Raw genomic sequence first — 243,793 nt, forward strand, 5'->3', positions numbered from 1 at the left:
TCCCGTGGGGAAAGGCTTGCGGGCTGAGGGACCTGGAGCTTCAGCAGCTCAGTCCCTCTATGGGCCCGCTGAGGCGCCGGAGGGAACCCAGGTCTCCAGGGAGGAGAGGGGCCTGCTCTGGGCAGCCCCAAGGCCCTCAGCAGAGGCCCCTGTGTGACCTGGGGCGAAGCCCTGACCTCTCTGAGCCTCAGTGTCCCCATCTGTCAAATGGGCAGACTCAGAGGAGAGACTGTGTGTGTGCACCACAGGGTGTCCTGGAGGGTTGACTGGCAGCCTGTTAAAGTGAGACATCAGTGTTCTGTGTTCTGCCCCTCTCCCCCAAACACACACACACACACACACACACACACACACACACACACACACGAGCAGCTGGAAGCGGAGCCAGAGCCGAACCGCCAGCTCAGGGGCCTGGCCAGGTGTGAGGCAGAAGAGACCCGGGAGGGGAGGCCGGCGGAGGCCGGCTTTCTCCCACCAGCAAGAGAGAAAAGGTAAGAGCGCTGGGAAGGGGATGGCGAGGGAGAGTGCGAGATGCTGGGCGTGAGTGGAGGGTGTCCTCCCCAGGGCCAGTCCAGGGGCTGAGGATGGGTGGTGGGAGGGTAGAGGGGAGGGAAGGAAATGCAGAAAAAAAAGTCCCCAAGGGGTGTGGGGGCTCTGAGGGAAAGGGGGTCCCCCAGTTGCATTTGCTCAGCCAGGTCCTTACAGACAAACGCAGCCCCAGGAATTATGCAGCCGTATTCAGCAGAAAAAACTTCAGGAGGCAATGAGGCCATACCTGGGACATGCTTACACCAAAACATTGCTTGTTGGTTACCTGAAAGTCAAATTTAACTGCGTGTCCTGCTTTCTATTGGACAAGCTTACCCAGAGGCATGAGGGGGCAGGGCAGGGAGGGGATGGGAGGACGTTGCTGGGGGAAGCTGGAGGGGGTATCCCACAGCCTTTGCATAGTGAAGAGGCCTTCCAGAAGTTTCTGCAGGCTCCGATGGACACAGAGGGTAGCTGGGAGGAATGGCTAGTGTGCTTGCCCACAGGGAGGCTCGCTCTTCTCAGGGCGATTCCACCTCGTAGATGGAGGCTGATGCCCAGCCAGGCGGGAGCAGGAGACCTGAGACGGCTCAGCAGCAGCAAACACGGGAAGAAGGCTTGAAGCTGCAGGGAAACCACAGCTCCTGCTCACACCTCGCCATGGGCAGTGAGGGGGCGGGACCAAGGCATCAGCCAGCTGATCCCGGTCAAACCTGCTCTCCCTGCCCCGTCACCCACCCCTCAGCTCCCGCCCACCCCTCACTGCCCGCCAGGCCTGCACAGAGGCCAGCGATGGGGGAGGAACACCATGACCACCGGGGTAACTGGCTGGGACTCAGCCGGCCACGTGAGTGAAAAATCCCCAGTTGGGGCTGAATTTCCCTGAACATGTCTCTAATGTGCTGTCAGAGGCAGTGGGGTGGGGGACAGTGGGGGAAAGTAGGTTGGGCTGAGAAATAAAGTTATACTGTTTCCTTCCACTCCTGGATTCTGTGGACCGACTGTCCCACGCGGTCCAGGCACGGAGCACAGGGCCCCCCAGACCTCGGGATCTCAAGGACAGTTGTGGCCAGGATTCCTGGACCCTGGCGAGAGCTGGCCAGGTCTTGACAGAAAGGCTGGCACTTGAAGGGGCCACGGCTGCTTGTTTTTGTCAACCACACCCATGCAGCACTGGCTGCGGGCCAGCCCAGGCTCGGTGCTTTGTGGATAGCAATTCTGTTCATCCTCATCTCAGCCCATGGAGGGGGAGCTATTGATGTCCCGACTCCCAAGAATGCACTGCATTGCAGAGTTCAAGTGATGTGCCCAAGGTCACACATCCAGGAAGCGAGAGCCCACCTAGGCTGAGCCCAGAGCGGGGGAGGGGAACTTTCCTCTGCAAGGCTCTTTCTGCTGGTCTCACCATCAGACAGACAGACGAACAGGAGAAAATGACCAAATTCAATGCATGCACACATATGGGAACGCTACATACACCAGAGAGTCAGAGACCCGCATGCATGAGAGGTTCAGACAGAAAGGAACATGGGCGCATGTGACATTCTGAGTGAGGGATGAGGTGAGATGCCTTGGGGGCCTCAAAGGGTCCTTGCGGGATAAGAAGAGCAGGTGTTCAGTAGTTGGTGGTTTTCTCTGCCCTTAGATAAGTCAAGAGGTTATCTCTGATAGTCTCTCATTACGGGCAAGGCCCCGGTTCAGGTTCAAGTTCTTCTAGGTAGTTGGGGAGGGGCAGAAGCTAAATTGCCTTTAGCTCAAAACAACTCAGCCCTAGACGGTTTGGCTCAGTGGATAGAGTGTTGGCCTACCGACCAAAGGGTTCCAGGTTCAATTCCTGACAAGGGCATGTACTTTGGTTGCAGGCTCCAGCCCAGGCCCATCAATGTTTCTCTCTGTCTTTCCCTCTCTTCCACTCTCTCGAAAAGATCAATGGAAAAATATCCTTGGGTGAGGATTAACAAAACAAACAAAAACAATCAGAATGCCACAGAGGTATGTCTTTAAAAAAAAAAATTTATTACTAGAGGCCCAGTGCACAAAATTCGCACGGGTAGGGTCTCTAGGCCTGGCTGGCAATCAGGGCCGCCCTCTGGTGGTCAGCGCACGTCATAGCAAGCCATCGGTCTCCCGGTGGAACTCCCGTGGGGACAATTTGCATATTAGGCTTTTATATATATAGACAAGAGGCCCGGTGCACAAAATTTGTACACTGGGCAGGGTGAGGGTCCCTCAGCCCAGCCTGTGCCCTCTCGCAGTTTGGGACCCCTCGGGGGATGTCTGCCTGCCAGCTTAGGCCCGATCCCCCAGGAATTGGGCCTAAGCTGGCAGGCAGACATCCCTCTCACAGTCTGGGGCTCTCCCAGTCTGGGACCCCTCGCTCCTTACTGCATGCCTGCAGTGGAGGCGGGAGAGGCTCCTGCTACCGCAGCTGCGCTCACCAGCTGTGAGCCTGGCTTCTGGCTGAGTGGCGCTCCCCCTGTGGGAGTGCACTGACCACCAGGGGGCAGCTCCTGTGTTGAGCCTCCCCCCTGGTGGTCAGTGTGCGTCATAGTGACCAGTTGTTCTGGTCGTTCTGCCATAATGGTCGCTTAGGCTTTTATTATATAGATTATTATTTTTTTAATCCTCACCTGAGAATATTTTTCCATTGATTTTCAGAGAAAGTGGAAGAGAGGGAAAGGCAGAGAGAAATATCAGTGTTAGAGAAACACATCGATTGGTTGCCTCCTGCAGGAGTCCAGACCAGGGCCATTGGCCGGGGAGGAGACTGAAACTGAGGTACATGCCCTTGACTGGAATTGAACCCGGGACCCTTTGTTCTGCAGGCCGATGCTCTATCCACTGAACCAAACCGGCTAGGGCCACAGAGGCACATCTTGGGGTGACTTGCTCTGGACCCCCACACCTGCCTGACCATTCAGTGAGCCCTGGGCCCCAGCCCTCAGCTTCCCTTCACCTGCAGGGTGCTGGGTTCTGGGACCAGCATGGAAGCAGACACCATTTATGCTCTTGTTCCGTGGGAGAGACATTCACAAACAATCCCAAATCCTAGCACCCATCTGTGAGCAGTTACTGTGAGCCAGGCCTGTTATAAGCACGTTGCCCAGTTTATCTCTTCAGACGCATAACAACCCCTTGAGGGGGTGATGAACACACAATACAATATACAGATGGTGTATTACAGAGCTGCACACCTGACACCTATATAAACCCCTATAAAATCAATAAAAATAAATAAAGAACACTTTTTAAAAAAACCTTGCGCTATCACTGGCCCTATTTTGTAGATTAGTAAAGTGAAGCTTAGAGAGATTCAGTAATTTGCCTAAGGTCACAGCAAGCAACTATCAAGTTTGGGATTCACAGGGGAGTGTAGGGTTCTATAGGGCACATCCCAGAGGCCTTCCCAGAGGAGGTGCTGCTGCCCAGGAATGGAGACTGTCCATTGGAGAGAAGGAGGAGGGTGTTCTGAGCAAAGAAAACCCCTGAGCAGAGCTGGTGCCTTCTCCAGAGCGAGGCCCCTGCTTGTCATTCTCGGGGCCTCGGGCTGGGCTGGGCTCAGGGGCTGAGGAGGCCCAGGCAGGGACCCTGCCCTCCCCGAGTGCCGATCATGAAGGGAGGGCCGGGGAAGTCAGCAGGACAAAGAGGCAGGATCTCGTAGTGAGTCTGTGTGAGACAGGCTAGTGAACCAGGACAAGTGGAGCAGGGAAACTGAGACAGATAGTTAAATGCCCAGACACTTCACAGCCATCTAGCAAATCACAAAATCCTGTCTTCCCTAACCAGGGACACTTAAGAGTAAGTGGTTTACACTTCTCCTCTTCAGCCAGAGGTAAATAGCTTAAAGCACCCTACTCAGGGGGAGAGCAGGAATCCAATCAGGGCCATTTGCCACCACACCCAAGGAGGATGGGAAAGTTAAGGGAATATATGTCATCTGGGCACACCAGCATAAAGCTGGTGGATATTCTGTTGAGATCCTCCCATGAGACACCCCCCCTCCGCCCCCCGCAAGCACCCAGGCTTTAAACCCTCAAGACACCTGAGCCTTTCCCTTCGAAGGGTCCCCACCAGACTTGCAACCAGGGGAGCAGAGGGCAGCAGCAGGCTAACCCCTGACCCTGTCCCCAAGGCCCCCTTTTCTCTGACTCTCACTGAGCTGGCACCCGACTTGGCTCACTTCTTTCCTATAACATTTCTAGGGAGCCAAGCAGCCTGCCTGTCTCTCTCCTATTGCTTCTCCTACCCTAAGCCCTTCCTTGTTGCACTGTCCCTGGCTTTAAAAACCTACTCTCAAAATCACCCGAACTCGAGGTATAAAATCCTTCCAGCATGTCAAGAACCCACACACTAACAGGCCACCCGAGGCAGACCCGTTCCTGGCCCGGTCCCTTTCCGGTAACATTGTTAGGGTCGGGAGGGAGAAGTGGAATAGTGGGGACTAGCTATAATTATCCTATATAATAAAAGGGTAATATGCAAATCGACCAAACCCTGGAATGACTGGTCGCTATGACGCGCACTGACCACCAGGGGGCAGACACTCAACACAGGAGCTGCCCTCTGGTGGTCAGTGTGCTCCCACAGAGGGAGTGCTGCTCAGCCAGAAGCCAGGCTGACGGCTGGCGAGCGGGAGCCTCTCCAGCCTCCACGGCAGCACGAAGGATGTCCGTCAGTCGGACATCCCCTGAGGGCTCCCGGACTGCGCAGGCTGGGCTGAGGGACACCCCTCCCCGACCCAGTGCACAAATGTCATGCACTGGGCCTCTAGTAAGAAATATTAATCACATGCCTGTGGATGAAAGGGGCCACATGCTGACCTGACAAGCTCAGGAAAGGCCTGCATGGCAGTCTGACAAACTCAAAGACCTAAAGCAGTGGTCGGCAAACCGCGGCTCTCGAGCCACATGCGGCTCTTTGGCCCCTTGAGTGTGGCTCTTCCACAAAATACCACGGCCTGGGTGAGTCTATTTTGAAGAAGTGGCGTTAGAAGAAGTTTAAGTTTAAAAAATTTGGCTCTCAAAAGAAATTTCAATCGTTGTACTGTTGATATTTGGCTCTGTTGACTAATGAGTTTGCCAACCACTGACCTAAAGTAACCACAAAGGATGGTCTGAAATTAAATTTTAACTAAAAGCCTTTATGGTGGGTAGTCACCTCCTAGGCTGGTATCTTCTCTGACAAGGTCAACCTTTACCTTAATTGAGCGTATTGTCTTTTTGCATCTATGATAACATATCATTGAAATGTCAGGAAGGGTAACTTGTAACTTCCCTTTTTTTCTGGGCCCCTCAGGGCACAAGCAAATGCCCTGGATGCCAGGACGGATACCACAGATTCCTTCATTGCTATTATGTTAATTGTTGACTGGTACCTAGCCAGCACCCACCTAAGGAATGTGCCTATCATTTTACTTTTTATCCAACCCCCAGAGGTCCCCCGCTTTGCTTTCTCCTGCCTCTCTAATCGATCACCAATGAATTTGTAACCCACCTACGTCTCCTCCTTTGAATCCAATGTATAAAAATAGGTAAAAAACCGCCATTCTCCGGAGCATTATCCCAATCCGTCGAGATTATGCTTCCGATGATTGTCGACAGTTTGGCTCAAATAAACTCACAAAAATTCTTCGCAGGTTTGGATGTTTTTACGTTAACACTCTGTTATCCATGATTATTTTGTTCCGATGAAAGAAAGCACAGTCTAAGCTGACTGGGAGTTGTAGGCCCTGGGACCTGGGAGTTAACCTAGAAATGCGGTCCCTCCTCCTTTTTTTTTTTTTTTTTTTAATATATTTTATTGATTTTTTACAGAGAGGGATAGAGAGTTAGAAACATCGATGAGAGAGAAACATCGATCAGCTGCCTCCTGCACACTCCGCACTGGGTATGTGCCCACAACCAAGGTACATGCCCTTGACCGGAATCGAACCTGGGACCCTTGAGTCTGCAGGCCAATGCTCTATCCACTGAGCCAAACCGGTTAGGGCAGGTCCCTCCTCCTTATCTGAGAACTGCCTATCACCACGGAGGAAAGATTAACAACATTGTGGTGCGTTCCCAAGACCCCAAGGCCCCGGGGCAGCCATCCTTTGCAAACCCCGCCCCCCCGCCCCCCATGCTTGTAATCTGTAACCATTATACCCATTTTTAAAAATATATATTTTTATTGATTTCAGAGAGGAAGGGAGAGGGAGATAGAAACATCAATGATGGCCTGGCTGGCGGGGCTCAGTGGTTGAGCGTGGAACTAAGACCAGGGGGTTACGGTTTGAGTCCCAGTACAGGGTATGCAGGAGGCAGCCAATCCATGATTCTCTCTCATCATTGATGTTTCTCTTTCTCTCTCTCCCTCTCCCTTCCTCTCTTAAAATCAATAAAAAATATATATTAAACAAAACATTGATGATGAGAGAGAATCATGGATCAGCTTCCCCCTGCACGCCCCACAGTGGGGAATGAGCTGCAGCCCGAACATGCGCCCTGACCAGGAATCGAATGGGAGACCTAGTTCATAGATCGACGTGCAACCCCTGAGCCACGCTGGCCGGCCGGGATACCCATTCTTATTCCTTTTGCCTACTTCCCATATACTCTTTGTCCTGCTACCCCCTATAAGCAGCTGGTTATGGTGGGGGACAGGGCAGATGTTCGTGGGTGACCTGCTGCTCTCCCATACTGCCCACATTATTGGAATAAACGCTCGTACATGACTCAACGCGGCTTCATTGGTTCAAGTAGTGACAGGCAGCCTGTCATTGGTTATCCGGTTTCAACACGTACGTGACGGGGCCCGCAGACCGAGTTGGACTCTCTGCTCTGCCCTTTGCTGGTTCTGGAACTTGGACAGGTCACGTCCGTCCCCTTTTTGCGCCTCAGTGGCCTCATCTGAAAAATAGGGACAAATGCAACCTGCTTTGGGCGCCCTCCCGACCTGCTGCAGGGAGTCCGTCTATCTCTCAATAAACTGCTTCCACTTACAAAAAAGGGGGTGGGGGGAACAGTAGTACTTAAAGGGATTTGATGAGGATTAAATGTCTTCTGAGAGCTGGGCCTGGCTGAGGGCGGCAGGTAGAAGTGTCAGGGTCTGCGTTTGCCCCGCAAGTTCCCTGCTTTCACTCAGGTGGAGGGAAGACAGTGGTGGTTACGGGGCCTGGTGCCCCCGCCCCCGTGCCCCGCCCCACGCCCCACTGCACTGGGTGCCGGAGCCCACTGGGGGCGGGCGAGTTGTTTGGGGGGAAGGGAGTTGGCAGCTCTGGCCAGAGATCTGGAGGCTCCTGGTGGTTGGGGGAAGGGTGGGAACCAAGAGAAGTGGTGACTAAGACAGGAACCCAAAGTGCACGCACAGGGAGAACTCCCCCGGGGGTTCTTTCGCTTTGGCTCGGGCGAGTGACTCATGCGGGGGCAGGTATGAAAGGTGCGGTGCACAGGGTGCTGCATGGCCCTCCCGAGAAGCTGGGGGCACAGCGGGTTATGGAGGCGGTGGGTGTCTCAGACTCTCGGTGTGTGGGGGGAGACACCGGGACTGGGAGGCCTGGAGTCAGAAAGACCTGGGCTTGGGTTCCAGCACTTACTCTGGAGCTGTGCGACCTTGGGCAAGGACCTTCCCCTCTCTGTGCCCCAGTGTCCTCACCTATACCATCAGGCTATTAAGTCCACCTCCCAGCACTGAACCTTCCTGCCCTGCTTATCCCAAGGATTGGGTCTTGGGGACTCCCCGCTTCAAAGACCGGCAGTGGCTCCCTCTTGCCCTCACAGCAAAGTGCAACCTTCTTTTCTTTTTAAAGAGTTTTTAATAGATTTTTGGAGAGAGGTTGCCAGTTCAATTCCCAGTCAGGGCACATGCCCAGTTTTCAGACTCGATCCCCAATAGGGGGCATGCAGGAGGCAGCGACTGATGATTCTGTGATCATTGATGTTTCTATCTCTTCCTCTCCCTTCCTCTCTGAAATTAATTAAAAAAATATTTAAAAAATAAAAGAAAAATGAGAGATAAGATAACCTTGATATTGCAAGAAATTGTTGGGTAGAAATTAGAAAAAGAAAATGTCTCACATTTATATTATTATGAGATAAATTTATCAGGGAATGTGCAGGACTTCTATGAAGGGAAAAAAACATGTTGAAGGAGAAAGAGAAAGAGCTAACATCAGAAAAATGCGATGGTTTGCCCTCGTCGGTTTGGCTCAGTGGATAGAACATTGGCCCTTGGACCGAAGGGTCCCGGGTTCAATTGCGGTCGAGGGCACATATCTCAGTGGCAGGCTCAAACCCCGCCCTGGTCAGGGCGCATGCAGGAGGCAACCAATCTATTTGTCTCCCTCACATCAATGTTTGTTTCTCCCCCACCCCTCCACTCTCTCTAAAAATCAGGGGGGAAATATCCTCAGGTGAGGATTAACTAAACAAAACAAAAAAGGGATTACTTAAAAACAACAAAAAACATGAATGTTCCCACATGTAATTTCAATTAAAATACCAATAAGGCTCCCAGGAGATAAAGACTTCAAAGACCACAGCTTACACCCAGGAGATTTTTGTCCATTGGGAAAGACATCAATTCAACACTCTCTCCAACAGCGTTACAAGGGACCTTACCTTACCGGTCCCTAACCTCAGATGGACATCTGCCCTTGCCTCCGACCCTTGCCTTCATCCCAAGGATCAGAAACTGTGGACCATGGAGGCAGACAGCCATCCTCAGACGTCAACAAGGCCTGTATGCTCACAAATTGATGTTGTTCTTATATCACCTAAGTGTTATTTATTTTATTTTATTTTTTATATAAATCTTTATTGTTCAGATTATTACAATTGTTCCTCTTTTTTCCCCCCATAGCTCCCCTCCACCCGGTTCCCACCCCATCCTCTGCCCTTACCCCCCCCACACACACTGTCCCATCCATAGGTGTACGATTTTTGTCCAGTCTCTTCCCGCACCCCCACACCCCTTCCCCCCCGAGAATTGTCAGTCCACTCCCTTTCTATGCCCCTGATTCTATTATATTCACCAGTTTATTCTGTTCATCGGATTTTTTATTCACTTGATTTTTAGATTCACTTGTTGATAGATATGTATTTGTTGTTCATAATTTTTATCTTTACCTTTTTCTTCTTCCTGCTAGCGGTTCTCAACCTGTGGGTCATAACCCACAGGTTAAGAACCGCTGCTGTAGAGCCTAAGACCATCGGAAAACATAGATATTTACATTATGATTCATAACAGTAGCAAAATTACAGTTATGAAGTAGCAACGAAAATAATTTTATGGTTGGGGGTCACCACAACATGAGGAACTGTATTAAAGGGTCGCGGCATTAGGAAGGTTGAGAACCACTGCTTTAGATGGATCTGTGTTAAAGTCGGAGGGACGATTACAGGAAGTTACCCTAAGCGAAGTGCGGGCTGCTCGGTATTTGCAAACCTGGCAGGTGAACGGCGGGCCATGGCTGGGCTGCGCGAACACTCCTTACAGATCCACAGCCACGAGACACACGGCGACAAGGAAATTGGCCAAGGGTACGAAGGGAGTTCACAGAGAAGCAACACATGGCACCTACAGCAACTTCACTAGTAAGCAGGGATGGCAAATCAAAGTCCCAATGAGCTGGCACTATACCCACTAAAGTAAGAGAGAAAACCAAGTAGAAGGAACAGAATTTGATACCGGAATAGGAACTCCGACATTAAAAAGAGGGGAAGAGCCCTGACCCATGTGGCTCAGTTGGTTGGAGTGTCATCCCACATACCAAGAGGTGGGGGGTTCAATTCCTGGCCAGGGCACATACCCAGATTGTGGGGTTTGATCCCCAGGGTGTGTATGGGGGACAACCGATCAATGTTCCTCTCTCACATTGATGTTTCTTTCTCTCTCTCCCAAATCAGTGAAAACATGGGCGAGGATTTAAAAAAAGTGGGGGCAGGTAGGGACTCCTGGGGGAAATGATGAGATGAGAAAGGCCCTGGGATAACAGGCAGAGAGCAGTCAGGCCAAACTGGAGCAGGGCAGGAGGGCTAGCAGAGGTTTTCTAAAGATTAAATTTGTAAACCACTTAATACAACAGAACATTTTGAGAAACAAGTTAAACAGCTGTTGAGTTTGGTGTTGAATCTCTATATATAAAAGCCTAAGCGACTGAACAACTGGAACGGACGGAACGACCGACCGGAATGACTGGTCGCTATGACGTGCACTGACCAGCAGGGTGCAGACGCTCAATGCAGGAGCTGCCCCCTGGTGGTCAGTGAGCTCTCACAGCGGGAGCACCGCTCAGCTGAGACCCATCCTGGCGGCCCGCCAGCCCGCCAGCAGCCACTCCCTCCCTCAGCAGTCCTGCAGGTCCAATCTCCAGAGAATGGGCCAGGTACTGACGGACCCGCGCACCGGCCTTAGACTTCCCCTCCCTAGACTCTCCGCAAGGAAGAAACAATATAAAAGCAGCAGCCAGGTGGCTCCGGACAACCGGGGCGAAGGTCAGCGGGACGGATCTGGATCCCGGGCCGGCAAGGGTGTCCCACCACCTGCCCGGAGGGCCGATCATGTCCCGCTCTCCTCCAACCCCTTTCAGGACCCCACCCATGCACGAATTCATGCACCGGGCCTCTAGTTAATAATAAGTACATAGATTTTTCTAATCAATGAAAAAAATAATAATAACAGGAAAAAAAAGGCTGTGCAGAAAGGAAAGAAAACAATACTTTACCATATGGCTCAACTCTGAGTAGAGTTTGCATGTCAATAATGTTCACTGAGATTCTTGGATGGTCAGGTTAATGTTTTCCATCAAACTTAGGAAGTTTCAGCCGTTATTTTTCTTTTTTTTTTTCAAATATATTTTTATTGATTTTTTACAGAGGAAGAGAGAGGGACAGAGAGCCAGAAACATCGATGAGAGAGAAACATCGATCAGCTGCCTCCTGCACACCCCCCACTGGGGATGTGCCCGCAACCAAGGTACATGCCCTTGACCGGAATCGAACCTGGGACCCTTGAGTCCGCAGGCCGACGCTCTATCCACTGAGCCAAACTGGTTTCGGCTCAGCCGTTATTTTTCAAATTTTATTCTGTCCCAATGCGTTTTTATTTTATTTATTTATTTAAATATATTTTTTATTGATTCCAGAGAGGAAGGGAAAGGGAAAGAGAGAGATAGAAACATCAATGATGAGAGAGAATCATTGATCGGCTGCCTCCTGCACGCCCCCCACTGGAGATCGACCCTGCAACCCAGGCATGTGCCCCAACCGAGAATCGAACCATGATCTCCTGGTCCATAGGTCGACGCTCAACCACTGAGCCACTCCGGCCGGGCCCAGTGTATTTTTAAAGCAGGATTATTGTAGCAGGGTTTACAGCAGCAAAAGCTGAAAACAGCCCTCGCCTGTGTGGCTCGGTTGGTTGGGTAGAGCGTTGGTTGTCCCATGAACCGGATGATGGTGGGTTTGATTCCCGGTCAGGGCACATGCCCAGGTTGTGGGTTCAACCCCCAGTCTGGGGTGCAGGTGGAGGGTGGCCGATTGGTGTTTCTCACATTGATGTTTCTCTCTCTCTCAGAAATCAATTAAAAGAAAAGAAAAGAAAAAAACCCACAAAACTGCAAACAACGTGTGTGTCCGCCTGAGGAAATGGTTGGATGAACTGTGATACAACCACACCATAGAATAATGCAGCCACGAGACAGAATAAATCAGACTCATCTGTCCCAGTGGCTTTGGCATATGCCACCAAGTGGTCTTAAGTGAAGAAAGCAAAGCGGAGAGAAGCGTGAACGGTAGGACCCAGCTTTGTAAAACAAATCAATCCCCTTCCTAGGCATACGTGTGCGTGGGTGGGCCCCGTGAGCTAGAGAAGGTAGGGGAGGCAGTGCAGGCATCGTGGGCTTTGGTCACCAGGGGAGGGATGCAGGGAGGAGGGACGAGGGTGGGAGGTGAGCCCCAAGAAGAGCGAAGCCTGACCTCGCAAGCAGTGCCTGAGGGCGACCCAGCGGCGGGCGGTCTGCTCGTCCCACCCCACAGGGGACTGCGGGAGAGCCGTCACCCAGCACGACGGCAGCGGGACCCCGGGTGGTTTTACTTTAGAATTTTATAAATGATCGTACGTCTTTGTAACGCATAGGGGTCATTGATATCAGCAGAGAAGTCGGTTACGTGAAAAGGAAAACAAGAAATCCCGGGAGGGCAGGTTTCCCGGCTTGGTCCTCCAGAGCCAGGGACTGTCTGTCTGTCCGTCCTGGGGAAAGGTCCCCCGTGTGACAGCGTGTCCTTGCGGTTTAATGCCTTCCCATTCCCCGAGGGCCAGCCTCGGTCTCAGGAACTGTGGGAGCACTGTCACCCCACAACCCCGCGGGCTCAGGGGCTGCAGGGAGCACAGAGCCTGCTTCCAGGAACCGGATTCGCTTGGTCTCGGCCCTGTGTGCTCAGCATCTGTAAGGGTTACGAGTGTCTGGTTTCAGATGGTGCTGAATAAACCCAAGCACCCGGGCGTAGTCACAGCCATGAGCACCCGAGGAGGCCTCTGGCCTATAGCCCGTAGGCTCTGCTTTCCTGACGCAGACACGAGCAGCTTCCTGGTGCTGGGCCACCCACCACTTCTGCCGTCCCTTTTGCCAGGCGTCAAAAGGAAAGCATCTTTTATATGTTTTTCCTAAGAGAAATTTATTAGAAGGTTATAGAGGTAGAAGCGAGCCAGCTGGCTGCGTGGGCTCCGGGAACAAGTTACAGAAGCAAAAGAAGGGCCCTGGGCGCTTTGGGGAGGGAGGGGCCAAGCGACCGCCTGGGGGCGGAGAGGGGGAGAGAGAGGGGCCGCGGGCTCAGTGGAGAGGGGAGGGCTGGAAAACAGCTATACATTTAAAAAGCAGATCACGGCACACCCTGCTCGAAGCCTTCAAGGGCTTTGTTGTGCACGCAGGACAGAATCCGAGGACCTTAAAGGACCAGAGGGGCTGCCAAGAGCGGCCAGCCTCATCCCACCCATCATTCTCAGCATCAGCCTGCTATCTGCCCACCCTCAGCTTTTCTTTTTTAATATTTTTTATTAAAAAATATATTTTTATTGATTTCAGAAAGGAAGGGAGAGGGAGAGAGAGATAGAAACATCAATGATGAGAGAGAATCGTTAATCAGTTGCCTCCTGCATGCTCCCCACTGGGGATGGAGCCCACAACCCGGGCATGTGCCCTTGATGGGAATCAAACCTGGGACCCTTCAGTCTGCAGGCTGACACTCTATCCACTGAGCCAAACCGGCTAGGGCAGCTTTTCATTTTTTAAATGTCCAAACATGGAAGAGTTGAAAGAGTGGTACACTGATCATTCAGATAGCCATCACCTGATTGGATCTTTACCCTTTTGCCATGGCGCTTTGTCTATATGCATGTATTTTGCTGAAACATTTTATTTTATATCATTTTATTTTATTTATTGTGTTTTATTTTTATTTTTTTATTTTATTGATTTTTTACAGAGAGGAAGGGAGAGAGATAGAGAGTTAGAAACATCGATGAGAGAGAAACATTGATCAGCTGCCTCCTGCACACCTCCCACTGGGGATGTGCCTGCAACCAAGGTATGTGCCCTTGACCGGAATCGAACCCGGGACCTTTCAGTCCGCAGGCCGACGCTCTATCCACTGAGCCAAACCAGTTTCGGCTATTTTATTTATTGTTAATCCTTACCAGAGGATATTCTTTCCATTGATTTTTAGAGCAAGTGGAAGGGAGGAGGAGAGACAGCGAGAGAAACATCGATGTGAGTCTCTCACATTGATTGGTTGCCTCCCATACTTGCTCTGACCAGGGCTGGGAGTTGAGCCTGCAAACAAGGTACATGCTGCCCTTGACCAGAATTGAACCTGGGACCCTTCCGTCTAGGGCCGACGCTCTAACCACTGAGCAACTGGGTAGGGACTTGCTGAAACATTTAAAAGTTAGTGACAGGTATCATGACACGTAAATCCTAAATACGTCAGCATGAATCTGTAAAAACTAGAGGCCCAATGCACGAAGATTCGAGCAAAAATGGGCCTTCCTTCCCCTGGCTGCTGGCACTGCCTTCGCTCCGGCCTGGAGTCGCCTTTCCACTTTCCCACACTGCCCAGAGGCCGGGAGCAGCTGGGGCAGTGCGGAATGCCCCGCCCCCGGCCGCTTGGCGCCTGCAAATTAACCAGCCATCTTTGTTGGGTTAATTTGCATACTCACTCCTGATTGACTGGTGGGTGTTGTGAAGGTACAGTCAATTTGCATATTACTCTTTTATTAATGTAGATAAGGACTTCTCCCATAGCCATTATCATATCCAAGGAAAGTAACACTGGTTCTCTCATATTTCCTAAAATGCACTGAGTCCACACTCAGATGAACCCAGTCATTTCCCAAGTGCATTCTATAGATGTTTACTTCCCAAATCAGGACCCAGGAAGGTGTGCGCACGGCAGCTGGCTGTGACGTCTTCGCAGACTCTAGTAGTGTAGAACGTGACTCACGGTGAGGGTCAGGGCCAGCTGCGCCCGGAGCCTCCTAAAATGCAGCATTAGCCTGGCCGGTGTGGCTCAGTGGTTGAGCATTGACCCACGAACCAAGAGGTCCCTGGTTCGATTCCTGGTCAGGGCACATGCCTGGGTTGCGGGCTCCATCCCCAGTACGGGAGGCAGCTGATCTCCTTGATGTTTTTATCTCTCCACCCCTCTCCCTTTCTCTCCCAGAAAAAGCAATAAAAACATTTTTAAAAAACAACATGCAGCTTTGGCCCAACTCTGGACCTCCTGCCTCGGAACTCGGGGCTGGGACCAGGACTCTGTAGCCAGCCAGGGGATTCTCATTCGTGCTCAAGTTTGAGAAGCACCGAACCGGCCCCCCCTTATGTTCCCCCATCAGTTTACTTTACAAAAAGCACAGCTGTCTTGTAGAATACCCCATGTTCTGCATTTGCCAGATTCTCTCCTCATGGTGTCACTTACCTTGTTTGTCCTCCTTAAATGTTTAAAAAGCCCTCCACGCGGGTGATGTTAATGAGCAGCCGGGTTAGGAGCTGCAGTGACCAACTTCTGGCCTCAGCCCGCAGAGCTGAGACCTGGCGTTCCAGGATCCTCACGGAGCTGGGTTAGGAGAGAAACTCCTCTTCCCCATTGCTGCCCAGGAAGGGAGCCAGCACGGCACCTCAGGTCACCGAAGGGAAGTCACTTCAGACTGTTGGTCCCAGGGGTGGATGGGGAAGCAGAGACGGCAGAGAAACGTGGGGCATCTTTTGAGACTGGAAGGAGATGGAGCTTGGGGACCCCGGACGGAGAATGGCTGCAGGACGTCAGGCCTGAACCCTTCCGGACAGCAGGACCGCGGTACAGAGTCTGACCCTCATGCTCCAGGGACCCAGCCTCCCAGTTCTTCGCTATCCTAAGAGCCAGGGTTGTTGCAAGAGTTACGCGTTTTAAAGCACCAGAGCCAGACTGGCCTCCCAAGAGGTAGGTACAACTCTGTGAAGAACAATTTGGCAACAGTTTTCAAGAACTATAAAAATGTTCCTATCAATTGACCTACCTAGAAATTGTACTTCTGGGAATTTGTCCTAAGGAGCTACTCCAGCCCCGGCCGGTGTGGCTCAGTTGGTTGGAGCATCGTCCCATATACCAAAAGGTCTTGGGTTCGATTCCCCTTCAGGGCACAAACCCAGGTTGAAGGTTTGATCCCCAGCCCTGGTTGGGGCGTGTGTGGGAGGCAACCGATTGATGCTTCTCGCTCACATTGATGTTCCTCTCTCTCTCTCTCTTCCTTCCCTTCTCTAAAAACCAATGAAAATGTCCTCAGGTGAGGATTAAAAAATAAATAAATAAAAAAAAGAGCTACTCCAAAGAAAGGCAAGATTATGAAGAATTTCACTGCAGGGTCTTTTGTAATAGTGAAAAATTAGAAGTAACTCTGGTAACTAACAGTAAGATGGTGAAGTAAATTAGGGGGACATGCGCCCTGCCGGCCTGGCTCAGTGGTTGAGCATCGACCCATGAACCAGGACATCACGGTTCAATTACTGCTCAGGGCACATGCCTGGGTTGCAGGCTCGATCCCCAATACGGGGCGTGCAAGAGGCAGGTGATCAATGATTCTCTCTTATCATTGATGTTTCTATCTCTCTCCTCTCCTTTCCTCTCTCTGAAATTAATAAAGACACACACACACACACACACACACACAGACACACACACACATATATACTAGAGGCCCAGTGCATGAAATTCGTGCATCGGGGATCAGGCCTAAACCGGCAGTTGGACATCCCTCTCACAATCTTGGACTGCTGGCTCCTAATCGCTCACCTGCCTGCCTGCCTGGTCGCCCCCAACTGCCCCCGCCCCCTGCTGGTCTAGTCGCCCCTCACTGCCCCCCCTGCCAGCCTAATAGCCCCCAACTGCACCCCCCCCTTGCCGGCCTGGTAGCCCCTAGCTGCCCCCCCCACCCACTGGCCTGGTCGCCTCTTACTGTCCCCCTTGCCAGCCTGGTCACCCCATGCAGCCTTCTTGTTCAGTCGTTTGGTCATCCCTCACTAACCCCCCTGCCGGATTGGTCACCCCATGCAGCCTGCTTGTTCAGTCATTTGGTTGTCCCTCACTAACCCCCCTGCTGGCCTGGTCATAGGCAGCCATCTTGTGAGGGTGTGAGGGTCAACTTGCATATTACCTCTTTATTATATAGGATATATATATACATGTATATATGTATATGTATATATGTATATATATATTTAAATTAGGGGACATGTACTCAGAAAAACACTGTCAGGCCATTGAAATGATGATTGATTATGAGGCAGCCTCTACAGCCACTTAGAAAATGTTTACGAGACAACGTTAAGTCGGGGGGAAAAAGCAAGATACAGAATGGTAAACATGTGTCTTAGGTGGCAGAAAATTACTCCAAATTACTTTAAGGCCAAAGGTAGATATATTATGAGGGCCCAGAATATATAATGAAATACAAATATAGGAAGCCAAGCCTCATGTGGGTAGGAATTTAGATCCAGAAAACTGTTGAGTACCCCAGCCAGTTATGTTCATGATTATCTCTTGCCTTTCCTCTCTGCTTTTCTCTGGAAGTCCTATTGTAGCAAAGAAATATGGTTCCTTTTTTTCTCGGGCACAAAGCCTTGCTGTTGGGTGTGGTCATATGACTCGTTCTTGCCAATGGAATGTGAATGGAGGGTGTGTTCCACTCCGGGGACTAAGAAGTTTGAGAAAGTGGATGTATGTTCTTCTCTCTGTATTTTCTGCCGTGCATCAGCTGAGGCAGGGTGAACAGGCCACAGGATAAGGGCCCTTGAATAACTAGGCCAGCTCTAATGTGAGATAGTAATAAACTTGTGATGTGAAGCCATAGAGATTTGGGAGTTTATCTGTTTATAGCAGCCAACACCAGTTTAACTAACACACTGATTTTTTCTGCTTCTCTAGGCTCATCACTGAACATGGCTGTCCCACAGCTTCTAAGTTCACATACATACTAGAGGCCCAACCACGAAATTCATGCAAGGGGCTCAGCCCTCGCAGCCCCGGCTTCGTCCGGAAGGTCTTTCAGCTGTCCGGTCTAATTAGCATATTATGCTTTTATTATTATAGATTGTACATATATAACATATATATTAATTTGACATTTAAAAAATCCTCACCCAAGGAGATGCTTTTATTGATTTGAGAGGGAGGAAGGGAGGGGGAGAGACAGAGAGAAACATTGATGTGAGAGAGACACATCGATTGGTTGCCTCCTGCACACACTGGATCCAGCCTGCAACTGAGGATGTGCCCTTGACCTGAACCAAACCCTTGACTGACCCTTTAGTCCACGGATCGACGCTCTAACCACTGAGAAACCGGCCAGGGCAGTTCTCACATTTTTAATTTAAGCAGATATTGACTGGCTTCTCAGTCTCAACTCTAAATCTCTAAAAGAGAGGCTCTAACTAGCCCGACTTGGAACAGCCTGGGAGCACACCTAAAGTGGTCAGGTCTGGCATGAACAGGGCAGTGGGTCCCTCTCCCTGGCATCAATGTCTCTCTCTCTCCCCTCCCCTTCTCTAAAGTTAATGAAATAAATATTTTTTTAAAAAAATAAAAATAAAAATAATAAAAAGAAAAAAGAATGCACTTGGCATAAAGCACAAGTGGGCAACTCAGCTAGTCTGAGTGCCCCGCCTACTGGAGGGGGGCGTTCAAGGTGGTTGTTTTTAATTTTAAAGATATTTTTATTGATTTTAGAGAGGAAGGGAAAAGGAGCGATAAAAACATCAATGATGAGAGAATCATCGATTTGCTGCCTCCTGCATGCCCCCTACTGGGGATTGAGCCCGCAACCCGGGCATGTGCCCTTGACCGGAATCAAACCCAGGACCTTTCAGTTTGCAGGCCGACGCTCTATCCATTGAGCCAAACCAGCTAGGGCTCAAATGTTTTTTTTGTGTTTTTTTTTTTAACATGTTTTTATTGGTTTTAGAGAGAGAGGAAGGGAGAGGGATAGAGAGCTAGAAACATTGATGAGAGATGTCAATCGGCTACCTCCCACACGCTCCTGCTGGGCATAAAGCTTGCAACCCGGGCATGTGCCCCGACCAGGAACTGAACCGGGGACCTCTTGGTTCATTGGTCGATGCTCAACCACTGAACCACACTGGCTGGGAAAATGCATTTGTGAGAATACATCAACTCATGTAACTGCAAAACCTGCTTAGATCTAATTTCAGTCATGGATACTTGTGCTCAAATAATGTGATCAGAATCCATCCTTCCTCAGCTCTTGGTCCTGGTTCATTCACTCTGCAGGTTTCATGCTTGGCTGGAATCTCCCCCAGTGGTGGCACAGATGGCTACCAGCAGGTCCTGGCTTACGTCCCACAAGCTTAGCAACTCTCATGAAAAGAGAACACTTTCTTCCCGAACAGGTGTGGGAGCTGCCTAACCCTGGTTGTATGTCCATGTATGAGCCAATTTCCATGGCTCAGAGGATGCAGTAGGCTGGTTGACCAGACCTGGGTCACATGGTCACTCCTTGGAGCCAAGAGGTAGAGCCAGCCCCACTTGAACCACATGGATCAGAAACATGGAAGGGCCCAACTGGCGTGGCTCAGTGGTTGAGCGACGACCTATGAACCAGGAGGTCACGGTTTGATTCCCGGTCAGGGCACATGCCCGGGTTGTGGGCTCCATCCCCAGAGTGGGACGTGAATGAGGCAGCCAATCAATGATTCTCTCTCATCATTGATGTTTCTCTCTCTCTCCTTCTCCCTCCCTGAAATCAATAAAACAATATATTTTTAAAAAATCATGGAAGGGAAACGTGGGGTCCTGTCACCCAGAGAGAGGGGAGTTGGGGCTGAGCAGGCAAAGACAGATGTCCTTCTCTACATCTTATATCATCCTTGGCATCCTATGGTCCTTATCATAACTGTAATTAAATAGCCCCAGTCCTCCACCTTAGCAGTCACCCTCCGCTTTCCTTTAACATTGAAATGGGATGACTGGAGGGAGCCCCTGCCACTTCCTGAGGACACCAGGCCCCTCCCTGAACTCCGAGGGTTCCCACGCTGGGCACACTATCTTGAGTCAGGCCGTGCCCAGCCTACTACTTCTTTTTCTTCTTCTTCGTGTTACTGAGGTAAAATGGACAAATAAAGATTGTACCAATGTAAGGTATACAGATTGATATTTTGATATTTGTGTATATTGTGAAATGATCAGCACAATCAAGCTAATAAATATATCCATCTTTTTGGGGGGTGAGAATACTTTAAGATATACTCTGAGCAAATTTCAAGTACACAGTACAGTATGTGAATGATACAGCCTCACTCGCCCTGAAGGCTACCCTTCTTTGTCCCCAATGGAGCCCCCTGAACTCCCCCACTGCCCCAAAGCTCAGGAACCCAAGCCTGGGTGACAAACATTCTCATCCCCTCCGCTGCCAGTAAATACCTCTAAATTACTCGCCTTACGCCCACATTTCCACCCGGAACCAGGCACTAGCTGGGCGGGTGGGGCTTTGCACGTTTGAGAGAGAGAGAGATGCCCTTTGCGGACACTCTCCCTCAGCGATGTGAGTGAGTAGCATGCATTGCCCTGTGTGACGGGTACACTGGGACCTTTGAGGCTTAGCTGCCACTGGTGAGGAGTTGGGAAATTTGCATCGGGCTCATGATGTTTCTTGGGGGGAAAAGTAATCAAGAATACAAGCCCTTTCCTTCTGAAGTTCAATGTTATAGGAACCTTTCTGATGGACTGAGAGTCCAGACTGAACACTATGGGCAGGAAGGGACACTAATTGCTCTCAGGGGGAAGCGTTCCTGGTCAAGGGGAGGTGACCCAGGCAAAATGGAAGGACCTAGGGGCTATGGGGTTGGTCTGGTTCTGACACAGTGTGAGGTGAGGCTGGGAACCTTCAGATCAAGCCCCTTCGGCCTGGCAGGAGGATGGCTGTAACACCCCGGAGTAGCGGTTTTTCAGCCGGTGGCCGCAAGAACTTTTAAGACATGCAATACCTGACCACTTAGTCAGGGGCACTCCCCTCTTTCCCCTTAGAGTGTCAAAATAGACCAATGACGACAGCCAACACAGTCGCCATCTGGTGTGAACGAATCAAAATTATACCTATTTTTTTGTCAGATCAGCAAAATTCTAGTAATTAGTTTCTGTGCGCCACGAGATGAAAAAGGTTGAAAACCGCGGCCCTAGGGGATGCCTGAGGTCAGCAGTGATGCTGAGTGGCGAGCAGAAGCAACAGCAGCAGAAGACTGAGGCCCCCTAGTGGTAAGGGCTGGCCTTCTCCGACTCATTGGGAGTTAAGAAAGAGGTGATATTTGTACATCAAGCAAGGGAAGCAGTGATATTGTTAGCATTTGTAGGTTTCCCCTCCACCTCTTAACAGTCCAGGTATTCTGTTTTAAAGAATACATTTTTTAAAAATAAAAAACATTTTTGATTGATTTTAGAGAGACAAACATTGATTTGTTGTTCCACTTATGCATTCATTGGTTGATTCTCTCTTTTTTTAATCCTCACCCAAGGATATTTTTCCTATTGATTTTTTGAGAGTGTGGAAGGAGTGGGGGGAGAGAAACATTGATGTGAGAGACACATCAATGGTTGCCGCCCGCAGGTGTCTCACCTGGGGCTGGGATCGACCTGCAGCCCAGTGTGTGCCCTTGACCTGACCCACAATCAAACTCTTGACCCTTCCGTGCATGGGCTGATGCTCTATCCACGGGCCAGGGTGACTGGTTGATGTATGTGCCCTGACCAGGGGATGGAACCCATCACCTTGGTGCATCAGGATGATGCTCTAACTAACGGAGCTACTGGGCCAGGGCCCAAGTATTTTTGTTAAGTAAAGTGATTATTGCCTCCAGGCATCCACCCTTATCGCAGACAATTGGCAGATGTTTTGAAAGAACAGGATTTAGATCAAATTCTTGGGTAGGAGTACTTCACCTTCTGATCTGGTCTGAGTGGATTTTTTTTCTTCGTCTCCCTCGCCCCCACTTTCTTATCCCCACTCCTATTTCATAGATAATTATGTAACCTATTTTTTTCCCAAGTGAAACAAGTTTTATTTGAGGCATAAAAAGCATGCGTTTCTATCACAGAGGAGGGGGTTGGCATTAGGGTTCTGGTTTCTAAGATTCTGTCTTAGACGCAGCTTCTACCAGTTTCTTGGGTAATGAATTAGAAAGGGAGCAAAATACGGCCTGGGAAGCACGTCATTGCTGTTGCTGGGAAGCTGTGAGGAATGGGGAGAGCTTATCCAAGTGAGGGCACTTTAATGGGGCCCCAAGAGGAAGAGCACTGTGTGGGGGAAACAGTCTAAGTTCCTGGTGTTGGCAGTGACGCTGGCATCTCTTCCCACAGCAAGGACTCACCCCTGAATGGAGGCAGCAAGGTAGACATGGCCATTTTGATTGCAGCAGCATTTGGGGGGGGGGGGGAGGGGGGCTCCCCTGTTCTCTCTCTGGATTTCCAGTTCAGTGACCTCTTTCCCTGAAGAATTCAAGGGTCTAGGCCATGGACACTGCTACTTGTGGGATGAAGCTGGCAGGTTTATGTCCCGCCCGACAGGCCTGCACACGCAGGGCGCTCAGGGTGAGGTGGACCCTGTACAGGTTACACCATTCAGGATGCTGGCCCAGCTTCTCAGCCTGCAGGGCCGTTCTTGTCGTGAAGCCCAAAGCCCGGGGGAAATCTTTGAAATGGACCAGCTTGAGGATGCGTCTGGGCCTTCCAGCTCGTTCCACCCCACGGCTCTCAGGGCTGGCAGCAGCTGGTCCCTCTCCTCAACGCTTAGCCCGTGGGCTTTGCCAGCCACGTCGGGGCGTGGCGGGGGCACGAGAGAGCAGCAGGTGGCTGTGGAGAGGGCAAGTGCAGTCCAGGGTGCACAGGGCGGCCGCCTTTGTAACCCATTTAATGTCTATTTTCCTCTTTAGAAAATAAGTTGCAGGGGACAGATCATTTGTCTTGTTTACTGATGTACCCTGGGCCCCTAATAGCATTGGGCATTCACTCATTCATTTGACAAATGGTTAGGGGGGGCCTGTCACGTGCTAGGGAGAGGAGAAGCAATTTGCCAAATACTGACTGTCTTTTTTTTTTTTAATGTTTTTATTTATTTTTAGAGAGAGAGGGAGGGGGAGAAAGAGAAATATCAATGCCAGAGAGTGAGACATGGACCAGCTGCCCCTACACCCCCTGCCCCTGCCTGCCCCACTGGGGATGGAGCCTGCAACCCGGGCATGTGCCCTGACCGGGAATCGAACCTGCAACCTCTCAGTGCCCGGGATGACGCCCAAACAACTGAGCCACACAGCCAGGGCAGCACTGACTGTTCCGATGGAACTTCCATTCTGGCGGGGAGGGGCGGGGACAGACACACGGTATTGAGTGCTCAGCGCATAACGCAGCGCCTGTACCCTGCAGGGTACTCAGGAAGTTTGCATGTGAGCAGGACCTGGAGGGAGGGGTTCCGGAGATCTGGGCAAGACAAGGGTCCAGGCCCCGAGTGAGAGCAATGTGGCGGGAGGCAGCACAGAGGAGAGGCGTAGGGGGGAGGCTGGGACCTTGGAGTATTGGAGGGTTTCCAACAGAGTGACCAGGCTAATCTGTGAAAAGACCCACGCTGACTGCTGAGCCCGGAGAGCTCCCTTCGGACCACTCCCCACCCCTCCCCCAGGCCCAGGGGCCTTGCTTACCTCATGCTCAGGCCCAGCCTGGGCCTCCTCTAGGTCTGAGGTCGCAGGAGGCCTGGAGAAGCTGCCCGCCTGCAGACACTTGTCAAGTTTAATGTTTCCAGAGTAATTCTGTGTACCCCACTGCCCTGTATCTGAGACAAGACAGCCACCCAGTGGTAATTTTTCTACATTTTTTATTTTATAGCAATTGTCATGATTAGAGAATAACACATTTAAAAACCTCCTCAGGGCCAAAGGATGCCAGAGTATTTACAAACACATGGGGGGGGGGGAGGGGGTCGATATATGTGGGGCTGGGGGATCCCACCCAGGCCCTGAGCCTGGCTACGATGCCACAACTGTCCCGTCGGCCTCAGCGTGGGGCTCAGGGGGCATCGGTGGCCTTGAGGCTCTGCTCAGGGGCCTGGCAGGAGACCCTCTAGCTAACTTGTGGCCCTGCTCCTGCCCAGGGGGCTCCCCACACCCTACAGGCCAGCTCAGAGGGGCCTCTGGGAAGCACCAAAGGACAGGGGGCCTGCCCAGGGTGGGACAGAGACGTGGCGCGCACACACACACACCTCACAGGGGAATAGTAAGGGGAGGATTTTTTAAAGTTTTTTTTTTTTTCCAAGTCTTCATGTCTACGGTGTTACTTTTTGCTATTTATTTTTTGTTTCTTCGACAGTGACATAAACTGAGGTAAACATCTGTGACCAACACCTCTCCTAAGGGGCAAAGGGTCCCAACCAACCCACAGCGCGGCCGGGGCAGCAGCGGCCACAGCAGCCCTGCTGAGTCCGCGTCCCGGCCCCGGCTGTGCCCTGAAGATGCTGCTACACAACTACAGTCCCTTCACCTCTAACATCCTAGCTACTCAGACAGGATCTCAACAGAGAGGGAGAGGACGCAGGGACAGCTACTTGGAATCTCCCTTCCTTGTTATTGCAGGAGACAGGATGTCGAAAGGCCTAAGGCAAAAGGAGAGGTGCGGTGGGCTCCGGGCCGGGCAGTGACGGGCCTGGCCCTTGGTGAAAAGGGGTTTGCTACGTGCCCGGCGTGTGGAGGCCCCATGCCTGCTCGAGAGGTGGGTCTTGAGGGGGCGCACACCGAGGGGTGGGGGCCAGGCCCTGGGGAACCTGTTTGTAAACTGGACCCAGGCAGGGCAGGGGGACCTATAGCCCTTTTGTGCGGTGGGAATAAGGGGAGGATGGAGAGGGGGGGCTCCAGGCCAGAGGGTGGTTGGGGCTCCTCTGGTCAGCCTGGCCCATTACAGAGCCCCCTCAAGTGGCCAGAAGGGACCCTGGCAGGTGGGGCGCAAGACGGTGAATGGCGCCCTGCCAGGCAGAGGAGCAGCCTCACCGTGCTGAGGTTATTGCGGGGTCCTGGGCCTCCACAGAGGGCCGGGCGCAGGAGGGAGCCTGGGGTGAGGCTGGGCTCCTCTCCTTTGTTTTGCTGCCTGGGGGCCTGAGCCAACCTGCAGGTGCCTCCTGGCGGATTCCCTGAGGGGTGTGGTGAAAAGCAGGCCTGGATGCCCTCCGGCAGCCGCCCGGCAGGGGCCCTGGGGCAGGGGGGAGTTGCTGAGGCATCTGGACGCAGTCACTCACACACAAGGCTACACGCACACTGCGCACTCTGCGCGCACACTGCACACACCCATCACACACACTCACGCCCTCCCGTTTCCTCGGCACCCCGCTCTCACCCATAGCGTCACACTCCAGGACCAGAAATGTGCGACGTGGGGACAGGGTCAGGCGAGGCTGCCATATTTAACCCCAGCAGAGACCCAGGGGAAATTTCTGGCACCAATCACCTCACCGCCAGCCAGGGCACTCTCTGGGCGGGGCAGCCAGGACTGACGGATCTGAGAGGCTCCCTGGGCCTGGGGAAGGTGTGGCGGGCAGGGGAGCGGGGTCGTGACTTGGGCTCTACACTCATTCCCCTGCCCTCGGGGTGCCGGGTCCCCTGCCCTGGGAGCCCTTCTGTCCTCTGGGGAGGAGGGGGAGGGCTCCCGGGCCGCCACCTCTCAGTGGCTGTGGCCCAAGGCAAGCTGCCCTCGTCCTGCCATCAGTGTCATCAGGAGAAGGGCGGGGAGGAGTCACTAGATTCCCAGCACCTGTGCCTGCACACAGACTTTGCACCATCCAGACATCTGCTACATTTTGCAAGCGGCTGGCCCTTCCCCTCCAGCCTCCCAGGAACCCGGCAGGATGCAGCTGAGCAACACCCTGCTCTCAGCTCATTGTCCTCCTTCCAGCTGGCGCCCAGGGTCCTCAGCCTCCTCTCTGCCCCCACACTCCCGTCCCTTTCTGTGCCAGGGTGTGGAGGGGGCAGGAGGGCAGGACTGGGGCGGGGCTGAGGGATGATCTGCCAGGGGGTGCAAAGGGCCAGGGGCAACTAGTCGAGGTTCTGGGGTTCAGGGAGGTGTTGGGGGTCCACCCACAAGCTCCCTTGCTCCAGGTGTCCGGGCCTCTGAACCCTCGGGTCTGTGGGGCTTGGCTCCTATGGGCCCCACAGGCCAGGCCAGAGGCCTTCGGGGTCTGTCTATCGCCCAGCCCCTCACACGGATGGACGGGCGCCCGGGCCGCCGTCCTGCCTAGACTACTACTACTCGCTCCGCCGCCGGGGCTGGGCGGTGTTGCCGCGGCCACCACCGCCGCCGCCCGCCGCCGGCCCGGCGGGGCCCGGGGCGGCTCCAGCGCCCAGCCGGCTGCGTGCACAGGACCCAGCGCCCGGCCCGAGGGCGGCAGGGCGGCTCAGACGCAGATCTCGATGGCCGTGGCCAGCACCACCTGCCCTTTGCTCTTGTCCGGGCGGCCGTCGGTCCTGCCGGGCGGGCCCGGTGGCGCCAGCCCAGCCTCGGGCACGGGCGCGGGCCCGACAGCCGGGGGCGAGGGCCGGGGGCCGCTGCCGCTCTCGGTCAGCACCGTGCGCTTGAGCGGCCCGGGCGCTTCGAGGCGCAGCGGCCCGGCGGGCGCGCGGTCCCCCGGGGCCTTGCGGGCCCGGTGCGAGGGCCGGCGCCGCAGCTCGGACGTGAGCTCGTGCTTGAGGAAGCGGAAGACCTCCTTGGCCGGGCCGCGCCGCTCGGGCTCGAGCGCCAGCAGCCGCTGGAACATGCGCAGCGCCGGCTCGGTGAAGCGGCGCCACTGCGACGGCAGCCCCGGCAGCCGGCCGCGCTGCCAGCGCACGAACTCCTCGAAGAAGGCGTCGGCGGCCGAGGCCGCCTCCCACGGGAAGTTGCCGGTGAGCACGCAGAAGATGAGCACGCCGAAGGCCCACACGTCCACGCCCGTGTCCACGGCCAGCCCGTCGGCGCGGCCCGCCTGGCACACCTCGGGCGCCGTGTACGGGATGGTGCCGCTGACCCGCTTCACGCGGCAGCCCACGCGGCGCGTCATGCCGAAGTCGGCCAGCTTCACGCGGCGGCACTCGCGGTCGAACAGCAGCACGTTCTCGGGCTTGATGTCGCGGTGCACCAGCTGCCGCCCGTGCATGAAGTCCAGCGCCAGGCCCAGCTGCTGCACGCAGCGCTTCACCGTGTCCTCCGGGAGCCCCACCTGGTGGGGGAGGGGCGCGTTCAGGGCCCCCCGTCCCTCCCCCAACTCGGTCCTTCTTTCATCTCCCGCCCACACCTCTCCCCTCCGCCAGCCGCTGGGCTGCCACTCTTGTCCCACCCCCAGCCCGGGCCTGGCCGCTCCTGTGACCCCGCCCCCTCCACCCCCCGCCCCCCAGCACCAGCTGCCCTCCCGCACCGACCAGGGCATCTCTGGTCCCAGTCTGGCCCTTACTCCACAGGGGCTCCCATTACGCCCATTTCTCTTGTAGGGACCTGGGAGAGACCTAGTCACTTATCAGTAGGGGGCAGAGCAGATTCGAACCTGGCACCGGCCAGCAGCAAAGCCAGGCGCCTGGAACCCTCCGGCTTCCCCATTGGGGCAGCTTCTCTGGGAAGCCTCTGGGGCCCTGCTGCCTCCCTTTTGGTGCCTCCACCCGGTCCTTCGCAGCGGCAGAGGATGCTGCTGTTGGCCATCCATCACTCTGGCTGCTTCCTTCCAGGGCTCATCTCAGTCTGTCATCTGGCTGATTGCCAAGTGTCCCCACTCGGCCCAGGACGGGCCCTTGGCCTTGTTCACTGTGAATCCCCTGCCCTCCAAGCAGTGACTCAGTACATACTCATGGAGTAAATGAGTGGCCCGACTCCTCCCCAACTCACACTCCGGGGCCCTGAAGACCGCTCCCCTCCCTCAGCCACCACCCCAAGTACCTGAGGAGGAATGATGTCGAACAGGTCCCCAGCAGGCGCATACTCCTGGGCAAAGACGTAGCAGTCCTCGGTCTCAAACACAACGTCAAAGACCTTGATAATGAAGGGGCTGGAGGAGAGGCTGTTGGTGATGCTTACCTCCCGCAGGAAGTTCTTCAGCTTGGTTTTGCTCTTGTTCACAAATTTCAGCGCCATTTTCGTGCCTGGCAGGGCAACAGTGGTGAGGCCGCCGCTCCTGCCCTCCCGCACTTGACACAACCCAGGCCTGTCCGCACAGCCCGTCCCAGGCACAGGTGCGATGGGGTCCCAGGGGGCAGACCAAGCGAGGGCAAGCACTTGCCAAAGGCCGTGCCGCAAGTCAGGGCTCGAGCTGGGTCCTCTGCACCCAGCCTGCAGCGGCCCCACCCTTTTCATTTTCCTCCTGACACACTAGACTTATTTAGCACGTGTGTCTCCCCCAACAAGAACACAACTTCCGGAGAGCAGGGACCTGTGTTGTTTATTGCTGTATCTCCAGTGCCTACAGGAGTCTGATGCACAGTAGGTGCTCAACAAATGTCTGTTTAATGGATGAGTGAATGGGAAGGAATTAAACACCGGGAGGTGAGGGCCTGCACGGCACATACTAGTATCTCTGACTCTGTGCTTGGGCAGGCACCTGTGTATCCACAGAACACTTGCCTTGCCTTCAGCAATTCACATTCACAACTGACTCCTCACAGTGATCCTATGAGCTGGGCACTAATGCTACCCCATTTTACAGAGGATGACACCTAGGCACAGAGAGGTTAAGTCACTTGCCTAAGGTCACACAGCAAGCAAGTGGCAAAGCTCAGGTGACCTCACGTCCGGTGATCTTCCTGTTGCCTTCAGTCGGCATAGAGCCCCCTGCCCCAGGTGTGTGCAAATGTGGGAGCTCATGCAGACCCCATCTGCAACTGAGTGGGCACTGCTGAGCCTACAGTGTGGGGAAGGCGGCAAGCTCAGTGGTTAAGTGAGAAGGCTCTGGACCTGAGGACTGGGGCCGCATCCTCGCTCAAACCCTCTGCATGACCTTGACTGAAACTCTCTGGGTCTGTGTCCGCACCTGAGGAATGGAGCTTGCCACGCTGTTCTCACAGGGTCGTCGCCCACCCTCCTTAAAGCAGGGTGCCCTGTTCAGTCTGTCCATCTCCCTGGGGTCAGCGATCACTGATATGCTGGTGGTTCTCCCAACACCACCACCAGCCCTGACCCTGACCTCCTCCTGAGCTCCCGATGTCCTGGGGCATCCCCTTGGCTGACCCAAAGGCACCTGGGAGGCTCCCAAAGCATCCAGGTCTGGACATTCTGTCTCCAGATTCCTCCTCTGTCCCATCTGCCTGGTCCCCTTGTCCTGGGCCACTCAGGCTGCATCCTCTTCACCTGGACCACGGCCTCTCCTCCCCGATGGCCTCCTGGCCCCCGCAGCGAGCACTTGAGAGCCCCGGCTAAGTCCCCACCCAAGCCATGAAACCAGCCACCTTCCAGATACTCACCTGTGCCCTTGTAGGCCACCAGGTCGACCTTCCCATAGGTGCCTTTGCCCAGCTCCCGCACCAGTTCGTAGTGCTTGGTGACGTCACTAGCAGCCAGTGTGCGGAGGGTCAGGGCCTGCATGTCTTCAGTGAGGAGGGGCACGCCTGCCCCCAGCCCAAGGGCCGTCCCTGGCCCGCAGCAGGGCAGGGAGCGGGGCGGCTCGGGCTCTGGGCAGCCCACGCTCATCTTCTCCCTGTTGTGGGGGGGCGGCATGGAGTGTGACAGCAGGCCAGGGTCCCATCCTCCACCTCCCCTTCCCCTCCCCAGCACCCAGAACCCCTGAGGCCAGATGCCAGGCCCAGGATGACCACAGTGGGCAACAAGCGTCTTTGCTGCATTACCTTCCCAAAGCTCCCGGACCAGCTGAGCTGGCACCCCCCAGAGGCAGTCACTGCCACCGGCCCCCCTTGGGTACTGCCAGCCTATCTGTCTCATGCTGTCATCCAGACACAGTGTCAGGGATGATACTGACACACAGACATGCCATAGCTCTTCCTGAGAGCAGCTAGAGGTGACCTCCAAAAATGGGTTGCTATTCAGCTGACCCAGAAAACCCCACAAAATCATGCAAATCGAGAGGTTCAAATCTTCATGTTCACTTTACAGAAGCAATGTGTGCCACTCGTCATTACAATGATGGAGCTGGGGGGGTGCCCAGGCCACACAGTGGGGCGGGACGTGGGGCCGGTGGCCAGAACCGAGTGCTGAAGTTTTGCTGCCTGTGCTTAACAATGCAGCGAGCGATGCAGAGCGCAGGGTTTAGATGTAGATTATCTGGTCATCGAGCACGTCCAGGTGAACAACGCCCCCAAGATGCGGGCAGAACGTCCAGAGCTCACGGCGGGTTAACCCGCACGAGCTTTCCCTGCCGCACGGAGAGGACCCTGCTGAGGAAGGGCAGGCTCCCACCCACACCCGTGGAGGAGTGCGCAGGAGAAAAGGATGTCCCAGAAGAAACGGAAGGAACAAAAGCTTACGGCCCAGCAATAAATTCAGCATCAAATAAATGGTGAAGAGAGAGAGAGAGAGAGAGAGAGAGAGAGAGAGAGAGAGAAAGGCATGCAGGGACGGCATTCACAGAAGTGGTCCCATTCACAGTGCTGATCAGCACCTGCCCTCGCCAGGTGTCACAGAGCCCAGGGACACTGCACTGGACAGACGGGTAAGAATCCTGCCTCGGGGGCCTTACCTTCCGGGAGATGGGTAATACACGTGGTGAACACATGAAGTATATATTATGGGAAAAGGGGATATGGGCTGTAGACAAAAATAAGGCAGGAGTGGGGAAGCCAAGGTCTGAGGGCAGAGGTCATGTTATCAAATACTTCAGCCACAGTCTCAGAACACTGGCAGATGGTGCAGATATGGCCCCACCCCCACCACAGCTTACAGTCTCTCCACCACCACAGATGACAGCACAGCCAGCTGAGGTACACAGAGCCACCGCTGGAGTCCCAGGACCCTGCCTGGGCCCAGACAAGAGGACAGAGCGCCCGTCCCACAGACCCCGCCCCCCCCCACAATCGAGGCCTGACTGACCCCTTCAGTGTCCAGAGCTGGACACGCCCACCCCAGAGGTACAGGTTGTCTCCAGATGGTGTTGGGGGCCGAGAACTGCCGTGGGGAGTCCAGGCCTGGGTGACAGTGAACGCCCTCTGGGCCTGCATGTCTTGTCTGATGGGGGAGGACTAGGCTGGGGAGCTGTACGTGCAGCAGCAGGAGCGGCCGGCTGACAGGAGCCCGCCTCTTCGGAGCCTCCTCTGCTCCCCGCACTCCCCTCGACCTCCACCCCAGGTGTGCCACCCAACACCCTCACAGCCACCCTTTGCAAGACCACCCGTGGCTGAGAGAAAGCACAAACTTGGAGCCAGATGGCTGGCTTTGAACCCCAGCTCTGTCACTTGCTAGCTGGTTGGCCTTGGGCTAAAGTTACTGCATCTCTCTGTGCCTCAGTTTCCCATCTACAAGAGGAAGAGTCCTTTCTCCTCTGGGCTGTGAGGGGATCAATGCGTTAGCAGACGTGAAGTGCTCGGTGTCCGTCTAGCCCGAAGTGAGTGCTCTGTGTCAGGGGTGCGGGTTCTCAGTATAATCTACATTCTCTCTGGCTGCGCTCGACCAGAGGCTGGGAGCCGGGTGAGTTCTCCGTGAGCCCGGCATCCTCACCCTGGCTCAGCCGCTCTCCTAGACCCAAACCCTCCTCTGCTTTCCCCTCCCCTCTGCACGACCCAGCCTCCCACTTCGCAGGGAGGAGGAACATCAGGAGGGAACTTCCTGGCCTCCCACCCAGCCCCATCTGCAGTGCTCCATCTGCAGTGCTCCCAGCTGGCGGGGAGCTGGGGCCCTCCTCCCTCCTCAGCTTGGCTCCCACCCCTTCCTCCTCAGGATCCTGCCCCCCTATTCAGCCTCCTCTCCTCCATTCATGAATAAGCCTGTTCCAATAGAAGCTTCCCTGCCTACTGCTTTTCCTCTCCTACTTCTTTCAGCCTGAACATATGCCAGGAGCCCATCTGAAATGCCACATGAATGCCCTCCGTGTCTCTAGCCCATGTCAGACGCCCAGAGGGAGGGATGGTAGCAGGCCCCCAGAGACCCAATCCTGTCCCCTCCCTCCACCCCCCTCAGTGTGCTGAACCCGACCCTGCCATGGACCGTCACAAGTCTCTGCAGTCCCAGCTCCTGGCTGGATGGATAGCACTGGGCCCTCTGGCTGCAGTCACAGATGGTGCTGGGCAGAGAGCGGCAGGGGGGAGCTGGGCTAAAGTGGGCGCTGTCTCCCACCACAGTCTTCCCTGGTTTCAGGGCTGGAAGGGTCAGCTCTCCCACCGTCAAACATCCACCCCGCCTGGGGGAGGATCCCGCGGACAGCGAGTCGCTGGCTGATGCAGGGGGAACAGCAAGGCTGCCTGCCAGCGCCTGAGCCTTCTGTGGAGTGTGGGGCTCTCCCCAGGGGTGCTGATGAGCACACGCCCTCTGCTGTCCACCAGGGACACACACTGGGCTGCTCCGCTGACCCACTTCTCCTGAAGTGTGTGGACCCCCCGGGGCTGCTGAGGTGGGTGGGCCTGTGTGCAGGCACGTGTACACACGTGTGGGCTGTGTCCACATCACTGGGGAGCTTGACGAGCAGCTCATGGTGCTAGGAGCCCTTCTTTGCTCCCTCCTGCAGGGCCTGCTGGTGCCTGGCTCCTCCCTGCTGCTCTGGGCACCAGGCTGGGTCAGGGGCACAGCCAGAGTGGATTTTAGCCCCACCAATTGCCCCCTCACCCCAGGTTCAGTTCATGCTCTGACCACTGCCCTACACCGCCTCTCTCCAGCTTGAATGTCCCTCTGCAGCCTCTTCCACATTCCTGCTACCTGCCTTCACCTCCTTCCCCCCCTACACCCCCCGCCCCAGCTCCTTCGTCTCAGTATGCTCAGGTCCCACTCTTCCAAGAAGCCTTCCCTCCTGCCCCATTCCTGTCTCTTGTGGTCCCAGGATTCAGGCAGGGTATGTCTCTCTCAGGACCCTGAGTATCTTGGGGTGTCTCAGCTATTCCTTGTCTGTCCCCATCAATAGGCCACGAGCGCCCGAGGGGCTGGGGCTACATCAGATTAAACTCTTTCTATCTATTGCCTTGGTTCCTAGGGTCCAGTTTTGGGGGTTGCCTTCCTTGCCCACCTCCCTTCCCTTCAGGCCTGTTCCCTGCCAGGTGTCAGCAGGAGACAAGGAATTAATCCACACACGGTCCCTGCTGCCGCGTCATCCCCCCAGGTACACACTGCCTCTGACCCACTTACTGCCCACGTGACTGAAGAGGCGCGGTGGGGAGTGATGGAAACTGCACGGGCCTTGGGGCTCAGCAGCCTTGGCCTTGATCCTAACGTGCGCCACTTTTTAGCTGGGTGACCTTGAGCAAGTCACATTGCTTCTCTGTGCCTGGGCTTCCACACCCAAATGATGAAGAAAATAATAATGACAACAGCAGCAGCAGCAGCAGCTAACATTTAAATTGTACTTACTACGCGTCAGGCCCCGTTCTAAGGATGCCCTCACTTCCTCCCTATTCCACGAGGTGGGTATTATTATTACCCCCTCTCAGGGGTGCGGGGGGTGAGGCACAGAGACTAGCCTGACCAAGGTCAGACAGCTAGTGCTGGGTGGCTCCCAAGTCAGGAAGCTGGAACACCTCTGGTCCCGCAGTATCCAGGTGAGGAGAGTGAGGGCGGGGAGAGGGCAGAGCCTCGGCCAAGGGTGCGCCCACTCACTCAGCTCCTGTGTGTGCAGGCACTGGTCCAGGTGCTCACAGGTGTCACCCCCTTAGTCCTCACAGCGGTCTAGCAGGAGGGACCAGCTCCTTTCTTCGGGGGCACTGAGGCTGGAGGCATTTGTCTGGCATCAGTGGGACCTTCACCCAAGTTTTACCTCCACCATCGCCACTGCCTCTGCTCTGAGGAGCAGCTGCGAGCTGCCTGGCCCAGGCAGTGGGCTCCTGGCGCACCTGTGTAGTTGGCACCGCATCTGTCCACTCGCAAGCTGACTGTGCTGCCCGGGGCCCACGTGACTCGCACCTCAATGCATGTCCCCACCGGCCCCGAGGGAAGCCCTCGGTTCCCATCTGTGCTGCTGCAGGCAGGAGGGTGTCAGCCGCTCTTCCTGGCAGCAGTCTGGGCTCTGACCACAAGAGCTCCGGCCCCATGGGCGGGGCCTTCCTCCACCTGCGGGGAGGGCTGCAGAGTGGGGCCAGGGTGTCCCAAGCCAGAGGCAAGATGGAGCCACTACCACTTCCTGTTGGCAGGTGGCTCGAGCTGGGCGCCCCATGAAAACTACACCCAGTGCATAACCCCCCTCAGGCCTACTTTCCATCCCCTGCCCCCTGTACACACACCGTGCAGCTTGGCAGAACGTCACTGAGTCCTCACAAGTACCCTGAAAGGAGGGCGACATACTTCCCATTGCCGGAAAACAGCTTGAGGAGCCCTGGCCAGTTTGGCTCAGTGGATAGAGCGTCAGCTTGCAGACCGAAGGGTCCCGGGTTCGATTCTGGTCAAGGGCATGTACTTTGGTTGCAGGCTCCTCCCTGGCCCGGGGCCCTGGTCAGGGCGCGTGCAGGAGGCAACCAATCGGTGTGTTTCTCTCACATCACGTTTCTCTCTGACTTTCCCTCTCTCTAAATCAATAGAAAAATATCCTTGGGTGATTAAAAACACACACACAAAAAACCCACCCAGCTTGAGTATAACTTACATATCACAAAATTCCTCTGAAGTGTACAATTTAACGACTTTAGTAAATGTATAGAGCTATACAGCCAGGCCACACTGAGCAATGCTTTCTGTTTTATGGAGGAAGAACAGGGCCCGAGAGGTTGACTTCTTATGGTTCCAGCAATGATAGCCAACTGCCCACCAAAACTCTGTTTCGTCTCCTATAATACAGAGCTGTGCTGGCGGGCAGCTGTGGGCATTACACCTCTCACCTCCCTGGTGTCCAGGTGTGGTCCCTGGACTTGATTTCCTCGATGAGAATAGAGACGATGTGTGTGTCACAGCTAGGCTAGGACTTTTCAGAATGGTTCATTTCTCTATTCTCTCTTCCTTTTAAAAAGTATTTTTATTTTTATTTTTTTTAGGGAGAGAAACATCAAAATAGCTGCCTCCAGCATGCCCCTTACCAAGGATCAAGCCCACAACCCGTGCATAGGCCCTGACCAGGAATCAAACCAGTAACCTTTCAGTGCACAGGTCAATGCCCAACCAACTGAGCCACACAGGCCAGGGCTCTCCATTCTCTCTTCTGCATGCTGACTCCAAGACCCTGAAAGACGGTGGATCTACAAGATAGGAAGAGCCTGGGTCCCTGGGTGTGGGAGGATTACCCGCTCGGCACCTTATATGAGCCAGAAGTAAACTTCTATTGTGTTAGGCTGCTGAGATAGGGGGGCTATTTGTTATAGAAGCTAGCATTATCCTAATTCAAGGCTTACGGAGCAAGTGAGCACAAGAGTAGGACTTGGCCCTAACCGGTTTGGCTCAGTGGATAGAGTGTTGGCCTGTGGACTGAAGGGTCCCAGGTTTGATTCCGGTCAAGGGCATGTGCCTTGGTTGCGGGCACATCCCCAGTAGGGGGTGTGCAGGAGGCAGCTGATCGATGTTTCTCTCTCATTGATGTTTCTAACTCTATCCCTCTCCCTTCCTTTCTGTAAAAAATCAATAAAATATATTTTAAAAAAAAGAGTAGGACTTGAACCTCAGTGTGCCTGACTGCCTGGAGTGTGGCCAGAGAAGGTCATCTGGATGGTGACAACACTGGCAACCAGATGGTAAGAATCCAGCACAGGAGTAGGTAGAAGGCGAGCAGCCTGTAAAGAGAAGGGGGCCTGTCCTCATCCTGAGAGAAAAACAATACTGGCTAATATTTATTTTTTTATATCTTTATTGATTTCAGAGAGGAAAGGAGAGGGAGAGAGAAACACTGAGAGAATCATTGATTGGCTGCCTCCTGCACGCCCCCTCCTGGGGATCGAGCCAGCAACCTGGGCATGTGCCCTGACCAGGAATCGAACCATGACCTCCTGTCAACATTCAACCACTGAGCCAAACCAGCCAGGCCTGGCTAATATTTATTGAGCATTTGCCATTTGCCAGGTGCTGTGCTAACACTATGGATTAAACCATTAACAATCACAAGTCTAGGACCATGGTCGGCAAACTGCGGCTCACGAGCCACATGCGGCTCTTTGGCCCCTTGAGTGTGGCTCTTCCACAAAATACCACGGCCTGGGCGAGTCTGTTAAAGAAGTGGCATTAAAAAAAGTTTAAGTTTAAAAAATTTGGCTCTCAAAAGAAATTTCAATCATTGTACTGTTGATATTTGGCTCTGTTGACTAATGAGTTTGCCGACCACTGGGCTAGGAGGTAGGAACTAGCTACTGCTATCCCCATTTTACAGGAAAGAATACTGAGGCACAGGTGGGCTAAATAACTTGCCAACAGCTAACAATTAGCACAGCTGGGATTTGAACTCAGGCCATCAGGCTTCAGATCCCATGCACTCTGTCCTTCGAGGCCCCTGAAGGCAGACCCAGGCAGACAGCAATTCAAAATGAGACAGGGATGAAGTTGCAACAGGGAGGAAGTGGGGTAGCGGGAGGCAGACCCTGGGTGCGCTTCTGTCTGGGAATCAGTGGAAGGCAACGTCGGGACTAAGTGATATCAGTCAGGCCTTTCTTACTCTCACTCTGGGATTCTAAGATTTTCAGTCTCCGGGCTATCCCTCAGCACAGGCAACCCCTAGTGGTATCCTTAACAAAGCCCTCACCTGGAAAGATGCCATTGAGTGGATGGCTGTGTTTGGGTAGGTCACCTCTCTGGGTCGATATTATTATTAAAATAAGTCCCTGTGAAAAAGCAGCTACCAGGTGGAATTTCAGGTGCGGAGTGGGACAGGGAGCCCCTCCGCCCGCCTTCACCTGCTTCACTTGTGCTCCCCTGTAAAGCCAGGGGCTGCAGCTTCATTCCTTAGCCTGCATGTCTGAATCAGCTCCCCACACCCCCACAACCTCCCCTCGCCTGCCTCCAGGCCTCCCCTCCAATCCCCACTCCTATACATGCGATCAGATGAATTTTCTGAAGAGCAGATTGGACCTGATTCTTGCCTAGCTCATGCACTTCAGTGGTTTCTTTTTTAAATTTATTTTTTATTGTTGACAGTATTACAGATGCCCCTGATTCCCCCCACCCCCCAGCCCCTTCAGTGGTTTTTGAATGGGCCTGTGATGTTTTTCCCTGCTCTTCAGGGAAAGGTTTCTCTCGGCCCCTGGTTCAGTAGGGTTGTCTCCACCCAGACCTGGCCGACCAGCGGATCCATCCCATCCACCAGGTCACTGCGGCTCTAAGCACCTGGGTCAGGCATGCCTACATCCAGTTACACTCCTGAATGTTTGCTTCATGAATCAAAACATTTCCCTTCCCCATAAGCAGGTCTGAGGTGAGTTTATGTAACTTGCAACTTGGAGATTGCAGAGGAGCATATCTCCTGGAGCCCAGGCACTACTTAGGTGCTAACACGAGGCCAGCGGGTCAGAGCGATGTATCAGATCCTGGGGGTAAGCGTACCAATCAGGAAGGCAGATAAAATAAGGCCTTCGATAACCTGCGGCGGGAAGGCCACGGCCAGTGCTCCAGCATTTCCAGAGGGCACGGGCAGGAGGGATTCGGGTGGCTCCCTGGAGGAGGTGCCACCGGAATGAGCCTTGAAGGGGGTTAACAATTTAGTAAGAAACCTGAGAGCTCCCTGAAAGCAAGCCCATGCCTTAATCATCTTGCTATTTCTAACACTTAGTCAGGGCGTGACAAACGCTGGATGAACAATTCTTTAAGTGTTTGGGAAGTTGTAACTTTTTATATCTTGGCTTTCCTGCATGCGATCCTACAGGAACAAAGCCATTTTCCTAGGGGCCTGCAGGAGGTATCATTAGCCCCATTTAACAGATGCGGAGGTTGATGGCCAGAAGAGAACAGTGGTTTGCTGGAAATCACATAGAAAGCCAGTGGCAGGGCTGAGCTAGAGGCCAGGGTGTCTGCAGGACAAGGTGCTGCCTCCTCTAACCCCAGCCCTGAGCACAGCAGACATGGAGGAAAGTGATAACAACAGCTGGCACTTAGGGAACGCCTGTCATGTGACAACTGCTTCACACATATGATCTCACCTAATCCTTGCAACATTCTGACATGGGGACTATTAATCATCCAGATTTATATATGAGGAAACTGAGGCACAAGATCAAGATTATCCAGTAACAGAGCCAGGATTCAAATCCAGGCATCACCACTCCAGTGTCCAAAAGCTTTATCACTGTGCTTTACTGTCTCCAAAATATTAGAGTAAAATTATCATCTATTTTCTCAGCATGCCAATGCTTTACATTGCTGCTGTCATTCAATCTTCATAGTAACCCCATTTTACAGATAAGGATGCTGAAGCCCAGAGGGGTTAAGCAACTTGCTCAAGGTCACACTCAGCCAGTGAGGGTCAGAGCCAGGGATTGAACGTTGAACTCCCTCTGCTTTATCTCCTTCTCGGCTCTGGGTCTCTGGTTTGCAGCCCAGGCCTCCCGCTAGTCCCATTGTCTTCAGCACCACAGGCGTGGACAGCACCCAGGCAGGCCCAGCACCAAGTACAAGGCCAGGGGAGGCCTGAGGAGGCTAGGCAGCCAGGATGGAGAACTGCTGCAGAACGGTAACCCAGGCCCCCAGGCTGGAAAGGCTGGACACAATCCAAGTGTCAATCAGCAGATTTGGTTACATAAATGGCAACAGATCCATACATACCTTTCCAGTGGCCCTTGAACATGCTTGAGCTAGAAGGGACTTTGGAAATCATGTGACCCAGCTCACAAACTCCCCAGGTGAGGAGACCAAGATGAAGAACTGGGACTGTCCCAAGACTGAATAGAAACTGGGAACAACTTCTTCCCACTGCCCTCCCTACCAGGCTTGGCTTCTGGCTCTGGTCTCAGCCTTCCCTCCCCGCCAGCGCAGTCTGCCCCTCCCCTGGGGCACGTCCTTGGTGGTGATTAATAGCCTGTGACGCTGTCCACTGCAGCTGGCGCCCAATGGGGCGGTGGAAGCCCCAGCTCACCACTCCCAGCCTCTGTGGCAGCCTGTGGGTGTGGGAGGAGGCATGGGTGGGCCTTGCTGCCTGTGTGAGGAGGGCAGCCCAACACTCAGGGGGAGCAACAGGAGTGGAGGGCGGAGGGCAGGGTGGTCACCTGCCACTGGCTGCTGGGCCAGGGCCCTGGGCGGGGTGTCCACCAGTGGACAGGTGGTGGCCACGGGAGAGACGGCTGGGAGAGCAGAGGCTCCCTGAAGAGAAGAGCCCTTCCCTAGCCACAGCCCTCACCGCTCCCCCCTTCCCTGAGCCCCTATTGAGGGATGGAACGGGGACGTAGCCTAGCTCGGGAGCCCGGAGCCCAGATTCAGGCATTCCTGGGTAGACCCAGGTCACCACTGTTTCTTGCCATGAAGCTTGAGGTAAGTCACTTACTCTCTCTGTGCCTCCATTTTCTCATCAGTAGAATAGGGATAATAACGGTACAGATCTAAGTATTAGTAACAGCCAACACTTATGAAACACTCAGAGTCTAAGCACTTTATATATATTGACTCACTTAAACTTCACAACTGCCTTATTCCCACCTTACAGCTCAGGAAACAGAGACTCAGAGAAGGGAAGATTAAGTGACGTGTTCAGTGTCACACGGCTAGATGTGGCTTAGAGATGATGCCTGGCTCCAGAACGCTCGTGAGGATTTGTTGAGCACCTACGGCGTGCCTGGCACTGCTCTTGGATCTGCAATACATTCACGAGCCAAGCACACAGCCCTGCTCTCCAGGAGCTTATATTCTAGCCCGGAGGCAGACAGTAACAAAGGAAGTGGGATGTCTGTCAGACAGTGGGACCTCAAAGGAGAAAAAAGGGAGAAGCGAGGAAACGCCCAGCGTAGGGGATGAAATTGTACGCGGGGTCAGGAAAGGCCCTCCTGCGAGGGCTGCGCTGTGGCTATTGTGGTGGGAGAGCCTTCCTGGCCGAGGCGTGGGGACCAAGACTGGTGTGCTCGGGAGCAGTGAGGAGGCCGGCATGGGGGCAGGGGGTGGGTAAGGGGTGGGGCAGGAGAGGGTAGAGGTGAAAAGGGAATGGCAATGTACCGGGCCTCGGAGGTCAGAGCCAGGGCCTGCCTTTCACTCTGAGCGAGATGCACGCCAAACTCTGGACCTGAGCAAGCCCTTCCTGAAGCCATCTGTGTGCCAGGCCCTGAGAGATGGGGACAACATGCCCCCTCCAGCACTCCACCGCTGTCGCTGGAGTGAGGCTGAGGGAGGAGGTGAGGGAAGCCTGGGCCTCTGAGTCCCGGGTGCGGATTCCTCCATCTGCAGCTCCCACCTGCGGCGGCCCCACATGAGGAGTCCCACAGAGGAGTGGGGGCAGGAAAGCTGATCAACAGATATGTTGGGGGCGCAGCTGGAGCCCAGGGTAGGTCCTGTTGGGTCTTTCTGACAGGTCTTGCCCTGTAGACTGTGAGTGAATGAGGGAAAAGTGGGCAGAATCTTCCCTAAGTTCTAGATATGAAACCCCGAGTAAAGACTTTCACCCCTGAGCCTCTATTTTTTTTTTTTTTTTTACTATAAAAGTGGGGCTGCCCTGGCCAGTGTGGCTGTTGGTTGGAGTGTCATCCCATACACTAAAAGGTGGCAGGTTCAATTCCTAGCCAGGTTGTGGGTTTGATCCCCAGCTGGGCAGGTACGGGAAGCAACTGATAGATGTTTTTCTCTCTCTCTCAAATCAATAAAATAAAAAAGTGGCATTAACATTCCCTTTCTGCTCAGGGCTTTTGAGAACTAATATTAAGAGCAAACCCTTAGTGGATACTCAGTGCCATGCATAGCATTTTACACACATTCATTCAGTTAATCCTCACTGTGACCCTACGAGGCAGGTACAGTACCATCCACCTTTTTTGTAGATGAGGGATCTGAGGCTCAGAGAGGTTAAGCACCTTGCACAAGGTCACACAGCAGGATCTAGAGATGGTACTTTTTACCACTACACCATGTTAAATGTGGGTCCCCTGCTTCTCCAGGAGACACAGGTTGGAGCTGGCAGGCATGGAGAATCTCCCTGCTATGGCAGGACTGTCCTGGGGTGGGGATTTCCGCAGCCTTGCTGGGTCCTGACCAGGAGGAGGAGGTGACCCTGTTCTGTGCAGCCCACACCCCAGCCCCCCCCCCCCCCCCAGGGCCATCCCCATACCCAGAGGCATTCAGGACATTCTCTGCCTCTCCCAGGACTGGTGAAAGCCCAGGGAGGGGAGCTGGTGTGGTGGCCAGCCCAGCCATTTGCATATCCCGGCAGGGTGTGGCAGAAGTAATGAGAACAATTAAACAGCCCCCACTGCCACCTGTGCTTTACCGGTAAGGGGTTCTTTAATCCTCCCCACAACCCTAGGAAATAGCAGTTATCATTCCCATTCCACATCAGGAGAAACTGAGGCACAGAAGACAACTGCCTTGTCCAAGGCCATGTAGCCAATGAAAGAGGTAGGATCCAAACCCAGGCAGTGTGCAGCCAGTTTCACACAAACCTCGGGGGCTCACAGAGCTGGGCTCCAATCCCCACTCCGGGTTAATGCTGTTTGCAGCACGAAATGAGAAAGCGATGGCCAGTGCTGGGCATGGAGTACCTGACATTGAAACAATGCCCCCTGCTTCCTTCCAACCCTAATATTACTAGGCGCCCAGAGTGGGGGCTGACCTGAGAGCCTGGGCCTGTTCCATCTCCAGACTGTGGCCAGGCTATGGTGGGGACTGGGAAAGGTGGGTGGATAGGAGAGGGGAGTGGGCTTTAACTGCCACAGCTTCCGGAGACCAGGGGAGGGCGGGGGAGGGGTAGTTTGGGGAAAACCCTGAGTCTATTGGGGATGCTGATCCAGGCTCTGGCCTGAGGCCCAGCTGCCTAGGGCAGAAAGCCTGGGGACAAGCCAGGCAGGCAGAGCGCCTGGACAGCAGAGCTGGGAAGAAGAGGGCCAGGGCCACCCTCCGGCAGAGCTCTGGGCCAAGGCACTGGGAGGGCCCTCACAGACCCTCAGGCTTGAACCCCAGCCACTGCACCTGGACTGCTCCCTGCTCTTAAGCACCACACAGCACCGCCTCTCAAACACCCGCTTCCCCCCTCAGGGGGATAGCACCAAAGCCCTACGGCCTCCCAGACAGGCTGTAGGGAAACCAGCTGGTTACCAAGGCTTGTCTCCCACGTGCCAGTGCAACTTTAAGTAAGAGCCCATAGTTACTGAGCACTTTGCATGTGCTGGCCCAGGTCCTAGGCCCTGTGCAGGCTTTAACTCACTCCCCCTGATGACCCTGCGGTAGGCGTTATCCTTGTTTTCCACAGGATTACACCAAGCTCAGAGGTTAAAAGACTTGCCTAAGGTCACACAGCAGCTAAGTGGGATTCAAACCCAGGCGAGGTCCAGAGCCTGTGCTCAACCACGGCGCTCTGCTGTCCCCCCACGAGGGCTGCTGCACGCGCCCTTCCAGGGCCATGCCGAGTGCCTGGTGCCCGGCGCTGGCCTCTGGCCCCTGGCCCAGCTACTTGGCCTCGCCCACTGGTTCCATTCATGTTTAGGGAATGTTGATATTTTTGAGTGACTTCTGAATCTGGGCCCCCCATCTCTCCTGCCTGACTCACACGAGAGCAGCTTGGTCTCAAGCCCTAGAAAGTCAGAACAAACCAAGAGGAAGCTTGTGGCTTCCAATTCCTCTCTGACGCATGGGTAAACTGAGCCCAGAGTGTAGTCCTCCCCCAGGAATCTTCAGCAAGACCTGGGCCTAGGACCTTGAACTTTGGCTCCTGGGAAAGTGAGTTAAACCAAGTTGTTGGTGGCTGAACCTTTCTAGCCTAGGGGAGGGGCACAGGATGGGCAAAGAGGAGAAAGTGGGGCCCGGCTATGGATACTCTGGCGGGAGGAATTCGGGCTCACTTCATCACAGCCTTAGGACCCCAGAGGGGTGCTGCTCTGTGCGTGTTCTAACGTGGCCATGGGGGAGGTAGAGAATACCCGCGTGTGCAAGACACATACAAGCGAAGGTCACCCACAGAACAAACACTTTCTGGCCTCCACCCCAAGCCTGCAGAGCCAGCTGCCAGCTCTGTTACTGAATGAACAGGCCAGGTGGGGTCGGGGGCAGGCTGGAGTGTGGTGCTCTGTTTAAAGGTCAGCACTGTCACTCATTGGCTCTTGCCTCAGCTTGCCACATCATCTGCTTTTCCAATAGGGTCCAAAATCAGTATTTGAATGTGAAATTGTGGGTTTTTTTTTTTTAGCATTGGCAACAAATGCAAATATGAGGAAAAACACTGTTTGGATCATCAAAATGTGTCCAGAAGCTGTATTTTACAACATGTGTTGTATATTATGCTGGGTCTGGGGTTAGACAAAACCGATGCAATGGGGACGAGACAGATCTGGTCCCATGTCCTGGAGACAAACTCTCACAGCACATGGGGACACATTCTACTGTCTCCAAGCCACCATGCAGCTCTCCACTCTGTGAGCCCAGGCCCGATAAAAAGGGGAGGTAGAGGCAGAGAGCTGCTCCTGAGCCATCCAATAGTGGAGCTTTTCAGGTTGGGGGATAGCACCTGGTGACGGAGGGAGTGAGGGAGGAGACAGGGAGACGAGCCAGAGGTGAAGTAGAGGATGATGAGCAATGGGAGATGACACTTGGGAGGCGGTTTAGGGCCACAATGCACAGAGCTTTGACTGCGGTTCAGTCCAGACTCAACAGGGAGCCACTGCAAGTTAGTGAGAAGGGGAGGTCTTACTCCCTGTGCCCCTCTGAACTCTTGACGGTTTCCCCTAGTCACAGTGACTCCAGTCTCTGCTTTTTAGTCTCTCCCTCCACTCCCCCGCCTGCGGGTCAGATGGCAAGGCTCTAGGCTCCCGGGAACCCACTGTGGGAATCATTTCAGAGACGGAGAGGACACACCTGGATGCTTCTTGAGGCCCAAATGCGCTCTACATCCGCCCCTCCAGCTGCAGAGTGAGTGGCTCACTCTGCCATCTCTGGGAGATGTCACACGCTTGCCCAAGATCACCCCGTCTTCGGGGCAGTTGGCTCCCCCACAGCCGGTACTGAGGGGCGTTGCCTCAACTGTCCTTGAATTTGCAGGAGGGGCTGCCAGAGACCCGGCCAGAAGCACCTCCCACCCTCCCCTGCTGACCACATCCTCCCCTTGGGTCAATGCCAGCAGCAGATGGGGTGGGGGTACTTGGTATTGGAAAGGGGGAAGGAGGAATTGGCCACGCAGCCTCAGGGACCCCAAGTCTGCAGCGGGATGGGGATCGAGTGCTTCAGGTGTGACCTGGGCAAACTGAGAACATCCCAGGGGTCTGACGATCAGGAAGGAAGATCGGGATGAAGTGAGAAAGAGAACCTTGACTCCAGTGCCTGGTACGTCACAGACACCAGATACAGTTGGTTCCATGAACAAACGAACAAAGAAACTCCTGGAGGGGCTACCTGTGCCCAGAGTCCTGCCTTCAGCACGCGGCTTGCCTGTAGAGGGCAAGGGAGGAGACTGGTGGGAACCCCAGCTGCCCAAAGTGTTTCCTCGGCACCATTCAGCCCCTTGTGATTCAGAATGTCAGCATTTCAGGGTACCGCACCCCCGGGCCTCTCGCCGTCCCGTGAGCTGCAGGGCAGGTGGCGGTACTGCCTTGTATACATCCTGGAAAGCTAACGTGATAACCCAGAACGCCCTTTGGTGTCCGGGACATGCTGACCCCATCGGTGTGGCCCTGGGTGTTTGGAGGTCAGGAGAAGGGAAGGCTGCCCCTGGGGCACTAGGGGACAGAAAAGAGCCTGACCTGCAAGGGCTTCTTCATCCAACTCCCTCCCCCCTCCCCCCACCCCAGAAACCAGTGCCTCACTTTGGGAAGGGCTTGCCTCCTCCCTGTCCTGCAGGAGCACAAGGTGGCCTGGGTGAAGACCCCCCCCCCCCCCGCACTGTGGCCTGGTGGGGGGCAGTGGTCAGAGAGAAAATACGGCATTCCCACCCATTCTCTCAAACACACCCATTCACTGCCCTCTCAGACAAAGACACACACCCAAAGCCCCAGCCATCACCCTAGAGCCACACACTACGGGTCCCCTGACCCGTGAACACCCCCAAATCTTCTCCCAGGAGTGACTTCACTTGAGAACTCAGCCTGGCCATGGGGGTCAGGGGGCGGGGGAGGAATACAAATACTCCAAAGACTGAGGATCCAACAGCTCCGGGCTCTCAGGTGTATTTTTTGGGGGTGGGGGGTGGGGGGTGGGGGAGGGAACTCTACCCTCTTTTCCCCTCTCCGTGGCGCAAGGTGCTCTGCCACCATCCCTCCCGTGGGGCCGGGGAGCTGGTCCCCGAACCCCAAGGCTAGGGTGAGGAGTGGGGGAAGGGAGGAGGGGGCGCGGCTCCTCCAAGCGAGACACAAAGAGACGTCCTTCAGCCTCGGCTCCATGGCGACGCTGGGGAGGGGGCAGTGCGCGCCCGACAGCACCATCCCCACCTGCAGGTCTGGGGGCCTCGGGGGCCACTCACCTGCTGCTCCTCACCTGGGCCTGGCTTACCTGGGCGGGGGCCGCGGGGACGCCGCGGCGGGGGGCCTGGGCGCCGTCTCGGTTTCCGTCCGCCCGGCCCGGGGGCTCAGGGCGCACCACCACCGGCTGGGATGCGAGGGGCGCCGCGAGGGGCTCAGTCGCTCGGGTCCTGGAGCTGTGAGTGTGAGTGTGAGTGTGAGTGTGAGTGTGAGTGTGTGTGTGTGAGTGTGAGTGTGTGAGTGTGTGTGTGTGTAGGGGTGTCCCCGAGGCCTCTTGCTGGTGAGGAATAGCTCTTCTGTCCTCAGGTCCCTAGATTTGGGGTTCGTGTACCGGAATTGGGGGATCTAGGACTCCCTGACGTAGGGGCGTCCTGAGCTGGGTCTTCGTGCCTTGAGGTGTGGAGTTGTATTGACCAGGATCTTGAGAGGGGGTGCCTCGCTCCCGGACAGGGGGGTCACTGCGTTCTAGGTCTTGGGGGGCGCCCGGATGGAAGAGGGGGAGTCTTCGCGGCACCGTAGGGACGTCGCTGTCTTCTGAATACGGAGGAAGTCTTCGCCGTCCCCGGCGGGGGAGTCGTTCTGTGTGGGATCTGGAGGCCTCCCCCCGCTTTCCTGGGGTTCTCTGGGTCTGGATGTAGTGGGGGATCCCCACGCTCCCGGCTGCGGGGGCTCGCTGCGTCCCGGCCGCCCGCAAGGGCTGGGAGGAGGCCCCTCAGCCGCTCGGGGGCTCCGTCGCCGCCGCTACGAGCAGCCCGGCCCCGCGGTCCCGGACGCCGGCCTGGTCCGGGCTCTGCCTGCGGCTCGGGCTCGCGCTCCGCCCGGCGCTCCGGCCCCGGTCCCGGCGCCCGCCCGGGCTGCGCTCCATCGCGGCATCGCGGCTCCGCCCTCCGCCCCGCGCGCACCTGCCGGCCCGGCTCGCGGCTCCACCCTCCGCGCCGCGCGCCGCCGCCCCTTTGTCCGTCCCGCTCGGTGCGCGCCCTTGCGCACGCGCACTCGCCCGGCGCGCGCTCTCCCTCCCGCCGCGCCGACCCGCCGCGCGCCACGGGGCGCAGATTCTCCCCGCGCGGAGGGAGCAGCGCGCGGCGCCCCCACCCCGCTTTCCGGCCCCGCTGGGTCCTAGCGCCGAGGCTTCCTCTCTATCCTCCCACCCCGTCCTTTCTAGGTCAGAGCCCACGAGGGGGCTAGAACGAGGTTAGACAGGACTCGGGGGAGTCTGAGAGGGTCACCTGGTCTATCCTCCTGGCCCTGCGGGACCAGATTGTCCCAGACTGTCCCAGTCTGTCCTTGTGGGGTGGAGCCTGTGTCTATTTCAAGGAGGGAGACATCAAAGCTCTGCAATAGGATATGCATTCATTTATATCCGTTCTTCTGTCTTCCATGCAACCACGCAGCCACCTATGCATCCATTCATGCATGCAGCTATCCATCTACTAGTATGCTTCCATCCATCCTATTTGAGCAAGACCTCGAGAACTAACAACCTACCCAGAGAAGGGGTCATAAACTGGGGCTTTGGGGGTCATGGCCAGCCCAGGCCGCCTTCTCCACCGATTGTAAAAGGCAGTGACCTTTTGGAATGCGCAGTGCTCACCAGGCAGAAGGGAGGGAAGGGGGTTCCAGGCAGAGGGAGCTCCATGTGCAAAGGCGTCCCCCAGGTGTGAAGGAACATTGTTCGGCCTGTAAGGTGGATGAGGACAGAGACGAGATAGGGACCGCTATTCTGTCTCTTTTTAGCCTCCTCCACGCAGCCCCAGCAACACTGCCTCCCTAAGGAGAAGTTCCCCCAAACCCCATACCTTCTCTATTTCTTCCAACTCTTTGCTCAGGGCTGAGTTATTTTATTTTATTTTTTGTTTGTTTTCACCCAGCATACTCTTCCCAACCACCCTGACTTTTTCTAGAAGTTTCAGAGCCAGGGGTTGCAAACTCAGGTACTTATAGGTCACATACCTTAGTGACGGGGGCCAGGGGTCAGGTGGTAGGGAGTGGTGGAGATGAGGCAAACTGGAGCATTGTGGGCCCTTCATGGATAGATAGCTTTTTCAACAGAAGCAGGGAATCCATATTCTAACAAAACATCTTCTAAATCTCCCAAAACTCAGAAATACTGAATGGACCAAATGAAACCTTCTTTTGGGCCAAATCTGGCTCATGGGCCATCAGTATGAAACCCCTGCTAGCGAGAACATTGTCTTAGTTCCTCACTCGCCTCCCTCCTGCCTCTACCTAGACTTTCCTTCTTTTTCTAGAATCCAACTCCTATGTGCCATCAGCTCTGTAACATACAAAGTGGATTGGGTTGCTCCTCTACTTAAAATTGCCAATGACTCCCAGTTACCTCTAGGGCAGTGGTCGGCAAACTCATTAGTCAACAGAGCCAAATATGAACAGTACAACAATTGAAATTTCTTTTGAGAGCCCAATTTTTTAAACTTAAACTTCTTCTAACACCACTTCTTCAGAATAGACTCGCCCAGGCCGTGGTATTTTGTGGAAGAGCCACACTCAAGGGGCCAAAGAGCCGCATGTGGCTTGTGAGCCGCAGTTTGCCGACCATGGCTCTAGGGCAAATGTCCTGGCGTTCAACCCCTTAGCCTATGACCCCTACTGAAGCTGCCTCTTCTCTGTTCAGCCTTGACCTCAGCCAGTGTGCCTAAAACCTCTCTTTCTCACACCTCTGCGCCTTATACACTTTGCTTCCTGTCTAGAATATTTTATTCCCCAAAACAGGGATCCTCCAAGACACCTCCTCTATATCTCCCTTTCCTCTCTCACCCCTCCCTGTCCCACCAGTGTTCCCAAGTTTCAAATTTCACCCTAATTTTGTTCTAATCCTCTTCATGTAAGGCCTTTTTTTTTTGCCTCAAACTAATGGAGAACTATGAGTCATTGGGCCAGCAGTAGAGGGAGGCTAGAGAAAGAGGAAGAGGGAAGGCATTTTTTTTTTCCCTTTCTTTCTTTTCTTTTTAAAAAAAATGTTTTCAGCCTGGCTCAGTGGTTGATCATTGACCTATGAACCAGGAGGTCATGGTTCGAATCCTGATCAGGGCATAAGTCGGGGTTGTGGGCTCAGCCCCCTGTGTGGGGTGTGCAGGAGGCAGCCGATCAGTGGTTCTCTCTTATCATTGATGTTTCTATCTCTCTCATTCTCCCTTCCTCTCTGAAATCAATCACAAAATATTTTTATTGATTTTTTTTTTTTTTAAAGAGAGAGGAAGGGAGAGATGGAAACATTGGTGAGAGAGAAACATCAATTGGCTGCCTCCTGCATGCCCCCTACTGGGGATCGAGCCCACATCCCGGGCTTGTGCCTTGACTGGGAATTGAATGGTGACCTCCTGGTTCGTAGATCAACGCTCAACCACTGAGTCACGCTGGCCCGGCTCCATTGATTTTTAGAGAGGGTGGAAGGGAGGAGAGAGAGAGAGAGAGAGAGAGAGAGAGAGAATGACAGAGAGAGGTGTTTCTGGCTTGTTGGCCTGCGTTATGAAGGTCTTGTTGTATAGGAAGGACCCTCCCCCACGGCCACCATCATGCCCAGGATGTTGCTGCTGGTGACCAGCCCCTAAGCGTCATCAGGGACCCTGGTGGCAAGGTGACTGAGCCGCTCAGAGCTGTTTGGGTGTGGAGAGCTGAAGATGATGATATTTTGGGCAAAGGTTACAGAAGAAGCTGCTAACAGGAGCTCCCCGGGCCCCAGGGAGCCCAGGTCTAGTCGTTGCTGAGAAGGAACCCAGGAGTCCCTCCAGAACCCGCGAGGGTCAGACCAGACAGCGAGACAGCGGGCAGCGCCGCCGGGCGCACAGCCGCTGGGGCGAGGGAGCTCTGCGTCTCCCCGTGCCTTTTTGGAGAGCTTATTCTGAAGTGAGAAACACAGTGTTCCAGCAAGAGTTCTGATGAGTTCCCACCTCTTATGTGGAAACACAAGCGTGACCCGGCCAGCAGGATGCCACTGATGCTGGCAAGTGCCCGCGCCCGCCCGCTGCGCAGGGAGGGGAGGCCTGCCCTGTGTGACAGCGCAGAGCTCTGAGTCGGACTTGCTGCTTTGAAGGGAATTCTGTTTCTTGCAGCTAAAAGCCTGCCAACTGACACAAGGAGAACGTCTCCTCAATAATGGGGTGCTGCCCTTGGGAACAAAATGCAGGAAATGGGCCTGGGGTGGGGCAGATAATGGGAATTCATCCTCCTCTGTCATTTCTTTTTTTTTTAATTAAAAACATCGGACACAATTATGATAAAATGTTTACATTGATTCTAGCTGTGGATCTGCACAGGTTTTCACTTTTCTGCATTTTCTTTCCAATAATTGAAGTGTTTTTATTTATTTTTTATTTTTAAAAAAAATATTTTTAGCCCTGACTGGTTTGGCTCAGTGGACGGAGCGTCGGCCTGCGGACTGAAGGGTCCCAGGTTCAATTCCAGTCAAGGGCATGTACCTTGGTTGCGGGCACAGCCCCAGTGGGGGGTGTGCAGGAGGCAGCTGACTAATGTCTCTCTCTCATCGATGTTTCTGACTCTCTATCCCTCTCCCTTCCTCTCTGTGAAAAATTAATAAAATATATTTTAAAAAATATTTTTATTGAGAGGAAGGGAGAGGGAGAGATAGAAACATCAGTGATGAGAGAGAATCATTGCTCAGCTGCCTCCTGCACACCCTACACTGGGGATCGAGCCCACAACAAGGCACGCACCCTACCTGGGAATTGAGTCGTCGTGACCTCCTGGTTCATAGGTTGATGCTCAACCACTGAGCCACGCCGGCTGGGCTGGAAGTGTTTTTAAATGGGATCTTGAAGAAAACCCCAAATAACGTTTCCATTGTGTGATTCTGTGTTCTAAAACCAGGTCCAAGAACCATCTAAAATGACCTCATTTCTGACTCGGAGAAGCGTGGGAGCGGGGAGTACATTTGAGCGCCTGGTCCCTTGGCACCCGTGCCCGTTGCTCTGGTGGCTCTGAATGCTGGTGCCCGTGGGACTGGATGTGGCTGTTTCTCTTGGAAGGTGTGGAGTGAGGACTGGATGGGTCTCCTCTCCTCTCCACTGTCTTTGGTTCCAGGAGCGGGAGCACCGTCTGGGACCCTCAGAACCCAGGCAGGGCTACTCGAGAGGGTCCAGTCCCAGCGCCCTCCTTGGGGAAGGGTCACCAAGCACCCCGGGGCCGTAGGCCTTTGGGAGGAAACGAGGCGGTCTGGTCCACCCCCTGGGGACTGGCTTTGAACATGTCCTAGTTTGGATTTCCCAGAAACAGACCCTGCACAAGCCGATTCAAGAGCAGACAGTTGACTTGGCAGGCGATCCCGGGGAGGCCAGTGGAGAAGAAAATGGGAAGGCAGTGACCAGGGGCGCATTATCAGGCAGGGTACCACTGCCAGCAACTGGCGGCGAACCCCTGGGGGCTCTCAGAGACCGTGTAGAACAGTGATGGGCAACCTTTTGAGCTTGGTGTGTCAAACTTCGCCAAAAAACTGAGCATAACTCCGATAGTGTATCACTTTGAGGAAAAACATTATTTCGCAAATGTTTCATCCTCAGGAGCAGCAAATGTTTCATCCTCGGCATGCGGCCGCCTCAGCGGCCGCGTCATCAGAAATGGCTACGCGTGTCAGTGCTGACACGCGTGTCATAGGTTCGCCATCACTGGTGTAGAACATGCATGGACACGCACAGCACATGTGTTACATCCCAGCTCCTGTCGGTCCTCGGTGGCAGCTGCTGGGGGAAGGCAGTGCTGTGGCTGTGGGCAGAGCAGACTGGAGCAGAGAAGGCCCTGGGGCCGGGGAGGTGGGGGTGGGGGGTGGAGAGAAGAGGATGCTGCCAAGTTGGAGTGGGGAGGGGGCAGGGAGCTGTGGGCGGGGAACAGACCACCAGTCTGCTACAGACGACCAGCCCTTAGACCAGGGCCCTGGGTCTGGCTTGATGCCCACCCGTTCCAAGTGGAGTAGAACTCTGCTATTCAGTATCAGATGCCCCCCATCTTTGAGCAACAGAACCCAGCGTTCCTTTGGGAACCCACATTCCTTGACATGCCCTTCTGTGCTCATTAGGGGTTCTGATGGAGGGGCTTACCTGGTGGGCTCGAGGGGCGGCTTGCAACTCAGCCCGCTGGCCATCCTGATGGTCTCTGAGGTGGAACTGTGCCCCACGCCAAGCCCATTGGGTGGGACTCCCTTCCCATCGCCCTGGCAGAGGGTGGGTGTCGGCCTGGAGCCGCTCCCCGGGGAGGCCCCCTGGCGGAGGAAGCCAGCACAGCAGACAGCGGAGCCAAGAGACGGAGGAGTCAGAACCTCCTGCCATCACCTGAGCCCCTGGGCCCAGCCAGGCCTGAAGGCGGGCTTTCAGGCGTGCAATCCCAGAGCCCGTTTCATGCTTTTGTCAGCTGGACTCGGGGCCCTGTCAATTGCAGCCCCGATGCTCTTTGCACCGAGTATAAATGTGGATTTCTAAAGGGCTCAAACATGCAGGGGTAAATGAAAGAGTCTCCTCTCTGTCCCCATCATCACTGTTGCCTCAGCATCCCAGTTTGTGCAAGGGGGTTCTCAGAGGGGGCTCAGCCTGCCCAGGAGTCCTTGAGTCCTTGGAGACCAGCTCCTTCCCCCTAAGGGTGGCTGTTCTTGGGGCCACGTGAGGAGCTGGGGGGCTCATAGCTGAGCGTGCGGAGTGGGTGCCTGGGCGGCCACATGGGGCCCCTTTCCTGCTGAGCTTTGGGAACCTCTGGGCTCCGGCCGAGGCATCCATGCAGTCCTTCATTCACACGTGTTAGTGGGCACCTACCAGGTGAGGACTGTGAGATGGAAGGGTGGGCTAAGTGGACCATCCTCGCCTTCCGGAGTTTCCACTCTTGTGGGGGAGACACTACACTGATCACCCCAAAACATGTGCAATGGTGAGATAAAGAGGCAAAGGGCCGTCCCAGTGTTCAGGGCCCCATTTGCCTCTTCCCACTCCCTTGCTGATTGGCCATCTCCCCCCGGAGCCTGCCCAGCCGCTCAGATGCTCTTCCTCCTTCAGGATCGTGTCCTCCTCAACTCCAGCTCCAGGAAGCCTCGCCTGGTGTCCGACCTGCGTCCCGCCTGCTGCCAGCACAGCCCACTTGCTTTGCTTTGTTTGGGTTCTAGGGCAGGTCAAGGGCAGCTGAGCTCCTCCCACAAAAGCTTTTTTTAATTTTAAATTTGTATTGATTTTGGAGAGGAGAGGAGAGGAGAGGAGAGGAGAGGAGAGGAGAGGAGAGGAGAGGAGAGGAGAGGAGAGGGAGAGAGCTGGAAACATCAATGATGACAGAGAATCATTGATCGGCTGCCTCCTGCACACTCCCCACTGAGGATCGAGCCCACAACCTGGCCATGTGCCCTGACTGGGAATTGAACCATGACCTCCCGGTTCATAGGTCGATGCTCAACCATTAAGCCACCCTGGCCGGGCCCAAATGCTCTTCATGCCATCTCCCTGCTCAGGATTGAGTCTCTAGACATTTATTAGGCATCTAGAGTAAGCCAGGCACTCCCACAAGGCGAGGCCTTCCCCCAGGTGGAGAAACTGAGGCACAGAGTATAGAGGTTCTGGAGAGGGAACGGGACACACTGGTATGCGCCCTTCTTGCTATTCATCCCTCTACCCTCGCTCAGGCCGGGGGTCCCTCCCAGTCAGCATCCCAAGTGCAGGTCCCAGGCCTTGTCCACTCCTGGCATCCCAGATCCTGCCTGGGGGTCCCCCTGACGCCTAGGAACAGCCCCCTCTGGCTTTCCCCTCCATCCTCCAGCCCCTCACCCTCAGGACCTCTGTTCACCCCAACCCACTTCTGTAACAGCACAGATCTGTGCCAGGCCGGGCTCCGAGCATTTTACGCATGTCAACTCATTTTTTAAAATTTTTAAATCTTTATTGTTGAAAGTATTACATATATCCCCTTCTCCCCCTCCTCTCCATTGACCCCTTCTAGTCTGCCCCCTATCAACTCATTTAAACCTCACAATAACACTGAAGTGGTATGTATGGTCAGTATGTATCTAAGACAGAATGAAGCGTTCGCTGAGGTTCACACACTAGCTGGGACTCGAACCCAGGCAGGCTCCAGGCCCCTAACCCCCTGCTGCTCAGCCCATCCATCCACGCCAGCCTCACCTCCGCCTCACATCCGATTTCATTTTATACATTCCATCCCTCTCCCCACCCACCTCCCTGTTCACACTCCAGCCTCTGGGCTGCCCGGGCGGGGCACTGTCTGGTGCGCTGGGCCTAAGGGAGGGACACAGGTGGAGGCCTCATCCGCGCCCCGTGCCCTGCCTGCCGGAGGCGGAGGCGAGACGTGGCTGAGCCAGGGGCCTGGAGGAGGTGGGCAGGGTAGGAGCAGGAGGGGGCTGGGTGGAGCCGGCCTGTAAGCCCTAATTAAGTCAGTTAATTAGGTGGGGAGGAGAAGCCTGTGGGAGTAAACGAGCTTGGCTAATTAAGTGGATCCTGGAGAATTGTTCAAATTCTAGGCTGGGAGAGATGGGGGCTTAGGTGGGATGGACGGGGGGGGGGGGGGGGGGGGCAGGGGGGACGAGATGCCCGGTGCCTCCCGGTGTCATCGAGGTCTGCAGACACCACTGGGGTCGCAGGCCACTGAGGAGGCCACTCCCAGGACCTGTGGGAACCACCAGGGACTGCAGCCACCGAGGTCTGGTCTGAAGTTACCTCCTCAGGGCCATGTACGCTGCTGACACCTGGGCCTGAAGTCACCATCAGGCCTGGTCTCCTGTCGCCCATCCCTCAAGGCTTAAAGCTAGTCCCTCTTTGGACATTTCAGGGGGCAGGCATCGGGCCCTGACCCAGGACCCTTCAGAGGACCCATGACCACCACCTACACGTCGACCCATGATTTCGTTGGCAAAGCACGTGCTCACCCGCTGTCTCTGCCAGAGGGAGACGTGTGGGGCACGGACCCCGCTGACGGATGAGACCCCTGAGGCCAGGGAGGAAGGGGCGTGCCTTCCTCATCCTCAGCCCCTGCTCATAAGCAGGCCCCGGAAACGCCCGGGGACGGGGAACGTTCTCTTCCCGGCCTGGGCCGGTCACCGGGGAGAGGGAGACGGCAGCCGTCTCAGGAGCGAGGGCGTTCTCTCCGTGGGCCCGTTTCTCTCTAATTGCAGGGCCCTGGGTTACAGCAGCAGCTCCCAGGCATGAAGCACTTAGCATGTGAGGTGTGCGCACCTGACACCAGGGCCGGTACACACAGAAAGGGAAGGGGGAGGGTCCCTTTCAGAAAGCAGGAAAACGCTTTTTCTCTCTGCCCAGGTCTCTCTCTCAGGCTGTCATGGTGTTTCTTTACATTTTTTTAAAAAAATATATTTTTATTGATTTCAGAGAGGAAGGGAGAGGGAAAGATAGAAACATCAATGATGAGAATCATTGATCGGCTGCCTCCTGCGCCCCCCACTGGGGATCGAGCCCGCAACCCAGGCATGTGCCCTTGACCGGAATTGAACCCGGGATCCTTCAGTCTGCAGGCTGACGCTCTCTCCACTGAGCCAAACCAGCGAGGGCTCTTTAAATTCTTTAAAATTGATTTTAGAGAGAGGAAGGGAGAGAGAAAGAGAAACATTGATTGGCTGCCTCCTGCATGCACCCCAGCCAGGGATTGAACCCACAACCTGGGTATGTGCCAGACAGGAAATCAAACCCGTCACCCTTTGGTGTACCAACCGACGCTCCGAGCAACTGAGCCACACCGGCCAGGGCTGTCATGGGGTTTCTTATTTGCTTTTTAATGTCCTGCTCCCGTGGGCACAGGGATAAATGTGGGACCAGAGCAGGTCCTCGCAGGAGCCCCAGGCCACCTATTACACACCTGACACTGATCTTCACCCCCAGGTCCCTGCCAGACAAAGGACAGTGCAGTGACTGGGTGGGGGCAAGGAGGGGGTGCCGAGAGCCCCCCAGGACATGGGAGGGCGGCATGCTCCTGGGCACGCTACACTGTCCCATCAGACCTCACTTACAAACCCAAAAATGAAAGGATCGGCACAGCAAGATGCCAACCACAGAGCACCAAGCCCCAAGTCTTGTGCCACTGCACCGCCACCCCGTGTGACACGCAGGCTCTGACTCAGGGCCCAGCCCTGCAGCTCGGCATCCTCGGCACTGTTATTGCCGCCATTTTACATGTTCATGCATGCATGCATTCATTCATTCATTCAATTACCAGATATTTATCGCGTGTCTCCTGTGTGCTGGGCACTGTTTCCGATAAACAAAATAGAAGACTCCTACCCTCATCCATTCTAGTGAGGGAAGAAAACAGCAAACAGGGAATGGACTTAAACGATTATGCTTCAAGGGATGTGTGAGGGAGATGAAGCCAGGAGGGACAGAGCGCCCAGGGAGGTCCTCGCAGAGGCTACCTTTGAGCAGAAGCTCGCGGAGGTGAGAGCGGGGCGGGCCGTGTGCTGTGGGGTGGGGCCAGGTGCAGTAAACCAGCCAGAGGGAGCGGCAGTGCAAAGGCCCCCCCCCCCCCCCCCCCGCCGCGGCCAGAGTGCCCTTGGAATTCGCTTCACCATCCCCAGGTGGCTGAGTCCTATGGGGTCGCCGAGGGCAACTGCAGCCTGGCAACTGCCAAGGCCAGGGACCACCCGGGCTGGGGCCGTGGGTGACCTGGAAGGCACTAGCTGCAGAGGGGCGGGCAGAGTTCAGCGAGGAGAGTGGGGCTGGAGCGTCTCCCCACGCACACATTGTCCCGTTTTGGGCTCATGGGGAGAGCCCAGGCCCAAGTCTTGGCCTTTGCAGGCGGGAGCATGGGAGGAGATGGAGGCGAGGGGGATAGTCTATTCAGGGCCAGCCTGAGCCTGGGCTGTGACCTGAGTGAGGTGGGAGGCGTGTGTTAGGTCTCAGTAGGCTTCCTCTGGCTGCTGTGGGAAGACAGACTGTGGGGGGAAGAGTGGAAGTGAGAGGGTTCTGCACCCAGCCAGGTGGGAGAAGACAGCTACTCGCAGGAGGTGCAGGGGAGGCAAGGAGTGGCAGGATCTGCTGACGGACTGGACAGTGGGGAGGTGTGTTGTGTGTACGCATGTGCAATTTGCCCTGGGCAGCTGGACCATGAAGTTTTATGAACAGCTGAGGACCCTGAGCAGCTCTCTGGTCTCCAGGATTCTTTGTCCCTGAGGGTCTGCTGTCATTTCTGGGGTACCCCACCCCTCCATCTCTGCACTTCTGCCTGCCGGCGGCCAGTGCTGCAAGGCTGCCGTGTGGACATGTTTGCACGAACCCTCTCAGGCACAGTTCCTACAGTTCTCCCTGCACAGGTTGCCACTGAGATCCTCGCAGGGACCGTGCTGACTGGAGAGCCCCGCCCACCTGAATGGCGGCTTTCCCTCCCCTGTGGCCCACTGCTGTCATGTGGGAACGTGGCCTCGGATGCTCAGAGCTTCCAATTTTTCAAGAGAAGTTAGAAATCCGGATCTTAGGATGTCACATCCTGATTTTTTAAATACTGGCAAATCATTTTTAAAAAGTCTGAGCTGGCTAGACCCTCGCGAGAGCAAGGGCAGAACAGAGGCTGCTGGGGTGGGCAGAGGCCCACAACCTCGGGGGGGGGGGTGGGGGGGGGAGGCCTCTGCACACCTGAGGACGAAGACACCACTGGTCTGCCAGGAGGGGGCAAGGGGCAGCTGGGAGAATGGCTGGGAAGATGCACCCCTTCTAAGCCCCGTGGGCCCAGGCAGTGCCCATGGGTCACACGGTTACCAGGCGAGGGCAGGTGCTGGTCCGGGAGCCGGAAGGGTGAGACCAAGGCCAGGATGAGCCACCGGTGAGGTTTACAAGACAAGAGCAACAGCAAGACTGAGCAGGAAGCCGAGGCACGGAGGACCACCCCCTTACCTCTCACCCCCCGCTCCCCAGCCTTTGCTGTCCCCTAACCAAGAAAGTTGGCCTCCATTTCTGGCTCTGATCTGGCCTGGGCAGGGCTGGGCTGAGGGGCTGCAGGAGAAGCAGAGAGAGATGGAGGCGGTGGCAAAGCCTCCTCCAGCACCAGGACGCTCAGCCATCCCCAGTGTGGCCTGTGCCTCACCCATCCTCCCACCAGCCTCAGCAAGTTCGGAGCTACCCTGGGCCCCTTTGACCGCTGGTGAAGCTGGGTCACAGAACGGTCGGGTAACCTGGCCAAGGTCACAGGGCTCTGGAAATAGTGGGACCTGGAGTTAAACCCAGGGTGTGTGGCTGCAAAATCTGAACTTGGAACAGAAGCTGTCAGAAAAAGAGGCCTGAACCATACCACCGGCTGCCTGCTGGGGCCAGTCCCGCATGTGTGCGCGCAGCACTCCCTCTAGTGGCCGCTCCGCCGCAGTGCAGGACGGACGATGGGCCCGCTAGGCTCTGGGTTCTTTCTTTTTTATTTTTTAGCCCTGGGTTCTGTCTTCTGTCTCTGTCTCTTTGTTTCTGACTCTGTCTTTCTGTCTCTTTCACCCTGTTCACTCCTTGATTCAATAGGGGAAGACCACAACCTCCCCATCAGCTCATCTCCAACCTGGACATACGCCCCTTACCAGCTGCTCCGCAAGACCACTCTCTCTGGTCAGCCACCCTCTCCCATGCCAGCCCCTGTACCTTCTTGTTGCTCCCCTGTCCGTCTCTTTCTCTCGGTCAGAGCACAGTTCTCTGTCTTCAACCGTGTTTCTCAAACTCTGCTTCGTGTTATAAATGTAGCTTAAAAAATCCTGATGCCCAGGCCACACCCAGAGCAAATAGATTTGTCTCATCTCACTGTCCTTAGCTATTTAGGGGACAGACCTCGGCGGGGAGGACGAAGCTGGTCTCAGGCAGCCTACAGCAGGCCTCTCGGCTCCCTGACCGCTGCTCCCAGCTCACACCCTGACAGAATTACCTCACCCTCACCCCCGGGGTCTCTATTTTTGTCCCCCTCTATATCCCTGTTCATCCTCTTCTTTTTCCTTTTTTAAATATATCTTTATTGATTTCAGAGAGGAAGAGAAAGGGAGAGAGAGAGAAACATCAATGATGAGAGAGAATCATTGATCGGCTGCCTCCTGCACGTCCCCTACTGGGGATCGAGCCAGCAACCCGGGCATGTGCCCTTGACTGGAATGGAATCTGGGACCCTTCAGTCCCCAGGCCGACGCTCTATCCACTGAGCCAAACCGGCCAGGGTCCTGTTCCTCCTCTGCATCACTTGCTCTGGTACCCACATGCAATAGCTCTTTGACCTCATGGATGGTCAAAGCCCAATCCACTGCCCCCATCACTTTCTTACTGCTCACCAGCGCCTTCTGCCACTACCGTCCACCTCAAGCCGCTCGGGCTCTGCCCACCATCACCCCAGCTGCTCCCTGGAAACCCCTCCTGCCTGGCAAACCACCCACCACCCTGCTCGCTGCTTACACCGAGCAAGCCAACACCGCTCGGAGCGCCCCCACCAGGCTGTCCCCTCCGATTCACGGTCTGAGGGGCACTCACTGCGCCCACAGCCCTGGATGCCAGCAGCTGCTTTCCCACTCTCTGGCCGTGCTCCTCACTTTAATTTGCCTGTGAATCTCCTAGGGATCCTGGGGAGGCCGAGCTTCTGCTCACCTACCCGGCCCGCAGCTGGTGCCTGTGCTGCGGTTCCTGCACCCCACTCTGCGTGGCGAGGTGTTGGGGCTCCCTTTCCCACCTTCCCTCTCCCCGCACACCGTGGCTCCCCCTGGCTGAGGAAGCCTGGATCAGCTGCAGTCCCATGGCCTCCGGCATCAAAGCACAGACCCACCGAGCTCCTCCTGAGGCCAGCCCCCCCAGCAAATGCAGGGACATCGTTTCTTCAGGACTCCCCTCGCTCCCCACGCACCGCCCTCCTTCTCTCCCAGGACCACACCCACCGCACCGGGGCGCTGGCTGCAGGCTGGGCACCTCCACCGCCGCCTTAGGGGCCCCCCGCCCCCCGCAGAGCAAAGCTTCCAGAGGGAGTTGCCTTCCGCCTCTGCCCTGCCACCTCCCAGATTGTCATCTCCTTTTGTAAATGTGGTTTTAATATTTATTTGAGTGAAACGTGCCCATAGCTTAGGATCGAGAAACACGGGCAGCCCCCACTCCCATTTCCCACTGCTTCAAGACAGTCATTTTAACTCTGAGTAATGTTTGCCTCTGTGTTTCCTACACGGCGTGTTTACATTGCTTCGTTCCAGTTTAGGCTTCACCTATCAATGTCCCCCCCCTTCTTCTTCTTCTTCTTTTTTTTTTAAAAGATATTTTTATTGATTTCAGAGAAGAAGGGAGAGGGAGAGAGAGAGAAACATCAATGACGAGAGAGAATCACTGATTGGCTGCTTCCTGCATGCCAGTTACTGTGGATCAAGCCCACATCCCAGGCATGTGCCCTTGACCAGAACCAAACCCGGGACTCTTCAGTCCGCAGGCTGACCTCTATCCACTGAGCCAAACCGGCTAGCCTCCCCCCCGCCCCTCTCCCCTCACACACACACTTCTTATTTCCCACCCTCCCATTACAGCTGCCTCAGAATATTGGTAAGGCTGGTAGTGCTTACACCTTGTGGAGACATTATTCACAGCCTTACGTGAAATACTATGATTTCTTTTCTTGTCTCCCTTTCCATAATGGACTCTATTTTTAGAGCGTTTTTAGGTTTACAGAACAACTGAGCAGAAAGTGCATCTACAGCCAGTCTCCCGGTTTCCTATGAAGAACATGTTGCCTCAGCGTGACAGATACACTTGTTACAACTGGCAAACCAATACGGAGGCACTGGAATGAACTGAAGCCCATAGGTACACAGGGCTCGCTCTGAGTGTAAAAGTTATGGGTTTTGACAGATGCAAAGTGTCATGGACCTGCCATTACAGGATCATAAAGAATAGTTTCACAGCTCCCAAAATCCCCGGTGCTCCCCCTCTCCCTCCCTTTCTCCCTCCCTTCCTATAAGCCGTTGGCCACCACGGATCTGACTGTCTCTACAGCTTTGGCTTTTTCAGAATTTACGTGTTGGAATCTAGAGCCTTTTCAGATTGGCTTCTTTCACTCAGCAATACCCATGTAAGGTTCTGTCATGTCTTTTTGTGGCTTAACAGCTCATTTCTTTTTTTTGTTTTTGTTCGTTTGTTATAAATACATGTGTTTGGTGAGTGAGGGTGACAGAGGGTGGAGACGCAGGGTACAAGCTGGGATAGGCTCGGGGGCTGAACAACACAGGGTTCAGACAGTCTGGCCAGCAGGGCAGCCGGGCAGCACTCTGGGGCCTGTCACGCTTGGCTGCTGGGGTGCCGGCAGGGGTCCTGTCCAGGGCAACCCGGCCCGAGGCCCTGGGCGGGGTGGTCAGCGGCATCTGGGCTCAGCTCACATCACTGAGGGCCTCGCAGGACGAAGGCCGCCGGGTGCACGTCAGAGTGGCAGTATGTGAGCTGCCTCTGTCCCACCTGCTTCTGCCTGGGCTCCTGCACCCGCACCTGCGCTTGGTGCGTGGGTTTCTGCTGCTCAGCGTGAGGCCGACCTGGCCACGGGGAAGAGCGGCCTGCAGAGGGGCTGCATGTCCGTGATGGGGCCCAGGTGCAGCCACTGCACCCCACCCCCACCCCACCCCCGCCACAGAGGACCCCGTCCTCCTGAGCTGGTGATAGGGCTCCTTGAAGAGGCTCTCGGCTGGGCCCATGGGGTCCGAGGAGTCGGTGATGAGGGGGGAGTCGGTGATGATAACATTGAAGGCGCCTGGTTCTGTTTATGAACTCAAAACCTTCGCCCACGTGGAGGGTCAGCTTTGAGCCGGAGTAGCCAATGGCGTGCCGGGCAGGAACTCCTTAGGGACTTGAGTGACAGCCTCGTCAATCTCGCTCTGGATGCCGGACTCCACAGAGGAATGCTTCACCCCCTCCCGCAGGGCACCCCGGCCGCACCCGCATGCCCAGCACCTTGCGCACTGGGGTGGCTGCAGGGCGGCAGGCTGGCTGTCATCTCCGGGTGGGGGGACTCGCCCCTTTCCGTGCACTGGGTGACCCGGTCCAACACGTGCACGCGGCCTTAGCTCCTACTGCAAAGGCAAGGACATCCTGGTACCGCAAGCGCAGGGACAGGGCCCGGCCACAGGCCGCACATCGGGGAACCAGCCCTCGCAGGTGGCGGCGGGGCCGGAAGAGGTGGGGCCGTGGGGACCCGGCTCCTTGAGGAGCTGGCGGGGGCGTGGCGTGGACTGTAGGCCGCCTGGAGCCACAGCACAACGCGACCAGCTCCGCCTGCCGCCCACGCCGCAACCGCGCTCATTTCTTTTTATTCTATTATATGGATGTACCATAGGTTTTTAAAAAATATATTTTATTGATTTTTTACAGAGAGGAAGGGAGAGGGATAGAGTTAGAAACATCAATCAGCTGCCTCCTGCACACCTCCTACTGGGGATGTACCCGCAACCAAGGTACATGCCCTTGACCGGAATCGAACCTGGGACCCTTCAGTCCGCAGGCTGATGCTCTATCCACTGAGCCAGACCGGTCAGGGCTTTTTTTTTTTTTTTTTTTTTTTTTTTTTTTTTTTTTTTTTTTTTTTTTTTTATCCATTCACCTATTAAAGGACATATTGATTGCCCCCAAGTTTTTGGCAGTTATGAATAAAACTGCTATAAATATCCATGGGCAGGTTTTTGTGTGGACATGTTTTCAGCTCCTTTGGGGTAATACCGAGGAGTGCTGTTTCTGGATCGTATGGACAGACAGGCTCGGCTCTGTGAGACGCTGTCTTCCGCAGCTGACTGTACTGTGTGTCACCCACCAGCTGTGACGGACAGTTCCTGCTGCTCCACAGCCTCGCCAGCATCCTCGCCAGCGTCTGGTGTGCCAGGGGTTTTAGCCACCCTAATGGGTGTGTAGTGGTATCTCATTGTTGTGTTAATTTGCTTTTCTCTAATGACATACGATGTTGAGCATTTTAAAATGCTTGTTCGACATTTGTATATCATCTTTGGTGAAGTGTCTGTTCAGATCTTTTGTCCATTTTTTAACTGGGTTGTTCATTTGCTTATTGTTGAGTTTTAAGAGGTGTTTGTTTGTTTTTTGTATACTTTGGATAACAGTCAATTATCAGGTAAACAGTTTTTTTTTTTTATCAGATCAGATGTTTTTTGTAAATATTTTTCTCCCATTCTATTATGGCCTGTCTTCTCATTCTCTCTCTCTCTCTCTCTCTCTCTCTCTCTCTCTCTCTCTCTGTGTGTGTGTGTGTGTTTTTCCCCCATTGGTTTTTAAAGAGAGTGGAAGGGAGAGGGAGAGACAGAGAGAGACACCAATGTGAGAGAGACACATCAGTTGGTTGCCTCCCTCATGCCCCCCACCAAGGCTGGGCGCCTGCAACCGAGGTACGTGCCCTTGATCAGAATCGAACCCGGGACCCTTCAGTCCCCAGGAAGAGGCTCTATCCACTGAGCCAAACCGGCTGGGGTGTCTTCTCATTCTCTTAAGCATGTCCTTTGCAGAGCAGCAGTTTTAAATTTAAATTTGTTTCCTTTTTCTAAACAAATGTTTTGTTTTCTTGGGTTTAATAACCTTGTAAAGGGGAGGGCTTGTTTTTCCATGTGTTTATGGCTCATTCAACCCACATTCTCTCCAAGTTGTATATAAATCTCTCGAAAGGTCAAATACATTAGGTATTCTATCAATTTCATCTCCTTGAGGAAGTCTTTTCTAGAACCTTCTGACTTATCCCAGTGTGAACTGCCGGCCTCCAGGTCTGGTGCCCAGAACAGGTGCTGCTCTGGGATCCCTTCACCATCACCGTCACTTCTCTCTTGTGTTGGCTCCCCCGCTTCTTGTTTGTTTGTTTTTTCCTTTGTTTTCAGTGGAGCCATTCTCCAGTAGCTTTCTTAAGGAAGAGGTAAAATTTTTGAGCCCACGTAAACCTGAGAAGACCTTTTTCCTACCCTTGATTGATTCATGGGTTAGCCCAGTGTATAATTCTAGGCTGAAATGAATTGTCTTTTATACTTTGTAATACAGCTCCTGGATGTTCTGGTTTCTAAGACTGTGGTTGAGAAGTCTGATGAAATTTTGATTCTTGATCCTTTGTAGAATCTCATGGATGTTCTTCTTGTTCTGACATTCACTGGCGACTGGCCTTGGGGTGGGTCTACTGACAGGTAGCGGGCCCTTTCAGTCTGAAAATTTAGGTTCGTTCTGATAAATGCCTGAAATGCTTTGTTGTCTATTTGCTCTCCGCGGTTTTCTCTGTTCTCCTTCTGGAACTCCTTTGCTGCGGTGTTAGATTCCTGTACTGGTCTCCTAACTTTCTTACTCTTTCTTTCCTACTCCCACAGCGTGGCAGCCATGAAGCCCCACTCGGTTCTCCTTTCAAGATAGAACTTTGTCCCTCAGCTGTGAGGAGTGTGGTTGACCGACAGCTTTTGAGATCCACTACAGCCTGGCAACCAAGACCAAGGTCTTCCCAGGCAGTGCCAGCCAATGACTGAGCACAGTGGGGGCACTAGGGCCTGGCCATTTCTGCCCAATGTGGGGCTCCTCCAATGGACAGTCTTTGCTCTGGAGACCCCACTGGGTTGGCCAAGACTTTGTTGTGTTTTTTTTTAAGACTTTGTTGATCTTCATCAAAGTCAGGCTCTCCCTACCCAAGTCTGTTTCCCTCCTTTGTTTGTTCCACAGGTGTCAGATGGTCTGAAGATTCTCCCTGCCAATCCTGTTTCCTCCTCTTTTATTTTCACAGGCATCGCCCTCCCACCTCAGGACTCCTAGTGTCATCTCAGCATCTGTTTTCTAGAGGATCCAAACTGACACATCTTTAATTTTTTGCTCTACTTTATGGAAAATTTCCTCAACTTTATCCTCTAACTCAGGGTCAGCAAATTTTTTCCTTAAAGGGCTGAATGGTAAATATTTTAGTCCTTGCAGGTCATGTGGTCTCTGTCACAACTATTCAACTCTACCAGTGTGAAAGCAGCCATAGACAGGACATAAACAAATGGGTGTAGAGAACCAAGATGGTGGCATAGGTAAATGCTGGAACTTTCTGCCTCCCACAACCACATCAAAATTACAACTAAAATACAGAACAATCATTATTATCATTATTCAGAACTGCCTAATATCTGGCTGAATGGAAGTCCTACAACTAGAGAAGTAAAGAAAGTACATCGAGACTGGTAGGAAAGGTGGAGCGTGGAAGGGGCTGGGCCTATACCAACATATGGCATGTTTTTCAATCGGGAAGAATATCCCCACTGCAGAGGCCTCCCGTGAGAACCAAGGGGTCCCAGCCCCACTCCATACTCCCCGCCAAGTGTTCCAGATCTGGGAAGGGACGTCCCATAACCTCAGGCTGTAAAAACCAGCAGGGATTGTGGCTGAGCGACACAGAGGCTGCTGGAGAGCCAGGCAGTTCCTTTGAAAAGGGCTGGTACCCAGATTTACTTGGACTCAGTCCCTCTGGGCTCCAATGCTGGGACAGTGGCTCGGGGGTGGGGTGGGACATACGGGGAGGAACTAGATTGTCTGGCATCAGAGCAAGAACTCAGGGGCAGCTTTCTTCCAGACAGGGGTGCTCATGGTTACTATGCTGACACCTTTCACGTTGCAGAGCTGACTGGCAGCCATATCTGAGTCTTCATCAGCATGGTTCACTCTGTTCATTCCACCTTGGTGATTCCCTGAGACCCCAGCCCACCCAATTTGCAGCCCCCCCAAAGTTGTTTGCAGTGGCTTTTCCATATGAATGGCCTGTCCTGGCTCAGGCTTCAGACATTTTTAAAACCTCTCAAACAAGCAGCAGTTGGGATCAGTGTGCTCTATATATATCAGTAAAAATAAGGGGCCCAAGACCCAGCACTAGCACCAACCTGCCTTGCTTCACAGCTTGGCCTGGCCTGGCTACTTCCAAGCCTAATACAAGAGCAGCTATCTACAGATTGCTCTGTAGCTGCTGCCGGGTGATCCCAGGCAATGGCTAACTTTGCACCACCCAGGAGGCTCCAGAGCCAGTGCACCGGTGAACAGCTTCAGACCATACCAGATTACAACTCTACACATCCACAAGCGACACACTAAAGGACAGACTAAGTGAGCACCAAAACCCCACCGAAGCAAGTCCTGTTCCATAGGGGCGTCTCCTGCACAGCAACTCCCCCACTGTAGTCACAGCTGGTCCTCACAGCCAATTGGCCTGGAGGTCAATTCCTCTCAGTTACACCAACAGCAATCAAGACTCAAATACAACAAAACTGTGCACACAGCCCACACGGGGGTGCACCTAGAAGGATATCTCCACTGCAGAGGTCTCCTCAGGTGCCCACCTCAGGAGACAGGAGGGGGATGAGCCACTGGGCCTTATAGGGCACCTATTACACAAGACCACTCTACCAATTCCAGGAGACATACAGCTCTACCTAATGTATAGAAAGAAATACAGGGAAGCAGCCAAAATGTGGAGACAAAGAAACATGTCACAAATGAAAGGAAAGGAAGAAAGAAAACTATTGGATACAGAGCTCAAAACAATGGTTATAGGGCTGCTTAAGGATCTTAATGAGAGCTTCAAGGGACTTAGTGAAACTTTCAAGATCTTAGTAAGAATTTAAAAGACATGAAAAAGGTCCAGTCAGAAATGAAGGATACACTAATTGAAATGAAGAATAATTTACAGGGAATAAACAGTAGAGTAGAGAATGCTGAGAATCAAATTAACGACTTGGAACACAAGGAAGCAAAAAAATACCCAATTAAAAAAACACAAACACAAAAAACACCTAATCAGAAGAGCAAAAAGAATAAAAAAAATATGAAGATAGTGTAAGGAGCCTCTGGGACAACTTCAAGCATACCAACATTCACATTATGGGGGTGCCAGAAGGAGAAGAGAGAGAGCAAGCTTCAAAACTATTTGAAGAAATAATGTCAGAAAACTTCTCCTACCTGGTGAAAGAAAGAGACAAGTCCAGGAAGCACAGGGAGTCCCAAACAAAAGGAACCCAAAGAGGCCCACACCAAGACACATCATAATTAAAATTCCAAAGGTTAAAGTTAAAATTAAAAGCAGCCAGAGAAAAGCAGTTATTACCTATAAGGGAGTGCCCATAGGACTGTCAGCTGATTTCTCAACAGAAGCTTTGCAGGTCAGAGGGAGTGGCAAGAAATATTCAAAGTGATGAATAGTAAGGACATACAATCAAGATTACTCTATCCAGCAAAGCTATCATTTAGAATAGAAGGTCAGATAAACAGCTTCACAGACAAGAAAAAGCTAAAGGAGTTAATCACCACCAAACCAGTATTACATGAAATGTTGAAGGGTATTCTTTAAGAAGAGGGATGAAGAAGAAGAAGAAGAAGAAGAAGAAGAAGAAGAAGAAGAAGAAGAAGAAGAAGAAGAAGAAGAAGAAGAAGAAGAAATATATGAACAATGAAATGGCAATAAATACATATCTATCAACAATTGAATCTAAAAATCAAAACAATTGAGCAAGGAATCTAATAACAAAATAAACTGATGAATAAAATAGAACCAGAGGCATGGAAACATGGAACAGACTGACGAATCTCAGAGATGGGGTGGGACAGGAAGAGATTAACCAAAGATCTTATATGCATACTAGAGGCCCGGTGCACGAAATTCGTGCACGGGGGTGGGGTAAAGGTTGTGGGTGTCCCTCAGCCCAGCCTGCACCCTCTCCAATATGGGACACCTCGAGGGATGTCCGACTGCCCTACCAGGATCGGGCCTAAACGGGCAGTCGGACATCCCTCTCACAATCCAGGACTGCTGGCTCCCAACTGCTCGCCTGCCTGCTTTCCTGATTGCCCCTAACCACTCCCTTGATAGTCTGATTGATGCCTAACTGCTCCCCTGCCAGCCTGATTGCCCCAAACTGCCCTCCCGTACAGGCCTGGTCACCCCTAACTGCCCTCCTCTGCAGGCCTGGCCCTGCCCCAACTGCCCTCCCCTGAAAGCCTGGTCCCCCCCAACTTCCCTTCCCTGTAGGCCTAGTCGCCCCCAACTTCCCTCCTCTGCCAGCCTGGTCACCCCTAACTGTCTTCCCTTGCAGGCCTGGTCCCTCCCAACTGCCCTCCCCTGCTGGCCTGATCGCCCACAACTGCCCTCCCTTGCAGACCTGGTCCCTCCCAACTGCCCTTGCCTGCTGGCCATCTTGTGGTGGCCATCTTGTGTCCACATGGGGGCAGGATCTTTGACCACATGGGGGTAGCCTTCTTGTGAGTTGGAGTGATGGTCAATTTACGTATTACTCTTTTATTAGATAGGATAGAGGCCTGGTGCACGGGTGGGGGCCAGCTGGTTTGCCCTGAAGGGTGTCCTGGATCAGGGTGGGGGTTCCCTTGGGGCATGGGGCGGCCTGGGCGAGGGGCCTGTGCTGGTTTGCAGGCCGGCCACACCCTCGGCAACCCAAGCTGAGGCCCTGGGATCTGGGATTTATTTATCTTCTATAATTGAAACTTTGTAGCCTTGAGTGGAGGCCTAGGCCGGCCAGGGTGTGGGGAAAGCTTGGCTTCCTCCACCGCCGGGGGCAACTCAAGCCTCCTGCTCTCTCCAGCTCCGTGGCTGCCGCCATTTTTGTTGGGATTTATTTATCTTCTATAATTGAAACTTTGTAGCCTTGAGTGGATGCCTGCGCCCGCCAGGGTGTGTGGAAAGCTTGGCTTCCTCCATTGCTGGGGAAACCCAAGCCTCCTGCTCGCTCCGTGGTGGCAGCCATCTTGGTTGGGTTAATTTGCATACTCACTCCTGATTGGCTGGTGGGTGTAGCAGAGTGATGGTTAATTTGCATATTACTCTTTTATTAGATAGGCTATGCATTACCTACGGACACAGACAATCGGGTGGTGAAGGCCTGGGGAAGGGTAGGAACCAGGTAGAGGGGGCAATGGAGGGATAAAAAGGAGACATTGTAATATTCTCAACAATAAAGATTAAAAAAACCCACACCAAATGGGTGTAGCTGTGTTCCAATAAAACTATTTAAAAAGCCGGTGGAGCTGGATTTGGCCTGCAGGCTGTAGTTTGCTGACTTATTTTATTTTATTATTTTAAAGAATAGTTTATTGATTTTTAGAGAGAGGAAGGGAATGGGAGAGAGAGGGAGAGAGAGAAACATCAATGGGCCCACAACCGGGGCATTCTGCCTGCCACAGTATGAATCAGAAACATGTTATAATTTGCTATATACAGGGAATCCGGCAACCTCCTGGTGCAGGGGACGATGCCTAACCAGTCAGGGCTGCTGGCCCCTTTTAAGTAAGTTTGCATTTCTGCTAGGACAGTGATGGCGAACCTATGACACGCGTGTCAGCACTGACACGCGTAGCCATTTCTGATGACATGTGGCTGCTGAGGCAGCCGCATGCCGAGGATGAAACATTTGCTGCTCCTGAGGATGAAACATTTGCGAAATAATGTTTTTTCCTCAAAGTGACACACTACCCGAGTTATGCTCAGTTTTTTGGTGAAGTTTGATACACCAAGCTCAAAAGGTTGCCCATCACTGTGCTAGGATATTATCTAAGTCTAAGAACTTTTTTGTTTTATTTTGTTCATTCTCAGAGTGTTGTTTTCCCCCAAACAGCATCTAATTTTTATTTCACATGTGCCGTATATTTTCCTAAGTCTGAATATAGTAATAATAGTTTTGTTTTTAAGTTCCCCCCCTGCATATTGTTTCCTCAAAATTCAGTTTGTTTTTGTTATATTAGAGGTTTTTCTCAAATATGGATGACCCCTGGTTATCTGCTCATGTCTAAGAGATTGAATAGCATAGCGGTTGCCTCTGTGGTGGGGGAGGTGTTGACTGGGGCATGCCGAAACTCTCTGGGGAGATGGAAATGTGCCATGTCTTGAGTGAGGTATGGGTTGCGCAGGTGTATACAATTGTCAGGAGCCATTATACTGACCACTTAAGACCTTTGCATTTTCCTATAATTGATTAAAGAATATAAAAAACGGTTTATGAAAGCAAGCTGCTGAGTAGCCCTATGCGGGGGGTGGGAGGGCTGGTTGACTCAGGGCCTCCATACAGAGTTGGGGTTGGGCTGTCTCGTTGGGAAATCTCTGATGCCAACCTATTTAGGCATTCTTTTCTTGGTGAGTTGGACTCTGAAAGAGAACTAATACAAACAGGAAAAAAAACCAAACAATTTGGAGAAAACAGTAAGCAGGGAAAAGAAAACGAAAACAAACAGGAACTGAAAGAACAGTAACAAAATGCTTGTTGTTACTATAGTCAGAGAGTGAAGGGGATAAATTCTGGAGTGTCCTGTCTGGAGAGTTTGGCCCTGACGTCACTGTCCGGGAGCCCGAGGGAGGGGCCCCAGGTGATGGGAGGGAGGCGGGGCTTCCCGCATTCAGGAAGGAGCAGTCAAAGGAGCCGCTGGCGGGTCACAGGGCTGCCCCTCCCAGTTGTCCTGCTGTGTCCGGGGTTCAGGGACCCCGTTTTATCCTCTCGGGACCATGAACCTGCTGTCTTTGTTGGGGCGGGGGCGGGCAGCTGCCCAGCTGTGCGGGGTGGAGAAGGAAATCGGGGGATTAGAGCCCTTTGTAGACCAATCCTCTTGTTTTTATCCCAGCTTTGCTCCCACTTCCAGGGCTACTTAGTTCATGAACACGGGCACCTGTGGGGGTTTTGTGGGGAAACCCTGGATGCCCCTTCGCTTTCCTCACTCCTGGCTTAGGGTCCACCTCAGGGGCAATGTCCTCAGGCTGCTAAGGCGCGGGCCACCTTCATCCGCCTTCCAGATTCAAACGTTTGTTGCCGTTGTCCCTTTTCACTTTATTCTTTCTGATTCATACTGTGGTAGGCGGAATGGTGGCCCCCAAAGGTCCGTGTTCTAATGCCCAGAACCTGTATGTTATATTATATGCCGGGAAGGGCTTTGCAGATGTGATTAAGGTCCAGGATTGGTCAGGTGAGCCCCGTCTCATCAAAGGGACCCGGCAGGGGCGTGCCTTTCCCAGCTGTGGTCAGAGAGAAAGATGTGAGGGGAGGCGGAGGGCCGGAGAGACGCCCTCTGCTGGACGGAGGGCGCCATGAGCCGGGAGTGCAGGCAGAAATTCCTCCAGAAAGAGCTTCCTACCGTAGCCCCGCCAACATCCTGGTTTTAGCCCAATGAGACCTGTGTTGAACTTCTGACATGTGGTCTTTAAGGTGATACATTTGTTTGATTTTAAGTAACTAAATTTGTGACAATTCGCTATGGCAGCAACAAAAGACTAATATAGCCAAAACCGGTTTGGCTCAGTGGATAGAGCGTCGGCCTGTGGACTGAGGGGTCCCAGGTTCGATTCCGGTCAGGGGCACATACCTTGGTTGCGGGCACATCCCCAGTGGGGGGTGTGCAGGAGGCAGCTTATCAGTGATTCTCTCTCATGATGTTTCTAGCTCTCTATCCCTCTCTCTTCCTTTCTGTAGAAAATCAATAAAATATATTAAAAAAAAAACCACAAAAAACACAAAAGACTAATATATAGTTGCTCCCCCTTTTCCATGGGGGGTACGGTCCAAGACTCCCAGGGGCTGAAACCACAGACCATACTGAACCCTATGTATGCTGTGTTTTTACCTATACGTACAGGGTGGGGCAAAAGTGGGTTTACAGTTGTTCGTATGGAAAATAACACAATAATTAACAAATCACAATACAAGAATAAACTCTGGCCCTGGCCACTGTGGTTTGTGCACTCACAACTGTAAACCCACTTTTGCCCCACCTATAAAGTTTAATTTATGTTAGGCATATTAAGAGATTAACAACAATCCTATATAATAAAAGGCTAATATGCTAAGTGACCAAACACCAGAACAACCGGTCACTATGATGCGCACTGACCACCAGGGGGCAGATGCTCAATGCTGGAGCTGCCCCCTGGTGGTCAGTGCACTCCCACAGGGGGAGTGCCGCTCAGCCAGAAGCCGGGCTCATGGCTGGTGAGTGCAGTGGCGAGTGCAGTGGTGGTGGCGGGAGCCTCTCCTGCCTCCTCAGCAGCGCTAAGAATGTCCGACTGACGGCTTAGGCCCTCTCCACAGGGAGCGGGCCTAAGCCGTCAGTCGGACATCCTCTGAGGGCTCCTGGACTGCGAGAGGGCACAGGCTGAGGGACCCCCCGAGTGCACGAATTTCGTGCACCGGGCCTCTAGTAACTAATAATAAAATAGAACAACTGTAACAATGAAAGTTATGTGAATGTCGTCTTTCTTTCTCTCCAGTAATTTTTATATTTTTCCGTCCACACCGATTCCTGACTGTGTGACCGTCCCTTACTTGCAGGAAATGGTCGCGTGTCCCTCGTGTCAGGGGAGTCCTTGCTGGAACCTTCGCAAAGGCGCATTGCCTTCTGGGGCAACAGGCTGCCATCAGTCAGAGCACCTTTTCCGTGCGTGTCTTCCCCCCACAGGGGTGATGCCTTTTCCTTCCCACCTAGGCATTTACCTCGCACTGCGGCTGCAACTTTTGCAGTTTGAGGTGCGACAGCAAAACTAGCATGAATGTCGCCGTTTCACAAATAGAAAACTTGTTGTTACTGTGGGTCTTAGGGCCTCAGCATACGATTTTTTTCTTTCCTTATTAAGTCGAGAACTTTCACCTTTTCACTTAAAGGAAGTACTTGATGGTTTCTCTGTGGCAGATCTGAATGGCCAGCATCACTACTCCTGCGCTTTGGGCCGCGATGAAGTAAAATAAGGGCGACTTGAACACAAGCACGGCGATGGGCGATGGAGCCTGATGGCGTTAGATTTCGTCACGCTACTCAGAATGGAGCGTAATTTAAAACTTACGAATTGTTTTTTCCTGGAATTTTCTTTTATTTATTTACTTTAAATTTTTATTTATTTGTTATTTTTTAAAATTGATTTGAGAGAGAGAGAGAAACATTGTTGTAAAGAAACATTGATCGGTTGCCTCTCCCATGGGCCCCTAATCAGGATTGAACTCAAAACCTGGGTATGTGCTCTGACCGGGAATCGAACCCACCACCTTTGGTTCAAGGGATGACACTCAACCAGCTGAGCCTCACTGGGCAGGGCTGCAATTTTTCTTTTCATACTTTCCGACCGCAGTTGACCTCAGGTAACTCCATGGTCAGAAAGTGGAACCGTGGACAGGGGGCTCCTGCACGGACCTGAAATTACGCACTCGCTTCCTTTTGATGGGGATCCAGGACACAGAGAACTGAAATGTGCATTTCAATCCGCCATCTTCAACCAGAGTCTCCGCTCAGCCCTGCCTTTGTCTACACCCCCCAGGAAACGGTCTTATCCAAGGCAACTTTGACTTCTCCTCAGCCGCTAAACCCAGCCTGCTTTCCTGTCTGCTCAGCACCTTTGAAGTCAGTTGTCCATCCCTCTCTCCTCCTAGGACACCTTCTCCTGGCTTCCATGACCGCCCACACCCCTGGCTTTCCTCCCACGTTGCCAGCTGCTCCTTCTCTTCCACCCTCGTTGGCTTCTCCTTCCTGTGACCTCTAAATCGCGGAGCTCCTCAGGGCTGGACCCTGGGCCTCTCCCTCCCCTCTCTCTTAGTGTAACATCATGGCTTCCAACGCCACCTTTGTGTTGTCGCAGGTAGTCTATCACCAGCCAAGACACCCCCCTTGAAGTTCCAGACTCTCGCTGTCAAGTCCTCACTTGCCATCTCCTCTCGGACCTCTCACGTGCTTCTCAAGTTGGAAGCTTCTGAAGCAGGATTCCTGAGTTTCTCACCAAGCCCCTTCCCTCCCCTGAGCCTCTCATCATCCAACCCAGAAGCCCCAGGCTTGTTCTCCATCCCCTTCTTCCGTAAACCATCAGCAAGTTCTGCCTCCTAAATATATCTAGAAGGCACCTACTTCCTCCAAGGGCCGCCACTGGCCACCGCCACGCCCCCTCCACCATCACCATGACCTCCGCGCTGATTTCTTGTGCTCACTCTGGCCCAGCTGCCATGGAGTCTCCCCAGAGCCGCTGAGTGACTGTTTAAAATGTCCATCAGGTTGTATATCGCTTCCTGTGCTTAATTAAAACAACTCGTGGGTGACGCTTTTGCTGACAGATGGGACTCGAAAGGCTTCCCAGTCCCATCTAGAGAAAAATCTATTTCATCGTGGTCCACAAAGCCTATGGGATCTCCCCCTTCCTGACTCTCCCCATCATCTGTGTCCTTCTCCCCATCATTCACTCTACCCTGGCCACGCTGCCTTGATATTCCCTCACACTCACCAAACTCTAGCCTGCCTCTGGGCCTTTGCACTCTCTGTGCCTGCTGGATGCTCCTACCTCCATTCTGCCCAGCTGCTTCTCATTCTTTTTTAAAATATATTTTTATTGATTTCAGAGAGGAAGGGAGAGGGAGAGTTAGAAACATCAATGATGAGAGAGAATCATTGATTGGCTGCCTCCTGCAGGCCCCCTATTGGGGATCCAGCCTGAAACCTGGGCATGTGCCCTTGACTGGAATCGAACCCGGGACCCTTCAGTCCGCAGGCCAAGGCTCTATCCATTGAGCCAAACCGGCCAGGGCCCTTCTCATTCTTTAGGTAGGAATAGCAATGTCCCCACCATCCTTCTGGTTATGTTTCTAACAGTGGGTTTTGAATACTGGTGATCATATCCATTTATTTGCTTGCTTGTGTTTTGTTTGACTCCCCCTCTAATATAAGCCCCATGAGAGCAGGGACGGCATTTTCACTGCCCAGTTTCTAGTAGCTCACAGAGAGTGCTCAGTGAGATTTGTGGAATGCGTGAATGAATGAACACACTGGACACCTGTTACATACCGGGTGCTTTCACGCATACCAAATGTTTTTTGTGGTGTTTCACACAAGAGCCCTGTGGAATTGTCACCACTGGACTCTATTTCCCAGTTTTGCTTGCAATTAGCTGTTCTGGCTGATGAGTGTGGGCGGAAGTGAAGGTGGCCACTTCCAACGTTGGCTCATAAGGATTTCACACGTGATCCCTGTTCTCTTTCTCGTTCGTCTTCCAGTGGCTGCAGAGGGTGGTGACAGAGTCACCAGGTGGGCGGGGCCTGAGTCCCCAAAAGACTGAGGGGGTAGAGTCTCCCCTCACCCCCCCTAGACTTTGCATAAGCAGGATATAGGCTCTGCTGAGTCAAGCCATTGTGATGTCCAGGCTTATTTGTTACAACCTTAATGACTACATCCAAGCACCTATGTAGGTGGCGGGTGAGCAACACTGTGGGTGACGCTTTTGCTGACAGGTTTTCATCAAAGGCAGGTGCGTTCTCTGTGGGCGGCTCCTCACAGCACCCAGGAGCCCAGGGCGCGGTGCTCACTCTCCATCACAGCGCACGCATGGCATGCCATGTCCCAGCGTGCCTTGTCCTCACCAGGCCCTCCAGGGAAGTGCCTGCCATGTTCATCCCTGTGGCCTCAGCAGCCAGTCCCAGGAGGTCTCAGGGGAAGTTTGTTGAATCCACAAATGACTGAACTGGTCACCTACACCCCTCATTGCCTCTCTGTCCCTACAAGTGCCTGAGAAAGCTCAACTGTCTAACTTTACAGAGGCCCCACGAGAAGACATGATTTCCCCAGCGTCACAGGGAAGAGGATGCAGTGGAATCAGCATGCCCCACGGCTGCTAACATGGCCGCCCTACTGGGAGGGAATCCTGGCGCTGGAAGAAGCGGGGTCGGGGGGCAGGCTTAAGCCCCCAAGGTGACCCACCGACCCCTCTGCCCACTGGCCCTCCTCCGGGCGGACAGAGCACTCCGGGGCCCCCTCCCCCCACCCCAGCAGCACGCCAGGCTCCTGCAGCCTCCGTGTTCACATCACTCAGTATTTTTAGCTTCACCACCTGGCACCTGTGGTCACTGCCTCTGCCCAGCCTGGCGGTGTCCTCTCCCCAGGACTTAAAGGGCTAGCATCTACCAGCAGGATGGTAGACTGCAAACATAGGCCACCATACTGCCAGCGCAGGAGGCAGAGGGGCCGCCCCCTAGAAGGGGATCCCCAGAGTTGGAGGTGGGAGATTGGGGGGAGGGGAGGAGGGAAGAGGGCAGGAACTCATGGCTGCCTGACCCTAAGGCCTGTGTCTCTCATTCCCGGGTTTCCCAAATGCTGCTTTGCTCAAGCTGCTCACCTGGGGGACTGATTAAAATTACACACCCGTCTCCTCTAAGACCTGAGGCTGCAAAGTCGCCAGGAGAGTGTGTATTTTTTAACAATCAACTCAAATGATTCTGATGTCCTGTCTCCCCATGTCATATTCATTCATTCAATCTTTCATTCATTCATTCATTCATTCATTCATTCATTCAACAAGCATTTTGAACTCCTACAATAAATATAGCGATTCTTTAGGGGTTCGTTGCTTTGGAGTTCAGGACGCACCTCCACATCTACGATCTGGCGTTCTGAGTCTCCTGACTTGGTCTGGACTATAAGACAGGCCAGCAGGGCTCCTGGGGTGGCCAGCCTTCCCTGGCCCTGAGCACAGGGCACCCACGCCTACCCAGGCGCCCGGCGCTCTGTCACACCCATCTGCTTGCTTGTCCGTCTCTCCCAGCAGGCTGAGGCCCTGAGGGCTGGGCTCCAACCCCCGGCCTCTGTGGGCGCTCAGTCACTGATGCCCATGGCACAGGCATCCCCTCACTTCACAGATGGGGAGACCAAGGCCCACAGAGGGAAACTCACAGACCGGGGTCTAACTGAGAGGTTCCGGGAGGAAGCGGCCCAGGCAGCAGGCGCCACCCCCCCCCCCGCCCTCCTGCAAAGGGCTGGAGGGCCACCTGGGTTGGCCCCGAACCTGCCCTTCTCCCCACCCAGGGCAGTGCTGACTTAGGCGGTGACGGAGGTGTGGGCGGGCTGGGTCACAGCAGAGGTGACCTTTGTCATCCCTTTAGATTTGCTGTCCATCCTGGGAGCCTGAGGTCACAGGTTGGGTAATGCATTTGGCCGGAGCCTGGGTTTCCCTGCAGATGGGGGTGGGGGGAGCTGGCAATAGGGACCATGGCCCCTAGGGCATGAACCCCGACCTCGGCACAGTGCACAAACACTCTTCCTCATGGCTACATAGAAGTCACACGTGCTCCCAAAAACATGTACGTACACTCACAAGCACACACTCACCCCCAAATACCCAGTCACACAAACCTTCACTCCCCCCCTCCCACACACACACATGCATATACCCACACAGATATTTCCACTCATTAATTAATTTAACAAAGGCTCAACCCACCCTGGCCGGTTTGGCTCAGTGGATAGAGCATCAGCCTGTGGGTTGAAGGGTCCCAGGTTCGATTCCAGTCAAGGGCACATGCTGGGGTTGTGGGCTCCATCCCCAGTGGGGGGCGTGCAGGAGGCAGCCAATCAATGAGTCTCTCTCATCATTGATGTTTCAATCTCTCTCTCCTTCTCCCTTCCTCTCTGAAATCAATAAAAACATATTAAAAAAAAGATTCAGCCCCATTAGGTGTCAGTTCAGTGCAGGGAGTAAAGGTGACTCTGAGCTCCGGGTGGAGCTGGGGTTCCTGCAGGACCTCCCAGCGGAGGAGGCATTGCAGTGGGCCGGGCTGGGCCGGGAAGGGAAGTCTGGGCAGAGTTTCACTGCGGTGAACGCAGGGAGCAGAGCGAGATGAGGTGGGTGGGTCAGCTAGATCCCACAGGCTCTGAGTGCCCGACTGAGTGTCCATTTCACCCTGTGGGAGCCGGGAGCCAGGGAGGGCTCTGAGCAGGAGGGCCGTGACCACATGGGAGAGGACAGAAGGGTCCCCGTGGATCCAGGACAGGGGAGACAGAGGAGAGACAGGTGGGAGATCTGAGAGTCTGGTGCAGGGAGGTGGCGACGGATGGTGAGCAGTGAACCAAGAAACTCAGGAGCAGGCCTGCCAGGCCCCAGGGGCCCCCAAGTCGGGGCCCTGTGCACTAGCCCTGCCCACCCACTGCCCACGGGGGCACTGACCTCTGCAGTGGGACCTCTTCCAGCAGCTCCTCCTCCTCCTCCCTGTGGAAGCAGATGAAGCAGAAGGCGGGCACATCCTCCGGCCCGCAGCCCAGAGGCCAGGGGGCAGGCAGCTCCAGGACAGGGCAGGGGTGGCTGGTGGCCGGCTCGGCAGCATCCTCCGCGGTCTGGGCAGGGGTCCCTGAGCCAGAGTGCTCCAGGGTCAGCAGCCTGCTGGCCTCGGGGCCCCGCGCCCGCCCTCCTGCCACCTGTGCCTTTGCACTCAGGTTGCCCGTCGCCTTGGTGGGTGGAGGAGCCCGTGGCTCTGTCCGACCGGGACTCTGTCCTGACCCACGGGCCTTCCAGGCGCGGTGCTGGGCCTTGGCGGCGGCGTCTGGGCGCCCGCACTCCGGGTGGCTCACTGCGGGACGAAGGTCCAGCAGGGCCCCGCGCTGCCCCTCAGCCGCCCACTCTGCTGCTGCCTGTCAGAGGCGAGACTGGGGGGAGAGGCTCAGGTGTCCTGACCGTCTGTTCGTCTGTCTGTCCAGGCGTCTGCTCCTCCCTGTCCAGCCAGCGCGGCAGGAGAGTGGTTTCCCTAGGAAAGTTTGTTCTCCTGAAGTGGGTGGCGCGGGTGGCCTCCAGGAGGGAGGGTCAGGGCCTGAAGCGGAAGGTGGGTGAGGGCCGGGTGAGGCTGGCTCAGTGCCCACACTGTCCCCAAGCAGAGTTCTGGGCCCTGGGGTCCCAGCCGGGCTCTGCCTCTGCCTAGACTGGAGCTCTCTCCCTCCGTCCCTGCTCCCTGCTCCCTCGGACTGGGAGCCGCTCTGGCAGACCGCTAGGCTGTGGGTATTAATAGCTCCACATTCTTGCTGAGAAGCGGGGAGGTTAACTCCTTCCCTGCCAGAGCTGTTGGGGGGTGGCGAGCTGGGAGAGCAGGTGGCCACACCACGGGAGCAGAGAGAAGGGCGTGGCCTCCGTTCCCCCCCCCCCCCCCCGACTGAACCTGGCCTGCCTCTCCAAGGACCCCCCAAAGCCACCTCCAGCATCTGTGCCTCGGCCAGAGTGCCCTGGCCACTTGAACCCTCCACCCATACTTTGGGGAGCCGGGTGAGGCTGGTGGCTCAGGGCAGCACCTCTGGGATGGGCAGGGCTCTGAGCTCCTGAGAGCATCCCGGACTCCTCCACCCACACATCTTCCCCTCAGCTCCCTGGGTTCCCCCTCCCCGCCCCTCCCTTCCCTTAAGAGTCAGCATCACTGGCTCTGGGTCCAGTTACGTGGCTGGCTTCCCACGAGACCTGCCCTGATGTACTGCACACAGCTCCCGTGGGACCCGAGATGCACTACACACAGCCATCTGTTCTCCTGAGGAGCGTGAGGAGGGTGGGTGTGGGGGAATCCCAGTAGAATTTGTTTGCTTGAAAATGTTTATTGAGCACCTGCTATGTGCCAGGCACCCAGCAGTGAAGAGGGCAGACACCATTCCTGCCTTAGTGGGCTGGGTTCGTGGGGGGAGGCCAACGGGGCTGCAGGCATCTACATGGGGCCCTGTGTGAATTAGGAAGCAGTGCTCCCTCCGGGCAGGTGCAGCCTCCCACTCCCCACCCCCAGCCCCAACCAGCTTGTAGTGTGGATTGCAGGCTGGGTTTCAGTCCCACTCACCTCCTCTGCAATGTACAACACGCACAGCCAGGGGGGTGGGAGGTATTCACGCCCCAGTTGGCCCTCCCGGGCTCTGAGGAGGAAGGATGGGTGGGAGGAGGATGGAAGTGGGAGCGTGGGCCCGCAGAGGGGTGAGGAGGTGGGTGGGGTCAGCTGAGTTGTGTAGGATGAGCACAGGGACCCAGGCAGATGGTGCGTGGGGGCTGGTCCCCAAGCCCTGCACCTTTAGAATTGTGACAGTGTGAGGAGGAGGGTGCCTTTCTAATTGGCCCACCCAGCGGGGTTCCTTATTTGAATTAGTCTCTCCAAAGGGGGTGACTTTTTCTGACTTGCACTGAGGAGTCCCCTAGGCTGGGCTGGAGTGATGACACGGGGCACTGGGGTCCAGGGGGGGCTCTGCTACAGACCTGCGTGCTTTGGGCCAGATCTAGAGACGCGGAGGCCAGCGAATCCAACCCCTATGAGCCCAGGAAGGGCAGACCCTCCGAGGCCACGCGGGGACACGCAGCCGAGCTGAGCAGAGCAGAGCTGAGCGGTGCTCCCCACTCCTGTCCGTGCTCTGTCTCCATGCTCCGGGCAGCCAGGGTCACGTGCCTCAGACCTGGTGCTTCTCTGGGGAAGAGAACAGGGGGTGAGAAGAGGAGTGGACATTAGGGGACCAGGGGGAGGGAGGGCAGGCCAGGTTGGGGCTCCCTGAGGTGGGAGGAGAGGGGTCAGGCTGCCCCAGGCCTCCAGTCACCCCTTGCCTTTCCCCTGGGCCCCCGGGGTTGTCATTTGCGAATGTTAATTATTCACGAAGCTGATGTTGTGCCTGGTTTAATGCACTCTGATGGCCTTCTCTAGCTAATGGGGAAAATCAATGAGTTTTAATTCTCAGTGGCTGTGAAGCTCTGTCTGTCTCCTGTTTGAGTGGCTGGGCCTGGTTTGGACTGAGAGTGGGGCTGGAGGCTCAGACCCAGTTCCCAGGAGCCTGAGACTCAACCTTTCCCTCTCCCACCCCTGGCTCCCTGGCTCCAGCCTGAGGAGGGATGATAAGAGTCAGCAGGCAGCTCCAAACTCTGCTTCAAGCATCTTGGAGGGTCTAAGTCCTTAAATCTCAGCCATTCACCTCCTGTTCCCTCCCCCAAAAGAGACAGTGGCCCCCGCTGGCCCCCGCTGGCCCCCGCTGGCCCCTGCATCAGACCTACAGCCGGAGGTGAGCCAGCAAAAGCAGCCCCACCAGATGGGAGGGCTGAGTCAGGCCTGCAGCTCTTGGCTCTGCTGGTTTGGGGCCTGGAGGAGGCTGCCCTGCTCACCACTTGGCCGGCTCAGCCCGGCCGTCCTTCGGGCTCAGGCCTGGCGCACAGACCTGGCTTGGGCATGGGGAGAAGCAGCCAGGCCTCACTTTCCTGAAGAGCCTTTCACATAAACTGGTATTATTTCTACGAGAAGTTATACATTCAGTTACAGAGTCAGACAGTTTCTCTGACAGGATTGAGAACAGAACATTCCTGGGGCATTAAGAGCGCGTCCCAGCCCAGAATCCCCCCTCCCGAGTTAACGTCCTTACGAATCCTGTAATTATCTTGTGAACACAACAACTGTATCGCGCTGTGTGTGTGTGTGTGTGTGTGTGTGTGTGTGTGTGTGAGAGAGAGAAAAGCATTAATCAGACAGGCATAAGCACGTAAGATACACCGCGGTCCTCATAATGCTGTTCTCGGGATTCGTAATGCTTCCAGAACACAATGAGCCTCCAAGAAAGGAAGAGGCCTGAGATGTCGTGACCTTGAGAGACCCTGCTTGCTTCCCAAAGAGCCCAGGCCTCGCCCATGGACCCAGGGCCCACGCCTGGCTGGCTGCTGGGTTCCCAGCTAGTGCTGTGGCCTCCAGAACCCAGGAACCAGGGCACGGAGAATGGTGACTGCCAGGCCTCACATCCTGTCTACCCAGGCCCAGTCCTGGCCTCCAGACCTCCCCCACTCGGGCCCCACGGACACCGGCCATCCCAGGCGGGACAAGGAGCTTCCGAGGCATGGCTTCCCAGTGGGGCAGACTGGCTTGAGTCCGCTCCTCTCCTTTCTTTTCTTTTTTAAATCCTCACCCAAGAATATTTTTTCCATGGATTTTTTAGAGAGAGTGAGTGGAAGGGATGGAGAGGAGGGGAAGACAGAGAGAAATATCCAAGTGAGAGGGACACATCGATTGGTTGCCTACTGCACGTGCCCCGACACGGGCCGAGGACGGACCTGCAATGAAGGTGCATGCCCTTGGCCGGGAATCAAACCCACGACCCTTCAGTCTGTGGGCAGACACTCTAACCACTGAGCAAACTGGCCAGGGCTTGAATCCCTTTCTGACATTTAATTTCCATTCTCCCCCACACTCCCTTATTTTCTTCTTTTGGATTTAGGTGGGCAGAGGGCTCTGGGAATCCTTTTCAATTCACAGCACACTGCTATTCTTGGTCCAGGCAGGGCCCCGCCCTTGTTTTCATTGATTTCTCCATTCCCTTTTACCCCCATGAATGGTGGGGGTGCGTGGGAGATGGCCCTTCTCGCCTTGTTAATTAGGGTGCAGCCAAGCTGCTGTAACAAAGAGGCCCCATATTACAGTGGCTCAAACAAGCCTTCTGACAGATTAATCAGGACCATATGCCAAAAGTTTTCTCTCAGGTTTGCCGTGAGGAAGGCGGCTGGGACCCTGTTGGTTCAGAGATCTTTCCCTCTTATAGGAAAGAGAATGGTTAGCTATTCTTGGTTCTGCCAGACACTAGAAAAAAGACTGTCTGATTCCACCCAGCCAGCGTGGCTCAGTGGCTGAGTGTCAACCTATGAACCAGGAGGTCACGGTTTGCTTCTCAGTCAGGGCACATGCCCGGTTGTGGACTCAATCCTAAGTGTGGGGTGTACAAGAGGCAGCCGATCAATGATTCTCTCTCACCATTGACGATTGTATCTCTTTCTCCCTTTCCCTTCCTCTCTGAAATCAATACAGTTATATTTTTAAAAAATGTTTGATTCTGGTCATTAGCTGCCTGAATGAGTGACAGCTGAGGGGTGGAGGCTGCTTCCTAGAGGAGGCGGTACGTTTGCTAGAATGTTGCCTCAAGGATGCTGGTGCCTTACCCGGAGGAGCCTGGGAATTACAACACGTTTTGTAGCAAACCAGGTTTGGTCCAAGTTTTCTTTATCACGAGGTGGGACTTTATTCCTCTTCAGGCAACAGTCTGGAGGGAGGTGGTCCTCTCGGCTGAAGTGGCTTATGAGCACCAGTTCACTTTGGTTGTTGTTTTAAATATATTTTCATTGATTTCAGAGATGAAGGAAGAGGGAGAGAGAGAGAGAGAAACGTCAATGATGAGAGAGAATCATTGATCGGCTGTCTCCTGCACACCCCACACGGGGGATTGAGTTCGCAACCCAGGCATGTGCCCTGACCGGGAATCGAACCGTGACCTCCTGATTCATAGGTCGATGCTCAACCACTGAGCCACTATCAGTTCATGATTTAGTCCTCAAGGAGGAAAGATGGAGTGAGGCCGAGTGGCATTCCTCACTTCCACTCATTCTGTCACCACCCGGCTGGTCTTCTAGCAGCTAGGGAGATGGAGAACTCAGTCTCTATCTGCACAGCCGGATGCATGAAACGGGGACGGCAGTGGGGCACCTCGAAAGGAAGAAGGGGGAATAAACACAGTTAGCAGTGACGGAGGCCTAATTCATAGGTGAGGCTCCGAACCCTCCTCTCTCTTCCTGCCACAGACTGTTTCCCAGCCCACGTCTGGGTCTTTTTAATTGAGGAAATATATGGAACAACCCATCTGATTTGGACCAAAAGGACAGAGGCTCCAAGATGTAGATTATGTGATTTGTTTAAATCTGCCAAGGAGAGCTTTTCAGTTTTGTCCGGAGGGTTTGAGAATGCATTACTGAAGGTGAAATGAAAAAAGAGAGAGAGAGAGAGAGAGAGAGAGAGAGAGAGAGAGAGAGAGAGAGAGAAGCAATTATTAACTCCAGGGAAAACAAAAAGTTGTACAAGAAAGGAAATGTAGTCATAGTATACTATGTGGCTGAGCTGTGAATATTATATATAAAAGTCCTAACAATATAAATGCCAACAATTATTTTAACCACAGAGGGTATATAACTACTTTGGGAGGATGAAGACAGGATGCCTGTGTGTGGGAGAGGGGGGCAAGGGTATAAGAGAACGAAATTTTCTGTCCTTTTTTTTCTGATATGAGAGAGAAACATGAGCAGCTGCCTCCCATATGAGCCTGACCAGGGATCAAACCTACAACCTAAATATGTGTCCTGATCGGGAATCAAACCTTTTGGTGTATGGGATGATGCTCCAACCAACTGGGCCACCCAGCTTTCTTTTTTTTTTTTTTTAAATCCTCATTCGAGGATATTTTTCCATTGATTTTTAGAGAGAGTGGAAGAGAGAGGGAAAGAGAGAAACATTGATGTGAGAGAAACACATCGATTGGTGGCCTCCTGCACGTGCTCTGACTAGGGCCCGGGCGCGGGAGGAGCCTGCAACCGTGGTACATGCCCTTGACTGGAATCGAACCCGGGACTCTTCACTCTGCAGGCTGAAGCCCTATCTGCTGAGCCAAACCGGCCAAGGCAGCCACCCAGCTTAAAATTTTTTTTAATTTAATTTTTTTCTCATCATCATTTATCTAAATTTTATTTTTTATATTATAAGGTAAGATAAAACCTGTATTAGCAGATTATTTAGAATCTTGCCGTTTAACGAATGACCCATGGATCAGCAGCATCAGCATCACCTGGGAGATTATTAGAAACTAGAGGCCCGGTGCATGAAATTCATGCATGGGGGGGTGTCCCACAGCCCAGCCTGCACCCTCTCCAATTTGGGACCCCTTGGGGGATGTCTGACTGCCGGTTTGGGCCCAATCCAGGACTGCTGACTCCTAACCACTTGCCTGCCTGCCTGCCTGATTGTCCCTAACCGCTTCTGCCTGCCAGCCTGATCACCTCCTAACTGCTCCCCTGCCAGTCTGATTGATGCCTAACTGCTCCCCTGCTGGCCTGATCGCCCCCAACTGCCCTCCCCTGTTGGCCTGATCACCTCCAACTGCCTTCCTCTGCCCGCCTGATTGCCCCCAACTGCCTTCCCCTGTGGGGCTGAGGGGACTAGGGAACTCCAGCTGGATGAGGCAGGGCTGAGGGGACTGGGGGATTCCTGCTGGATGAGACAGGGCTGAGGGGACTGGGGGGACTGAGGCTGGATGAGGCGGGGCTGAGGGGACTGGGGGACTCCGGCTGGATGAGGCGGGGCTGAGGGGACTGGGCGCTGCCATCTTGTGAGGGTGTGACAGTTAATTAGCATATTCCCTCTTTATTGGCTGTGGGTGCTGCCATCTTGTGAGGGCATGATGGTCAATTAGCATATTCCCTCTTAGTTAGATAGGATGAAGAATCCTGGGCCCCACCCCAGACCTGCTGAGTCAGAACCTGTATGTTAACAAGATCCCAGGTTATTCACGGCTCCTTAAAATTTCATCACTGACAGAGAATGGCAAACAGAAGGAAAGCTAAAGGCTCAATTCACTGCCTTCTGGAAGAGTCCTGGGGTACCGAGGGGGTGGGCTAGGGGACTGCCAGTTTTTTATATAAGCCCTGTACCTTTTTTTTTCTTTTATATTTTTATTGATTTCAGAGAGGAAGGGAGAGGGAGAGGGAGAGAGAAATAGAAACATCAGTGATGAAAGAGAATCATTGATCAGCTGCCTCCTGCACATCCCCCACTGGGGATCCAGCCCTCAACCCAGGCATATGCCCTTGACTGGAATAAAATCTGGGACTGTTCAGTCTGCAGGCTGACACTCTATCCACTGAGCCAAACCAGCTAGGGCAGCCCTGTACCTTTTTAAAAATATTTTTAAACTATGTGGAAGATTTATATTGCTTAAAAAAAAAAAGTAAATAATGTGCATGATTTAAAATCCCAACAATACAAAACGGAACGCAAAGGCTTCCTCCCACTGGAGACCCCCAGGCTCTCCTTTACCTTGTCAATAGTTCCTAGAGGATCCCTTCAGAATATGTCTATGCACGCTCAACAGTTTGTTTATTTCTTACAGATACAAGCACAAGCAATGCATTGTTCTGCATCTTTCTATTTTTACTCAACAATATCTTGGAGATTGTTCCAAATAAGCACATATAGATCTGCCTAATTTGTTTATAGGTTGCTTTTATATGCTGCTACAGGATGCCTAACATTGTAACTTATTTAACCACTCCCCTACTGATGGGAAATTCGGTGTGTCTGGGCTTCTTCTGTTACAATGCTGCAATAGCGTTTTATAAGTGCAATACAGTATTGTGTAGAGTTAAGGACGCAGGCCCTGGACATAGAATGCCTGGGGTTAGAACCCCAGGGCTGCTGCTAAGGACAGTTATTCAATCTTTGTGTGCCTCAGTTTCTGTAGCTGTGAAATGGAGATAAAAATAGTAGTTACCTCGAAGGTGGTTGGGAGGAATGTGTTCAACAGACATTGATTCAGCAACAGATATTTACTGAGCACCTACGATGTACCAGGGACTATTTAGACACAGGGATTCAGTAATGAACAAAAGAGATAAAAGTCCCTGCCCTGGTGGGGCTTATAGTCTGTTGGTGGGAGACAGATAATAAACATGATAAATTAATAAAGAACATGATGATAAGTGCTAAGGAAGTGGAGCAAGGGAGAGGGGTGGAGTGGGAGGCTTGCAATCTTAGATAAGGTGGTCGTGGATGGCCTCCCTGATGAAGTGACACAGGCCTGGAGGAGATGAGTGACGAGATACAGTCACACTTGAGGGGGAAGCATTCCAGGCAGAGGATCAGGGATGGGAATGTACTGCCTCCCCAGAAGCCGCTGGCGATGGGAAGAGCCCTGTGCCTGCACCCACGAGCCCTGAGTGTGTCCTTGGGGACCCATACGAAAGAAGTGGAATCTTTCCCTGTGAGCAGCAGCCTTCTGTCGGATGAGAGCGCTGCAGCGCCGCACGACCTGTGTTGTGATGGAGCCACCCAAAGAACTATGGGCAGTTGCCACCACTGAAGAAACCAACCTGGCGGCCTCAGAGAGGGTGCTGGGTGCCCAGCCCTGCCCAGCGGAATCCCTGGCGCCAGGGACTCTGTCTCCAGGCTTAGGTCCTTCATCCTAGTGATACAAGGTGGGGAGGAGGAACCAGAGCGTGAGGGGTGGGGAATGCTGTCTTGGGGCCCGCACACCTGGGCGGGCACAGCTTGCAAAGAGAAGTTTCGTGGGTGGGTGGGTGGGTGCACGGTATACAGATGTCAGCCAGGCGGGTGTTGGACGTGGGAGAGCAGCCCCTTAAGCCTCATGATCTCTCCTTCTGAATCCAAGTAAGATCAGTTCCAGAATTTCTCTGTAGGTATATTTGGGACAGCGATCGATCTGATTGCAAGTGGAAGGGGAGTTTGCTTTGAGACAGTGATGGAGATCAAGGGTGTGCTTACCTTGGATACCTCACTATTTGGGATGGCTTTCGGGGGAACTGATGGACTGGCGGGAGGGTTTAAGCCCCTCAAGCCACCGCTTAGCATCACCATTGCCCCAGGGCAGCAGGAACTGGGGTATGTGAGTCTTTCTCACCCCTCCAGCCTCCAAGGTTACTTCTGGCACCTCCTATGGGCCGACTCTACCACCAGCACTGACCCAGCAGAAAGGTGGTTTACAGAGCCCCACTCCGCATTGCAAAGTGAGTGTAGAAGGGGTAGGTTTGAGCTTAATACCTGGCACCTGGGCATGTCAAATTTTAGAGGAAGAGATGGGTAACTCGATAGTCTTGGAAAAATACAAATCTGGATCATCACTTATTGGATACCTCACTCATTAAGGTATAGGAAACCACAGAAGGATCCAAGATTTCAAAGTTTTATAAAAAACTATAAAAGAATCAGAAGAGTGTCGACCTATGAACCAGGAGGTCACGGTTCCATTCCTGGTCAGGGCACATGCCTGGTTGTGGCCTCAATCCCCAGTGTGGGGTGTGCAGGAGACAGCCAATCAATGGTTCTCTCTCATCATTGATGTTTCTATCTTTCTCTCCCTTTCCCTTCCTCTCTGAAATCAATAAAAATATATTTTTTTAAAAAGATTTGCCCTAACCGGTTTGGCTCAGTGGATAGAGCATCGGCCTGCGGACTCAAGGGACCCAGGTTCGATTCCAGTCAAGGGCATGTACCTTGGTTGCGGGCACATCCCCAGTAGGAGGTGTGCAGGAGGCAGCTGATCAATGTTTCTCTCTCATTGATGTTTCTAGCTCTCTATCCCTCTCCCTTCCTCTCTGTAAAAAATCAATAAAATATATATTTTTTAAAATAATTAAAAAAAGGTTTGTTGTGGCCCTAACTGGTTTGGCTCAGTGGAGAGAAAGTAGGACTTCGGACTGAAGGGTCCCAGGTTCGATTCTGGTCAAGGGCATGTACCTTAGTTGCAGGCTCCTCCCCGCCCGGGCCCTGGCCAGGGCTCAAGCAGGGTACCTGGGGCTCATGCAGGAGGCAACCAATAGATGTGCTTCTTTCACATCAATATTTCTCCCTGTCTTTCCCTCTCTCTTCCACTCTCTCTAAAAATCAATGGAAAAATATCCTCAGGTGAGAATTAAAAAAATAAAAAGGTTTGTTGTGAAATTTAATTATAAAAAAAAACATCTCAAAGAGAAAAGTGTTTTCCAGGTGAGAAATAAGGTTCAGAAATCATAACTTTAAAAAAATTAAATTAAAAATATTCTACACAGAGAGGGTCGGACCTGCATTACCACCATTTGTCCACCATCCAGAACTGAAATATCATTGCTGTTATGTACACATAAGGAATGTTCCAACAGGACATAGAAATTGGGACTCAAAAGAACTGTTGGCCCAGAAAGAAACTCACTATAGACTGATTCATTTGCCTCTCAGCATAACCATTATTGCTTGTCTCATTTTCGGTTTTTATAAGTGAATTTCTAGTATCACATGAGCTCACTCATCTAGGGGCAATGATGAACAACATAGACTGATGAACAAGAACAGCATCGATCAGACTGTCAGACCTCAGAGGGAAAGTAGGGGAGGTGGGGATAAGGGAGATAGATCAACCAAAGGACTTGTGTGCTTGCATATGAGCCTAACCAGTGATCACGGACAACAGGGGGGTGGGGGCATGCATGGGGAGGATTTTGGGATGGGAATGGGGGGGATGAGGACAAATATGTGATACCTTAATCAATAAAGTAATAAAAAAAAATTCTACACAGCAAAAACTAACACAAACGAAAGTTATGGTCAACTATTTTTAAAAAAAATCCTTACCCAAGGATATGTTTTTGCATTTATTTTTAGAGAGAGGGAGGGAGAGAAATAGAAGCATCGATGTGAGAGAAAAACAATGATCAGTTGCCTCCCATACACACCCTGATCAGAAATCAAACTCGCAACCTTTTGATGTACTGGACTGCGCTCCAACCAACTGAACCACCCAGTCAACTATTTATTATTATTAATTTTTTTTTTATTGTTGACAGTATTACTGTCAACAGTATGTTGATGTTCCCCATCCCCCTCCCCGCTTGGTTCCCCTCCACTCAGCCCCTGTCCCACCCCAGGCCTTCACCACACTACTGTTTGTGCCCATGGGCGATGCATACATGTATGTAAATTCTTTAGTTAATCTCTTCCTATCCCCCACACCTCTTGTCCCCTCTGAGCTCTGTCAGTCTGTTCTATGCAACCATGCCTCTGGACCTATTTTGTTAGTTTATTTTGTTCATTAGATCCCACATTTGAGTGAGATCATGTGATATTTGTCTTTCTCGGACTAGTTTATTTCACTTAGCGTAATAATTTCCAGGCTCACTATTTTTAAAGTGTGCAATACAAGCGACAGATAAAGGATAATATCCTTAATACAAAACCAGCTCTTACATATAAAGAAAGTCCCACAAATCCAATAGGATAAAGAGCAGAGGCTGAGAACTTACAGTTCCAAAATAAGGAAATAGAAACAGCCAATAAGTATGTGGGAAAAGATTTGCAACTTGTCTGTCAGGAAGGGTCTTAGCACTTCCTGTTCTTTTATCTGGAACCTCAGGGCTGCCTTCCTCAAGTACATAGTCCTAGGGCTACAAATGACCAGGGGCTTGAGCTTCAGAATCTCACAGGTGCGAAGACTCCGACAAGGTCCTCTGGGGAGGGGTCCTCTGCCACAGTGTGATGAAACTGGCAGGGCCCCGGCCATGCAGGACAGGGACCTGGTCAGATTTTGGTCAGATTCGTGATTTGAAAAGCTCCCTCTGGCTGCCGGGGGCAGGGCAGGGAGGTGGTGCAGTGGCCCAAGCTAACGGTGCTGGTGGCCTGAGCAGACGGCTGGCCGTGGGAAAGAGAGAAGTTGATGAAGTAGAGAGATGTTTTGAGGGTAACTCTCAGGTGCTGGTGAGGTTTGAGGAAGAGGGAGGTGTTGAGGATGACTTCTAGGCTCTGGCTCACATATCTGGAACGATGGTTAGCCAGTCACTGGGATAGGGAATGCTGAAGGGGCTGAGGGCAAGTTCGGCCTGATGGGCCCTGGGGGCCTTGGAAACTTGTGAGTGGAATTGTGGAGCAGGAAGCTGGATGTACAGAACCAAAACCCCAAGGTGAGGTTTGGGCAGACAATGATTAAAGTCAAGGGTGTGGGTGACATCAACTAGGGTTAGTGGGGGTGAGAGGAAAAGAGGACCTGGGATCCCACCTTGAGGAACCTACAGATTTAATTGCCACCTGGAGGGGGACAAGCCAGTACAGGGAATGGGGAAAGGGAAGCCAATGTCGCGGAAGTCAGCTTTTCAGGGAGAGGAAGCAGGTTGACAGTGCTGGACGCCGATGAGGGGCCGAGATGGATGAAGACTCAGGAAAAGTCCGCTGGGTTTAGCTTTGGTCTCAGAGGCGACCTGAGTGCCCTGTGGTCACTGGGCTGCATAGTGCCGTGTTCTGGGCTGTCCTGGGCCTTGAAGGCTGTTTAGCAGCGTCCCGGGCCTTTACCCACTAGGTGCTGGGAGCACCCACCCCCAGTGTGACAATCAAAATGGTTTCCAGACGATGCCTAATGCCCGGTTGGGAACCCCTGTATTTTGAGCAGGTGTGCAAGTGGACTCAGTGGCTTTAGATAGTTGTTTCTAGAAGTTTGCTTATGGAAAGGGGAAGAGAAATAAGGTAGTATTGGGGTGGCAAGTGAGAGTTACTTTATTATTTTTTTTAAGAGGGAAGAACTTGCCCTGGCTGGTTGGCTCAGTCGGTTAGAGCATCATCCCGATACACCAAGGTTGTGGGTTCTATCCCCAGTCATGGCACATATAAGAATCAACCAATGAATGCATTAACAAATTGATGTTTCTCTCTCTCTTCCTACGTCTAGAATCAATCAATAAATAAAAATTTAAAGGGGGAGAACTTTAAGGTGGTAGAAATCATGACAAATTGTCAGACATTTGAATCCCCCCACACACCTTTCAGTATGGTTTTGATATGCATTTCTCTTAATATGAGTGAACTTGACATTTCTCATAGGTCTAGGGGACTATTTTTAGAAACTATCTTTTTAATGGTTTTTAAACCAATTTTTCTATTGGTTCATTGGTCTTTTTCTTATTGATTTGAAGAATTCTATACATCAGGCAGAGGAGCCCTTCTTTTATGATGTGAGCTATAAATATTTTCACTTTTCTTTTGGATCTTGTGAGGTAAAAGAACAAAGTCCCTGTGTACATTGCAGATGGGTTGTGCAAATTGGTACAATTCTTGTGAGTGGCAATTTGTCATTATCTATCAGAAGCACAAATGCATTTATTTTTTGACTCAGCAGTCTCACTTCTGGGAATTTATGCTACAGAGCTACTTGATATAGATAAAAATGTGTGTGTGTGTGCAAGCACACACACGGGTGTATGTTGGTGGTTGTTGCTGTTGACTTTTTCTCACAAGACTGAGCCCTAGAGGCTATCATTAGGAGACTGATTAAATAAACTATGGTACATGCATACAATGGAACATTATGTGCTACAAAAAAATGAAGAAAGTTTTTATGTACTGTATTGGAAAATTGCTAGGATATACTGTTAATTTTTAAAAAAGCAAGAGGAAGAATTGTATATTTAGTGTGCCTTCTTTCATGTAAGACATGGGAGACATGGGAAATATGAAAATGTATTTGTAATTGCATTAAAAAACCCTGGGGGAAAAGTGAAAAGTGGCCCTGGCTGGTATTCTCAGTGGTTAGAGCATCAACGTCACTGAAGGGTCACAGGTTCAATTCCTGGTCAAGGGTATGTACCTGGGTTGCAGGTTCGATCCCCAGCCCTGACGTGTGGGGAAGCAACAGATCGATGTGTCTCTCTCACATCGATGTCTCTCTCTCTCTCTCTCTCTCTCTCTGTCTCTCTTCCTTCCCCTCATTCCTTCCTCCTTTCCACCCTTCCACTCTCTCTAAAAATCAATGGAAAAAATAGTCTCAGGTGAGGATTAACAACAACAAAAAAGTGAACAGTGGTTACCACAAAGGGGTTGGAGCATGGGGAAATGGAGAGGAAGGATGACAAAGGTAAATTTATTCTTGTTTTAAGTTTTTTAAAAAATATATATTTATTGATTTAAGAGAGGAAGGGAGAGGGGGGAGAGAGATAGGAACATCAATGATGAGAGAGAATCATTGATCGGCTGCCTCCCGCACACCCCACACAGGGGACTGAGCCCTCAACCTGGGCCTGTGCTCTGACTGGGAATCGAACCACGACCTCCTGGTTCATAGGTCGACACTCAACCACTGAGCCACGCCGTCCGGACCTTGTTTTAAGTTTTTTTTTTTTTTAATTCATTTTTTAGAGAGAGGAAAGGAGAGAGAGAGAGAAATGGATGTGAGAGAGAAACATCCATCAGTTGCCTCCCAAATGTGCCCCAACTGGGGATTGAACCCGGAACCTGTGTATGTGACCTGACAGGGAATTGAACGCACCACCTTTCGGTGTATGGGATGATGCGCCAACCAACAGAGCCACTCTGGCCAGGGCTTTAGTTCTTTTTTAAAAAGACTGGTGAACTATTTACTTTTTAAAAAGTGAATGGGGCCCAGCCAGTGTGGCTCAATGGTTGAGCATTGACCTTTACGTTTTTTCATAACTCAGCATCATTTCCATTGCAAGCCAGGATGGCACTACCCCCTTACTGTGTGCGTGTGTCCGATTCTTGGGTGACTTGTGAAGTGCCTACTGTGGGAGCAGCATCTGTTCTGAAGTCCTCTGTCCATGCAGGTGTGCCCAAGCCGTCAGCACTTAGCCATCTGCCCGACCGCCAGCCTTCACAGGCTGCCTCGTTGCTGTCTGTGCGGCTCGTCGGCCTCTCTGGACCACCCTCACGGCTCAGGGATCAGTCTGTGGCTCCTGCGCCTGCTGGGGGCCAGGCTAGTCTGGGAAGCCGTCTTCCGTCTGCTCTTGGGCTTCTCACTCTCTCTCTGGAGTGTTGCCGTCCCGCGCCCCAGAAGAAGTGGGGTTCCGGGCCTTGCCTTCAGAGAATTCCTGAACGCTTTTATTCCTCATCTCCCCTCTGCCTTCACTCCCCACGCCCCACCCCTGCCACACCTCAGGAGAATATTCCTGATCTGCAGGTGACAAGCCCTATTTCTGGTCTTTATGTTCCCCCAATAAGAACATAAGCTACTGGGACACAAAAAAGTCAGACTCAGGGCTCTTTTCTGCTTTCCACCCTCTCACATTCTTCTCTTGAGGGGACAAGCATGGGCTTTGGCTTGACAAGGAATATATATATATATATATATATATATATATATATATATATCAGAAAATTGAAATAACATAGGTTAACGTCCCCAAAATATTGTCCTGCTATATTTACAACTAGAGGCCCAGTGCATGATTGAATCATGCACGGGTAGGGTCCCCTACACGCTTTCGCTTTCGATCACGGGGGAGCTGGGTGCCTGTCCGCTGGTGCACCAGGCCTTTCAGAAGCCTCCGGCTCGGCGGAGGCTTCCGAAAGGCCTGGTGCCAGAGCAGACAGGCACCCAGCTCCCCCGCTTTTGATGGTCCGCGGCGGGACGTGAGCTCGCTGCCCCAGAGGCCCCTTCTGTGCCGCAGCACAGCCATGGCACAGACGCTGAGCTCGTGCCGCCACTGGCAACGCGAGCTCAGCGTCCCACTGGCCCAATCGGCTACCCCGGCCACCCCAAGTCCCACCCCTTGCGCCCCCCGCTGGCCCAATCGTGGGTGTAGCGGAGTGATGGTAATTTACATATTACCATTTTATTAGGTAGGATAAACGGCTGTGTTTGACATTATTTGGCATTCCTTACCTACTTCCCTCTTGCGTCTGCCACTATAGAGTCTAGCAAAGCTAATGTTTCCTCTCACACCCTCTCCTGCAGCGGAGGAAAGCTGTAGTTCTCAGTTCTGATCGATAAAATAGGAGCAGAAAACAGCTCCAGGTTCACAGGAAGGCTTCACTTGATCCAAAACAGGAGCAAGGTGTGGCTGGCACCTCTGCTTCCTACATAAAATGTGAACACAATGCCTGGGGCTGCAGCAGCCGTTTTGTCACCTTGAGGGCAATGCTAAGAGAATCATAGAGGTGCCATGGCGCCATCGAGCTGCTGAGTCTATACAGCATCACTTACTTACGATTGAGAAAAATTAATCCTCGTTTTTAAAAACTGAATTCAGAGAGAGGGAAGAAGAGGGAGAGAGAGAAAGAAACATCAATGACGAGAGAGAATCATCGATCGGCTACCTCAGGCACACCCCCTAATGTACCCTGACCGGGAATTGAACTGTGACCTCTTGGTTCATGGGTCGACACTCAACCACTGAGCCACGCCAGCCAGGCTGAATCCTCATTTTTAAGTCTTAGTTACTTGCAACTGAACGCATTCCTAATGTATATACTATCGCTTTATTAAAACTAGCAGGAGCGGGCTTCTCATTATTGTCAGAAACTGTACCCAAAGGCTGTCCTGAATTCTGGACCACGTGGATGCAAGACAGTTCCCCGCCACCCTCCATCCTGCTCAGCCCAGACCCCGCCACCAGTCATGTCCTGGTGGTCCCCACACCAGGCGCTGTTTTTCAAAGTGAGTCACGTGGATAAGGTCATGCTGCTCAGGGGGACTCAGCAGAAACTCTCAGTCCTTCGAGCAAGCTGGGGGATGGAGACGGTCCACCAACTACTGTCAACCTTGGGACCCCACAGTTTCCAGCCCCCGTTCTGGGCAGCAGAGGCCTCCATCCGCTGAGTGTTTGAGGGCAGTCCAGACCCGTCTCGGAGAGGGCTTCTGTGTCATGACATGTAGGGCAGGTTCCTGACTGCTCCAAGGGGCGTGGCAGCCTGAGGGCTCCCATTCTGTGAAATCACGACATGGCAATGGAGGGGCGACCAAGTACAGGTATGGTCGGTGCGTGGAGCATCCACACCATCCGGGACTTCAGATCAGATTCCATCCAGCTCAGAACTGATGGACCAAGACATTCCAGTTGTAGAATAAACCCTAGAATTCTTCCCAGAATAATTCAGGAAGAAAATCTTTCTTTCCTTCTGTTATTCCGGAGAGAATGATAGTCTGGAGCATCCAGGGCCCACCACTAGGGGAGAGCTTGGCTAAGAGCAAAGCAAAAACTAAGAGACAAAGAGACCAAGTCCCAAGGATACGGTAGGAGCCCCTGGATCAGGCTATGCCTGAAGGCCTCCTACACCTAGACTTTTAATATGTGCGAATCCGGATATGTCCTTGTTTGTTAAAGCCAATTTGAATTGCTTTTCTTTTCCTTTTAATATATTTTATTGATTTTTTACAGAGAGGAAGGGAGAGGGATAGAGAGTTAGAGACATCGATGAGAGAGAAACATCAATCAGCTGCCTCCTGCACACCCCGCACTGGGGATGTGCCCGCAACCAAGGCACATGCCCTTGACCGGAATCGAACCTGGGACCCCTCAGTCTGCAGGCCAATGTTCTATCCACTGAGCCAAACCAGATAGGGCTGAATTGCTTTTCTGTCACACAAACTAAAACAGTGGCTAGAGGTCTAGCCCATGACAAATCATGTGGCATGTAGGCACCTAGAGGCCTAAAGCCCAAACTGCCTGCTGTCAGATGCAGTGAGTGCGCCGATTAAGCGGAGCCTGAGTCCAAAGCGTCCCTGTGAGAATGGGTGTGCGCACAGCTCCCCTCGAGGCCTGACTCTGCCGTGTCTCTGAGGATTTCCCCGGTCATTGGGTTCAGCCCAAAGTGCGTCTCTCTGCTCTCCACACTTGCCTGTGCAGTGCAGTTGGCACCGAAGTATGTGCCATCTCATCGGTTGTCCTGAGTTGGTCTTTAAGTCTTGGCAAACTTGGGCTTACTGAAGGGAGGAAAACCTCAAGAGGGAGTTGAGGGGGAGATGGACGTCGGGCAGGCTGGAAACATGTGCTCCCCCAAAGCAACACAGCCCCTTTCCCTCGAATCCCACCCTCCCACAATGCAGTACGATGGACCTGCTGACCTCTGGGATGGGGAAGTACAGGCAAACAGACTTGGGCCGAGAAGCCAAGGAGAGCTTCCCAGAGGAAGTGACATTTGTTCTCAGGCTTGAGGAGTGACGGGGATGTACACTAGTCCCCCCTTATCCATGGTTTCGCTTCCCACGTTTTCAGTTACCTGCTGTCAACCATGGTCTGAAAATATTAAATAAAATATATTAGAGATAAACAAGTTTATTTTAAATAAGTTTTAAATTGCTCACTGTTCTGAGTCCCATGATGAAGCCTCCCGCTGTCCTACTCTACCCTGCCGGGGATGTGAATTATCATCCCTTTGACCAGTGTGTCCACATATGGATGCTTGGCGCCCGGCAGGCACTTAGTAGCCCACTGTCACGGTATCGCAGCACTTGTGTCCAAGTCGCCCTTTTTTTACTTATTCATGGCCCCAAGCATAAGAGTAGTGATGCTGGAATTCAGATCCGCCGGAGAGAAACCATCAAGTGCTTCCTTTCAGTGAAAAGGGGAATGTTCTCGACTTAATTAGGAAAGAAAAAATATTGTATGCTGAGGTCACTAAGATCTACAATAAGAACAAATCTGCCATCTGTGAAACTGCCTACTCTACAAGTGAAACTTTATCATAGGTGTGTATGTCTAAAAAATATGTAGTGTAGATAGGGTTCATAGTATATACACTGAGTGGCCAGATTATTATGACCTTTGAACGCATAATAATCTGGCCACTCAGTGTGTGTGTGTGTGTGTGTGTGTATGTGTGTGTATATATATGTGTATATATGTGTGTGTGTGTGTGTGTGTATATATATATATATATATATATATATATATATATATATATATATATATTTATATATAAAATAGAGGCCCGGTGCATGAATTCGTGCATGGGTGGGGTCCGGCCAGCCTGGCCAGGGGGAGGGGACATGGGCAGTTGGCCAGCCTGCCTGCTGGTCGAACTCTTGGTCAAGGAGTCAATTTGCATATTAGCCTTTTATTCTATAGGATATACACTGAGTGGCCAGATTATTATGTGTTCAGAGATCATAATAATCTGGCCACTCAGTGTATAAGGAAGCTGTCTGTAGTTTCAAGCATTCACAGGGGGTCGTGGAACATATTCCCCCACGGATAAGGGGGGACTAATGTACTATGAAGAGGAAAAGGGGGTAGCAAAGGAAAGAACATATGTCAAGGCCTTGAGGTACTACAGTAGCTGCAGATTTCTCTCCTCTCCCTCCTCACCGAACACACAAGGCTTGAAATCAGGGGGAATGTCCTCCTCGATTTTCAGTCATCCTTAGGAAATGGAAAAAGGGAGGTAAAATTAACCTGATTTGCAGATGATACAGTTTTATATCTGGAAAATCCAAGTGAATCTGTTGAAAAAACAACAACAATATAAACATTCAATCAGCTCTCTGGGTCCAAAATTAAACTAAGGAGATCAATGGCTTCCCTATTTATACCAACAACAACCACTTAGAAGGTATAATGGAGAAGTGATCCCATTTGCAATAGCAACACAAAGGTAAAGGACCTAAGAATAGACTTAATAAGAAATGCATTAAAAAATATAAATGCATTAAAACTATATGAAGGAGAATTTAAAACACTGCTGAATGATGAAAAAGAAGACTGAACTCATGGAATGGCAGACTTGTTCTTGAAAGAAAAGTCAATGGCATAACAATGAGCTACATAATTAATGCTATTTCGATAAAAAAAAAATCTCCATCTGTTAAGAGCTCACCAATTATTTTTTTCTTGTTTTTGTTAATCCTCACCTGAGGATATTTTTTTCCATTGATTTTTTTAGCAAGAGTGGAAGGGAGAGGGAGAGAGAGAGAAACATCGATGTGAGAGAGACGCAGTGATTGGTTGCCTCCCACAGGCACCCCAGCTGGGGCTGAGGATCAAACCCACAACCAAGGTATGTGCCCTTGACCAGAATCAAACCGGAGACACTGAGCCAAACCGGCCAGGGCAAGAGCTCATCAATTCTCTAAGGCTCAGCTCAAAAGCTATCACCTCCTACAGGAAGCCCTCCCGGTCAGAATTTAGTGCTCGGTGTTCCTTGACCTTTATTCTGCCTTTGGTCTCTTACGAGGGTTGTGGTGGGTCCTGTGACTCTCCCTTACAATGAGAACTTGTTGAGGACAAGGACTCTCTCCCCGCTGCCTCCCTGCATCAGATTAGTAGGGTTCAATGACGACCACGAGGCTTCAGAGGCCGGAGCCAAAGGACTTCCCAGAGGCCAGGCCTTTTCCGTCTGGAGTTTGGGAGCAGCTTCGAGGCCCTTCTCCTGTCCCCGTGCCCCTCTGCTGGCCGGAGCCTTGGGCTTGCTGTCTAACCTGCTTCTTGCTGTGACGTGGTGTGGCTTCCAGCTGTCCTGGAGCCTAAACGTGGCCAGTTCTGGGCACTGCTTTTGTTCCATTGCAACTGGCCTGGCCTCCTTCTGGGAACTAAGTTGTCTTAGTTTGTGCCTGATTTGGGATTGGCTCCTCCTATCTCAAACAGTGGCTTGGATTTATACCTCACACTGTACACCAAAATAAACTCCAAATAGATAAAAGATTTACCTGTTTAAAAAGGAAGTTATCGCTCCGTCAGTGTGGCTCAGTGGCTGACTATAACCCATGAACCCGGAGGTCACAGTTTGATTCCCAATAAGGGCACATGCCCCAGTTATGGGCTCTATCCCCAGTAAGGGGTGTGCAGGAGGCAGCGGTCATGATTCTCTCTCATCATTGATGCTTCTATCTCTCTATCCCTCTCCCTTCCTCTCTGAAATCAATAAAAAACATTTCTTAAAAGAAAAAAAAAAAAGAAAGCTATAAAAGTACTTGAAGAGAACATAGGAAAATTCCTTCAAACATTTGCATAGGAACATCCTTACTAAGTCTGACTCAAAAATCCAGAAACCACAAAAGATCGATCCATTCAGCTCTAAAAAATACATTAAAAACTTATTCATGGAAAAGTAAAACCATAGCAAAGTTGAAAGACAAACAAAGATCTAAGGAAAATGTTTGTAAGTCAATATCACATAAGTTATCTTCGGATTGCATAAAGAACTCCTAGAAATGTAGACAAAAGAGCCCAACCCCTCAGTATCAAAGAGGGCAAAGGACATGAACAGTCAGTTCACAAAATGATATGATGAGATACTAATTTTCACCTCTCAGACTGGCAAAAATGCAGAAGTTTGACAATATATCCTATTGGCCAGTCTGCGTGGAAATAGATACTCTCTGTGTAGCTGGTAGGAATGCACATCTCCTTTGGAGGGTGATTAGGTACAGTCCATCCCAAACGCAAAGACATCTACCCTTTGACCCAGCAATTCTACTTTTGTGAATTTATTCTCTAGATACACATGCATATTTATGAATGGATGTGCATAAGATTATTTTTTTTCTGCATTTGTTTTGTTAGTAGAAGAGTAAAAACCAGCCCTGGCCGGTGTGGCTCGGTTGGGTAGGGTCCCATGCACTGAAAGATCTCACAACAATGCTTCTCTCTCTTTCTCTCTCTAAAAATCAATTAAAAATATTTTTAAAAAGAAAAGAATAGAAACCATATTGTCTTGGGTCTCATGCTTACCACTGATACCAAGAATGGTGTGTGGGGTTATCAGAAAAAGGGACAAAAAATAAAAAAATAGATGTTCCTTGCAATATCAATACTACTCCTGTGTAACAAGATGGAGACAATTTCATTCATCAGAATGCTCCAGACCAAACACAGGTGCTATAGCACTTGGGGTGAGATTTCAAGGTGAGTTCAGGTAACCAGATATGGTGGCTAACCCACCTCTAGAGAAGGTAGGTTTTGAGAATACGAAGGCCCTTTGGTTTGCTGAGCACACATGATGAATGTGGCTATGCAAATTTGGGGTAACATCTAGGGCAGTGGTTCTCAACCTTTCTAATGCCGCGACCCTTTAATACAGTTCCTCATGTTGTGGTGACCCCCAACCATAAAATTATTTTTGTTGCTACTTCATAACTGTCATTTTGCTACTGTTATGAATCGTAATGTAAATATCTGTGTTTTCTGATGGTTTCTTTGGCAACCCTGCTAGTGGTTCTCAACCTATGGGTCGTGACCCACAGGCTGAGAACCGCTGCTGTAGAGCCTAAGACCCTCGGAAAACACAGATATTTACATTACGATTCATAACAGTAGCAAAATGACAGTTATGAAGTAGCAACGAAAATAATTTTATGGTTGGGGGTCACCACAACATGAGGAACTGTATTAAAGGGTCGCGGCATTAGAAAGGTTGAGAACCACTGATCTAGGGTCACCTCTCTGCATAACGCTAGAGAGAGAAACTTGAGATTTGGAATGCCATTTTGGAGGAAGGTGAGATGAACTAGACAGTCAGGCATTATGAGAGATGAGGGGCTAAGGAAAAAATGACGTAGTCGCAGTCCTGCTGATGAAGGATTCTGGAAAAAAGCAGAAAGTGCAAATAAAGGTTTTAGGTTGTTTGCTATGGAATGTGAGAGGCATCCTTATGAAATCTTCAGTAAAGACGGGTCCCTATTGCTCTGAGGCAGAGTTTCTCTCTTGAGGGTGGTACTGCCCCCAGCAGCACTGGGAACATGTGAGCTGGTTTTACATGCCACAGTGACTGCTGGGGGTGAGGCAGCACGAAAGGGCATTGCTGACCTGGTGGCTAGAATTGTGACAACAGTGAGATGTCTCTCGCACAAGGCCAGTGGCACTCCCATTGGAAACACTGCTTTGGTGTGAGTGGATTGTTTTGGGAAACTTAAAAGATGCATTGAGTTTTGTATCCAGGTTGATATTGGACAAAAAAACAACAACAACAAAAAAAAAAACGGGGGTGGGGGGGGGCAATGGTAAGATATGTACACATATAATACCTTAATAAAAAAAAAAATTGAAAAAAAAAAACCACACAAATAAACCCCACAGCATATAGGAGCTAGAGGACAAAGAAACAGCTGACACCTGGCTTGCACCTGTATGTAAGACTTGGATTATATTGTAGCTACATCACTTAATGAGTCTTTATAGCTTCTTTTGTTACAGCTCTAGGCTTATTTCTTCTTTGTCATCTGTTTCATAATACAACATCATTTAAATTTCCTGTACTTTAGATTTCTATTTTATTACTTCTAATCTGCATATAAAATAGAAGTATTTTGCACTCCATTTGTGCTCATTTGTGCACTATGAGGGGTCATTTTCTTTTTTGTTAGCACCATATTTTGGGATCCATTTGTTATCATTTATTATCTTCTCCATTTTTGTTTATTATTAAAAGCATAACTATTGTTTAATAACATACCGGGTTTCCTAAACTTAGACGTTGTTTGGTAATTAATTTAAGTAAACATAACTATTGCACACAGTGTTCAGAATTTAGGCACTGTGGTTTCCACAATTTTTTCTATTAATAATACACATGATCATTTCATAATTTCTTCCAAAGTTTGCCATTCCAATAGAAGGCCATCTCAGCAACTAGCTAACAGGCTGCAGGGTTTCTAATGTGAATGGGGCTCACTGAAGCTGGGAGATCTGGGTATTGGATGCAGGTGGGTGGTCTCACATAATGTGAGCCACAGGCACTTCCTGTCTTTTAAGGACGCAGTCAACATATATGGGTTAGGTCTCATGTCATGTGTTGTGCGGGGGTTGACTGGGGTTATGGACAACTGTTTTATCATTTCATACAAGAAAGGAGCAGTGACGGTTCCTTATTAGTTTCCTTAAGGACAGACCTTTACTATAGTGTTGTTATCATGGACTGTTGAATGACAGATTGTTTTATATATGTATATACTGAGTGGCCAGATTATTATGATCTCTGAACACATAATAATCTGGCCACTCAGTGTATATCCTATATAATAAAAGGCTAATATGCAAATTGTCCCCTCAACCAGGAGTTCGACCAGCAGGCAGGTCGGCCAACCGCCCATGTCCCCTATCCCTTGCCAGGGTGGCCAGACCCCACCCATGCACAAATTCATGCACCAGGGCTCTAATATATATATATACTGAGTGGCCAGATTATTATGTGTTCAGAGATCATAATAATCTGGACACTCAGTGTATAATAGAGGCCTGGTGCATGAAACTTGTGCACGGGAGGGGGGTCCCTCAGCCCAGCCTGCACCCTCTCCAATTTAGGACCCCTTGGGTAAGGTGACCAGACGTCCTGCTTTTGGCGGGACAGTCCCGATTTTTAACAATTTGTCCTGCGTCCCACGGCGTTTTAAAAAAGTCCCGATTTTTGGAAAGAATGCACGACAAGCTAGGGAACAGCGGGAGAACGGGAAGGGAATATACGGTTTTCGGCGGCCATGTGGCTATTTAGCCAGGATATGAGTTTTATATTATTTTTGTTAATTTTATAATGTTAAACTTTAATAATAACAAATAATTGTTGAGAACTGATTATCGAGAACTGCTTATCAAAGTTCGCATTGTTGATCAGTTGTTAGAATTCGACCACCATTGTTAGGACTTAATGAACAATGGCATTTTTTGGGATTGGCAACGACGAAAACATTTTGTAACTGTCTCTCAGACGATACACATCGTACTGCATGCTAGTAAGCTAGTTAAACAAGTGATGTCATTACAAATCAGCTATTCAGATAATTTAGGTAAGTAATTTATTTATTTATTTCATAAATACATAAATCTTCTTGAATTTAGCAGACAGTACTCGTATTATTTATATTTTATAGTGGTGGCAAAAAGTCTAGTGCCGGCCTTGAAAGTGACACTTACGACTTACGTTACGGCCAATTCAGAGGAAAAATAATACAAGTTAGTATTGTTATTATTTAGAAAGAAATATAGGATTAAAATAATTTTTAAAATATAGTTACTTTATAACAATCACATTAATTTAATTTATAAACTAACAATAAAATATGTTCATGTAATTATGTAACTACTTACTGTGTTTTTAAGCAATATGTATATAATAATTTATAATATAATTTTAAATTATATTTTTAGATTTTTAACATAATGAGTAAGAAAAGAGGATGCAAATTCAACGATGATCTAAGAAGTGAATTTCCTTTTATTAAAAAAACGAAAAGCGATTACAATATAGACCAAATTTTTAATCAAGAACCCGCCCCCCCCCCCCCGGGCCAAAACCAGTTTGGCTCTGTGGATAGAGCGTCGGCCTGCGGACTCAAGGGTCCCAGGTTCGATTCTGGTCAAGGGCATGTACCTTGGTTGCGGGCACATCCCCAGTAGGGGGTGTGCAAGAGGCAGCTGATGGATGTTTCTCTCTCATCGATGTTTCTAACTCTCTCTTCCTCTCTCTTCCTCTCTGTAAAAAAAAATCAATAAAATATATTAACCCCCCCCCTCCCCCGGTCAATGGTGTCCCGCTTTATCAATGTTAAAATCTGGTCACCTTACCCTTGGGGGATGTCTGACTGCTATACTGGCAGTCGGACATCCCTCTCACAATCTGGGACCGCTGGCTCCTAACCGCTTGCCTGCCTGATCGCCCCTAACCACCTCTGCCTGCCAATCTGATCACCCCTAACCGCCTCTGCCTGCTGGCCTGATTGCCCCCTAACTGCTCCCCCCTGCTGGCCTGATCACCCCTAAATACCTCTGCCTAGGCCCCTGCCACCATGGCTTTGTCCAGAAGGATGTCCGGTCTAATTAGCATATTACCCTTTTATTAATATATATCACATATTTCTGTGCCTCTGCATTTTGGCTGCTTCCCTGTGTTGATGGAGCGGCTTTGTGTGGTAGGTGACCTATAGGGCCAGTAGCTCAGCCTCCCCAATCACCTGAGGTGGACGGTCTTGGTGCACCCCTTTATGAGCTGAGTGCAAAGTCTTGGTGTAGTTAAGCCTTGATTGCTGTTGGTACACTGGGAGGAATTGTCCTCCAGGCCAATTGGCTATGGGGACCCACTGTGTTTATAACTGCTGTGCTGGAGACACGCTTATGATGCAGGACTTGTTTCAGTGGGGCTTTGGTGCTCTCTGAGTCTGCCTCCTGAATGTGTCACTTATGGATGTGAGGAGTTGAAATCTGTGTCTCACACTGACCACTAGGTACACTGGCTTCTGGATCTCCAATGGGGTGCAGGTCAGTTACTGTCTGAGGACACCCTGCCGGGGCTACAGGAGAATTCCAGTCCTCTCCTCCCTGTTTGGGATTTGGAGATTTTGGAGCTGTCTGAACTGGTTGCTAGTTTAAGCGGCGATCCATTCATATACAAAAGCTGCTGCTTGGAGCTTGGGTGGGTTTGTAGGTTGTGCGGGGTGGGGTCTCAGTGCGTCACTAGACTACGGCGTGGCAAACAGCAATGGCTGGCAGCCAGCCTTCCCGTGTCTCAGACCACGTCCCCGCGTCTCGTGCCCCAGCGCAGCAAACAATTATTCCTCCGCACAGCTCTGCAAGCAAGCCACCCTCACTTTCCGACCCGATGGCAAACAGTCCAGAGACAGAGAAGCATCAAGGATGCTTTTCCCCGTAGGAGTTTGGGTCCCGCGCGTCTCCCCTTCGGGTTGAAGAAAGCAACACCCGCCGCCAGCTGGGATCCGCCGCCAGCCCGTATCGCGCGTGCCCCCGTACCTTAGCTTTTCAGCGTTTGAGCCCTGAACACTCCTCTCTCTTTCTGTCTAGTTGTACATCTTCCACTCAGCCAGCACTCCCGTGGCTCTGGGTGACAGAGGTTTTGTCTTTTAGTTGTAGTTTTGAAATTGTTGTGCACGGCCGCAGTTTAGATGTTTACCTACGCCACCATCTTGGGTTCTCTGAATGACAAATTGTTAATGGAGGAGAGACGGCCTCATCTCCCCCAGTTACTCGTGGGAGTGGGGTTCTTGGGGTACCGCTGGAATAAGAATTTCCGGAGGCCCCCACGGGAGGATGAGGTATTGTAGAAAGCTTTACTTCCATGGAATCACACCCCTGGGTTTCCAAAGCCCCATCTCCTTTAGTCCAGTCATAGGAGAAGTGTAGCTGCGCTTCAGTGGAGCTAGAATCAGAGCCGGTGTCCAGAGTTGCCTTTCCATGTTGGAGCCGGGTCCAGCCCAGCATCAGGCAGGCTCAGCTTGTGTTTACTACGCCGTCCATTAGTCCATTGCATGCGGGGTCCACATGGCCGAGGGCCATGGCAGCCAATACAAGGAAGCAGGGGCAGAGAGCCCCACAAGCACAACAAGAGCGAGAATGCCTTTGTGTAGGAGATCATGTGTTCCCCAATTTCTGCTCTCTTGTAGTGGCCATGCCCATTCTGGCCAATGACCTCTGTTCCCAGGTGTGATTGACAGGAAAGTACCTATCCTAGGTCACTCCAGCTTTACTGGGCATGCGTCTATCTTCCCTTTGTTCAGGCCCCTCCCCCAGAGTTTTGCAGGGGATGGACCGGTGGTTCCCTGGGGCGTGCAGAGTTGCTGCTTCCTGGTGAAGCTGCCCAAAGGACATGCCTGTAATGTCTGAGGCTTCCCCTTTGTTCATTTCCCACTATTAACTAGCTCATTACAACAGTACTAACATCACCCCAAAACGTGATGACTTAAAACAACAACGTATATTATCGCCTACATTTCTGCAGCTGGACGGGGTATGGCTGGGTGGTTCTCACTTGGGGTCTCTCCTGTGGTTGCAGTCACACAGTCACAGAGGTCCTGGGGCTGGAGTCTTCCAAACTCACGACTGGCTCAACTCCAAGACAGCCTCTTCACTCACATGGCTGGCGCCTCAGGGGGCTCACTGGCAGACAGAAGCTGGTGAGGCAACACTCTTTTTCTTTAAAAAAAAAAAATTATATATATATATATATATATATATATATATATATATATATATATATATATTGATTTCAGAGAGGAAAGGAGGAGGGAGAGATAGAAACATCAATAATGAGAGAGAACCATTGATCGGCTGCCTTCTGCATACCCCCTACTGGGGATCGAGCCCGCAACCCAGGCATGTGCCCTGACCAGGAATCACTGAGCCACCAGGACTGGGCGACACTCTTTTTCTTCACAGAGTCTTTCCATGTGGCTAGGTAGGACTTCCTCACAGCATGGCATCCTCAGGTAATCAGCTGCCTTACACGGGGGCTGGCTTGCCTCAGAGAGAATATTTCCAAGAAACCCAGGCAAAAACGGTAAAGTGTGAATTCCCATGTTCTGCGTGGTTCAGGGTTTGGGCTCTGGAAGCGGGGCCACACGCAAATGAAAGAGACGAGACAAGAAATAATTTGGAAATATTTGGGGACCAGGCGGGAGCCCAACTCAAGAGGAAGGACTCTGGTTGGGCTCAGGCCTTGCCATCCTTTTATTCAGTTTGTGATACACCTATAGCCCTTAGGCAGGCAATTTCCAGTAACAGGCAGACTATCTTATCAGTAAGGATTTACATGACTGTCTGGTGGGGAAGTTGCTTCAGCTACCATTGTCTCGACTAAACAGTGGGTGCATAGCTCTGACCTTTGCCAGGGCTCAAGGGTCACCAGCATTCCGGGATCCTTGTCCGCACGTCTCTGCTAGTGAAGGCAATGGGCGGTTTCCCACAGTAAAGCTTTCTAAGATCTAACTTTGGAAGTCGTGTTCCATTCCGCTCTATCTCATTGGCCAGAGGTGAATTCACGGGGCCAGCCCAGATTCGAGGGCAGGGGCTACACAAGGCTGTGAATACAGACAGACCTGATTCAGTGGGGGCCCATCCCGTAGGCCAGCTAGCACACGTGATCATGTGTACCAATCAGAAAAGGCTGAGTTATGCTGTGGGAACACACCATCCCAAATCTCAGTGCCTCAAAACACAGAAGTTTACTCATTGCTTGTCTGGCCTGGCGGCGGCGGTCAGGGAGGGGTTCTGCCCCATGTAGTCAATCCATCTCATGATGCTACAATCTTAACATGACCGCTCAGGGGTCACTGTGGCAGGGGAGAGCAGAACCGGGGGGCACTGCACAGGCAAGGAAATGCTCTGGCCCAGAAATGACATGAGTCACTTCTACCCGGTCAGCATCGTCCTGCCCAGCTGCAAGCAGGGGGACGTACATCCTCCTTTGTCCTTGGACGACAGCAGAGCAGACGTGGCTGAACAGTGGAGGCCCCTCCCCCACTACGCTGTACCCATGGTGATTCCTGTTGGATGCCACCATTAAGTTTTCAGGCAAAATTTCTCCATTACTCTGATTAATGGATGTTTCTAAACAGCCATTTGTTCCACACAATGGGGTCACTCCATCGGGTACATTTGAGTTAGGCCTTTGGAAAGAGTAGGAATTTGAAAGGAAGGGAACGCGACGAAGAAAAGAACATTCGCATGGACCAGCACAAGCAGAGGCTCAGAGACACGTGGCTGCTTTCCAGGAGCCACGAGGAGTCTGGCTTGGCGGGCTTGCAGAGGAAGAGGAGACCAAAGGGCGGCTGGAACTAGGATGGAAATGACAATGAATAATTAATAGCTAAAATGTGTTTAAAATCTCCTAATGTGCCAGGCAGAGTTTCACACACTTCCCGTGCTTTCCCACGGTAATGGTGCTCCCGGGTCTCTTCCCTCTGCACCCAGGAGTCCCGGTCCCCCTTCTCTTCCCAGCCCTGTGCCCAGGAGGTTGGCCTCCATGGATGCCATCACCCGGCACCTTTGCTCTCGGACTCCCAGTTGGATTGGTCCAATGGGAATCTCTGTAGGGAAGACAGTGAGGTCAGAGGATTTATCCCATGTAGCTACTCCCTGCAGGGTCGCCGTGGCTGGCTGCTTCCCGCGGCTGCCCCCACACGACTCTCCCTTGCCAGAGTCTAGCAACTGTTCCTCCCCTTGCCCTTGCAGGCCTACGGATACCAAGTGTCCTCTAACTAGACCCGGGGTACACTATGATCCTCTGTAGGTTTCCTTACACACTGCCCTTTTAGAATAGCCCCCTTGCCAATTCTTTACATTCTAATTAGTGTGTCCTGATAGAACCCGACTGGTCAGGTATCTACTTGACCAGGTAGGTATTAATATTCCTTCCATTTTATGGATGAGAAAATGGGTACAGAGAATTTAAGTGAGGTGCTCAAGATCACACAGCTACATAAGAAGCAAAGACCCAACCCAGAGAATCTGGTAACAGAACTTCAAAGACCTTAAAAGACCTCAAATGCCCGGTTAAACAGAAAGCTCCCATCACCTGCGGAGGGGTGCCAGACACTCACTTTTTCTTCCTAACCAGCCAGGGCAAGATTAAATTGAATGTATCACCTAACAGCTCTTTAGGCATATTATCTCCTACATTTCTGCAGCTTGACGGGGTATAGCTGGGTGGTTCTCCCAACAGGCATAGCATTAACAGTATCACTCAAAATGGATTTAATGAAAGATAAATCCATTTTGAGTGATACTGTTATTCCTATGCCTGTTGGAAATCAACAAAATTCCTCATCTGCAAAATGAGAGAATTTTCCAAGCTCTGATAACTTTGCAGAACTGTGGTGGGATGTAGTGAGATCTTAGCCATTGAAAGAGCTATTTTGGAGCTGGGAGTGGAGCATGTGACTAGGGCGCAGCCAATCAGAGCATCATCCTCCCCATGGCCACAGTGATTGGTTCAGGGGTGATCCAATCAAAGCCAATGGGATTATTTTCCTGGAATATTTGTAGGAGAGGCATGCCTTCTCTAGAAGTCTTTAAACTGGGCAAAGATAAAGCCTGGATATGCTAGGTCCCAGCATATGGCTAAAAGACCCCCAATCAAGGAAGCAGAACCAAGAAATGGAGTGAAACTGAGTTCAGTGACATAATTTCAGATCCTGAATCCAGCCATGTCTGAAATCCACACAACCCTTGGGATGGTTTTCTTACATGAGACAATATAGTCCCTTTTTTCCCTTATGGTAGTGTACTAACTCTAGAGTCAAAACTTGGTCACTTGCAGTGGAAATAGTCTTTTAAAAAATATATATATTTATATTTTTATTGATTTCAGAGAGGAAGGGAGAGGGGAGAGAGAGATAGAAACATCAATGATGAAAGAGAATCATTGATTCACTGCCTTCTGCACGCCCCCTACTGGGGATTGAGCTGGGAACCCCTGGCATGTGTCCTGGACTGGAATCGAACCTGGGACCCTTCAGTCCATAGGCTGACGCTCTATCCACTGAGCCAAACCAGCTAGGGCTGGAAATAGTCTTGACATAGTGGAAGGCAGCTTGGAATGGGAAGAGGAGTAGGGACTCTGCAGCAGTCAGGTGAACTTTCATTTTTCTAGCAGGATCCAATTGAAATGTTTCCATTTTGCTCGGCCAGCATGGCTCAGTGGTTGAGCATTGACATAAACCAGGAGGTCACGGTTTGATTCCCGGTCAGGGCTCGGGCCCGGGTTGCGGGTTCCCCCGCAGCATGGTGCATGCAGGAGGTAGCCGATCAATAACTCTCTCTCATCATTGATGTTTCTATCTCTCTCCCTTTCTCTTCCTCTCTGAAATCAATAAATATATGTATTTTTTGAAAAAAGAAATGCTTCCATCTTTGTTCAGCCTTCCAACTACTCTCCCTGCCATAGCTAGTTGCATCTTCCCCACTTCTGTGCTTAGAAGGTTTGTACACACCTCTACTAGAGCACCTCTTACACTGTGCAGTAATGTATTCTCCGGAGAGGATACATTTGTATCCTTGAGTGAGGCAGTGCACACTTTGCCTAAATCTTATTCATTTGGAACTTTTAGTTTTTGAAAAGCGTGGCGCAAAATTGATACCAACTCATTAAATGTTTGTTGTATAAATAACTGAATGAGTGAGACTGTGCAATAGCAGTAAGAATGGGCAGGAGACGAAGGGGGGCCATTTCTGCAGTGCCAACAAAAAGTAACAGCAGTCTTAAATATTTTTTTGGAATAGATAGCCTTGATATTAATATTAATAACAATGTTATTCAGTTGACTTGGACAAAATCCCTGGAGTAAAATTAATAATAGTGGTGGTTTATTGTGTGACTTATGTGCCAGGTGTTTTGTATACATTCAATTTAATCTTGCCCTGGCTGGTTAGGGCATCGGCCCTTGGACTGAAGGGTTGCGGGTTCGATTACAGTCAAAGGCATGTACCTCGGTTGCAGGTTCGATCCCCGCCCCAGTTGGGGCATGTTTGGGAGGCAACCAATCAATGTGTCTCTCTCACATAGATGTTTCTCTCTCTCTCTGTCTCTCCCCCTCCCTTCGACTGTCTCTAAAAAAATCAATGGAAAAAGTATCCTCGGGTGAGGATTAACACCAAAAAAATTAATCTTTGCTCCAGCCTGGCAATGGAAGTATGGTGGACATGTGATAACTCCACCCAATCCACCTTACTCTGGGGAATTGAAATAAACTCCAGGGAATGATTCTTTTGTTGTTGTTGTTAATCCTCACCCAAAGATATTTTTCCATTGATTTTTATTTTTGTTAATTCTCACCCAAGGATATTTTTTCATTGATTTTTAGAGATAGTGGATGGAAGGAGGAGAGATAGAGAGAAATATCAATGTGAGATTGGTTGCTTCCTGCACATGCCTCTACCAGGGCTGGGGACCCTTCAGTCCGTGGGCCGATGCTCTATCCACCGAGCCAAACTGGCTAGGACCAGGGGATGATTCTTTAAGCCAACAACAGCAATTCCATCCTCCTCCACAGTGGCTAGTTCTGGGATGAGCAGGTCTGGGCCAATTAGGACCAGCAGGATAAAGCTTGCTGCCATGATAAAGGATATGAGGAAATGTGCTCTTTCTTGCTGGACGTGAATGGGAAGGTTTGTGACCCTGGCTGTTCCTGGCAGCTGTCTTGAGGACATGAAGGAGAGCAGAGCCAAGAAAATCCTAGAGGACTGGACCCAGGGCTCTCATCCTCTCTAGCTTGAAGCTGACCTACCTCCGCATGTTCAGCTATGGGAGTTATAGGAGCAAAACGCTTATCTCTGATTCAGTCTGAGTTGAGTTTCTGTTATTTCATCCAATGACACAGTGAGGAAATCAAAACTTCTGATAGTAATGTGCTCAACAAACCTCAGCTGGTGCTAAGAGCTGGGATTCCATTCCCAATGGTCTCATCCAAAAGCCTGTGCTCATCCCACTAACTTGAGCTAAGGAAGGACCAGTCACTTGGCCTCAGTCCTGAGTTATCTGCTTACCTTCTGAGATGGCGTCTCTTGTACTTGGAGTTTCTATGGCCTAGAATATTCTATGCCTCCTCTCTTTGCTTAGCAAACTATAACATTTCTTTCAGGCCACAGCTTAAATAAATGTCACTTTTTTTTTTAAAGCAGTGTTCATCTTTAAAAATATATATCTATTTTAAATTGATTTCAGAGAAAGGAAGGAGAGGGAGAAAGTGATCAAAACATCAGTGATGAGAGTCATCAACTGGCTGCCTCCTGCAGGACCCCACTGGGGACTTGAGCCTGAAACCTCGACCTTCTGGTTCATGGGTCAATGCTCAACCACTGAGCACACTGGCCAAGCTAAATGCCACTGTTTTTTAAAATATATTTTTATTGATTTCAGAGAGGAAGGGAGAGGGAGAGAGAGATAGAAACATCAACGATGAAGAGAATCATTGATTTGCTGCCTCCTGCACACCCCACACTGGGGATCCAGCCCGCAACCCAGGCATATGTCCCAACTGGGAATTGAACCAGGACCTCCTGGTTCATAGGTCCACGCTCAACCACTGAGCCATGCCAGCCAGGCTAAATGCCACTTTTTGATCACCTCCCCATCCCAACCCTCAAGATTAGCTTAGACCCCTTGACTATTAACTCTCATGGTGGATTGTATTTTTCTTCCATGCTCCTATTACAACTGTAACTGATTACGTATTGTATAACGCTATTAAAATGATGTCTCTTTATTCCATAAGGGCCCAAGTGTATCTGTTTTGCTCAGCACTCACTCCTCAGAACAGCTGTTGTCACTCAGCGGGCAACAATAAATATTTGATGACAGAATAAGTGAAAGCTTTCTGTGGTCATGAGCTATTATCAGCAGTGACCTGCAGTTCTCCGAAATGGTCCTTGGACCCGCAGCATTAGCATCACCTGGGAACTTGTTAGGAATGTAAATTATTAGGCCCCTCGCAGGCCTACTGAATTAGAAACTCTGGGAGTGGGACTCCGAGGGCAACCTGTTTTAGCGGGCCCCCCAGGCGGTTCTGACCCACGCTGGAGTTTGAAAGCCCTGGGTCATGCAGATTTGCTCCAGGCCACGCAGTAGGCACAGCCAGCAGCACCTCTGCTGCCAGGGGCTGTTTCCTGCTTCCGTTTCTTAAAATCAACACTTTCACCAGTAAGGTGGGTTGGAGGGTAGGAACAGGAACCCATCACATTCTTTGCGGACCCAGAGCCCAGGACCTCTGCATTCCTTCTTCTTTGATCACGCTTCCCACTGCCGACTTTGCTCTTTAGGTTTCAGTTTGCGTTTCCCACCCCTCTCTTCCATTTCCTCTCAGCCCACGGGTTCGCATTACTCAAAGCCTTCCTCGTTTCTGACAATTGTTCCCTTGCTTTTTGCTTATCCGCCTCCCGAGGGCAGGGGCTACAGCAGCCCCGTTTATTGCACTCGTCCTGGCACCCACAGCAGAGTCCGGGCCACAGCAGGGCTCACAAGCGTGTGGACCGGATGGGCGCTCCCTAAAGCCCTGCGGAATGAAAGAAGCCAGAAGCGAAAGAGAAAGCGCCGCTTTACCAAGAAGGCCGGCGCGACGCCCTTTACCAACATGGCGCCGGACGCGGGGCGGGGCGGGGGCGGGGCCAGCGGGAGCCGTCAGGTGCGGCCCCGCCCCGCGTGCCCCGCCCCCCGCCCGATTCCGGATTGGTCCGGTTCCAGCGCCGCAGCCCGGCGGCCGCGCCGTGGGGCCACGCCGGGCGCTCGCCACTTCCGGCGCGTTGGGGCTGTTGGTCGGGGCGGCCGCGCGCGCGCGAGCGGACGGCTCGGGGTGGACGCGTGCGGGATGCTCTGCAGGGCGGCGGTGGCCACCGTGTGGGCTGAGGCGGCGAGGACAGCGCGGGCCCCCGGGCCTCTCCCCTGAGCCGGCGCCGCGGGCTGCGCCGCCGAGGCCCCCTCCGCCTCCGCTCCTTCAGCCGCGGGGCCGGGCCCGCCGCCGCTCCTGAACGCGGAGCCGGGGAGCCCCTGCCTGGGCCCGGAACCTCCCCTCGGGGGTCGGGCCCGGGCGGGGGGCCCCGCGCTGCCGCCCTCCGTGCCGGCCTCCGAGCCCTGTTTCCTGCTTCTTCAGTTAACTTGGGGAGGGGCGGGTGGGTGTTGATGAATTGTTCGGGGTGTCCCCGATGAGGCGGGCCGGGGGGCCGCGCTCCTTGTAGAGGGTCCCCGCGGGGCCCGGGTGGGGAAGCGGTTCTCTTTGCACGGGTGGGGGACTTCCCGAGTCTGCCGGGATCATGACCTGAACTGTGCGGACGGGACGTGTCCGGAGCCCGAGAGCCAGCTCACCTGAGCCGCCCCTTCCCCCGGCCAGCATGGTAAGTGGGGTCCGAGCCCCTTCCCTCCCTGGGTGCTGGGGGCTCAGGGGTGGGAGCGGACCCGGGACTGCTGAGCCATCGCTTCTCCCCGGGTGCGGATCTGGGCAGGGACATGCGTGCAGGGTGTGCAGCCCCGCTCGGTGCTCCCATCCCCCCAGGCTGCCTCTCGGACTGAGGGGGACCTGAAAGCTCAGCAGGCACAGCCCTGATGTCTGCCTCTCGTAGAGTGTAGCTCATCATGACAGTAGCCATCATTTTTTTGAGGGCTTAGTATGTTATGTGCCAGGCCCCGTGCTAAGTGACATGTGTTATTTAATTAGCACCCCAGCTCTCTTCTGAAGTGGGGATACTGAGGCACAGAACCAGCTCAAGGTCACTCTTAAGTGACAGTGACACGGGTTGAACCCTGGTAGTCTGACTTCATAGCCTCTGTTAGATGCAGCGCGGCACTGTGTCGGGGTCCTGCAGGTTGTAGGTGCGGAAACGGTGTGTGATGTGCAGAGGTAAGTCAGGACTGGTGCTGTCTTTGGAAACCCGGGCTGCTGCCGTTTCTGCGACGCGCTCTGGCCTTTTCGCGGGTGGTGCCGGGAAAACCATCCATCCGTCCGGATCCAGCTCAGCCTGTGCTGAAGATGTTTTCCATATCCATTCTCAGTGCTCCCTTAGATTCGTTAAGCATTTATCATTCGCCGTCGTAATTGTTTCTGAGCCTTACCTGCCTCCTGCAGAAGACTTGGCTCCCTCAAAGGTGGAATTGTCCGAACCTGTATGTGCTCCAGCTCTTGGGCGCGTAATAGGCCTTGGGGAGTGGGTGATGGCCCAGCCTGTGCGTGATCACCTCCAGTGACAGAAGTCTTCTTAAGGCTGCCTCCCTGTCAAGTTAGTGATTTAGCTGAGAAAGAGATACGGTGACATCTATGATACAGATGTTCAGACCAGTGGGATTTTAGAAAATTCAAGGAGCCTGCGGGTGGTGTGTGCAGGTTCTGGGCATAGAAAGAAGACCTAAGGCATAGCTCTTGTCTTCATGGGGCCTACAGCCAGTCAGGTACAAAAATACCCCATTAATGCTGAGCAGCACTGTATAGTAGATGACATCCGTAGTACAGAGCAGATCAGTTATGCTCTCTGAGCCCCACTTTCCTCATCTATGAAATGTAAGATTGGAATTCTCTAATGAACAATCCAGAGGTATGAGATAGAACATTTAGTGAGTGATGAAAATAGTGCTGAGTAGTCCATCCTTCATTTATTCTTTCAATGAATTTTTTTGTTATTTTTAAACTTTAAAATATACATAACATGAAATTTACCATTTTAACCAGTTTAAGTGTACAGTTTTGTAGTTTTAAGTACATTCACATTGCTGTGCATCCATCCCCAGAACTTCTTTCATCTTGCAAATCTGAAACTGACTAACTCCCTTTCTGCTTCCCCAGCCCCTGGCAACCACTAGTTTGCTTTCTGTCTCCTTTGACTACTCTAGGTACCTCATATAAGTGAAGTCATACAGTATTTGTCTTTCGGTGACTGCCTTATTTCACTTAGCACAATGTCCTTGAAGTTCATCCTTGTTGTAGCATGTGTCAGAATTTCCTTCCTTTTTAAGCCTGAATAATATTCCATTGTGTGTATATACTACATTTTGTTTATCCACTCATCTGTTGATGGACACCTGGATTATTTCCACCTTTTGGCTACTGTGAACATGGGCATACAGATTTTTACACTCTACATGGGCATACAGATTTTTCAGTGAATTTTAAGTAACCACTATATGCCAGGCTCTAAGGAATGTCAGATGAATCAAGACAGACACATTCCTCCCCAGGGAACTTTGGGACCCCCTGGGCAGAATTCCATTGGTTATTGACTAAACTAGCCAAGCAACCTTGTATTCAGGTTTTATTTTAATTGGTAACTAAGAGAGCATTGTGAAATGACCATCTGTGAGCAATTAATTAGTAAAGTAGTAGTTGACTTTATAGTCCAGTCTATACTCATAATTCATGATTACCATGTACATTTTTTTCTTGAAGTAAGTTTTGAGTCACATATTTAAAAACATGGGGGTGGCCACAGTGTATGTGAGGTTGACCATCTAATTACTTCCTTTCTGCATCACACCAGCAGTTCGTCTGAGGTGTCCCAGGGGTCAAGGATTTAGGCAAAGCAGATCTTGTTCCCAAAATGCAAGGCAGCTGCTGCCTGGTTTGTGTGTTACAGGAGGAGGGTCTTTTCCCTGGGATCACAGCTCTTTATTTATTCCAGGAACTTTTTCCTGTTCATTTTCTACTGACTAAACATTTTAACTTTTAAGAGTATTAGTTGTCATATGCTTGAGCCTTAGTAATATTTCTTTTTAAAACTTCAACTCTAATTAAGATGAAAATAGTATATGGCAAAACTACCATTTATTTAGTATCTGCTATAAGCTAGCTATTTTTCATGTATTCATTTTTCTTCAAGTCATTCAGTATCAGTTAACCGCACCCACCCTGGTAGGTTACGTTATTGCCGTTACTACCAGAGCGGGAGATGAACAGACCCGCTCTGCTGTCTGTAGGGTACCTGTTTGGACCCAGGGTGACCTACTCCAAAGTTTGTGCTCTTTGCTGTACATGTGCTGCCTCATGTGGAAAGGTGATCGGGAATGTCATCCAGCTGTATTTTCTTTGGTTTTGAGGTTGTGATTGGGGCTGGGGAGTATGGGAATCACTTTATTTTATTACTATTACTAGAGGCCCGGTGCACGAAATTCGTGCATGGGTGCAGTCCCTAGGCCTGGCTGGCAATCCAAGTGTGAGTGTCTTGCGTGGAAGGGCAGGTCCCAGCTGACCTCTGGGCCCTGGGCAGCACCTGGGCCCCTGTGCGCCCCCCTCCGCCTGAGTCACGGCGCCCGAGTCCCCATGCGGAGATGCGGTGAGCGCCGCTGGATGCAGTGGGCCAGTGGGCCGGGGCGGAGTGTGGGCCTCTGGGCTGCCCAGCAGTGCTGCACAAAAGCTGGGCGGGCAGCACGCTCTCTCCCGACTGGCCCCTGTGGTCCTGGTGGTGGCAGCCCCACTTACCTGGAAGAGGCTGCGCTGATGCTGGGCGGGCTCCTTGCGAGCTCCTGGCACCTGAGCGGGAGTTGGGGGGAGGGGGGGCTTCCCTGGCACACAAGCCCTGGGAAGGGTAGCAGGGGGAGTGAGAGCGAGCTCGGCAGACACCCCGCATTCCCACTGCACCTCCCTCCCTGTCACCCCTGCCCCCAGGTAGCTGGGGGGAGGTCGTACCCCCTGTCCCGGCACCATGGGAGGTTGCCGCCACCCACCCCCAGTTCCCAGTCCCAGACCGGGGCCCTGCCCCGAAAGGGCAATCAGAGCCTGCTGGTCGTCATCTGAGGGGCGATTGGCCCCCTGTCGGGCTCCCTCAACACCTGGGAGCCGGGCGGCAATTGGGCAGGGCGATCAGGCTCCCGCTTGCACCCACCTTGACCTGGTGCCGCCCGCTCACCTGCTCCCCTCATCCTGCCATGGTCCCACTCTCATCAGGGGCCCATTGGGGCCAGCAGCGCTTCCATTGCTGCCTGCTGCCAGTGCCGCGTCGCCGACGCCCGCCATGTTCCACGCTGCCCCCTCATAGCAAGCCGTTGAACTCCCAGTCGAATGACCGCCTGAGGGGACAATTTGCATATTAGGCTTTTATTATATAGGATTTTAAAAAAATATGTTTTTATTGATTTTTTTTTAGAGAGAGGAAGGGAGAGAGATAGAAACATTGAGATTGGCTGCCTCCCACACACTCGCTACTGGGGATCAAGCCTGCAACCTGGATATGTGTCCTTACTGGGAACCAACCTCTTGGTGCATGGGACGTTTCTCAACCAAGTGAGCCACACTGGCTGGGCTGGGAATCCCTTTAAACTTTTCCTCTAGGATGGGGGAACAGATCTTGGTGTTTCTATCTTACTCTCTTCCTCTCTCTCAGAGGTTCTGTAGTTAGTCACATAATTAGAGGTAGTCTGGGAAATAGGTTAAATATCCAGAAATGACTTGTTCTAGCCGGTTTGGCTCAGTGGATAGAGCATCAGCCTATGGACTGAAGGGTCCTGGGTTCAATTCCAATCAAGGGCACATGCCCGGGTTGCGGGCTTGATTCCCAGTAGGGGGCAGGCAGGAGGCAGCCGATCAATGAATATCTCTCATCATTGATGTTTCTATATTTCTCTCCCTCTCCCATCCTCTCTGAAATCAATAAAAAGATATTTAAAAAAATGACTTTAACAACTTTTGAAAAAATTACTACATGACATGGTTCAAGCGATGAAATTTGGTAAAGACAAAAAGCTCAGAGTGGTATAGAGAAGTCATTTTCCACAGTAGGCCAGAGCATTTTAGTGCCTTAGTTTAGTCATTCATGAAATAATTTAAAAATGTACATTTTAAAATTGATTTCAGAGAGGAAGGGAGAGGGAGAGGGAGAGAGATAGAAATATCGATGAGTGAGAATCATTGATCGCTGCCTCCTGTAGGCCCCCCCACAGGGGACCGAGCCTGCAACCTAGACATGTGCCCTGACGGGAATCGAACCATGACCTCCTCGTTTATAGGTTGACGCTCAACCTCTGAGCCGCACCAGGTGGGCTCATGAAATAATTTGCTGACTTCCTGCATCAAGCTTAAAATCCTAGGTATTGTGGTTACTGTATAATATAATAGTTGATGTTTATAGGGCTTAGTATATGCCAGGCATTTTACATATATTAACTCTTTTACTCTTCCAAACAATGCCAGGAGGTAGAGGCTATTCCCCCCCCCCCCCCCCCCCCCATTTTATAGATGAGAACATTCAAGGCCCAGAGAGGTTAGGCAACTTCTCAAGGTCACACTGCAACCATATGGTGGAACTGGGATTCAAGCCCAGGCAATGTGGCTCAGGAGCCTGTGCTCTTATTTTTTTAATAAATATATTTTTATTGATTTCAGAGAGGAAGGGAGAGGGAGAGATAGAAACATAAATGATGAGCAAGAATCATGGATCAGCTGCCTCCTGCATGCCCTCTACTGGGGATTGAGCCTGCAGCGTGGGCGTGTGCCCTTGATCATAACTGAACCCAGGACCCTTCAGTCCCGCAGGCCAACGCTCTATCCACTGAGCCACACCAGCCAGGGCAGGAGCCTGTGCTCTTAAATGTTAAACATTTACCCCAGAGGTAAAATTTTATAATATAGAGGGGCACTTGACATTGCCCCTGCCCTCTAGGAGTCAGTTTAGTGAGGACAGTGAGTGATATATTCTGATAATTATGAGACTGTGACAAGGGTGATTGCAGAAGAATGCATTGGTACAAAGGTAGCAGATCTGAGGGAGAGTAACTGAGGAGAGGGGTCTGGGGAGGCTTCTCAGGAGGAATATTTGAGTCTTGAAGGATTAGGAAGAATGTGATAGTTGAACAAGATAAAAAAGGGTCTTCCAAGTAAAAGTTGTTTGCAGATAGTTTTAGAGATAGATACATATCAGTAGAGATAATAGAAAGTGATAGGTATGAAGGGAGAGTGAAGGAAGGAAAACATTTATGGAGTGCTTTGGGCTTTTAAGGGCTCTATATGAGTACATACATGTGGCACTTAAACGCATAATTTTTTGATCATCGTAAATACTTACCCCTACTTTCTTTCTTTGCCAGCAGCTGCCCTATTTCTTTATTCCCCTTTGCAACAACTCCAGGAAAGAGTGGTCTCTAAGTGCTCATTTTCTATTCTCTGTTAAGTTCACCTGTCAAGGTCCCTCCCGACACCTTTCCTAAGTGCAATGGTTAGTTCTCAGTTCTCATCTTACTTATCTGTCAGTAGCATTGGACAAGTTGAAACTCCCTCTTCTTGAAGTCTTCACTTGGCCTCCAGGACACTAGATGTGCGTTGCTTTTCCTCCATCTCACTGGTTGTTTCTTCCTCATCTCATTGATCTTTGAACAGCTGGGGTGCCCTAGGCCTCCGACCTAGTGAGTTCCTAGTTCAGACCTCTCTCCTCAGCAGCAGTTCTCATGTATGCAGCTGCCACTTGACATTCATACTTGTTTGTCAGGCACTTCAAATGTAACATGTCTCAAACTCAACTCCTCATCTTCCCCTGTAAGTCTTTTCCACTCACAGCCTTCTCCGAGGGCAGCTTCGTCTTACCAGCTGCTTGTGCCAAAAAGTTGGAAGTTACCCTTGACCTTTCACACCCTGCCTCTGATTGTATCAATTAGTTTCTGCCTTTGAAATGTAGCCAGGATTTTATCGTTTCTTATTCCCTCCACTGGATTATGGATGTTGCCTCCTAACAGTTCTACCTTCTGACTTTGCCTATTTATTTATTTATTTATTTATTTATTTATTACTGTGGATACTAGGTAATACAATAGTTAATGTTCATGTGTTTTCAGCATAGTTGCCTCAGTGCTTCTTTGAAAAATTGAAAGCAGTTCATGTCTTTGCTCTGTTCCCATGGCTCCTCATCTCAGTAGAGCAAAGCTAACAGCAGCCCTCATGTTCCTGCATGACCTACTGCGCCCTCTATATTCTGGCCTGTGGTTACATGCTGAGCCCATCTACTGCTCTCCCCGTGGCTCACTCTGTTCAACTACCTTGGCCTCCTTGCTGTTCTTCACATTCCAGGTGTGTTCCTGCCTCAGGGCTTTGGCCTGGCTGTTGCCTCTGCTTGGACTGCACTGTCGCTTGCACGACAAGTTTGACCTTCCACAAGCCTTCTCAGGAGACATCTTCCCAATAAGGCTTATCCTTACCACCCTATTTAAAATTATAATCCCACCCTAGAACTCCCAGTCCTTCATACCCTGCTTGACTTCTTTCTGTAGCATTTACAATTTGTAAACATTTTATATATTTATTGTTATTTCTGAAGCCTGTTTTTTTACATCTCCTGCTAAAATATTAACTCCATAAAGCTAAGGATCTTTGCTTTGTTTACCTATGTATCTTAAGAGTCTAGAACAATTCTTGGCATGGTAGACAGTTAAATTGTGGCAGGAATGCTATGGAGGTCTTGGGTGTTCAAAGGGGGCTTTAGAGAGAGGGAGTAAGTTAGGTTCCCTATGATGAATAGAACTTGTAGTGAGAGGATATTTCAGAAGAGAAGATGTAACTAAATGTGTAATGTGAAGGAAGACTGGTTTGGCCATAGTGGAGGCTTTTGTGGAGAAGTAGTTGGAGAAAAGGCTATAAAGGTAGTTTATGGCTAGATTATGGAGGGCCTCCACGACTGTTTTAGGGAGTTGGACTTTGCTTTTTGTCTGGTTTTTCCTTAAAGGAAAATTAATTTACCTGCCATGTATAGGTTAGGTTGGTTTGGGAAACTGGTTATGACACCGTGCCTGAATGGATGTGCCAAAGGCCTGTCTTTGGATGTGGAATTAGGAGTGGAGAGGAAGAGTAGGAGAGTTGTCACTTAAAACTCTAATTCCAGATTCAGGGGATGAAGAAAGGGGAAAGTTCAAGCTGATTTAGGAAGCCTCTAACCTAAGGTGACCAAACGAACCGCTTTTGGCGAAACAGTCCTGATTTTTAACAATTTGTCCCGCGTCCCGCGGCGTTTTAAAAAAAGTCCCAATTTTTGGAAAGAATGCACGACAAGCTAGGGAACGGCGGGAGAACGGGAAGGGAATATACGGTTTTTGGCGGCCATGTGGCTATTTAGCCAGGATATGAGTTTTATATTATTTTTGTTAATTTTATAATGTTAAACTTTAATAATAACAAATAATTGTTGAGAACTGATTATCGAGAACTGCTTATCAAAGTTCGCATTGTTGATCAGTTGTTAGAATTCAACCACCATTGTTTGGACTTAATGAACAATGGCATTTTTTGGGATTGGCAACGACGAAAACATTTTGTAACTGTCTCTCAGACGATACACATCGTACTGCGTGCTAGTAAGCTAGTTAAACAAGTGATGTCATTACAAATCAGCTATTCAGATAATTTAGGTAAGTAATTTATTTATTTATTTCATAAATACATAAATTTTCTTGAATTTAGCAGACAGTACTCGTATTATTTATATTTTATAGTGGCGGCAAAAAGTCTAGCGCCGGCCTTGAAAGTGACACTTACGACTTACGTTACGGCAAATTCATGACCTTTTAAACAATGACAGCAATCTACTAAAAAAAATTCACTCAAATGAGAAATATGCCAAAGAATAAAATAATACTATACATAATTTTTTATTTATTATATTCGTAAATTGTACTTATGTTGAAATTTAAAAAAATATATTACAATACTTTTTTGCGTTCTATGAAAATTTTTGTTGCTCCATATAGACCAAACTTTTAATCAAGAACACCCCCCCCCCCCCCCCCCCCCCGGTCAATGGTGTCCCGCTTTACCAATGTTAAAATCTGGTCACCTTACTCTAACCTGGCGATTGGGATTAGTGGGAAATTTTAATTAATTGGTGATTTGGATTTGGTGGGGATAGAAGACATGACAGATAAACGGACAGGAAGATGACAGGAGATGGGACATGTGCTGATAAAATAAGGGATTTGGCGCTGTCTGTAGGTAGGTGGGCAGTTGCTGCTGTTGAGATGAAGCTCACTAACATTGGTCACGACAAGGATCTTTACGATTTTAGGTAGTTGGATTGTGGACATATTTTGTTTAAGTCAAGGAAGATGTGACAGCACAGCCTGGGGTGAAGAGGGAGGGAATTCCTGAACACATAGCCTCTGCTTTTTCAAATCTGTTCCCTTTCTCTGCCAGGATTTATTCTACAACCACTGCAGACTGATTTTCTATTTTCACTATGTTTGAAGATCACCTATAACCTCTTTGTGCTGAATCCAACATGAATTAGTCTCTTTTCAGTCCTTATGCCATCTGACTTTTCTTCTTGGCCTTTTAAAAAAATACATATATTTTTAAATTTATTTCAGAGAGGAAGGGAGAGGAAGAGAGAGATAAAAACATCAATGATGAGAGAGAATCATTGATTGGCTGCCTCCTGCACGCCTCACACTGGGGATTGAGCCTGCAACCTGGGCATGTGCCCTGACCGGGAATCAAACCATGACCTTCTGGTTCATTGGTCAATGCTCAACCACTGAGCCACGCCGGCTGGGCTCTTGGCCTTTACCAACCGCTGGTCTCCTTTTCTTTTCCTGAAACACTTCTTTTCCTTGGCTCCCTTGGCCTCCATTATAGTACTCTCATGGTTCAGTCTCCGTTGATTTTCTTTCTCATGGCTTTGGCTATGACCTGTGTACTAATGAGAACTCAGCCTTTCTCTCTAGCCTTGGATATCCACCTGAGTGTCGTGTAGACATCTAATCAAACATGTCTAACGAAATCCATCTCTTCCCCTCAGGTTAGAGCCGGCTCCCCCACATCCTAGTTCTGTTAATGACCTTATTCACAAAACACTCAAATGTAAACCTGAGTCATTTTAACTTCCCCTTCACCTTTAGTCCCCACCTTGTAGACCTGTTGATGCAGCTGCTAACTTATTTGTGCTCTGACCCTGGCCTTTCCCTCCGATCCATCCACTTTGCTCAGGCCGTCCTTGTCTCTTGCTTTCACTGTGTTGTCCTGATAGCCTCCAGGTCTTCCTCCACTAGTCCATCTTCTGTATCCCTGCTCGAGCTACCTCATGGACTCAGATGTGATCATGCCACGTGACCCCCACTGTTGTCAGAGACCACGTTTTTATCGTAGCACAGTAGTAGAAAGCACACGGGCCCTGGATTTTCACAATTTCACTTTCAGTCTTCTCAGTAAGGGTAAAATGATTTATTAAATGCTTAAAGTGATTTTTTTGGAATATCTTTTAGACTTCCCAAATTATACCTTGTTCTCTAGCCACAACAAACCACTTTTCATTCCCAGGACACTGAGTACACTTTCATACTTCTCTGCCTTTGCTCTGTTCTGTTCCCTCTGCTTGAATGTCCTTTCTTCATTTTTGCAGTTGATATCTCACCAAAGCATTTCCAGGTCACCATAAACATAGCCTCTTTGAGGCTTTTCAGCCACTAGTTTCATCTTTGATTATAGTTAGGTCTGTTTTTTCCCCTTTCGCTATTTTGATTTATTTGTTTTCATTGTATAAGAATTACAAGACTACATTTTTGTAGTAAATGTTAAACAGTTCAGAAGTTTGAAGAGCAAAATGTGAAATTCTTTCCATCACTCTTTTCCCCTCACTCCCACTCCAAGCCTGGGAGTGGAATTGGTTCTCTCTCTTTAAAAGTCCTGGCCAGTGTGCTAAGTGGTTAGAGCGTTGGCTCACACAGGGAAGAGTTGTGGCTCGATTTCTGTCAAGGTCATGAACCTGAGTTGTAGGGATCCCCAGCCCCAAGGCGAGGAGCTTGCAGGAGGCAACCAGTTGATGTGTCTCTCTCACATTGATGTTTCTCTCTTTTTTCTCTCCCTCCCCCCCTTCCCCCCCCCCTCCCTCCCTCCCCTCTCCCTCCTTTTTACTCTTTTAAAAAATCAATAGAAAAAATATCCTTGGGTGAGGATTAAAAAAAAAAAAAAAAAAAGTCCACATCAGCCCTGGCCGGGTAGCTCAGTTGGTTGGAGCATCATCCTGATACACCAAGGTTTCTCCAGTCAGGGCACATACAACAAGCAACCAGTGAATGCATAAATAGCCGGGTGGGTGTGGCTCAGTGGTTGAACATTAACCTATGAACCAGGAGGTCATGGTTTGATTCCAGGTCAAGGCATATGCCTAGTAGAAGGTGTGCAGGAGGCAGCCAATCTATAATTCTCTCTCATCATTGATGTTTCTATCTCTCCCTCTCCCTACTTCTCTGAAATCAATAAAAATATTTAAAAATAAAAATAAGTGGAACAACAAATCGATGTTCCATTTCCCTCCCTGTCTCCCTCCCTCCCATCCTCTCTCTAAAATGAATAATTAAAAATAAAAAGACAAAGGATTCCATAGCAGGATGTCTCATTTCCCTTTGCATTTCCAGTAAGCATTCGACAGATATTTAGGTAGTTGAGAGCCAGGTGTGAAAATAAATCCAAGAGGGTCAAGGTGGGCCTTTGAGGTTAGTAAATGATAGTAGCAGTATTTGAAGAGTGTGGGAAGACTGAACTAGAGTATGAATGTAGTTAAACACCCTGTTTTTCCAAAACCCATAGCAGCCAGCAAGCTCAGGTATTTTTCCCCTGGGCAGGTGGAGGTGGGGGCAGGTGAGCAAGGGGAGTTGTTAGAGCAAATGCTGTGTATGTCCATGGTATACTTACTGGGAGGCTTCAAAAACTAATTGTCCCTGGGAGACATGCTGGGGAACAATTAGGAATGGGGGTTGGGGAGGTGAGGGAGTTGTGGGTACTGACTGAGAAAACACACAAAGCAGAGAGAAGTGAGGGAGGGAAAGGCTATTGGAAAGGGAAGGAACCTGGGGGTTAGAGGGAGAAAAAAGGTCTGTGCGTATTTCATAATTTCACTCGGTGCTGCCATTGTTTGGAGGCCCTCGTGTACTCCATACAGTACCTTATTTAATCCTCACCTGAGGATATGTTCTTAGTGATTTGAGAGAGAGAGAAAGAGAAAGAGAGAAATAAACATCGATGTGAGAGAGAAACATCGACCGGGTATGCACCCCAACTGGGATCGAACCTGCAACCTAGGGATATGCCCTGACTGGGAATGGAACCCACAACCTTTTGGTGTATGGGACGACACTCTAACCAACTGAGCCACCCAGCCAGGGCCAGTCCTCATTTAATAACTTACGATTATCCTACTGGAAGGTAGGTGTTATCTGTTCCCATTTTACAGTTGAGAAAGATGAGAACACTGAAATTCAGGGAGGGTGATGTTAGTTAGTAGCTTGTCCAGAATTATATAACAAGTTGATGGAGATGGGATTCAGGCACAGAGTTTTAACTCAACAGCCCATGTTTTCTTCTGTTAATTACCAGGTTTCTTCTTAAGCTTGTGTACATTTACAGAGGCATATTCACTTGAAATGTAGCTTAGTTGAAATGCTGTCAGGAAAAACAGTACATCTAGTCATCTAACCTTAAAACTTGCAAAATTTGCTTCATAATTGAAAGGGCAAGATGGTCAAAGTTTGCTCATCAAAGAGAAAATAGGTATTTCTGCATATTCTCTATTGTGATAGAATAGAAAAAGTATGTCTATTGTGGGCACAGTTGTAGCTGGACCACATGACAGGTTATCAACAGAAAGGACATTTTTTTCATTTATTTTTTTTTCATTGTAAAGAACTAGTTGTCTTTTATTGATTTAAAAATTTTCAATTCACCATGGGCAAATAGTTTTGTGAAAGACAATAACAATGAATTTTTAGCAAAATAAAATGAAAAACATTCTTCAAAGTACAATCCCAAAGCTGTTATAGGATCTTTTTTTAAATATAATTCTTCACATCCTTGGATTGGGGCAATAGATTATTAAATTTATTGATTTTTTTTTTTTTTTAAGAGAGAGGAAGAGCGAGCGAGAGAGGGACACACACACACACTTCGACGTGTTGCTCCACTTATTTATGCATTCATAGATTGATTCTTTATGTGCCCTGACTGGGGATTAAACCCATAAAACCTGGCCCATCAGGATGATGCTCCAACCATCTGAGCCACCCAGCTAGGGCTGTTTATTGGATTGGACAGACATAATGTTGGATGTTGTGGAAATGCCAAATTGATACAGAAGTTTCTAAATGCTATCAATTTCTATACTCCCTTTGCCATGGACCAGGAATAGTGTGCATTCCTTGAGCAGCATTAGCTGACACTATCTTTTAAAATTTTTTAAAAATTTTATTAAAAGTTTTTTTATTACTACTTTTTAATCTTCACCCGAGGATATTTTTCCATTGATTCTTAGAGTGGAAGAGAGAGGGAAAGACAGAAATATCCATGTGAGAGAAACACATCGATTGGTTGCCTTCTGCATGAGCCCTGACCAGGGTCCTGGCGGGGGAGGAGCCTGCAACCAAGGTACCTGTCCTTGACTGGAATCGAACCTGGAACCCTTTCGTCCGCAGGCCGACACTATCCACTGAGCAAACTGGGTAGGACTAGTTGACACCATCGTAGTTCTGATGTCTTCTGAGGTGGTGGCTCCTCCTTCCTCCTCCCCTTAATTATGGGCAATCCTGGGCTGCTGCTTCATCTCCACTAAGAATTCATCCCTCCCATAAACTGTTGAAGCAACTACCTTTTGTAAGTCACAGTACTAGGGATACAAGGCTAATTATGACATAGTACTTGCCTTAAAGGAAGTTACAGTCTAGCGGAGGAGCTCAAGGGAGATACACAAATAACTGCATGAGATGATTTCACCTTTTTTCCTCATTCCTGGCCTTTTATCAGGTACTAGTCCACTATCCCTAACTGCTTGTTAGTTATTTTCTCTGAGAGACCCCACTCTCACCTCACCTTCAGATTCTAAAACCGAAAACCAGACGTTTGATTTCTTTATGCGTTTCAGTTCAGCCCATTAGACTTAGCGTATGCAGTAGTTCATTTACATTAGAGCAGCCTGCCATTGTTTTATATGAAGGTTGTAATGAACAAAATCTCTGGTCTCAGACTCCCTGGAATGGTATAAAGGTATTTTATGAGTTAATGCAGCTGGGGGCGGGGGGAGGGGGAGGAACATCATTGGTTTCTAAATTGACTAATCATCAGAACTGGGAAGATTTTTTTTTTGGAGTAACAACTGGATACTTTTAATAAAAATGAAGTGTTCATAAAAAATCAAGCTGTATCCAAAGGTACAAAGAACGTGGGAAAAAAGAAATCACCCCCAAACCTACTACCTTAAACTATGATATATCTTTGTATCTATCTATCCATCCATCCATCTATCCATTCATCCATGGATAAGGGGAGTGGATACTTAATCTAAGTACTTTTATTAAAAAAGTGTGCTGATTTTTTGGGTCATGCTAGTTTAAAAGAAAAATCAATTTACTATCACTTGCATTTTAAACTATACTTTTTGAAATATATAGACACAGGAAGTTGCAAAACAACTGAGTTTAAAAGAGTCCTATGTACCCTTCACCCAGATTCCCCTAATCATGACATCCTTTACAGCTCTGTGCAATATCAAAACCAGGAAGTTGACATTGGAATATATCAATTATTAACTAGACATTATTCAGTTTTCATCATTTTTATTTTTTTAAAATATATTTTTATTGATTTCAGAGAGGAAGGGAGAGAGAATTAGAAACATCAATGATGAGAGAATCATTGATTGGCTGCCTTCTGCACTCCCCACACTGGGAATCGAGCCCATAACCTGGGCATGTGTCCTTGACTGGAATCAAACCTGGGATCCTTCAGTCCATAGGCTGACGCTCTATCCTCTGAGCCAAACCAGCTAGGGCTCGTCATTTAAAAAAATGTTTTTTAATTTTTATTGATTTTAGAAAGGAAGAAGAGGGAGAGAGAGAAACATCGATGAGAGAGAGACATCAATCGGCTGCCTCCTGTACGGCTCCCACTGGGGATCGAGTCTGCAATCTGGGCATGTGCCCTAACCGGTAATCAAACTGGTTATCTTTTGGTGCATGGGTCGATGCTCAACCACTGAACCACACCGGCCGTACAGTTTTCATAATCTATATTCATGTGTATAGTTCTATGCAATTTATTCCATGTATCGATTCAAATAACTACCCCCACAATTAAGGTACAAAATTGTCCCATCACCACAAAAGAACTCCCTCTAGCTTAATTCTCTTTGTGTTTGTAATCTCCCTCCCTCCCAGCAGTCACTTGGAGAATGGTATGTGTATATTATCTGCCATATTTAACCTTCTGAGATAGAATTTTTTTTTAAATTGATTTCAGAGAGGAAGGGAGAGGGAGAGAGAGATAGAAACATCAATGATGAGAGAGAATCATTGATTGGCTGCCTCCTACACACCCCACACTGGGGATCGAGCCTGCAACCCAGGCATGTGCCCTTGGCCGGAATTGAACCTGGGACCCTTCAGTCTGCAGGCCGGCGCTCCATCCACTGATCCAAACCGGCTAGGGTGAGATCGACTTTTTTTAACTAAGTACAATGCCCTTGAGGTCTGTCCATCTCATTTGAATTTAATAGGAGAAAAATAAGTGAAACTGAAAGAGGAATTGTCAAATTTCAAATAAATCTTTGCTTTAATAATTATTAGCTCTTGATAAATCCCTGTAGGTTAAGGAAAAAGATTATAAAAATAAAATTAAGAATATGGCATTTAAAAAAACAATGTATATTCTATGTTTCAGTTCTAGGCAGTATTATTAGTATGGTTTATAATTGGAAAAATAAGAAAATTTGTACTCCTTCCACTTTCTCCTCTTCACTCATGATTATTTTACTTTGTCAGTATCTTTAGAGCATTTATAGCCTGGTCTGTATCCCCAGTTTTCTCAGTATTTAGTCTTAGTTTTATATTTTAAAGGATTCAATATTCTCCACTGGTTCTTTTTCTTAATCCTCACCCCAGACATGCTTTTACTGATTTTAGAGAGGGAGGAAGGGAGAGGGAGAAAGAAACATTTATGTGAGAGTGAAACACCCATCAGTTGTCCTTGGCAAGTGCCCTGCCTGGGGCTCGAATCCACAACCTTGGTATGTGCCCTTACTGGGAATAGAACCGTGACCTCTTGGATCATGGGTCGATGTTCAACCATTGAGCACAGCGGCCAGGCTGGAATATCTTTTGATATTTTATTGTCATGTGTAGTTTTTCCTACATTAGCTGACCATTCCTGATCTCCTGATCTTTATACATTTTTCTGTTGGGTCAGCCAACATTAAAAAAAAAAGTAATTTGGCTGAATAATGTTAGAATGCCGAAACAGTTTGGAATAGCTTGCACATTTGTTTAAATCTTCTGCTGATTTTAGTCAGAATAAGAATACTAACATTTCATGTGTACTAATATTGTGGACTTGAATAAAATGATTGTCTTGGTGATAGAACTAAATAATCTTGGTGATAGAACTAAATAATTTTTTTTCTTTTTTTGTTAATCCTCACCTGAGGATTTTTCCATTGATTTTTAGAGAGAGTGGAAGGGTGGAGGAGAGACGAGAAACATCAATGGGAGCATCATTTGGTTGCTTCCTGCACATGCCCCGAGATACTGCAATTGAAGTACCTGCCATTGACCAGAATCGAACATGTGACCCTTCAGTCCTCAGGCCGACACTCTATCCATTGAGCCAAACCAGCTAGGGCTCTGATAGTTTTCTAAATCATCATACATTTATTTACCTTTTGTTTGCTGTTCCTTGTAGTTACAATGTATATTTCTCCCCATTTGGCTTTATGTTTATTTGTCATAACATAGTGTACTAGTAAGAATAGATTTAACAGTAGGGAAACAATTACATTGCAAAAGTTGCAGAGCTCACCTTGGTAAAATGATTTTTCTGGTAATCATTGTTACTGGTTCTGCTAATTGGGTTTATGAGCCAGAGTATGAATTTAAAATGTTAAAGGATATATGAAGTAGCTTCATAGGAGAGTTTGGCAATCATGTGTAGGGTTTCTCTAATTTTCCGGTGAAATTACCCTACTGACAAAGAGAGCCTACACCTGGTTAAAGGAAGGCACCTCTCCTGGGTCTATAAGTCAGAGTAGCTCTCTGTAAACCTGGAATTTCTTGAAAATATTGGGTTGTACCTTAAATACTTACTGTTAAAAATCTACATCTATATTCTTTTTTTTCCCTCCTTCCCTTCCCTCTTCCATTCCTTCCATCTCCAGTCTTTACAGACCAGTTAAAGATCCAGGCACATATGTCACTTTGAGGAACACCATGTGGCCTCATTTTACTGTGGAGGTGGCTGGTCCATGTCCTCAGAGCTCTGTGGACAGGCATATTTTACTGAGAAGTACTGAAAATCACATCCTGGTGTATTTGTAAAGGAGACTTCTAAGAATGAGAAAAAATTTGAAAGCTTTTGAAAAGTATCTCAAAGAACTGTAAGAAAACTCTTGAGAAAAAGAATCCCTCTTTACACCTCAATAGTGAACAGATGGAAAATGAAAGAAAGCTTTGTTGCCATATTCTGTAGACCCTTGATATTGAACACTTGTGTTTTTGATTTTTTTGTCAGTTACCTTCAAAGCCTTTAATATTCATTTGCTATTTTAAAAAGGTATGCCTTGCAATCCCTTCAGTTGTCTGGAGGAAGTCACTTAGCTGGTTAGTGAGTGGGCCCAGCTGACCTCCTAGGCCTGGAGGTTCTTTAGTCTTCAAGCCTACAGCTTGGGAGTTATAAAAAACTTAATTACTCTATGGAAGATAATTCCCCCCAATAATTCAACTAAGAACTGGTGATGAGCCTGGCCAGTGTGGCTCAGTGGTTGAGTGTTGACCTATGATCCAAGAGGTTACTGGTTCGATTTCCTGTCAGGGCACATGCCAGGTTGCAGGCTCAATCTCTTTGCAGGAAGCAGCTGATCAATGATTCTCATCATTGATGTTTCTGTTTCTCTCTTCCTCTCCTTTCCTCTCTGAAATAAATAAAAATATATTTTAAAAAAAGATATGAGGAAGTTAAAGCTCTTAGTTAGCAAATAGAAGTTATGGATAAATTAGAGAGTAGAATGTTAAAATTTGGTGTCTTGGATCCACCTATTCTAGGTGTAGGGAAAGCAGTTCCTAATATTAAATGAGTGCTGGGCCATTGCAAACATTGCTCATTATTTAGAGCCAGTTGGAGATAGACTAACTCCTGGTGAGTCTATGCATCAGGATGTGTGTAATTTGTAATTCTTATTGGAAGGAAAGTCAGGCCTGGAAGGAAGCATTATTGGTGAATTTTGGGGGCTTACTTGCAACAGAGTTGCAAAATAATTGGGAATTCATCTGGTTTATAGCTCTTTGAATGCAAGTGTGAAGCTATAGAAGTTTATAACTTCTGGAAGTTTATAACCCTGCATGAGGAGATACGCATGTTGGCAAATGATTACAGTGCTGGGAGTGAAGTACAGAAATAAAACCTTGTAGAGGTACAACTGTACTTAAAAAAAAAAAAAAAAGCCCAGCCAAGTTGGGGATAGGAGGGCTGTATCAGGGAAGGTTTTCTGAAGGAGGTGACAACTGAGTTGGGTTTCAAAACAGAAATGGGAAGTCACTAAAAAAGAGTTTGGGGCCTGAGGTGAGGAAACAGAAGGGCCCTTTGGGGCAGATGGAGCCATAGGCATACATGGCAAAGTGAAAAAGCTCAATGTGTTTAGGTCAGTTCATGAAGGTGAAAGCTTTGAAATGTTGAAGAGCAAGGCTTCTACTAGACAGCAGAGTTGATTTCTGTGAAGGCAACCACTCCAGGAAAGGTGTTTATTTAACTCATGGAGAAAGGAGCCCTGTGCTTTATTATGGCCCAGAAAATTGTTTATCTATATTCTGCATTCTGTTTTTAGTGAAAGACAAGTTAAGTGACCTAGCAAGGATTTCTTTAATTTAAATGTCTTATTTTGAGATAATTTTATAATTGCAGAAGTACCACAAAAATGGTACAGGGAGTTCCTGTATACTCTTCTCCCATAGGGATTTATTTAAAAAAGAAACAACTCTCCCAAAACAATGACAACAACAATAACAAAATCACTGCAGTAGTCAAGCCTTCCAAGATTGTGGCCAGTAATTTAGTTCAGTTTCCACACCTTCTTTATTCTAGTACTATTTGGCAATTAAAGTATGTACTGATGCCATCAGACAGTCTGCTCTGCCATCTCTTGCTCTTGCTTAGTTATTATTTTCCTAATGTAAAACATATTTTGGGCCCTGGCTGGTGTGGCTCAGTTGGTTGGGTGTTATTCCGTGCACTGAAAGCTTGCCAGTTTGCTTCTCTGTCAGGGCACATGTCCTGGTTGCAGGCTTGATCCCTGGTAGGGGGTGTGCAGGAGGTGGCCTATGTTTTACTCTCACATGGATGTTTCTCTCTCTCCCTCTCCCTTCCTCTCTTCCTAAAAGTCAATTAAAAAATCTTTTAAAAAAAGTATTTTGGATTCTGTAGTAACTGTTAAGTATAAAAAGACAAGAATGAACCACCATCTGATTAAACCTTTAATAACATTTGGTTTATTTCCTTCTAGTCTTTAAAAATAACATTTTTTAAATATGTTTTTATTGATTTCAGAGAGGAAGGGAAGGGAGAGAGAAACATCAATGATGAGAGAGAATCATTGATTGGCTGCCTTCTGCACACCCCCTACCAGGGATTGAGCCTGAAACCTAGGCATATGCCTTGTCCAGGAATTGAACCGTGACCTCCTGGTTCATGGGTTGACACTCAACCACTGAGCCACACCAGCTGGGCCCTTCTAGTCTTTATTTACTTTTTAAGTATGGTTGAGATCACGCTGTAAATACATTTTTTTCTTTTTTCTTTCCCACTTAACATTAGAGTATAAGTGATTTTTCCAAATAATTAATCACTTCATAAATATTTATAATGAATCTATAATATAGCATTATGTGGATTCTTGGGCATAGATTATTCTTTTTTTTTTTTTTTTGCCACTGTAAATAATATATGATTGATGTTTTTGCAAAAAGCATTTTCTGTAGAGTTCAGAAAATTGCCTTAGGCTAGATTCCCAGAAGGACCCAAGGGTATGAAGATTTTTTTTTTTTAAAAAAAACCTTTTATATTAAAATAGTTTTAGATTTAGTATGAACACTTTTAAGATACATCATCAGAACTTCCCAGAAAGGTTATGCCAGTTTATTCTTCCCACCAACTGAAGATAAATACACTCCATCAGCATTGGGTGGTCTTAAGAAAAACATTGCAACTTAATAGGTTAAAAATGGCTTTTCATTGGTCCTCATCTTTTTAAAAATTTTTTTGTAGGAAAAGTTACCAAGGTAGATTTTATTTTTATCTGTTAATAGTAGACAGACGTTGTATGCTTTATTACTATTTAAGTATTGTTTATACTTACTTTATTTTTTTAAATAAATCTTTATTGTTCAGATTATTACAGTTGTTACTCTTTTTTCCCCCCATAGCTCCCCTCCACCCGGTTCCCACCCCACCCCCTGCCATCACTCCCCCCCCCACACACACACTGTCCTTGTCCATAGGTGTACGATTTTTGCCCAGTATCTTCCTGCACCCCCCGACACCTCCTTCCCCCTGAGAATTGTCAGTCCACTCCCTTTCTATGCCCCTGATTCTATTTTATTCACCAATTTATTCTAATCGTCAGATTTTTTATTCACTTGATTTTTAGATTCACTTGTTGATAGATATGTATTTGTTGTCACTTTGTTGTTCATAATTTTTATCTTTACCTTTTTCTTCTTCCTGTTCTTAAAGAATACCCTTCAGCATTTCATATAATACTGGTTTGGAGGTGATGAACTCCTTTAGCTTTTTCTTATCTGTGAAGCTCTTTATCTGACCTTCAATTCTAAATGATAGCTTTGCTGGGTAGAGTAATCTTGGTTGTAGGTTCTTGCTATTCATCGCTTTGAATATTTCTTGCCACTCCCTTCTGGCCTGCATAGTTTCTGTTGAGAAATCACCCTTGTAGGTAACTAACTGTTTTTCTCTTGCTGCTTTTAATATTCTCTCTTTGTCTTTTGCCCTTGGCATTTTAATTATGATGTGTCTTGGTGTGGTCCTCTTTGGATTCCTTTTGTTTGGGGTTCTCTGCGCTTCCTGGACTTGTAAGTCTATTTCTTTCACCAGGTGGGGGAAGTTTTCTGTCATTATTTCTTCAAATAGGTTTTCAGTATCTTGCTCTCTCTCTTCTTCTGGCACCCCCATAATTCGGATGTTGGTAGGCTTGAAGTTGTCCCAGAGGCTCCTTACACTATCTTCATATTTTTGGATTCTTTTTTCTTTTCTGGTTGGGTGTTTTTGCTTCTTCGTATTTCAAATCTTTGACTTGATTCTTGGGATCCTCTAGTCTGCTGTTGGATCTCTGTATATTATTCTTTATTTCAGTCAGTGTATGCTTGATTTCTAATTGGTTCTTTTTCATGTCCTCGAGGGTCTCACTATATTTCTTAGAGGTTTCTAGAAGATTCTTGAGTAACCTTATAACCGTGGTTTTGAACTCTGTATCCAGTAGTTTGCTTTCCTCCATTTCTTTCATTTGTGACCTGTTTCTTTGTCTCTGCATTTTGGCTGCTTCCCTGTGTTGATAGAGTGGCTTTGTGTGCTAGATGTCCTTATAGGGCCCAGTGGCTCAGCCTCCCCAATTACCTGAGGTGGACACTCTTGGTACACCCCTTTGTGGGCTGTGTGCACAGTCTTGTTGTAGTTAAGCCTTGATTGCTGTTGGTATCACTGGGAGGAATTGACCTCCAGGCCAGTTGGCTGTGAGGACCAGTTGTGTCTACAGTGGGAGAACTTCTGTGCTGGAGACACCCTTATGGGGCAGGACTTGCTTCAGTGGGGCTTTGGTGCTCACTGAGTCTGCCCCCTGAGGGTGTCCCTTATGGATGTGAAGAGTTGTAATCTGGATGGTCTCACTCTGACCACTGGGTACACTGGTTCTTGGATCTCCAAGGAGGTGCAAAGTTAGCCACTGCCTGAGGCCACCCAGCAGGAGCTACAGAGAGATCTTCAGATTCCTTCTCTTTGTTTGGGGTTTGGAGGTGCACAGATGAGGCCCAGCTGTGAATGAAGCAATGCAAGCTGCTGTGGAGCCTTGGGCCTTCTTTTGGAAGCTTTGGGGCTCTCTGACCCAGCTGCAGTTTGTTAGGTTTTAGATTGCAAAAGGCCAGGCCATTCATATGCAAAAGCCTCTGCGCATAGCTTGGGTGGGGTTGTAAATTAGGTGGGACGGGGTCTCAGGGAATCACCAGGGCGGAGCAGATAGCAATGGCTGACCGACAGCCCTGTCCCGAAGAGGCCCCCAGGTCTCTGTGTCATGTGGCAACGTGCAGGAACAATGAATGCTGCAAGCACCTCTGAGAGAAAGCTGCCCTCGTGTTCTGGCCCAATGCCAGACAGTCCAGTTTCTCTTTGTATGAGTCTGGGTCCTCAGAGTCTTGCCCAGAAGTGGAGTTCAGAGCAGTTGGGAACTTGTATCTCCCTCCCGATTGAAAAAGACAACAGTGTACCCAGTTTCCAGCCCCTTTCGTGCGCCTCCGTACCTCCACATCTCCGTACCTCCTACCAGACTCAGTGCGCTTTTCTCTTTCCTTCTAGTTGTAGAATTTCCACTCAGCCAGCCTTCCCGTGGTTCTGGATGATATTCGTTTTGTCTTTTAGTTGTAGTTTTGTTGTGGTTGTGTGCGGCAGCAAGTTCAGATGTTTACCTATGCCGCCATTTTGGTTGTGTCTCTTCCAGTACTTACTTTAATGTATTAGAAGTGGTGCCTTAACATATTTTATCACGGTCTTAAGTTGGTTATTTTTAAATTTGTAGTATATAGTACAATACACATAGCATAAAATTTACCATTTTGAAATGTACAATTCAGTGACATTAAAGCACATTTACCATGTTGTATAATCGTTGCCACTCTAGTTCTAGAGCTTTTTCATCACTCCAAAGGAAACTGTACCCATTAACTCCATTCCTCTTTCCCCTGGCCCTGGCAGTTACGTATCTGCTGCTTCTGTCTCTGTGGGTATGCTTATTCTGGAATCATATAAATGAAATCATAGATGGCCTCTTAAAATCTTTTAAAGCAGAAAGGGAAGATGAATTAAAGTTTGAATTGAATCTATGTATTATAGTTTGAAAATTAACAATCCAGCTATGGCAATACTCTTGACTTTAACACATTTACTTGATTAAGATGCCCATTCCTAGTATGTGATTGTTGGTGCACAGAGGGCTACGGGCCTTGGCGTAGGATGAAACCTAAAATAGGGACCTTGACAAGGAAGTGTCTGGTGGTGCTTGGAGAGAGAAAGCCAATGCAGTGACAGCACATTCCAAGACTGGGGCTCTACAGGGAATTCCTGGAAGTTAGCCTCTATAGCAGTGTGATTCGGAGAACTTACAGGTAAGATGCTTCCCTGTGTCATAAAAAAATAGCAACACTGCCCACCCAACTCCTATGAACCAGGAGGTCATGGTTAGATTCTTGGTCAGGGCACGTCCCGGAGTTGGGCTCAATCCCCAGTTTGGCATTGGCAGGAGGCAGCTGATCATTGATTGATTCTCTCTCATCATTGATGTTTCTATCTCTCCCTTTCCCTTCTCTGAAATCAATAAAAATATATTTGAAAAAATAGCAACACTAACAAATAGCCAGCCTGAAAACTAATAAATAAGTTTGTGAAAGTATCTAATACATCAGGCCCCAGGAAAAGTCTGAAGCGTTGTTTAAGAGTAAGAATGGTATTGGGGACGATAAGAAAGGGTCCAGGGGCGTCTGTTTCTCAGTGTTTGACATCTTCACTGGAATTCTGAGTGGAGGGAAATTGTGTTTCTAAGTACAGTACGTGATTTTCATTTTTTCAGGTAGAATTTTTTTCCAAAATGGAAGGGAGGTCTTCCCATTAGTTAGATTAGGCACCCACTGAGATGGAATGCTTGATAGAGATAGAGGATTTTATTTATTAAACCAAATGTAGCCTCCACGGTAAATTCACAGGTGGGCAGGTCAGTGTCTTACTTTGATTAGTCTGAATCATTTTTCCAGAGCCTGATCCCCTTGGGGTTGAGTTGGGTGCACATGAACCAGAAAGCCAAGATTGGAGCTTCCTTGGAGATTCCTTAGTCCCCATGTAGGCAGTGGCCTGACTTTGTTTCAGCAGTTTTTATGATTCAGCAGTTAAGGACAGAAGCTTTTTGTAGCAAGTACTATTTAGTAAGGAGTGTACTTCAGTGTTCAGTGATTTCAGTCTATTCCTAGGTGTGTGAAGAACAGTATGACCTCATGTTTAAGAGCAGGGTTTTGGGGCCAGTGTTTGAATCCTCCCTCTGCCACTTACTTAGGTGTGTGACCAGTGACAAATTACTTAATCATTCTGGGCCTTGGTTTCCTCATCTGTGCAGTGGGATTGTTATGAGGATTAAAGGACTTAATCATGTCAAATACTTAAGACAGAGCATGGTGCTAAGTAAATATTAGCTTAAGTTATCACCATTGAAGAACTGTCATAGAACTGTATACTTGAAACCTATATGATCCTATTAACCAATGTCACTCCAATAAATTTAATAAAAATAAAAAATAAAAACCAGATTTAAAAAAGGGAGAAATAGTTAAAATAATTTCTGCAGCAAACATTTATTTTTTTAATTTTAAATTTACTGATTTCAGAGAGGATGGGAGAAAGAGAAAGGGATAGAAACATCATTGATGAGTGAGAATCATTGATGGGCTTTCTCTTGCATGTCCCCAACTGGGGATTGAGCCCACAACCCAGGCATGTGCCCTGATGGGGAATCAAACTATGACTTCCTGGTTCATAGGTCAACGCTCAACCACTGGACCACACCAGCTGGGCTCCGGGCTACAGTACAGTAAATATTTATTAAGTTCCTACTGTGCGCTAGACCCTGGGACCATAGAGATGAATAGGAAGTAGTCTCTGCCTGTGCACTCCTAGGCTACTAGGCCAGCACATTAGCAGGTAATTCCTTTTTTTTCTCTAGTTCTTTTTTTTTTTTTAATTTCTTTATTGATTAAGGTGTCACATATTTGTCCTCATCCCCCCATTCCCATCCCACACCCCTCCCCACGGATGCCCCAACCCCCTGTTGAACTTAACCATTGGTTAGGCTCATATGCATGCACACAAGACCTTTGGTTGATCTCTCCCCCCTCCCCCCACCCTCCCCTATCCTCCCTCTGAGGCCCAATAGTCCGATCGATGCCTCCTTGTTTCTGGTTCTGTTGTTGTTCATCAGTCTATGTTGTTCATCATTTCCCCTAGATGAGTGAGATCATGTGTCACTAGAGATATACTTATAAGAACTGAATGTGAGACGAGCAATAGTAGTTATGCTGACAGGCAAATGAATCAGTCTGTAGTGAGTTTCTGGACCAACAGTTCTTTTGAGACCCAATATCAATGTCCACCAGTTCCTTATGTGTACATGTCGGCAATGACCCCTCAGCTCTGGATGGTAGTTGTTCTTTTTTTGTAAACAAATAAATAGTGTACAAAATTTAAATGATATAAGAAAGTGTACAGAGTATTAGCCTCTTTCTTTTCCCCTGTACCCAGAAACCTATTCTCTTCCCTAGGGGCAACTAACATTACCAGTTTGGAAAAACAGTGTGTGTATGCATAGTATGTATATTCCTTACTCTTTCTCCTTCAATAGGCAGCATATTATACACACTGCTACACTGTTTTTGTGCCTTTTAAAAACATCTTACCTAATAATAGACAAACATGTAAATTGACCATACCTCTGCTATGCCCACAGCCAATCAGGAGCGAGTATGCAAATTAACCTGACAAAGATGGTGGGTTGATTTGCATATGCAGGCACAGAGCGGCCTGTTGGGGCGGGACGCCTGCTATGAGGGGAAGAGGGTGCGAAGGGAGCTACAGGAGCGGTGCTCCGGCCGGGAGCGGGGACTTGGCGGCCCCCGGGTGGCCGGGAGCGAAGCCAGGGGAAGGAAGGCCTATTCTTGCACGAATCTTCGTGCAATGGGCCTCTAGTTTAATTTATATTGGATATAGTTTCATGTATAGAGCTTCTCTACTGCTTTTCTTATTTTTTTCTTTTTAACCTTTTGCACTCGGATGTCGAGTGTGACTTGACACGGTTAGCATCGGTAGCAGCTCGAGAAAAAAGTAAGCGAGTGCAAAGGGTTAATCCTCACCTGAGGATATGTTCATTGATTTTAGAGAGAGAGGAAAGGAGAGAGAGAGAAAGAGAGAGAGCTATGAGAGAAACATCTATCAGTTGCCTCCTGCATGTACCTTGACCAGGGATTGAACCTGAAACCTAGGCATGTGCTCTGACTAGGAATCGAACCTGCAACCTTTCCAGGGTATGGGATGATGCTCCACTCAGCCAGGGGTTTCCTACTGTATTCACAGTTTCATTGTATTCTATGGTATGGATGTACCTTCTTTAACCAATCTTGCTTTGATGGAAATTTAGGTGGTTTCCAATATTTTGTTTTACAGTGTTGACATGAAGGTCCTTTTTACATGTAAACTTTTGGAGAAAAAAGTTGCTAAAAGTACACTTGCTGGGTGAAGTTGTCTATGCATTTAAGTTTTTTTTTTTTTTTTTTTTTAATATTTCATTGATTTTCCACAGAGAGGAAGGGAGAGGGACAGAGAGCTAGAAACATCAACGAGAGAGAAACATCGACCAGCTGCCTCCTGCACACCCCCCACCGGGGATGTGCCCACAACCAATGTATGTGCCCTTGACCGGAATCGAACCTGGGACCCTCCAGTCTGCAGGCTGACGCTCTATCCACTGAGCCAAACCGGTTTCGGCTGCATTTAAATTTTTGATAGTTGTTGCTAAGTCATCTTCCATTGAGGTGGCTCTAGCTCATGCACTTGCCAGCACTGAATGCGAGTGAAAAGTAAGTTCAGGTCACTGTACGCAGTGCAATGTTAGGAAGCCCAGGAAGAGTGACTTGGCCCTGCTAGGGGGGTAACAGTAGGCTTCACAGATGTAGTGACATTTTCAAGGAGTGACATTTTAATGCACAGGTAGAAGTTTTCCAGGTAGAGAAGATAATTCTAGATAGAGGAAGTGACATGTGAAGCCAAGGAAAGGTTATGTGGAGGGAAAGTTAGAAGTTGGGTCTGGCTGACACATAGGATGAGGAGTGATTGGGTTAAACAGTGGTCAGGTTGCAAAGACCCTGGGTGGTGGTGAGGTGGTTGAAGTGGTTGAAAGATACTTGAGAGTATTCACAAACCAGTTTTTCAGCAACCATTTATTACCTGAAGATAAGTTTCTATTTCTAGTCTTGGTAGGACATGAATGATAAAGCTCCTGGTGGTGTTTTACCAGGGGATTTTCTGTGCTCTGTAGATCCATAGGGTTTCTTTTCCCCCCCTATAGGGTTTCTTGGTGGAGTTTCATGTGCTGGATTTGGGAATGTATAGGCTTTGAATCCCACTCCCCCACCCCCACTAAGTGAACAGAGTCTCTGATTGAGTCTGTTTCATATATTGGGGTTCTTTGTGATACTTCTTTTTGAAAACAAACAAACAAACAAATACTTCTAGTTTTCACAGCTAGAATCATGGATCTAATACCAAACCTGCGTTGACTCATACATAAATAGAAGCCTGGAGGATGTGTGGTGCTATTCTTGTATTCTTTGTTTGCAGTGCTGAGAGGTGATCTGTATAAACATGAGAGTGAAAAGATGGTTGGTATTCTGGGGATTTTTTTGAGCATTTAGTTGGGATTTTTGTTTATTTGGTTTCTTTTTTTTTTTAAAATCTTTATTGTTGAAAGTATTATATAGGTCCCATTTCCCCCCTATTGACCCTTTCTAGCCTGAATTCCCCCCCCCCCTTTTTTTTTTAAAGCTTATTGACTCATCAGTGAAATACAGTAAGATTGTTTTGCTCACTATGGTCAAGGGTGCCAAGGGATTTATATATATTTTGTCTACTTCTCAAAACTATCTGGTGATGGGGGGCAGTATTATTGTAAGTCCATTTTGCAAGTGAAAAACTTAACCTCTTGAGGCTCGGAGAGGTTAAGTAATTTGCTCAAGATCATGAAAATCCTAAGTGGTGAAGTAAAAAATCAGATGCAGATTTGGGGCTGACTCTAGAGCCCACACCCTTCACAACAGCACTGGACAAACAATTCATGGCAAGGCATTCCTGGGATAGGGAGTGGCCAGCCTCTGTCCAGTGGAAGGGCACAGTGGAGTGCTGTGGAATTGCTTGTCCTTGGCTGTGTGCTGTGCCCATCCCGAAGGAGCAGCGCTGGTTTCAGAGTGAATCAGAACAGCGCCTGATTGCTCGCCCACTCCTTTCCCTTGTGTTCTAGCAGTGTCAGTTGAGAACTGTGGGAAGGGTGACATGTGCTCCCCTCCCAAGCTTGTTGTGGGGATTGGAAGCCAATGGAAAACTCCATGTAGAGTCACCCCTTCAGTGTGCAGGGCTGTGAGCAAGGCCAAGGTTCTTGATAGGGTTGGGAAATTAGACAGGAGCTAAGTACCTATATATTTATTTTTTAAATATGTTTTTTTTTTTTTTTTAGAGGGAGAGGGAGAGAGATAGAAACATCAATGATGAAAGAGAATCATTTGTTGGCTGCCTCCTGCACGCCCCCTACTGGGGATCGTGCCCACAACCCGTGCATGTGCCCTGACTGGGGATTGAACCAGTGACCTCTTGGTTCATGGGTCGATGCTCAACCACTGAGCAACACTGGCTGAGCAGTACCTATTTCTTTTCTCCTGTGCACCCTTCCCCCATAAACAAACCAATTGCTGCCTTTCTGCTTTTCTAACCCAGTGAATCTCCAGTGAGGTAGTGGAGGGAATCATGTATAGTTTCAATAATACAATATAGTTTTCTGTGTTGTAGAAGTCCTAACTTTTGAACATAATCATACTTTGGATTATGAACATACTATTGAAAGGAAAACTTAAAATTGGATTGACTAGAAGTGCTGTGCAGACCCAGAGCACATGAGAGGCCCTGGCTGGCTGCAGATCGAGGGTTTCTTCTCCGTTTGGGGCTAGTAGTCCTCTGTGGCGATGGGAGAGGCATTTAGACACTCCCCCCTCCTGTCTCCCCCCCCCTCCCCCTCCCCCCCCCCCCCGCCAGGAAGAATCACTTCCTACTGAATACAGATCTCTGCTTATATAGCACAGGCACACTTTTTACATAATGTAACACTACCAAAGGTCCCCTAGCAGCTGCTCTCACGTTGTTTGTATTGTGTGGGATGTGTAAGCTCCCTTTGGCAGATGGTAATGATACTTTGAGAGCCTTTGAGTAATGTGACTGATCATGAAGGTGGTGCTGGGTGTATTGAGAAGGACAAGTTAGTGACAACTTAGGGACTTTGCCTTTATAAAAGCAAATCCAAGCATGGAGTTTGGGAAAGAGAAACTTGTAGTGTGGAAAGTCTGACTATATTAGCCAACATTTGCTTAGTGCTTTATAATCAGTCGCAGTATTCATACCTGATTGCATATAATACCAAGGATGCTCTATGACCTTGCAGGATTCGCCCAGAGTCACAGGCTGTTCACCAGGACTGGTTCTAACCTGTTACTTTCTCTGCCTGCCTTGCTGTGACCAAGTGCCTCTCAGTGGCAGCACTGATTCTCATGAAGCCTGTCAGTCCTCTCATTGCTTGTGCAGATGAAACAGGTACTGCCTGGCCAGTGTGGCTCAGTGGGTGAGTGTTGACCCATGAACCAAGAGGTCACTGGTTCAATCCCCAGTCAGGGCACATGCCCAGGTTGTGGGCTCGATCCCCAGTAGGGGGGCGTGCAGGAGGCAGCCAATCAATGATTCTCTTTCATCATGTACCCTTGTACCGTTTCTGTGTACCCTCGTTCTTGCCTTAGTGCACATTCAGGGGGTTATTATCTGTATGTACCCCAGGTGGCAGCAGTATTGGAGCACATTTTCCTGGGCTTTGTCTCCCCACTCTCATTTTTTTCATCCCACAGGAGTGATTTGTCTCTTGTTTTATTTATGATGGGTATACTGGGAGAGCCTAACACCATTAGCCCATTTCTGCCAGGTGTGAGGTTGCTGCATCAGAACACTGTCTAGCTTTGTGCTTGTACTCTGCCACCTGCTTACCCTCAGGAGAAGCTTGTCTTCCTCTGTGTCCTGCCTTCCTGTTGTAGCTAGGCCTGAGTGGGTAAGGTCATTTCAGGGTGGGAAGGAGGAGGCTTGATTGCAAAGCTTTGCCAGTCGTGAAGAGGACATTAGACTTTTCTTTGTTAATCCTCACCCAAGGATACTTTCCCATTGATTTTGAGAGAGGGTGGAAGGGCGGGAGAGAGACAGAGAGAGAAACATTGATGTGAGAGAGACACATCAATTGGATCAAGCCTGCAACTGAGATACGTGCCCTTGATCGGAATTGAACCTGGGACCCTTCAGTCTGCAGGCCGACACTCTATCCACTGAGCCAAACTGGCTAGGGTGAGGACATTAGACTTTGATCTGCACGTGGGTTCTGGAGACTATATGGCAGCTGGATAGAACCTAGAGGGGAGAAATGAAGTGATTATGCTCCCCTTAATCTCAACAGTCTATAATATAGTCTGTAGATTCTTTTTAAAAAATATATATATTTTTATTGATTTCAGAGAGGAAGGAAGAGGGAGAAAAGAGATAGAAACATCAATGGTGAGAGATAATCATTGATCGGCTGCCTCCTGCACGCCCCTTACTGGGGATTGAGCCCACAACCCAGGCATGTGCCCTTGACTGGAATTGAACCTGAGACCTTTCAGTTCGAAGACCGATGATCGTATCCACTGAGCCAAACCGGCTAGGGCTAATCTGGAGAGTCATGCCAAAATCAAATAAATTATTTTAACTGTTATTTAAAATACCAATTCTGTCCAGGAATAATTTAGAATGAAGGGGGTGTGGCTTTTATAATGGACTTGCTCTTAAGCAGTTGTAGTTGGTAGCAGCAGCTGAAATGAAATGATTTACATGTAAGCTGTAGTGGTAATTGTGATTTTAGATTTCTAGCATGCGTTTACAGTGGTCCATCAGTTTTACACTCATTGGTTACCTGATTTCATCCAGTGCAAGGTAATGCCAGCTCAGTCTTCATCCTATGGCCCTGGGAGCAAAACTCCTCTGTGCTGCTCTCAGAGGCAGAGGAGCTGTCGCAGGGAAGCTGGTCCACTTTGGGCAAGATACTCGCTGAGCTTAATTTTCCTCATCTGTAAATGAGTTTGTTCTCTGGGGTTTATTTATTTCTCTCTAAAGATTTTGTGATCCTGTTTTAGGAATTCTTGGTCGCATGCCTTAATGTGTTCAATAAGTATCTTTTGAGTCTAGTTGACGAGGCATACAGATATTAATGCTTCATCCTCCTGGGATATGTACCTGGGAAATAGCAGATTGGATTGTGAAGAGAGAGCCTATTCTTGGTTATATTACTCACTTATTTTAGACAGTTTCTTGCAGAAGAACTATTTTCTCATTTGCCTTTTTTTTTTGGCTGTATAATGAAAGCCTTCTGACTGGAATATAAATAAGTATATAAAATTATATGTATTTTAGCTCCTAGTGAGATATGGTTGTTGCCCAACCAGCAGATGCAAATTTTTTAAAAAAAATATTTTATTGATTTTTTACAGAGAGGAAGAGAGAGGGATAGAGAGTTAGAAACATCGATCAGCTGCCTCCTGCACACCCCCCACTGGGGATGCGCCCGCAACCAAGGCACATGCCCCTGACCGGAATCGAACCTGGGACCCTTGAGTCCGCAGGCCGACGCTTTATCCACTGAGCCAAACCGGTTTCGGCAGATGCAAATTTTTTAATGTCCAGACTATTTAATATCATTTTTCCCAAAACAATGTGTGATATTAAACCTGGTGTCTGAGAAATAAAGTAATCTCCTTTCTGTTCTACCCTTTTCTCACATTCTTTTTTTTGTTTGTCCAGCTAGTTTAGAATAGTGAGGAGCAAGGTGAAGGGTACCAACCCAACAGATGACATTTAAAACACTTTATTTGGAAATAACTTCAAACTGATGGAAAGATTGCAAGGAATGACTAGTACAAAGAACACTTTTATACCCTTTACCCATACTCACCTATTGCTAACATTTTCCATTTGCTTTATTTGCACTTTCTCTCTGTATATACAATTGACCCTTAAACAACGCAGGGGGTTAGGGATGCCAACCCCCGTGCAGTTGAAAATCTGCATTTAACTTTTGACTCCCTCAAAACTCAGTCCCTTGGTATAAGTAGGTTATTGATTCTAGGTCTGCTCTCCCCCACCAGGAGATACCAAAATCCGCTGATCCTCAAGTCCCATATGTAAAATACTGTAGAACAATGCATATAGTTAGCTCTCCGCAGACTTGGACTGCCAATTGTTTTGATCTGTGGTTGGTTGAAATTGCAGGTGCAAAACCTGGGAATATAGAGGGTTGACTGTGTATTTATTTAAAAAAAATCTGTGTATAGGTGGACGTGCATAAATCAAATCCCCATTGTTTAGAAGTCAACTGTATATGCATACACATGCATACAACCAATATTTTTTTCTGACCTACTTGCAATTAAGTTGCCTATGCCATAGGCTAATATTCCTATATAGTGTATTTCCTAATAGGGTATTGTATTGCATAACCAGAGTGAGTACAGTCATCAACTTCAATTAATTGAACGATTCAGATTCATTGCTTTTAACTGATCTACAATCTGTAGTCTGATTTTGTCAGTTGGCCCAGTTATGTTTTTTATAGCATTTTTTTCTCCTTCAGTACAGGATCTAGTCGAGAATCAGGTATAGCATTTACTTGTTATGACTCCTTAGTCTTTCGATTTTTTTAAAAAAATTGTGAAACCAGTACACCTGTCCATTGGAAGCTAAATGGTGTCTCTTGTTTTTAATGTATTGTCCATTGGTACATGGACAGGTTTTTCCAGCATAAAACATAGTGTCCCCTGTGTATAAGATGTTTTCTCTAATTGGTCCCCATGGGACAGAATGTGCTGCCTCTACCTCATCCCTACCACAGGGGGACGAGTGGGCTTTCTGACCCAGACGCCTGGCAATCACCCTGCTTCTAACTCATGGTCCTCAGAATAAACAGACCCCTTTGTTCATGGAAGAGACAGAAAATCTGACTGGACACTTTATGCAAAATCAAGAAATACTGGGGGAACATTTTAACATTGGTCAACTTTATGGTAGTTTTAGACTAAAGCATAAAAGTGACTTTTAATGACTAGAATTATGGTTAGATGTGGCCAGAATGTATGTTTTAATCAATTATTAAGTATCTGCATGATGATATTGTACAAAGTTATATCTATAGTTACTTCCCTTTTTTTGTTAATCCTCACCCAAGGATATTTTTCCATTGATTTTTAGAGAATAGAAAGGAGAGGGAGAAACAGAAAGAGAGAAACTTCTATGTGAGAGAGACACATTGATTGGTTGCCTCCTGCATGTGCCCTAACCAGGGCCGGGGATCTAGCCTGCAACTGAGGTATGTGCCCATGACTGGAATTGAACCTGGGGCCTTTCAGTCCATAGGCTATTGCTCTATCCACTGAGCCAAATTGGCTAGGGCTCACTCCCAAGGGCCAAACACTGTTCAGATTTACTAAGCTGTAGGCAAGACAGTGATGAGCTCTTCTGAGGCAAATGCATAGCTCCAATAGTTAGTTCCAGATGCATGTTCATAAGTTGTGGTAAGTGTACCTACCCTGTCCTTGCTTTCCTGGGACATAGTATGGCTCTCTGTTTCTTTCTTTCAGTAGAAGACAATTTCCTCCCACGAACTGTGTACATAATTGTTAGGTATGTCATGAATGCATAAAATTTATGTAGATATTTTCTCATGATTTTCTTAATAATTGTCTTTTGTCTAGCTCCGTGGTCGGCAAACTGCGGCTTGCGAGCCACATGCGGCTCGTTGGCCCCTTGAGTGTGGCTCTTCCACAAAATACCACGGCCTGGGCGAGTCTAGTTAGAAGTTTAAGTTTAAAAAATTTGGCTCTCAAAAGAAATTTCAATCTTTGTACTCTTGATATTTGGCTCTGTTGACTAATGAGTTTGCCGACCACTGGTCTAGCTTATTTTATTGTAAGAATATAGTATATAATACATTTAACATAAAAATGTGTTAATTGACTATATTCTTGGTAAGACTTCTGGTTAACAGTAGGCTATTAGTAGTTAAGTTTTTGGGGAGTTAGAAGTTATGTGCAGATGTTTGACGGCATTGGGGGTCAGTGTCCCTAATTAGCACATTGTTCAAGGTCAACTGTATATCTGTACTCAGTCTCCTCTCTGTTTAACCTTGGCTCTATGTCTCTGTCACAACAGGCTGAGGGAAATCTTGAAGTGGGTGTGGATAGGAGTGCAATTCAGAGATCTGGCTTGCCACTTACTAGCTGTGCACTTTTTAAAAAAATTGATATTAGAGGGAGAGGGGGGAGAGTGAGAGAGAAAAACATTGATGTGAGAGAAAAACATTGATCGATTGTCTCCCATATGCACCCTGACTGAGGATTGAACCTACCACCTATCACCTGGGTATGTGCCCTCATTGGAAGCAAACCCTCAACCCTTTGGGTTGGCCCAACCAACTGAACCACACCAGCCAGGGCAAGCTGTGCACTTTTGAGTAAGTCATTCAATGTCCCAGGGTTTCAGTGACCACACTCTGAGTGCTAGACTTGGAAGATTCAACTGGTTTCGCCAGTTTGCTTTTAGAGAAATAAAGTGAGATGCCTGCTTCATCAAGATGTGTTTAGTTATTTCTTTTTTTGTTTGTCTTTTAAGGACAGTATCTGCAGTTTGAGACACAAGAGCAGTTTGTTTTTTAAGGACAGTATCTGCAATTTGAGACACAAGAGTAGTGACAGAAAAGATGGGAAGAAGATTTGTTGTTTTCTTTGTTTTATACTTACCCGAGGATATTTTCCCATTGATTTTTAGAGTGTGGAAGAGAGAGGGAAAGACAGAGAGAATATTGATATGAGAGAAACACATCTATTGGTTGCCTCTTTCATGAGCCCTGACCAGGGCCTCCAGGCCAGGGAGGAGCCTGCAACAAAGTATGTGCCCTTGACTGGAATTCGACCTGGGACCCTTCTGTCCCCAGGCTGACGCTCTATCCACTGAGCCAAACCGGCTAGGGCAAGAAGACTTGTTTTGAATATCATTCTTCTGACTGGTGCTTCCTTGTGCTTGCCTGCTTTCTAGCGTTTTGAGCCAACTTCAGAAGGGGATGGAATCCAGTAGATGTCACATTGATTCCCATTGTGTGGTATTTAAGCTTAGTATTTCATCTCATACTTCCGTATGCAGGCCTAAAGGCCAAAGAGATGTCTTTCCTCGTCTGTTTTCTTTGCAGTGGTGAAGAGTAAGGAAAGAATGAGAGTGTTCTTTTGTTTAGACATCCATGGTAATCCTGTTAGCTTCTAGAGACAGTTTATATGAGATTGAATTTCTTTGCTAATGGCATCTGTTGTAACACATGAGGTATGTTTTGCATACTTTTTAACCGTGGTTAGCACCTAGTATAGAATCACTTTTCTAAGAAACCTTTATATAATAGCAAATAGAGTCATAAAATTGTTCTAGATATGTCACAATATTACAGTGGGACTCTGGGATGCTAGGTTGGTATCAAGGAGGCCATGAAACTGAATACAGGAGACCCATATGATACACCTCCTTGTAGGATATACAAAATGTGGCTCATGGAAAGGTGGCAAAAAGCTTGTTTCTTAAAAAAAAAAAAAAAAAAAAAAAAGAGTAATTTCACCCCCCATACCAATTTTGTAAAAGGTTATGCTTTAAAAGGTGGCAAAAGCTTAATTAAAGTTGCTTTAAAAAAGGTCATTTTTTTCTCAAATACCAATTTTGTAAAAGGGTGTTTTAGAGCCAATTTGGCAAAAACATTACAGATTTAATCAGAAAACTGTCATCTAGGTGCCTTATTTTAAGGGACAAAACACCGCATTTCCAACTGTAGTCTCGTTTTTTAAAGATAAATTATTAGCAGTCTCCTGTTTTTCAAAACATGTTCATTGAATGCATCTGAGCAAAGGTCATTATGATCAGAGTTCTTAAAGGGGGAAATTTAAACAGTCATATGTATCTTGAATTTAGAGGATTACTAATATTCCTGAGAAACGAAGAATGATACTAATAGTCTACTTGTTTGCTTTTTTTTTACTCTTGAATTTGGTCTAAAGTATTTGAGCACCAGTCTCATACCTGATGGTATAAATACAGATGTAAAGGCAGTTCTTTCCAGACAGTTTATGTTCTAATATCTATGAAGTATTAACAGTTGCAGATAGGACTTTCAGCTCCTACTTTATTTCTTACATTATGTTCACTATGTGCTTTATATCAATTATTTTATTTAATTCTCAGAAAAACCTCATGTGTTAGGTTTCCTTATTATCCCCCTTTGTGCACAAGAGGAAAAAGAGTGATAGATTAAATAACTAGGCCAAGGGTGAGGTGCATTCTGATGGGAACCAAGGATCTGGATGCCAGGGCCTGTGCTGTTTAATTGTGCCATTCAGAAATGAGCAGAGAACGGTGCCACGGGCAAAACTGGATACAGGACAGAAACAAAAAGATGAAAACAGAGAAGGGATTCTTAGTAAGAAATTGCATCAAGGTTGAACTATGCATTGCACACCCAGGAACAAATGCAGAATGGGAATTTGCTATGAGACGGTGAATGTTCAGACTGAGTGATGGCTTCCTGTGGTGAGTAATGGTGAATCGGGCATTCTTCCCTTTTTTTTCCTCCTAGTAAACTTCTCTGCATTTTTCAAAATCCAAAATATATGGTCACCTCTGTTGAAGCTTTCCCATTTCCCTCAGAGTTGGTTCTCATTGGGCTCCTGAGGCAGTTTATGTATATGTCACCACTATAGTATGTACACCATTATATTCTGCTTTTTATTCATAGACCCTACTCTCTCCCCTCAGGCCACTTCAGTTCTTTGAAGTCAAAGACAATCTTACTAATCTTTGTATCTCTGGGGCTAAATGCAGTGTCAGTTACTTAGTGCATATTGAGCTTATTTGTTGAATGAATAGCTGAGTTTCTCAGTCACCCAGATTTAAAGGCTCTTCAAAGCTAGAAATAGAGTAATTGTGGCAGAAAATCTATATTTATGAGAATTTATCTGGTGGTGCAGTACAGATTGGATTGGAATTGGAAAAGCTGACATCTCAAGGTGACCAGGTAAAAGAAATTATAGTAATCTAGGCAGGAGGTAGTTAGGGCCTGGTAGAAGTAGTAGTGAGGGAAAGGTACACCAGCCTAAGAAATAGTGTCCAAGCAAGCATCAAACCTGACGGCGTTCGCTGTCGGGGTAGAGGATTTGGGAAGAGTCAAAGAAGGTTTCACATTATGTGACCCTCCTCTTCTTTCAAGTTTTTCTTATATTTTATTATGTGATTACTAGGCTTATGGGATTGTAATGCTTTGTGTTGCCACCCTGACATCTCTGCAGACAAATAGGTGGTGGTTCCTAGGAATCCAGGAGTCCCCTGCTCAGACGTCACCTGCAGGCTCCCAAATTACTTTTAATAGTTGTGCTAATAGAGGAAAAGCACATTTTCTAAGTTCAGAGTCTGAAAATACCAACCGGAATGTTAAAAAATAGGTATAACATGAAGTTTTAAAAAATTGTGTATGTATACTTACAGAAAAGTGCACAAATCATAATAGGGCTCTTTTGACTTTTTTGGACATCCTAGTAATGGTGCTTGTGTGAACATTGGTGCACTTTCCCCCTTTTTTGGCGGGTGGTGGTGGTGGCGGTATACAAATTTCTGTTGGGTGTGTTATCAAGGAGTAGAATTGCAGTTAAGAAGCATGTATGTGCTCAGCTGCAAAATGGTTTCCAACGTGGTTAAACAAGTGTTTTCTCCTGCCAGGAGCAGCATATGCACATTATAGTTGCTCACCATCCTCACTAACACTTGTGACTGTCTTTTGAATTTTAGCCATTTTGTGGATGAGTAGCACTGTCTTGTTTTAAATTTGAATTTCCCTGATGACTAGTGAGGTTTAGCACTTATGTTATGTATGGCCTTTTGAATACCTTTTTATAACTATTTGCCTGTCAAAAATATTGAGTTGTTTGTCTTTTCCTTATTGAAGTCTTCACTTGATCTCTTCCATAGATTCTGTGACTTTAAGTGAAACAATGTATAAAGAAACCTATTTTATCACAGGCTAATTGATATAAACTAGAGTTAAGTTACTAATCCATCTCTGCAATGTTATAACAAAACCATGTTGAACCAAAGAATGTTATTCCAGGATCTGCTGTACACCGATGAGAGTTCTCTGTTGTCTATATTGAAAATATCTTCTCCCATTTTGTGGCACTGTTTGTTGTGCCATTTGGTGAACATTTAAAAAAAAATTATTTTTATTGATTTCAGAGAGGAAGGAAGAGGAAGAGATGAAAAAAAAAATCAGTGGTGAGAGAATCATTGATTGGCTGCCTCCTGCACGCCCTCTACTGGGGGTCTATCCCGCAACCTGGGCATGTGCACTAACCGGGAATGGAACCATGACATCCTGGTTCATAGGTCGATGCTCAGCCACTGAGCCACGCCTGGTTACAAGACGACAAACATTTATATTTATCAATCTTTTCCTCTATGTTTAGTGCTTTTATATGTCCAGTCCAGATTTGGTTATAGAGTTTTCCTACCTCGGAGTCATTAAGATGTTCTATATTCTCTTTCAGAAGCTTTGTTGTTTTACCTCTCACATTTTCTATCTGTAATCCAAGTGGAATTTTTTTGCATGAATGTCTGACTTGTTTTGAGGCTAATCTTATCTGACCTTAGTTCTTCAAGTTCTGGGAAGCAGTCGGGTGTATCGGAGTCCTCAGTGTTCTTCATGAATTAGTCAGGGCAGTGTTTGAGTAGCCTTGGGAATTGAAGCCTCTTCTTCTTACCATGTCATGGCACTTGTTCTTTGTTTTGTGTTCTTTATCCCTTTATTACTTGAAAGTGTAGTCTGTGGGGAATATGACCACATCTTTACTTGCTATTAATTCCTTAACCAAGTGCAGTGTGGATTCTGGCTTCACCACCTGCTTGAACAGCCTTCTTGCCAAATGGGAAGAATTTTCTACTATCCTTCAACCAGTTGTATGTCTTGAACATGTTTTTTGTTTTTACATCTCTATTTGGATTGTTGACCTTGGCAAAGTCTCAGCCTCCTTTCCTTACATAGTTTCAATTTGAAATCCAGTTGGAAAAGCCCTGTAGCCTGAGGGCATGAATCTCCAGTTTCAAAGTAGTTCTGACCAATTCTGTTGTTTTGTTTTGGTCTATGTTCATTTGTTATCTAAGACCAAATAAAAATGATAGCAGCCATAGCTAGGAATGAGATCATTCCTTAGAGCTTTCATAGATCATTTCATTTGATCCTCATAAGACCTATTGAGGTAGGTTATTAGTATTGCAATTATAGACATGATTGAAATGCAAATAGCACATTATTTGTTTTAGTTGAGAAACACCAGATTTGGTGACAGTTTCCTTTTCCATGAACCATCATTTGGTGGGAGCATCCATCCTGTGACCCTTGTGGATACTTTTGTCTTTCTGCTTTCTGTTGGAATGCTAGCTTTTTGGGTTGGAGCAGGGTGGGTAGGCTGGACGGGATTAGAGATAGAGGTGGATTCTTTGGGGAGATTGGGAGGAACTTGCCCCAACAGCCTTTTAATGCAGGACCAGTAGTTGTCAAGTTCACAAACCTGTGCCTTAAGAACCAGTATGAAATAAACCTTGGAGGTTGGGGTTACCTGAATGTGATGAGCTCAGGTTTTCCCCAGGATCCACTCTAAAATGATTACTCTGAGAAAAAGTTGTGGAGCAGGTGTCATTGGAAGATATGTCCTTTTTAGGATTCCATTTTGGCTCCAGAAGAACTATCGCTTTATTTTAACTGAATAAACTGACTTTAGTTCAACAAATATCTCTTGAGTTATATTTATTTTTTTTTGTCAGTAAGTTACTTTAACTTGTGAGATTTTCCTTTGATTTTTAAAAAATATTCCCATAAACTTTTTAAAAACAGCTAATTCCTTTTTTCAAATGAAATGGTGCACCAAATCAATTTATGAAACAGACCAAACATTTTTTCTTTTTATATAAACTCATTTTAGAAATTTGAATTTATAGCGTTTACTTTGAAAGTCAGTTGTCATTACATAGCCATCAATGAGGCTGGTTTGATCACCACAAAAAACTGAAATGGGACCTAACTGATTTGGCTCAGTGGATAGAGCCTTGGCCTATGGACTGAAGGGTTCTGGGTTCAGTTCTTGTCAAGGGCATGTACCTTGGTTGCAGGCTTGATCCCCATTAGGGGGTGTGCAGGAGGCAGCTGATTGATGTTTCTCTATCATCAATGTTTCTATCTCTCTTATCCCTCTCCCTTCCTCTCTCTAAAATCAACAACAATATATTTAAAAATAAACCCAAAACATGAAACGGGTTAAAAAGATTTCAGTCTTTAGTCCCGCATTCTAGTTATTTCTACATTTGAAAAAATTGTGTAGTTTTTCCGTTTAACTTGCAATCTAAGGATATTTTATAAAATTCAGATGAGAAAATTCCTGTCATCACTCAGCATGTCAGAGTTCAGTTGTCATCGTACAGCCATCAGATCATGACCGTAGCAGGGGAGGGCCAGCATGCCTGACACTGCTTGAACATGGCCCTCGTGTACTGTGTTTTGTGCTCACATGTGCCAGCTGATGTAGATGGGCTGGTGCAAGCCTGATTTAGCTTCAATAATTAGTACCCATTGTAAGATGTGCTGGTTTATCCAGGGAGATGGCCCAAGTTCTTCAGTCTCCTGAAAAGTCAGTTACCAAGTGGAGGCCTCTAGTAATATTACAGTTTGATACATAACACATTTGAATATGGACTTCTTTTAAAACATAGTTTTTATAAGTCAGCTTTTACTCTCTGGGCAATGGAGAGGATGGGGAAATGGAGTAGGGGGAAGGTGGGTGGGAAGATGGGAATTGAGAGATAATTAAGCAACCAGAACTGCTGTTGGCTCTTGATTATCTCTGGGTAGATTAATGCCAGTGAGGATTCAGAAATGGTGTGGGAATGCTCACTTTTTGCAGATGGGCTGTGTGACGGAGTGTTGACTCAAATTCTGCTGCTGCAACTGATGCCTCCTACTTTAGTGAAAGAAGGGGAAGTGGGTTTGAAAGAGGGGGTGGGCCAACTTTGGAGTCTTGAGTCCTCTCCTCTCATTCTCTACCCGAGCCGTTCTGCTGAGAGTCTGGCTCGCTCTGTGGGTCTGTGATTGGAGGTGCTGTCTAATTTTGAGTTCCTGCTCAGCTTGGCTCTTACTGCACCTTAATCTCTGTGCAATTAGGTGCTGCACATATGAAATTGAGAGTTGACAGTATGTGTGACTCTTGAATTGAAGCACCTGCAAAAAACCCCAAGAATCCATGTAGCAGTTTAACTATAATTTCTCTGAATTCAAGTTATGCAGACATGGGACGTAGTCTATAGGGAACCCTAACCTTTTCCCTGAATGTCTTAACGCTGCCTATTTCAGTCAGGACCATGGGCTGTGAATTTGCTTTCAATATGTTTCCAGAATTAAATTTTGAATGACTTGCTTTTTTTTTAGCATAAATAATTGAAAACCAATTGCACTGTAGCATGAATTTATGGAGTATACTAAAACCTTTGGTTTCGAGCCAGTTGGAAAGTTCCCTTGTTTTTCTGGCTTATACCATGCATTTGAAGAATGTTGAACCAAGATGTTTTCAAGAAGTAAATTGCTATTGCTGTTGAATGTGACCCGGAAGAAACTGAGGAACAGTAGAACTAAAGATACTGTTTATTGATTTTATTTTTTCAAATTCCTTTGTTAGGCATCTGAAGAAACCTCCCTCAGGGCATTGGAAAGTCTGATGACAGAGTTTTTTCATGACTGTACAACTAATGAGAGAAAACGTGAGATAGGTAAGTGAAGTGTTGAGTTGTAGTCATTTGTAATGGAAAAGCCCCAGTGGGGAGGGAGAGTTGATAACCTTGGCTTGTCAAGCCTGAATGTTACTCCTTAAGTTCTTGTTCTTTTGGCTCTGGTTCTGCTGGTTGGTGGCCGGTGAGGTCTGCAAATCTAGCTGCAGGGCTATGTATAGTTCGTGGAGCCCCCTATAATCCATAGTGATGGATTTTCTTTCCTTTGACAAAGTGTGGGAAAACCCTCCTGCTTTGTTCTTGATTTTAGCAGTGTTGAACTTTATAAGAAGCCTGTAAGTATTAATTTTAAAAAATTCAAAGAAGTGTCAAAATGAACATGTTTTTGGTGTGTAGATGTCTAATCCAAACCTCATCTAGTGCCCAGAGATCCTTAAACTGGTCTTACCTCAGGGGGCTTCTTGCTTCTTTTTCCTTATCTCCATTTCCTTATCTCTGTTATCCCACCCATTCTGCAAGTTTTTATGAATGAAGACTTCAAACAACAGAGAGGTGTAGGTATTTACCTCAGGTCTTTAGGGAGCCTCAGTGCCTTTTAGAACCTCTTTGAATTTTATATTCATTGACATGAACAATATTCTTTAAAGCGTACTTTAAACTAGAAGTGTATACAGATATCAGATCTCTGTCTCAGGGACATGTTGCTCTGTGGTCCTAGTATAATCCTTTTTCCTCCCAGGTCTCACTTAACCCCTGAACTTGAAAATGAAAAATTTTTCTCTATTCAAACTTAAAGGGTTTTTCCCTTGGATCTTTGTACTGACCTTACATTCATTGCTTTTACCTGCTTGGAAGTCTTTATGTGGAATTCTGTGGAGGCCATTTCTCTGTCCCATTTGGCTTCTCTAACACATTGACAAGTTAAGTGTTATGGCTGATTATGGTTGATTTCCGCCTTTTGTCCAAAGCTGGATTGGGGTTTGGATTTCCAGGTCGCCAGTATAGCTTTGACTACGGCCCATTACCCTTTGCATCCTTTGAGCATCACATCAGCTCCTGGTAGATGCTAACTTTTTATCTCTTAATTTTGAACCTGGTGTTCTCTTTTGGGCTTGCCCTGCATGCCTTTCTTTTCTGAGGACTAGAGAACCGGAGCATTTATAAACAAGGGCTACTGACAGAAGCTGAGCCCAGTAGCTGAACAGCCATTTGTCTTGAAGGATTCACTTTGCTTGCTTCCCTAGATCCTCTCGTATTACTCAACCTTTCCCTCCTCCTGCCCCCAGAGTGATCCCTGTTAGTTTTATGCTATTAAAGTACTTTATAGTGAAAACATCACTGGTGATTTTTACCAAAGAAGGTAAAGGATCTTTCCCTTATACAGTCTACTATAGTTCAATACTAATTTCTCTGAAGTCCTGTTTTTCACTCATACTTGAATTATTTTTGGTTTTTCTATTAATTTTTTGGTTTGCAAAGCAAATATTGCTGACTTTCAGCATTCATGAATTAAAAGTAGAACCTTCGGATCATGTTTGTATTCTAATCTTATTTAAATAACCAGATGCTATAAATGTCTAATTTAAATGAAGGCTAAGAGGAATTGGGGGTTTGGTTCTGTAGAGTGGGTGTGTCTTAGTTCAGCTTCATTCCAGTATGGGCTGGAACCACTTGTTTCCTTTTTGATGTCTTAGAATGAACTAAAGGCTTTCCTAGCTAGGTGGGAGAAAGGCTCCGCCCACTTGCCACCAAAGGTGTGTTGTTAGTGCTCTAGAGAGAGAGCTGTCAGCAGGACCCTCGAGAGACAAACCTGAAGCATCATGGAGGAGCAGCGATTCTCTAGGGATCGGACTCAGTGATTTAGTGGCAAGTTCTAGAACAGAAACCTGAGTTCCTCATTTCCAGCCAGAGCTCATTCTCTTTGGTTTACTTGACCTCTGGGATTCATAGAAATTTTTATTTGATTATAAGAACAGGTCATCAGCTTACTTTTATGGAATTTTTGATGAGCCTGCCTTGATGCATTTAGCCTAAGTCCTAGGGTCTAGCAGAGCAGTGACTTTAGGATTAGAATGGGCTGCTGTGCTTCTTGCTTTTCCAAGGGCTTCCTAGAATCTCTCAGGGTTGTTGCCTTTTTCTGTTACATTTCATGACCAGTACAGCAGGGGAAGGTAACAGGGCAGCATGTGCAGAAACATGGTGATAGACTTGTAATGCTTGCTGTCTGTGGTCCTGGATGATGCTACCGCAGCCTGAAGGAGGAGAAACCATTTCTAACTGATTTGATGTGGACAGGGCTGTTCTTGGCATCTCCCATGATTGCTATTCTTTTTTACTTTTTTGGGTGGTAGTTAAAAATAAAACTAAACCAAATGAAGAGAATTAGCTATTTTGAATTCACTTACATTTTTGTCTGTTCTTTGTTTATAATTTTTTTCCTACTTCTCTAGCCATCAGTGTGTGTGTGTGTGTGTGTGTGTGTGTGTGTGTGTGTGTGTGTGTGAACAGTGTGAGTGAGTGGTGGGGAGATATATACAAGGTATCCCCAAAATAGCTGATAGCTCAAATTTGAAAATGAAAAGTATGTTAGTAAACACTGCCCTTATAATTATTCAGAGACACCATAGATATATCTCCTGCTCCAGAGGAAACATGTTAGCAATTAGCCATCATTTATAAGGTGAAATGATACTCTTATAACTGTCTATCCACACATTAGGTTAAGTAAGAACTTTAACAATGAAAGTTTCTCTGCTGAGAAAAGTGCCCATTGCAAGCTTACTGACTTTAAAATGCCTGAATACACTGTCAGTGCTCATGGTCATCTCAGAGTTGGAAAAATATGGTCTGTCCTTTCTGTGTTGAAAAATAAGCTGGATTTTGTAGTTGGTTTTGACAACATTAACATATATGGAGGGTGGCACGTTTTTAAAAAATAAGACAGCCCAGCCTTGTATTAATTTTATATATTTTCATAGCCTTCTTTTGTTGCTATTTAACTTTTCCAGAGGAGCTTCTTAATAACTTTGCCCAGCAAGTAGGAGCCTGGAGATTCTGCCTGTACTTTCTCTCCAGTACTAGGAATGACTATGTAATGATGTACAGTTTGACGGTTTTTGAGGTAAGTTGTCAGATAATTCTATACTGTTCTGAAAAGTATTTGTAGTCACATTGCCATGTCATTGGCACAAGACTTTAGCTTTGAGGTACAGATGGCTGGGAAACAGTGGTAACTTCACTCAGGGGCTTCTCCACTTGCTGCCTTTATCAAGATGTCTGGTGTGCTGGGGGCACGTTTCTGTCTTTGACACCAGAAAGGTAAGATGGGGTCAGGTAGGTAGGTCCCTTGTGGTAGTATATAACTTTTCCTTCCACATTATCATTTTTAAAAAATAATGTTATTCATTTCAGAGAGGAAGGGAGAGGGAGAGAGAGATACAAACATCAATGGTGAGAGAGAATCACTGATTGGCTGCCTTCTGCATGCCCCCTACTGGGGATTGTGCCCGCAATCTGGGCATGTGAATCGAACCCAGGACCCTCCAGTCCACAGGCCGATGCTCAATCCACAGAGCCAAACCGGCTAGGGCACCACGTTATCATTTAGAAGAAGATAATTAAAGTCTGGGAGGAGGGATGATACCCAGAATATTCTCATACTAAGCACAAACATTTTCATTTTAATCAGTTCGCTTCCCATTTTTGTATTCCTATGTACACTTAAAAAAAACTAATTATAATAATCATATTGCTCATGCCACTTTGTATTCTGCTTCCCCCCTTGTCTTTATATTATATTCCTGTAAGTGATTGTACCATTGTTCACCAAGCCATTCTTCTGTTTTTGAGCATAAGTTGTTTCTGTCATTATTTTGTGGTGGCCGTTAGAGACAGTGATGTAATAGATAGTTTTTACACATACAGTTTTTTATTTCCATTAAATTATTTAGCAGAGCTTTCCAGGAATGGGATTGATGTTTTTATAGGATTTGAATATTTTTATCACTCTTATTGCAACATTGCATTGCTCCATATCTTTGTTTACAATCAGGGTTGCTTATTTGAGGTGTTATAGCTAACCATTGGATGAGAATTAGTTATTTTTATGTATAGATGTCTAACTTTAAGATGTATATTTGTTTTTCAGAATCTGATCAATAAAATGTGGCTTGGGGTCCCATCTCAGGATAAGATGGAAATCCGTAGCTGCCTACCCAAACTCCTTTTGGCTCACCACAAAACCTTACCTTACTTTGTCCGGAACAAGCTCTGCAAAGTTATTGTTGATATTGGCCGTCAGGATTGGCCCATGTTCTATCATGACTTTTTTACTAACATTTTACAGGTAAGCACATACCTGAGGAAACTTTATCTTGTATATACTTTGTTTGTAGAAGTGATTATTTCCTTTCTTGAAGAGGAGTTTTAAGATTAGCAAAATTTTGGAGCTGCAGTAGTGATAAATTCACTTAATTTTGATTCTTGAGACATGTACCTTTGTGCAGTGAAGAAAGGGTGTGGGAAACCCAATTGCTTTGTTAACCTCTTGTGAAATTTTGTTCAGTAAATATTTGAAAGCCTGTTAGGTACTGTGCTAGGTGTTGGAGTGCAAGGATGAGGCCTTCAGTTGCCATAATTTGGTAGGGAGATAGCTGTGCTAACAATAATTGTCCAACAATATGGCAGTTACTGTAGTGGAAGTATGTGCAGAGTGCAGTGGCGGCATAGCATTTAGACTCAAGGTGCTGAAGTAGTTTCCGTGTTGCTGGTGATGCGATGAGAGGTAGTGTAATGGTTCAGCGTAAGAGGCTAGATTGATGGGCAGGGACCAGACCAGGACGGGCCTGGCTCAGTGACGGGTTTGGAGAAGAGAGAAAACGGCACGTTTTTATGTTGGAGTGATAACTTCAGCAATCGTGTGGAGTGTGGATTGCAGAGGGGCTGCAGTGAAGGTGGCCAGTAAGGCTGCTGTTGGTGAAGTCTGAGTGAGACAAGGAGAATCTGAGCCAAGCAGAGGCCTGCCTGGTGGAAAGAGGTGAGGCACTTAGGAGACAGAGTCAAGAAGCTTTGGTCACTGGGTGGTGAGGGTTAAGGAAGGGAGGAATCTAGGCTGTTTTCCAGATTTCAGGCTTAAGTAGCAAATTTTCCAGGCCACGGATGAAGGACGAAGGAATGAATTTTGATAGATGGTAAATTTATTTTGGCAGAAAACACGCTTAAAATTTGTGTGTTCCTTCTGTATATATCTTGTGAGACTTTAGGAAATGTGGATCTGGGGTTCAGGAAAGAGGTCTTACTACATACATGTCAGGATTGGAAGTCATCAGGGAATAAGTAGAGGGGACCTAAGCCAAGAGGGATATGATTTTCATCTGAATCATGTGATACAGCTGGAAACATTTAATTAATTAATATTTATTTAAAATATATTTTTACTGATTTCAGAGAGGAATAGAGGGATAGAAACATTAATGATGAGAGAGAATCATTGATTGGCTGCCTTCCGCACGCCCCCTACTAGGGATCGAGTCTGTAACCTGGGCATGTGCCCTTAACTGGAATCGAACCCTGGACCCTTCAGTCTGCAGGCCGATGCTCTAGCCCCTGAGCCAAACTAGCTAGGGCTTTTCAAATTTTTTATGATGTTCATCTGAATCATGTGATGCAGCTGGAAACATTTTACTTCTTTATTTTATTTTGAAAAACTTTATTGTTGAGAGTATTCTAGATGTTCCCCTTTGCCCCCCTCAACTTGATTCCCTCCCCGCCCCAGGTCTTCAACTCCCTTTTGTCTGTGTCCATAGGTAATGCATAGAAGTTTTTGGTTAATCTCTTCCTGACCCCTCCTCCCCCTTCCCTCTGAGATTCGACAGTCTGTTCCATGTTTTTTATGCCTCTGGTTCTATTTTATTCATCATTTTAGTATTTTGGACTAAGTGATCTTTAAAATCTTTTCAAGTTGTATTCTCTGCTGCTTATTTATCCACAAGAACCAGTCAATGGCATGAAAACCATGTCAAGAATGATTGGTGCTCAATTGCTGACATTTCTGATAATGATAATAAAGTGCACCTTTTCTTCAGGTATTGGTAAATAAGACCAAATTGGTTCTGGAATCAACTTCATCATTACATGATCCTTTGATTAAGCCATCTGAAAGGTTTTTTGGGCTTAGTTCCATCATGGTCTGCTTGCAGTCTGGGTTGCATAATTTTTAAATTAAAATTTTTTTTTTAACTTTGACATTGGCTGAAACATCTATGCAATTTATGCCACCATTATATCAGGCAGGGAGGAGTTGACTTAGGGTCCCAGAAGGATACTTGCAGTTCTGTGCATTGGTTATACCCTTTCTAGACCACTGAAAAGGAAGTAGTTAAAGTCAAAACTTACTGACAACCTCCCTGAACCACTCCCCGCATCCCTGCCATGCACTAGCACACATACTACACCTTTCTAGTCTATTCTTCGGTTCCTGAAATCTGCTGAGCTGCATCTGTGGCCACTGTGCTGGGCCAGATAGTTTAGGAGCAAGCAGCATAGGAAAAGAATTGCTTTTTCTCCTCTGATTGTTTTTTCAAGTAACGAATAACTTTCATTTTCATCCTGTTTCTTGCCTGTCTTCCCTTCTCTCAATGATGAAAAAAGATGGGCTTTAAGGTAACATTTTCCATATTGTAGGGATTTATTTCTAGGGAGCACAGAAAAATTCCATCCTATATAATAAAGAGGTAATATGCAAATTGACTGCCATGCTATCACAAGATGGCGACACCCACAGCGGGGGTGGGGGGTGGGGGGGTGGGGCCGACTGCTCCGCGCGCCTGCTGCTGGAGTTCCCTCAACCCCGCCAGGGGCCTTGGGTCCTCCTGCACTCCCCACTTGACTGACAGCTCGCCCAGGCTCCTCCAACAATCTGCCCATCCCTCTCTTCCTCCCTCCCCCGAAGCTGAAGCCTGACTGTGGTGTCCAACAAATTGGAAGTTAAACCGGCAGTTGGACATCCCCTGAGTCGGACATCCCTCTCACAATCCGGGACTACTGGCTCCTAACAGCTCACCTGCCTGCATGCTTGATTGCCCCTTACTGCCCCCCTCTGCCAGCCTGGTCTCCCCTCACTGCGCCCCCCCCCCCTCCCGCTGACCTGGTTGCTCCCAACTGCCCCCCTGTGGGCCTGGTCGCCCCACGCAGCCTGCTGCTCAGTTGTTTGGTTGCCCCTCACTAACCCCCCAGCCGTCCTGGTCACCCCACACAGCCTGCTGCTCAGTTGTTTGGTTGCCCCTCACTGCCCCCCCACCCCCCCGCTGACCTGGTTGCCCCCAACTGCCCCCCCTGCTGTTCTGATTAGGTGTTTTTTGTTTCCTTGTTTTCCAACTTGCTGATTTGATTCTTGGTTTCATCTACTCTATTGTCAATTTCCTGTAACTTATTCTTAATTTCAGTTAGTGTATCCTTCATTTCTGACTGGTCCTTTTTTATGGTTTCCATGTCCTTTTTTATGCTGTTGAATTTCTCTCTAAGTTCATGTACTCTTCCCCTAAGTTCATTGAGCATCAGAGGAACAATGACCTCTGCCAGCTCTTGTGTCTGGGGGAAAGCTGTCCCCCTAGCTCTTGCCTGATGCCAGACACTTCAGTTCCTCCCCTTATGTTCCTGGTGCCTTTTGAGCTGCTGCCCCAGTGCTGGAGTGCAGAAAGAGTTTGAGTAAGTCCATGTGCAGGCCCTTTAAGAGGAACTGCCTGGGACTCCAGCAGCCTCTGTCTCAGTCTTAATTTCCCCTGTTGTTTTTTTTTTTTTTACAGCTAGAAGTTAGGGGGACTTCTCTTCCCAGCACTAGAAGCCTAGACCTGCTGTGGGGCTGGGACCCCTCGCTCCCAGCTGAGATATCCCTTCTGATTTTTATCCACCACATGTTATGTATGACTAGCCCATTCTACGCCTCCACCCCTTCTCCTACCAGTCTCGATGTGGCTTTTTCATTGTATCCTTAGTTGTAGGACTTCCATTCAGCTAGATTTCAGGTGGTTCTGAATGAAGGTTGTTCTGTAGTTTAGTTGTAATTTTGATATGGTTGTGGGAGGATGCCGATACAGTGTTTACTGATGCCTTCATCTTGACCGGAAGTCTGCCCTAAATTTCTTGAAGTGGAGAATATACATTCTATCTGGGTGCAGTTTGTCCTGTCCTTCTCTTCACTAAGGCTTATATTTTGTTGATTGAGTAAAGAATTTATTTATATCAGAGCATGAACTACATTTAAAGTTAATTATGATTTAAGAAAATGGTCAGGTATTCCTTAAGTTGTTTGCTCTTTTATAGATTGTAGCATATAGCCAAACAGAGAATTTTAGTGGCAACTCATTTGCTTTTACCAATTCTGGAAACTAAATAAATGCAATAGTAATGCTTTGAATCGATATAAGTAGTATTATGCTATTGAAGGTGTACCTTTTTTCTGTTTCATGTTTAAGGAAATTTTATTATGGTACAGTGGATTGGAGTGGTAGGTGCTAGAAAAAGTGACTTAATTTGCTGCATAGTATTTGTGAAGTCATAGCTGTATTCATAGTGTAATGATATATATGCAATGTTTCTGCCTGCCACGTGTTTAATCTTGAACTTGCATGAAGCATATGAAGTTTAGAAATGTAAAGTTGACTTAATACTTGAATATTAAAAATGTATCACAAGTTGGTGTACATATGTGTTAACTAATAAATTTGGACCAAGTAACCAAGGCTGTGTTTAAAATCTAGACATGTATAAAAATTGTCATGGTAGGTGTAAAGGAGCATTGTCATTTTTGAGTTTATGGTATTAGCATTTTTTATTTAAAATAAGATGAGAATATATTTTGAATGGTTAAAAAAAATGACATAAGTGTGCTCTTAAGTCATTTTTCTAAAGCGTTGATTTAGCTCTGGCTGGTTTGGCTCAGTGGATGGAGCATCGGCCTGCAGACTGAAGGGTCCCGGGTTCGGTTCCGGTCAAGGGCATGTACCTTGGTTGCGGGCACATCACCAGTGGGAGGTGTGCAGGGGGTGGCTGATCGATGTTTCTCTTTCATCGATGTTTCTAACTCTCTATCCTTCTCCCTTCCTCTGTGTAAAAAAATCAATAAAATATATTAAAAAATAAAGCATTGATTTATGCAACCTATTTATGTATGATTAAACACACAGGAGTACTTTGCAAGTTTATTATTCCTCAGATCTTAAACAGTTTGCTCAGAACTTACCTTTTCCTGGCAGTTGATCCAGTCCCCTGTGACAACCCCCCTTGGACTGATCATGTTGAAAACAACTTCAGAAGAGCTGGCTTGTCCCCGTGAGGACCTCAGTGTGGCTCGGAAAGAGGAGTTGCGGAAGCTGCTGCTGGACCAGGTGCAGACAGTGCTTGGCCTCCTGACAGGTGAGCACAGGTGGTGTCAAAAGCCAGAGGCCTGCCTTCAGATGAGCAGAGCTCAGGCCCCAGCTCTCAGTATATTTGAGCAGTTGTTTTAACTGTTACTGAATCTGAGAATCAAAACAGAAAGAAGGTGGTGCTATATTCCCAGCACCAGTCCAGTGTCTAGCACTTGGTAGACTCAAAAAATGTTTCTAACCTACTTTTCTAAAGTCTTCCATTAATTGGTGCTCACTCTTACTGCGATTAATGAGGTATAGACCAGGTCATCGTAATGGTATTGAAATGCTGATTACTGTATCCTAAGTAAAGTGGATGGCGAACACTTTATTGAAAATAATTTGTGCTTAAAATCAGGAGAAGTTGGAGGAGTAGGAAGATAGAAAATTTCAAGTTTTGTGTGGGAGAAGTGAGCCAGACAAGGTGTGTAACAGCACCATGTGTGTTAGGTTGTATTTGTATGTAGCATTTTCTTTGCCATCTTTTCTGTTTTATTGGAGCCCCATGACAATGTGTGAAGAGTAAGAATAAACAGAAAGCAAACGGAAGAATGAGACAGGAGGGAGGAAGAGAGTGGAGCACCCTGAGTCAGGAGTGGGCCCTGCTTGGTAGGAGGTGCAGGGCAACCTGGCTGAGAGGTGCCAGGAGCCTGGTTTTGCTTGGGAATGTAGTGTTCTTATCTTCAGCTTCTCTACCCAGGTTTCTTGGATGTCTAGGAACTTTTTCTTTTGTATGTGTTACAGAGGTGCTTAGCATGCAGTGGGCACTTCAAGTTGGTTATAAGAATGCTTGATCAAAAGTAATCTTGTTATTTGCCCACATCCCTGCCCAGATTCCTAGGCAGAAACCAAACCCTCAGAGCTTTCATTCAAAGCACTTATTGACATCCCTGACTAAATGTTAAATTTCTAGAGTTAGGGACCGTGTCTGGTACCTTTACGTTCCACTTTGTGTAGCTGTCACACTATATGGGACATCCCAGAACATTTACAACGCTTCTTCCCTCAACCCACTGTCTGTCTCTATGGATTTTTCTAATTGGACTTTTCATAAAAATGGAATCATACAATATGTGACCTTTTGTGTCTGGCTTCTTTTACTTAGCATGATACTTTCTAAGGTTATCCATCCCATAATATTAAATATTTTGGGAACAAAGTATTTTCAGAAACTTTTGTGATCATAATAGGTGCCAGGTTCTATAAGGAGAAACAAAGAGGAAGGAAACACAGTCCCTGCCCTCCTAGTAATGTTTTCTTCATTAGGGGAGAAAGACCTTTAAAAGACTGCATTAAGAGTTATAGTAGAGGTGTGTTTTATGTGCAGGAAAAACCTAACAGACAGAAGGACTTCTTGGAGGAGATGAGCTGAGTGGAATTCAGAGAGGTAGCTGTTAGTCTGGTGTAAAGGTCAAGTTGGGATTCTGGGGGAGGGAGCAGGTTATGTGGAAGGAACGGCAAGTAGTTCAGCATGATGAAGCCTTGTGTGCGCGGTGGGGGTGAGGCAAGATGGGAGAACAGAGGCCAAATGCTGAGATTGGGTTTACTGGGTGAGGAAGAGAAGAGGAGGCAGGCTTATGGGGGGAAGGTAAATTGAGTTTGGAATATCCAAGGGGTGCTGTCCAAGAAGTAGTTAGACATATGGTTGAGAGGGATGTTTAGACATTGATGTTTGATAAAAGATACCAATAAATTGTTTTTCTAAATCTGATTTGCATATGTTGGACTTTATTTCTCTCTTAAACTCAGTTTCCCTTTCTTGGTATAGGTATCTTGGAGTCTGTCTGGGACAAACACAGCGTTACTGCCGCCACCCCGCCACCATCCCCAACCTCAGGAGAAAGTGGTATGGTCTGCCCACCACACATGGTGTTCTTTTTAAATGCAGTGGAGGGTCTCAGCAGGGTAGCATTGCTTATTTATACCAGACCCAGATGCTGACTCTTCCTTAGTCTATTTTTGGCCTTTTTCCCTTGTTTTCTGAGTAGCTGTCTTAGTTCCTCTTAAGTACTCACTCGTATGTTCTTTCTGATACACTACTTAGAACAGCATATTTTGTTTCTTCTTTTCCATCAGGAAGATGGCACCTTTGATCTTCTGTCACCCACTTCCATCCCCTTCAGCTTATATCTCTGATCCTCCTGGTTTGTTTTTCCCTTTTGCTCCATTATCATGGCTGTGTTGCTCATGCTGAGGTTGGTATGAGCCCTTGGGGCTTGATAGGTCGGCTTTGTAGTTCTGCAGGGGTTGCTGTTGTAGGAGGTGGCAGAGGCTGAAGGAGGGACAGGGGTACATGGAGTGCTTTCTTCCCCACTGGGCTCATGAAGACCAGTGTGCAGTAATCAGCTTTGACTTTACGTTAGGTCAGAATAATTTGATAAGGCATGGGCATATTTGTAGTGGTCATTAGTTTACTGTAGTTAGTTATTGTCTACAGTTACACTGATTATCTGTTTGAAAAGTCAGGGTGCAGTTCACCTAAAAATGGCTACTTTCAAGGATGGGAGGAAAGAGGAAATTGTGTCTGAGCTGGAACTTTTAGTTTCTAAATGCTTTTGTTTACACTCAATAATCACAAATGCTTTTCAAGTAGAGTACATCCTGTGAATTGGCACATATTTCTTCCTCTACTGTAAAGGTTGATGTGGCTAATGAGAAATATTTCCACATCTTTCTCCTGTACCCCAAGGAAATGTGCTGTTGAAATCAGACATCTCTAAGCCCATGCTGTTTCTTGTAACCTTTTGTTAATATGTGGAAGTTGAAATTCTTGCAGTTACTAGAGAATTGAAAATATATCATGAAATTTTGGGGACTGTTCATAGTTTACTGGCCCATGTGGCTCAGTTGGTTGGAGCGTCGTCGATGGTAGGTTCAATTCCCGGTCAAGGCACATATACAGGCTGTGGGTTCCATCCCTGGTTGGGGCGCATGCAGGAGGCAACTGAAAGATGAGACAGAGGGCCGAAGACCAGGACACAGGCTTTATTAGAGGAGAAAACCCCTGCCGGGCTGCCTCCCAAAGGAAGAGAGCACATGTGCAGGGTGAACAGGGAGTGAACACGCCTTTTGAGGGGAGGAAAGGGAAGGGATGGGGCTTAGGGTACTCGGCACACGCTGATTGGTGGTTTCATGTAAGGCACATGATTAGGCACTTAGGGACTTAGGAATCGGGGGCTTAGGGTATTTGGCAGGTGCTGATTGGTGGTTCAATGTACAGTCCATATAAGGTGCCTGGTTAGGTGTTCAGGAATGTCCGTGCTGCAGGTGGAGTTTACGTCATTCTCCGTCCATCAGTTGGGGGAAGGGAGGATCTATCAGCAACCCAACTGATTGATGTTTCCCTCCCTCCCTTCACCCCTTCCTCCCTCTCTCTAAAACCAATAAAAAATAAATAAATAAAAGTAAACACTAAAAAAATGCCCTGGCCAGTTTGACTCAGTGGTTACAGCGTTGGCCCACAGGCTGAAGGATTGTGGGTTCGATTCCAGGTCAAGGCCACCTACCTTGGTTGCAGGTTCAATCCCCTAGCCCTGGTCAGGGCGAGTGTGGGAGGCAACCAGTTGATGTGTCTCTCTCACATCGATGTTTCTATGTTTTTCTCTCTTCCTTTCTTCTTCCCTCTCCTTCTCCCTCTCCCTACCCCCCCTCCCTTTCACTCTCTCTGAAAAATCAATGGAAAAAATATTCTCAATGAAAATTAAAAAAAAAATGTTTAGAGTAATTTATCATACTTCTTAGATTAAAATCTATTACAGAGGCCTAGAGTATATTAAAAGCCCACAGAAAATTGAACTTTATTTGTACTTGGTGGCAAACCTTCATTTTCAAGGTGAATATTGGAGGTGACTTAGCAGATTTATATTTTGCAATATTTGAATGATTGAATAAAAATTGCAAATGATATAGAGATTTGATTTTATGAATATACCCTTTGGAGAGTGTCCTGCAATTTAGCTAATCTTAAAATGTGTCATTTCATTTAAATAATAGTTTGCAAAGATTAGTTCTTTTGAATTAGATTTGTTTTTAGATAGTTGAATCCTAGCTTACTTACCATCCAGTTAAAGTTAGCAGCATCAGGCGTATTCCAGAAAAACTTGTTTTTCTGTGATGCTTTTCCACTACCAAAATATTTGTGTTTTAGTTGGCTTTGTTCAGGTACATTCCAAGCTAATAACTCAGTTTATACTTTGATAGACTTATTTTCCTAGAGCCCAGGTTGGGGAATATCAAATAATATAAATAAAAAATAATGCTTGCTCTTTTATGTGTTGCCTAGGTTTTGTATATGAGGTTAGGGAAAATAAAATATGAACTAATAAAATATGAACTAACGACATTTTCATATAAACAAAACCTAAAAACACAGTGTGTATTTCTTGACAGTTGTCTCTTAGACACTATTAAAATTTTTTTGAAGTCTTGAATTTTAGTATTTGAGAAAAAGCAAAATAAATTGAGACTGTGGGGGGTGGCTAAGGAATTAAGTAAAGCTTTTAAGCTGGTATGCTTTCCCTTTAAAAAAAAGAATTGCACATTTACTTGTTACTCTTTGTGACAGCTGCAAGGGAAGTCATTAGATTTTGCCCTATTATTTGGACAACACTGGTGATTTAATCAACATTTGTTTCATTGCTTTTGCTCAACTGCCTTTATGCACTTAAGACACCAAGTTAAGCAGTAAAATTTCTAGAAAATTGTTTAGCTTAGTTTTTGTAGGAAATTCATTCTGAGAGACGCTAGGATCCAGTGAGTACCCAAGTAACTTAAACACACCCCATCAATAGTCTCTGATGGGCCCCCTGCCCTGCCAGCCCTGGTCAGAGTTAGCTCCGTGGCCTTTGGTCTCTTTTCTCATATGCTGTCTTGTAAAGTTGTTTTCTGTCTGATCACTTTCAAAGAACTAAGCCCAGGGGCTAGTTCTTATAGCAACTACTGGAACAGTCGATAGAGAAAAAAATCTTAAAGGGTGTGTGTGGTTTATTTCTCAGAATAGTTCCCCAAATTGTTGCCTTATCTCCTAAACTCCTTTTACAAGGCCAGATGTAGATGTGAAGTAGATGATGGTTTTATGTTTCGTTTACAAACAAGGAAGTTGGGGCCCAAGGGGGTAACTTGCTAGAGGTCACAGCACCAGTAAGTGGTGGAACAGGGATGTGACTCCATCATTCCTAGTCTAAGTGCACCGTCTTTGTCTTCAGTTTGCTTTCGTGGTCACTCTCACCACTTTTGCCAGCCTCCTCCTCCCCCTGGTTTCGAGTCGTGGCTCTGCCTCTTCCTCTGTATGCTTTCTCTGACCGATGCTGTCCTCTGAGGATGAAGTGAGGGAAGACGTGGATGTGTCCTCTGCAGGCTGTGACTGTTGCTGCCGTCTGCATTTGCACAGCCTCGGCCCTCTTAGTTAAGTCTTCTCTTGTCTTCTTTTTGCTTGAACAATTGGAAAAAAGTGAACAAAATGAAATTATATAAATACTGCAATTCTGAGTCAGCTTTGATCTACCATAAAAATTTCTCATCTACATGGTATGTTCAAATACAGTATAGACGTGTACATGCACTTGTGATGGCAAGTGTTTCAGGGTGCAGATGTAGGTATTAGAGAGCCCGAGTTGATTGAAACCAATTTATATCTTCCTATTTTTTCCCAAACTCTTTCCAAATGGCACATCTTTGTGCACTTGCTAATCTTTCATGTGTTTCCTTATAAGCTACTTATAGAAAGATGGGACTTGGGAGGGTCACGCACAACTCCTGTGATCTTATTTTCTTCTCCTAAGGGCTCCTGGAATACAGTTTCTCGCCATGTGGTCAGTGGTTTTCAGTTGGGGCAATTTCGTCCTATAGGGAATTAATTTGGCAACGTGGAGGAATTTTTTGGTTACGATGCTGCTAAAATATCCTACAGTGTACAGAACAACAAAGAATTACCCAGCTCAAATGTCAAGAGTGCTGAGGTTGGGAATCTCTTGAGTTAGTAGATACAGAACTGAATAGAAAACATACAAAATTTTAATAATTAAAAAAATAGATGAGCTGAGGGCATCTTTGCATTAAAGCCTGTTACAGGTGTTCAAGCCACGTCTGGGTTGCTTCCAAGTCTAAATGCACTAGAGTCATCCACACACCTCTTCGGGCCTGGGTGCATGCTGCTGCCAAGGTCTGGCCCAGTGCAGGGAAAAGGAAGTCACCCATAGGTTTAATACTGAAGGTGTTCCCTTACATAGGGAGTTTGTTAAAGCTCCCTCAAGTTTTCTTTGGAAATGCTGCAGTATGAAGCAGAGTCTCTGTTCTGTGGTAATTCCTTCCACGTTGATTAAAATACATTTTTAAAAAACTCTTCCATATTCTGCTGCAATGTCTTGAAGTAGAATAAAATCACTTTCATTGAGAAACAACATTAAAATATTTTTGTGTTTTTTTGTTGTTAATCCTCATTGGAGGATATTTTTCTATTGATTTTTTTTTTTTAGAGACGGTGGAAGGGAGGGGGAGAGACACAGAGAGAGAAACATCGATGTGAGAGAGATATATCAACTGGTTGCCTCCTGCACGTGCCCCGACCAGGGCCTGGGATCTATCTAGCCTGCAAGTCAGGTACGTGCCCGTAATCAGAATTACTAGTAAACCCGGGACCCTTCAGTTTGCTGGCCGATGCTCTCTCCATTGAGCCAAACTGGCTAGGGCAAGATTCTTGTTTTGAGGGGGGGAAAAAAAATCATAGGTCATCCTTGTCCACCTAAATAATTTTTACTTTTGTATAATCCTGTTCAGTCTTTGTTCTTATATCTTTCTTTCTTTTTTTTTTTTTAATATATTTTATTGATTTTTTACAGAGAGGAAGAGAGAGGGATAGAGAGTTAGAAACATCGATGAGAGAGAAACATCGATCAGCTGCCTCCTGCACACCCCCTACTGGGGATGTGCCCGCAACCAAGGTACATGCCCTTGACCGGAATCGAACCTGGGACCCTTCAGTCCGCAGGCCGACGCTCTATCCACTGAGCCAAACCGGTTTCGGCAGTTCTTATATCTTTCTATAGTTGTGGCCATAGTGTGCACATGCTATTTTACATATGACTTTAGATCATACATCTTTTTCTATATTTGAATATTAGCTTTCTTACTGATCAATTTTCCTGGTTGCATAATCTTTCTGGGTGACCTGCCTTCTGGGAAGGAGCCTAGGCTTTGAATTTCAGTTTCAGCTCTGCCTCATAGTAGCCAAGGAACGTGGGGGAAATGCCGAATCTGTCTGTCTTCGTTATTCTAGCAGTCTGTAAATGCAGATGATAATAATATCTACCTCAGAGCTGTGAGCATGAAATGAGAATATATATATTAAGTACTTAGTGTAGTGCCAAGCAAATAATAATAACACGTCAAATGGTAGCTGTTCTGAACATCATTATTGTCATCGATGCTTTCATTCCGCATTCCCATTATAGAAAAATTCTTCTGAGCTAAAGAGTGGGGACAACTTTTATTGTTTTTGTTTTTAAAGCCAGAATTTAGTTCTAGTTAAAAAGGTTCAGGAGACTATTAAAAAGGCCTAAGGGCCCAGAAGTCTAGATTTAATATAAGATCATACTGAGGTGGTGTCTTTTGGTTCCTCCATTGCTAAAGCCTCATTTTGGTTCTGGTTAAGGATCAGACTGTGTCCCAAGAATTCTAGTTGGGTAGTGGTGGTTTCCTCTGATTCTGGCATCTTTCATAAATGGCCATTGGTCCATGAATGACCAAAAAAAGTAATACCAGAAACAGTCATTGTCTTTGGAAGAGAGTTGTGTGACTCAAAGTGAAAAGTCACAACAGCAGTTCCAAAAGTAAAATAAAAAAAAAAATTAAAAAAAAATTGATTTCAGAGAGGAAGGGAGAGGGGGAGACAGAGATAGAAACATTAGTGATGTGAGAGAATCACTGATCGGCTGCCTCCTGCACGCCCCCTACTGGGGCTTGAGCCTGCAACCCAGGCATGTGCCCTTGACCGGAACTGAAACCGGGATCCTTCAGTCCAAAGGCTGACACTCTACTTACTGAGCCAGACCAGCTAGGGTGAAAAGATACTTTTAAGGTTAAGAAAAATAGATTTGCCTGGCTAGTCCAGTACACCAAAAGGTTGTGGGTTCAGTTCCCAGTCAGGGCACAAAAACCAGTTTCTTAGTACATGTTTTGATTTTAGACCGTATATTTAGACTTGCTTGTGAAAGATGAGAAAGTTAGTGCACCCTTCTATAACTCCTGTGTTTGTTTAGTCTTGATTCTATATTTAATTCAATGCTTGCCTTAGTCACTTTGCCACAGCTTCTCAATTCCTTAATTCTTTACTTTTATTTGTCACTTTTTTTTGCAAGTTTTCATTGTTCAGTATCCTCAAGGAGAATTTATGGGTAATATATTTATTATCTGAGTTTTTACATGTTTGAGAAAATGTCACCTTCCTTTATACTCAAAGGAGAACTTTAGGTTAAGTCATTCTTTGCCCCAGAACTTGGAGACACTGCATCACTGTTTTCTGGCTTTGAATATTACTGTGGAGGAGTCTGAATCCGGTGTTTTCTTCTTTGTATATGTGTTTCTTCTGCCTACATTTCTTCCTTAATCCTAAAGTTTTTAGTATTGATTACTCTTTATCACTTTTGGGAAGGGCAGAATAAGTCCTTTTATTGATGTAGTCACATCTTCAGGAAACTATTCTTCTTATAGCTTTGAATACTTTTCTTCTTTTGTCTTTTCTAAAATCATTTTATAGCTCCCCCTCATTTCATTGTACATGATTTTATTAGTCCAGTGCTTCTCAAAAATTAAGCAAGTATAAGAATCACCTAGAGAGCTTGTACTGGGCTCTATTCCTTCTGGTTCTACATCAGTAGGCGTGTGTACGGTAGCGCCTGATAATTTGTGCTTTCTGACAAGTTCCCAGAGATGCTGATGGTGCAGGTCCACAGACCTACCTTGCCTAGCCCAGTAATTCTCAAATTTTTGGTCTCTGGGCCCCTTTACTCTTTTTTTTTTTTTTTTTAAATTGAGATACAATTGGTATCTATAACATTGTTAGTTTTAGCTGTACAACATAATGATTTGATATATGTATATAGTGTGAAATGAGCACCATAATAAGTTAACATCCATAATTTTTTGAGATGAGAACTTTAAGATCTTTCTTAGCAACTTTCCCATAGGCAGTACAGTGTTGCCAGCTGTGATCACCATGCTGCACACTACATCCTCAGGGCTCATTTCTCTTAGAACTGGAAGCTTGTACCTCTTGGCTTCTTTTACCCATTTTCCCACCCTAACCCAGGACTCCTTTACTCTTAAAATTACTGAGGTCCTCAGAAAGCTTTGTGAGTTATATCTATTGATACTAAAACAGAAAATTTACAAATAGTTATCAATTCATTTAAAAATAACTGACAAACTCATTATATATAAAGCCGATATATTTTAATGAAAAATAAATATGTTTTCCAGAGCAAATAAAAACATTTACTGAGAAGAGCAGCATTATTTTAAACACTCAGGGGTCCCTGGACCAAACTTTGAGAACTCCTGATTTAGAGTAATGCTTGCTTTTGTTTGTTTGAAGGAGAGTTACTTAAAATTGGTTTGTAAGAGATTTGATAATGTAAATCTTAAAAGCCTTTCGTATTTTCAGGTGACTTACTGAGTAACCTGTTGCAGAGTCCTAGTTCAGCCAAACTGTTGAATCAGCCAATCCCCATTCTTGATGTGGAGAGTGAGTATATCTGTTCCCTGGCCTTGGAGTGCCTGGCCCATCTCTTCAGTTGGATTCCTCTGTCTGCCAGCATCACCCCATCCCTCCTTACTACCATCTTCCACTTTGCGCGCTTTGGCTGTGACATCCGGGCCAGAAAGATGGCATCAGTTAATGGCAGCAGTCAGAACTGTGTGTTGGGTCAGGAACGCGGCCGGCTTGGGGTCCTGGCCATGTCCTGCATCAATGAACTCATGTCCAAGAACTGTGTGCCTATGGAATTTGAGGAGTACTTACTGCGTATGTTCCAGCAGACTTTCTACCTCCTGCAGAAAATCACCAAGGATAACAATGCCCACACGGTCAAGAGCAGGCTAGAAGAACTTGATGAGAGGTAATGAAAACAGGTGTGATGTCAGCGTGCCCTGAGAGAGGGCCTTGACTGGTTATCACAGTGTTCTGCATGGTGTTTGTAATCCTCTTTGGTTTCAGAATTTTGGGCTCCTGGTCAGGAACAGAAAGGTAGGTGTGTACCAGTAACTCTAGGCTTAGCTGGAAGGGCTAGGGTGGTTAAGGGAAATGAGGTGAGTTTGAAAAGTGATTGTGAATTGTGTAGGCTTGTTGTCTTTTCCCCCATCCATCTCCTGTCCTCCCTTCCACCCGTCTTCCCCCCCTTTTCCTCACTATTTGCCTGCAGGTCTGAGGTGGTGCAGGAACCGAGACTGCTGCTCATGCGTAGCCAAGGACAGGAGAGGAGGTTCGTGGAGGTACAGGAGTTACAATCGCCTTTCTCACTTGGTGTGGCTTGTCAGTTTTTACTATTTGACTTTTCCCAAGTGAACATCAGCCAGTGTATAGGAATGCTGCCATATTGTCATTTTCACACAGATGGCAAGTTTTCATGAAAGAAAGGAGAGATGTTAATGTGGGCACAGGCTAATGTGTGCATACCTTTGTATGTTTGTCATTGTCCTTTTGAATGGAGTCTAAAATGATCTAGCCTTTCCTAAGTGCCCTAAAAGAGCTTCCATCACAGTACTCTGAGGCATGGTCTCTTTTATTTCCCTTGTAGATGATGTCATTTATCTGTCTTACAACTTTCATTAGTATGCTACTGCGGGATGAAAACAGGAGGGAAAATTGAAACTTATATTAACAGCATCATGTTTACTGTTCAGAAATGTCCAAGCAGATAAATTGTGTTGAATTAGTAAATATGTATAGATTGCCTGGCAGCGAAAGTTAATATTTTAATCAATTTTCCTTGGCTTGTTTTTTATTATTAAGCTATTCAGAGTTAATTCATTTCCTTTTCCTTAGAATAAATAATAATGCAAAGTGCCTAAAGTTAAGACAATCTTAGTGCTTTTTAAATTAAGCAATTTTAATAAAGTTTTTCTAAAGTTAAAAAAATTGGTTTGCTTCATTGTAAGCAAACTTTGTGTAAAATTTCTCTGTATAATCACAGAAAAATTCATAAAATGGTATGGTAATATGTTTTATTTATTATTTGGAAATAGCTTTGTATATAAATTCAAAGGTATCAGTATTCAAACACTATTTTATATTTTTTCTAGCTTGTGTTAAGAAAGGCTGTATTTTCATATGTTAAAATCTAACTGCTTGTATCAAGCATAGAATATCAGTTATTTTGACTTTTACTTGTAGCATAATGTTTGTTACGGCTTATCTTCGGGTGGTATAGAAATGTCATGGATTATCTTTGTACTGATTTTGTTACATGTAACTTTTATGCTCTTGGTTTTATATTTTAATTCTATGCTTCCTATTGCCCTGTGAAAGCTGAGAGGTGCCTGGAAGCAGAAAGGTGACATAAACAATACTGTGTGCTTGCTTCCTGGCTCTCGGGTCCCTACTACTAATTCTAAACAGCTAAGTCCATTCTCCGTTGTTTAGGTGCTACTTAACCAGGTCCTTTGCTTCTCTTTCTCCACTGCCTTTTTCCCTAACTTTCTACTGCTCATTAGCACCTGTACCAGAAGGTGGGCAAGGGAAAGAAAATGAGGTGAAATAAAATTTGTAGTTTTAAGCAGCTGAACAGCCTTGTTTGTATTCTGTAAAAATTTGGGTTGGTGATTAAAATAAAATTGAGATTGTGTGATATTTTACCTATGACTTCTCTTTGTTCTTTTACGAGGGCTAGGGAAATGAGTGCATCTTTCTAAAGAGCAGTAAACAGGTTGGTGACTTTGAAAATCCCTGTAAAAATACAATGTAATAAGCAGAGCGAGGAATGAGGAGTTTCTGCTCATTCAGGATTAGTGATTGAAGGCATCAGAGAGAAGTCTCTTTGTCCTTTTCGAACCCTTGAAACAGTTGATTTCAGTGCCTTACTGTTTTTCAAGAATTTGGCACCGTGATCCTTATCAAACAAATTAATGTTATTAAAGCTGCAAAGAAGTCTACATATGCGTGCAAGTCAGACCAGTGGGCCATCCTCAGGGCAAATAGGTCCCAAGAACAATATGGGACATTTTATTTTTGGCCTAATTTTGTTCCTCTGAGACAAAGTCTTCTTCTCCCCCTTTATTATTTCATATATCTGTGCTTTTTAAAAATAGGTTTTTTCAGTTATGAGTTTCAGAATTGGTTTTAGCCATTATTTAATTTTTGGCTAAGGCCTGCTATGTCTTTATCTTTTTTGTTATTGGTCTCTGAAATGGGATTTATAGAGCTATGTCCATCTCATTTTCTAATCACCTTTTGGTATTTAGGGGCTTACAATGACAGTTTCTGAGATGTGAGAGTGATGATGTGCTGTGTGTTTAATAACAAAATCTCTTATCCTTGCAGCTGTGACCCACACTCTTCTGTGAAATGATTTTGGGAATACAGATGATTGGGGATTCACTGTGATGTGAAAAGAGAGCACTGATTTGGGAGTGGATGGTGGTCCCATTCTGCCATGAGCTGGCTGAGTAACCTTGGGCCGATCACTTTATCTCTCCAGGCCTCTGTAAAATGAAGCATCAGCTTAAATTGTCCCGAGGCTTTTCCAGCTCTGACAGCCTTCTTCCCTTATTTTTGAAATCACTTTGGAGTGGATTGGGATGTGCTGTGTTTAATTAGCTCCTGGTGCTAATTAAACACAGGGCAGGCTTGACTATATCTTACCTGGATGCCATGCCTTTTGTATAGCCTTGTTTTGGTTTTTAGCAGATTAATTTTAATATTTTGGCCTCCTACCAAAGAAAACCACCCTTCCAGACCTGCCAGGTTGAAGTGACACACATGATCTGCCCATTGACTTTTTAGAATCATTTCCTTTCACTTTATTTGGGCCGTAACACTAACGAGTCAGAAAATGTGAGAGCACTAGCTTATACGATGCTTCATAGATGGTGTTTGAGGATTAAAGTTGCTTTTCTGCTATGTTTCAGGTGGTAATGGAATGAAGGGTTGCCTGACCTGTAGGTAATTGTTGTAGGTCTTTATATTTTTAACTGAAAATATAAATCTGTATAGTTCTTTACTGAAAGAAATTTGGATTGAATTTGAGTTTTCTTTTAAGGAGGTGCTGTGTGTCTCATTGTCACCTTTTGTCTTCTCTTATTTAGCTACATCGAGAAGTTTACTGACTTTCTGCGGCTCTTTGTGAGTGTTCACTTAAGAAGAATTGAGTCCTACTCCCAGTTCCCCGTGGTGGAATTTTTGACACTTTTGTTTAAGTACACATTTCATCAGGTAATGCACCAGAATTGCCCATCCCTTCCTCCCCCAAAGTCTGCTTTGATATTTTCAGGAGAAAGAACTTTACTTCCCAAACATTTTGTAGTGCTTATTATGTAAAGATGAACACATTTATCCTTCATAACAACCCAGTGAGGTACGTATTATTATTATCATCTCCATTTAACAGATAAAAAAACTGAGGCACAAAAAATAACTTGCTCAGGATCATACAGTAAGCGATGGAGCCAGGATTTGAGCCCATGCAGTCTGTGCTCTCTTAACCACTATGGTGTTGTTGGAGAAGCATACATTCTCCCAACCCCCAACCCCCTTCAACAAATATTTTTTGAGTTCCTATTATATTTCAGGAGCTAGGTATACATAATCTTCGAAGTCCTTGCCTCCATTGAGTTTACATTTTAGTGACCCAGTATTTTTTATTTGTATATATTTTAACAGCTTTACTGAGGTAAAATTTATATACTACTAAATTCACCCGCTGTAATGGGACAACGCAGTGATGTCGCGTACTATAGACTGTGCCATCATCACCACAGTCCAGTTGTAGACATTTCCTTCGTACCCTATCCCTTGTGCCCATTTGTGTGTGTGGTTAAAATCAGCTTTTTTATTGAAGTATCACACACATACAGAAAAGTGCAGACCATGTAACCACCACCTAACTCAAGAATTAGAACATTAACCATTACCAGCATCCCCCAGAAATCTCCTTATGTCCCTTCCCAGTCACTTCCCCCTCATGAAGTAACCCCAATCCTGACTTTAACATCCCAGATTAGTTTCTAAGGGAAACAAACAAAGTATTATTTGTTTTGTCTGGCTTTTTTCATTTAGTATTATGTTTGTGAAATTCATCTGTGCTGTGTGGTAGTAGTTGTTCTTTTTCATTGCTTTATAGTAAGTCATTGTCTGAAGATCTATTCCACTGCCAATTTGGGCTGATTCCAGTTTTGGTGACCAGCGATCATGTTACAGTGAACATGTTTGCACACATTTTTTGGTGTACATATGTAGCTCTTTCTGCTGGTACATACTAGGGATGAAATTGTCAGTGAGGGCATCTGATTTTATTAGGAGACTTTTATGGTTGTTTAAATCACTAATGTAGCTTAATGGGGCTAGAGGAGAGGCAGGGGTCTAGGCTGGGAGGAGTGTGTGTCTGTGATAGGGGACTTGGAGTTAGGATTTAGTGTGCGAGCCAGCCTTTCTCAGAGCACCCAGTGGTAAGAGCACCCATTCCTGGGAACAGGGAAGGGCGCAGGTGGAGGAGGGTAACCACAGGCTGTAATGGCTCCACTCAGTGTGTTCAGTAACTGTAGGCTGGTGCCATCATCACTGGACTCTGTCAGACCTCCAAGTGCAAGAGTCCAGTGGGTGCAGAGCAGGAAGGAAAACCTGCTGGCTCACCAGGCCTCAGGAGGAATACAAGAGGGGATGAAATGTAGGAGGGTGAGGATGGGAGAGAGAAAGGGGCATCCAAGGTGGGAAAGTTCTGAGAGGGGTCCAGACAAATCCTAAAGGGGACCAGGCAAAAGAAGGATTTGATAGATAGCATAGGACAAGTGTAGCAGAAATGAAAGAGAAAGCGAGCCAGCGCTGACGTCAGAAAGAAGGGGTCTCTTTGGGACAATGGAATGAAAATGTCTTGCAGTCTTGCCCCCTAGGTAAAAAGGGATCTTTTAGTATCCTGTATGGTGTAGAAGAATGTGTTCAAGTGTGCATATCTTAGGACTTCTTTGGATTTGGACTAAAAAATTCTTGTTGAGGTCTGGTTGTTTCTGTTAGGTCTGTGACCTTGGAAAAAGTCTATTTCGTTTCTTTTGATTTCAGTTTCCTTACCTAAGGTGAGCGGCTGCATGGGCATTTTCAGGGTCTTTCCCAGTGTTCATCTTTTATGATTCTTTCACTAGAATCCTACGTTGATTGTAGTTCTCCATTGAACTGAAAAGGGTAGTTTTATATACATATACATATACATATACATATACATATACATATACATATACATATACATATACATATACATTATATTTATGTGCTGGGAAAAGAAATAGATATGGTAATGAAGCAAACCAAAACCTTCTTCCTCCTTTACCTGCAGGTCTCTGTCAGCTGAGCTCCCTTCTGCTCTCATGGCCTCCTGTGTGAGGACCTTTCTGTCTGGGTGCAGGTTCTTGGACTGTGGAGTCCTCTAGGTTCGGGCAGAAGCAGATGCTGAGCATTGGGCAGAGGGGTGGGAATCTGGAAGGTGCTCCGTGCAATTTACCACAGGGTGGGCAGCCCTTTGCTGGAGAGGCACAGTGGAGAAGAGATGGCAGGGCATACTCCTGCATCAGGAGCTGGTGGTTGGGGAGTTTTTTGGGATACGATTTAAGAATAAGAAATCAAATGCTCTCTAGAGAGAGCTTTAAGTTCTCTTCTACTCACAGTGTGAACTTACTTCATCATAATTTAGTTAACTATAAAGTGGGGAAATAGGGCTTTTCTCTTGTCTGGAGGGTTATTATGGATGTACTCAATATTTTTGCCTTTTGTTTATAAAATTCATGAAAAGTTTGGTATTGGTAAACATATTTTGAAAGAATAAAGAATAAGATAAAGATGGTGTTAGTAGCTTTCTTCTCTTTTCTTTTCCTACTTTGTTTTTCCCACCTAAGTGTCTTGCTGCAGTCCCTCCAGCCACTAGTGCTCACCAGATGTTTGCCTCCACTGTCACTTTCCTTGCTTGCTGAGGCCCTGGGGTGTCTGCAAATAATCATATGATTTGTCTTCCTGCTTTTTCTCTGACTGTGTCATCACCACTTCCTTCTTGGTCTTGCATTTTTCATTTTGCTCCTTCTTCCTAAAACTCTCTGAGATAGTATGGCCTGGGGGTCGGGGAGGGCTCTGGACCAGAGTCTCAAGATCCCCATTTTAGTTCTGTTTCTGTTCCTTATCTTGTCACCTTGGGCAGGTAACTTCTGAGCCTTGGCTCCTTTATCTATAAAATGGGAAGTAGAAAAATACATCTGTCCAGTTTCCAGGACTATTGTGAAGATAACACAGACCAGACCAGCCGGGTGTGGCTTAGTGGTTGGGTGTCAACCTGTGAACCAGAAGATCACGGTTCGATTCCCCGTCAGCCTGGGTTTCGGGCTCAATCCCCCTAGAGGGCGGTGTGCAAGAGGCAGCTGATCAGTGAGTCTCTCTCAACATTAATGTTTCTAGCTCTCTCTGCGTCTCCCTTCCTCTCTGAAATCAATAAAAATATATTTTTAAAAATCACATACACCAATGCAAATGACAACTAATCACTACAGACCACTTGCAAATAAGAGAGGTATCATTAGTTTCTTTTTTTAAAAAAAATTATATCTTTATTGATTTCAGAGAGGAAGGGAAAGGGAAGGAGAGATAGAAACATCAATGATGAGAGAGAACCATTGATTGGCTGCCTCCTGCACATCCACCACTGGGGATAAAGCCCGCAACCTGGGCATGTGCCATTGGCTGGAATAGAACCCAGGACCCTTCAATCCGCAGGCTGATGCTCCATCCACTGAGCCAAACCAGCCAGGGCCATTAGTTTCTTAAAGAAACTTGTCAGGATCTTTAGTGAAAGATTATCCCTGGAATATGATAAGGAAATCTGAGTGCAGGTACATTTAAAAAATGGGCTTGTGTGGGTTCTAAAAAGTTGGACGACTTTAAACGTGCAGTCAACCTATCACTGTTATCATCTTACCAGTCTGTACCCACAGCAATCGTCAATGGCCAGATGTGGGTTATACACAAGGTCTCACAGTGGGGCTTGCATGTATGGATGTGAGTGGCAGTGTTTCAGTCCTACAGAAGGTTTATCTGCCCACTTTTTTCCCCAACCTTCACACACATAGTACATCTTTAATTCAAAGGCATGGTAAGACGTGTATAATTATAAAGTATTTTAACACCATAAAACCTGGACTTATATGTTGGCTTTTCTCTAATACACTTTCATGTGCATCTGGTCAGTTATGTTCTTTAATGGGGGCTGGTGAGTATTTCAAACCAAAGAAGTAGAGCTGGGTGACTTAATTAAGGGAAGCTCAGCAAGCCAAATGCCAGGACAAGACTACATCTCCTGGCTGGGCAAGTCGAGTGCCTGCCCACCAATTGCCCATCTTCTCTCCATGTGGCTTATCAGTTGTTTTCCTGCTTAATCGTCTGCGTCATTTCTTTTCATGGACGTATCCTGCGTTTTGTGAAGTCCGAAGTGGAGACAGGAAGCAGTCTTTCTTTTTTCTGAGGATGGCTTGTCAGTGGTCCTGATGGAGCTCTAGCCGTCTGGTGCCAGGGCTGCCTGGCGGGTTGTGAGCTTGGAATCTGCTGTTTTTTAAGTTATAGTTTTCAGTCTCAGACTCGACTAGGCACATAACTCCCTCTGCACACTACCACCCAACATTAGTTACTCCTTGGGCAAGTTTTATGCATGTCCATGTAAACTTCTGGATTTCCTTGTGGATCAGAAATGGAAGGAAAACTGATTCAAGGTGATGGTATTATTTCTTTCCACATCTGATTCTGCTACCAATATGTGGTTCAATCAAGCCATCACAACTAAAACCAAAGAGTTCTTGTAGGTAGCAAGAATTTGAGTGGATATGTAAGGGATTGAGAGACCACAAGTTGAAACTGAATATGTACTAGTATGAGAAGGACTAGATGGTGGAGAGTATAATGCCTGGATTTTGTAAGAAATGGACCGGAAAGCTCTCCAAAGCATTTGTCACTGTAATCACTCAAATGGTTCAGCACTAGGATCCTACAAAGACTTTGTCTCCTCTCCTCACTTTGTCCTTATCAACACTGGGTTAGAGATGCTGTTAGCCTGTCGGACACCCCTACTTCTGTAGATGAGATGATGCCCGAGAGTCAGACTTAACAAGCTCATTTTCAGTCTGTTATATAGGAAGACTGCAAATGGTCTTTCCTAATGTTCAAATGTGTAAACTTGGCACCTTTGGAGCCACTGAAATTTATTTTCAGTTTCATAATGGTATGTCGTGGAAAGAGCATTTGCTGGAGGTAAAAGGAACTGCTCCTCCCCCTGACCTTGAATAAATAATATCTTTGGATCTCAGTTTCCTTCTTTATAAACAGATTTGAATTGGATAATCTGAAAGAGTCCTCCTTACCACAGTCTTAGAATTTAATATAGGTGTTTGCTTGGCTTATTTTGTAACTCAGCTTGTCCCACTTAGTATCTCCCTAATGACGTGTTCTTCCCACATCTGATTCTGCCACCAATTATGTTCTTTCCACATCTGATCCTGCCACCCCCGCCTTCCCTCTGAGATTCGACAGTCTGTTCCATGCTTCTATGTCTCTGATACCCTTGTCTCGTTAGGTTCAACAGGCCTAATTGTGAAGATCCTCTAAAAGACACCAGGAGGTTGAGGGAACCTAGACTTATGGTTGTAACATTCTGGTAGAAGTATACTGGTGGGTGGGTTCCTAAGGAGTATTTGCACTAAGTAATTTCATTGTCTGGATTTCTTTTGCACCATAGCCTACGCATGAAGGTTACTTCTCTTGCTTGGACATCTGGACGCTGTTTTTGGACTACCTGACAAGTAAAATTAAAAGTCGTCTGGGAGACAAGGAAGCAGTTCTCAACAGGTAAACCCCAGAAATGTTGATAACTTAGAAATAGACATTTTTGCCAGTTTTTCTTATGGCCTTGAAGGGTCAACCATGCAGCCAGACCTCTTCAGTGAAACTGAGTCACATAACCTAAAGTAGTAATGCCATTTACTATTTTCTTCCTTTTCCCCCCTCAATATTTCATTTTCTGGAAACATTTTTTTCTGTTTTAAAAATACTGTTGTTTTTTTTTTAGGTGTGATATGCTTTGTGGTGTGTGTGTGTGTTTTATATATATCTATATATCTATATATCTATATATCTATATATATCTATATATATCTATATATATATATATAATTTCAGAGTAAGGGAGAGGGACAGAGAGATAGAAACATCAATGATGAGAGAGTATCATTGATCAGTTGCCTCTTGCATGCCCCACACTGGGGATCGAGATTGCAACCCAGGCATGTGCCCAGACCGGGAATCGAACTGTGACCTCCTGGTTCATAGATCGATGCTCAACCACAGAGCCCCACCGGCTGGACATTGTGTGTTGTTTGTAATGACATTAGTGAAGTATTTTATTGGATGAAATGATGTGACACCTGAGATTTGCTTTTTAAAATAATCCACTGAGAAGAGAGGGGGAAGTGGGTTGGCCATGTGTTGGTTGAGGTTGAACTTAGTTGGTAGGAACTTGGGGTTCATTATATTCTTACTCCTTTTGTATGTGTTTGAAAATTTCCTTAATAAGGTAATATATACTTGTCATGGAAAAGTATTTATTTTAGAAACCAGGCAAAGATAAGAAAATATAAAGAAGATAAGTTATCCATAATTCTATAATCCACAGATAATTACTTTTGTACTTTTAAAATGATATATATATTTTTAAATTATTTTTTAAAATCTTTATTGTTGCAAGTATTACATACACTGAGTGGCCAGATTATTATGATCTCTGAACGCATAATAATCTGTCTACTCAGTGTGTGTGTGTGTGTGTGTGTGTGTGTGTGTGTATTAGAGGCCCGGTGAATGAATTCATGCATGTGTGTGTGTGTGTGTGTGTGTGTGTGTGTGTGTGTATTAGAGGTGAATGAATTCATGCATGGGTGGGGTCCAGCCAACCTGGCCAGGGGGAGGGGACATGGGCGGTTGGCCGGCATGCCTGCTGGTGGAACTCCTGGTCGAGGGGACAATTTGCATATTAGCCTTTTATTATATAGGATATATACTGAGTGGCCAGATTATTATGCGTTCAGAGATCATAATAATCTGGCCACTCGGTGTATGTCCCCTTTTTTCTCCCATTGACCCTTGTAGCCCATCCCTGTCCCAGACCTTCACCACCCTATTTTCTGTGTCCATGGGTTATGCATATATGCATACAAGTTCTTTGGTTGATCTCTTCCCTCCCACCCAACCACCCCACCTTTCCTCTGAGATTTGACAGTCTGTTCCATGCTTCTATGTCTCTGGGTCTATTTTGTTCAACAGTTTATTTTGTTCCTTAGATTCCACTTACGAGTGAGATCATGTGATACTTGTCTTTCTCTGACTGGCTTATTTTGCTTAGCATAAAAATAGAAAATGGGGAAATGTTTCCCCCCCATGTGTCTCAAGCTCATTTTTTGCTTGCAGGTAGACAGTGTGTTTCCTGTACACTGTGGTCATTACTTCATTTGAGAAATAATGAGCTAATGTATTTAGAATGCTTGGCACATTATAAATGCTCAGTAAATGGTATCAGTGGTTGGTGGTGGAGATTGTGAGCATGCCTTCCCCAGAAATGTGCCAAATGGAGGTGCTGAAGAGAATCCTTGCCTGGGAAGAGGTTGGATGGAACCTCTAAAACCCTTTCCACTGCTGAGGTTTTATGAGCTTTTAAAATTATAAATATTTGCATTTCAAGTTTAAACATTTGCACTTTTGTTCCCAAACATTATTTTTGTGATTGCAAAATAGCTTCCAAGTTGCTATGGTGCCAACTCACTTGTGGTTATGGGTAGTACACTCATGTATCAGAAACCTTATTACACAACAGTAGATCCTGTTTTTGGTGAATTTGCTAACTGTAAGTAATTGTGTTTTTGAATGAAATTCTTCAAAGCAAATGTACTTCTGCCAAATTCTCTTTCTTGGATGCCTAACAGTTGCATCATTTAGTCCTGGGACTATGCCTAATTTTGCTATATTTAGTTGTAGATATTCTTTCATATCTCTCACGCTTGTTGAAAGAATAAACTGGGGAAGTGATTAATATGGAAATCCTTCTTAAAGCACAGTACAAATGTGCTTTATGTGTGGAGAATATGGTTTCATTGAGAAAATGTACACTAGCAAATTATTACTATTAAGTATACACTTAGACTATTGTCCCAAAGCAAGGAGCAGTGGTATAGAGTTTAACTTCTTTTGCTGCTTCAATGGTAGCAGTGCGACTTTTGGTCAGGTTATATGCTGACCACATTTATTTCCTCTTGCAGAATTAGCATACTAATACCTGTCTTGAAGGTTGGCTAGGATGTATATAGAATCGTGTATAAAATACCTGCACAGCACCTAACATATGATTAGACACTCAGTCACAGTGATGACCCCAACAGTAATGGTAATAGATGATGTTGCTGCCATTTGGCTATGCTATGGTGGTGACCATGGAGTTAAGTGACAGGGCCCCTGGAGAGCCTAAAGGCCTTTAGCCTTCCTGCTGATGTCCACCTGTCTGCCCAGGCACCTGTTATCTGATAGCATCTGATACCACAGTTGTCAGTGGTTCTGGCTGACTACTATTTTTTGGTTATTGTTAACCCTCACCCAAGGATATTTTTCCATTGATTTTTAGAGAGAGTGGAAGGGAGGGGGAGAGAAAGAGAGAGAAAGATCGATGTGAGAGAGACACATCGATTGGTTGCCTCCTGCACGCCCCGAACCAGGACCAGGGACCAAGCCTGCAATCGAGGTATGTACCCTTGGCCCAAATCGAACCCCTGACCCTTCAGTTCGTGGGCTGACACTCTATCCACTGAGCCAAACCAGGTAGGGCCTGGCTGACCACTTTTAGCACTAGGGATTTTTCTCATTGATCATTTGATTATCATCCTAAATGAAGCTTTCTAATTTTTCATGACTTTTTAAAGGAATATATTTTTATTGATTTCAGAGAGGAAGGTAGAGGGAGAGAGAGATAGAAACATCAGTGATGAAAGAGAATCATTAATTGGCTGCCTCCTGCATGCCCCTCCTGGGGATTGAGCCCAAAACCCGGGCATGTGCCCTTGACTAGAATCGAACCTGGGACCCTTCAGTCCGCCCGCCGATGCTCTATCCACTGAGCCAAACCGGTTAGGGCATGACTTTTTTTAAAGCATACCCTTACAACACTTTTATGTCTTTAAACAACAAAAATGCCCAAACCCCAAGCCTTCAGAGTTGGTCTGTGGCTTATGCTGTGAAAGAGTAACCATCATCTGAAGACCTGCTTGTCCATCAAATACCCCTTAGTGGTCTAGACGTGTTCTAGGGTAGTAGACTGACCAGGAACGGTGTATAAGTAGTCCACTGGGGTCCACAAAGAAAAAAGTTGAACTTTAACTGATGAATTTTATCTGTCACCTTTTATACTGTACATTTATACAAGCATGCTCAAAAGTTTTTAAATGAAAGTTTTGAAAGTTTGGTAGCCACTGTTCTAGTTATAAAAGATCCCAATATATCAGACTGTGCTGTTTTGCAGAAGCAGCTGAAAAAGAGCACTGGCTATTGGTGATTACCACATTCATTTTATCTGAGAGCTTATAAATATGGTCAAATGTTTTTCAACCAATAAAATATATCTGAGAGAAGTTGGGGTGCTTTTGGAATAAGACTTGTGGTTGAGCCAGAATTTCAGAAACAATTGATCTTACAGGAAGTAGTCGAGAATGTTTTCTCAGTGTCTTAGTGGGAAATGTAGGTGTGGTTAAGTCACAGAGGCAGCACTGAGTTCCTGTTCCTTGTGGTTTAAAGGTTTTGCATCATTCGTCACTGACAACAATGTGGTAGACATTGTAGGCTACAAATTTAGAAGCACAAATGTACATGGATTTATTTTTGGTCTTAGGAGCTTGGAAATTGGAGCTCTGCATGTTCCTTGCTCAGTCAGAATACTTCAGAGCTTCTTGATCAGAACTGGTGGGGATTTTAGAGAACTTGGGTTCCAATATTGATGGAGTAAAAAAGTTCTGTAACTTACCCAGCTGAACTTGCTGGTGGGGCCCACTCAGCCGTGGCTCAGTGGTTGAGCTTCAACCTATGAACCAGGAGGTCATGGTTCGATTCCTGGTCAGGACACATACCCCTCTTTTGGGCTAGATCCCTAGTGTGGGATGTGTGGGAGGCAGCCGATCAATGGTTCTTCATTATTGATGTTTCTGTCTCTCTCCCTCTCCCTTCCTCTCTGAAATCAATTTAAAAAATAAGAATTGCTGGTGGGGCTCATTGTCCAGATTTGCCATTTTGAGGGGGTGTGGAAAGACCTGAATTTCTTTGTAATTTTCCTCCTTTGTACTTTATGGGTGGTTGTACCTATTTTGTAAGTTGTTGAGAAAATTAAGTTAACCAATGTGTGTCAAGCACCGTGGCTGACAGTAAGTGCTCAGTAAATATGTATTGGTGTTCTTCCCTTTTCTCTCTCACTCTCTTTTCTTTGTGCTTGTCAATGTGAAGGGAGCCACCTGTGTAGAAACTTATTTTTACGGGAAGATGAGGAAACCTGAAGTGAGTTAAGCAACTAAAGTTATTGACTTGTGAACGAACCCCTTTGTCATGAGACTACGGACAAGTGCTGGCCACAGACCAGTCAGGGATTCCGGGTGACACTAGATTGAACTGTAAACAAAAGTGGGTGAGCATGAGACAAATTGCTGCCCTTTTTTTTTCCTGAGTGGGTTTTCTGCTTAATAAAGAAGAAGTGCCATTATGACACATGACATTTTGATACAGTTAATAAAAGATGTTAACTAGTTTTAAATGAAGGCTCCAGTAGCTTTCTAGCTCCTGCTAAGAGAAATTCATGCCTTTTACTTCCCTAGAGAGTAAGTGATTTTAGTCTTAGTTATCCTACCTAATAAAATGGTAATATGTAAATTACCATCACTCCGCTACGCCCACGATTGGGCCAGAGGGAGGTGCAGGGGGCGGGACTCGGGGTGGCCGGGGTAGCCGATTGGGCCGGCAGGACGCTGAGCTCGCGTCACCAGTGGCAGCGCGAGCTCAGCATCTGTGCCATGGCTGTGCTGCGGAACAGAAGGGGCCTCTGGGGCAGCGAGCTCATGTCCCGCCGCGGACCATCAAAAGCGGGGGAGCTGGGTACCTGTCTGCTCCGGCACCAGGCCTTTCGGAAGCCTCCGGCGTGGTGCACCAGCGGACAGGCACCCAGCTCCACCGCGATCGAAAGCGAAAGCGTGTAGGGGACCCTACACGTGCATGATTCAATCATGCACTGGGCCTCTAGTTTCATTATAGAGTTGAAAAAGCTATCCAGGATTATGCTTCAATCCTTTGCAGTTATCCATCTTGAGTTGTCTGTTTATTGCCTACGTATTTATTTATTTATTCATTTGTTCTTTCATTCCTCATATACTTACTGCACATCTACTATGTATTTGCCTTAACATGTAAAATTTTATTTAACTCTCAGAAGTTGGGATGTTTTTGGAATCACATCTGTGGCTTGAGCCATATAGATCTGTAGGTTTATCTCTATTATATACTTAAACCTTTAAAGCTTTAAAATTCCTCTGAGCAGAGCTTTAGCTTTATCTATCAAATTTTAGTATGTTCTCTTTTCCTTTTCACTGTTTAGTGTATTTTTAAAATTTATTTATTTATCTATCTTTTGTTAATCTTCACCCGAGGGTATTTTTTTCCATTGCTTTTCAGAGAGGATGGAAGGGAGGGTGAGAGAAGAGAGCGAGACAAAGACAGACAGACAGACATGTGAGAGAGACACAATGATCTGTTGCCTCCTGCACATACCCTGACGGGCTGGGGGAGTGGGGAGAGGCTAGGTGGGAATGAACCTGCAACCCAGGTAGTGCCCTTGACTGGGAATTAAATCTGTACCCTTCAGTGAGTGGGCTGATACTCTGATCATTTAGCACACTGGCCAGGCTATATATTTTTTTTAAATCCTCACCTACGGATATGTTTTTCATTGATTCTAGAGAGAGAAGGGAGGCGGGGGGGGGGGGGGGGGGAGAGAAAGGATAAGATTGATGTGAGAAACATCCATCTGTTACCTCATGCAGTGTTCCAACCAGGGATCAAAACCTCACCAGGGTATGTGCCTAACCTGGAATTAAATCTGCAACCCTTCAGTGCACAGAACGACTCTCCAACCACCGAATTACATTGTCCAGGGCTGTTTAGTGTATTTCAAATTTCTCTTGAGATTTCCTCTGTTTAATTTACAAATATTTGAGATTTTCCATATATCTTGTTGTTTTCAAGTTTAGTTTGAACTGAAAACATAATTTGCATGATTTCCATTTTTTTCTATTTGTTATGGTTTGTTTTATGAGCTAGTCTTCTTGGTGATTGTTCATTGTGCACTTGAAAAGAGTACGTATTCTCCTGTAGTTGGGTGAAGTGTTTTATAAATGTCAGTCATTGATCAGGCTGGTCGATGGCATTCTACATATTGTCTTTATCCTGCTTGTTCTATCAGTTACTGAGAGAGGTGAGCTCTCCAAGTGTAATGGTGGATTTGTCAGTCTCTTTTCAGTTTCATCAGTTTTTGCTTCATTTGAGACTGTGTTGGTTGCACGCAAATTTAGTTTTCTCTTTTAATGTATCTACTGAATGTTTGACTATATCTCATTATATGAGTTTTTTTAGTAGTTGCTCTGGCATTGCAAAATATATACCTAACTTTGCACTTACATTTTATCACTTCAATTGTAATGTAGAAACCTTAGCAGCATATTGATCCTTTACTCTCCCTTCTTTGTATTGAGGTTGTCATATGTTTAACATCTGTGTACATTGAAAAACCTTATCAGACAATGTTCAGTTTTTGCTTTTGTTAAGCATTCATATATTAAAGATCTTAACAGGAGAGAAATAGTTTATTGTATTTACCTATGCATTTGCCTATTCTCTTGCTTTTCCTTCATTCTTGAAGTTCCAGGTTTCTTTCTTACTGACATTTACCCTCCATATTAATCAGCTAGGTCTGCCTTAACAAAATACTATCGGCTGAGTGGCTTAAATAACAGAGATTTATTTTCTCACAGTTCTGGAGACTAGAAGTCACAGACCAAGGTGCTGGCCGATGCAGTTTCCGGTGAGGAGTCTTCTTGGCTTGCAGATGCTGTCTTCTCTCTTAGTGCTCTCAGGGCCTTTCTTCTGTGCTTACATGGGGAGAGAGAGGGAGCATACATGTGCTCTCTTGTCACTTCCTCTTCATGTAAGGGCACTGGACCTATTGGATTAAGACCCTACTCTTATGACTCCACTAAACTTTTTTTTTTCTTTTATCCACTACTTCTATTACTTTTTTATAGTCTTCAAATAGCTTCAAAGTCTTTAAATTTCCTTTTAGATGTTAATAGATTGCTTTGGGTAGTATGGTCATTTTAGTGATGTTAATTCTTCCAATCCATGAACACAGTATATTCTTCCATTTGTTTGTATCTTCCTCTATTTTTTTTTCTTCAGTGTCATGTAGTTTTCCTAGTACAGGTCTTTTACCTCCTTGGTTAGGTTTATTCCAAGGTATCTTAAAAAAAAAAATTCTTTATTGATTTTAGAGAGGGAAGGGAGAGGGAGAGAGAGATAGAAACATCAGTGATGAGAGAGAATCATTGATCGGCTGCCCACTTGCACGCCCCCTACTGGGGGTTGAGCCTGCAACCCAGGCATGTGCCCTCGCTGGAATTGAACCTGGGACCCTTCAGTCCGCAGGCTGACGCTCTATCCACTGAGCCAAACCGGCTAGGGCTATTCCAAGGTATCTTATTTATTTATTTATTTTGTTGCAATGGTAAATGGGATTAATATATATACATACATATACATATACATATATATATGTATGTATATGTATGTATGTATGTATATATATATATATATATATATATATATATATATGTATATATATATATATACATATATATATATACTAGTGTTCCCGTTGCAGGAAAAATCCTGCAATAGGGTTTCCTGCTGCACTCTACCCCACCCTGCCTGCTCTCCTCCCTTGTCCCCCGCCCTGCGATCTCCGCCAGCCCCCCTGCTTTTCTAACTTCTCCGCCAGCCCGCTCTCCTTCCTTCTTCCCTGGCCCCGCCTCCGCTCCTCCCTTCTCCCCCGCCCCGCCTTCTCCACCAGCCCCCCTGCTTTTCTAACTTCTCCCCCAGCCCGCTCTCCTTCCTTCTCCCCTGGCCCCGCCTCTTCTCCTCTTTTCTCCCCTGACCCCACCTCCGCTCCTCCCTTCTCCCCTGGCCCCGCCTCTGCTCCTCCCTTCTCCCCCGGCCCCGCCCCTTCTCCCGCGGCCCCGCCTGCTCAACTTCCTTCTCCCCCGGCACCGCCTCTGCTCCTCCCTTCTCCTCCCCCCGGCTTGCTTGCTTCTCTGCAGCTTTGCTCCCTTCTGCAGCTCTTGGCTTGTTTCTACGCTGTCGCGGTATGCAAATTAGCCGCCATCTTTGTTGGGATAATTTGCATATTCGTCCTGATTGGTTGGTGGGCGTGGCTTGGCTGGTGGGCGTGGCTTGGGCGTAGCGAAGGTGTGGTCAATTTGCATATTTGTCTATTATTAGATTAGATACACACACACACACACACACACACACACACACACACACATACACAGACACACACACACATACACAGACACACACACACTAGAGGCCCAGTGCACAAAATTCGTGCACTGGGGGGTGGTTCCTTAGCTCAGCCTGCACCCTCTCGCAGTCCGGGAGCCGTCAGTCGGACACCTTAGCGCTGCCGCGGAGGCAGGAGAGGCTCCCACCACCGCCGCTGCACTCCCCAGCCATGAGCCTGACTTCTGGCTGAGTGGCGCTTCCCCTGTGCGAGCACACTGACCACCAGAGGGCAGCTCCTCTGTTGAGCATCTGCCCCCTGATGGTCAGTGCGCATCATAGTCACTGGTCGTTCCACCGTTCGGTCAATTTGCATATTAGCCTTTTATTATACTAGAGGCCTGGTGCACAAAATTTGTGCATGGGGGCTGGGGGCTGTCCCTTAACCCGGCCTGTACCCTCTCCAATCTGGGATGTCTGACTGCCGGTTTAGACCCGATAAACTGGCAGTCAGACATTCCTCTCACAATCCAGGACCTCTGGCTCCTAACCGCTTGCCTGCCTGCCTGCCTGCCTGATTGTCCCCTAACCACTCCCCTGCCAGCCTGATTGATGCCTAACTGCTCCCCTTCTGGCCTGATTGCCCTAACTGCCCTCCCCTGCTGTCCTGATCACCCCCAACTGCCCTCCCCTGCCAGCCTGATCACCCCCAACTGCCCTCCCCTGTCGGCCTGATCACCCACAACTGCCCTCCCCTGCTGGCCTGATGGCCCCCAACTGCCCTCCCCTGCGGCCTGATGGCCCCCAACTGCCCTCCCCTTCTGGCCTGATCACCCCCAACTACCCTCCCCTGCTGGCCTGATCTCTCCCAACTGCCCTCCCCTGCTGGCCTGATCACCCTCAACTGCCCTCCCCTGCTGTGACCCACCTCCTTTGTGCGAGGCGGCAGAGACAGTGGGACCAGCCTCCTCCGCACCACGCAGAGCCACAGGACCCCCAGGTCTCACTGCACGGAGCGGCCACTGGGCCCCGCCTCTGCTGTGCGTGTCGCTATCTTGTGGTGGCCATCTTGTGGCAGCCATCTTTTTTTTTTTTTTTTAGCTGCATTCTCAAATATTTTTTTTTAAATTTCTTTATTGATTAAGGTATCACATACTTGTCCTCATCCCCCCATTCCCATCCCACACCCCTCCCCACACATGCCCCCACCCCCCTGTTGTCCTTAACCGCTGGTTAGGCTCATATGCTTGCACACAAGTCCTTTGGTTGATCTCTCCCCTTTACCCCCACCCTCTCCTACCCTCCCTCTGAGGCCCGACAGTCTGATCCATGCCTCCTTGTTTCTGGGTCTGTTCTTGTTCATCAATCTCTGTTGTTCATTATTTCCCTTGATGAGTGAGATCATGTGCTATTAGAAATACACTTATAAGAACCGAAAATGAGACAAGCAATAATGGTTATGGTGACAGGCAAATGAATCAGTCTGTAGTGAGTTTCTTTCTGGGCCAACAGTTCTTTTGAGACCCAATTTCAATGTCCAACAGTTCCTTATGTGTACATGTCAGCACTGACATTACAGTTCTGGATGGTGGACAAATGGTGGTAATGCAGGTCCGACTCTTTCTGGTTTGGTCCTGGGCAACCTGCAGTGATACACAGCTGCTACCTGCTAGTATGGGAAGGCCACGTCAGCGTCTTCCATCTCTGGACTGCTTCTCTTCTGTCTTCATGGCTGGAGTAGTCGTGGCAGCCATCTTGTGACGATGTTGCGTGAGGGTGTGATGCCACCTAGGCTTTTATTATATAGGATAGGATACACACACAGGCACACACACAAACATACATATATATTTCAGAGAGGAAGGGAAAGAGAGAGAAACTTCAATGATGAGAGAGAATCATTGATTGGCTATCTCCTGTACATCCCCTGGGGATTGAGCCCACAACCCAGGCATATTCCCTATATGGTAATCAAACCATGACCTCTTGGTTCATAGGTCGATGCTCAACCACTGAGTCACACCTGCCGGGCTCATTTATTAATTCTAGTAGTTTTTTTGTGGAGTCTGTAGGTTTTCTATGTACAATATCATGTCTTCTATGGATAATGACAATTTTACTTACTCCTTTTCAAGTTGGATGCCTTTGATTTTTTCTTCTTGTCTGATCTCTGTGGCTGGGATTTTGATTCTCTTGCCATTTTACCCATAGATGTTGCCTTTTTATTACTGATTTCCCTGCCAGTATTCTTCTCTGGGCCATGTTTAGTTACCAATGTAATCTAGGTTTTGAAGTCATTTACAAACACTCTCATCACATAAGTTGGAACTCTTAGACTAGATGGCCTGTATTTGATCTTGACACTGGATATCATTCAACTTGGGTTATCTTGTTATCCTAGTACTCACATATATAGACTGAGTCCTATCAGGAAGACAGAGATTACTAGATTATTTTAAGAATTTAGTGTAGGAAATTGATTAAACTGGTTTTAGAGGACTGGGAAAAAAAGGGGAACCCTGAGATAACAGATGATAACTATAGGAAGCAACTCCACCCCTAGGTTGAGGGGTACCAAAGGAAAGAGGTTGGGGTTATGAAATCTTCATCAGAGAGATGAACCCAGGCAGCTAGCGCTCATGTGTCTGAGGACAGAGGGCTACCCCACTGCCACAGGAGCTCCTGGGGGGCCCATGGAGCGGGGACTCAATCCTTCGAGGAGAGAGAATAGTTTGGCCACTACTGTCACTTCTGAGAGTGTACGATGAGCTGGTTCTGGGAGTGCGGAAGCTGGAAACTGGAACAGGTGTCACCACCAGATGACTATTGTTGGGGTGACACTGCTGGTCAGCAAGCCCATAGGAAGACGGAGTCCCTCTCCCTCCTCTCCTCCTCTCCCCCGCCCTGTCTTCCTCTGCACCCTGTTGAGAGAGCCAGGTGGGCTGAGAAGAAGTGTGCTTTGTGTCATCTCAGGTCCAGTATCACACAGTCTGGAGAGTAGGTTGGCGCTGAGAGCTGAATGACCAGCATGATGGCTTGCTTTATGAGTGGGAGCAATTCCTGATCCTATCTGAGAAACATTTCAGGATAGGCAAGCACTTAAGCAACATGATTTGTTCTCGAAAATTAGTGGTTTGTTGGCTTTTGAGTTAGCAACTGTTGTGCATCAGGGTTTCTCCAGGCTCTTGCCATTTTTTCCCTTAGATTATGTGTTGTTAAAACTGATTAAAGAGCAGGCTTGGGTTGCTCGGTGGGTTGGAGCATCATTCTGTACACCAAAAAGGTTGTGGGTTTGAGTCCCAGTCAGGGCACATACCTGGGTTGTGAGTTCGATCTCTGGTCAGGGCATGTGCAGGGGGCAGCCCATCTATGTTTCCCCCTCCCCCTCTCTTCCCTCTCCCTCTCCTCCTTTCCCTCCCCCCTTCCTCCCCCTTCCCCTTCTTTTTTCTCTCTCTAAAAAATCAATGAAGAACATATCCTTGGGTGAGGATTTAAAGAAAAATAAAGGAGTAGGTTTGGGGGAGTGGGTGGAGCAGGCTCAAAGCCCATTGGTGGTTTATGTGTAGAGAGAACATGGGATGTTGAGTTAGGGAGCCTTGGATTCAACTCAGCTAGCTTTGGGCAATTTATTTAACTTCTGTCAACTGTAGTTTTCTCATCAGAAGAATACCATTAATACCACGTACCTCTCTCAGTTGTTAAAAGGATTGAATCATTGAATTAATTGATATTTATATGTAGTATCTGCAATTCCCCAGAGCAACCACTGAGAAAATATATGGTACAGAGAAAGACAAGTACCATATGATTTCACTCAAATGTGGAATTTAATGAACAAGCTGAACTACCAAGCAAATTAGACACAGACTAATAAGTAGAGAGCAGGCAGATAGCTCGGGGGGTGGGGTGGGAGTGGGTAGAGGGATTAAGTAAAAAAGAAAAAAAAAGAGTGAACTCATGCACTTGGACTACAGTGTGGTGGTTATGGAGGTGGAGGTGAAAGAGGACATAGAGGAGATAAACGGGGATGGAAAAATAAAATTAAATATATGGTAAAAGAAATAACAAGAGAATTAAAATGGTACACTAGAAAATATCTATTTAGCACAAAATGGAGGAATTGAGAAACAAAACGATATGACATGGAGAAAACAGCAAAATGGCAGAACTCCTTCCTTATCAGTAATTACATTAAATGTAAAGGGTTAACTTCTAGTTAAAAAGTAGAAATTGGCAAAATGGGTGAAAAAAAGTTTGTCCAACTCTGTGTTGTCTACAAGAGACTCACTTTAGTTTTAAAGACACAGATAGGTTGAAATAAAAAGGATAGAAAAAGATATTTCATGCAAACAATAACCAAAAGAGGTCGGGGTAGCTACACTGATGTCAGACAAAATAGACCTGAAGACAAAAATCGCTGCCAGAGACAAAGAAGAAGGACATTATAGATGTTAAAAGGGTCCGTCCAGCAAGAAGGTGCCGGAGCATAGTTAAATAAAGAACACCCTGCTACTGCTCCGCACTCACCTACACACTTGCCAGCCCAGACACTAGTTTAGTTTAGATGCTCTTTCTGTGTACGGTAACTCAACACACGGACGCCATTCCCTTCACAGTGCAGGATGCCTTTTTGACGTCTGAGGCTAAAAGCCTGCTCTCACCTGATGTTGATTTCTCCCCACACGTAGGTACGAAGACGCCCTAGTCCTCTTGCTCTCCGAGGTATTGAATCGAATCCAGTTCAGATACAACCAGGCCCAGCTGGAGGAGTTGGATGACGAGACTCTGGATGACGATGTAAGCAGCACGCCCTTGTTGGCCTTTCCTGGTTGTCATGTTGTGGTGTGAATCAGCATGGAGACCTGGAGCGGCCAGTCCTTGGCTCTGGAGACATTTTAAGCCAGAGTAGTCTTACAGTTTGAGTTGTTCATTTGAAATTTATATCCTGCCCGTCTCTTTGGGTTCATTAACTGTAAAAAAAAGTTTTACAGGCATTTTTACCTATGTGGGCTAGAGATGTAAGTACATCTGTTCAGTGAAAAGTGTAAGACTTCTGTATCCCTCCTATTTTCCCTGCCTGGCACCCACACCTCCACTCCCCACTCTGGGCAACAAATAAAAGCTAGTTGGATGCTGGTGGAAATAGTGAAAGAGATACTTAAACGATAAGGCTAGAATGAAAGGAAATATCTTTTGAGTATATTTTGTAAACTGATATTTCTTAAAATCAGTTTTGAATTTATTGATGCTGGTGTCCCACATTGATAAGGAAAATGTCTTTAAGGACACAACTCTAGTGGTTTTTTTCCTTAACCACCATGCACTTCAAAATTGTCAAGTCACTGGTATAGCTTCAAAATAGCAGTGCCTGTGGCATAATCAAGACCATGAGGGTAGCCATGTTTGGGTTGGAAAGAGCTCTGTACTCTGTACTGGGAATCAGATGGCCTGGATTTGAATCCATGAAGGAGACAGAGGCCAGGGCGTTGAATTTCTCTGAACCTTAAATTTCTCATCTCCCAAAAGGGGGAGGTATATCTGTGTTGACAGTTGTGTGAGGGTAACATATGCAGAAGGACTGGCTACATTCCTGGTACATGCTAATTGCTTAGTAAACTTTGGCTTCACTTCTTGTTAACTGTATGACTTAGGCCAATGCTTTCTCATATTCTAGCATGGGTAAGAGTGACTGGCACAGATGTTAAACAGATTTTGATTCAGGAGGTTTGAGGTGTGGCTCACGGCATTGCACATCTAACAAACCCCCGGGAGATCCGATGCTGCCTGTTTGTAGACCATACTTCAGTGGCACTGACTTAGTGATACTTACAGAACCCAGTACTGGCCTGTCTCAGAAGGAATGAGTGACCAGTTCCTATAGCTGGGCTGGGCGAAAGGGGACACGAGCATTTTTTTCACAAGTAGCTTTTCTATCTCTATACCTATGACTGTAGGGGAAAAAGTAGTTCATTCTCAGATCATCTCTTTTTTTAAAAAATTTTCTTTATTGATTAAGGTATTACATATGTGTCCTTATTTTATTCCCCATTGCCCCCCCCCCCCCCTTGTTCATACCCTCACCCCCTAGTGTCTGTGTCCATTGGGATCATCTCTTTTTTAGGAAAAAGCTTTTAATGATACTTTTAAAAAATATCTTTTAGCTTGGCCTTTTTAAAGTACCAAATAACCTGGTTCCATCATTTGCCATTTCTTCAAGATGGTATGTCTAAGAGTGAGGCTGAGGATCGCTTGGCAGGGAAAATGACAGGACCCTGCCTGTAGGAGGGCTGACCCATCTGTGTTTCCCCTGCAGCAGCAGACAGAGTGGCAGCGGTACTTACGCCAGAGCTTGGAGGTAGTGGCCAAAGTGATGGAGCTCCTTCCCACACACGCCTTCTCAACACTGGTAACTCACGTTTGGAGGGGGATAAAGAGCCCAATGATTTCCCTGCACATATAGGATGAGCAGTAAGGCTTTTTTGCTCACCAGTATTATAAAAAGATATACACTGAGTGGCCAGATTATTATGATCTCTGAACACATAATAATCTGGCCACTGTGTGTGTGTGTGTGTATGAGTCCCGGTGCATGAATTCATGCATGGGTGGGGTCCGGCCATCTGGCCAGCCTGGCCAGGGGGAGGGGACATGGGCGGTTGGCTGGTCTGCCTGCTGGTTGAACTCCTGGTCGAGGGGGAAATTTGCATATTAGCCTTTTATTATATAGGATATACACTGAGTGGCCAGATTATTATGCGTTCAGAGGTCATAATAATCTGGCCACTCAGTGTATATTCTAAGCGGAAAGTAATAGTTACTATACCCAATCCTCAAATTGATCAAATGGTAATATTTCCCCCAAACATATTAGATCAACTTTGGGAAGCCCTGTTTTTCCTTCCTAAATGCTTGTCTATAATATGAACTTTACTAATGCCTTCATTAGTAGCTCGAAAGTGGCCGGGTCGAATAGAAGGTTTATTTATATGACTTACATTCCTGAAAAGCCAGCCATTGTAAAGCCCACTCTTGGCAAATTGCTGGCACTCCTGCCTATATTTATGTGCTAGATTCTTCAGTCATAGGACTGATTTCACTGATTAAGTGATACCTCTTTTCTGAGGAGATTTCATTAAGCCTCTCTCCTTCAAAGGCAAGGTAATTTATTGGGGTCAGCTTTGCATTGTATCTTATGTTTTTCTATGGAGATTGCCATTTTGTCACTTGCCATTCTTAGGGATTTGCCACATTAAAGTTTTTATCTTTATCTTAGTGGCGAATAGCAGTTTAGAAAGAAAAGATACAGCTCTGGTTATGAAGGTCCTATCTGCTAAATGAGTAAGGGAAAATGACTTCCAAATAATTTGGCCTGTCTTTTCACTTTGCCATGCGGTTGAATAAAGGCATATCTGTATTTCTGTCAAGGGTAGGTTTACCTTGGATTTGAAGGGAATGGGCCCGTCTCAGAACTCTAAAAGGATCAGATCATTTGGGGCTTGAAGTCCTCTTTTAGGAACATCATAATCATACCCAGCATCTACTGCTTTGTTTTAAAAAAGTATCAAACTGATGGTGGTTTCAGTTATAGAAATTGTTAGGGATGCGGGGAGCTACCTCTTCTTAGGGCACGTAAGGTTTCCAGAGAAGAGTTTTTATCCCGCCCCACCTCCCCACCTCCCAGAGGTACATGGGCTGTTTTAATGGCAAAATTTATGTTTTGTTTTTTTAATTGTTGTTTCTTTGTTTTCAGTTCCCAGTTCTTCAGGACAATTTAGACGTTTATCTGGGGTTACAGCAGTTTATAGTTACTTCAGGGTCAGGTAAACTGGTTTTATTTTCTAATTTAACCCACATGTAAAAAATGGACTAATATTGAATTATTTCCTTCTTTGCTGTCAGAACATGATTTTTCTCTCTACTGCCACTTCCCTGCAGCATTGTCTCCCCAACTTGTTAATAGAAAGAAATCATGATGGGGAGGTAAAGGATGAGGCTCTGACAATATATTCCAGAGAGGTGTTTCAGTGAGTGAGGGGAGATAATTTGGAGCAAAAGGGTAGAGCTTTTTGAAAACCCTAGCAAATAGAATGTCGTTATGTCTTTTAAACCAGCAAGTATGCTAGGAAAAAGCAACTCTGGACTTTGCTGTGACGGACTCCTTCTTCTCTGGTATTTAGAATCCAGTAGCGCATAGAAGCAACTCAAAGCAGGCAAACTATGGTGGAACATGCTGATGCTAGTAAATGCTAGCTTTCCTGTTGTAAGCGGCCCTGCGCGCCTCTGGCCATAGCTAGTGGAAAAGGCTCTGGCCTGCCATTTACAGGTTTCACCTAGTTGGGGTTTAGGGTTAGCGTTTTTTTTTTCCCTTTGGTTATTCTATTAATAGTAATAATAGTAACCTTCATTTGTAGAACACGCATTATGTACCTGGCACTATATTTTGCTTATGTTATCTATATATACTAGAGACCCGGTGCACGACAGTTGTGCACTTGCGGCAGGGCGGGGGTGGGGGTGGGGGGAAGGACAGGGTCCCTCAGCCCGGCCTTCTCACAGTCCGGGACCCCTTGGGGGATGTCTGACTGCTGCAGAGGCGGGAGGCTCCCACCACCGCCGCTGTGCTAAGGGCCCTACCCCTGTGGGAGCGCATTGACCACAGTGCAGCTCCTGCATTGAGTGTCTGCCCCCTGGTGGTCAACGTGTGTCATAGCGACTGGTCGTTCTGCTGTTTGGTCTAATTAGCATATTAGCTCTTTATTATATAGGATATATAAAAGCCTAAGTGACCTTTACAACTGAACAACCAGAATGACTTGACAACTGGAATGACCAGTCGACCAGTTGCTATGACATGCACTGACCATCAGGGGGGCAGATGCTCAGTGCAGGAACTGCCCCCTGGTGGTCAGTGCACTCCCACAGCCAACCTCACACGGCCAGCCAACCTCCCCCCATGCTATCCCCCAGCCGGCAAACCTGCCGCTGTCTCTCCCCCCCCCCGTCCCTCCCCCTGTCTGGCAGGCCCTGTCCTGCAGCCGACAGGCCCTGGCTGGCCTGGTCCAGATCGGGACTGGGCGAGACTCCCCGATAGGCCCTGATTGCTGGCCAGGCCTAGGGACCCCAACAGTGCATGAATTTTGTGCACTGTGCCTCTAGTATAGGATAAAAGGCTAAGTGACTGACCGTCCGCCCATCCGACTGTCCAACCGTCTGACTGACCGACTGGCTGGTACATATGACGCATACTGGCAGTTGAAAAATAAACGTTGATTCGCACATGTGCGATACGTAAAAAGCTTCCATTGAATTTCTTAATAGTATTACTCCTTCGGGAATGCCATGTCATAAATTAAAATTGAAAGTAGGTGTAATCATCATGCCACTGAGAAATCTTAATAGAAATGGGGTCTTTGTAATGGTACTAGATTTATTATCAAAAGATTGCGACCTAACATAATCGAAGCTGAAGTATTAACAGGATCTGCAGAAGGAGAGGTTGTTCTGATTCCAAGAATTGATTTGTCCCCGTCTGACACTGGCCTCCCATTTAAATTAATTCGAAGACAGTTTCCCAGGATGCCAGCATTTGCTATGACTATTAATAAATCACAAGGACAAATTCTAGACAGAGTAGGAATATTCCTACCTGAACCCGTTTTCGAACATGGTCAGTTATATGTTGCTTTCTCTTGAGTTCGAAAAGCATGTGACGTTAAAGTTAAAGTTATATATACTTCATCACAAGGGAAATTAGTCAAGCACTCTGAAAGTGTTTTTACTCTTAATGGGAGATATTAGAATAAGTTTAACCAATTTATCAGTCATTGTTTTTATTAATGTTGTTTTTATATCATGTTTTTGTTTTTATATCATATCTTTGTTGTTGTTCTATCATGTTATTTATTAACCAATTTATATATTATTTTCATATACATTTTACTAATTTTCTTTCATCTCTGACACTTGTACTATAGAGAAAGGGCGAGTAGTGATATTAAAATATTTCTTCTAATTAATTACCTTTCAATGTGCATGAATTCGTGCACTGGGCCACTAGTTTTATACTAGAGGCCCAGTGCACGAAATTTGTGCACAGGGGTGGGAGGGTGTCCCTTAGCCCGGCCTGCACCCTCTCCTATCTGGGACCCCTTGGAGGATGTCCGACTGCCGGTTTAGGCCCGATCCCTCAGGGACATCCCTCTTACAATCTGGGACTGCTGGCTCCTAACCACTTGCCTGCCTGCCTGCCTGATTGCCCCTAACCGCTTCTGCCTGTCAGCCCGATCGCCCCCTAACCACTCCCCTGCCAGCCTGGTCACCCCCAACTGCCCTCCCCTGCCGGCCTGGTCACCCCCAACTGCCCTCCCCTGCCGGCCTGGTTGCCCCCAACTGCCCTCCCCTGCAGGCCTGGTCGTCCACAACTGCCCTCCCCTGCCGGCCATCTTGTGACGATGCAGGGGCGGCTATCTTGTGACAACATGGGGGCGTCGTGCGAGGGCCACCTAGGTTTTTATTAGTATAGATAATTCTCTCATGCCCTATAAGGTGTAAGCACTAATACTAGTTACTCCTGTCTTACAAAGGAGGAAATCGATGTTCAGATAAGTTAATTTTCCAAAGCCACATAGCTTGTTAGTGCTAGTCTCAAGATGCTGTAATGGGGAATGATAAAAAATTGAATTAACTAAAATCTGACATTCATTATGTCACCTGAATGTTATATTGTGCTTATAAGCACACCTGTGCCCCTCCCCCCATCTGCTATAGTCATTTGACAGTGTTATCCTTAGAGGAGTCATGCCTGGCCTTGGCCAGCAGCACCTCTGTTGTGTAACTGTTGTTTCAGCCTGGCACAGAGCTGCCCAAGTGCAGCCCAGCTTCTGGGCGAACTTGTTATTCATGGCAGAGCCTCCATGGGAGTCTCTTTCTGAGACTGCCCTTTTTGGTGGCCTGTGACGGCTTGTTTCCATGACTAGATTAGCTTCCAAATAATTCACTGGGCCCCAGGAGGTTGATGGGACTTGGCATGTCCCAAGTATAGGCCCTGGTTTTGTTGATAGGATAAGGACAGCTTATACAGAACTTTAAAAACGACCACTTTTTAAAGAAAACATTTCTGTAAAATATGCTGTCAATATTATTGAAAATCATTTGACTGTACAAATGCTGCATATTTTTCCAGAATTCACTCTTGGGAAAACTGTGCCCTGGTTGTCTCTCCTAGAAGGTAGTCAATCTCCTGAAGACATTATTATTGATCTTAAAAATAAAAAAATGGAGTATGTATCTCTCCCCTACCTAAAAACAGGATTGATCCCTGAGTTTCCCTTTTAGAATTATAGCTGACTTTTTTACATTATACTGAATTTGTCTCCAGGTAAAAATCTGCAGTGATTTTTAAGTCCTTTTTCTGAGACACAGCTGATAACTTAAAGCTGCTCTTCTGAGAAAGATAATCTGATTTATTTTTCCGTATATAAAATACCATATACCTGCTCTCATTGAAGCCCATTTACTGGTAATTTCACAGTGCGCTTGGCTCTTCCAGATCACTTAGAAATCTCATTCCTAGCCTGATCTTTAGTGTGTAATCCAATGGCAAACCTCTCAGGCCAGAGAAATACTTCTTTCTTGTTTTAAATCGAGCTCTCTTATCCATGATGAAGCATTCCCTCATTTCTAAGTGGCTCAAAAGCCAAGTTTCCAGTGCAAAGGCTATTAAAAAGTGGGACTCTAAGTACATTCTGTCCCTAGTTCCCATGGCCATTCACCCCTCAAATAACCTTCATGCTATGCTGTATTAGTTAGCCTATTGCCTCATAACAGAAACCCTGGTATCCTTTCTTCAATGGCCCTCTTTTCCATTCCCATTTATCTAGCTAGTCTTTAATTCTAGCATCTTCTCTGGAGCCTATATGTGGATGGGTCTCATTCTTACTCTACTTCTCCCTCCTTCCACTTCCTCAGTGAAGTTCATGGAGAGTGTGTGGCCACAGCAGATGGGTTACTGTGTGCTCTCTCACCCCTCAGGTGCCCTCTCACCCCTCAGGTGCCTTCCCCTTGCTGTTCGTCTTTCCCCCATTGGTGGTTTGAGAAACCTCTCGTTGTGAGTGTGCCCCTTGTATTGCATTTGTGTCCTTACATGGCCTTGAAGTATTTGTTCTGTATGTATCTGGCTATGCTACTGCTCGATGACATCTTCACTCATTGGAGTGGTATTTCTGCTCTAAGTAATAACCCCGTTAGCTTTTCTGTTTAGCCATGCAGACTTTCCTGCCTAAGAGATTGCTTCATGTAGAATACTATGTAAGATTTTTGGACTTCTATTCTTTGTTCCCCTGGGGTTCATTTATGACTCGTTTGTTCTCTTGGGGCAGAATACTGCAAATGCTAATTTTCACACCTCCACCTCCCCAGCCCCTCAAACAGGACTGAATTACACATAAGATTACTAGGTTTCTATCCAGGGCGGTGATTTGACAGGGAGCTGTTCTTTGGATGTGGCTTACAGCGTATCTGGACAGCTTCAGGGGGCCTTGGTTTGTGGAAGACAGGACTTCAGTGTAGCTGTGACGTTTTCTCTCAAAAACCTGTTCTCTCCTAAAGGTCCCACTTTGCAGCTGTCTGATATTGGAGAGAAATCCAACCTTAGCCAAACAGAAGAAAATGTGGGTGGATCTGAATAGCTTTTCCCAGTGGGAACCCTGGCCTGCCTCCTCAAGTTGAGGTGGCGCCTTGCACGATGCAGTGGCAGTGGTGGTGTGCGCTTTCTAGGCTAGGGGAGGGCGAGGACTTGGATTAGTGGTGCTTACTGCCAGTGTGTTTGTCTGCCATGCAGACAGAGCAGGAAACAGCAGCTGCAGTTTTTATTAATATGCACCTTAGATGGCACATATGTGTTAAGTTGAATTATATGGAATTGTAGTTTTGTTAGGTCAGAAGTGGTCAAATGTCAGCAATTTCATATGGTTCAAACTTCTATCTCTCTCTATATAAAAGGCTAATATGCTAAGTGTTCCTCCAACCACCAGACCGGTTGCTATGACACGCACTCACCACCAGGGGGCAGACGCTCAATGCAGGAGCTGCGGTGATGCACACTGGCCATTTACAAAGAAATAGCACTGTGGACCTGGTGCCAGCAAACCAACACTTGGCTTCCCCCAAGTGGGAGACAGGCCCCACCACCACCCCAGAGTGACAGCCCACCAAATCGCAGCCAATGCTGGCGAGACCCCATGGCGCAAAATGCGTCATATAGCAATGCCCTTCTTCCTCTCCCTAGCAACTAGCCTCCTTGGAGTTTCTTCAGCCCAGGAACACAACTTGCTTTATAGCCAGGTGGAAACATTTTACACTTTAACCAAATGTCTGTGAAGCATTTTCACATGCCTCATCTCATTTGATCCTCACAGAAGTCCTGGATTAGGTAGATAGGAGACATGGTAGAATCCTATTTTCTTTCTTTTTTTTTTTCTTTTTTAAATTTCTTTATTGATTAAGATATCACATATTTGTCCTCATCCCCCCTTTCCCATCCCACACCCCTCCCCACACATGCCCCCACCGCCCTGTTGTCATTAACCGCTGGTTAGGCTCATATGCTTGCACACAAGTCCCTTGGTTGATCTCTCCCCTTTACCCCCACCCTCCCCTACCCTCCCTCTGAGGCCTGACAGTCTGATCCATGCCTCCTTGTAGAATCCTATTTTCTTTTCATTAGCCAGAAAACAGAGATTTAGAAAGTTTAGAAACTTGACCCGACTGAAAAGAAGAAATGGTGGAACTTGAAAATGACTTCAGGTTTTCTCATTGTGCAGAATATAGTCAAACACTGATACAGTTATATATTTTACCGTTTGTTCTCCCTGCATGATCTACAATAATAATCTGCTTTGTGTTGATATTTACTGCTGTGTTCCTGACAATTACCTGAAAGAGAAGTTGGGGTGCTTCACTGGGCTGGAAAAAGTTTAGCTAAATCAGAAAGCAGGTCTAATTAAGCGAGTTTATTCTATATATAAAAAGGCTAGTGCTCACTTTGGCAGCACATCTACTAAAATTGGAATGATACAGAGAAGGTTGGCATGACCCCTGGGCATGGATGACATGCAAATTCGTGAAGCGTTCCATATTTTTTAAAGGAAAAAAAAAAAGGCTAAGTTGACTCGCGCATGCGCGATACATATAAAGCTCTTGCTGGCGCCCACCGCACACATGTGTTTCCATCTGTCATTGTTGATTGTGAATTTGGTTGACACTTCTATTAGAGAGAAAGGGCGAATAGTGATATTAAAATATTTCCTTTCAAAGTGCATGAATCCGTGCACTGGGCCTCTAGTAGTTTAATAAAACTCACACATAGCAGTTCCGAGCTGTTTTTCCTTTGTAGGTATTATTCCATGTTGGACAGATTAGGGCAGGTTTATAGAGGGGAATAACCTGGATGACAAGGATTCTCAGAAGGAGGGTGGCATGGGTAATGGAAGGGACCCTGGGCATGTATTTCAGGCAAGAGGAGATTTTGCAGGAATGGTACCCTGTCTTCACATCTCTCCCAAGAATGTAGTGTGTCATCAGGCTTAGGCTTGTTTTGTGTCCTACCCTCCGGTGGTGAGACAAGGGGTAATGAGAAGGAATTATAGGAAGACAGATTTCCCTCCCGTGTTGTTGTATTTTGTTTTGTTTTTTTAATTGACTTCAGAGAGAAAGGGTGAGGGAGACAGAGAAACATCAATGATGAGAGAGAATCATTGATCCGCAGCCTCCTGCACACCCCCCACTGGGGACTGAGCCGCAGCCTCAGGCATGTGCCCTGACCAGGAATCAAACCATGATATCCTGATTCATAGGTTGACAGTCAACCACTGAGCCACACCAGCCAGGGTCCCGTGTTTTTGACCAAGCTGTTCAGAGATGGAAGTCTCCCTCTAGAGGGATTGGGCTTTTCATCATCCAGTGGAGGTGTCCAGGAAGAGGTTGAAGGGCAGGAGGGAAGGGGCAGTGCTGGGGACAGAGGGGAAGAGTGCAAGGCCTGGGAACAATACCTTTTCCCTTCATTGCTTTTCAGAGAGAGTGGAATGGAGTAAGGGGGAGAGAGAAACATTGATGTGGGAGAGACACATCAACTGGGTTACCTTCTGCATGAGCCCCAACCGGGGTCAGGGAGCAAACCTGCAACTCAGTTACGTGCCCTTAACTGGGCATTGAACCTGCGACCCCTCAATTCTCGGGCCAACCAGGGCTGGGCATAATACTTTTAAGCTGCCTAAGAGAGACAGAATGTTTCTCTTCATACTTAAAATATTTAAGAACCTAGTTCTTAGGTATATCTAAGGGTACCTAGTTCTAGATATTAAGTGCAACAAATACGTTGAAAACTAGTGATCAAGTGGAACTTGGTGGGAGATGGAGTGGAAGATGAAGACAGGTGCATACAGGGAGAGGAGGGGCTATTATACTAATTCAAAACCTGCCCATGTGGCTCTTTGGACGTTCCTTTTGGGCCTGTACCATGACCACATCCACTTCCCGGGTGTGTGTGTGTGTGTGTGTTTTTAAATTACTTTTTTATTGATTTCAGAGAGGAAGGGAGAGGGAGAGAGAGATAGAAACATCAATGATGAGAGAGAACCATGGATCGGCTGCCTCCTGCACGCCCCCCACTGGGGATTGAGCCCACAACCCGGGCATGGCTGGGAATCGAACCGTGACCTCCTGGTTCATAGGTCTATGCTCAACCATTGAGCCACTGCAGCCGGGCTTCGGTGTGTTTTTCATCAGGGTTTATTTCCCACAGAGCCCTGAGGAGTGGCTGCTGTGCAGGGGAACAGCAGGTTTTAGAAGTTTACCCTGGGAGTCGGTTACCTCTGGACATTCAGGAGTATCATTGTGTTCCTTTTGTTACCTGGAGAGAGGAGGGAGGGGCAGTGTTCCCTCTCACATGACCCAGCATGACAGAAATGCCTCCTGGTCCGGTGTGTTCCCTGGGCTCCTCTGGCTGGCAGCGTGGCCGTCCTCCTCTTGCTTGGGTTGGGAGCTGCTCACTCTTCTGGACGCCCACCTGTGCTTAGACTGAGCTTAGGACACCTGCTCTGCCCCGGAAATGTGACTCAGGTTGGGCAAGTTACCAGACCTCCCTGAGGATGTTTCCTTGTGTGTAAAATTGGTGGCATCCATCCTTCACAGGGTCAGGAGGAATCAGATAGGTGCTTGGTGCACATCGCTACCCTCCCTCCCCGGCTGTCCGGCTGTCTTCCTCTGCTGTCTGTCCTTCCCTCTGGCTCTGGACTGCATGTGGGTCTGGCTTCCCTGCTCAGTCCCAGAAAGCAGCCTGTGTTTCAAGGGTTGGTTTAGTACGTGTAGATTGCCTGGGTGAGCGGTTGTCTGTCATGGTCACCACAGCACGTTCTTCCTGAAAACCTGCCTGAGGTGCTCTGTTCCAGGACACAGGCTGAACATCACCGCGGAGAACGACTGCCGGCGCTTGCACTGCTCCCTCAGAGACCTGAGCTCCCTGCTGCAGGCCGTGGGCCGCTTAGCTGAGTACTTCACCGGAGACATGTTTGCTGCGCGGTTCAGCGATGCCCTCACCGTCGTGGAGAGGTAGGCTGGCAGCGACATCATGGAGTCATTCCCTCTCCCGAGCTCAGTTGTACCAGCTTCTGCTCTGGTGCTGGGTCAGTTAAGGCTCTGCGTGTGTAAAAAGAATGTGGAGCGATTACTGGACCTCTCGGAACTTCTGTTCCTTATGTGTAAAATGGAGTGGACAGTATCTTTAGGTTTATTCACTGTGAAGTTGAGATGACTGATACCATTCGTGTGTATATATATATATATATATATATATATATATATATATATATATATATATATTCCTCAAGTATAAATTTTAAAACTATAAAATTTCCGACAGAAAGAGACACGTTCTATCTGCGCTAACAACCATCGCGGGAAATGGGCCTGATGCGAGAGGAGGGAAGAGGACTCCAGAAGTAGAAGCTCTGTGGTTGGAAAGAGCATAGTTTTTGGACTCAGGAAACTGGTTAGATGAGATGAGGCACTTCGCACAGGGCCTAGCATGTGGCAGATAATAAATATAATTTTATTGAAGAACTTGTAATAGATACAAAGACAGGATTAGCCTCCAAAGAAACCAAGTGAGGTCAATCTTCATGTCTTTCCTCATAGGATGGAGAGGCATTAGGAATGCCTGTTAGTTAATAAAAGGCAGACACTATCCAGGTAGGCAGCCAGATGGCAGAGGTGGGATTTTCCTCTGTCCTGAGGCAGTAGGACTGGTTTTTCTAATCCTGTTAGGGTCCTAAGGAGTTAAACCTGGGCAGCCTCAAGCCTGGCTTTAGAGGTGCTTCCCGACCTTTCCTCCACTAGGCTCCTTTCATTACTCCTTCCCCTTGGGTCCTGCATAGGGTTTACAGATGCAGCTTTTGAGGACCGTTTTGTATTCCCTAGTTCTCCCCGCTCCTCCTCCTAGGCTTGGAGCTTGACTCCCCACTCAGGGTGTTATCAATGACACGGCTGCTGGGCCAGTGAAAGCTCCCCACCACGCTCACGAACTCCTACACTTAAAAAGTCATACCCTTGGCCCTAGTCGGTGTGGCTCAGTGGTTAGAGTATTGGCCTGTGCACCAAAGGGTCTAGGGCAGTGATGGGCAACCTTTAGAGCTTGGTGTGTCAAACTTCGCCAAAAAACTGAGCATAACTCGGGTAGTGTGTCACTTTGAGGAAAAAACTAACTCCAAGACTCTAGTCGCAAATGTTTCATCCTCAGGAGCAGCAAATGTTTCATCCTCGGCCGCGTGTCATCAGAAATGGCTACGCGTGTCAGTGCTGACACGCGTGTCATAGGTTCGCCATCACTGGTCTAGGGTTAAATTTTCTCTCAAGTGCACGTACTTGGGTTGCAGGTTCGATCCCCGGCCTCGGTAGGGGCAAGTGCAGAAGGCAACCAATGTGTCTCTCTCAAATCGATGTTGTTTTCTCTCTCTCTCTCTCCTCTCTCCCTCCCATCCACTCTCTCTTAAAATCAATGGGAAAATATCCTCGACTGAGGATTAACAAACAAACCTCCAAAAGAAGTTACAGCCTTGATACTAAGTGATAATATTGCTTCAGGGAACCTGTGAGTTGATTAGATCAAAACTATAGCTATGGATCCAGCCCAAAGTCAAGACACCTGCGGCTTTCACTGGCCCAGTAACCGTGCCATTGATAGCACCCTGAGGGGGGAGTCAGGCTCCAAGCCTAGTTACCTGCATATCAGCTTTTCTTTAACTGTTAAAAGCAGAGGTAACTAAGAATTTGAAATAAATCTTTAAAATCCAGATTAACATTATTAATAATAAAAGCAGCATACGGTCGTAAGACATTTTCAAAGGTGTTTATGCACATTTCTTTTTCATTCTATACTTTGAGGGGTAAATATTGTCACTTTATCTGTGAGTAAACTGTGGCCAGGGATGGTGAATGTCTTGCTTCAGATCACAGCTCATGAAAGGGAGCACCTGGACTTTAACCAGTTTCCTGAGTCCAAAAACTATGCTCTTTCCAACCACAGAGCTTCTACTTCTGGAGTGCTCTTCCCTCCTCTCGCATCAGGCCCATTTCCCGCGATGGTTGTTAGCGCAGATAGAACGTGTCTCTTTCTGTCGGAAGTTTTATAGTTTTTAAAATTTATACTCGAGGAATATATATCGAATGATATCAGTCATCTCAACTTCATAGTGAGATGATTGATCATAGATCCTGAATCATTATTTCATAGGTCCTTACACACATATCTTTCTACACCGATTAGGTTTGTAAGCTCAGTACTAAAGATATTTAGCTATCTTGTCTTCAATTTAAAACAAAGTGTGAGAGAAGGCTCCTTGTTATGATCTTAATAGCCAGTGTGATTAGCAGTGTTTCAACTTAGAGGTTACATAAACAAACCTAGTAATAAAACTGCTACACAGCCCTGGCCAGTGTGGCTTGGTGGAGCATCGTCCCGTACACCAAAAGGTGGCAGATTCTGTTCCCAGTCAAGGCACATAACCAGGTTGTAGGCGCTGTCCCCGGTTGGGGTGTGTGCAGGAGGCAACCGATCGGTGTTTCTCTCTCACATAAATGTTTCTCTCTCTCCCTCTCCCTTTCTCTCTCTAAAAATCAATAAAAAAAATTTTTTTTTAAACCCTGCCAAACAGACACATCTAGAAGTCAATTTTTAGTGATGAACATCATTAAAGAATGCTGTGTAATGTAAAAACAGAATGCAAAGTCCAATACTATATGATTTTACTTATATGAGGTATGTAGAGTAGTAAAATTCATAGAGACAGAAAAAAGAATGATGGTTGCCAGGGGCTAGGGGGTATGGAGAGTTATTTAATGGGTACAAGTTTTAGTTTGGAAAGAGGAAGAAAAGGTTCAGTGGCTGCACAGTGTCAATATACATAATGCCAGTGAACTGTGCACCTGCTGTGTGAGTGTAAGACACTGGGAGAGAAAGCATTAGATACCAGGTCCACGTTGGTGCGTTGCTTCGGGGAGGTGCCGTTCTGATTTCCAATGATCATCTGCACCCTTCCCAGGACCAGATTGGGAGCCCTCGGCTCTTTCACTCTCACTTTCTTGACTGACTTGACTGGCAGTGCCCCTTTCTGTCTGCTCCCCAGCCCTGCATAATTTGTGGCTTAAGCTGTGGATTTCTAATAAAGTCCTCTTTTTTCTCTGCATCCGAGAGAAGCATTTCTCAGAGCATGGTCCACATGCACCAGAGCCTCGGTGCTTTTCAGAGACGCATGTTTCCAGACCCTTCTACAACTGCATAGTTGGTCTGTGGGGTTGCACCAGGGAGCTGGCATTTGTAACAAGTTCCCCAGTTGTTCCTTATGTCAGTGAAGTTGGGGAACCCCTGCACCATTGGATTGAGGAAGAAGAGCACATGCTGTCCTCCCTGGCATCCAGCTCAGTTTTCTGACAGCAGGCACAGAGGGAACTCAGCCAGGTCTCCAGTTTTCCCCTCGACTCAAAGGAAAGTCTGTCTCTAATGACAGAGGCATTTCTACTTCCCAGTAGAGCTGGCTATTTGTTATTGTAGTTCATGCTCATTTTATGCAGTGAGCCCTTGGGCAACAGTGGGTTCAGCAGTTTGCTCCTGAAATAACTGTGCTTCAAGTTAAAAATACCTCAGTTAAATTCTAGAAACTCTTGCCTCCCACCCCAGAATTTGATCATGAATATTTTCACATATTCATAAACATTGTGTAGTTATATAGGGAAGACCCATATACCCATCATTTAAACAGTGCTATATTTTCTTTATCATATATCTATCCACCTGAAACACTTTTAAAAAATATATTATTTTTATTGATTTCAGAGAGGAAGGGAGAGTGAGAGAAAGAAACATCAAAGAGAGAGAATCATTGATCGGCTGCCTCCTGCACGCCCCCACTGGGGATTGAGCCCTCAACTCAGGCCTGTGCCCCTAACTGGAATCGAACCCGGGACCCTTCAGTCCACAGGCCGATGCTCTATCCACTGAGCCAGACCAGCTAGGGCAAACATTTACGTTTTAAAAAAATTTTTTATTGTGGTAAAATACACATAACAAAAATTTCCATTGTAATCATTTTTATTGTATGTAGTATATGAGAGTATATTCTCTGTGTTGGATATCTATATTATTTTCAAAAATTTTTGATACTATATGTAGTGGTTTAGTTAGTATCTTTGTATATAAATCTTTGTGCACATCTCAGATTATATCTTTGGGATAAGATTGAAGGTCTGGTCTCTATTCTTAGACCTTTGTTGGTACCTGTCTGTCTGTGTTATTTAAGTCCATAGCTGAATGTTTTTTCTTACCTTCTTCTTTGCCAACAGGTTGGTCAAAGTCACTCTGTATGGATCTCAGATAAAACTGTACAACATTGAAACTGCTGTGCCATCAGTATTGAAACCTGATCTCATTGATGTGTAAGTACAGAGTTAGATGTTTATATTCTCAGGAAATGTCCTCCAGCCCCAAATCTTTTATAGATAAAAAGAAACAGTAGTGGCTGCCATGAAGAGGAGTGAAACTCCCACTTCCAAACCTAGAAGAGGGAAAGGTTGTTTGATTGTATACACGGGGGCAGGGGTGGTTGGAGTGAGAGGACTTCATCAGGCAGACGAGAGCTGGGAGTAGAGGCTAGGAGTAGGCATTTCAGGAGGAGAGAACAGCACAAGCCAACGCAGTGTTGGGGAGTCACACAGTCTGGAGGTGGTGAGCAGCTTGTGTGGTGGGAGATGAGGCTGATAGCTATGTTGGGACAAAGTGGAAACACCTTGAATGCCATTAATCTCCTGTGGAACACTAGCTGAAACCAGTGTACAGAAGAGTTCCTTGGGGAAACACATTCCTTCAGAGACTGATGACAGAAGACGGCATAGGCTCGGGTATCTGCATGTTACACAAGAACTTCGGGTGATTTTGAAACAGGACATCCGTGGACCACACTATGAGAAACTTTATAGACGGTGGGAAGCCATTAGGAAAGTGACTCATAAAGTGATAGAGCAACGATTTTTAACCTTTTTCATCTCATGGCACATACAAACATTACTAAAATTACTAAAATTTTGCCGATCTGACAGAAAAACAAGTATAATTTTGATCCACCCCAGATGGCTGTTGTAATTTTTTTTATTTGACAATCTAAGGGAAAAGAGGTCAGTGCCCTGACTAAAATAGTCAGGTGTTGCATGTTTTAGAAATCCTTTCGGCATATTGATTTAAAATCACTGGGATAGAGGAATGGGGACAAGAGATGGGCCATATCCCAGAGATCACACTGCCCTAAGGCTTGTTCTAGACTGGAGCAGGGACTGGCAAGTGATGGCTGGTGCCAAATCCAGCCCACTACCAGCTTTTGTAAGTAAAGTTTTATTGGCACACAGCCATGCCCATTTATTTACATATTGTCTGTGGCTGCTTTTTCACTTCAGTGGCAGAATTGAATAGTTGTGAACAGGGTATAAGGCCTACAAAGTCTAAAATATACTGGATTTTACAGAAAAAGTTTGCTGACCCCTGTTCTAGAACATTCTTGAGCTGCAAATTAGGTAAATGATAGAAAGAGAATCTTTTTTACTATGGTGGTTTACATTTTTAAAAATATTGCTTTCCTTTTTGAGAATTTAAAGAAAGCTGCGAAGTTTCTCCTGAGAAAGATGCTAATTTCATAAACACTTCCTTGAAGACAATTTCAGGAAGTTGTAAGTCCCTTCCTTCAGCCTCTAAGAGCTCTACAAATCTGATAGATTGACTGAAATTCTCAGACTCAAAAGGCACACTCTGATGTCCTTCCTCCTTACTTTTGGTACTCAGAACTTAAAGGGACCAAAGGATTCTAAATACAAAATAACTGCCTGGTCACTATGAATTTTAAATTCTCAATACCTCTATTTTCTCTTTTTTGTTTTGTTATATGTTTTTATTGATTTCAGAGAGAGGAAGGGAGAGGGATAGAGAGATAGATAAATCAATAACAAGAGAGAATCATCGATTGGCTGCCTCCTGCACCCTCCCCCCTTACTGGGGATCAAGCCCACAACCCAGTCATGTGCCCTGACCAGGAATTGAACCGTGACCTACTGGTTCCTCGGTCGATTCTCAACTGCTGAGCCACACTGGCCAGGCCTCAATACTTGTATTTTCTTACTTTAAGGTACTTAGTACCTGCAGGAGGAAAATAAAATGAACTCTTATACTCTTAAGCTAGACTCATCAATTATAAATGTTTTGCCACATTTGCCCTTGTTACTTGTGCTCATCTCTCTGTGTACAAATGTGCACACATACATTTTTTGTGTGAGCTATTTGAAAATAAATTGCAGACAATATGTCACTTCACCAAGAAGTCCTTTAGCATGAATCTCCTAGTAACAAGGACATTCTTTTACATAACCATAATACTGCTAGAGGCCCAGCACACAAAATTCGTGCACAGGTATTGTCCCTAGGCCTGGCCTGCGATCAGGGCCATCTTCCTGGCTGCCAGCAGCCGGCCCTGTTCCCCGCTGCCACCCACCCCCTGTTCCCCAGACTATTGGAGCCTGCCGGTGGGGGAAGGGACTGAGAGGTCGGCTGTTCCCACCTGCTCGCCGGCCCCGCCCCTGCCGCAGGTTGCCCTCTGTGTGTGGGGCGACTGGCAGGGTGGGAGCCTTGGCCTGGCGCCTCCCGTGTTCCTGGCCACCCACCCCCAGTTCCTCATTCGCCATTGGGCGATGGGAGCCTGTAGGCCAGGGAAAGGGACCAAGAGGTAGTCAGAGCGCCTCATAGTGACTGGTTGAGCAGTCATACTGGTCTTTCCACCATTAGGGTCAATTTGCATATTCCCCTTTTATTATATAGGACTAGAGGCCCAGTGCATGATTGAATCATGCACGTGTAGGGTCCCCTACACGCTTTCGCTTTCGATCATGGGGGAGCTGGGTGCCTGTCCGCTGGTGCACCAGGCCTTTCAGAAGTCTCCGACGTGGCAGAGGCTTCTGAAAGGCCTGGTGCCTGAGCTGACAGGCACCCAGCTCCCACGCTTTTGCTTTCGACCGCTGGTGCCTGAGCGGACAGGCACCCAGCTCCCACACTTTTGCTTTCGACTGCTGGTGCACCAGGCCTTTCAGAAGCCTCTGGCGCGGCGGAGGCTTCTGAAAGGCCTGGTGCCTGAGCGGACAGGCACCCAGCTCCCACGCTTTTGATGGTCCGCGGTGGGACGTGAGGCCCCTTCTGTGCCACAGCACAGCCATGGTGCAGATGCGAGCTCAGCGTCCCGCCGGCCCAATCGGCTACCCCGGCCACCCCGAGTCCCGCCCCCCCGCACCTCCTGGCCAATCACGGGCATAGCGAAGGTACAGTCAATTTGCATATTTGTCTATTATTAGGTAGGATTATCAACAGTCAAAAACTGTCATGGATACAGCAATATCATGTAGTATTTTTGAAAGAATACGTACACATATGCATATATATTTGTATATATTCCATATTTGAATTTCCCCAATTGTCCCAGGAATGTTCTTTTTTTCTTTTTATTTAAAACCTACCTAATTATGAATCACAATTTAAATTTGTCTCTTATAATCTAGAACACTTCTCCCAATTGTGCATGTTGCAGGGAAGAGGAATGGAAAGAGGCAGGGAGAGAGGGAGAGACCTTTTAGAGATTCAGCCCTTAAAATTTGTTTTTTAAAGCAAATCTTAAGAATCTGGATTTGTCCAGTTGTTTTTCCACGGTAGTACTAGATTGAGGTCAGACGTTTTTAGCAAGAATACTACATAGGTGGTGGTGTGTCCTTCCTCTTGTATCTTGTCTGGAGGTCATTGAGGTCAATTTGCCCTGTAATTGTTGATGCTAAGTTTGATTTTAAAACGCCTTTGTCCTAGTGCTGTACCATTGAAAGATCCTAGTAGCAATGAACCCCCAGTAGCAATACCCCTAGTATCCAGGCTCTTGGTTTCTAAGGCACATTCTCCACTAAAAGGAACCAGAGCTCCTTGGAGAAATGTTCCGTGTGTGGGGCAGGGTGATCCTGGAAAATCTTACTCAGTAAGGAGGGAGGTGCTCAGTGAATGTCAGGAACAAGGAAAGGGAAACAGGGACTAGCTTGAAAGGATTTTCCCCAGCCGGACTTGATAATTTGATCATCAAGAAAGAATAAGATGGTAATAGATCATAACCTTGAGTATAAGAATCCATGCATCTACAGTGATTTAAAAAAAGATGGGGCCTTAGCCGGTTTGGCTCAGTGGATAGAGCATCAGCCCTTGAACTGAAGGTCCCAGGTTCGATTCCGGCCCACATGCCCGGGTTGTGGGCTCGATCCCCAGGAGGAGGAGGCAGCCGATCAATGATTCTCTCTCATCATGGATGTTTCTATATCTCTCTCTCCCTCTTCCTTCCTCTCTGAAATCAGTAAAAATATATTTAAAAAAAATAAAAAAAGATGGGGAGGGAAAGCTCTTTTTTACAGAATAATGCCAGCTAATGAACAGGAAAAGAAAGATAGAATTAGAAAAATCAGAATTAGAGTTGTCCCTAGCCAGAGAGAACATAGGGTCTGATGGTGAATCTTAGGGCAAGCTTCCTTACAAAGCTCTAATACACGGTAGTTGTCTGCACCCGGGCCTGTAGCTATGGATGTTACATTTTTACTAGTTCCCAGAGTCAGCACATTATCACTCAAGTTCTTTGGTTCTGTTTTTTTATTTATCACTAGGGCCCCAGTGCACAAATTTGTGCACCTGGAAAGAAACTGTGGGCCGCGAGGCTGTGGTGGGCACAGGGGTAGGTCTTGGCCCATCCTCTGTGTCCCCACCCGGCCCTTCCACCCGCAGCCCCTGGTTCCCTGTCTGCCAGCAGCCCCATTTCCGCTGCTGCTCCCATGCACTGACTGTGCGGGCTCCGCTCGCACCCGCTGACTGCGCGGAGCAATTGGGGCCAGTGCCAGCAGCGGGTGCAAGCAGGGTCGGCGCCATCAGTGGGTGCGAGTGGCTGCTGCTGTCCTGATTGCCCCTTAGGAGTAGGGGGAGGTGAAGAAGCCCTCAGGTGCGATCGGGGCTGGCAGCTGCTGCTCGCACCCACTGACGGCGCCGGCAGCGGGTGTAAGCAGGGCTGGCACCGGCAGCAGGTGCAAGCACCGGGCAGGACTGCGGCGCACTGGAGCAAAGAATTTTCAGTAACCACCCAGAGGCTCGCCCCAATGACAGCAACCAGTGCCCCACCTTGGTCTGGCGCCCCTGCTCACCTGCTCCACCATCCTGCTGCGGCCGACGCCCGCCATGTTCTACGTTCTGCTGCCTGCTGCTAATGTCCACCATGTTCCGCATGCACCTCCTGGTGGTCAATGCATGTCATAGTGATCGGTTGTTTGGTTCCGCCGTTTGGTCTATTTGCATATTAGCCTTTTATATAGGGTTCCCTCAGGGATGCTCACATGTGTCACAGAAAGATTAAATAAGATGTGATAGACATTCACTAACTGCCTTTTGTATTCTGGGCATTGATGGCAATATTTAGATGATGAGTTTTAATTTTTAGGTTTTATATCAGCAAGTAAATGATTTCCATGCCGTTAGACAGATCCTGGAATAGTAAATGCAGTGGATGGAATTTTTACTTCCTATGAAAATACTTAATGCTAACATACTTGACTTTAACCTTTAAAATTGCATCTTCTCTCCTTTTTGCAGGCATGCCCAGTCCCTGGCCGCCCTGCAGGCGTACTCTCACTGGTTAGCACAGTATTGCAGTGAAGCGCATCGGCAGAACACCCAGCAGTTTGTCACGCTCATCTCCACTACCATGGATGCAGTCACACCTCTAATCAGCACCAAGGTCTGGAAACAGCAAAGTCTACACCTGTTACCTACCTGAGTCTGTCTTGTCCATGTACCCATTTATTACCCAATCAAAATACTACATAGTAGTAGACTCGTCATTCTTACCACTGAAATATAACTAAATGCCATTTCATGTTCCTTTTTAGTTGTAAACCACTTAATGTAAGTATAACTTTATATTTTTAGTTCTCTAAGTCCCACATGAACACATGCTTATTGTGAAAAAGTAAAATATGGTTCAGATTTATAGACTGAAACGTGATGGTACTCTTTAATCTCTTCCTCCCAAACTTTTCCCTTTCCCCAGTAAGCACTGTCCATGGTTGTGTATCCTTCAGACATGTTTCTTTTACATACACAAGTGAAAGTCTGTATTTAGCTGCAGATACAGCTGCTTTTGCTTAACAGTATGCTTTGGAGACTTTTACATGTATAAGCAGCTTCAGCTTTTCAAACTACCTGTGTTTTGTAGTGGGGATATATTATAATTTCCTTATTGATGGAAATCATATCCTTGTAGGATGGATTGCTGCAAGTGGAATTGTTGGGTTGAGGCTATATCCATGTAAACTTTGATAGGTTCTATTAAGTTGTCATCCAGCAAGACCAGGTTGTATTATTTGAGTGTATACATGCCTTTTTTTTTTTTTTCAATGGTTTTAGTCATACATAGCATTCTGTACCACTATTAATAGAATAATGTATTATTTTCTATAAATTTCTATTGTGTTTATAATTGTAATTTGTAAATAATACCCCACACAGGGTATGTTTCATAATTTAGCCATTGCTGGACTTTTGATAGATACGTTTTTTTTCTGGTTTTTTTTAGTTATTTTTTTATTTTAATTTATATTTTTATTGATTTCAGAGAGGAAGGGAGAGGGGAGAGAGAGATAGAAACATCAATGATGAGAGAGAATCATTGATTGGCTGCCTCCTGCATGCCCCCTATTGGGGATTGAGCCTGTAACCCTGGCATGTGCCCTTGACCAGAATCGAATCTGGGACCCTTCCGTCTGCAGGCTGACACTCTATCCACTGAGCCAAACCAGCTCGGGCTGATAGCTGCCATTTGACAAAAGCCATTACAGATACTTCTGAAAAGTGTGTATTTATGACTGTAACTTTTTTTTTTAGGTAATTTCCTTAAAATAAGTGGGATTATAGTGTTAAAGGTTTTGTGCTTCTAGGAAATGAGAGTAATACTAGAGGCCCAGTGCACGAAAATTCATGCAATCAGGGGGTTCCCTCAGCCCAGCCTGTGGCCTCTCGCAGTCCGGGAGCCCTCGGGGGATGTCCACCTGCCAGCTTAGGCCCACTCCCCATGGGATCGGGCCTAAGCTGGCAGGTGGACATCCCTCTGGCAGTCCGGGGCTCTTGGGGGATGTCTGACTAATGGCTTAGGCCCGGGCCTAAGCCAGCCTAAGCCGTTAGTCAGACATCCTTAGCACTGCCATGGAGGCGGGAGAGGTTCTTGCCACCGCCGCTGCACTGGCCAGCCATGAGCCAGCTGAGTATCTGCCCCCTGGTGGTCAGTGCAGGTCATAGGGACCGGTCGTTCCACTGTTAGGGTCAATTTGCATATTACCCTTTTATTATATAGGATTTCTTTCCTAAACATTCTATGTGCCCTTGATTCATTTTTGTGCTGTTTTCACCCTAGTCTTATCAGCATTAGGTCTTGTTTTCCCTTTTGTTAATTTGAAAAGTACCATTATGGTACTTGAATCAAGTTTTTGATTAGCATGTTGAGGTAAAGGAAGTAGGAGAGCCTGGCATGATAGGTGATGGAGTGCAGAGGTGGGGGCGGAGATAGATCTTGGCTTGGTTGGAACAAGAGGAGTGAGTTGGATAATCTGCAGTTGTTTGAATTAAATGCCAAGGAGTTTGCCTTGAGATTTAAGAGCTGATAGTGAAGAAATGGTTCCCTGAGTTCAAAGATGCCGGTGACTATGAACAGGAGGAACTGGAGATGGTGATCCTAGCTGGAAGGAGGAACTATAGACATGGTAAAGAAGATGCCCCCCCCCCTTTTTTTTTAAAGAATGTTATTGTAATTTTTTAAAAATATATTATTATTGATTTTCAGAGAGGAAGGAAGAGGGAAAGAGAGATAGAAACATCAATGATGAAAGAGAATCATTGATCAGCTGTCTCTTGCATGCCCCCTACTGGGGATCGAGCCCGCAACCTGGGCATATGCCCTTGACCAGAATCGAACCTGGACCCTTTAGTCCACAGGCCAATGCTCTATCCACTGAGTCAAACCAGCCAGGGCAAGAAGATGCCTTTTTGATGGGCATTAGCATAGGAAAACTCCTTTGCGATAGAGCCTGTGTGGTACAGTTTGGTAGCCAAGAACTATATTTAGCTTGTGGCTGCCTCATCAAGTTCTTCTAATTCAATCTCAGGGGGTACAGTGAGCTGCCATGTCCTCTTCCCTCTTCAGGTCCAAGACAAGCTGCTGCTATCTGCATGCCACCTGCTGGTTTCACTGGCCACCACTGTGAGGCCCATCTTTCTGATCAGCATCCCTTCAGTGCAGAAAGTGTTCAACAGAATCACTGATGCCTCTGCTCAGCGACTTGTTGACAAGGTGAGGCCCGGGGTTACCCTGGAGTCACCGGAGTGGTGCGGCTCAGCCTCAGGGAGGCTGGGGAAGAAGAGTCTGGCCATTCTTTCTGCACCCAGAGCTTACAGGCCAGGCCACTGACGGCTTTCTTACACATGCGGCACTGACGCAGCCTCAGTGCTCTCTTGCCACGTCCTTCCCATCATGGCAGACAGTGTGTGGATTCAGACATAAAAAGTTCCTCCTAGGAACAGAGCTGGTGCTGCTTTTTTTTGTTTTGTTTTGTTTTAAACTAATTTATTGAGATGAGGCTTCTGAGGCTTTGAGAGCTAGTGATCTGGCTGGTGGTGTGAGAGCCTTTGGTTTAAACAGTCTGTTTATTGTTGTTACATGCTTGTTTTCTGAGGGTTGAGATGCCTCAGATAAGTATATTCTCTGAAAGTCCTAGGAAGCTCAGGTTAGACATGTAGAAACAAACAAAACAGGGCTGGAGTCAGAGGGGAGTCAAAGCAGTTAGGTAAGAGCACCTGGATGTGAACGAATTGCTTCGGACCAGCACCCTCTTAATAGCCTGCTCCAAGTAGCGCCTCCGAGGGCGTCAGAGGCCAGCAGCAGAGAGACTGGTGAGATCCAGGGTCTGGGACGTCCCCCTCTGTGATGCTTCCAGGACCAGCAGTAATTACTGAGACTGGCTGGCCTTCGGCTGTGCTAGACCCACAGTTGGTATTACTGCTTCACTTTCTTTTCCTCCCTGGGCTCCCTCAGAGTCGGACCAAAGCTCCAGGTTCAGGTTATAAGAAAGGAGCCTGGAGCCTGAGCTCAGTGTGTGTGTAGTGGGTGCTAAGACTGTTGTTCCTGAACTTCTCATCATGGATGCCTTTGGGGTCTCTTCCAGGCTCAGGTGTTGGTGTGCCGAGCCCTCTCCAACATCCTGCTGCTTCCGTGCCCAAACCTCTCAGAGAGTGAGCAGCAGTGGCCCATGCGATCCATGAACCATGCCAACCTCATCTTCGCACTCTCCCGGGACTATCGCAACCTGAAACCCAGTGCTGCCGCCTCACAGAGGAAGATGCCCCTGGATGACAGTAAGTGGCCCCTGGGCAGGGGCATCCCAGGGAGATGGGTGAATTCAGTGAACACTTCAACTAGACCTATTTCCTGAATGCAGGATGCCCTTTCTCTCTCTTAAAAAAAAGAAAGAAAAAAAGTTATGGATTTTAGAGAGGAAGGGAGAGGGAGAGAGAGAAAGAAACATCAATGATGAGGGAGAATCATTGATTGGCTGCCTCCTACATGCCCCCTACTGGGGATCGAGCTGGCCACCCGCGATGTGCCCTGATGGGGAATTGAACCATAACCTCCTGGTTCGTAGGTCAATGTTCAACCACTGAGCCACACCAGCTGGGCCCCTTCTCTTGTTTAAAATGTAAAATATAAGAAAAATGTTTATTGAAGGGCTGTGGCTAAAAAAAAAAATCCTGCAGTATATTGATCCATTTCAGATAGTTGCATAAGCAAGCAGGGCAATTCACCTATACACACTGGGGTAAAGAGTTTAAGAATTACTTGAAACTGTCTTTAACCTTTCTCCAAATAAATATTTCAGAGGCTTTGAAAGAGCTTGGTATCTTCACAAATGGCACTTTTATATTAAAGAGGCAGAAAAATATGAATCAAGAGAACTCAATAGTTTCAGTAGAAGGTATCAGATTTCTCTGAAAAATCTTTCTGAAATAATTACGTAAAAATGCAGTCTGTTTTCACAATAAGAAAACAGTGGGACATTATTGGCCAACATTATTTATAGAATGTTAACAAAAATGCTATGTGAAATGTTAGAAATGATAATAAACACTCAATGTTTAAAAAACATTACTTTTATAATTAGGAACACTAACATATGTTCATTGTTCAAAAATATTAGCAGGGGGTGGGTGGACAATGGGGGGATAAGGACACATATGTAATACCTTAATCCATAAAAAAATAAAAAGGAATATTAGAAGAGTGTAAAGTAGAAAAGAAAAACTCTTAAATCTCACCAGTTTTAGTGCTTTACAAAGTAACCATTTTAAATAGCTTGTTGAATGAATGGCTGATTACTGAGGGTACACTGCATAAGGGCTTGCCTGCCTTAGTGATCTTCCATCAGCAAATCTCTGGCTGTGCCAGCGTCAGCTGTCAGCGTCTGGTATTTGTCTGACCCTGAGCGTTTTACATCCATTTAATTCTCATGTCAGCCCTATGAGTTAGGTACTGTGAATTATCCTGATTTTGTCCGTGAGGAAACTTAAGATATGGGAAGGTTAAGTAACTTGCTCAGGGGTTACATACAGTTACTATAGAACCGTACTTTATAAAGTTTAATGGTCTTCCTTTCTTACTTTATATTACATCCTACATCAGTCAGCATAGGCCAGGTTATGCTATGTGTGAGAAATAATCCCCAAAGCTTAGTGGCTTACTGCAGGAAAACACTTATTTCTTGTTAATTCCACATGTCCAGCGTGGGTCAGGGTTTGGGAAGGTTCTGCTCATTTTAGTCACTCAAGAACCCAGGCTTATGAAGGGTCCATTTCAATTTGTGGTTACCCTGGGAAGGGCTCTTGCTTAGAAGTGACACTTATTTCCACTCATTTTGTTGGCCAGGACATATGGCTATGTGGCCATCGTCACATAGCAGGTGGAAAGTGTGATGCCACCATGTGCTGGAAATTTTGCTGAATAGGTATAATGATTTCCACAATGAACATAATTAAAAACATAGCATTTGTTGAGTGTGTACTGTGTGCCAGGCGTGGGCTGAGAACTTCATATACATTATTTCATTTAGTCTTCCCTATAGTCCGTGAGTATATAGCTTATTATCCTCATTCTCCAAGTGATAAAATGAAGGCCTGGAAAGGTTTTTCTAGCTCAACTTTATACTTTGAAAATTTTTCTAACCTACAGGACAGTTGAAAAAATAAGAAAATGAACAATTGTGTATCTTTCACCAGGATTCACCAATTGTTAATATATTGCCACATTTGTGTTCTTCTCCACTCACACATACTTTTTCTTTTTAACTGAGGCGTTTACAGTAAGTTGCGGACATTGGCACTTTATTCCTGAAGTGCCAATATTTAAACTTTATTTTTGAGAACAAGATATTCTCATATATAACCAAAACACCATTAACACAACCAAGCTGTGTAACTTTGTTATAATAATGTCATCTATATTTTAGACGTGTCCACATTTTCCCTAGTCACTACCAAACTGTCCTGTGTTGCTTTTTAAAAATCCAGGATCCAATCAAGGATCATGTGTTGTATTTGGTTGCCACATCTCTTTAGTCTCTTTTAATATAGAAAAGCATTCCTCTTTTTTCTTCTTCATGACATTGACATGTTTGAAGAGTCCAGGCCTATTGTTTTGGTGGAATATGCTATAATCTTTTTCTCATTGCTTCCAGCAATTTTTGGCAGAAATACTATGGTGATATGTACTTCCTATTGCATTGCTTCAGGCCAAGAATGTCAAACTCAAAGGCTAACACGGGCCAAAAAAACAAGGTTTAAGTTTACTAGGACAGTATGTGGGCTGCAAAATAACAAAAGCTTCAATTTTCATAGAAACATAGGTTTATTTTGATAGACACATGCTAAATACAAAGGTCTGAAATAAATGAGTCATCATTAACATAAAATAATGGAACATTTTAATAAAGTTTAATATTTTTTTCTTGAACATTAACTTACCAGACACTGAATACCTGCACAAATTAATAAGTGTAACACAAATAAACCTATTTTTCTTGTTCTCCGAAAGCGAAATATTTCCTGTTGCGCACACCAAACAAGTCAGTCCAAGACTAATATGGCAATAGGCTGCTAAAATATTTGCTGCTAGTATTAGTGGGGAGAAATGGTGCGCCTGCGTGTAAGGCGCGTAAGGGAAATGAATGCAACACTATTATAGTCATCAATCATTAGAGAACTTCTAGTTCATTATTAATAACTAGAAGCCCGGTGTACGAAATTCGTGCACAGCAGGGGGTTGTCCCTCAGCCCAGTCTGTACCCTCTCCAATCTGGGACTCCTGGAGGGCAGTCGGACATCCCTCTCACAATCCAGGACTGCTGGCTCCCAACTGCTTGCCTGCCTGCCTTCCTGATTGCCCCTAACCGCTTCTGCATGCCAGCCTGATCACCCCCTAACCACTCCGCTGCCAGCCTGGTTGATGCTTAACTGCTCCCCTGCCAGCCTGTTTGCCCCCAACTTCCCTCCTCTGCCAGCCTGGTCACCCCTAACTGCCCTCTCCTGCAGGGTTGATCACCTCCAACTGCCCTCCCTTGCAAGCCTGGTCCCTCTCAACTGCCCTCCCTTGCAGGCCTGGTCCCTCACAACTGCCCTCCCTTGCAGGCCGGGTGCCTCCCAACTGCCCTCTCCTGCTGGCCATCTTGTGGTGGCCATCTTGTGTCCACATGGGGGCAGGATCTTTGACCACATGGGGGCAGCTATATTGTGTGTTGCAGTGATGATCAATCTGTATATTATTTTTATTAGATAGGATAGAGGCCTGGTACAGGGGTGGGGGCCAGCTGGTTTGCCCTGAAGGGTGTCCCAGATCAGGGTGGGGGTTCCCTTGGGGCGTGGGGTGGCCTGAGCGAGGGGCCTGTGGTGGTTTGCAGGCCAGCCACGCCCCCTGGCAACCCAAGGGGAAGCCCTGGTATCTGGGATTTATTTTCCTTCTACAATTGAAACTTTGTAGCCTGGAGCGGAGCCAAGCCTGCTACTCCCTCCGGGGCGGCAGCCATTTCTGTGGCAGTTAATTCACCTTCTACAATTGAAACTTTGTTGCCTTAAGCGGATGAGCCCGGCCAGGGTGTGCGGAAAGCTTTGCTTCCCCTGTTGCCACCGGCAACTCTGGCCTGCTCTCTCAAGCTCCATTCTGCCGCCATTTGTTTGAATTTGTTTACCTTCTATAATTGAAACTTTGTAGCTGGAGTGGAGGCTTAGGCCTGCAACGGCTATGGAAAGGTTGGCTTGCTCTGTTACCTGGGAAACCTTGCTCTCTGTGGCTGTAGCCATTTTGGATGGGGTTAATTTGCATACTCACCCTGATTGGTTGGTGGGGCGTGGCTTGGCTGGTGGGCGTGGTTTATGTAGTGGAGTGATGGTTAATTTGCATATTACCATTTTATTAGAGAGGATTATGTATAACAGGGTATTGTAAAAATTAAGTTGTGAAATTTTTATTAAAATGTTTCTTACATACTGTTATATTGGCTGGGCGGCAAAAATACTCTCTGTGGGCCGCATGCTGCCTGCTGCAAGTTTGACATGCTTGCTTCAGGCACTGCCTGCCAGTCTGCTGTAAAGGTGCCCTCCTGCCCCGCCCGGAATGGCAAGTGTAGGTTACTCAGGGTCAAAGAAAAGGAGTTGGGGGCAGAAGTCAGATGGGTCTGCATGGCTCCAGACCCTTGTTCTTTACCACATTGCCCTCTCTCCTAGAAAGGATTGTTTTTAATTGCTTTATAATATCCTAGCCATATATATTTAATGATGCTTTCCGTTTTTTACTTGCACATTTTTGGGAATAAATCTTGGTTCTTACTTCGATTTCCCTACACATCAGAGGATCAGATTTGGGTTTCTTGACTCTTGGCCTTTTCTCCTAAACAGCTTTCCTTTTCCTTACGTATCCTTGGGGCAATGTCTGTCCCGAGGGCAGTTTCCTGGCTTGGTAAAAGGCCCTGTGCTGTAGTGCTTGTGAGTGAGTGAGTGGCTCCTTGATCAGTGCTATGGGTGTGCCTTTTGTTTGCTTTCCAACATCCCTGTGACCAGGTCATTATCATCTGTCATGCTCAGTCCTGTGAGGGAGGTGGTATCTGTCCCCATCTTCAGATGTGGAAACCGAGACTCAGAATCTAGGAGTCAGGAGTCAAACCCGATTTCATCCACCTCCAGAGCATGGACTCTTTCTGTACCCTTCCCTGGAAGCCTCTTCAGTCCCCAGAGGCTGGTGAGTTCGGGGGCAGGGTGATCCAGAGAGCATGGCCAGGTGCAGGGTGGCTCTGGCAATTTAGCCCGGAGCTGTGCCAAGGCCGAGGCTGCCGAGCCCAGGCTGAGCCAAGGGGGCTTCTGGAGGAAGCAGTGTCTAGGGGACGAGCACCCCATCAGTGCTGGGGGGTGATGACAGCCTTTCTCTCCTGGGCCTTCTGGTATACCAGGCATGTTGCCAGGATTATTCTGAACCTTGTCTCTGATCGTCACAGCAACCCTGCAGAGGGGGGCTGTTGGCTGTCCTCAGTGTACGGACGAGGATCCTGCCTGTGTGTGTAGCCATCTAGTGATCATCTGCCTTCATATCCAGCATCCTCTGGCCTCTCTCTTTCTTCTGAACTCCTGCTGTTTGCTGGCCACTGGCTCTGTTTCCCTGTGCGCTGTATGCAGTCATCCAGTGAGCTCACACATTAGGGTATTGTTGGAAGTTTATGTTGTCAACGACATATACTATAATACAGCATAATAATAGTTATACCTTTTGTCACAGGCCCATTATTTAAGAATTTTATTTCTGAACACATCAGCAGTAGATGTTGTCACCCTCAAAAGTAAAATAGCCAGTTATCGTACCAGCAATATGGGTTTATTTGGGAATAGCAGACAATTGCAATCGGGGACAAGCAAACTATAGTTGCTTGTTAGAATTTCAATCTCCAGTCACCACATACAGTTCCTTTCTCAAGATTTCCTTTCCATAAGCCTTCTGTAACTTTTTATATCCAAGTAGGTTATGTCTTACCTTTGTTCTTTCTTGTTTTGGAACATTCATTTTACTTTAGGACAAAAATTACTTTTTCTTCCCCTCTTACCAAAAACTGTATCTCCATTCCTCATACCTTCTTTCATTGAAAATACACATCCTACTTTTCATATATAGTCATTTTCTTTCACCTTTATTATTTTCTAGTTTTATAAAAAAACCTTTTTCCTGATAATTTCAATTTTTTGGTTCAAATTGACCTCAATTTTAAACACTTATAAAGCTTATCTAAAAACAGAAATGATCCCCACTGTTGTGACTCAGTGGTTGAGCATTGACCTATGAACCAGGAGGTCATGATTTGATTCCCTGTCAGGGCACATGCCCGGGTTTTGGGCTCAATTCCCAGTAAGGGTGCATGTAGGAGGCAGCCAATCAATGAAGTTTCTCTCATAGATGTTTCTATCTCCCTTCCTCTCTCTCTAAAAATCAATAAAAACATATTTAAAAAAGAAATGATGCAAGGCAGTTGTTACAGAATAATTGCAGGCTTACTCTTAAGGATAGCATAATTGCCTCGTGTTACATTAAATGAATGTAAACTACATAGTATAGTTAAAATCAGCCACATGCTTTCTGGGATTATAGTATGCGATTCATTCATGTCTTTGTGAGACTGGGAATGATTAGAACAGACAGGGGCAGTAGGATCCCGCCATTACTGCTGAAGAGTATTGCTCCATGTTGAGTAGGGAGAATAAAGATTTGAAAGATGGGACAACAACTAAACTTATGGCAGACCTATAAATATCTTGGAAGCCACCACCAGAATTTCCGGCCTTGCAAGTAATTATAAGAAATGGGGAAGTTCTTCTAAATAAAGATTACTGCCTGGCTACAAATCTAAAAAGACAAGGCAACAGAGTATGAGCCTATCAAAGAGCGATTATAGCCTGGCCTTGAGTTAGCACTGTGTGTGACAGGACAGAAAGGGTGCTTGTTCGTGTATTGGCCTTTTCAGCCACTGCAGACACTTTGGTTTGCTCAGTTCACTGTGGTATAAGTGCAATAGCTTTCAAACATGTGGGATCATTTCATAGCAAGAAATATAGTGTATATTATGGCCCATAAGTAACAAATAAGTTTAATAAATGGACATGTCTTTACTATTTTCAGTATATGCCATGCATGCACCCCATTTTGCATTTTATAAAATTATTCTCCTATTTATATATAGATAATAAATCTATAATCTAAATTATAGATAGAATTAAAGATATATATTTTATACTTGTCAATATTGGCAAATGTAGATACTATGTACATTTTCTATTTAAGTAAATGTTAATCATCACTCACCAATCATCTCTCACCACAGTTTGAAAACCAGGAAGTCTTTCTGTAGTAGGAGAAACTCTCCTAGGAGTTCTGTGACTGCTTATCTTCCAAAGGACTGCCTGCTACTTTGTCTGCATTCTCTCAGCATTGATGCTCATCGTTTGTGCAGAATTAGTTCATGCTTATTACTCAAGTGTTAACATTTTCTCTTTGGTTCATTTGTATTTTTAGCTCTTCCAACTTTTTAAACTATTTGGAATCTTTGCTTTTCAGTGAAAAGTAGAAAGCAGGCAGTTGTGACTGTTTTTCATATATTAGCATCCAGTAATAAGTTAACAAATTATAAATGTATTTCAAAATTTTTGGAAGTATATTTTTTCTCATAATAAACTTTTTTTGGTAAAATTAAAATGCCAAAAGTGATTAAACTTATTTTTAGCATTTAATGTTTATCTAATTGGAAGTGATTTAGACATTCAATGAATATCTGTTACTTAGTGTTGACCTTCTTTGCATTTATTTAAATTACTTGTTTTTAACAATTATGCTTGGATTGGACATTAAACCAGCTAACCATTATCTTATTTTCTTTGCTGACAAATTTTGTAATAGAGATAATATGAACTTATTTGATTTTTCAGTAAATCTAGGTAAAATGAAAGTAAATAATTTGAAAGACATGCCAGTTTTAATTAAACCAACAACCTGGAACTAACATTAATGTCAAATATTCCCTGAAATTCATTTGGGTTAGTTTTGATTATATTTCTGAAAGTATTCTTAATTTATATAAATGCTTAATCTTTTAAAACTCATTAAATACATTACACATAAGTTTTGGTAATACCATTCAGAGATAGGAAGATATTACACACACACACACACACACACACACACACACACACAATACAAACTGATTTTTAAAAATATTAGCCATGTCTCAGGCATAAAACTCAAAAGAACAGTTGGACCCAAATGGTGTTTTTGGCAGATGGACTAAGTTAAGGTTACTTGTTCATATGGCCAAAGTTTTATATTAAAGATTAAAAAAAAATTGCATGCTGTAAGGATCCTTTTTAAAGCTGTTTTTCAAGTTACTTGACCCTTAAAAGCTTCTGCATATTGCCGAAACCGGTTTGGCTCAGTGGATAGAGCGTCGGCCTGCGGACTCAAGGGTCCCAGGTTCGATTCCGGTCAAGGGCATGTACCTTGGTTTTGGGCACATCCCCAGTGGGGGGTGTGCAGGAGGCAGCTGATCGATGTTTCTGACTCTCTATCCCTCTCTCTTCCTCTCTGTAAAAAATCAATAAAATATAAAAAAAAAAAAAAAAAAAAAGCTTCTGCATACCAACCAAAGGATTCATTTCATTGTCTCTGAGAGGTCTGGAATTCTCTCTTTTAAGGGGGCCCCTTAAGGTAGACTAATTTAAAACAATTAGTAATGGCCATTGTAATTCCAAACAGAAAGAGGTACTCACCAGGAAGAGCAATACTATTATTTTGGTTAATTCTCATCTGATGATATTTTTTCCATTGATTGGTTGCTTCCCACACGCAACTGGGATCGAACCTGCAACCGTGGTATGTGCCCTTGACCTGGAATCAACCCCGAGATCTTTCGTTGTCTGGGCTGACACTCTTAACTCCTGACCCACACCGGCCAGGGTAGTATGAAACCTTTAAATAGGTCCCAGATAAAGTCAGAGAGCTTAATAACTAAAGGGAGGGAGCTGGGCATCTTACACATTTACCTAACCAAAAGGAAAAAGACAGTTCATGGGAGTGTTAGAGCACAAAAGGCTCAAGGGGATGCCTCCCCTAGTTCCAGGGGTTGTTAGGTCCTCAGGGGTTTGTCTCCTTTGGATCCCACTTCTGACACCATATAATGTCATCTCAAAAATAAACAGCCAGTTATTTTATCAGCAAAATGTGTTTATTAGGCAGTAGCAGAGAATTGCAATATGGAATAAGAAAAATGTAGCAAGCCACAGGCAAGTTCGAAGAGACAAAAGGGTAAGACAGCTTTTATTAGCTTTTAGGAGGAAACTGGGGAGGGTTGTTTTGAATTGAAGTTCATTGTAGGAGAACAAGAGTTTGAGGTTGTAGCAGTTTCTCATTTGATGCAAGTGGGGGTTAGTGCATTAGTGCTGGGGCAGGGAGGGATCTTTTTCTCTTGAAAGCAGATGAAATTGCTAAGTGAAAAATGACCTCCTTTGTCAAAATAATTCTTACCTTCTTTCTGCTGGTTATGTAGGCTGCAACTAGCGGTGCATGTGTGAGAGGTCCCCCTTCAGGGCTTCCCAGCACCGTTGTAAAGTGAGGTTCCTTTATTTCATGATGTGCATGGCAAGTGCTGTGTGGATTACCAGGTGAGGGTCAGATTTGGAGTTGAAGGAGAGTGTTTGATCTGCATGTGTCCATTCTTGCCTGTGGTAATTACCTGTGACCCTGGTTTTCTTACCAGTTTGTTCACCGTTTTAGAGGCTTAATTAAGTCTAAGGCACCTAACCTGAGGCTACATTTGATCTTTTCTTCTCTGTGGACTTGTTTCTGGTGGATAGAAGCAGGATAGAGGGACAAACTGAGCAGGCACCTGGAGTTCTGACAGTAAATAGGGGGGGAAAAAAAGAAGGAAAGGAAGAAAAGGAGGGGGGAGGAGCGGGAGAGAGAGAGAAAATCAAGAGAGACTATTCCTGTGTCACTGTGACTATGTCTGTGTCACTGTAATCTAAATACCCTTGCAGATTTCTTCTCCTTCCCTTGTGTTACTCTTGATCGTCAGACAAGTCATAACATGCAACTTAATCTTGATTTGCAGCCAAAGTGATTATCCACCAGACACTTAGTGTCTTAGAAGATATCGTGGAGAGTATCTCCGGGGAATCCACCAAGTCCCGACAGATCTGCTACCAGTCACTGCAGGAATCCGTTCAGGTCTCCCTGGCCCTCTTTCCAGCTTTTATTCATCAGTCAGGTAGGAGCTGGCCGCAGGCCGCACAAGGGCCCGAGTCACTGCTTAGCTCTGTAGAGCACCACCCCCCCTCCCACCCCCCCGTCAGCAGTACAGGCCTTGACTCTGAGGGCAGAGGGCAGTGAGGTTTATTATGTGGGGGTCTGGGGCTCAGGCCCCAGGGAGCCTTCACATGGGCTTTGCACCTGTGTCAGGTGGCACTGAGTTACTTGCCTCGTTTTTATTTTTGAAGGCTTTGCCTTCTCCCAGTGTGGAACCTAAATGGCTGAGAATAGCGAGGCATTATACAGGAGAGGAAAGAGAACTTTTTCCCCACAAATGCTACTTACTTACACATATGGCAAGGTGGGTTTGCTGCACCCCACTCTGCCGCTGTCACTATGGGCGCTGTCTAGCTCTGTGCAGGTATGTGAGAGCATTTACAGTGGTAGGAGATATTGGGGGTTTCTGAGTCAGTAAAAATTCAGGAGATATTGGGGGTTTCTGAGTCAGCAAAAATTCACTGATTGCCTCTTGTAAGCAGAGTTTGTGGTTGGAGCCGAAACATACTATACAAGATGGTTGTTTAGATCTGGAAGTGAAACTACATTAAATGGAACCAATGTTTTCTGACATTAATGCATTTAATGGACCAGGGCCATGCAATCTGAATACACCTTCATTGTCCACTTTTAGTCATTTAACCCTGACTTAACCCTCACTGCAGGGATTATTGGTCACAGAGAGAAACTGCTGAAGCACTTTGGTGTCGACCCGATTGAATAGTTCCATCAGTGTGTGTGCAAAACACTCCATCTGCAGTGAAAACTCTGAACTTGGCTGGGACTGAGCGGTGAGGGAGGCTCCATTTCCTATCTAGAGCCATCAGCAGAGGCTCACTACACCAGAGCTGTTTTCTCAGCATGTCCCTAATCATTTCCCACTTTCCGTCACCGGCTCTGATGGTGTTGGGGAAATTCCTTCAGCAGGAAGCCTTAGAGAGATGATAGAGCAGATTGCAAGAGGAAGTCTGTCAAGCCAGGGGCTTCCGTTTATCCCTGTGTGCAGGCCTCTGATCATTTGCTTTGTCCTTTGTTTAGATGTGACTGATGAGATGCTGAGCTTTTTCCTCACTTTGTTTCGAGGCCTTAGAGTACAGATGGGTGTGCCTTTCACTGAACAGATCATACAGACTTTCCTCAATATGTTTACCAGGTAACCACACACTTGTTGTCCATGCTTTTCAAATTTCAAGGAGAAGTGGCGGGGCCCAGCTACGAAGGGTGGAATTTTTTGCTCCTCTTCTTCACTTGCCACAGTGTTGGTTTCATGCTGGTCCCAGAGAAACATTCCTTGGCTACTGTGTGGTTTCTTTTGTCTGCAGAGAACAATTAGCCGAGAGCATCCTCCACGAAGGCAGCACTGGCTGCCGGGTGGTCGAGAAGTTCCTGAAGATCCTGCAGGTGGTGGTACAGGAACCTGGCCAGGTGTTCAAGCCCTTCCTTCCTAGCATCATCTCCCTGAGCATGGAGCAGGTGTATCCCATCATTGCCGAGGTATGTGCCGCTCAGCTTGTCCCATCCAATTGGGGAGGGAATGAAATAGTAAGGAAAATGAATTGTGTTTTAAAGTTAATTTGTTAGTTATTTTATTTTATTTTTATAAAATAATTTTTTTCCAAGAAAGAATGCCTTTAGCCCTAACCAGTTTGGCTCAGTGGATAGAGCGTCTGCCTGGAGACTAAAGGGTCCCAGGTTCGATTCTGGTCAAGGGCATGTACCTTGGTTGCAGGCACATACCCAGTGGGTGGTGTGCAGGAGGCAGCTGATTGATGTTTCTCTCTCATCGATGTTTCTAACTCTCTGTCCCTCTCCCTTCCTCTGTAAAAAATCAATAAAATATATATATATATTTTAAAAAAGAATGTCTTTAGCTTGGTACAGTATTTTTATATTGGTTGAGTTAATTAGAACTAGTCTAGTGTAAGCAAGGTTGATTGGTAAAGATCAACCTCCCTGGCAAACAGTTTATAACTTTAGGTGAATATATAGTTTTCTACAGCAAACATTTTAACAAACTAGAGGCCTGGTGCATGAAATTTCCGCCACCGCCACTGCACTTGCCAACCTGTGAGCCCAGCTTCTGCCTGGGGGGCGTTCCCCCTGTGAGAGCGCACTGACCACCAGGGGGAAGCTCCTACGTCGAGCATCTGCTCCCTGGTGGTCAGTGCGCGTCATAGTGACTGGTTGTTCTGCCGTTTGGTTGATTTGCATATTAGCCTTTTATTATATAGGATGTACCATATTTTCCGGTGTATAAGACGACTTTTTAACCCAGGAAAATCTTCTATACGCCCAGTCGTCTTATACGCCGGAAAATACGGTACTTTTCCTATCAAGAGCATTCATGATCTCAAGTATACAAGGCAAGTTTTCAGATCCAAAGCTTTCCTCGTTATAGCAAAGTCTCTGTTCTTCCTGAAAAACAGATGGACACAGCATGACAAGATCCAGAATAAGTAGATTAACTAAATTTTATGTAATAGTTACGTCAATAAGTGCTAACCTTTTTAACTGCTCAAATTAAGGCTTAAGTGATTCCACTTGCTTTGCATCATTAAACACACGTGGGCCCTGTAAGGATTCCTGCCATGGAAGCTCATGCCTTCTGTCTCAATTTCATCTTAATCAGCTGAATTAAATATATCGGGGCCTTATCATTTTGAATTCTCCAGACCCATCTGGAATAATGTGACCCGTCATGCCCTCTAGTGACTTGGAGATTTTTGTTCAAATTAGAAAATATTGCTGAGCCTGCCTCCCTCTCCTCTACTCATCCCAGAATCCCAGCTGCCAGTGAAAGAGGAGACTGGCCCAGAGAGCAGTCAGCCCTGCAGGCTGCTCCCCTCCCTGCCTCGGAGGTGCTGCCTCCCCCAGACCCTCAGAGGCTTCTTTCTGTGGCTCCTAAGTGCCCCTTAAGCCCATTTTCTATGGGGGATAGATCTGCTTTAAGGCTTCTTATTTGTCTTTAGCTTCTGAGTTATATAAGATCAGCAGGTTAGTTGGAAAGCATTGTTTATCCTGGGAAAAGGGACAACTACCAAGACTATGACAGATGAGATCAGCTGCTTTCTGAACAGAAAAGCCATTTTCCTAATTGTTCTTCCATTTAGTAGCCTTTTCTGAGCTTGAAAACCTGAGTGTGTCCATCAGAAAAGGGCCCTTTGGCACCGACCCGGGCATTCTGTCTCAGGCAGCCCTGTCTCTGCCGAAGTACTCCTGATTTGACCTGCTGACTCGGGGGCCTTGATAGGACAGGGGTGTGGGTGGGAAGCTGACAGCTCGCTGTTTCCAGGCATCTCTGAGACCTCTTTGTTGCTCTGGGCCTGGGCTGTGAGTGGCTTCTGAGCCGCAGGAGGGGAAGGTTTGAGGGTCTCTGTGTGTCTCCACAGCGCCCCTCCCCTGACGTGAAAGCTGAGCTGTTTGAGCTCCTTTTCCGGACACTTCATCACAACTGGAGGTACTTCTTCAAGTCCACTGTCCTGGCCAGTGTCCAGAGGGGGGTTGCCGAGGAGCAGATGGAGAACGAGCCTCAGTTCAGTGCCATCATGCAGGTAACGTAGAAGAGCTGCTGAGGTTGCCCTGTGGCCCAAGAACAGACAGGCCTCGTTCCGACACCTGGGTCCGTTGCTGTCTGTCCTTGGCTTCTCTGACACTCAGTCCCATTCCCTAACGTGACCACTGCGACAAGTACCGCCTCAAGCCTGTAGTGCGGTCGGAAGCTCGGCTCTGCCTCTCAGCACTATGCACTGAATTCACTTCTCAGAACCTCAGTCTCCATGTCGAGTGGGATGACACGGCATCAGATCACAGGCTCTCCTTTACTGGAAGCCGACTGAATCGGAGTCTCTGGAGGAGGGGCCCATGTCTGCATCTGTAGAGAGAATTCTGGCTAGAACAGAATTGGGCGAAGCCCTGCCCTGTGCCTCGGTGCCCCCTCTCGGATCAAGTGTGACTATTAGAGCCTAGAGAGCGAGCTCTCTGGGGGCGGGCCACACCTGCTGTGGAAGACGGTGGCCTCCCCTTGCCAGGGTGGCCAGCTGTCAGGTGCTGTTTGTGTTCTGCACTCAGTTGCATACATACAATTTGTGTTCAAAGTCTAGGTTGAAGTGGAAGGTTTTCTTTTTGTTTTTTCAGTGCTTGCTTTTCCTCACCCTTCAGCTCCCCACCAGCACACATGCACCCAAACGCCTTGTGTGGGGATCTCTCTGGAAAAGCACATGCCTACCCCCGGGCTTCCTGCAGTCACTTCGCTGAACTTCCATCGCCAGCACCCCACGCGGGCTTCGGTGTGGAGTACTAAGTGTTTGTCCCCTCTGCCTTCCTCTTAACCTCTGTCCTCGCTTTTAAGTCTTCTTTGGTAGACAGTATTGGTAAAAGCCACGTTGGAAAACAGTTTCCACTGCTAAGTATTTTACCTAAGATACATGAAAACATATATTCACCTGTGCACAGATGTTTACAGTGGCTTTTAAAAAAATTGCCAAAAGCTGGAAACATTTCAAATACCTGTTGCTGGTAGTGAGTAAACAGTGGTGCATGCATGTAAGAGCCTGCGGCTCAACAATACAAAGGAACATATGGCCCTGGCCGGGTGGCTCAGTCAGTTGGAGTATCATTGCATACACGGAAAGGTTGCGGGTTCGATTACCAGTCAGGGCACATAACTGGGTTGTGGGTTTGATTCCCCATTGGAGGCATACAAGAGGCAACTGATCAATGTTTCTCTCTCACATTGATGTTTTTTTTCTCTCCTCCTCCCTCCCTCCCTCCCTTTCTCTGTTTCCTTCTCTCCCCTTTCCTCTCACCCTCAAATCAATAAACATATCCTCAGGTAAGGATTAAAAAAAAAAAAAGGAACAGCCTTAGCCGGTTTGGCTTAGTAGATAGAGCATTGGCCCTCTGACTCAAGGGTCCTGGGTTCAATTCCCGTCAAGGGCACATACCTCATTTGCAGGTTCCCAACCCTGGTCAGGGTGCGTGCAGGAGGCAACCACTCAATGTGTCTCTCTCACACTGATGTTTCTCTCTCTTCCTCTCCCAAAAAATCAGTGGAGAAATATCCTCAGGTGAGGATTAACAAAAAAAAAAAAAAAAGGAACATACAAATTGCAGCGTAAATACATTATGATACTTTATGGTAGGTGAAGAAGCTGGATTCAGAAGACTGTCTGCAATTCAAGCATGTCAAACTCGCGGTCGATGGGCCGCATGCCTCATTTATTTAAACGAGACACAGGCAGCCTGCTGGCCGTGAGTTTGACATGCTTGGCATGGTTGCATTCTATTACATTCTGGAAGAGGCAGGCCTCGAGGGACAGGAAATGAGCAGTGGTTGCCTAAGGCTGGAGGGAACTTTGAGGAGCTGGAGGCTCTGTATCTCCATTGTGATGGTGGTTAGGCACTGGATGTGTTGGTCAGAATTATATAATGGTGACCCTCAGTGGGGGAGGGAGGGATTTTACTCTGTGTTAGACTTCAGTAAACCTGACTTGAAAAATGAGTGGAAACCAGTGGGCATCATAGAGATCACTGCAGCAGGAGTTACAAGACCCTTCCTTGTAGCTTAGGACAGAATGACAAGGCCGTCCCCGGCTTATTCTAGGAGGTGTCCTGCACACGACTGGTCTGCCTGTCATTGGCCTGCCCCACTCTCCCCGGTCTTCATTGGCACAAGGCTCTTTGTGGTGTGTGTGTGTGTGTGTGTGTGTGTGTGTGTGTGTTTTGTTTTTTTTTTTGGGGGGGGGTGGTCCTAACTTTTACAGCCCAGAAATTGCAAAGCAGTTTAAAAATTTGCTATTGCTTAATTTCAAGACAGAGGCAGCTGGTTGTGATGTGCCTCTAAGGATTTTTGTTTTATAAGACCTGGGATGCCAGGGAGAGGGCTTATGGGAGTGTGAGTGGTTGGCTTGAGGGGAGGCTTAGCTATTTGTCTTAGTTTTTAGCTTCTTGCTTCAAAGATAAGTCTTCCTGAAGGAGTCTAGAGGTTCATTACAAAAGATGTAGGATGAGGATGTGAGGGTGATCTGGCTGCGACATCTGTCACCCCATTGATCGCCAGGGTTGATTCGGCTGATCTGGCTGGCTAGGCGGGTGTCCCCTCCTCCCTCACCGATCCATGTGCGTCCCTCCCGAAGCTGTGCGCTTGGTCAAAGAGGGCGACGTTCCCCCCAGAGGAGAGAACCGGTCTTTGGTCAAGAGCATACGAGTAGCTGCGCTCCCCTGCTAGAACCTCCAAACAAGCTCTCACAGGTGTAGGATGGGACCAAAAGAAGTCAGGCCCAGTGGGAAGGACTTAGGAGACAAGACTACATGGGAACATTCCTGAGATCTGACCAGACAGGCTGGAAGACTGGAGGTAGTAGGCCCCTGCCCTGCATCGGCAGAAGGAGCCACTCCCGCGGTATCCGGTCCTCCGTGTGGGGGAGGGTGCCCAGAGGGCCTGGCCTGGCGGTGTTTCATGCTGCTAGTAGAGTGGTGGTCTTATTTCTTGGACAGGCTTTTGGACAGTCCTTTCTCCAACCTGACATCCACCTATTTAAACAAAACCTCTTCTACTTGGAGACACTCAACACCAAGCAGAAGCTGTACCACAAGGTAGGTGGCCATTTCTCAGAAAGGTTCCTCATCAACGGTGCTGGGCCCTGGTTGGGACCTGGGGAGGCCCCCTGAGCCCGCTGGCGGCCAGCACTCACTCTGGGCTCTGTCTGCAGAAGATCTTCCGGACCACCATGCTGTTCCAGTTTGTGAACGTGCTGCTGCAGGTCCTGGTCCACAAGTCCCACGACCTCCTGCAGGAGGAGATCGGCATCGCCATTTACAACATGGCCTCTGTGGACTTTGACGGCTTCTTTGCAGCCTTCCTCCCCGAGTTCCTGACCGGCTGTGACGGCGTGGATGCCAACCAGAAAAATGTGCTGGGGCGGAATTTCAAGATGGATCGGGTGAGGAGAGAGGCCAGGCTAAAGGGAGGGCGGTGTGGGCTCACGCCTGGTGCCCGCTCAGGGGGGGCAGGCTGCCCCTGTGTGGTTTGTACCCCTGTGGCTCTGAGGCAGCGCGTGCCATTCCTGATGACGTGGCGCTGTGCCTGGATGGCGGGTCCCTGCTTTCCTCAGTGTCGGCTTTGGCAGCACCCTGTCTTCATCTCATCCGCCACGGCCCAGCGTCGGCCCTGGCAGCCCAGCTGCTCTGTCTCGGCTTCTTGGTACTTACTGTCCCCGTGGAGCACACCGCTGACCAGCTGCTGTTTCCTCGTGGGCTGAGAGTCACTGCGGCCGAACTTGCAGATAGAGGGGAAGATGGGAGTTCCACAGCTGCTTTCCTGGGCCCCCAGCTTAGAGATGGGACCCCGGCTTTTCCCAGACCATCCCGCCTGGCTCTGCATGACCTGACCTGCTACCAGGTCCTGGGAGGAGCCTCACAGTGTTCACCCTCTTGCCTGGGGAAGGTCTGGTGGGCTGTCCCCACCTGGTGCCCAGCGTTTCCTGTCCTGGGCCTTTTCCTGAGCACTCACTTGCGCGCGCGCCCTCCCCCGTTTTAGCTGGTAAGCCTCTGCTGCTTGCCTGGTCAGCTCTCCCCAGAGCTTTTCTTAAGGGATAAGTCATTTCCGCCTTTGACCAGTTCCCACTTGAAGTGGAATCTCTTCCACCCACATCCTCGGAGTTGTGACTCCTGTGCTTGCTGCCTGTCTACGGGCTCCCTTCGGTCTTCAGTGTACGTCTCGCTCCTGCTGGAGCACAGCCCTGCGACCTTCTTGTTTGTCTCGGCCGTGATGTGTATCAAGACAGCTTTCCTTAGACTCGGCTCCTGTTTTCCTTAGTCTTTCTTCCCTGGCACTTACCTGTTCGCTCCGGGGCTTAAAGCTCACTTCAGCCACTGGTATTTCCTTTCTTTTTCTAGAGCAGCGGTCGCCAGCCTTTTGGACCTCATGGACCACCAGGTCCGCAGACCACCGGTTGGCGACAGCTGTTCTGGAGTCCAAATTCTAATACTTAATGATCAGTTCCTACTGATGCCATTATCAGTCAACTTCTTGATTTAAAGCAGTGGGTTCCACATTTAGTCATGCATCAAAGCTCCTGGGTACTTAAAACACAGACATTGATTCCTGTGTTCCACCAGGAAATTCAGGTTGGAATTTGGAAGCCGCTGATTTAAGAGACCCGTTGGTATGTTTTCTGAGGAGGACATAAAGGAATCCTTCACTCACTTGCTCACTCACTCAGTCTGGTTGAAGCCAGCTCCTCGCAGGGCCTGGGCAGGGGTGGGCACCGTCTCTGCCTTCAGAAGGCCCTGGTGGGAAGCCTGGCCCAGCAGCGCGGTGGACCGCACTGGCTTTCTGACGCATGGGCCCTGTTAACCCCATTCCCAGGCGGGCCCAGGCTCAGAAAGGCCAGCCGTCAGTTGGCAGGTACAGAACTGGGAACGCGAGAGCAGGGGGCGGGCCAGGCCTGGCGCTCTGGCTCCAGGGCCTGCGTGCACTGTCCACGGCCGATGGGCCAGGGCACTGAGAGCTCAGCGGAGGGCGCCAGGAAACGGGCGTCTGAGGGCTTTGGGCAGAGGCCGGCCTTGCGCTGCAGCTGGAAGAGGAGGGAGGGGGCCAGGGAAAGGGCGGTGGGAGGAGGCGGCTGGAGGTGCCTCGCTCCGGCCAGCGGAGCTTCGGATGGAGCCGCCCGCTCCGTGGCAGGGAGCCACTGGTGTTGCTCACACTTGGCTGTGTGGTCCGGCATCTGTATTCACGATCTAAAGATGAGAGTGTGAGCCTCGGCCACCTCCTAGTGCTGCCTGGTAGGGTGTGGGTTCAGCTGGGAGGAGCCTCTCTGTTCGCCGTCTGCGGCCCAGCAGGCCGTGGTCAGCAGGTGAGATCACGGGTACAGGCGGGCTCCCGCCAGGGCGTCGCCCTTAGGTGGGAGGGCCTGCCTGGAGCACGGGGGAGAGGAGTCTGTGGACATGCTGGACAGGACGCGGTGAGGGAGGCACACTGGCAGCCCGACCAGTGCCCGTTCCCTCCGGCCTTGTCACTGAGGCCGGTTTCCCATCCTCGCGCCTCAGAGCCGGGCCGTGCACACGAGGGCAGCCTCGCCGTGCTCTCCCCCCGCAGTGCCTGTGCGCCCACACGGTGCGGGAAGGAGCGGAAGTGGCCCGCTGCGTACACTGTGCGGGAGCTCGAGCGCGCCCTGGGGTGGAAGTGCTGGTGGGCGGGTGGGTGACTTGGGGTGCTGGGTGCGGCCAGGCTGCAGCTGTGCCCATGCCTTCCAGGACCTGCCCTCGTTCACCCAGAATGTGCACAGGCTGGTCAACGACCTGCGCTACTACAGACTCTGCAACGACAGCCTGCCGCCGGGCACTGTGAAGCTCTAGGCCGCCTGCTTCCCGACGGCCGCCGCCTGACCACTCGCCTTCCGCCGCCGCCGCTCCCGGACGAGCCTCGGTTACTCCTCGGACTCCTACCCCCTGAGCAGCATGGCCTGCCCTCCGCCCTCCTCCACCCACCTCTCCGGCTGCCCACCCAGCAGAGCTGGCTTCAGGGTGTGTCTTAGCGCTGGTGGGAGAGCCTGGGCGTCTGGGCCGACGGAGGGCATGTGGCTGGGCACCAGGAGATCCTGCGGGTCTCTGTGCAGATCAGGCGCATGTCAGTCATGAGACAGAAATGCCAAGGACCACTAGGACAGTGCCACCTTCTCACCATTCCACCTCCCTGCCCCCTCCGGCCTCGTCGGCTACGGAGAGATGTGACGTTGGGATTTTTGGCACTTCTACCAACCCCTTCCCCCGATTGCCTTGAAGTCTCTGCTCTGTGTTAGAGATTGGCAGACTCCTGAGATTTTTTTGTTCGTTTTCTCATCATTCCATTGTGATACTAAGAGACTAAGAAGCTTAATGAAAAAATAAAATGCTTATGTTGTTGTTATATAAATGCTGGTTAGGGGGCTTCCTTGCAGGCAGAGCCCTCCAGGGCTGGCGTCCAGGTGGGGGCTGTCCTGGGCGGGGGCAGTGAGGGAGGAGGCCGGTTTGTACCATGCAGGGGCAGAGGAGGACCATCTTGCTAGGGCCTGACCGCACCCCACCCCGCCCTCTTCTGGATACCATCCCGCTAACCCTGGTGGGGATGCAGGGTTCCCATGCTCATATTCAGAGAGCAGGGAACTTCATGTCGCTGACAGTTAACCTAGAGGTGGAGGTGGGTGTGGAGTCTAAGGGGAGCCAGTGCCCCATTCCTCCCAGAGAAGGGGTCCCTCCCAAGGGTGCCAGCCAGGCACCGGCTCCTGATGAATTGTCTGGAAATAGCAGTTGGAGAGGGGAGGGGAGGCGGGGGGAAGGATGTAGCGGGGCGAGGGTGGGTGTGGCTGGGCTCAGGGCTCATGGGTGTGTCTGAGGCTGGGGCCTTGCTCAGCCATTGGTGAGTGGGAAGTTTCTGGGCTAACAGGTCAGCTTCTTCCGAGTCAGGTGTCGTAATGGCCAGACAGCCAGGACCAGGGGGTTCTGATGGGGCCACCACTCCGCAGGAAGAGGTTTGCTCACCGCACGGCAGTGAGGGGTGTTTTCTGAAGGCAGGGCGGCCCTTGGCTCCTGTAGAACTCGGGGGGCGGGGGAGGGAAAAGGGTGTTGGGGGCTGATGTTTTCTACTTCTGAGGTCTTTAAGAATCACTTTGGTGATGGTGGGGTGGGGGGTGGGACCATGGGGAGGGGAAGAGAGAGAGAGAGGCAGCCCCTTTGTGTCAGTTGCAGCCTCTCACCCCGGCTAGCCCCGCTTCAGAGTTTATCTAGGAGGCGATTGAAACTCTTCTCCAGGAAGGAGTTAACATGCAGTTATTGCTGGGCTGTAAATACTCCTCACCGGCGTGCTGGGGAAGACAAGGCGTGCTCTCTGTGCCTGAGATTAAGAAAGGGCTTTTAGAAAGGCTAGTGTTGGATGGGGAGGGGATGGGTTTTGTTGTCTGTGGGCCCCATCCTTGGACAGGACATGGGGGTGATAGAGGAAAGGCCGTGGGGAGTAAGGTGGGCTGGTTGGAGGACTTTTGTTGTTGTTAATCCTCACCTGAGGATCTTTTTCCATTAATTTTTAGAGAGAGTGGAAGGGAGGGGGAAAGAGCGAGAAACATTGATGTGAGAGAGACACAAAGATTGGTTGCCTCCTGCATGGGTCCCAACCAGGGCTGGGGATTGAGCCTGCAACCAAAGTACATGCCCTTGACTGGACTCGAACCCGGGAGCCTTCCATCTGCAGGCCAATGCTATCCACTGAGCCAACTGGCTAGGGCTGGGTTGGAGGATTTTTGATCCAAGGTGGATGGGTGTGGCCCAGTGAGCTACCAGTCCTTGGAGATGTGCAAGCAGAGGCTGGTGACCTGCACAAAGGGTCTGTCCAGGGGGGAGGTCAGGCAGATCTCCAGCCGGATTCCCCTTGGCGCTGCAGGGGCCTGGCCCAAGGGCAAGCCTTAAGCGAGGGTGGAATTGGATGAGTTCACAGGCCGTTGACAGACCCAGAAATTGTCTGCATTCCGAGGAAGGGGCTAGGGAAGGGTAATGGCGGGGTTTTCTACGAGATGGGCTGCCTTCCCTGCTGCCGTGAGTGTGGGAGGCTGTCCGGGCTGCGTCGGGCCCACGCCCGCTTTTCCTGGGTTTATGTCAGCTACGTTGGCCAGAGGCGCAGCGCTGGGAAGGGTCTGAGGTCACACCTTCAGAGGTCAGCATTTCCTCCGCTGCCTCCCCTCGGCCTCGGCAGTGCAGGCTGACTCCACAGCTGT

General features: G+C 47.6%; 2 protein-coding genes and 1 pseudogene across 4 annotated transcripts; 1 reads left to right on the forward strand and 2 right to left on the reverse strand.

The window, feature by feature from the left end:
* Nucleotides 1–22,546: 22,546 nt before the first annotated feature.
* LOC307110211 (pterin-4-alpha-carbinolamine dehydratase-like) lies at nt 22,547–25,419 on the reverse strand (annotated as a pseudogene). The gene is made up of 2 exons: nt 25,416–25,419; nt 22,547–22,892 (listed from the first exon to the last, which is right to left on the reverse strand). The product of its transcript is annotated as a pterin-4-alpha-carbinolamine dehydratase-like (transcript).
* On the reverse strand, nt 23,967–77,619 carry SBK1 (SH3 domain binding kinase 1). 2 transcript variants are annotated; one of them, XM_079800466.1, is made up of 4 exons: nt 77,522–77,619; nt 29,495–29,727; nt 27,978–28,180; nt 23,967–27,270 (listed from the first exon to the last, which is right to left on the reverse strand). In XM_079800466.1, the coding sequence occupies exons 2-4, from the start codon at nt 29,718–29,720 to the stop codon at nt 26,470–26,472; spliced, it is 1,230 nt and encodes a 409-aa protein (XP_079656592.1). In that variant the 5' UTR covers nt 29,721–29,727; nt 77,522–77,619; the 3' UTR covers nt 23,967–26,469. The 2 variants fall into 2 exon arrangements, with proteins under 2 accessions (XP_079656592.1, XP_079656591.1); XM_079800465.1 differs by lacking the exon at nt 77,522–77,619 and adding an exon at nt 45,684–45,810.
* Nucleotides 77,620–112,554: 34,935 nt separating this feature from the next.
* Nucleotides 112,555–241,971, forward strand: XPO6 (exportin 6). The gene is made up of 24 exons (XM_079784684.1): nt 112,555–113,170; nt 154,686–154,776; nt 157,743–157,855; nt 158,882–159,079; nt 163,986–164,145; nt 165,907–165,984; nt 173,797–174,250; nt 177,435–177,561; nt 183,101–183,210; nt 196,674–196,782; nt 198,299–198,391; nt 199,736–199,805; nt 208,431–208,590; nt 212,875–212,967; nt 218,222–218,366; nt 220,824–220,970; nt 221,842–222,031; nt 231,856–232,011; nt 233,088–233,202; nt 233,372–233,543; nt 235,439–235,600; nt 238,545–238,643; nt 238,760–238,990; nt 241,305–241,971. The coding sequence occupies exons 1-24, from the start codon at nt 113,168–113,170 to the stop codon at nt 241,404–241,406; spliced, it is 3,378 nt and encodes a 1,125-aa protein (XP_079640810.1). The 5' UTR covers nt 112,555–113,167; the 3' UTR covers nt 241,407–241,971.
* The last annotated feature ends 1,822 nt before the right edge of the window (nt 241,972–243,793 follow it).

The sequence above is a fragment of the Cnephaeus nilssonii genome (assembly GCF_951640355.1).
Source record: "Cnephaeus nilssonii genome assembly, chromosome: 2".
Classification (NCBI taxonomy): Eukaryota; Metazoa; Chordata; class Mammalia; order Chiroptera; family Vespertilionidae; genus Cnephaeus; species Cnephaeus nilssonii.

Coding starts and splice junctions, on each gene's coding strand:
- SBK1 (XM_079800466.1), bottom strand. CDS start 29,720: ATGAGCGTGGGCTGCCCAGAGCCCGAGCCGCCCCGCTCCCTGCCCTGC. Junction 28,181..29,494: donor GGTGGCCTACAAGGGCACAG/GTGAGTATCTGG, acceptor TTGCCCTGCCAG/GCACGAAAATGGCGCTGAAA. Junction 27,271..27,977: donor TCGACATCATTCCTCCTCAG/GTACTTGGGGTG, acceptor CTCCCCCACCAG/GTGGGGCTCCCGGAGGACAC.
- XPO6 (XM_079784684.1), top strand. Junction 232,012..233,087: donor AGCTTTTATTCATCAGTCAG/GTAGGAGCTGGC, acceptor TCCTTTGTTTAG/ATGTGACTGATGAGATGCTG. Junction 235,601..238,544: donor AGTTCAGTGCCATCATGCAG/GTAACGTAGAAG, acceptor TTTCTTGGACAG/GCTTTTGGACAGTCCTTTCT.